The sequence below is a fragment of the Gigantopelta aegis genome, chromosome 4, assembly GCF_016097555.1.
Source record: "Gigantopelta aegis isolate Gae_Host chromosome 4, Gae_host_genome, whole genome shotgun sequence".
Classification (NCBI taxonomy): Eukaryota; Metazoa; Mollusca; class Gastropoda; order Neomphalida; family Peltospiridae; genus Gigantopelta; species Gigantopelta aegis.
The window spans coordinates 25,431,147-25,643,172 of NC_054702.1; the positions used below are offsets into that span (position 1 = coordinate 25,431,147).

Below are 212,026 nucleotides of genomic sequence, written 5' to 3' on the forward strand. Positions count from 1 at the left end.
CTTCGCTCTCAGTAGCCACTAAACACTAACCACTATTATAACACACTGTCCTGGACAGACAGCCCAAATATAATTGGATATAAGCACGAAAATTAGTATAAACGAAATGAAATTGTTGTTGTTCTGTCAAGCTAGTCAGAATATTTTACAAGTGAACGTGAGGGTGGGTCGGGGTGGAGAAATCTATCTTTATTTATATGCGCCTTAACTCACCTCCAGCAATTCAGGCGCGAATACAGTAAATTGTGCAGGGGGTTCTGTACTGTGGGGAATGAAGGTTTTTTTTATATCTCTTTTTTTGGGGGTGGGGGGTTGGGGTGGGGAGGGAGCGTGGTGGTGGTAGTCGAGTCATGCTACCCCGAAAAATACATGCTGACTACCATGAACTGTCATCCTAAAATCGGACTGTCATGATCTCTCATCCTAAAATCAGACTTCCATGATCTCTCATCCTAAAATCAGACTTCCATGATCTCTCATCCTAAAATCGGACTGTCATGATCTCTCATTCTAAAATCTGACTACCATGAACTCTCATCCTAAAATCCGACTGTTATGAACTCTCATCCTAAAATCTGACTACCATGAACTCTCATCCTAAAATCAGACTTCCATGATCTCTCATCCTAAAATCAGACTGTCATGATCTTTCATCCTAAAATCAGACTGTCATGATCTCTCATCCTAAAATCGGACTTCCATGATCTCTCATCCTAAAATCAGACTGTCATGATCTCTCACCCTAAAATCAGACTTCCATGATCTCTCATCCTAAAATCAGACTTCCATGATCTCTCATCCTAAAATCAGACTTCCATGATCTCTCATCCTAAAATCGGACTTCCATGATCTCTCATCCTAAAATCAGACTGTCATGATCTCTCATCCTAAAATCTGACTGTCATGATCTCTCATCCTAAAATCAGAATTCCATGATCTCTCATCCTAATATCGGACTGTCATGATCTCTCATCTTAAAATCAGACTGCCATGGTATCTCATGCAAAAAGTAAACACTGTGATTTATAGGTCATTTGAAAACAAACCTAAATATTTATTAAGTCCATCTTTATTATTCATCACTAATTACTTTTGAAAGGTTTAGCTTATAACGAAATATCATATTACATTACAAAACAAGCGTTAATCAATCGATAGCACGACCGTCATCAGAGGCGGATCGGGGGGGGGGGGGGGGGGGGTACCAGGGGCCCACCCCTTCCCTAAAATTTGCGATAGTTATAATTTTATTATATATTAATTTTCTTTTTTTTACGATCCCCCTCCAAACCTCCCCCAAAGTTCCCTTGGCATTCCACCTCATGTCACTGGGCCCTCCAAATGGATTGTCTGGATCCGCCACTGGCAATGTACTATTCTGATAGGAAAGTTGCGGCATCCATATGTTTATTCATTCAGTGTAGCAGCTAACGAGAGACTTGAAAAAATAGTACAATGTGAAGAATATATTGTCAACGTTACGGCCAGACATTAGCAGTTGTGGTCAGATCCTCTCTTCCATTAACAAGCAAGAAAACAAGTCTACATGTAGGCCTATGTAAGTATTTATTCGCAGCTAACATTTTGATTTCTATACAGAGTTTTTAAAATATACTTACCTTAATATTTGTAGTGTATTATATTTTTCCCCACAGCTCTTTACACTGTGGTTTTACATAATAAATGTATAAATAATATGTCCATATCCATTCATTCTTTCATTCGCAGCTGTTCGTGTTTCTGTTGTTAAAGATCACCTTGTTAGAGCATTTTGTTTACAGCTCTTTCTTTTTCCTTTTTAGTTTGTTTGGGGGAGGGGCGGGACGTAGCCCAGTGAGTAAAGCGCTCGCTTGTTGCACGGTCGGTCTAGGATCGATCCTCGTCTGTGGGCCCATTGGGCTATTTCTCGTTTCAACCAGTGCACATCAAATATCAAATATATATATCAAATGCCGTGGTATGTGCTATCTAAGAGATACCTTGCTACTAATGGAACATTGTAGCTGGTTTCCTCTCTAAGACGATATTTCAAAATTACCAAATGTATGACATTCAATAACCGATGATTAATAAATCAATATACTCTAGTGGTGTCGTTAAACAAAAGCAAATTGGTTGGGGGACGATTTTTTTTCGCGGGATTGGTAAATAGGGAAGGACACATTCTAAACTGGAGACGTTCGGGAAAAATGAGCTGGCTTGAAAATTTTAACTCTATATTGCCATCATTTTATTCAGAATATTACTGTATCCTGTACACCCCACCCCCACCATGAAAATTGGAGCCCGTACCCCTATCATCCAATATTTTCTTTCTATCTGTAGCCTATCTGTAGCCGCAATCTCGAGTTTAATGTTAAACATTTATTAGTAATATATTAAGTAATAATGAGCTTGTTCTGAATGTGCACGTAAAACCCTATGACATGACATGACATGACACCTATGCGTATAGGTAGTACTAAACCAAATAATTTCCGGCTAGGTCAAAGTTCGAGTCACACCGACTTTTGACAGAGAAAATAACACCACAAGTCTCCTGTGATTGGTGATACATTGAGTGTGTTGGTTGTAAAAAAAATTAGTTTCATCTGGGCAAAAAATGTATGCAATTTTATTTCATCTAGTACCACTGTAACAATGACGCTACCCGTAATCTCTGAAATGAGCAGCTTGACCCCCACTTTTTCTGATTCATTTTAAGGGTCAGGTCAGGTCAGGTCATAGGGCTTTACGTGCACATTCAGAGCAAGCTGTTGTAGCGCACGCCTGTCTTGGGCACAAGAGCCGGCCTCGGCCGGCTCCTCCGTCCAGGACAGGAAAGGTGGGGTTGGGGTGGGGGTGTGTGGGGGGGGGGGGGGGGTGATTTGGTGGTGGGGATAATGATGCTATGGAATTTTGAATGGAGCAAGAATTATGCCAAAAGAGAAAAGGTGCGCAAGTTTGATTGAGGAATTTGGGCGCTATTTTGAACGGTCAGTCTCTTTAAAGGAATGCTAAAGCAAGGCTTTTGGACTGGTGTGCATATTCAACGATACATAATGCACATTATTGCTTAATATCAACAAGTATAATCGTATAGTTAATTAATAAAACGGTTAAATGTGACGGTTATTATATATAACGGGCGCAGCCATTTTGTACCATCCCAGTGAATACGCCCTCTGGCGAGCTGGTGGTTACGTAATACCTAACGTGTCACGTCAGGAATTAGTCTTCGAAATGAAGAAACAAAACATACCTGATTTTTGCGGATGCATCGCAGTGTTCTGTAATAATATCTATCCCAGTAACACAGCAACGTGTATATGTGGTTTATTTTTCAATACAAAATAAACCACCATTGTCAAAGTGTTGAAATAACTGTATTATATTTTGTATATAAATTAACCCACGTACTGAAATAATAGTCGGAGTGTTTTCTTGCTTAATTGGTCTGTTCTTTCCGTGGCCTGTACCTGTGGTTCTTGATTGGCAGGTGTATATTTAGATGGTCCCCAGACACTGTGTCTAGACACACTAAAAAGACGTGTCTCTTTTATTAAGATCACAGGGTATTGTGTGATAACCTCAAATCGTAATGGACTTTACCAGCTTTATTACTGTAAGTAATTCTGTAAAACTCTTGATTAAGTAGACTTTCCCATCTAAAATCACAAAACTGACCAATTACGTAGTCCCAGAGAAAAGAAAATTATCACTTGGGTATCGTGAGTGGTCGTTTTTGCTCGAACGTATCCTACCAATAGGCCTAATAATATGCATTTTTTCTTTAAAAAATGCTATAACTCCATTTCGTTATATTGATGCAAATTGAAATACATTTAGTTAAATAGTTTATTATACTATCAAGTCACTTATGTTGTTTTACAAGTCAGGTTGATGAAAGCGAAGCGCCTTGTCGTAAATTAGCGCATTTGTTTACACTGTGCATAATAGAGAAGTTGGACCTGAGCTGACGTCACTTCGCCCCAAGCTATAGACGGGTTTTTCCGATTGTCTCCCAGCAGTTTATGACGTTGTCGATAGATGGCGTAACCGTACGGCCGCCATTAAGGGAGTGAAAGTCACGCAATAATAACATGTGACAGCATTGCAGCTGGGTGCAATTTCAGCTTTTATGACCTTTTTGGAACGTTTTGCAAAAGCAAAATCAGTTTCTTGGATAATTCAACCTCATTTAAAGATTGTATATTCATATCAATATCGGTGGAAATCTGTGAATGATTAAAAACATATATAATAAAGCACCTATACACGCCAATGCAAAAGCATACTGCATAGCGAATAAATTAAACACACGCAAGTGTGAATAATTTTGATGGTTATTAAGTGAAACTTTACTGAATGCATCCTAAAATATAGAAAAGTATTTGAATTATGTACGTTTGTAGAAAACGATAAGAAACGGAAAAAAAGATAAGACTGACCTTAGATCTAGAGTAGATGTCAACGTTTAGCTTTTACTATTATTAGCTCTGGGATATTCCAGATGTGATCACATGGGGTTGAAGTGGGGTGCAGTTAACACTGCCAAATATTTATCTCTTATTTATTTTTATTTTATCGCACCCCACCCATTTCGTCGAATTTTTTAAATAATAATATATATAAAAAAAAAAATTAATTAATTATTTTTTTAAATTTTAATTATAATATTATTTTTATTATCTTTCGTTTCTTTTTAAATTTTAATCATACACAATATAATAAATGAAAATTAATGGGGGGGTGGTACTAGTTAATTACAAAACGACCCCCCTTTGACTTACTGGTGACCCTCGTCCGTCTGAGGCTAAAATATTGTTTTAATGTTCAATACATTAGGCTATACAAGTGTCCAGGGAAATTATATTTGCTTGCATAAGTTTAAATTATTCGTTATGCTTTTATATTCGCGTGTATGGGCTATATACATGCTTTATTATTTATAATACACTTCCACCAACTTTGATGTGAATCTACAATCTTTAAATGAGGTTGTATTATTCGACATACTGGTTTTGCTTTCACAAAATGTACTAAAATGGTAATAAATACTGAAAATGCACCCAGATGCAATGCCTTCACATGTTATTATTGTGCGAATTTCACTCCCTTAATGGCGGACCGATCACGTGATTATAAACAGTGGCCGCGCACAGTTTTTCGCTTATGATATAGCCTGTCCAATAAACCAGGCCCGTGATACCACCTTTGGTCGTCACAAAAACGAAACAAAATGGCTGGGCCCCAAACAGTTAGCAGTTTACAAACTCATGCTATCCCCTGCACTTCAGGTTTTCATATGTAAAATTCTAAAGCATACTTGCGCGGTGAAACTTCCGGATTTTGGACAACCAAAATGTTGTAATCCCTATTCACAAAAACGAAACAAAATGGCTGCCCCCAGTAATCGCGGTTTTTATTAATTCTAAAATTACGCGTTTTCCATTTGTTAAAGTGTCAGTATGTGTTGGTGGTCCGGGTATGCATCTTTCCAACACATAAGGCTCTTGTTGGAGTTTAGTCTACCTTTAAGGGTGAGGGGTGGCAGTATTTATATCCGTGGATGAGGCGGGATGTAGCCCAGTGGTAAAGCGCTCGCCTAATGCGCGGTCAGTTTAGGATCGATCCCCGTCGATGGGCCCATTGGACTATTTCTGGTTCTAGGCAGTGCACCACGACTGGTATATCAAAGGGCGTGGTATATGCTATCCTGTCTATGGGATGGTGCATATAAAAGATTCCTTGCTGCTAATCAAAAAGTGTAGCCTATGAAGTGGCGACAGCGGGTTTCCTTTCTCGATATCTGTGTGTTCCTTAACCATATGTTCGACGCCATATAACCGTAAATAAAATGTGTTGAGTACGTCGTTAAATAAAACATTTTCCTCCTTCTTTCCTTCCTTATATCCGTGGTGTTTATGTTGATTGACATGCTGCATGTAGGAGTTTTAGCCATATACGTTACTATTTGATTTGGTAGTACAACCTATAAGGAATTGCTGCTTCCTGAACTTTCCCTACTTGAGTCATGCGCACTATCCTCTGAAAAACACTCCGCTGTGAACGTAATATGTGGACTTGATATTCATGTGAAAGTTGTAGTCTTGGGGACATTTGCCTGTGATCTCTAACGGTGTGCCTCAGATTAATGTGTTTGAACCATCAGTGGATTGGTAAATTATTGCAACCCAACAGGATTACTCAATGGATGTGTACTTTTAACAGGTGAGAATTCTATCGCAGTCATTTATAACGGCAATACTTGTAGATGTCATCAAGGTTTTGCTTAGAATCATATTTCATTGTATATATACAGGGCGACCAACCTAGTGGAATTTGTGTTTTGGAATTTCCCAATATTTTCATCTTTAAGCTCGTGAATACGTTTAAACTGCCGAAAAAAAAAGTAATTTAAAGAATGCGAAAACTCCATTTTCATAAAAAAAAAAAAAAAAAAAAAAAAAAAAAAAATACTTAAAGAGCGTGAAAACGCATATATTAACAAAATAACAACCGAATATATACATAACAATGCAACTTGATTATTGTTAAAATGTGTACGGGCTCCCATTTTTGTAGGGCCATTGGATGTCAAACATTTGCTAATTCTAACATAAACTCTTAGAGAGGAAACCCGCTACATTATTTCCATTAGTAGCAATAGATCTTTTATATGCACCATCCCACAGGCAGGATAGTAATACCATGTCCTTTGACATACCAGTCGTGGTGCACTGGCTGGAACGAGAAAGGGCCCATTGGGCCCACTGAAGATAGAGCTAGGGCTTTTGACCGGCCCAAAGATAGAAATTCACAATGAAATGTTGCACTTTGGCCAATATTTTTGTTGCGTTCAGTATAATGGTAAAACGCACTCGAGTATAAACTATACATTCCCTTGCACTACCATAGTTGTTTTCTGGTTTCAATAACCTTTATTTGAAAAAAAAACAAAAGAACAAAACAAAACAAACAAACAAACAAGCAAGCATGCATCACCTGTCAGCCTTGTATCCAATGGCTGATTGCGTACTGGTTACCAAGGTAACATGTTTTTCCATTAACGTGGCTTCTTTCTTCTCTATCTGTTCGAGTGTTTTCACCTGCTTTCTTTTACTTTCCACCTGTCATAAATGATACATCAAAGTTCGTGGTGTGTGGTATCCTGTTTATATAGAAAAATACATTATTACCAGGGGTGGATCCAGGATTGTTTGTTTTTGTTTTGTTTTGTTTTGTTTTTGTTTGTTTTTTGTTTATTTGTTTGTTTGTTTGGGTTGGGTTTTTGGGTTGGGTTTTTTTGTTGTTGTTGTTTGGGTTTTTTTTTTTTTTTTGGGGGGGGGGGGGTTTGTTTGTTTGGGGGGGGGGGGTTGGGGGGGGAGACTAAGAAGAAAGGCCACATAGACCAATTCTTGAAAAGGTCAACCCAATTAATTTGTTTTTAAACCTAGAAAACAAGATACACTTGAACATATTTGGGGGAAAGGGGCGTGTCTCCTAGTTTTCCCCCTGGATCTGCCTATGATTACGAAAGATACCTTGTTGTGTTGTCGATAAATGTAGCTTATATTACGGCAGCGTAAATATCATATCTTTGTCTTTATTGCGGTGGAATCATTCTGCTGGTTGGGTTTTTTCTCATTCCAACCACAACTGGTCAAAGGTCAAAAATCCCTTGCTGCATTAGGAGAAATGTAGCGGGTTTCCTCTGATGACTATGAGTCAGAATTATCCAATAGCCGATGATTAATTAAACAATGTGGTCTAGTGGTGTCGTTAAACAATTTTTTTTTCAACAAAATGACAAAATACCATATATAAGACACTGTATAGTCATAGTTTAAACTGGGCTAAGGTGTTATCAAACAAAAATTTTTTCCTTTAATTAAAGATCGCGGGCTAATTAAAAAACCAAAACATTTTCATCAATAGGAAGTGCCTTTAGTGCATCCTGGGGGCGGGACGTAAGCCACAGGTAAAGCGTTCGCCTGTTGCGCGGTCGATCCTAACCCTACCTTCAATGGGACCATTGGGCTATTTCTTGTTCCAGCCAGTGCACCACGACTGGTATATCAAAGACCGTGCTATGTGCTATTCTGTCTGTGGTATCGTGCATATAAAATATCCCTTGCTACTGATGGAAAAAAATGTAGAGGGTTTCTTCTATAAGACTATACATCAAAATTACCAAATCTTTGACATCCAATTCAATAGCCGATGGTTAATAAATCAATGTGCTCTAGTGGGGTCGTTAAATAAAACAAACTTTATCGTTTAACTTTGGACCTAACCAGCCATCGGTTTAAGGAAGGAAATCTTTTATTTAACGATGCACTCAACACATTTTATTTACGATTATAATTATGGTATCGGAGAAGAAAAGGGTACTCGAGTTTGAAGATTCCTAACTGTTGAAATGAAAAGGAGTGTTCGGTATCCAGGCAACCTATCTATTATCACTTGTTTTAAACGGTCAAAAAGGTGAACTACTTTCTGAAAACTAAGGCTTCGTTTTAGTTTAAAAAAGGCTTACACTAGATGATAATGAGACTAAGGAATAAGGTAAAATAGCATTATGCATCTTAATTCCAGCGCTAAAAAATGGATACCAAATCATGCGATTGTATTTCATTCCTCACACGCATACGGCAAAATGACGTAAGCAAAAAATATAATTAAATGAGTGTGCTCTTCCTTGCACGGTTACTCGAGTCCTGTGAACGGACTCGAGTCTTGCTAGACTCGGTCAATGCCCGAATACTCAAGTACTGACATGGTTCAAAACTATTGCATCGATTCGCATTGCATATAACAATCCTTATCGTTTTATTCAAAACAGCATGACACATGTTCATATATATATGGAAAACATATGCAAAACAAAAACATTGAGATGTGTTTATTTGTGGAATAGAAAACAAAATAGTAATATACTGATTAATCAGCATCATGCATGATTAACCTACCACCCACCACCCACCCACCTCCACAAAGACACACACAAAAAACACAGAACAAAACACAAAACAAACAGGAAACAACAAACATTTTTTTCCTTTATCAATTTTAAACTGAAAAGGACACTAGCGCCTATGGCAAGCACTGAAATTGCGCCCGTCCAAAAATCTGACGCTCATCTGTTAGATAACGTCTGACTTTGATAGAAACTGCTCAGTGGCGCCCCCTTCAAGTGGCGCCCAGGGCGCGTGCTATACCTGCCATACCCTAGGTACGCAACTGTCAAGGACCATTGGCGTATCACATGGTTCTGTGTCCCCCCCCCCCCTCCCCCCGTCCTTTCGAAGTACCCTTTTTTATTTGTTTAAATTCATTATCAACAATATACAACGCCAAATTGCCTTGAAAACGTGTCTAAGCATCTTCATTAAAAGGTTTCCATGGAGAATGCCCTCGACCCCTCCTCCTCCCCCCTCCTACAGATTTCGTCCCCTTTGGGATCTCGGCCCATTTACATTCGACAAACGCAAATTGTTCGTTTTAGAATTTTATGACCTGCCCACCCCCACTCCCCTCCCGCTTACAAAATCCTGGATCCGCCACTGAGGACGAGCAGTCAGGGTAACTGTTCCTTATACTAACCATCCGTTAAGTATTGAATTGTTACATTAATACTGTTTTTTCTTTCTTTCAGACAAAGCTGTCTTGCCATTTAGAAGAATACATATACCATCCCAAGCTGCCAACAAAATAACTGAAAGGAAAATAACGACATTTCCAGAAAACAACGTTTGAAGTTCTGTAATTTGCTTTTAAAATATGTACTTTTTGTTTTTTGACAACGAATCCTGCTTTCACGTCGTCTGCTAATTCTTTAAGGATTTGATTCGTGGAAAACAATTCTCTAACCAGAATCAGAATGAATTTGGAAATGTTAGGCTTGGCCGATCAAGAAAACGCCACGATACATATGGGAATGATTACGGACCAAGTACTTAACTCGAACAGAAGTTTTCCATCTTTAAATGCGCTTACTGTAGACTCCATGTCTAATCCGGCTTACGTCATCATGAGTCGTGTCCAAACCGTCCTGGTACCAGTGATCTGTGTTGTTGGAATAATAGGCAACATCCTGGCGTCTGGAACTTTCCTGAGCCCAGTGATGCGCAACATGTCCTGCTGTCTGTACCTTGCGGCCAAGTCCCTGTGCGACATCGGCTTCCTCGTCTCCCTGTTCGTGATCTGGCTGTACCGTTTACGAGTGACCTTCTTGCTGGTGGAAGGGGTCTGCCAGATGAACATCTTCATGACCTACGTCTGTGGCTTCCTGTCCGTCTGGTTCGTGGTCATCATAACCTGCGAGAATTTCATCAGGATATCGCAGCACTCGAAGGTTCCAGTGCTGTGCACAAGGAAGATAGCCCTCATCGTTATCTCAGTTATCGTCTGCTTCGGTCTCATACTGTGCAGCTTCACCCTGTGGACAACTGGAATTGTCTCCACGGAAGAGACATCATATTGTACGTCACTGATCAAGTTCGCCGACATGCTCATGGTGATGACGTACGTGGACACGGCCCTCACCTTGGTTTTGCCTTCATTAATAATCGTCTTTCTCGTTCTGGCCATAATGGTCAGCTCGTACAAAGCGTTCCAGAGGAACAAGCGGCTGAGAGGAACAGGACAAAAAAGGCACCGCAGATACACGACGCCTGAAAGCAAGGTGACCAGGTTTCTCTTCGCCTTGTCGCTGATATTCTTCCTCCTCCACGCGCCCAGCCACATCATACGGATTAAACTCATTGTTCAGCATAATTTCGAAAATCCGTATCCGTCCCTCGTTGATCTAATTCTGCAGAGAGTCTTTGAGCTTCTTTTCTGCTGCAGCTTTTCGGTCAACTGTTTGCTCTATTATGTTTTTGGAAAAAACTTCAGAAAAGTTTTCAAAAAGATGTACATGACACACTGCAGCAGACAGGATACGAGCTCTAACATGACATATACTATCGTACAGATTGGTAAGACGGGTCAGTCAATAGTGAGGAACCTTTCCTTAAAATGACGGTGTGAAAGATGTACATGGAAGTAAACCTGTCACGTAATTGTGTGATTATCATTTGTACACATATTTATTCATATATTTATTTGTTCAGATCTTTGTATGATTATCAGGTGTACACATATCTATTCTAATAGTTGTTTCATTATCAATTGTACACATGTCTATTCATATATTTGCATGAGTATCAATTGTATACATATCTATTCAAATATTTGTATGATTATCAATTGTACATATATCCAGTCATATATTTGCATGATTATCAATTGTACATATATCTATTCATATATGCATGTATTTGTATGGTTATCAACTGTACACATATCTATTCATATATTTAGGCCTATTATTCATAAAATTGTTTGATTATCAATTGTACACGTCTATCCATACATTTATCTATTCATATCATTGTATGATTATCATTTGTTCACATATCTATTCATTTAAGAATTGACCGCAATTATTTTTGGTTCATGCAAATATGAACCGAAAAAATTATGTACGACTCCGCGTAAAGGGATATACAAAAGTGTGCACATCGGTTTTTTTCGGTTCACGCTTGCATAAACCACACAATAATTGCGGTCCAATCTTATAATTAAATTTATATGCATACTTTAACGGACTGAATTTATTTTGTTTTGCTTTAAATACGCCTGTAGTATTGTGTAAACTTCATTGATGCTAATCGGCCTCGGTGGCGTCGTGGCAGGCCATCGGTCTACAGGCTGGTAGGTACTGGGTTCGGATCCCAGTCGAGGCATGGGATTTTTAATCCAGATACCGACTCCAAACCCTGAGTGAGTGCTCCGCAAGGCTCAATGGGTAGGTGTAAACCACTTGCACCGACCAGTGATCCATAACTAGTTCAACAAAGGCCATGGTTTGTGCTATCCTGCCTGTGGGAAGCGCAAATAAAAGATCCCTTGCTGCCTGTCGTAAAAGAGTAGCCTATGTGGCGACAGCGGGTTTCCCCTAAAAAAATCTGTGTGGTCCTTAACCATATGTCTGACGCCATATAACCGTAAATAAAATGTGTTGAGTGCATCGTTAAATAAAACACTTCTTTCTTTCTTTCTTTGCGCATGTGGCGTAACAATGCAAACGTTCATTCACTATTATTTGTATCAGGTGATTTTTTAAATGATATCATTTGGTAAATGACGTAAGTTTGATAACCGAAGCCATTTCCTCTAGTTGTTGTATGCATTTTTACCAATCATTTGGGTATATTGGAAGGAATTGTCCGTTTCGTGTTTAGTTTATATATTTTTAATGTGGATGAAGGGATAAAAGGATGCTGTTTAACTTAACCCGATCCCGCTTGCGTGCATGAAACAGTGGGCAGACCTGGTACTGACTATTATGTATTAATGTATGAACATCTATATAGTGTATGTATGTCGAGGTTGACTGTTACATGGCATACATAGATATTAACGTACTGGCGCAGGGGGTAATTAAATCATTTCTGGCCTCACAAATCGTCCCATGCCATTGCTGGGACTCGAACCTATGGCAACGAATCGCCTGCAAATTGCAGACTAACCACGATGCGTTCTGAGCTATCCAGACATCCGTATGCATGCATGTGTGTATGTGTGTGTGTATGTATGTTTGTATGTATGTATGTATGTATATTGTATGCAATGTAATATACGAAAAATAAACGTGAAATAAAGCACAAAGACATAGTTGAAATAATATTTAATTCAGTTTTATTGTAAGAGTAATTTGTGTATTTGGGTATTCAATCACCTGAGCTCCATCTCGATTGGGTAGTGGTCGCTGACAGAATGAGACTGAAAACAAAATGGCGCATTGCTAAAAATAGGTTTTTAAAGACAAGGTCGCATGACATTTGACCTTATAAATGGCCCAAGAAATATTGCCTGACAGAAATATAAACATTAAATATTTCCCGAAAAGCACTTTATTTAATTATCTAATTATTATGGACATCGTGCTGTGTGCTATCCTACATCTGTGGGATGGTGCATTAAAATATCCCTTGCTACTAAGGAGAAAAAAGAAAGTGTAGCGGGTTTCCTCTCTAAGACTATATATCAGAACCGGCCTCGGTGGCGCGGTTGTTAAGCCATTGGACTACAGGCTGGTAGGTACAGGGTTCGAATCCCGGTACCGGCTCCTCAGTGGGTAGGTGTAAAGCCACTACACCCTCTTCTCTCTCACTAACCACTGGCCAACTAACAACTAACCCATTGTCCTGGACAGATAGCCCAGATAGCTGAGGTGTGTGTCCAGGATAGCGTGCTTGAACCTTAATTGGATATAAGCACGAAAATTAGCCGATTATTAATCAATCAATGTTTTTTAGCGGTGTCGTTAAACAAAACAAACTTTTTAACTGAGCTGTGTATTAATTCTGGTTGCACATCACAATTCATATTTACAGGCATTTCAATTAATTTTTTATATCAAAATACATTCTGTAAAAAAACAAAAACACTACAACATTGAAAGAACCACTTGACTGATATTTTTAGGAAGTTCAATCGCTTGGTAACCACCATACAAAACATTAAAATAGATTGACCACAAAAAAGGGGTTATCTACCTTTAAGCCAAAGCACCTGCCTCATTTTGTTGTTATATAAATGGCAGCATACCACAGACACGGTTATTATTTAGTAATAGAAATAGTAATAGTAATTTCAAAGCTGCCATCCAAAATCACAAGTCATGCCATCGTATTGAACTACCAGAGTAATCAGGTTCATCGTCGTTTACAAGACATTTTCGAATTACTTGTACCCTGCAAATCGTAGGTATCATCCCTTCCTACAAGTGGAACCAGCTCTACCGATTCCCTCCACCCCTTTCCTGAATACTGGAGAGACCACTTTGTCAAGTAATTGTTGAACAGTAATTGTAGTTTATTAGTATTTATTAAACACAGATATGAAAGACAGACAGACGGGTAGTCTGCGTACAGACAGACAAACAGACAGTTTATTCGGTACGAAGGTCATACGGCCATAATACAACCAGAAGGCTTAAGCGCGTGGCCAGGAACCTGTTTGAGGGTGGAGGTTCTGTACTATGGTGAGTGAAGTTTTTAGGAAAGGGGGACCATCCTACTCAGAAAATATACTGAAAAAACGAAATTTCGCTTGGAGCAGAGGTGGGGTTGATCCTGACTCCCCCAACCCCTACATACGCACCTGGTGCATTCAAACACATAAAAAGAGGCATAACAGACTTGTAATAATACTTCACCTCTCGGTAATTCAACCGGTATTCGAAGTCATAGTGGAATGATTTGGCACTGAAGGGGACGACCGCACCCAGAAACTCTGATCCAGCCACCACGAATCTGATAAAGAAACAACGTTAATAAGTCATAGACGGCGACGAGCGCTATTATAATTTTAAAGTCGCAGACCCTAGTTTGAACCAATTAAAATGGAATTCTAAGTTTGGTTAATTTACAAGCCTGTAACACATTTTTATAAAGATGCAATAGAATAGAATAGAATAGAACAGAATAGAATAGATGTTTAACGACATCCCAGTACAAAAAATACATAGGCTGTTGGATGTCAAACTATGGTATATGTGAATAAGTGATGATCAACATCAATATAAAAATTCAAGCGGCAAAAGATGCAATAGTCTGTAACATAAAGTTAAAGTTTGTTTTGTTTAACAACACCACTGGAGCACATTGATTAATTAATCATCCGCTGAAAGTTTGTAACATCGAACTGAGGAAATACGCTTTAAAAGTAGACTAGAGCTCATCTTCATAATCGTTACTTCTCATAGGTACATGCGTTTTTGAACAAATGAAAAAAGAAAAAGAAAAATGCATTTAGTGGTATTGGAAACACTGGGATGACCGGAAACACTTCGGATGTATGGAAATTAATAATCTAAACAATAAAATCTAAGTAACGTCTGCTTTCAGTTGTCAAAAATGACTCAATTTTTAAAAACGCACGCGCGACTCAGAAGTAATATCTATAGAGTCGAGGTTTAGTCTATTTTTAGAGGGTATTCACCATTTCAAGAAAGAAGTGTTTTATTTAACGACGCACTCAACACATTTTATTTACGGTTATATGGCGTCAGACATATGTTTCAGGACCACACAGATTTTGAGAGGAAACCCGCTGTCGCCGCTACATGGGCTACTCTTCCGATTGGCAGCAATGGATCTTTTATTTGCGCTTCCCACAGGCAGGATAGCACAAACCATGGCCTTTGTTGAACCAGTTATGGATCACTGGTCGGTGCAAGTGGTTTACACCTACCCATTGAGCCTTGCGGAGCACTCACTCACGGTTTGGAGTCGGTATCTGGATTAAAAATCCCATGCCTCGACTGGGATCCGAACCCAGTACCTACCAGCCTGTAGACCGATGGCCTGCCACGACGCCACCGAGGCCGGTTCCACCATTTCAAAGTCACAGACTAATGTTTCACTCAAATTTAACTTTATCCGAATGTGTTACAGGTTTGTAGATTAACTGAACTTAGTGTTGATTTTCACGGGTTGAAACTAGAGTCTGTCCTTTAAAGGGACATTCCTGAGTTTGCTGTATTGTAAGATGTTTCCGACTAATAAAATAGTTCTACGATTAAACTTACATATTAAATATATTTTCTTGTTTAGAATATCAGTGTCTGTATATTCAATGTGTTTCTGGTCATCTCAATATTTATAAGAAGCCCAAACTGGATTTTGTCATCAAATAATTTCGTACGTATGAAAAAATAGTTTTTAGGAAATAAAATGAAATTTAACCTAGTACAAATATTAGAACGGTCAGATACACGTTTAATATACAGCCACTAATATTTTATGCAGAAAAATATATTTGATATGTAATTACAATCGTTAAAAAGTCTCGGTTAGTCGATAGCATCTTAAAAATTGCAGCAAACTCAGGAATGTCCCTTTAAGTGTTAACGGTGTAGATATCATGACATCCCGGCTTTATATATATACTTTACATACACATACACATACGCATACGCATACCCATACACATACACATACACATACACATACATATATTTTGATTTACGGAAACAAACCGAAAATGGACTTTTACCTGTCGTAAGCGCAACTGCTTATTCCGGATACTATAGTGTCCTCCGTACTAAGAATTAACCAATGGAATCGATGGTCTGTGTAGAAGAGGTTTTTATGAAGAGATGCCAGTGACAAACCGAAACAATCGGCGTTTAAGTCTCCAGCAAACAGAATGTTCTGGTTGAAATGACAGATGAGATTAGTAGGTTCGTTATAAAATTGATATTAAAAACATCACATACTGTGTTCAATACGAGATGGATAACTACATAATATGTTCGTTATGACAAATGACAAATTAAATAGAACATTAAATAGAATGTTCGTTAAAGGGACATTCCTGAGTTTGCTACATTGTAAGATGTTTTCGACTTATAAAATATTTCTACCATTAAACTTACATATTAAATATATTTTCTTGTTTAGAATATTAGTGTCTGCATATTCAATCTGTTTCTGGTCGTCTTAATATTTGTGAAAAGCCCAAACTGGATTTTGTCTTCAAATAACTTTGTACGTACGAAAAAAACACAATATTTTAGGAAATAAAATGAAATTTAACCTAGTACAAATATTAGAACGATCAGAAACACGTTTAATATACAGCCATTAATATTTTATGCAGAAAAATATATTTGATATGTAATTACAATAGTTAAAAAGTCCCTGTTAGTCGATAGCATCTTTAAAATTGCCGCAAACTCAGGAATGTCCCTTCAAAACATACTATATATAATTTAATGTTCGTTATAATGAAATACATAATAAAGTATATCGGTTATAAAAAGACAAATGAAAATAGAATATTCGTTATAAAATGACAAATGCAAAATTATGTTTATTACAAAATAACACATGAAATAGTATGTTCGTTATAAGTGACATATGAAATAGAACGATCGCAATAAAGCGACAAAATGTAACGTACGAAATAAATGTTAAAATGTTTGTTTTTGTTTAACGACACCACTAGAGCATATTGATTTATTCATCATCGGCTATTGGATGTCAACAATTTGGAAATTTTGACATATAGTCTTAGAGAGGAAACCCGCTATATTTTTTCATTAGTAGCAAGGGATATTTTATATGCACAATCACACAGAGAGGATAGCACAGACCACGGCTATGAAATAAGTATAATCATCAAAGAAAGATTTCAAAAGGAATTTTAGATTTTTTTTTTTTTTTTTTTTTTTTTAATGACGACCTATTTCCTGAACCGGACTATATTAAGCTGAAACAACACGTAACGAAATGACAAATGGTAACGTGGTGCCTTAACAAGTTGTTTACCTACCTCGTTTCCGAAGTGCGACTTTAATGAATCATAGACGTCCACTAAGTGGTTCATCTCAGACACAGTATCACGAGAGCGAATATGTACAGCAGCTATTGCAAAGTCATGAATAGCTGAAATTACAGTAACAACTACAATAGCAACAACATCAATAATAATAATAATAATAATAATAATAGTAATAATAATAATAATCCTCATCATCGTCGTCGTCATCATCATCATCATTGTCATCATCATCACCATCATCATCATCATCACTACCATCACCACGATCATCATTAATATGGTCATAATCAAAATTATAGTCTCCAAAAATAGCTAGTTCACAATAAGATCCAATCAAATAATCCGTTACAGTCACAATCGCAAGTATCAATATATTAACGGCCTCGTATGGAAGTGGAAGGCTTCTATACGAACTTCTCTCTTATTTTGGATTTTAACACGAAACGTGAAGTTAAAATAAATGAATACCAGTAAATGTTTGGTGAGTCTTAGTGCATCTTTGTCGCTTAATCAACATATACTAAATAAGCTATCCCTCGTCATAGCTCGTGCGTCCCCTAGCCGTATTCTGTTTCTATTAGTGCGAGACGTAGCTCTGTGGTACACCGTTCGCTCGATGCGCGGTCGATGTGGGATAATCACCAAGTGACTCAACTCCAATGAAAATGTGGGGCGGGATGTAGCCCAGTGGTAAAGTGTTCGCTTGATGCACGGTCGGTCTGGGGTCAATCCCCGTTGGTGGGCCCATTGGGCTGTTTCTCGTTCCAGCCAATGCACCACGACTGGTATATCAAAGGCCGTGGTATGTACTGTCCGTGGGATGGTGCATATAAAAGATCCCTTGCTGCTAATCGGAAAGAGAAGCCCATGAAGTGGCGACAGCGGGTTTCCTCTCGCAATATCTGTGTGGTCCATAACCATATGTCTGACGCCATATAACCGTAAATAAAATGTGTTGAGTGCGTCGTTAAATAAGACATTTCTTTCTTTCTTTTTTTTCTGTTTTTATTATGTGAGAATAAACCGAATACGGCTTGAACTCAGATTCCGAATGTTTCGTTGACTTAGACCTACCTGCATGCGTTGTGTGGAACAGGATTGCAAATGGTTCGTGCTCGAAGTAATCGTGTGTGTCGGGATACTGGTATATCTTTCTTACACTCACGTGGTCAGTTCTGTAGATGTAGAAAACCACTGTTATAACAGGTATGTGGGGAATGGGGTGGGGGGTGGGGTGGGGGGTACACCAAACGTGTCACTAGAGGACAATAAGATTTTTTTTAAATTTCACTTCATTACATTTCATTCAATCCATTGTATTATTATTATTATTATTATTTTATTTTATTTTATTTTATTTTATTTTATTTTATTTTAAAGAGCCAACACATTGTAATCTAAATCATTGCAATTTTATATTGTAGATGTCACAATTACGCTTCGAAAACGAATAATTAATATTCAAATCTGTTGTATGTATTAACATTTTCTGTTTCTTTATTTTGTAATGATTATTTGAAACGTTTTTTGTTTTTTTGGCATTGTGTTCATACTGACTCATATGTGGAATGTTTACATGAAATAAATTATCTTATCTTATCTTATTTTATCATATCCCCCTCCCCCAGCCCAAGTGCTGAAGAAAATCTTCGCATTTGGGCAAATGACATTCGGACAAAATGACCAAATATGTCTTTTCTAGTTTTCTTCAGATGATTGTACTCCACCAAAATGGGGGCGGCACGTAGTCCAGGAGTAGAGCGCTCGCCTGGTGCACAGTCTTCTCTAGGATCGATCCCTGTTGGTGGGCCCCAATGGGCTATTTCTTGTTCATGCCAGTGCACCACGACTGGTATATGAAAGGTCGCGGCACATGCTATCCTGTCTGTGGGATGGTGCATATAAAATATCCCTTGCTACTAATTGAAAAATGTGGTGGGTTTCCTCTCTGAGACTACATGTCAAAATTACCAAATGTTTGACATCCAATAGCTGATGATTATTAAATCAATGTGCTCTAGTGGTGTCGTTAAACAAAAAAGACTTCAAACAGATTTTAGATACCTTTGTGCTAACAGAAAAATATAGCAGATATTCTCTGAAGACTACGCGTGTTAAAATTGCGAAATGTTTGACATCCAAGAGCCAATAACCAATTAATCAGTGTGCTCTAGTGGTGTCATTCAACAAAACAGACTTTACAAACGGATTTTACAAAATAATTTATCAAAAGAATTGCTAGAATTGCTTTTTCCACCAAAATGAGACTCGTCGTTAGAGTACACTGGCAGTGCTCGCTCTCAGGTGGCGGATTCTTCTTGAAGATAAATCAACGGGTCAAGTATGTCTGACAGATGCGAGCACGACACAAGACCATGCCATTCTCCCAGGTGAAGCCTGACGCAGTGAAGCTTGTTCACAACCTTCATGATTTCGGAGAAAGAAAGAAAGAAATGTTTTATTTAACGACGCACTCAACACATTTTATTTACGGTTATGGCGTCAGACATATGGTTAAGGACCACACAGATTTTGAGAGGAAACCCACTGTCGCCACATAGGCTACTCTTTTACGACAGGCAGCAAGGGATCTTTTATTTGCGCTTCCCACAGGCAGGACAGCACAAACCATGGCCTTTGTTGAACCAGTTATGGATCACTGGTCGGTGCAAGTGGTTTACACCTACCCATTGAGAACTCACTCAGGGTTTGGAGTCGGTATCTGGATTAAAAACCCCATGCCTCGACTGGGATCCGAGCCCAGTACCTATCAGCCTGTAGACCGATGGCTAACCACGACGCCACCGAGGCCGGTAAATGATGTCGGAGAAATGCACTTACGCTTCTTCGCTATTCAAGAGGCGATTATAGACAAACAGTAAGCTGGGTATGTGTTTATATGACGGTCACATTTTTATTATTTAAAAAAGGTGTGTATTACAATTAAATATCTGTATGTTTTAATAAATTAAATACAAACCTACAAAACAAAACCCTTCCAAAAACAGAAATACAAAACAACAATCCTAAAATACAATACAATACAATACAATAAAAGCCTACGCCAAATGTACATAGCAGTAAAAATTACAGTTTTACATCACCAATTCATATTGCATATGGGTATGAACACGGGTTCTCTTGAACAACATGTTACACACATTATTCAATCTGTTTTTAAATATATATTGGGGCGCTTTAGGGTAAGATTTATCTTGAACCTGTATGACTGAAACATCGTAGCGCAATATTAACAGGCTTTCAGTCAAGTTTGTAATTCTAATGACACTGTCTTCTCTGTCTCTGTTAGCTTATACATAAAAAGCAGTTGTTGACACGCAATCGTCTCCATTTTATTTACTTTACTTGTGTTTATTTTTGTTTTTTTTTTTTTTTTCACTTTTCTTTACTTGTTTTTAGCTGTCCGATTGATCTCTTTTTGGAACCAGTATTCGATCTGTGGCCCGACAAGTCGTCTTGTATGGTTACCGGGGGTTTGTAATGTGGATCTCTTGTCAGCATCACCTGGTCAAGCTCCGTCATTAGGTCGTGGTCATTGGGAATGCCAATATTCAGCAGATTGAGTCTCATCAATCCCGTCCCTTCGCCTCTATCAGCTTTGGCCGCAGCCTGGTGCTGCATAGCCGTCAACATCGCCTCCACGCCGACAGCGGTGATCCGGTTTCTGGACAGATTGAGGCTTATGAGAATTCTATTTCCGGGAATCCACAGCTTTTGGTCTTCGGAGCGAGTCACCTTATCCAGTACTTTCATGATGTCAGTCAACTCTGCAAGTTGGTCTTGCCCTAGTGATGCTTTCTTCTTCTTTTTCCGGCATGTATTTCCTTCAACAAGCGTTGATGGCGATAGAGAAAGTCTTGAATGTTTGGAAGATTTTGCTACCAAAGTTAACTGATTATCTTTTGCACTGGATGTTGATGCCTTCCTTAATTTGTCTTCTCTCCGCGATTTTCTGCCGTCTTCTTGGCCGTCCTTCTTCGATTTTGTGGAATGCCTTTCAGTCTTGCTTGGGGATTTTGCAAGACGGGTTTGAAGAACTGATTTGCTGGCTTTGGGCTGAATTATTCTCAGTGACATCTGCTTTCTCCTTTCAACAACCTCCTCGTGAGTAAGAGGGAAGGTGGACAAAACGTCTGCTAGTTTGCAACAGCCAGCATCGCCTATCTTGTTATTGGCCAGGGTCAGTACCAGCAACGTCCGGTTCATGCGCAGACCTGCGGCTAAGTGCTCACAGCCCGAGTCGGTGATCTTATTTCCGTAAAGATCTAGTGTCACGAGTTTTTTGTTGATTTTTTCTAACGTGCCGAGTTCCCTGCCGATTCCTGCAGCCCCCTTGTCCGTGATAATACAACTTCTGAGCGATAGCCTCTGGATCAGACTGTTTTCTCCTATCAGCTCGTGCCAGTTCTCTTCCTGTACTGGATTACCATCCAGTGTTAGATTCTTCACATTCGAACAGGTTGGAAGAAATGCTGCTAAAATACTAACCACTTCCCCTGAAAGTCCTGTATTCCACAAGTTTATAGAGTGTAGCCTCTGTAGGAGAGGCCAACACTGTCTGAAAACATCCATCATCCGGTTATCAATTTTCCAACCTCTTATATATACCTCCGTTACAGTTTCTTGCTTATCTGGGTTGTCCATCAGTACCTGAACAGTTGGTTTAAAGTACTCAAACGAGTCTTTCACGGTGTACGTTTTGGGTGGGGGTGGGATCGGTACTCCGTTCTCGTCGAACTGTTCAGCTGGGACCTCGGCGTTGGCATGGGCATGGTGCTTCCCCTTCTCCGGTTTGACGTCACACGGCGGTATCGGTCTCAGCACGACGGGTGGTATGACGGCCATTTCGTTTCTGCGACACAGTTCGGTGAAGTCCGTCTTAAAATGGCCAGAACAGACGTGACCTTTGTCCTGTTTCCTCACCATTATGAAAATTTTCACGTTTATACTCAGCTGTAGCTACGTACTTAGGTGTTGATTATAATTTAAAATATCAAAAATGAAACAGACATTACAAGTATCCATGTATAAATAGGTTCTGCCTGGAAAAGGACCAAACAGACTAAATAATACAAGGGTGTATATTAAGTAACTACACAGTAGCTGGACTGTTACTAGTTTAGTAAAAAGTATGACATTAGTAACGGACTGCACGCACATTTAAACTACGTAATAAATTACGTCACAATCCGCAGACGTTCATTACGTTATGATGACATCATACTAATTTGTCGCAGCCTCCATTAACTTTAATAATGTTTTTGTCAATTCAATTTAGATTTACATAAGACAAAAAGGACACAGTGTTTTAGATGTATGTAAAGTTTGTAAAAAAATAATTTTGTTATTGGTCAGTATATATTGGTGAAAAATATTATTTTTATTAGCCTTGGATATTCATTTTTATTGTAATTATTTTTTAATTTGCTATTTAATGTTTTTTAAAATATATATGAAAATGTGCAATCTTTTCTTTCTTTCTTGAGATATGTCGACTTCAACAGAATTGTTGGATAAATCCGTACTTATACTACAATATATACTTTTAGAAATAAAAAGGAATTGAAAATGTAGATTTGTACTGCCTACCTGTATAAAAATGCAAAATATTCCTCGAATCCTGGTCCACCCAAACGACCACTAAGTTGCAAGGCATAGGGCCCGCCACCATGACTGAAACAGTTAAAATGCAATGGGCAAACTGAGCGTATACTCGTCATTTTGCATAATGTTTTGTGCTGGACTTTATGCCAGAAATCAAATTTAGGCCTACATAGAAATGTCATGAACAAATCATTTTAATTTAAAAATATATTTTTATATGCATCTAAAAAAAAAAAAATAATAATAATAATAATAATAAAAAATAAAAAATTGTGGTACTGGTTGCATGTAAAAAGTTAGAAAATTATATAAAACATTAATACATCTGGATTTCTGATGACCCATGAGACAGAATAGTACATACCAATGACCTTTGTTATACCAGTTCTGGAGCACTGGCTGGAACGAGAAATAGCCCAATGGGTCCACCGACGGGGCCGTGCAAGGAAGAACACCTCATTTAATTATATTTTTACGTAATTTTGTCATATGCTTGCCGCGGCTACATGAAGGGAAACAAACGTTGAATGTGTGGCATGCAATACAATGGCATCATTTGGCATCCATGTTCAGCGCTAGAATTAAGATGCATAATGCTATTTTATTGTATTCTGTTGTCTCATTATCATCTTGTGTAAGTGTCGGGTACTCGGGTCCGGGTCAAGTTTGACCCTCGAGTTCTCGAGTCCAGTATTTTTGGACTCGTGGAGGCCTTACATTAGATACCATATATCTTACGAGCGAAAACAATTTGAATATGTTTATAAACGACAAATTGTAATATAAATGGAATCTATCTGGGGGGTTTTATTTTATTTACAAAATACAATTTATTTACGGCATAATTGCGGTTTCAGATATAAATTATAATACATCATTGTTCAGGAAACCGATCGCTCGTGAACACTTCGACTGGTACCATCTTCTTCGAGCATATCACATTTTTAAGGTGAGGCGTAGAAACCAGTCTGCCATGCGAAGTGCGATCGCTCACCATCCTAAACATTTTTCAATTTCAATAATGTTCATTTCATGGGATGGTGTGGCTTTGGTGTCAAGGTCATCACCACAGAACAGCCAATGGGGTGCCTTTAAATCGATCTCGCCAACTGGTGTGTAGAAAAATACGATGAACACGGTATAGGAAAAGCGGAACTTGGAAAGCGGAATGTGGTATACGGAATTCGGTAAAAACACTGCGTGCACTATTTTTACTTGCAGTGCGAGAGATGTGACGCCGGTTTTGGCTGTTCCTGATCGATGTAACCGAATCGAGCAGAAAAGGCATTCCCTGATAATTTTTTACTAATTTTTCTATCACTTCTTCACTCAGCATTTTCTAGATGGAAATTTGGTAGCCCGAGTACTCTGACGGCAAGAAAGCTAGATGGACATTTGACAGTTATAACCGAATACTCTGATGGCAAGAAAGCTAGATGGACATTTGACAGTTATAACCGAATACTCTGACGGCAAGAAAGCTAGATGGACATTTGACAGTTATAACCGAATACTCTGATGGCAAGAGAGCTAGGCGAACATTTGGACAGTTATAACCGAGTACTCTGACGGCAAGAGAGCTATAGACGGACATTTGAACAGTTATAACCAAATCCTCTGACGGCAAGAGAGCTAGGCGGACATTTGAACAGTTATAACCGAATACTCTGATGGCAAGAGAGCTAGGCGTCATTTGAACAGTTATAACCGAGTACTCTGACAGCGAGAGAGCTAGGCGGACATTTGAACAGTTATAACCGAGTACTCTGACGGCGAGAGAGCTAGACGGACATTTGGACAGTTATAACCGAGTACTCTGACGGCGAGAGAGCTAGGCGGACATTTGGACAGGTATAACCGAATACTCTGACGGCGAGAGAGCTAGACGGACATCTGGACAGGTATAACCGAGTACTCTGACGGCAAGAGAGCTAGACGGACATCTGGACAGTTATAACCGAGTACTCTGACGGCAAGAGAGCTAGGCGGACATCTGAACATTTGAACAGTTATAACCGAATACTCTGACGGCAAGAGAGCTAGGCGGACATTTGAACAGTTATAACCGAATACTCTGACGGCAAGAAAGCTACATTTGAACAGTTATAACCGAATACTCTGACGGCGACAGAACTAGGCGGACATTAGAACAGTTATAACCGAGTACTCTGACGGCCAGAGAGCTAGACGGACATTTGGACAGTTATAACCGAATACTCTGACGGCAAGAGAGCTAGGCGGACATTTGAACAGTTATAACCGAATACCCTGGCGGCGAGAGAGCTAGACGGACATTTGGACAGTTATAACCGAATACTCTGGCGGCAAGAGAGCTAGGCGGACATTTGAACAGTTATAACCGAATACCCTGGCGGCGAGAGAGCTAGACGGACATTTGGACAGTTATAACCGAATACTCTGGCGGCAAGAGAGCTAGGCGGACATTTGAACAGTTATAACCGAATACTCTGGCGGCGAGAGAGCTAGGCGGACATTTGAACACTTATAACCGAGTACTCTGACGGCGAGAGAGATTGGCGGACATTTGGACAGGTATAACCGAATACTCTGACGGCGAGAGAGCTAGGCGGACATTTGAACAGTTATAACCGAGTACTCTGACGGCAAGAGAGCTAGGCGGACATTTGAACAGTTATAACCGAATACTCTGACGGCGAGAGAGCTAGGCGGACATTTGAACAGTTATAACAGAGTACTCTGACGGCAAGAGAGCTAGACGGACATTTGAACAGTTATAACCGAATACTCTGACGGCAGAGAGCTATGCGGACATTTGGACAGTTATAACCGAATACTCTGACGGCAAGAGAGCTAGGCGGACATTTGGACAGTTATAACCGAGTACTCTGACGGCAAGAGAGCTAGACGAGCATTTGGACAGTTATAACCGAGTACTCTGACGGCGAGAGAGTTAGACGGACATTTGGACAGTTATAACCGAGTACTCTGACGGCAAGAGAGCTAGACGAGCATTTGGACAGTTATAACCGAGTACTCTGACGGCGAGAGAGTTAGACGGACATTTGGACAGTTATGACCGAGTACTCTGACGGCAAGAAATAACTGTCCAAATGTCCGTCTAGCTTTCTTGCCGTCAGAGTACTCAGGCTAGAAACTTGCAGCATTTTTACATTATACAGTATCCATACCCCAGCGGATATGGATACTACCTGGAGCGATGAGTTATTCCTTATACAGGTAAATGAAAATAGCCCAGAGCGATCAAACACCTATACTGCATTCCGCTTTATATTCCGCTTTCCACATTCCGCAATCCATGTTTAGCTAAATCAAACACCTATACCGCCTTCCGCTTTATATTCCGCAATCTATGTTTAGCTAAATCAAACACCTATACCGCATTCCGCGTTATATTCCGCAATCTGGCTTTAGCAAAATCAAACACGTATACCGCATTCCGCATTATAGTCCGCAATTCGTGTTTAGCTAAATCAAACACCTATATCGCATTCAACTTTATTTTCCGCTTTCAACATTCTGCAACTCATGTACGGCAAATCAAATACCTATACCGCATTCCGCTTTATATTCCGCGTTCCACATTCCGAAATCCATGTTTAGCTAAATTAAACACCTATACCGTGTTAGCGTGCTTTTTTGGGTGCGGTAGGGCGTAAGCGGTTTCGGCCGATAGTTTTGCCTGGTAGGAAGCTTCCCCACCCCGGCGCGCCTGCCCCATGAAAATCCGGCCCGGCTACCATTGGGCTTAGCCCGGTGTTGGATCGCACTCTGGATTGGGAGCAATGCTCCCCCCTTTGTGAACCCTTTGTCCTCCAGGGCTAAGAATGATAATGTAATGTTTATTGTTAATAGTAATATTGTATATATTATATTTTAGACTAGCCCGATCGAAATTAGCACCAGATAATATAATACATAACAGAACATAGCCTGAATTAAATTGGTTTTTCCTTTGGTGCGTTCTAAATTTATATATATATATATCTAGTGATATATAGTAATTGTAAACTTACCCCCTCCCCCATTAGGATAATTAGAACTTGGTCATACTATTCAAATTTGGTAATTGACCCCATCATCCTATTACCTTCCCCTATCCCCCCCCCCCCCCCCCCCGCCATGAAATCGTGGGCTGACCGGTGTCAGAACCCGAATCCATGGTGGGCGTGCCTGAACCGTAAGGATGTGGGCACGTTAATACAGTTCCCTTCCCTTCCCTTCCCTTCCCTATACCGCATTCCACTTTATATTCTGCATTCCGCATACGATGTTTAGCTAAACCACTTGGTATCGTTTATATCCCGAGTGAAAGAGGGATTAAGAACAGTGCATGTGTATGTGTGTGTGTATGTGTGTATGTGTGTGTATGTGTGTATATGTGTGTGTGTGTGTGTGTATGTGTGTGTATGTGTATATGTGTGTATATGTGTGTATGTGTGTGTGTGCGTGTATGTGCGTGTATGTGTATGTGTGTATGTGTATGTGTGTGTGTGTCAGTGTGTGTATGTGTATGTCTGTATGTGTGTGTGTGTGTGTCTGTGTATGTGTGTGTATGTGTGTGTGTATGTGTGTGTGTGTATGTGTGTGTGTGTGTGTCTGTGTGTGTGTGTGTATGTGTATGTGTGTGTGTATGTATGTGTATGTGTGTGTATGTGTGTGTGTGTGCGTGTGTGTGTATGTGCGTGTGTATGTGTGTATGTGTATGTGTGTGTGTATGTGTGTATGTGTGTGTATGTGTGTGTGTGTGTGTGTATGTGTGTGTGTCTATGTGTGTATGTGTGTGTATGTGTATGTGTGTGTGTGTCTGACGCCTAATGATAAAATAATACTAGGACGGAAGCAGTATAAACTTTAGCTAGCTGAAAGTGATATCACGTACTGATTGAAGGTTTTTTTGTTTGATTTTTCATTTCTTTTTGTTGTGGGGGGGGGGGGGGATTTTGTGAGTTGTGTGTTGTTGTTTTTGTTGGGGTTTGTTTTTGTTTGGGGTTGGTGGGGGGGGGGGCTAGCTGTTAACTTTTTCATTCACATTAATTAATGATGGTGGGATCTCTTGACGCAAATACCTGTTAAGAGCTTGGAGAATGTCATTTATGCCTTTCGTGTCCATAACTTCTTCAATAACTGCAATATCGTACCGACTCATAATCTTTAAAAACAATTTAATTAATATATATATATATACTCTTCAAAAGAAGAAACGCAAAACCACATTGTCGTAACATTTGGAGAATTCATTTAATTATTGAATGGTGAGTCCGATAATTACCAAATGTTGCAGGATTGTTCACAATTCACTCTAGTCCATTGTGAGTAAGTGATAGGACACACCACCAAGGTCAAGGTCATCTGGAGTCAATACCGGGTGTGGCCTCCGCGTGTGTTGACAACTGCCTGGCACCGCCTGCCCATTGAAGCAACCAGAGTACGGATGACGTCCCGGGGGATGGTGGCCCACTCGGCCTGCAAGGCTGCTGCCAGCTCGGGCAGGGTCTGGGGCTGTGGTTGTCGCTGTCGGAGGCGTCGGTCCAACTCGTCCCATAGATGCTCAATTTGGTTCAAATCCGGTGATATCGATGGCCAAGGAAGGACATTAATGTTGTTGTTCTGTAGGAAAGCCGTTGTGAGACGTGCTGTGTGAGGCCTGGCGTTGTCATGTTGGAACACTGCGTTGCCGTTGGCCATAACTGGAACGATGTGTGGCCGGAGGATCTGGTCAATGTAGCCCTGTGCATTCAGGTTGCCCTGCACGTGGACCAGGTCAGTTCTGCCAGTGTGTGAGATGGCTGCCCACACCATGACACTACCCCCGCCGAATCTGTCCACTTCCTGCACGCAGTTTGCCGCATAACGTTCACCACGACGCTTATACACGCGACATCTTCCATCATGACGTCGGAGTAGAAATCGGGACTCGTCACTGAACCACACCTGTCTCCATCGCAGTTGAGGCCATTGTCGATGAATCTGGCACCACTGCAGTCGGAGTCGACGTGGTGTGGTGTTAAGATGACACCTCGAACTGGACGTCTGGCACGAATTCCTACCTCACGTAGGCGGTTCCGTACGGTCTGGTCGGATATCCTGCGCAAACCTGGCATTGCTGCGGCTGTGGAGGTGGCAGTAGTCAATCGTTCCCGAAGGTGGCGTACCCGGATGTAGCGGTCCTGCCCGGGGGTGGTGACCCGTGGTCGGCAGGATCTAGGGAGGTCACGTGTTGATCCATGTTGCTGGTAACGGTCCCACAGTCTGGAGATGGTGCTTGGGGACACATGGAATGCCCTGGCAACGGCCGTTCTGGATTCGCCTGCGTCTAGTCGGCCGATGGCAGTTTCTCTGCGGTTCACTGAGACGTGGCATGTCCTGGATTGTCAACCGTCGGCCAGATACAGAGGCCAGGCAAGCGAACACCCTGCACTTTTATACTGTCGGTGTTCATGTTGCACGTGCAGACAACGCACGTGCAGTGGTGACATGGTTTGCACGTGGCTGCGTTTTTGCGAATATTCACATTTTGGAACTTTATTGTACAGTAGCTGCGTTTTATCGAATGTAACCGTGGGAATGTGTTTGGGACATGCAATGACCTTATATTCACAAAGCATGAACCGGTAGGAAACATAAAATCGGAGTTATAACCCATTTGTACCCTTTTGCGTTTCTTTTTTTGAAGAGTATATATATATTTTTTTTTTTAGAAAATAAAAAATAAACAAAGAACAAGAATAACATTAAAACAGAACTGATGTGTGGCAAAGCCTCTACATGTATAATAAGTCTCAAGCAGTGCTCCACGTGTTGTTCACCGAAGTATGTGGTATGTCCTGTCCTGTCTATAACAAAGTGCATTATAAATATATGATTCATCGCTGCTCTGGTGTTCGTTCCTCTTCTTCTATAACGATAGTTAACGTTTACAAGTCATTTTCCATTTTCAAAACGGTTTACGTTAGTCAATGCTAATTAGAAAGGATCGAACGTTTCCCAGAATCACGAATTGCATTGCCAGTGGTGACAGGATTGAATCATGACAATTTATCATACTTTAGCAGTAGTGATATTCAAATGATGGATTATAATCAAAAATCGATCGATTTGTCTTCACCACTGTGATGATCGATTATAATCAATAATCCATCGGTTTGTCTTCACCACTGTGATGATCGATTATAATCAATAATCCATCGGTTTATCTCACCACTGTGATGATCGATTATAATCAATAATCCATCGGTTTATCTTCACCACTGTGATGATCGATTATAATCAATAATCCATCGGTTTATCTTCACCACTGTGATGATCGATTATAATCAATAATCCATCGGTTTATCTTCACCACTGTGATGATCGATTATAATCAATAACCGTACCGGTTTATCTTCACCACTGTGATGATCGATTATAATCAATAACCGTACCCGTACAAGTGAGACAATGTAGAGCAACTATTTTAGCAGTAACTAATCAACGATATAAGTTACACAATAATTATTTGATTATCTACTAGTTTCTCATTCTCTTTTTAATCCCCCCCCCCCCCCCCCCCCCCCCCCCGTCCGTCACAATACTGAACGTATCAACCGGTTTCCAAATGCAATACTATGGGATGCTTTGACATCCATGTTCAGTGCTGGAATTAAGATGCATAATGCTATTTTACTTATATTCCTTTGTCTCATTATCATCTTGTGTAAGTGTCGGGTACTCGGGTCCGGGTAGGGTTTGACCCTCGAGTACTCGAGTCCAATATTTTGGACTCGTGGAGGCCCTAGATGGGATTCCGCCGATTCCCAACACTATTGACTAGAATATAGGTCTACCTTGACGTAGATGTCCAACAGACCGGGATGTGTCTTCAGTTTACTCCCAGTCAGGCTGTTTATGTTAAAGGCTCCAATCTTCAGGGAGTAGATTACTGACACCGTGGACAACAGACACAGGAATCCGGTCCAAAACCTAGTATCCATGGTAACCATTGCACAGTTCACTCTGGTGTGTGTATGGAAAAACTATATTAAAAGGGGAAATCTCAAAGGTGCATAATAGAAAAGAATTACTAATTTTCTTGACAAATTTGACAAATTTTGTTCAAATGCATATAAATTATATGAGCTCGACAAATATTTTACATGTTTTTATAACAGGATATTTTTCACAGATAATATTAAAACGAACATAAATCATAGTCACGTCTATAATTGTATACACTTTTATAACATATTTGGTTTCATTATTCATTAATTACAAAAAAAAAGAAGAAGAAAGGAATCAACTGATATTGCATTTGAAGTTAAACACATACCTTACTCCCTGCTGATTATTCGCAGGTGTTTTTTGTTATTACATTCTCATTCTTATCTTGCATGTGTAGGTTTTATATTCTTTGTGTGTCAAACCAGCCAACAGCTGTGAATTTGGGTAGCTTAAAAACATATCTGTTCTGTCTTCAATGGAAGTTAAAGTTTGTTTTATTTAACAACACTAGAGCACATATATTTATGAATCATCGGCTATTAGATGCCAAACGTTTAATGATTTTTGACACGAAAGCTCAGTGAAAACCCATAGCCTTTTCCCCATTAGCAGCTGAGAGGGATTGGTCATAGTATATATCGTTATTAATGAATTCAACATCTGCTTTAGCTAAACAGCGACGCAATCCATGGCGACCACTGTATGTACACGTTGTTCACACTAAGATAACGTGTCAGTTCTTGCCAACGCGGGTTACTTTATTAAAGCGCCATAACACAAGTACGCTTTCCGCATACCGCATACCGCGTACCGTGTGCATATAAACAGATAACATTTATTCATTCATTCATAAACAGATAAATGAAATAACCTTTAGTTATCAAACACATATACCGCATTCCACTTTCCGCATACCGCGTACCGTGTGCATATAAACAGATAAATGAAAATAACCTTTAGTTATCAAACACCTATACCGCATTCCACATACCGTGTGCATATAAACAGATAAATGAAAATAGCGTTTAGTTATCAAACACCTATACCGCATTCCGCATACCGTGTGCATATAAACAGATAAATGAAAATAGCCTTTAGTTATCAAACACCTATATCGCATTCCGCTTTCCGCATACTGTGTGCATATAATCAGATAAATGAAAATAACCTTTAGTTATCAAACACCTATACCGTATTCCGCTTTCTATTCCGCGTTCCACATATCGTGTTTAGCTAAAAGCGATTTTCTAATTCGTATCGTTTATATCCCGAGTGAAACAGCGAGTGAGAACAATGCGCCTAGTGAAATTATTGTATGGAATGGAAACGATGGAGAGTACCTGTTAAAATCCGTCACATGTTTACGAGAGAGAGAGAGAGAGAGAGAGAGAGAGAGAGAGAGAGAGAGAGAGAGGGGGGGGGAGGGGGGGGGGGGGGGGGCGGACGGACGGACAAACAGTATTACGATAGTTAATACAGGGCGCTTTGCCCCCTCGATCTCAGCCAGACCTCACCCCCACCCAATCCAATATTTACTTGATTCCGCCAAGTCTGTTAAAAGACCTACCTGGCTTTTTGTGTCTTATTAGCATAAATTTGACATGCACCGGGACCATGCAATTAAGCAGGTCTGACTGTACTATAGAACAGAACAGGACAGAAACCAGTAGAAACTTTCGCGAGCTAAAAAGTGGTATCACGTACTAACTGACCTGCCTCGGTGGCGTCGTGGTTAAGTCATCGGACATAAGGCTGGTAGGTACAGGGTTCACAGCCCGGTACCGACTCCCACTCAGAGCTAGTTTCAACGACTCAGTGGGTAGGTGTAAGGCCACTACACCTTCTTCTCACTCACTAACCACTAATACTTAATAACTAACCCACTGTCCTGGACAGACAGCCCAAATAGTTGAGGTGTGTGCCCAGGGCAGCGTGCTTGAACCTTAATTGGATATAAGCACGGACATAAGTTGAAATGAAATGAAAAAAAACGTACTGATCAAAGTTGTTGGGGTTTTGTTAATTTTAAAATTTGGTATATTGTAAACTTTTTCATTCACAGTAACTAAAGATGGCGGAATCTCTTTGTGCAAATTCCGGTTTCCGTCCTATCGTATCGTATTAATTTAATATTCGGCTTTAGACCCACCCACCCCCCCCCCCACCCCCACCCCCACCCCACCCCCGGAAAAACGTTTACCAAGCGTTCACAAGTGTTAGGTCTCTTAAACACGCGACGGATTTGGTTCTTTCTATCGTTTTTATTCCATAGAATAATTTCACTGGGGCGTATTGTTCTCACTCGCTGTTTCACTGGGGATATAAACCATACGAAATAGAAACTCGCTTAAAGTCGCAGACCCTAGTTTTATCCCGTGAAAATTGACACCAAGTTTGGTTAATCTACAAACCTGTAACACATTTGGATAAAGTTACAAAAGAGTAAAACAAGATTTATTGGCAAAATCATTATATGCCAGAAAATATTTGTATCTTCTGAAATGAAAAAAAAAGGGTGGGGGGCATTTATTATACTGTCCGACCCGCTAAGATGGAAATAGTGGGGTGGGGGGTGGGGGTGGGTTGGAGCGCGTAAAGTCCAGCATACGATATTATGCAAAACGGCAAGTAGGCTATACAATCGCTTTGCCCATTGTACGTTTAACTGTTTCAGTTACGATGAAACAGGATTCGAGGAACAGTTTGTATTTTTATACAAGTAGGCAGCACAAATCTATATTTTCACTTTATTTTTATTTCTAAAAGTATATATTGTAAAGAATGGAGTTAATCCAACAATTCTGTTGAAATCGACATATCTAGTTTATAATGATCATAATTGTTTTTAAAATAGTAATAACTGTGTAACGTTAAGTTCTTAAAAAAGAAGAAAAAAGATTGTACATTTTTAATATATTAACCCCCCCCCCCCAATTAAATGCAAAAAAAACCCCACAAAAATACCCACCAAAAAAAAAAAACACACACACACAAAAGACCCAACCCCACAAAACCCCCTATTAAAAATGGATATCCAAGGACGCTGTTAAGTATACAATACATGTAATAAAAATTACAAGGTATTGCTATTTTATTTATATATTGACCAGTATATCACAAACTGCAGATACATCTTTTTATTATTTCCAAAACACTATTTTCTTTTCTTTTTATGTCAGACCAAACTGAATTGACAAATCCCCACTGTTACAGTTAATGGAAACTGCGACAAATTAGTATGATGTCACCAGAACGTAGTGAACGTCCACGGCCTGTGACGTAATATATTGCGTAATTTAAATGCGCGTGCAGTCCGTTAATAATGTCATTTTTTTGCTAAACTAATAACAGTTCAGCTGCTATGTAGTTACTTTTACCTCCTTGTATTACAATCTGTTTGGTCCTTTTTTCAGTTTGTTCATAAGGCAGAACCTATTTATAAATGGATGCTTGTAACGTGTGTTTCATTTGATTTTTAAATTTAATTATAGTCAACATCTAAGAAAACAGTGAAACGTTCCATAATGGTGAGGAAACAGGACAAAGGTCACAGATCCCAGAGTCACGACGCCAGAGATGATGAGGTATACGTGTGTTCTGGCCATTTCCAGACGGACTTCACCGAGCTGTGTCGCAGAAACGAAATGGCCGTCATACCACCCGTCGTGCTGAGACCGATACCGCCGTGTGACGTCAGACCGGATAAGGGGAAGGGGAAGCACCACGCCCACGCCCACACCGAGGTCCCAGCTGAACAGTTGGACGAGAACGGAGTACCGATCCCACCCCCACCCAAAACGTACACCGTGAAAGACTCGTTTGAGTACTTTAAACCAACTGTTCAGGTACTGATGGACAACCCAGATAAGCAAGAAACTGTAACGGAGGTATATATAAGAGGTTGGAAAATTGATACCCGAATGATGGATGTTTTCAGACAGTGTTGGCCTCTACTTCTGAGGCTACACTCTATAAACTTGTGGAATACAGGACTTTCAGGGGAAGTGGTTAGTATTTTAGCAGCATTTCTTCCCACCTGTTCGAATGTGAAGAATCTAACACTGGATGGTAATCCAGTACAGGAAGAAAACTGGCACGAGCTGATAGGAGAAAACAGTCTGATCCAGAGGCTATCGCTCAGAAGTTGTTTTATCACGGACAAGGGGGCTGCAAGAATCGGCAGGGAACTCGGCACGTTAGAAAAAATCAACAAAAAACTCGTGACACTAGATCTTTACGGAAATAAGATCACCGACTTGGGCTGTGAGCACTTAGCCGCAGGTCTGCGCATGAACCGGACGTTGCTGGTACTGACCCTGGCCAATAACGAGATAAGCGATGCTGGCTGTTGCAAACTAGCAGAGGTTTTGTCCACCTTCCCTCTTACTCACGAGGAGGTTGTTGAAAGGAGAAAGCAGATGTCTCTGAGAATAATTCAGCCCAAAGCCAGCAAATCAGTTATCCAAACCCGTACTGCAAAACCCTCAAGCAAGAGTGATAGGGGCTCCTCAAAATCGAGGAAGGACGGTAAGGGCAAAGATGGCCAAGAAGACGGCAGAAAATCGCGGAGAGAAGAAAAATCAAAGAAGGCATCAAAATCCACTGCAAAAGATAATCAGTCAACTTCGGCAGCAAAAACTTCCAAACCATCAAGAACTGCTTTGTCACCGGCAACGCCTAGTGAAGGAAAAAGAGACCGGAAAAAAGAGAAGAGAGCGCCACTAGTGCAAGAACAACAAACAGAGTTGTCTGCCGTCATGAAAGTACTGGATAAGGTGATTCCTTCCGAAGATCAACAGCTGTGGATTCCCGGAAACAGAATTCTCGTAAGTCTCAATCTGTCCAGAAACCGGATCACCGCTGTCGGCGTGGAGGCGATGTTGAAGGCTATGCAGCACCAGGCGGCGGCCAAAGTTGCTAAAGGCGAAGGGGCGGGATTGATGAGACTCAATCTGCTGAATATTGGCATTCCCAATGACCACGACCTGAAGACGCAGCTTGAGCAGGTGATGCTGACAAGAGATCCACATTACAAACCCCCGGTCACTATACAAGAGGACTTGTCGACCAAGTCGGATACTGGTTCCAAAAAGAGATCAAATGGACCGGCTAAAGAAAAGTGAAAAAATAAATAAAATAAATAAGAGCCCCCAAAGAGACCATTATGCGTATAAGCTAACAGAGACAGAGAAGACAGTGTCATTAGAATTACAAACTTGACTGAAAGCCTGTTAATATTGCGCTACGATGTTTCAGTCAAACAGGTTCAAGATAAATCTTACCCAAAGGTACCCCAATATATTTAAAAACAGATTGAATAACGTTTGTAACATGTTTGATAAAGGGCACCCATGTTCATACCCATATGCAATATGAATTAGTGGTGTACGACTATGCAATTTGCACTGCTGTGAAGATTTGGGATGGGTTTTGTTTTGTTTTATATTGTATTGTTGGGTTGTTGTTTTTTGCTGTTGTTGTGTTTGGGAGGGTTTTGTTAAGTGCTTATTTTTTGTAGTTAATTTTAACATACATTTATTTTTAAATAATGGTAATAATAAAAATGTAACAATCAATGTAAACACATACACAGCTTTATTGTTTTATCTATAACCGCCTCTTGAAAAACCCCGAAAAGGCAGAATGATGGTTGTGAACAAGCTTCAATTCTGCCAACGCAATCTATAGTCAGTGCAGGACGGATGGGATAGTCTTGTGTCGTGCTCCTATTGGTCATGCATACTTGACCCATTCATTTATTTTGAAGAAGGATCCTCCATCTCAGTCTGAACAGTGCCAATGTACTCTTACGGTACGGTAAATTTTGGTGGAGTGCATAGGCTTACGGGCTCCCATTTTTGTGGGACGGTGTTTTTATTTTATTTTACTTTTGAATTTTTATATTGATGTTGATTATCACTTCATTTTCGCAGTTACCTTAGTTTGACACTCAATAGCCTAGGGGGGTGGGGGTGGGGGGGTGGGGAAGGAGGAGGCATAGGCCAGTGGTAAAGCGCTCGCTTGATTCGCGGTCAGTTTGGGATCGATCCCCGTCAGTGGGTCCATTGCGCTATTTCTCGCTCCAGCCAGTGCACCACGACTGGTACATCAAAGGCCGTGGTATGTGTTATCCTGTCTATGGGATGGTGCATATAAAAGATCCCTTGCTGCTAATCGAAAAGAGTAGCCCATGGAGTGGCGACAGCGGGTTTCCTCTCTCAATATCTGTGTGGACCGTAACCATATGTCTGACGCTATATAACCGTAAATAAAATGTAAAGTGCGTCGTTAAATAAAACACATTTCTTTCTTTCTTTCTTTCTTTCCATATAACCGTAAATAAAATGTGTTGAGTGCGTTGTTAAATAAACCATTTCTCTCCTTCCCAATAGCCGATGTATTTTTCGTGCTGGGGTGTCATTGCACAGTCATTTATTCCTTTTACCTGACTGAAACAGATGATTCGAGATATCCAGTGATATGCGGCTGCTGTTTTTAAAATTGTGGGTCGTATTCATAAAAGATTTTTCTTGAGTTCTGGCTTTGGATGTTTACCTACTAATCTGTGGTGGAGCTTTTATAAAGTATGTCCGCGTTGCCAAGAACTAACATTTCATTTCATTTCAACTTATTTTGTGCTTATTTCCAATTAAGGTTCAAGCACGCTGTCCTGGACTCACACACCTCAGCTATCTGGGCTCTCTGTCCAGGACAGTGGGATTGTGGTTAGTGAGAGAAAAGAGGGTGTAGTGGTCTTACACCTACCTATTGATTCGTCAAGCTCGCTCTGGGTGGAAGCCGGTACCAAGCTGCGAACCCAGTACCTACCAGCCTTATGTCCGATGGTGTAACCAGGACACCACCGAGGCCGGTACATCTGACAAGTTATCTTATTGTTAACAATTTGAATCCATAAAAAAACAACCCCAAAAACCCCCACCAAACAAACAAAAAAACCCAGCAGCATTATATCCATAAGCTGGAGAAAAAACTCTAATCCTGGTAAAAATAATGCAGATATTTGGTCAAAATGTGCTAAACTGAGGCCTTTTTACTATGTATTTCCATCATTCTACCCTCAAAAATTAGTTGTAATCCATGTAAAAATGCGTAGTGATTCGTTTGCAACCCTATGTAGCCGTTTGGTAGTAATCAATAAAGGAAGGAAGAAAGGAAATGTTTTATATAACAACGCACTCAACACACATTTTTATGTGCGGTTATATGGCGTCGGACATATGATTAAGGACCACACAGATACTGCGAGAGGAAACGCGCTGTCGCCACTTCATGGGCTACTCTTTTCGATTAGCAGCAAGCACTATCCTGTCTGTGGGATGGTGCATATAAAAGATCGCACTCAACACATTTTATTTACGGTTATAATAATGGCGTCAGAGAGAAAACCCGCTGTTGCCACTTCATGGGCTACTCTTTTCGATTAGCAGCAAGCACTATCCTGTCTGTGGGATGGTGCATATAAAAGATCCCTTGCTGCTAATCGAAAAGAGTAGCCCATGAAGTGGCAACAGCGGGTTTTCTCTCTGACGCCATTATTATAACCGTAAATAAAATGTGTTGAGTGCGTCTTTAAATAAAACATATCCTTTTCTTTCTCAAAATTGCAAGTGTAAAATTTCTCTACTTTTCATATATTTGTGACAACGATTAACAAATTAATCGATCCCACATACAATTCTTGCAGAATTAACTCAGGAATATTAAAACTGTAATGACATAAACAGCAGTTGGTTCGTCGAAATTCCTTATTGCTTATTGTTTTTGGCTTGCATAGAAAATATCCCATCGCATAGCCTAGCCATTAAAATCGAAGACCCGTTTCAATCCGGGAATATGGACACTAAGTTTACAAACATGTAAAACATGTGAATAAAGTTGCAATTTAGTAAAATTATAGTCTGTGACGTTGAAATTGGGAAATGCCCTCTAAAAATACACTTGAGCTTGTCTCCATAATCGTTATTTACTCTGAAAGACGTGCGTTTTTAGAATTATAAAAAATGCATTTCATGGTATAACCAGAAATGCTTTGATTGTACGGAAATGCATTTGAATACTCTAAATAAAATGCAAGCAATGTCTAATAGTGAGAAACACGTCGTAGTGTTTGAAAAGTAGAGTCTTGCACTTTAAAATAGCAATCAATTCATTGTCAGTGATTGCGTTTCAAACTCTCTCTCTCTCTCTCTCTCTCTCTCTCTCTCTCTCTCTCTCTCTCTCTCTCTCTCTCTCTCTCTCTCTCTCTCTCTCTCTCTCTCTCTCTCTCTCTCTCTTTCGGTGGATTGTCTATTTAACGGTTCAGTTAAAAGGACATTCCTGAGTTTGCTGCATTGTAAGATGTTTATGACTAATAAAATATTTCTACGATTAAACTTACATAATAAATATATTTTCTTGTTTAGAATATCAGTGTCTTCATATTCAATGTGTTTCTGGTCATCTCAGTATTTGTAAGAAGCCCAAACTGGATTTTGTCTTCAAATAATTTCGTATGTACGAAAAATTAATTTTTAGGAAATAAAATGAAATTTAACCTAGTACAAATATTAGAACGATCAGAAACACGTTTAATATACAGCCACTAATACTTTACGCAGAAAAATATATTTGATATCTAATTACAATCGTTAAAATGTCCTTGTTAGTCGATAACATCTTAAAAATTGTAGCAAACTCAGGAATGTCCCTTTAATATAATGTTTAAGGAATGGGTATAAAACATTCAATATTCCACGAACGAGATCCACGAAGAAGCACATGGTGCTCAATCAACCGGACAATAACTTAAAAGCACATAGGCCTGTGTGTACTTAAAACATTTTTTCTTTACTGTTTTATTTTAAATATACAAATAAGATCATAGTGAGTTTGCTTTAAGCATATAATATTGTGTAAAATTTAAAAGTATATCCGAAAAAATAATTAATAACTAAACAAAAACTATATCCACATATGTCGTATATGACGTCATCCAGGTGTGTGACGTAATTATCATAATTAAGGAAGTTGTTAAGATAAAAATAGTAAAATTAAAAGTATTTTTATTTTATATAGCAGGTTAGCTTAAAATAAGTATTACGCTTTTATGGGTAGTCATTATTTGTAATTCACAGAACTTCCAGCAATACACACGAATCTCGGGTCTTTAGAAACTCAAAAGTAAGTAAACTCAAATGAACTTGAACATTGCAATATTTACAGCACTTTAGCAAGTCTACCTACATATAGGCCTAGGCCTAATTCCAATATGTAAATGCGTTTTAGTTATAAATGTTTAGATTGGTTCAAATAATACCATGTGACTAAAAAAAAAAGAAGAAAAAAAAGACGTTCATAACGGCATGAATTTTACAATACTTTTGGCAATGCTTAGAAAACAAAAGAGATCGTTTTAGCTATTTTCTTTGTTTCAAATTAATAAAATGTATGTTAATACGTTAGTCATTAATATTGAATTAGTAAATGCTATTTATTGTTTAAAAGTGTTTGAATTAATGTATGAAAGAATGCGAGAATTCCCTCATTCGGCTCCTGACAGGAAAAGCCGAACCATAGAATAGGGTAAGAGAGCTAGACAGACATTTAGACAGTTATCAACGCTCTCTAACCGTTAGAGATCAATCTATATAAATTCTGCACATTCGCTGCCTACCAACGGTAGTCAAAGATTCCCGCTATAATACAACAACAATCCTGTTTGACATTAAAAATACCTTTACATTGATCATTTCGAGCTCCCTGATAAAAACCAAAACAAACCCAACCTCACATATTAATAACTAATACAGGTAGCTCAAAAATAGTCGATGTAAAGGTATTTATTAAACGTCAAACATTGGATTGTTGTTTAATTAGAGCGGAAATCTTTGATTACCGTTTGGTAGGCAGCGATTGCGCATAATTTATATAGATTGGTCTCTGACGGTAAGAGCATTGATAACTATCCAAATTTCTGTCTAGCTCTCTTACCAGGCTAAGGATAGGGATTCTCTTTATTCTGTGTATTACTTTTCTGAAAAAAAAGAGTTATTTCATAGTATTTTATATTAATGAAATTATTATTCACTTGGAATTATAAAAATAGAACATGGTGATGTTTCACGTTCATGCAAGTATGAAGCACATATTCGCATTAAACGCTTATTAGCCTACGTGTAGCGCGCTACGTCGTTCTTACACTGTGTAAAGCGGTTCTTTGCTTCATACAGTTTATATGAACGTACATTTAATAGAGAATAATACATGAGTGGCCATTAAATACCATTTATCTTACAACGAGTTGTTTTAAAACGTATCTAACGAGCGAAACCGAGTATGATACGTTTTTAAACCACAAGTTGTAAGATAAATGGTATCTAACGGACACGAATGTATTATTCTATTTCTTATAATATATCCTCAAAAACCAGGTTTTAAGTAAATTTTAACATCTTTTTCGATTAAATGTTATTTACAGCCCTTTAACTTGTAACCAACTTACGGTCACAGGCAAATGATTGTCAGGTTATCTATACGTCACAGTACATTCGATTTCGATTGTGCTGTTTTTTTCATTGTATTTATGGCAATGGTGACCCGGGCCCCGTTCCACAAAGCGATTTTAGCCCTAAGATCACCGTAAGTGCATAGCTACCTTATGCACTAAGGTGATCTTAGTGCTAAGATCGCTTCGTGGAACGGGGCCCAAGTAATCACCTAGGAGCAGCAAGTCGCATGTCTTCAAATTGTGCATGTGTAAACAAGTATGTGTTAACAAAAATAAGGAATAATGTTCTTACCAACGGGTGTGTAAGAAAATATGATCACGTGCAATTTATTATAAGCAAACAATATTATATCATGGCGTAGGGGTGGGTCAAATATATGAATTTATAGCGGACCCTTTTTTATACATCTCACCATTGACACCTTTATGGATATTACACTATAAAACTATATATAATTTGCTAAATTTTCATGAGCAGTTCTAAAAACATTGGTCAAGATATAAATAAAACAGCAATATTTAATAGCACGTCTAGTGAAGAATGTCGTTTGGTCCACGAAAAAATAAAACTGTATATTTCATCAATTGGATTATTTGACCCCCCCCCCCCCCAACAAAAATTAAAAAATAATATATGTATGTATGTATGTATGTATGTATGTATGTACATATTACAACCCCCCCCCCAAAACAAAAAAAAACCCCACAAAAAACCACAACAGTCCAAACAAACAAACAAAACTCAATAACACAAAAAACAAAACAAAAACCGGAATAGGCTAGAATATTTACTTATATTTATTAACAACCCCCATTTTTGCGACATTTATATTTTGTAGAAATTTTCAGTTTCATTTCTTATTCTATCATATACTAGATTACGTCTTTAGACTTTAGTGTACTAGTATAATAACTACTAACTAAATAAAAGTATTTTAATTTATTTTGAATAGATACCAGGGCCGTAGTTAGCGGGGTGGGGGGGGGGGGGTAAGGGGGTGGGTGGACAAATTAAAAAAAGAAAATCCGGTAATAATAATAATAGAAACTTAAAGAGGTATTACAGAGCCTCTAGATTTCAATTTGTCCTGGGGGCATGCCTCCAGATTTCTAGTATTTTACCCCTTTTATGCTCATTCGTTCCAAGAATTCATCTGCTCCTGTTTCCACTACCCCCCCCCCCCACACACACACACCACCACCCACCCACACCCCAACACAAAATCCATGCTACGGCCCCGGATACTAGCATTTATCTTTGAGTACTGTTACTCCATTATTGAAGGGGATGGACAAAGCGCACTTGATAAAGGTTCTCATAGACCAAATCAAAAATTATTGCCGATAATGTTAACGTTTACTAATAAAACTGATATAAGCAGCGTATCAACACACCCAGGAAGTACATCAGTAAAAAGTGTGGCACATCACATCTAATCTACCTGCAAGAAAATGTAGGGGTGGGTGGGTCACATACCATTTAAGAGATTTAATTAATGTTTTTATTAGTAACCGTCATTTTTGCTGAAAATTGTAGTTCCATTTTGGGGGGTACCCTGCTTTAGTTTCTGGTACCATGCAACCTAAAGCGATCTCCTGGCCCAAGTTCAGCCAGCAAACGTTTCGCTAACATTCGCGAAATATTTTATTGGTTCTCAACTTGGCTATTTGGTTTACCGTGAAGCGCATAAACCTGTCAGGCGGACGTTTTTCCGCTTAGTGTGGCTGAACGCAGCCTGATGTGCGATCAATTTGGTAGCGTGCAACCTTCCGGCAAACATTCGGAACATCTCGGCCGATGTTCGGTTTGGGTTCGTAGTTACCGAAGTGTTTTGAATGCTACCGATGTGAACCGAATGGGTGGATTTTGGTAGGATTGAATAACGGAAGTAGAGTGTTTGTAGTACTAGTGGCGAGAAGCTGTCAATGTGGTAGCTTGTGTTGATGGATGTTGGAACGGAGGACTTGTATATTTTGTCGTGCATAATACATTCATAGATCAGGTACACGTATAAGTGTTGTTTGTAGTTATTACATTTTATTAAAAAAAAAAACCCAACCCACCTGAAACTGCATTGTGGTCATAGTTCTTAGCACTGATTATTTAGCTGTTTTGCAAACAAAATTCTTTGTTGAACATTTCCTTCTTGTATTATTATTCAGGCGTGTGTGCAGGGGGAGGGTTTCAAGGGTGGAAACCCTTCTCTGCTCAGGATTTTTTTTTTTTTTTCAATATATCTTCTTTGAGGAGCATGACTCGACCCCCCCCCCCCCACTTCCCCACCCCCTGTTATACACTTCGCTTACCACAGTCTAAGGTTGATGACAGTTACATTTCGCACCCTTGTTTTCGCTTCCTACATAAGGGGACCAGACAACTCGGACCCATGGACAACTCGGCCCCGAGTTATATTCCGTTATATATATCATTATTATTATGTACCATTCTTATTGTTATATTCTATTATATATATATATATATATATATATATATATATATATATATATATATTATGTACCATTCTTATTATCGTTATCTTCGCTTTGACGGCAAGCGTTGTCTGGATGCCGCCCTCCGGTCCGTGGACGTGTGCCCTGGTTCCGTTGACGAAGGTGTCGCCGGTCTGCTGAACAGTGGCTGGGCACGTCATCTTGCTGTTCCTCACGGAACAACGCCACGTTGTACCATCGCCACGTTGTCTCTGCAAGAAAGGATAATTATTAATAATAAATACACTAAACATAAAACAATAATTAATAATATTTGTTCCGATTAACTGTATAGTATTTGAACTCTGAGCCGAGCTGTCTCGACGTGGGCCGAGTTGTCCACGGGTCCAAGTTGTCTGGCATTCCTACATAATAAATATAGCATATCTTACCGTAATTTCACTTGAAATCCATATTTTGTAAATGGTACAATTTTTTAATTGCAAGATTTTCTTCAAACACATTCGGGTGCATTACTAATATTGAAACAAAAATTTTTTTAATAGCAATTTTGCATTGGAAATTTTCCAGCATTCTTAAATTGGAAATGACATGCATCCAGTTTATGTATTTTTGTAAGAAGATGCAAAGTGATGTCATTGAAATACTGATGTCATTCAAATTCAAAATTAGCTATATTAACCACATTAAGATAAAAACTGGTCTACTGACCTTGACCCCTGTCAAATATCTATAACAAGCAGATAACTCTGTTTACAGGTCTATATTTTATTATTTTTCATAATTCTTGAAAAATATTAATTTAAAATTTTAAAAGATGAAATAAATAAAAAGTACCTTTTGTCAAAATATCGTATAAAAAAATTACCGTTAGATATGTTTTATTTATTGTATACAAAGCCAAAACAAGAGTCCGAAAAGTGACTGTCGTCGACCTTAAATGATAGTAATAATCAGATATGTCACCTAAAAAGGGAGATAGAGCTTAAAAACACTAACATTGGGGGGTTGGGGTGGCGGCAGGATATTCATATATACAAAATAGAATTAACTACAACAATTTGTTTTCACTAGCCATTGGGCATGGCAATTAATAGTAGTTATTTTCTAGGCCAACATTGAATATCACTAGCCATGGGAGTGGGGCTACCATAATTTAGAATCCCTGCAGAAAATCATATGGACATTAAGAAACACAGTGGCTGTTTACATTATAAATAAAACTTATTTGAAAACATTAAGCAACTCTTGACAAACACAGTGAATGTAACTGAAATTTAATCATAACTGCATGAATATTGATTCTACCAATATTTTTCAAATATCAAGAAAACAGTTTGTACCAATCCCTCACACTTTTTTACACTTCATTGCTATTAATAATTAAGTCGCTCGGTCTCCACCTGTCATTCAGAGGAGAGCAATTAACACTGTTGGTGCCAATCATGTCACAAGAGTCAACATGTTAACCGTAGATTTTGTACACCACGAAGCGATCTTAGCCCTAAGATCAACTTAAGTGCATAGGGTAGCTATGCGCTTAACGTAATCTTAGGGCTAAGATCGTTTCGTGGAATGGGGCCCAGGCCTAAGATTTTCGAAGCAAACGTTTTGTAATAAATTATGTTTAAAGTTATACAGGAACATTTAAACAACTTTTTATTAATTTTAACATTTAAAAAAAGTATATATATGTATATCTGAACATTTTAGGGTACACATTTTTACAAGACTTTTCTTTCTTGGTCATTTTATTAAAAAAAAAAAAAAACATTATTTGATAAAATATCACCTAATTTGCTAGACGTTCCCCCCCCCCCCCCCCCCCCCCCCCCCCCCGTCTTTTGATAAAAAATGCATTATTTTCCTAAAATGCCACCCAATTTGCAAGACATTTTGATTAATGATTTTATCATGTGACTGAAGGACGTTACAAGTTGGGGGTTTTCTGGTCGATCTTGGATCTTTTTTTGGCATTTCATCATTGCCTGGTCATTGATCTGCCATTTCCTGTTTTACCCTCTGGAAAAATCCCTGCCAGTTGCTCTCATTTTTGACTAGTTCAGCATTAACTTCACTGACATTTTCACTAATTCATATATTTTTTATCTTGTCAGTGGTGCTAATCATTTTCTACTAACTTATTGCAATTTACAGTTCATTATCACAATAATGAGCAAGATATGAAACATGGACAAATCTGCCCGAGATATAAACCTTTATATGGTTAGAGAATTTCTATAGTATTTTCAGATTCATCTGTCTTGAATAAGGTTTCCGGCCTCAAAGGCCTCATGGTTATGCCATCAGACATAAGGCTGGTAGGTACAGGGTTCGCAGCCCGGTACCGGCTCCTACCCAGAGCGAGTTTTAATGACTCAGTGGGTAGGTGTAAAGACACTACAGCGTCTTCTTTCTCACTAACAATTAACAACTAACCCACTGTCCTAAACAGAGAGCCCAGATAGCTAAGGTGTGTGCCCAGGACAGCATGCTTGAACCTTAATTGGGCATAAGCACGAAAATAAGTTGAAGTGAATGAATGAATAAGATTTGTGATAGTTGCAAAACTCCCATCAGACTGAGTTAATTTTGTTTTTGATTTTCTCTTTGAAGAAAAAAGAAAGAAATGTTTTATTTAACGACTGAACAAAAAGGAGTCTGTGGTGACCAATATGCACATCATGTATTAGCTCGTCAAATTTTGTGGCAATGTTTATTATTAGGTAATTATGATAGCCCCACTCCCATGGCTAGTGATATTCAATGTTCGTCTAGTAAATAACTAAGTTTTTTTTTAATATGAATATCCTGCCCCTACCCAATCCCCTAATGTTAGTATTTTTAAGCACTATCTCCCTCTTTAGGTGACATATCCAATTACTATTATTTAGTAAAATTGTATTAACTTAAAAGTAAAGTAGTGCTAGTGAATTTTCAATCATGGCTAGTAAATATTTTAAATCACTGATCCCATGGCTAGTGGGTTTTATACAAATTCTAGAAGCCCTGGTTCTTTCCTCCATTTAGATATAACGTAAAAAACCATTCTGTAAATCATTTCCTTATACGCTTGTTGTAGATAATTTACTGCTGCAGCAAATATTGAAGATCATTTTTGAGACTTGTGATTGGTTGCTCCATGGTGATGACTTGGTCACCACAGCCAAACCGTTCAACCTGAAACTGATAGCACTCTGACACATAAGCTAACTGTAAATGCAAGTGCCGTAAATGTGTTTTATTTGGAGAGGTCTTTTAAATTTATCTTAAACCTAGTTTTGTTGGATACCATTTATTTTATATATATTGTTATTTAAAAATGTATCCAACTTGCATCTGCTCCTTAGATATATGTTTTTAAATCAATTTTAAAAATGCTGTTTTATTTCCAACACATTTGTGAGAAAAAATCCGAATGGATCGCCGCTCAAATGTATGATGGTGAAACCTTCATTTTACCAGCTGCCAATGTTTATGTCGAAATATACTCTTCAAAAAATGTAGGGGAACCTGAAATATTAATGTTAATATCAACTATTAGACCGAACATACGTTTTGACCACAGACATCCTAATAAAGAATGTTCAGGTCTGTTTATCAACACATCAAAACACATTCTATAGTTTGCATGTGCATAACGCAGTTGCCCATTACATGTGCGTGGAATGTCATTCTTGATTTTGACAATTTTCAGAAAGGTTGATTAATCACTGTGGAACATTATTTCTGTCAATCGTTTTCATTCTGTTAATCATACAGTTGTTATTGTTTTGTTTTTAGTCATTTTTATTATTTAAATTTGCGATTTACTGATAAAAAAATTTCAACTTTCAAATTTCACTTTTGACCTCAGTCGTCCTACAAGATCTTTGGTGGTCATAAAACCTACTGTAAAAACAGTGTAATACTGAACTACCGGTTGTAATGTTTGTCCAATTAGTTCACTATTATCATATAACCATTTCCCACAGCTAATATACCTTACAATTTTGGGAATTTTAAATTCTCCTACTTTTTTTGAAGAGTATATGTAACATGTTGAAGTGTGTGTTTTGCAGTTACATCAGTAGAGTACGTTGCCAAATATTGTTTACAATTGGAAATATAAATCAAAATGTTATTTTAATTAGTATACTGTTAATATAACTGAGTGTCTTTCAATAACAGTACACACAAAATCATATGACTTGGGTATTTTGAAAACAAGAGCTAATTTGACTCTTTGGTGTACGGCGACGCGATCGTACAGAAGAAGAGGAGGAGATGGAAGAAGAGGAAAAGCGGGACCAAAACTGGCGGCTCAACCGCCAGCGGCGGTCCCTTCTGCGACGCCGCCCCCAGCCCAGCCTGAGTCGAGGAAACCTGCTATGCCGGAACCGTCGACCACCGAGAGGGACAGACTCAACATCGCGGTGTGTGAGACGCCCCGTAAAGGCCCTCCATCGCCGACCACTACGTGGCCGGTATCCCCGGTACTGCCAGTCATCAAGCCGAGCGACCAACCTGACAAGGCCCGGCCTCCACCTTCACAACCACCGTCCCCCTCCGACTCGGAAGCCGTCTGGAAAGTTCAGATCAGGAAAATCAGGTCCGGCTTCCTGAAGTTCGTGCAGGGGGACACCTTGGATCCGGCATCACTGATGGGCGGACTAGTGAAACCAGAACTGAAACAACTGCCTGATGGAAGCGCTTACGAGCTACACACCATCAAATCTACAGCCGGCAAGATGGGGTTGGTACTAACTCAGCGCCGAGAAGGAGTCTACCGACAAGCGGTCCTGGTTAGAGAGATGGATAGCCACACCATCCACAGGATCGTCAAGGCCCTTTTCGGCAACGACTACTGGAATGTCATAACCATCCTCACCGACCAGAGATGGAAGCACTTCATCCCCGCCTTTGCCGGCTCTCCGCTCATCGGTTCGCCGTAGACCAACCTCCAACGGCCTTAACGAGGCCACTCACGTGGACATATAGATCGGACTTTAAACTTTTAGACCTTCGTTCAAAATTTTATGTCGAAATTACTTCTCTTTTTTTTTTAATATTATTAAATAGTCCGATCCTCTCTTCTTTCTCTTATTTATTTTTGGACTGTCCTTCTAAAATGTTCCAAAGTATATAAATATTCGGCCGAGCAGTCAATTCTTTTTATTTTTGGCTTGTAATATATATATTTTTTTAATTCTCTTAACTTTTTACTAATTGCTATTTTCAAAATTCTGCCCATTTTCAACACTACCCCCCCCCCACACACACACACACACACACACACATGTTGTTCACTGTTCCCATGTTGTTCACTATCCCCATGTTGTTCATTGTCTCCATGTTCATTGTTCCCATGTTGTTCATTGTTCCCATGTTGTTCACTGTCCCCATGTTGTTCACTGTCCCCATGTTGTAATTATTCAATATTTCTGCCTGCCATTGTTATTATTATTGTATTTTTAGTTATTATTTAATCAAAACATAATTCAGTTTAGACTGTGAAGAAAAGAAATTTGAAATCAAATCATTGTGGAATTAGAAAACTGTACTTATTTTTTCCAGCATATAGGATCATTTGTTGTTGTGTATGATGATTTAATTGCATTCCTGAGTGATGTCATAGTAATGACAGTTCTTAGGAAACATGTTATAGTTTGTTTTATTTAACAACACCACTAGAGCACATTTATTAATCATCGGTTATGGATGTCAGCCATGAAGTAATTTTGACCCATAGTCTTAGAGGAAACCCTGTAAATTTTTCCATTAGCAGCAAGAGATCTTTTATATGTACTTTCCAACAGACCGGACAGTATACAGAACAAATTTCACTTTCATGGCATAATTTAACCATTTTTGACAGAGTTGTGATCCTACAACTTAGTATATATGAAAAATAGTTTTTTGAACTTTTTATGTTTTTTGCAATGCTTGAAGATATTGAAGTAAAATTTTGTCTATAGCTTTATCATGTTCTGTTGCAGATCACAATTGACTTGCATGGCAATTTTTCAGAGTTATGGCCCTTGAATTTAGGAAATACAAAAAAGAAATTGGGCATCGTAGGGTACATAATAATATTGCTGTAGCAGTATTCTCAGAATGCTTGTTAAAATGTAAAATGCACTGACTGACATCTTTGTAACGCTGAAACTCACAGGATCTCCACTCAATCTGTAAAACCATTTTGTGCTTCCCATCTGCACCGTAAATGATGTTGGAGAGGTGGTGTACATTGTACTTCAGTTTATTGAGATGTTGCTACAGATCGATTGAAGAACATAATAATGGAGAACACAGGGAAGTTGGGGACCAGTGGGAAACTAGTTCTCCAAGTCAGATGGTTATATTGTACCTCCCCACCACCCTTCTGGTGAAAGGTTTATTAACATTATGTCATAGCATCCCCAAGTCTGTAGATTATGCTGTATCTCCACATTCTGCTGAAAGATTTATTAACATTACATGTATGTCATAGCATCCCCAAGTATGAAAATTATGCTGTATCTCCCCCATCTAGTGAAAGATTTATTAACATTATGTCATAGCATCCTCAAGTCTGTAGATTACATGTATGCTGTATCTCCCCATCTGGAAAAAGGTTTATTAACATTATGTCATAGCATCCCCAAGTCTGTAGATTACATGTATGCTGTATCTCCCCATCTGGAAAAAGATTTATTAACATTATGTCATAGCATCCCCAAATCTGAAAATTATGCTGTATCTCCACCTTCTGGCGAAAGGTTTATAAACATTATGTCATAGCATCCCCAAGTCTGTAGATTATGCTGTATTGCCACATTCTGCTGAAAGGTTTATTAACATTATGTCATAGCATCCCCAAGTCTGTAGATTATGCTATATCTCCCCCTTCTGGAAAAAAGGTTTATTAACATTATGTCATAGCATCCCCAAGTCTGTAGATTATGCTGTATCTCCCCCTTCTGGAGAAAGGTTTATTAACATTATGTCATAGCATATCCCCATGTCTGTAGATTATGCTGTATTTCCCCCATTTTGTGTATGGTTTATTAACATTATGTCATAACATCCCCAAGTCTGAATTAATATAATTCTGATGTCTATAAAGAAGTAGTCAATATGGCAGTATTGTGATGTAGATGTTCTTAACCAACACAAATTTCATCATTTCAATCTTATTAAATGGTTTAGTATTTCTAAAAATAATGCACTAGCTATTAGCTAAAATATTGCCCAATTCACAAGACATTTTTTCCCCAGTCTTTTTATAAAAAATGCATTATTTGCTAAAATATCACCCAGTTTGCAAGACAATTTTTTCTTGGTCATTTTATAAAACAAATTACATTATTTGATAAAATATCACCTAATTTGCTAGACATCCCCCCCCCCCCCCCCCCCCCCCCAGTCTTTTGATAAAAATGCATTATTCTGCTAAAATGCCACCCAATTTGCAAGACATTGTGATTAATGATTTCATCATGTGAGTGAAGGACGTTACAAGTTTGGTTTTTTCTGGTCGGTCTTGGACCTTTTTTTGGCATTTCATCATTGCCTGGTCATTGATCTGCTGTTTCCTGTTCAACTTTCACAGCCTCCACCAGACGCTGATCAACTGGCCGTAGTAAATCAATCACTCGTATAGATTTTCTAATCGTTTTATTTAAATTGGAAAGAAAAAAAAACCCTGAAAAAAAGGAAAGCTAAAAAAACCCTTTTCAATCTGTTTTGAGAAGAACAAATTTCAAATTGTTTATGTGAATAGTTCTTCAGCATGCAGCACAGGACATAACCCAGTGGTAAAGTGCTCACTTGATGTGTGGTCGGTCTAGGATCGATCCCTGTCAGTGGACGCATTGGGCTAATTCTTATTCCAACCAAGGGTATTTCCTCTTGTTTCACTCTATTGTAACTTTAACCAGATGAGCCTATTAGGCTATTTCTCGTTCCAGCCAGTGCAGCACGACTGGTATATCAAAGGCTGTGCTATGTGCTATCCTGTCTGTGGAATAGCTAGTGCTTATAAAAGTCCCTTGCTACTAATGGAAAAATGTAGCAGGTTTCCTCTCTAAAAAACTGTATGTCAAAATCACCAAATGTTTGACATCCAATAGCCGATGATTTATAAATTGATATACTCTTAGTGGTGTCATTAACCAAAACAAAATTTAACTTTAACCAATAGTTAAATGTCCACTGTTACGAAAATGATTAGTCCACTATTTCACACTTTTTTTTTTCTTAACACAGTTTGTGTTAATTTATATATTTTTGCAAACATTGTTTTACATAGAGCAGTTTTTTTATTAACACTTGTAACTTGGATGATAGAAAATGAATCTTTGTATAATAACATCTCAGCACATTGATTAATTGGTGATTGTTAACGTTTGGTTTGTTTAGCGACACCACTACGTTTAACGACACCACTACATTTAACGACACCACTACGTCACATTGATTAATTGGTGATTGTTAACGTTTGGTTTGTTTAACAACACCACTACGTTTAACGACACCACTACGTCACATTGATTAATTGGTGATTGTTAACATTTGGTTTGTTTAACAACACCACTACGTCACATTGATTAATTGGTGATTGTTAATGTTTGGTTTGTTTAACGACACCACTACGCCACATTGATTAATTGGTGATTGTTAACGTTTGGTTTGTTTAACGACACCACTACGACACATTGATTAATTGGTGATTTTTAACGTTTGGTTTGTTTAACGACACCACTACGTCACATTGATTAATTGGTGATTGTTAATGTTTGGTTTGTTTAACGACACCACACCACTATGGCACATTGATTAATTGGTGATTGTTAACGTTTGGTTTGTTTAACGACACCACTACGACACATTGATTAATTGGTGATTTTTAACATTTGGTTTGTTTAACGACACCACTACGTTTAATGACACCACTACGACACATAGATTAATTGGTGATTTTTAATGTTTGGTTTGTTTAACGACACCACTGCGACACATAGATTAATTAATCATTGGCAACTGGGTGTCCATCATTTGATCATTCTGACATTTGCATGCATGGGATCTTTTATATGCATTTCACACAGATAGGACAGCACATACCATGACCTCCAATATACTAGTTGTGGGGCATTGGTTTGGATGGGGAAAAACTGAATGGGTCTGCCAAGGAGGTTTGAGTTTACAACTCAAGCAATTCCGGCGAGCACCCTGTATACTGACTGAGCTAAGTAACAGCTCCTCGGTGGTTATTGAGCGTCCGACATAATAATTGAATTGTCGTGACATTTGGTCTAAAATCCACGGCTGTTTTATCAATTGTTCATATCAGAAAGAAAGAAATGTTTTATTTAACGATGCACTCAACACATTTTATTTACGGTTATATGGCGTCAGACATATGGTTACGGACCACACAGATTTTGAGAGGAAACCCGCTGTCGCCACTACATGGGCTACTCTTTCCAATTAGCAACAAGGGGTCTTTTATTTGCGCTTCCCACAGGCAGGATAGCACAAACCATGGCCTTTGTTGAACCAGTTATGGATCACTGGTCGGTGCAAGTGGTTTACACTTACCCATTGAGCCTTGCGGAGCACTCACTCAGGGTTTGGAGTCAGTATCTGGATTAAAAATCCCATGCCTCGACTGGGATCCGAACCCAGTACCTACCAGCCTGTAGACCGATGGCCTACCACGACGCCACTGAGGCCGGTTTGTTCATATCAGTTACATGCCATTTTGTAAGCATTACTTCCATCCATTTCCCTATACATTTATCTCTGTCGATTATGTATACATACAGTTTCCCTGGAATCGTTTAGTGCATATTACTTGAATCATTTTCTGAATGTCATCACCAACTTTACATTTCACTGTGTCTTCACGTCAAGCCAAGCTGTTTTCCTGGAATCACCGTCTACTGTGCTATTGTTCCTATGAGTCCCTGTCACATGCAGCTTTATTGAAATCAACGTATTCGTCACTTACCTTAAGGACTTGCTCATTTATCAGTCTATATCTTTTCCATGTTGGTGGCATGACTGAATGAAGGAAGGAAATGTTTTATTTAACAACACACTCAACAGATTTTATTTACAGTTATATGGTGTCAGACATATTATGGTTAAGGACCACACAGATATTGATAGGGGAAACCTGCTGTCGCCACTTCATGAGCTACTCTTTTCGATAAACCGCTAGGGATCTTTTATATGCACCATCCCACAGACAGGGTAGCACATACCATGGCCTTTGATATACCAGTCGTGGTGCACTGGCTGGAATGAGAAATAGCCCAATGGGCCCACCGACGGGGATCAATCGAGCGAGCTATGTCCCGCCCCTGACTGAATGATGTCGGCAGACACATTGTTTTTCTCTCCCATTCAAGTCGGTGCTCCACAACTGGTATTTAAAAAACATAATGTTGTGGTATGTACTGTCCTATGAAAAAGTGCATGTAAAGATTCTTTTATGTTAATCAGGAGTAAGAGTAAGCAGCATCAAGTTTTTTTTGTGTCATTCTCAAGACAGTGTATTTAAAAAAGATTGTGGTATGTGCTGTCCTGTCTCAGAAAGTGCATGCAGAGATTCTATGCTGTTAAACATGGGTAAGAGTAAGCAAAATCAGGCTTTTTCTGTCAATGTTTTAGACAGTTCAAAAAGGTTGTGGTATGTGGTGTCCTATCTGAGAAAGTGCATGTAAAGTATTCTTTGCTGTTGATCCTGGTTAAGAGTCAGCAGGGTTTTCTGTCATTCTCAAGACAATGTTGCATTAATGTATCCCTCAATGAAATCAACTGTCTCCATGGTCTTATGAAATGCTTGCTAGTCTGGTTTTTATGCTTAAATTATGATAATCATTAGCCATTGAATGTCAAACATTTGGTAATTCTAACACGCATATACATGTGTATGTAATCTTAGAAAAAAATTAATTAGCAGCCAGTGATCTTTTATGTGTACTTTTCCAGAAACAGAGTTAGTTATAACTAGTTTAACGTGCTCCTATACCACTAGGGTTTCGAACACGCCTATCCCGAGTCCGGCTTCCGATAAGATTGGGGGTCTGACTCGGGGACAGGAACCCAGAAACAGAACATCATCTTACTAGAACCATATATGTCATGGGGCACTGGTTGGGATGGGAAAAACCCCAGTCAGAATGAGTCCCCCATGGAACTTAGTAGTCTGTGACCAAATCACTGTTAACGGTGAGCGTTCTTCTGAGCTAGATCTCGCTCCATTCTTAAATAAAAGTCATGTGACAGGACCCATGTGGTCAAATTGTTAGTGGGTGCAAGTAACACAACTTACTGTGTGAATGCAGCCTGGCTTTACAATGTATGCTTTTAAAATATTTTAAAGTCCAGACTTGAGACAATGTTTCCAGACTTTACACTATGTATATGTGCTATTTGTTTGGGTGAGACGTTATTAATTTTAAAATCACTGAACCTATAATTTGTAAACAGTATTAAATATTTTCAGCTTGGACAGCTTTTTCTTTTCTCACCGTTAACTAACACATTATTAACAATGTTTGGCTTAAATAAAAACTCTTTTTTTATTGACAAATCCAAGATGATTTTAGTTGTCATGGTGTTTTTAATAGCTCACAATTAATTTTATGCAATACCAAAAAAATATACATTCCTTGGAAACTAGGATCCGTGGTCCATGGCTTTAAAACCTTGCATCAACACATTAACCACCTATACTTAAAATTTTATAATGATAAGGGCAGGACCGATGTTTATACTTAAAAGTCCAGACTTTGATGATACCTAAAAAGAGTCTGAAATTTTAACATCATGGCAACACCGTACAAATTGCATGCGTGTAACATTAAAATGTGTGTCTAGACTTATAAGAATGGGGCCAGGTCTCCTTACAGTAAAATGTGATATTTCACTTCGACTTGGCACTTTTTGGAGGCTGTTTAGCTTTTGACCAACAGAAATCCGTGCGGTTCTGGATTTGACCAAGATTAATTTTCTCAATGTCTAGGAGGAACGGTTGTGTCTGAAATGCTGTAGGTGTAATGGAATTGCTGCATGTATCGCCTTGTGATCAACATGTCGGCTAGATTATGGTGGAGACCCAATACATGTAACTGCTGATTAAACAGATGAGTTTTAAAGAGTGCTGCTAAAATACATTTTCATTGGAAGGAAGGAATAAAATGTTTTATTTAATTACGCACTCAACACATTTTATTTACGGTTATATGGCATCAGACATATGGTTAAGGACCACACAGATGTTGAGGGAGGAAACCAGCTGTCACCACTTCATGGGCTACTCTTTTCAATAAGCAGCAAGGGATCTTTTATATGCACCATCCCACAGACAGGGTAGTACATACCACGGCCTTTGTTACACTAGTTGTGGAGCACTTACTGGAACAAGAAATAGCCCAGTGGGCCCACCGACGGGGATCGACCCCAGACCGACTGTGCATCAAGCGAACACTTTACCACTGGGCTACATCCCGCCCCACATTTTCACTGGAGTTGAGTCACTTTGTGATTATCATCTCGTGGTATATTTCATTTTGTTTCCATATAAAGTTTGTTTTGTTTAACAACACCACTAGAGCACATTGATTTATTAATCATCGGCTATTGGATGTCAAACATTTGGTAATTCTGACATATAGTCTTAGAAAGGAAACCTACTACATTTTTCCATTAGTAGCAAGGGATATTTTATACATGCACCGTCCCACAGACAGGATAGCACATACCACAGCCTTTGATATACCAGTCATGGTGCACTGGCTCGAATGAGAAATAGCTCAATGGGCCCACCAACAGGTGATCTGAAGATTAAAGTTGCAGGCCCTAGTTTCAACCGAAACAAAATGGAAACTAAGTTTGTTTTAATCTACAAAACTGCAACTCATCTGGTTAAAGTTACAAGAGTCTGTGATTTTGAAACAGGGAAATGCCCTCTAAAATGAGACTAGAACTTGCCTCCATAACTGTTAGTTCTCAGACACCAGAATGACCAGAAACACTTGGATGTACGGAAATGGATAATCTAAACACTAAAATATAAGAGAAGTCTTGATTTCAAATATAAAAAATGGCTCTATAATAGTGAAAAATACATTGTAGTGTTCTGTCACTTTAAACAAACGAGTTTTAAAGGGTGTTGTTAAGATACATTTTCACTATACGATTATCATCTCATGTTCTATTTCATTTTTTGTTTTCATTTATGCCTTTGCTTATGTCCACTTATGGTTCAAGCACACTGTCCTGGGCCCATTCACATTCAGCCTTCTGAATTCAAAGGCTTTCTGCCAGAAAATAATTTAGGAAATGTAATAAAAACAAAACAGACCATAAGTTCCCCTGGTAGGTGGTTATTGCATTCAAATCTTTTCTTCTTCTCCGTATGCTCAGATGGACCCCAGTGGCTCAAACAAAAGCTGCTGTATTCCGTAGATTCTCCAAGGGACCAAAGAGTTTCTCCTTCAGGGGTTCATCTGAAGGCCAGACTGCTTTTCTCTGGTTCTGGTAGGTGGAACACTGTTACAGGAAATGTTCCATAGTCATGGATGCTGTACCACACTGGCAGGTTCCACTGTTTTCCACTCGGAATTTGGTATACTTGTGGTAGTTGAGTCTACAGTGGCCTCTTCTCAGTTGCATCATTATCACCTGGTCTTCTCTTGAAAGCTGGTAGTAACTGTCTCTGCTGTTATGATCTGGGTATTGAAGGAGCAATAGTCTCTTGTACGTGCTCTTTACAATGGCCTTCATCTCCTCATTGGTTATTTGTAGCTCTTCTTGGACCATTTTCCCTCCTTCTTTTGCTAACTTGTCTGCTTCCTCATTGTTCAAATCTTTTGAAATTAGACACTGTATTTCATGTGCTTTGACAAATTGTAAACAGCAGTTCTCTTAACATAATCTTTATGAAGAATATGAAAGGTATCCATTAATTTGCAAGATTTTAGGGTATGTAATATTTTACCCTATGTATGTTCCCTCTGGAAGAAGCCCTCAAATTCATGATGGCAATCAGCAGGACCACTGCAAAAAGCTGTACCAAAATTGATCTGTTTAGGCATTTTTATTAATATCACAAAATTATCTGAATTTCGAGGACTTTACCTTGCTTATCTAGGCTGTTGTGCTGGACAGATGTTACTGTTGAAGAAAAAAAAAGTTCACATTTTTGTTGAAAATCATGTTGCTCAGTCTCCACCTGCCATTCAGAGGAAAGCAATTAACACTGTTGGTGTCACGAGTGTCAACATGTGAATGGTGGACTTTTTACACCTGCAGGGCCCAGATTTTCGAAGCTGTCTTAGCGCTACGATATCGTAAGCCCATCTTAGGCTATGGCATGCATCGTTGTGACATCACAGCTTACAAATGTTTTCCTATATCATAGCATTTAGATAGCTGCGAAAATCTGTGACCTGCATAATATAGCGACTCTTGTGACTGTAGTAGATCTAGTTTACAGATGGTGAAATCTAGTAGCCTGTCGGACTGTTCGTTTTGGGAGTACGGTAGCCTGAAGTGAATTTTGGTAGCCAGAACAACGTGGGCTACCACCAAGGTTGAGTCTGTCGGACTATCCGTTTTGGGAGTACGGTAGCCTGAAGTGAATTTTGGTAGCCAGAACAACGTGGGCTACCACCAAGGTTGAGTCCTGAGTATTATCATGTGTACTTGTATGTATGCGAATTATTTAGATGGTATTATAGTATTGTGTACTATTATCTCAGGGGTTGTCCCAGAGGCATATGGCGTAGGGGGCCACTACGCCGTAGGTGTGTAAGTAAGCGCTTTGGCATCATGTAAGGGCCTTAAATCAATTACCTCTATGTCTTAATTGGCTATAGGTGACAATCAACTGTTGGTTGTAACAACTTTTAAAACTTTACAGCACACAGGTATTCACACTTCTAATACACATGTAGGTAAAACATGTCCTTCATACCTAATTAGGTAAAACATGTCCTTCATACCTAATTAGGTAAAACATGTCCTTCATACCTAATTAGGTAAAACATGTCCTTCATACCTAATTAGATAAAACATGTCCTTCATACCTAATTAGGTAAAACATGTCCTTCATACCTAATTAGGTAAAACATGTCCTTCATACCTAATTAGGTAAAACATGTCCTTCATACCTAATTAGGTAAAACATGTCCTTCATACCTAATTAGGTAAAACATGTCCTTCATACCTAATTAGGTAAAACATGTCCTTCATACCTAATTAGGTAAAACATGTCCTTCATACCTAATTAGGTGTAAGGCCCCTCAGCACCCTTTTGTTTAAAGGGACATACCCTAGTTTTTAAACACTAATGCATATTTTTGACTATTATAACCGTTTTTGATAACTTAAATCCTATATTACTTTCATTTTATTTTTTAAATTATCAATTTCCATACATTTGAAGTGTTTTTGGTCATCCTGGTGTTTTTAATATCACAAAATGCATTTCTCATATTTTTTAAAAATGCACGTGCGTCTGAGAAGTAACAGTCATGGAGTCGACTTTTAGTCTGTTTTTAGAGGGTATTTCACCATTTCAAAGTTAAAGACCCATGTTTCACTCAATTGTAACTTTATCCAAAAGAGTTACAGGTTTGTAGATTAACTAAACAGTGTTAATTTTCACGTGTTAACAACAGTCAGTTACTAATTGTCATAGACAGCAAAGCTGGCACTTGAATTTGCGTTAAACTGATAGTGAAAATGTAAGCACCTTAAAAATATCCTTGGGGAAAGGTCTGTATTATGTGTATGTATGTATTAACCATGTATGTTGTATTATGGTACAGTAGTTTGTATTTAGTATTTGTCAGATGGTATGCCTCACTAATATGCATGTATTATTATGTCCGTTTAGCTAGTATATGATATATATATATATATATATATATGTGTGTATTGATGTTTTAAAAATCAGATGGTATTATTACGCATATTGGTATACTAACCACATGTTATTATTGTGTGTATTTAGTGAATTAGATGACGTTATTACGTCTCATTACCATGAAACTTCTCAAAACCGGACCCTCTGTAAAGCAGAATTAATTCTCTCAAAACTGGATGTTTTTAACAGCCCTTTTTGAAATATTGGTACAGACCAGAACCTCTCTAAACCAGATACCCTCTCTAAACCAGATACCTATATAAACCATATACCTCTTACAACTGAATATTTTACTTGGTCCTGTGTTTGTCCGGTTAAAAGGGGTTTCACTGTACTATAACCCGATTGTGTAATGCTTCTTAAGGCAGTTGATCACTGCATGAACTCTTGACAATATTCTCCTGACACTGTTAGGAGTTACGTATAGATAATCCCTAATTATAGACGTGTTTCCTCTAACTGGCGTCGTGGCAGGCCATCGGTCTACAGGCTGGTAGGTACTGGATTCGGATCCCAGTCGAGGCATGGGATTTTTAATCCAGATACCGACTCCAAACCATGAGTGAGTGCTCCGCAAGGCTCAATGGGTAGGTGTAAACCACTTGCACCGACCAGTGATCCATAACTGGTTCAACAAAGGCCATGGTTTGTGCTATCCTGCCTGTGGGAAGCGCAAATAAAAGATCCCTTGCTGCCAATCGGAAGAGTAGCCCATGTAGTGGCGACAGCGGGTTTCCTCTCAAAATCTGTGTGGTCCTTAACCATATGTCTGACGCCATATAACCGTAAATAAAATGTGTTGAGTGCGTCGTTAAATAAAACACTTCTTTCTTTCTTTCTTTGTTTCCTCTAACACACACATGTGCATGCAGTCATGTCTGTCACCTTGTCATCAATTTAAAATTGTCTTTTCTTCGGCATTTTTTTTTTTTCACACATATATATATATATATATTCTTCCAGGTTTTTGAGCGGAGCCATCACCGTCGATTCCAACATTCACTTGGTAAGAGAACTATAAGCAACTAGCTGATGAATCAGAACTGAAGAAAACCACCGGCTCGTAATTGCTGCCTGGCTAGAGAGACAAGGGAAAGGAAGGGGAAGAATGGATTACCATATAGAGTATTGATCGGAGAGGCAGCCAACCCTGGCCCACCAGCCCCAGTGACTTAGGACATCCGCTTGCTTACAGTCACAGTTTTCAATTTGTGTGCAGCGGCACGCTTCAAGGAATATATACTCGTGCTCGATACTCGTGCTCGACTGTTCATCCCGAAGTGGACACATGTTCGGGGCGCTGCTAGTATGCCAGGATGGTCATTAAGGTGGGGATTTTATGAGTACAGAGTTTTTTCGGCTTATCAAACGAACACAGATACTGTCGTGCTACCGTCGTATATCGAAAGAGAAAGAAAGAGAGAGAGAGAGGGAGGGCTTTCTGGTTTTCTTGCCTTCAATCCTGATGTGTGTGTGTACAACGCTAATGAGATAAGCTGTTGATAAAAGGGAAATCTCGTTACTCGCTGAGAAGAATAGGCCTCTCGTCGGCTCGAGTTGATCATTGTTGATCACAACACAGCGAGTGCCCACTCAGTGTTTGTTTTTTTGTTTTTTATGTGAACGCCAACTGTCACGTGTGGGATGATAATTTCAGATGTACACTCACAGCAGCGCAAGACTTGATTCCATCTAGTGTTTTTTTTTTTTTTAATTTTTATGTTTTTCTTCTCTTCCATAATGTGATATGTTTGTTATCTCAGATGTACGTTCACAGCAACAGTTCAAGACTTGATTCCAACTGATTCCATCTACTGGATTTAAAAAATAAAATTGAATTTTTTTTTTTCCCTCTTCCATAATGTGATATGTTCTTTATCTTTCGTGGATCGAAAAATAACCTGTTGTCGTCGCCGCCACACTAAATTTGTGTTGTTTTAAGCCACGCTTCGACGATGCACGTCCACTTTGAACAGACGACGTCATCGCGGACCGACTCAACCATCCAGTGTCTGTCGTGGATGGGGAAAGTACCTGACGGCCTGCCAGACGAGGGGGGAGGGTGGAAGCTCAACAGGTCTCAGTACTACATGGAGGGCTGGCTGGCCAGTGGCAATGCCAAGGGTGTGGTCGGGGTGACCTTCACCACCAGCCATTGCCACAAGTATGACGCGCCGCCCCGGTCCAACTTCAACCTGAGGGGACATCGCAGTGAGGTAAGTTTACTATCTCTCGTTAGTAGGTGTGTAAAATGGTTCTACTTGCAGTTTAGCGAAATTGATAATTTGGAATTTTACTGTTAGCTCAGACTTCTGGGGTCGATCTTCAGGCATGGCAGAACAGGAGAGCTGGGGTAGCTCTAATCCCCCCCCCCCCCCCCAGTAATTCGGAATCAAAAATATTATTGGTAGTACATCTTAAGGCAGAGATGAATTTTGCTTTTAAATTTTTTCAAGAGAGCATTCCTGAACCCCCTATAAACTTTGTTTTACTCCCTTGATCTCAGTCAGGCTCCCCACCCCCCCAAATGTCTACTTGCTTCCACCATGCCTGCTCTTACATACAGATAGTTCATGGTTTGAAACCTGTCGTTGGACTTGGTATTGTTCTTTTTTTAATTTTAGTACATTTTAACTTGATTTTCATACTTTATATTCAATTTATACAATTACAATTTAATCTTTATTGCAACTTGAAGGGACATCACAGTGAGGTGAGGTATCTCTGGCAGTGTTTATATGAAGTGGTCCTATACTGGCAATATTATACATGTAACTATTGAGAATTTCATCGTCAGCTTCGACTGCTATAGGCTCTTTAAGTCCTACTTGGAGAGTTCATGGTTCAAAACCTGTTGGTGGATGGCTTGATTTATATTACATTTAGTAAGGCCAGAAAATTTTTTCTTTTATGTTTTACCAGTTAATTCTTACACAAAACAATGTCAGGAATTGGAATGAAAACAGAATTACATTGTGTAAAATACCAGAAAATCGCAATGTTACATAATATTTATATATATAGTATACAAGCGGTAAAATAATTTATACTTCCTATGTAATATATTATAACATTCATCTAGTGAGGGGTGGGGCGTAGCCCAGTGGTAAAGCGCTCGCCTGTTGCACGGTCGATCTAGAATTGTATATCATGTATAATGTATGTGCTATTCTGTCTGTGAGTTGGTGCATATAAAAGATCTTTTGCTACTAATGTAAAAATGTATCTTTCTGAGACTATATGTCAAAATTACTAAATGTTTGACTACCAGTAGGTAATGATTAATAAATCAATGTGCTCTAGTGGTGGTGTTGAACAAAACAAACGTTATTCCCGACGGTAAATACGGAGTATTTGTTTAAACTGCTGACTACATGTGTGAGGTAATAGCAACGTCTTAATAGCTGACACGAGATCACGTTAATTGGATTGATGCAGCATGCTGTTCAATAATGCGGCACGCCTCTCGACAAGTCATCTGAAACTCAAACTCGCTGATCTGGCGGCATAGCACACACAGCACGTACAGTGTATGACATGTATTCGCCAATATCGGGCCCGTAGTCATGAAATATTGATGGACACGGCAGAAGACCCAGTCATTTGATCGGCCGATATTAGCATGTAATTGATTGTTTTCGGCTTTATTGTATATACATGTAATACACACACATATATATATATATATTAGCCTGAAGAGTATGCCAAAAATTGTCATTTATGTTCCACTGAAAAGAAAAGCAAAAAGAAAAGTTTGTTTTGTTTAATGATACCACTATCTAGAGTACTTAGAGAATATTCAACGAGCTATGAGGCAATACCATTTATCTTGCACGAGTGAATTGACAAGTGCAAGATAAACGGTATTGCCGCATAATGAGTTGGGTATTCTATTTATTTCCCATTTTCAATATTTATCATTTTATAGAAGATTTTCTGTTGTTGACAATAAGTTTGCAAGTTGAGAACACAAGGCAGCATTGTGTCATAGCTGTGACATACGTATCGCTGATGACATAAGTTAGTTGTTGACATGACTTCCACCATGGAAACTATTCTCACACACAATTAACCACCTATAGTGAAGCACTGTTTATGATGTCAAAAAGTATCTAGGGGAAGACATTTTTTTTCTTTCCTTTTTCTTTCCCCACTTCTCTCTGTCCATATGGGTAATAAATTGATTTACTAATCATCGGCTATTGGATGTCAAACATTTGGTTATTCAGACATATAGTCTCAGAGAGGAAACCCGCTACATTTTTGCATTAGTAGCAAGGGATCTTTTATATGCACTATCCTACAGACAGGATAGCATATACCACATCCTTTGATATACCAGTCGTGGGCTATTTGTCATTCCAGCCAGTGCACCACAGCTGGTGTAACAAAGACTGTGGTATGTACTTTCCTGTCTGTGGGATTGTGTATATAAAAGATCCCTTGCTGCTAATCGAAAAGAATAGTACATGAGGTGGCGACAGCGGGTTTCCTCTCTTAATATCTGTGTGGTCTGTAACCATATATCTGACGCCATATAACCGTAAATAAAATGTGTTGAGTGCGTCATTAAATAAAACATTTCCTTCCTTATTTTCCACTGAGTGTCTGCTTATACTGTGCATGTATACATTTGTATCTAGTCATATGATCTGGTGGTATACATGGAAAAAACAAGAATGCATGTAGTTTATTGTTTGTGGCTTTATTATAAATAACGTATCAGCCAGATGAGTATGTATACAAAACATTATTATTTATTTTCCATTGATCATCTACTTTCCACTGGTCATCTGCTAATAAAGTACATATACTGGTACATAAACATCTAGATCACCCAGTCATAGGATCCGACAATATTACTATTGGCTTGTAAGTGATTGTTTTTGGGCTTTGTTGTACACATGTATAATATATCAACGAGAAGAATAGGTGCAAAGATTATCACATACTTAGATTTGTGTGTGTTATGTAGGGGATAACTATGTTGTATTTGACCATTTGCGGAGGCTCATGCTGGTTTTACAGGTGCAAACTGAGTTTTACCGGCAACGCGATGATATGATCTGACTGTATTGGCATGTAATTGATTGTTTTTGACTTTATTGTGTGTATATATCGACAGAAGAGTATGCAAAAATGTAAAGAAATAACACCCCCACCTCCCCTCCCCCCCCCATCCACACAAATCCCATTTATTTTCCATTCTGCATTTCTTTACATTGGGGCAGGACGTAGCCCAGTGGTACAGTGCTCGCTCGATGCGTGGTCAGTGTGGGATCGATCCCTATCGGTGGGCCCATTGGGCTATTTCTTGTTCCAGCCAGTGCACCGCGACTGGTATATCAAAGGCCGTGGTATGTACTATCCTGTCTGTGGGATGGTGCATATAAAAGATCCCTTGCTGCTAATCGAAAAAGAGTAGCCCATGAAGTGACGACAGCGGGTTTCCTCTCTCAATATCTGTGTGGTCCTTAACCATATGTCTGACGCCATATAACCGTAAATAAAATGTGTTGAATGCGTCATTAAATAAAACATTGTACATGTATGTCTACAGTGTGCCATTCTTGTTTCAAAAATTAAAGTGCCAGAAAGACTCCCTGTTTGGAAATCTTCAGAGCCTGCCACCAACCCAACGAGCCCTACCATGTGTATTCAGTAGAACAGAAGATACACTAAATGTTTTGCATAAAACCATGGAAAAGGTCGCTATATTCAACACTATGGTTTGCCAGAATTTTGAGATATATGCTGACTGTGTCATTTCGAAAAATCAATGTAATTTGTACAAATAATATTTACAAGCCATGCTAGCTAAGCTAGAGAGTCCAACATGAGTTTTTCGAGCCTCGTGCTCCTGGATTCTCCTCAAAATCGCACACTGGTCTTTCATAATAAAAAACCCGCCATATAACCGTAAATAAAATGTGTTGAGTGCGTCATTAAATAAAACATTTCTTTCTTTCATAATAAAAAAATTAATATATTTGTAATCCTTTTGTGTATGTTGTGTCATATGTGCAAGCTGCTCTTTGTTGTGTGTATACCATGCTTACATGTACAATGTATGTAGATTTAACTGCTTAACAATTTAGAATAGATAATCAACATCAATTTCTTACCATCGTCGACACCATTCTTCACTAAATCTGTTGTCAATAATGGCTAATTTAGGTAACTGTTATTGTCTCTGGCTAGGATTTTCCTGTACATCTCTTAAAGCCACTTATGATAGATTTGCTTTGTATGTTTATATAATTTGCTTGTAATCGATCAGAATATGTCCAATTATAGAATATATTGTAGGTATTAATATACATGTAAGCTGAGCCTATAGATCTTGATTTCCGTCCCAAACCTCCACCCACAACACATCACGTGACATCTCATTTATTTTGTAGTTAGTATTAAATTGTGTTCACTTTCTCAGTTTCTTTGTTGCAAGCTAGGTACTCCGTGTTTCTGCCAGAAAAGACATTTGTGAGTATGGCACTATGAAATTGAATGCAACCACAGTCAACAGGGGGTTTGGAGGGCCTCCCCAAGAAAGAAAATGGGTTATGTTTAGGGTTAGAGTTAAGCAAATCATACAGTAATAATTGGAGTAATTATTTTGTCAAAAAGTTAACTTAAAAACAAAACAAATCTGCAAAAATATTTGGGTATGGCACAATACCCATTTTACCCTCTGGCAGAAACCCTGGACTGTACTATAATTTAAGAATTCTATCTTCAGCAAAGATCTTTACAAAGTACTGAACATACATAAATGTAAATTATGCATTAAAGAGACTAGCTATCCTGAGTTAGCTGGACTCATTATGATGTTGCTGACTGACAGACTTTTTAACGATTGTAATTATATATTAAAAAGTAATAACTGTGTAGTGTTTGCAGGCTACTATAGGTCAAACTTCATTTTATTTTCTAATATGTATTTTTTCATACGTACCAAATCGGGGAACATTTTGTTTTTAAAATTTTGATTAGCGATATTTCTAGTGAATTGAAAATTAATTAGCAACTACTGTTTAATGTTTTAAAATTGTGTAGCAATCTCTGAAACTTGCATAATGAATTACGACATGATAGTGAACAAAATGTTCCGTGAAAATTATTTGGATACCAAATCGGGTTTGGGCTACTACTTACAAATATTAATATGACCAGAAACCCATTGAATATACAGATATACATTCTAAACAAGAAAATATATTTAACACCGTGAAACATTTTTCACGGTCCCTTTTTAAATATCTGTGCAGAAGAAAATCTCTCTAAACCGGATATGGCTTAAAAGCGGATGTTTTACTTGGTCCCGAGGGTGTGCGGTTTAGAGGAGTTACACTGTATGTAATTTTGATCATTAAAAGATTTTATTTGTCGCAAACATCATACAATGCGGCAAACTCGAGATAGTCTCTTTAAAGGTCATTTACATAATTACACTATTGTGCCGTCTTTGAACCATTTCTTCCCAGTCTCCACGGTTACTTACGTCCTTTCTGTTACTAACCACGTCCTATGTGTGGCTGTAATCATCGGACTAATTCTGGACGTTCTTTCAAGGTATTAAAATATTCTCTACCGCGGAGAGTTGTTTCTGGCCAATTTGTCCTTTCCTTCCTAAATGTATAGACTCCATTACGAATGCATTCATTTGGGATCCCTCGATTTACGGGGTCCTGCTTGGACAATCAATTTGATGATGTTGAGTTACTGTACACATAAGCTGTATGGAAATGTCCGAGTCGGCTTTGTGTGCGATTGGCCAGGCTTGTTGAGAAGATGACCAAGCAATTATTGTAACCGAGTGTTTACAGCGTACGAACCATTAGGACGCTTAAATCAGAAGTTGCCCGTGTGTGTTCCATTTCTGTTGATTGCGAAACAGCCCTGAATGGGCAAAGTGCCGTCAACTACTCGGGTCCAGGGAGAATGGTAAACTTTATGTATCGGTTATAATAATGATGAAGTGTTCAGCCGGAATGATCGTCGAGATGAGTCTGGCTGCGATGATCAAGTAATGTCATTTTGGTTTCCGCTGATGGTAATTGCGTTAACAAAACGCGATTACACATCTCAGGCTTTCTCTCATTGGAGAGGGACGAGAATGAAATGTGGAAATTTCTGTCTGCTTTTCACATCTCTGCCCATTCCAGATTTGTATTATCATATCAAATCTTTGGAATTAACTTTCAGCTGACCTAATGTTTGGCAAACGTGATGGAAATGAGAAGATTTTGTTTTCAAGAGGTGAACTGGATGCAGAACAATATTTACATTTGTAATTTTGATCAGTTATTATTTCCATAGGCAATTCTTGATGTACTTTTTATATGTATACTAAAAGGCAAAGGTTATTGTGACACACAAAAGACAAAGATAATTGATGATAAGTTTTTACTGCTGTGTATGAAACATTATAACATGGAAAGAGAAATGTCCGAATGTATGGAAACGAGCAATAGTCCATGAAAAGAGCGCACCTGCCATATGCAAATGAGCCACATCACTAGAGGGGGTCCAGAGCGAAGTTTACACAGTCAGTAGCGAGTGTGTCCACCTTGAGCATTGATACAGGCCTGGCACTGTCGTCTCATTGAGGGATGGTACATGCTGTGAGGGTTTCTGGCTTGAACCTGTTTTACAGATGCATGGTTCGGATCCATGTGTCTTGGCGAGGGGTTGTCACTGGTGGTCTGCCGCTATTGGGAGGATCCCTGACCTGGTTGTTTTGTTGATATTGTTGCCATAAGTGCCATATGGTGTTTCTGTGGACGTTGAATTGATGTGTGACATCACGCTGAGAGGTCCCAGATTCAAGCATCCCTATGACTCATCGTTCCAGCCAGTGCACTATGACTGGTATATCAAAGGCCGCGGTATGTACTACCCTGTCTGTGGTATGGTGCATATAAAAGATCCCTTGCTGCTAATTGAAAAGAGTAGCCCATGAAGTGGCGACAGCGGGTTTCCTCTCTCAATATCTGTGTGGTCCTTAACCATATGTCTGATGCCATATAACCGTAAATAAAATGTGTCGAGTGTGTCGTTAAATAAAACATTTCCTTCCTTCCCTATGACTCACCATGCCATTTTCACTGACTTCTGGATTTCTGAAGGCTGTACAGAGTGGCAGTGATGAAGAGGGTATAGTGGTCTTACACCTTCCCATTGAGTCATTAAAACTCTCTCTAGGTTGGAGCCAGTACCGGGCTGTGAACCCTGTACCTACCAGCCTTATGTCCGATGGCTTAAACACGACACCACCGAGGCCGGTCCCTTCAAATTAACCATGTTCATATCGTTTTCAAGAAAATACTCTACATATCTGAAAATGAGCTGAACCAAAATTTGTTTCCATATCTGAAAATGAGCTGAACCAAAATTTGTTTCATCATGCTTGCCAAATCTAGTATAGTTCCCTTCAGATCTAAACACACCTGAACTACCTGTCTTGATCGTACAAAGATATACAGCTCAATAGACTAACTAATAAGAAAATTGTCACTTGATAATTGCATGTAACATGTACGGCATGTGAGCTTAAATTTCTTAATAATTCTGCCCAACAACAAGGATAATTACACCGTAATCATTCATTGACCTTTGTTATCAGTACAATAGCTTATAGTCCATATCCTACAGGGAACGCCTTTTTCATACTATGGCATTTACTACATATTATTTATTTCTGAGCCAATTGATTTGTAAATTGGACACAAAAATAGTTTCTTACGTCAAACCAAACTGAAATTATTTACCAAAAACACTTTAATAGAATGCTGGGACGGACTATAGATTATATGTCTTAATAAAACTGGTAACAGCCCAGTTTTGATAAGACTATAATACTGTGTAATTATGTTCATCGGATGCCTACCATGTTGGAAGTCATTGATCATACCGGAGAAAATCTGTCATTGGTATCATATATCTGAGCTGGAGTTATTCATAACAAATGGATTACTCATGGATTGTGTAGAATGAGTTGGAATTTATCATCAATAATTGGTTATAATTAGTGTGCGCCAACCGATCAGTTGATTACTCAGTTGGTTAAAATAGATATGAACTTAGGACACTGGCCCTAAGGTTATGAGACAATGTAAAAGGATTTTAGTAAAATATGTAAATTTATTTCAACTTATTTTCGTGCTTACAGTGTATCCAATTAAGGTTCAAGCACACTGTCCTGGGCACACACCTTAGCTACCTGGGCTGTCTGTCCAGGACTGTGGATTAGTTGTTAATGGTTAGTGAGAGAAGAGGATGTAGTTGTCTTACACCAGCCCATGATGTTGTTAAAACTCGGTCTGAGTGGGAGCTGGTTTTTATCGGGCTGCGAACCCAGTAGCTACTAGCATTATGTTCAATGGCTTACCCACAACACCACTGTGGCTGGTAATATATGTAAAGGATCACATTTCTACTGTTAAATTACACATACATTGCTTACTATATTCTTGCTTATATACATTTCGTTAGCCTCTTGACATAACTGTCTAACACATTTTTAGAGCTTTTGAGACAAGTAAAAAAAACCTGATTTTTATAAACAGAAATGAATTATTTAAAAGTTATTTCAACAAGAACAACAAGAACAAATTCATGCTCAAAAAAGTGTTAAAGAATTATTTTATATATATATATATATATATATATATATACACACCTGAAAATTAATTAAGCACCACCCTGATTTTGGGAAGTAAGTTATATTTTGCAACGTACTGTGACTATTTAATTGACCCATTCCATTTAAATTGCTTTTTTTTGTGTGGAGATGTAGCATGTCACATGATCACACGAAAGTTAAGACATAATTTTATCCTAATTTAATGTGTAATGTTACAAGGGAAATGAAGTGTGTCAATGTGTGTGAAAATGTAGATAAATTAACTATGGGACTGGCGCTAGTTTGATTGATTTGCACAAGTGTCTTGTTCGATGGGGTCTAGCATTGTCATCCATAAACACTGGTCCCGTGGCCAAAGCATGCTTGTCAGTGAGGGACGACAACAGTTTCCAGGATGTCCCTCTGCTATCTTGGCCCATTAAGATTGCCTTGAACAGTGACCAGATCCAACTTGCAATCATGCGAAACACATCCCCATACCATCACAGAACCACCTCCAAATGGAATGGTTTCCTGGGTGTTGTTGGCATCATAGACGGTATTTGGTTGCCTCCAGACATGAGTTCTTCCATCAGTCATGTGCAGAAGAAAGTGGCTTTCATCTGATAAAAGAACCTTTCTCCAGGATGCAAGATTCCATCTGTGGCGTACCTGACACCATGCTAAACGTGCTGCTTTGTGTGCTGGTGTCAGAAGGGGACGTTTGATAGGCCTCCTGGCTCGGTAACCAGCGGTCTTCAGCAGATTCCTTACGGTCCTCGTTAACATGGCCCTGTTGGGAATCCAGTCATCTCTCAAGATCTTGCTGCTGGCAAAAGGGAAACATCGAATAAGTCTTAACAATGCCCTGTCTTCTCGTGGAGATGTTTTAGGAGGTTGTCCTGGACGGTTCCTGTCCCTGATGTCGTTGGGTTGTTGGGGTTTTTGTAGGAGTTGACTAATTACAGTATGATTCCGACCCAGCTGACGCCCATTTTCCCTGCATGGTTATATAATTACATTCTTTTTCAGGGATAAAATGAAAATAACACCCGGAAAGCTAATGACATCATTAGAAAGTGACGTCATTAGCAACTGGAACAGACCAAGTTGAAGGTTGAAGGGTCTACAGTTAGATTGTAGCCAGGTATTTTTTCAAGAAATACCAAATATACAGTTAGATCCATAGAAAAATTATTCAGTTTACAGTCCCTGTCTATGGAATGGTGCACATGAAAAAAATCCCTTGCTGCTAATCAAAAAGAGTAGCCCATAAAGTGGCGACAGCGGGTTTCCTCTCTCAATATCTATGTGGTCCGTATCCATATGTTCAACACCATATTTCCTTCCTTCTTCATGCTGCAGCAAAATCACGTCATTCTCAAAATAACATAAATGGAATTGAACTCTTCATATACAGTGAAACCTGTCTATACCGGACCCTGAACAAACTGGAATCTTGTCAAAACCAGCCAACTTTCAGGGACCTGAATTTTCTAAATTCTAAAACAGGCCCATCTAAACACCGGATCCTGTCTAATTCGTACAAATATTAAAGGCCCAGTTTAGTGATCTGGTTTAGACAGGTTTCACTGTATAAATATATATATTATATTTTATATATATATATATATATACCAATATATATATTATATATTATATATTTGTGTTGGTCACGATTCTTTTACCATGCAACACAAACTTTTCATTTTGTTGGCCAACATTTCCTCAATAATTTAATTTTAAGCCGTCTTCTTGTGGAAGCTGAAGACACTTTCAATTAAGAATTAACTGGCTGTGTTCTCTGAGGAAATCATTCCCGCCAGCCTCACAGCAAATTTTGACAACTTCTCACATCCCGTGAGACAATCCAATTTCCAGCAAAGACACACAAAGATGTGTGGAGCGCATAAACGCCAATCGGTTGTGTCGTTTGATCCGTCTCGTTTGACATAATTTATTCTAAATGGCATAATCAGTACTGGAGATGACTTGGGTCCTCAAGTGCTGTCGTACGTCATATTTATTCATCTAATAATCCGGTTGTTGAACTGTCAGGTAATTCAATCAGTGCAAATTTAATAGAGTGAGGAAATACAGTTAAAAAATTAATGCGTAACAGTATACCCAAGGTATCCATAGATAACAGGTGTGAAACTGTCTCTTTATGTCTGGGGATGGGACGTAGCCCAGTGGTACAACACACGCCTGATGCACGGTTGGTTAGAATTGATCCCCGTCAGTGGGCCCATACTCTTTATCCTTGAGGTTAGGGTTACATGTATATTTACCAGTCTCTTTTAATACTGTCTCTCTATATTTGAAAGGGGCGGGACGTACATGTAGCTCAGTGGCCTGATGCGCGATCGATCTATGATCAATTCCTGTCTGTGGGTTATTTCTTGTTTTAGCCAGTGCTCCACAACTGGTGTAACAAAGGCTGTGGTATGTACTACATGTATACTGTCTGTGTCTGTAGGATGGTGCATATCAAAGTTCTCTTGCTGCTAATCGAAAAGAGTAGTGCATGAAGTGGTCACAACAGGTTTCTTCCTTGCACGGCCCCCGTTGGTGGACCCATTGGGCTGTTTCGATTAGCAGCAAGGGATCTTTTATATACACCATCCCAAAGACAGGATAGTACATACCACAGCCTTTGTTACACCAGTTGTGGAGCACTGACTGGAACGAGAAATAGCCCAGTGGGTCCACCGACGAGGATCGATCCTAGACCGACCGCACATCAAGCAAATGCTTTACCAGTGGGCTTATTATACGAGCTTGTGCGTCTTACTGATTATACGAAACAAATGATTTTTGTATTGCCTAAGGGAAAGCAAGGATAATACACAAAATTTAGTAAAATCAGTACGACACATACGCGAGTAATAATTTCTTTATTATCTATATTATTGTTGTAATTTGTTTTATGAATAACAATTAATGGCTGGCTCAAAATGTTTTAACCACAACTAGAAGACGACGACAATAAGACATCATATTTCACATTTCACATGTCTGAGTGACATGTAGGACTGGTGAAGCAACATCATCTTATGACGTCGTTTCCAAAAATTACGTCTTTACACTTAATTGCTATTACACATATGCGTGTTCTTCGTATGATTTTTATTAACTCGTTTTTTTTTTAACTATATGGATAGTAAACGTACATCCTGCAAGTGACAACATGATGATTCTGTGTCAGTAGGTCTCGTCTTTGTCTGGACCGATGACGTTCTTGGATTACTTCAAACATCTATAGGTACATGTACATGTACATCCTGCTCCCATTGTTTCTTAGAGTGCCTGCAAGTGACAACATGATGATTCTGTGTCAGTAGGTCTCGTCTTTGTCTGGAACGATGAAGTTCTCGGATTACAGTTATATTCATTATCTCCGACAATGATGTTCTTGGATCACCGCAGTGTTCATTAATTTAATGTGTTCTAAGTATTCATCAGTTTGATATGTTCCTTTTGTACATGGTAAACTTGGGTTCAAACTGTCAGCTGGGTATGGCGGGGGCCCCACGAGACAAAGCAATCGCTTTCTGATGATTATGTGTAGCTACGTGAGACTTCTGTTGTACCTACATATACATCGTATAGTGCACTCTCACATATTAGAAGTACATCTCCTTAGAATTTAATTAGTAAACTGAAATAAAAAGAAAGAAGAAAATAAAAGATTGATGCAACTTGGTAATTTAATTCAAGTCTCTATTTTGAAATATATTTATTCACTTTTGTCTGGAAATATAACGATTTTGTAACTTGAATACATGACCATAAAACATTACAACGAAATAGTTTCAGTACTAGTAGAATTAAATAAATTGTTAATGAAAATTCTATAGACGATGACTCACAAATTAAAAGTGTTATGTCACAGTTATTGCAGTCATATTTTTCACATGTCTGCTCATACTTGTTTTAACAGTGAAGAACTAGCTGCATTTTAATCTCTATTAGTCTTATTCAACTTACTGTACTAGCACAACAACTATGCTATACAACCTGAGTCATCTCCTCCACTGCAGAACTAGCTGCATTTTAATCTCTATATATATGTGATGTAGATTTTTCTGTGATAAAATAGGTCATCTATAGAGTCTGTCCCACAGGGAATGCCTTTTTTTCATACTATGGAATTTACTACCAGTCATTTATTTCTGAGCCAATTAATTTGTAAATTGCACAGAAAAACAGTAGTTTTTTTTTACTATTTTTGTAATTTCCAAAACACTTTTACTTTTCTTCTTACGTCAAACCAAACTAATATTATTTACAAAAAACATTTTTACAGAATGATGGGATGAACTATAGGATTGATTGCAATCAGTGGATCAGTGGTCCTCGTTTTTTTTTCCCATATGCCAATCATTGCTCCATAATTGGTATATCAAAAGCTGTGGTATATGTGCTGTCTATGAAAAGTGCATATATAAAGATTCCTTGTTGCGTATTTGGTAGACCTGTTGTGTAGAACTCTCTGTCGAAGTCTTGGTATGTCAATTGCCTGATAAGAGAGTTGATTGGCACAGATTAGTGTCAATATTCTTGGATAATAAACCTTCCTTTGGATGGTTAAGTCCCTTTAATATTTAATTTAGTGATACATTTTTAAAAGTATAGCAACTTTTAGCACATACATACATGTATATAACACACACATGCACATTTACTTGCATCCTCCTACAAAGATTCTCATTCCAGCCAGTGCACCACGGCTGGTATATCAAAGGCCGTGGTATGTGTTTTCCTGCCTGTGGGATAGTGCATATAAAAGATTCCTTACTGCTAATCGAAAAGAGTAGCCCATAAAGTGGCTACAGTGGGTTTCCTCTCTTAATATATGTGCGGTTCTTAACCACATGTCCAGCATCATATAAGCGTAAATAAAATGTGTTGAGTGCGTCGTTAAATAAAACATTTCCTTTCCTTTCTTCCTACAAAAATGTTTTTTGTAAATAATTTCATAACTTTTTATTGTTGTTTTGTGTGCAATTAGAGAAAACAATCAGCTCACAAATAAATAACTTGTAGTAAATGCTATAGTATTTAAAAAAAAGGTGTTTCCTGTTGGAAGGACTACACATGTAGGTTAATTACATAAAAAATAGATATTTGACATTAGAGTGTTATAAAGCCATTAACCCAATAGTTATTAGGAAAAACGAAAAACAGAAGGAAATGGTTTATTTAATTAACCTTAATTTATCATTAACTTATGTAATACTATTCAAGTTAAATTATAAGTTTTGACAAATCCAACATGTTTCTTGTTTCCTTTGTGTGTGCCTGTGCTTTGTGTGTGCCTGTGCTTTGTGTGGTCCTGTGCTTTGTGTGTGCCTGTGCTTTGTGTGGTCCTGTGCTTTGTGTGTGCCTGTGCTTTGTGTGGTCCTGTGCTTTGTGTGTGCCTGTGCTTTGTGTGGTCCTGTGCTTTGTGCCTGTCTGTGGTCCCATATATTGGGCTATTTCTCGTTCCAGCCAATGCACCACAACTGGTATATCAAAGGCCGTGGTATGTGCTATCCTGTCTGTGGGATGGTGCATATAAAAGATCCCTTGCTACTGATGGAAAAATGTTGCAGGTTTCCTCTCTAAGACTATAGGTCAAAATTACCAAATGTTTGACATCCAGTAGCCGATGATTAATAAATCAATGTGCTCTAGTGGTGTTGTTAAACAAAACAAACTTTATCTGATAGCCGAAGATTAATAAATCAATGTGCTCTAGTGGTGTTGTTAAACGAAACAAACTTTAACTTTATTAAGTAAACTGGAACTATATATACTTCTATATTCTCACATCAGTACTAATTGATTAAACTAAAATAACATTTTTTAATTTCTCTTTTTCAATTAATGTCCGGGTTTTTTAAGAACCAAACAAGCATGAGCTCCTCATGAGTGTATACCGCCTGCAGTTGCCATAGTTACTGCTAGATTTTGAAGATCAATATCTAATACATACAAAAACGGTTCTGTCAGGTTGAAATGGAATTCACTTACAATAAACAGATTCTATCCAAGTGAGATAAAAAGTATTATCAAACTGGATTAAATCTCAAGGACAGAAAGAACACAATCAATCAATCACTGCACGGAAACCGAACCGGCCGGTTAATCACGTTAGTCCAAATAAAGATGTTTACAAGAACCGGTGCTATTTTAGAATTGGCCACCAAATTCAGATATATATATATATATATATTACAAATATAAATTGTGTTATACAGAATTTAAGATCGTGTCACTGCTTGGAAAGCATGGGGATCGATCCCAGTGGCAAGTGCTTTAATTACCATTGGGCGACGTCCCACCCCAGTTTAATTAAATTAATTTATTAGAACAGACATAATTATATATATATTTGGAATCTTTTTTACATAGAAATTGGGAATTTTCAGTGCCACTTTCTTTTGGGAAAGGAGCCCATCTTCAGACTTGCAGAATGCCTGGATAAAATCCTGCTTAATATGTGTAGTTGGTAATATATGTTGTCAAGTAAAAATGGGGTGGGATCTAGTTAGTAGAATATTTTCTTGAGTTGTTTAGATTGAACCCCCTTAGCAAACTGGTTGTTTTTTCTTACCCAAACAAGTGCCCTACATCAACTGTTACATCAAAGTCTGATCATATAAAAGATCGCTTGTTGATGATTAATTAATAAGTGTGTTCTAGTGATATCTTTAAACGAAGCAAACATTAACTTTTTTGCATGTTAAAAATGTCTAAATGCATGTATGTGTTAATAAAAACAGTTAATATTGTAATCCAAAATGTTAATATAGATGAAGTGAGCCACACAAAAGTGTGCACATTTTTTTTTCAGTTTCATACATTCATCTTCACAACACTGTTTACACAACCTCAACATCTGAAAAATGTTGTTTACACAACCCTAACATCTGCAAAGCACTGTAACATCCTCACAACAACACTCTTTACACAACCTCAACATCTGAACAATGCTGTTTACACAACCCTAACATCTGCAAAGTAGTGTAACATCTTCACAACACTATTTACACAACCTCAACATCTGAACAATGCTGTTTACACAACCCTAACATCTGCAAAGCACTGTAACATCTTTACAACACTATTTACTCAGTTCATATAATTAAATTTAGCAGCATAATGTAACAAAATATATGTTTGAATATATGTTTGAATATATATACTAAACTCCATTGACAAAGCACTAGTCAAATTTGTATAATTTTGTAAAATGGATAAGAGAAGAAAAAATTATACATTTAACTGATTTTGTTTAACTGGAGTAGTATACTGGTAGGGAATAAATAAACCAAAAATTATGTTCAAGGGTTAGGGTCATTGTGTTTTGTAGCAATCTCTCACAAATGATAGTAATAACAACTTAAAATTGGGTGTTGCATTTTCTGAGGAGTTCAGCATATTTAGCTATAGTAGCTAGCTCTGCATAATTATGGTTGTAATATTGTTCGCTTAAACTTTGTTGAGACTTCTATAAGGTGGAAACAAAATGTTCATTCATAACGGATGGCTTTTTGTAAGTGATCATCTTCTGTAATTAAAATGTAACTCTCTGCTTTTTGTCAAACATATAAACAGCTGAGTGGACCGTATCATTTTAATAACATCAGTAGAACAATACTTTGGAAGTTTGTAAATAGAGGATACTCCCTGAGTATCGTGTAATATCATAATTTATCATATAATATCTTACATTTTCAGTGCAATCAAAGTAGGTGATATTTTTCAGATCACATACTTTGAGAATTTGATAACTTTGCAAATTAGATGTAAATTAGTCGAGGTCTCGGCACTAAGTTTATTGACATTTAAGCAAACGTACTTGGGTGACACTCTATGATTGATGTATGTCATCAAATAAAAACATTTCAATGGCAATTTGACACTGAAAGCTGCCCAGCGTTCAGAAAACAAAAAACATTAGGCATAACTTTATTTTTATGTAAGGACATCCAAAATGACGTCATCCGAGTTTGACGTCATTTTCATTCAAAAATACACCACGCCACATATTCTTACGTCATTTGAATACCAAGTAATGGCGGACTGGAATTAAAGTTGCGTGTACAGTTTACAAAAACACGTTCTATTAAGCTTGAGCTTATATGATAAAGAGATTATTACCCTCGTGTATTTTGGTATCGTCAATATCAAGAGGCTCGCAAAATACAATTTTTATTCCTAATATATGATATTGATGATACCGAAAAACACTCTGGTAATAATCTCTATATATTTGGCAGCGGTATAGACTCGTTAACTAGCAGAACGACAGTGGTGTGATGTCAATAATGATAGGTTTAGCGCTGAAACATACATAGTGACGTAACAAAAGAAGTGATATCTCCTAGGAGAATATCGCAGGAGATATTGCAAATTATAGTGCCAGCGATATCGCCTATAAAATCCATTAATGGATGATAATATGAATATTCTCTACATTTTGAGGTGCATTGATCATCGATGGACTTGGATTTTTTGTATCCTGATCAATTTTCTACAATGTATATCAAAGACAATCGTATGTACTGTCATGTCTATGGGCAAGTACATATTAAAAAAAAAATCCTCTTGCTGCAGTGTGTTTTCTGTCTCACTTAAAATGGTCTGAGGTTTCATTAAATAAATATTCCTTTCATTTCCAAGGCATTTTTTCTCCAGGCTGCATTCTAAATGTATGTCACCCAAAAAATTTGGTTCATGGGTAACCTTTTGCTGTGCAGTGCATGCAAAGCAAACCACACACATGGAGAGTGGCCTTTTCAAATGAATACAAAATGTTTCATAGATTTCTATTTGCCATGATTACATTGGTAGGTGGGACGTAGCCCATTGGTACAGCACTCGCTCAATGCGTGGTCAGTGGGAAATCGATCCCCGTCGGTGGCCCCATTGCGCTATTTCTCGTTCCAGCCAGTGCACCACAACTGGTATATCAAAGGCCGTGGTATGTACGACCCTGTTTGTGGGATGGTGCATATAAAAGATCCCTTGCTGCTAATCGAAAGAGTTGTCCATGAAGTGGAGACAGCAGGTTTCCTCTCTCAATATCTGTATGGTCCTTAACCATACGTCTGATGCCAGATAACTGTAAATAAAAATGTGTTGAGTGCGTCGTTAAATAAAACATTTCTTTCTTTGGTATACGTTGTTTTAATAACTCACCCGAGCAGACAAATTAGTAGCTCGAAATCTTTCGGCAGCAGAATAATCAGATATAACATGATTCAATGTAAAACTCTTTACTTACTGAACTGGAAAAGCTGGCCACCTGTAAATTAATTGTTTGGAAACTAAGGACATTGCTGCATTGTATACATGTGGACTAGACTATATATTAATGAGACGGAATGGCTCGTAATTAGAGAAGAGTATCTGTTGTCAGTGAACAGGATGCATTTGCTGTGTCATGGAGACAGATGCAGCCTGTGTTGTGCAGGTGTTGGAATTAATGGTACTGAGTGGACTAGATAAACAGTGGTGTCCACTTAGGTGTTGCAGCTGTAAACAATCTGGTGGAAGGGCTAAAGGGCCTGCTACACGATACAATAGAATCGGACCAAGTTACTCGTACGAGTCACTGGCACGAGTCAATCGGACCGATTGAATCGGACGTGTTGCCACACGGTACTTGTCAATCGTATGAAACGTGACGTCATTGAAAAAATATCATTCCTGTAACCATGGTAAACAGTGTTGTGTATTGATAAGAAGACGGCTGTCGTAACGTCTCTGTATTTATATAAATGACTGGACACACCCAACAAAGAGTTGTGCCACTGATACAACTCTATGAGCTGTTGGGTCTGTACCTGACGACAAGCGAACAGAGTTTTCCGCCATTACACTCAGAACGTTAATGTTATCTGCGCCACGATTTGATTGGTCAACGTCCCCAAACGTCCGAATCAATCGTATGAAAATAGAACAAGTTCTAAACTTCGACTCGTACGAGTGACTCGGGCCGATTCAATCGTATGAAAATAGAACAAGTTCTAAACTTCGACTCGTACGAGTGACTCGGGCCGATTTAATCGTATGACATGCCACACGTTACGATATGCTTGTTGGCGTTGCAATCCGAGTGACTCATACGAGTCACTCGTATCGTGTAGCAGGGCCTTAACAATGGGCGTAAACAGTGAAAGACAGGTGTTAAGACTGTATTAGATGTTGTGTAGGTGCTTAAGATTGAGCAAACAAGTGTGCGTATGTGTTAAAGTTGCATGAACACTGTTAATTGTATAGGTGTTAGGGTTGTGTAAACAGTGTTGTACAGATGATATAAGATTATGCATAAACACTTGTGCAGGTGTAGACCTCTGTTAAGGTTGTGTAAACAATGTTGTGAAAATATTACGGCTGTGTAAATAGTGTTTTACAGATGTTAAGGTTGTGTGAACAGCATTACAGTTCAGATTGTGTTAACAGTGTTGTGAAAATGTTATGATGTTGTGAAGATGTTATGTTTGTGCAAACAACATTGTTCAGATGTTTAGGTTGTGTAAACATGTTGTGAAGATGTTACAGTGTTTAGCAGATGTCAAGGCTGTGTAAACAGCATTGTTCAGATGTTAGGGTTGTGGAAACAGCATTGTTCAGATGTTAGGGTTGTGTAAACAGCATTGTTCAGATGTTAGGGTTGTGTAAACAGCATTGTTCAGATGTTGAGGTTGTTTAGATGTTAGGGTTGTTTAAACAGCATTGTTCAGATGTTAGGGTTGTATAAACAGCATTGTTCAGATGTTGAGGTTGTGTAAAGAGTGTTGTGAAGATGTTACAGTGCTTTGCAGATGTTAGGTTTGTGTAAACAGCATAATTTGTTCAGATGTTGAGGTTGTGTAAATAGTGTTGTAAAGATGTTACAGTGCTTTGCAGATGTTACGGTTGTGTAAACAGCATTGTTCAGATGTTGAGGTTGTGTAAAGAGTGTTGTGAGGATCATATAGTGCTTTACAGATGTTAAGATTGTGTAAACAGAATTGTTCAGATGTTGAGGTTGTGTAAACAATGTTGTGAAGATGTTGCAGTGCTTTGCAGATGTTGAGGTTGTGTAAACAGTGTTGTGAAGATGTTACAGTGCTTTGCAGATGTTAGGGTTGTGTAAACAGCATTGTTCAGATGTTGAGATTGTGTAAACAGTGTTGTAAGGATCATACAGTGCTTTACAGATGTTGATTGTGTAAACAGAATTGTTCATGTTGATAGTGTAAACAATTTAAGATAGATGTTAAGATGTTGTGACGATAAAGAGAAACAGCATTGTTCAGATGTTGAGGTTGTGTAAAGAGTGTTGTGAGGATCATATAGTGCTTTATAGATGTTAGGTTGTGTAAAGAGAATTGTTCAGATGTTGAGGTTGTGCAAAGAGTGTTGTTCAGATGTTATGGTTTGATAGATGTATTATTTCTGCTTACAGTATTATGGGCTACAGCTTTATGGTTGTTAACAAGTGAGTTCAAGTGGAACTGTAGTGTTTGTCGTTAGTTATATATGCAGATAATAGTACAACTCATATTCATGGTTTTTTATTAGGGTCCCACCTAAGTGCATAAAATATTTAAGGAAATCTTAGTGCTATGATCACTTTGTGGAACGGAGACCAAGGTTGTGGCTTATATCTATATTGGGTCATATTGTTTGATATTTGGGTTACATCATCAATTTTAAAATAAAATATTCTTTTCATATATTGGTCAGCAAAGTACCATAATATTTTGCACATAAAATTCACCTATTATTCGTTCTAGTCATTGCACCATGACTGGTATATCACAGACCATGGTATGTGCTATCCTGTTTGTGGAATGGTGCATATAAAAGATCCCTTGCTACTAATGAAAAAATTTACTGGGTTTCCTCTCTATGACTACATGTATATGTCAAAATTATCAAATGTTTTGACATCCAGTAGCTGATGATGAATAAATCAATGTGCTCTAGTGGTGCTGTTAAACAAAACAAAGTTTTTTTTTTTTTTAATTCACAAAAGATATCCCCCCCACCCCCCACCCCGCACCCCCCACCCAATAAGACAACTGATGTTGAAATTTGATTGTTTGTTCATACTTATTTTCTTGTTTATATCCATTTAAGGTTCAATCATGCTGTCCTGGTCACACACCTCAGCTATCTGGGCTGTCTGTCCAGGACAAAGGTTAGTGGTTAGTGGTTATTGAGAGAGAAGTTGGTGTATAGTGGCCTTACGCCTACCCATTGAATCGTTAAACTCACTTTGGGTGGGAGCCGGTACCTGGATGCGAACCCAGGACCTACAGTTCTTAAGTATGATGGCTTAACCACAACGCCACCGAGGCGGGTTGAAATTTAATTGCTTTTTTCTGTTTATCAACGCTGACATTTAACTGCTTATGGATCTGCATGCTTTCCCCAAAGAAAACATGTTTTGAAGAGGCGAGATCAATCAACTCTGGCATGGAACGATTAACGAGATGTAACGGCACTGTGGCTTACTGCTGATGGCGTACCAGGATGGGACGGACGAAAGTCTCTTTACTCATTCCATCCATTGATCCACGACCACTGAGGCAGCATGTTTTAATATATTATTCATATTACACACTAACACACGGATCAGTGCTTCCATGTTGGGGGCTTAGGGAGCATAACAAAATTAACATGAAGCCGACTTGGCTAAATTGCTTTAGTCTTATGTCAGATGTGTCTTCCATCCACCAAAAGATCACTGGCCTCGGTGGCATCGTGGTTAGGCCATTGGTCTACAGGCTGGTAGGTACTGGGTTCGGATCCCAGTCGAGACATGGGATTTTTAATCCAGATACCGACTCCATACCCTGACTGAGTGCTCCGCAAGGCTCAGTGGGTAGGTGTAAACCACTTGCACTGACCAGTGATCCATAACTGGTTCAACAAAGGCTATGGTTTGTGCTATCCTGCCTGTGGGAAGTGCAAATAAAAGATCCCATGCTGCCTGTTGTAAAAGAGTAGCCTATGTGGCGACAGCGGGTTTCCTCTAAAAACAGTGTCAGAATGACCATATGTTTGATGTCCAGTAGCCGATGATAAGATAAAAAAACTTCTGACATCAGTATGATTATGCACCGTATGTGTATTATGTGTTATGAACATAAAATGATTTAATAAACAAAACAAAACAATGAAATGGACAACTGTTGATCAGATATAGCTAATAATGGTTGCTGCATGTTACTGTTTGTGTGATCCCATATTTCTTTCCATCATGACATATTTTTTTTTTCATATTTCATATACACAGAATGATTGGAAGGTAAAATCAGGTTTGGGCTACTACAAACATTAGGAAAGGAAATATTTTATTTAACGACGCACTCAACACATTTTATTTACAGTCATATGGCGTCAGGACATATGGTTAAGGACCACAGAAATATTGAGAGAGGAAACCCGCTGTCACCACTTTATGGGCTACTCTTTTCGATTAGCAGCAAGGGATCTTTTATATGCACCATCCCACAGACAGGATAACACATACCATGGCCTTTGATACACCAGTTGTGGTGCACTGGCAGAAGCGAGAAATAGCCCAATAGGCCCACCGACAGGGATCGATCCTAGACGCATCAAGCGAATGCTTTACCACTGGGCTATGTCCCACCCTTACAAACATGAGGAAGACCAGAAACACCTTGTTTATACAGACACTGATATTCTAAACAAGAAAATATATTTAATATAGGGATTTATCCAGGTGTTCTGTGGGTCCGAAAAATGGGCCCCTTCCCATGATAAAGTGGCAAGATATATATCTAATTATGTCTGTTCCATTAAATTAATTCAGCAGTGGCATGAAAAAATATCCCAAGTATGATTTACTCGAACTAATTTTCCCAATCCCATCAAACATGCATGGAACCCTGGAGAAACATACTGGATAAATCCCTAAAATATGAAAATTTAATCATCAAAAAGGCTCTAGCTGTTATTCGAAAACATCTTACATTGCAAGGAAATTTCAAGAAGTACAGTCCCTTTAAAATGCCAGAATCGATCCCCGTCGGTGGACCCATTGAGCTATTGCTCATTCCAGCCAGTGCTCCACAACTGGTATAACAAAGGCTGTGGTATGTACTATCCCATCTGTGGTATGGTGCATATAAAAGATCCCTTGCTACTAATCGAAAAGAGTAGCCCATGAAGTGGCGACAGCGGGTTTCCTCTCTCAATATCTGTGTGGTCCGTAACCATATGTCTGATGCCATATAACCGTAAATAAAATGTTTTCAGTGCGTCGTTAAATAAAACATTTCCTTCCCTTTAAAATGAGATAAACAGTTAGCAAATTGTCTTCCATTATATTGGCAGCAAATTAAAATCAATTAAACTGTCAAACATGCCGTAGCTTTGAATTCATGAATAAATGAATAAATGATTGTGTGGGGTTTTTTTTCCAACGTACTGTAATTTTTAATTAACTTGTCAGATCGGATGGATTGTTAGAACAATTTAGTTGTGCATGGCAAGCATCCGAGTGTTATGTAGGGCCATGAGCATTTCATCTAGGAAATGGCTAGCTGTCCATGACCATTCTATACGGAGGTTATTAGATACCCGGGGCAGTGCTAACTAAAACTGGCACAGAATACTGATTGGAAATTGGAGGTCATAAGAATTCCACACACACTGTAGGAATGTATTTGGTTATCTGATACTGGACAAGCTCTGTAAATTGTGTTAAGAGTACATGCACCGAACTGATTGTTTGACACTACCGAAGTAAGGTTAGTTCTCTTCTCAAAGTAATCCGGTTACTCAATTTTAATACCAATCAGCTCTTGTCATGCTTTACAACAGGTTTTCTTCTTTTGAGGGATGCAGCTAGCACATTTGGTCCTTGATTTATTGTTCAGTTTTCATGCTGAAGACATGGCGCAGTACGTCACTGTTCAGATGACCGTGCATGCAGGTCGAGCCTCGAATCATAAATACCATTAGCACCGTCTTTGATACCTACTGCATGTTATTACTGTTACACCAATATATCTAATTAATAACATGCATTACGTGCGATGCACCGTATCTGTACCAGTGAATAGACCCAGTAATTTTCATATTTCAAGTCTTGTTATTAGTCAGAAACATTGATGTCTTGGCTTTGTCTGGTTGTGAATAATGAAGGGACTGGCATTATTGAATAAATCTTGAAGTACATGGAAGTGATTCATATAGTTTGAGGTTCAACTAATTAACTCCGACTTGCATCACATTTTTTTCTTAATTTTGTTTGAAGCTTTCTTCACAAAACTGGTGGTGCAGATCTAAATAATAAATAATACAGTACCAAAAAATGTTCTTAATTTGCATTCTTACCAATTGTGGCTAAATCAATCATTTATAAAATTATTCTATGAAACTTACATGTTATGGTATGGAGAACTGGGCAATAGCAAACGATTCATTTCATTAATTTCTTTGACTTTATTTTCTTGTTGCCAGAGTAACATCATTACATTGGTGTAAAGTGGATTTTGGTCTCAATTCTTTGTGGTTCCAGGGGCGGGACATAGCTCAGTGGTAAAGCACCAGCTTGATGTGCGGTCGGTTTGGGATCGATCCCCATCGGTGGGCCCATTGGCTATTCTCGTTCCAGCCAGTGCACCACGACTTGTATAGCAAAGGCTGTGTTATGTGCTATTCTGCCTGCGGGATGGTGCATATAAAAGATCCCTTGCTGCATTAGGAAAAAAGTAGCGGGTTTCTTCTGATGACTACAAGTCAGAATTACCAAATGTTTGACATTCAATAGCCAATGTGTTCTACTGGTGTTGTTAAACAAAAAACAACTTTTTTTCATTGTGGTACCATGCAGCTTTGGTTCACACTGATGATACATGCAGCTGTGCCACATTGTGACCATTGTATAGGCATAAAGGATAGCTAAGCAGAGAACGAACACCGGTGTCTGGGAAGCAGTGAGCCAACATGATGATAGCCATTGCAAAGTTTGTTTTGTTTAATGACACCACTAGAGCACATTGATTTATTAATCATCAGCTATTGAATGTCAAACATGTGGTCATTTTGACAGTCGTAGAGAGGAAACCTGCTACATTTTTCCATTGGTAGCAAGGGATATTTTATATGCACCATCCCACAGACAGGATAGCACATACCACAGCCTTTGATTTACCAGTCATGGTGCACTGGCTGGAATGAAAAATAGCTCAATGGGCCTACCAACAGGAATCGATCCCAGACTGACCGTGCATCAGGCGAGCGCTTTACCACTGGGCTATGTTCCGCCCCCCTGACAGCCATTGATGAAGCCACTGATGGCCCAACATTGCTCGCCTAATCTGCGGTTGGTCTAGGATCGATCCCTGTCAGTGGGTTCATTGAGCTATTAATTTCTAGTTCCAGCCAATGCACCACAGACTATAGCCAGTATGTCAGAATTACCAAATGTTTGACATCCAATAGCCAATGATTAATAAATCAATGTGCTCCAGTGGTGTCGTTAAATAAAAACAAACTTTAACTTTGGTTAATGATCAACAGACTGGTGATAGCCGTGCAATCGCGTGACCATTGCAGGCATCAAGGATGATCCAGTAGTAGCACAATGGAGAAACCAACACCGGTGTCTAGGAAGCAGTGAGCCAACATGGGCTGCCTGACTAAAAATGATGAAGCCACTAATGGCCCAACATTGGTGGACTGACAGTGTACTATCTGGGATGTTTGTCTTGGACGGTGGTTACTGGTTAATGTATATATAGGAAAAAGAACTTGGTTTATCAGGGAGCATTTGGTTCAGTATTGCATCATGATTCCCAGTGCAAGGTTCAGAGATCATTACACAAGTTCAAGACATTAAGCTGTAGTTGCTAATTAATTTTTTAATTGACTAGACATGTCACTGATCAGAATTTGGAAAATACTTTTATGACTTTCCAATGCTTGTGCACACACTGTTAGTTGGGAGCCAGGATTGCAATGTGAACCCAGTACCCATCATCTTTAAACCCAACCACTTATAGCTGAGGCTGGTTAATTAATTACCAGAACAATATCAATTTTTCTTTAAAAAGCATGGCTACTGGCTACTATGTGAGGTCACACACTGACAAGAGATCCAGTTTACAAGGGATGGAAAATATGACACTTGATGCCCAAGCAGTGGCGACACAATTTCACTTGTTAATTTGCCTATCAAGCCTTGGGAGATGGAATATCAGCAGCAAGCTGCTGGTGAGCGTTATTCGAGAGGGCAGGTCATGCAAATTTGTCAACTCTCTAATGTGTTTAGAGGAAATTTGAGCACAACTTTAATGGCTTATGGTCTTTTCTGCTTTGTTTCAGTGTCATCCTTTCTAGGTTGATCTATTGTTTCTGCAGAGAATCCCACTGATCCGTTACTTAGGATACTGCGACTCCGTGTATTAACTGACTTATTTATACCATATGGTCACGCTGTGGCAGGTTCTTTATAAATGGCTGGTGGATTTACAGTGTCGCTTCCATCTTCATGTATTGTTGATTAAAACCTCATAATAAATCTTAAGATATTAGATGTTGTGACAGGCTGTACTAGTGTTGCTGGTATTTTACTGTTTTATTGTCAGGCAGATTTACGCGTACCAGTTGCCATAAAATGTATTATACATGTATTTTAAAAGTCAATATATGAAAATATTAAAAGGAATATATAGGCTATATACCCCCTTTTTGTTTACATACCTGCATGTTGGAGAAAACATTAAAGGCAGCCGATATTGGCTGCTCGACAGTGATCATCTGGAGCCCAATCCAATGAAATTAACATGGTTTATTGCTCGGTGATGTACATGTATGATGTATGTGTTGACCCGAGCCTAATTAAAACAACACTGATTACTGCAAATGCAGTAAATAAGTTTGTCTGGAAAGCAGTTTAAATTTCCATTAAACTTGGTTATTGAGAATAGGTAAGAAATAGAATTCTATTCGCATGTCCATTTGATGCCATTTATCTTCCAACTTATAAGGAAGATAAATAGCGTTTAGGCCAGCTCCGAGTGAAATCAGTTGAATGAATGAACAGAATGAATAAACACAAATAATATAATTACCGGTAAGTAACAAAATTCATTCTGATGTCATGAAAAGGTATTATGACATTACAGTGGAGTTTCATTGACAAGAACTGAAATATGTTCAACCATACTGGGTAATAATGACAGTAATTTGTGTGTGGAATGTTTATAGCATACATGTATATCCATGATTGAGTAATATACATGTACTTACAGTAACTTTTAGTTTGAACTACAGGTATGTGAGTACAATTAATATTCCTAAATCTTAGGTAACCGGAAATCCATTCATGTGAGTTTTACTTATGTAACCGATTGTTTGGTTATGTGAATATAGTTCTTGTAACTGATAACTGCACTTCTGTGATACATTGGTGGTTCAAAAACATGAAGTGATTTCATTTTAATTACTGATATATGGTACTTTTAATTATAGAATGTAATTGTTCACCACTTGACCGATTGGCAATTCTCGTGATTTTAATGTTGTGTAACCGACACGTGAACAGAACACCGGTTCTCGTGAAATATTGTGCACTGTGAGTAACAAAATCAAATTTAAATTATGGATCACAGATTAGTGATGTTCCGAAGATCGATTGTAATTGAAAATTGATCTGTTAATCAATGGCTCCACTGATATGATGATTGATTATATAAATCCATAATTGATTGTGTGGGTAAATGTCAACTGTAATTGTTCCTCAAGTTTAGATAATGGAAGTGATGTAAATATGGCGGGGGGTTGGTGTTTGTTTCCATGTGTACATAAAGAAAAATGATATTAAACAATTATGAAAGGTAAAACTAGCGATTTGTAGGGTCTATCCCCATGAACATGGCAATAGGTGCACAGTGCTTGTAATTCATTTATCATCCACTAAAGTCTTTTGTAGGAGATATCGCTGGCACTATAATTTGCGATATCTCCTGCGATATTATTCTAGGAGAGATCGCTTGTTTTGTTACACCACTGTGTATGTTTCAGCCACTGTGTATGTTTCAGCCACTGTGTATGTTTCAGAGCTAAACCTATCATTAGTGTATCACGCCACTGTAGAACTTCTGCAAGTTAATGAGTCTACCGATGTCAAATAATATAGTGGCATTCAACCCACATTACTGACATTGTTTACAACTGTCGCAAAAGAAAAGAATGATAATGGATGATAAAAAGAATACCCCCCTCGTGTCTTGTGATATCATAATTTATCAGCACTCGTTAATAAAAGTAAAAAAATCCTCTGCAAGCCTCGAATTTCATACTTTTATCAACTCATGCTGATAAATTATGATATCACACGACACTCGGGAGTATCCTCTATTTACAAACTTCCAAAGTATTGTTCTACAGATGTTATTAAAATGATACGGTCCACTCTGATTATATGTTTGACAAAAAGCAGAGAGCTACATTTTAATTACAGAAGATGATCACTTACAAAAAGCCATCCATTATGAATGAACATTTTATTTCCACGTTGGATGTCATACTTTTATCAACCCGTGCTGATAAATTATGATATCACAAGACACTCGGGGAGTATCCTCTTGTATAGTTCTAGCCAATTGTGTAATCAAACGTTGATCGGTTGATGCAAACCGAATTTAACTGATGATCGATGATGATGAAACCCCAATCGATTCCTGGTGCCGTCACATATGAAATATTGTCGATGAATAATACAGGACCCTGTATACTGTTCAAAAGAAAAGTGAGATGTGTGATGACTTATTGATCTGCATAGTGTGTTATAGCTATGATATAGGCCTGACTGAAAAGGAGAGAATCTAATTCCTCAAATTGTGGATCATTTGAAGTTTCATATTATGGGTTTTATAGTAAACGGTGTCTGGTGAAATTTTTGCAGTGCGTGCTTGATTGCTGATAATTTTAAGACTATTATGACTCGGCTCCTTTTAGTGCTGTCTGGAAAATTTTATCTCGTGACTATAATGTGCATTTAACTAATGCTTTATAGACTGTATAATAATAATAAAAAAAAATTCAAAGCCATGCCTTGCCATGTGCATGGGCAAAAAATATTTCTCGCAATTTAGTGAATCTTATTTTGAAATGTGTATAACCAAATTCATTTTGTCTTGTCAACCACCTCCACCCCCACTCCTTTCCCCCATGCCACCTCCATCCCCCAGTGCTGTAAAATCGAGATTTGTTAAACTGTTATGTGATGGATCAGTAGTCTGACATTTTTTTTTTTTTTTAAATGGGTTAAACGAAAATTAGTTTTCATTTAAGATATGTACACACACACTCGTACATGTATACATATGTCAAAATGCCTGCATGCTTTAAAACATTCACACAGATTTTTACTTAACAGATCATTCCACACTACCGGTACAAAAACTTTATTGTACGTGAGTCTGGTATATTTAATGTATTCAGGATCAATCACTCTCAGTTGATTTTACGTGTTTTTTTGTTTGTTTTTTTCGTATCATAACCAGTGCCCCATGACTGATACATCAAAGGTCATGGTATGTACTACATTGTACTAGTAACCTGTACCTTGGGAAGGTACATATAAAAGATACCATGCCAGGCTTTCTGCTCAAAACCAACCCCCGCCTGTTATCGACTCCGGTTGGACTGCTGGTGCTCTCTTGCACCTGCCAGTGCAGGCGGTCCCTTCTCCCACCCACCCCAACCCTTTACTGTCCTGGACGGTGAAGCCGGCTAAGGCTGGCACCTGTGCCCATGACAGGTGTGCGCTACAACAGCTTGCTCTGAATGTGCATGTAATAGCCTCTGACCTGACCTGACCTGACCTGACCTGCTTTCTGCTAGAAACTAATTTGAGGATACGTCATAAAACTAAAACGGATCATAAGTACCCTTTTTATAATTAGGTGGTTATGAGTTAGAAATCTTTTGAAATTGAACTCTGAATTTCATGTACTTTCACAAATTTTAACAGCAGTTCTCTTTCTGTAATTTTTCAAAACATTACAATGTATCCAATAATATCCAAGATTGTAGGGTACGTAATTTTACTCTTCATACCCTCTGGCAGAAACCTTGCTTGCTGTTTTATCTTTACATATAGCTTGTATTTCAGCAGTCCCCAAATACCCATGGTTTCAAATGTATTGAGATGGCGCTACCCAGATGTTCCTTTCTGTTTTTAACCACTATAATTATGTTATAATTGATATATTATTTTTTCTGTTTCAGACAGTTTTGGTTCGGTGGAACGAGCCCTACCAGAAACTGGCCACGTGTGACAGTCGTGGGGTGATCTTCGTGTGGATTAAACACGAAGGAAGATGGTCCATAGAACTCATCAATGACAGAAACAGTCAGGTAAAAAGTGTTCTTGTTGTTTATACTTATTTCCGTGCTTATATCAAGCACTATATATATATATAAATATATATATATATATACTCACCAATTGAGTGGGAAGCGATCTTTGCTTTTCAGATTTCAAGATGGAAGGAGTTCTAAAAAATTATACTCAAAATTATACTTAATTGTAGTGTAACTTTTGTTAACAGCTAGCAGTGTGGAAAATGTGAGACAAACATGGATAAAAACATAAGATTTATCATTTATATAGTTATCACTTTTGAAAATAAAGAATTCTTGGTGTATTAGAAGTGAAAGCAAACGTTGCATGTGTAGTTAATTATCAGAAAGCATATCATACATTTTGAGCAGAATTTGCCTGTCACTGTCTGTTTGAAGCCTTTTCACCAGATGTAAAATAATATAATTACACGCAGTGCCTGATCCAGCCTTTCAGATGTGATCAACTCTGGAACAGGAGGTAGAGTTAGGTTTTAAAAAAAACACATCACCCCCTCCACCCCACCCCCCCACCCCCCCAACAACCAAAACACCTGATTTATTCTAATTGTTTAGATGCCTGGCATGTGGCTTTATTTGTTGTCATGAACATGTTTTGAACAAAAACCCCACCCAAAAACCCACATTTCCGATGGAGGTTATTGACCAAATTGGCTATTGAAGATTTCAAAGACAGGCACTTGTGACCCGGAGCGCGTCTCACGCGACCACTCGAACACCGAACTATGTCCAGTTCTGATCATGCTTCAACGAACAATCTCTGTGATCCACTGTTATAGATCCATATCAAACGAATGAATGAAGATGCTCTGCTAATTGGTGATTAAGCTTGGGAGTTTAACGTCATTTAATTCTCAGTCTGGAATGCTACAGAAACAGGAATTGGTCAGGTTTGTTTGGATGGAAACCAAGCTTTTAGAAGCATTATGAAGTCATTCATTTCATTTCAACTTATTTTCGTGCTTATATTCAATTAATGTTCAAGCACGTTATCCTGGGAACATACCTCAGCTATCTGGGTTGTCTGTCCAGGACAGTGGGTTAGTTGTTAGTTGGTTAGTGGTTAGTGAGAGAGAAGACGGTGTAGTGGCCTTATGCCTTCCCACTGAGCCCTTTAAGACTTGCTCTGGATTGGAGCCGGTACTGGACTGCGAATCCTGTACCTACCAGCCTGTAGTTCGATGGCTTAACCACTGCACCACCGAGGCCAGTATTGTGAAATCACTGTAATTGCAGTCTTTGACCACTGCACCACCAAGGCCGGTATTGTGAAATCACTGTAATTGCAGTCTTTGACCACTGCGCCACCGAGGCCGATATTGTCAAATCACTGTAATTGCAGTCTTTAACCACTGCGCCACCGAGGCCGGTATTGTCAAATCACTGTAATTGCAGTCTTTAACCACTGCACCACCGAGGCCGGTATTGTAAAATCACTGTAATTGCAGTCTTTAACCACTGCGCCACCAAGACCAGTATTGTAAAATCACTGTAATTGCAGTCTTTAACCACTGCGCCACCAAGACCAGTATTGTGAAATCACTGTAATTGCAGTCTTTAACCACTGCGCCACCTAGGCCGGTATTGTGAAATCACTGTAATTGCAGTCTTTGCGCCAAGGCCACTGCGCTTTAACCACTGCGCCACCAGACCAGTATTGTGAAATCACTGTAATTGCAGTCTTTAACCACTGCGCCACCTAGGCCGGTATTGTGAAATCACTGTAATTGCAGTCTTTAACCTGCGCCACTGGCCGCCAATTGCCTAGGCCGGTATTGTAAAATCACTGTAATTGCAGTCTTTAACCACTGCGCCACCAAGGCCGGTATTGTGAAATCACTGTAATATCTTTAACCACTGCGCCACCAAGACCAGTAAAATCACTGTAATTGCAGTCTTTAACCACTGCGCCACCAAGACCAGTATTGTGAAATCACTGTAATTGCAGTCTTTAACCACTGCGCCACCTAGGCCGGTATTGTAAAATCACTGTAATTGCAGTCTTTAACCACTGCGCCACCGAGGCCGGTATTGTCAAATCACTGTAATTGCAGTCTTTAACCACTGCGCCACCAAGACCAGTATTGTGAAATCACTGTAATTGCAGTCTTTAACCACTGCGCCACCTAGGCCGGTATTGTGAAATCACTGTAATTGCAGTCTTTAACCACTGCGCCACCTAGGCCGGTATTGTAAAATCACTGTAATTGCAGTCTTTAACCACTGCGCCACCAAGGCCGGTATTGTGAAATCACTGTAATTGCAGTCTTAAAGCATGCGTCTTTAGAAGCTTTATTTTGGTTATTGTATTATCGGTCCTCATTTCTTGCACCAATTAAGCTACAAAGTTAAAAAACTTTGTTTAACATGACCACCAGAGCTCTTCAGTTAATCATTGGCTATTGCATATAAAACATTTGGCAATACTGACACGTAGTCTTTGTTTTTCCATTAGCAGCACATACCACAGCCTTTGATCCAATCTACAAATGAGATTTAGATTTCTTTATATCTTCCTCTAGACTAGCGGGTTGGGTCGGGTACGTTTTGAACATGCTCATATGCCACAAGAGCTTCAAGCATGTCTGTCCCGAGTCCCAGGTCCGGATAGCCAGAAATCTGCCTTGGGACAGATCTAGACTAGCAGTATATATGAATCTGGTATTGTTAAAAATCACCAAGTGTAATATGTGTTATAGAAAATGTATATATGTGGAAGATAGGATGAGAATATGTTTACATTGACTTCTGAGTAAGGAATTGTATGAATGGCACCTATTTTTCATAGACCATTTGTCAAGGTAGACAGCTTTGGAAAATAAATATGAAATGGAATAAATTTGAAGTATAATATTGATAAAATGAAAAAAAGGTGGGGGTAGGGGTGGGGGTGGGGAATGAGTTCCAAGAGATGAAAATGTAAAAGTTTGAGATAGTATTACGATGAGTCCTGATAATGTCCACAATACTTGAGACAAAACTCTTTTTATTTTCAGCGGGCTATTTTGCCAGAAAATAATTTCAGGGTACGTACCGTAATAAAACTAAAACAGACCATAAGTGTCCCTACTATACAATGTAGGTGGTTAGGAGTTTGCAATGTTTTGAAAGTGTCCCTACTATACAATGTAGGTGGTTAGGAGTTTGCAATGTTTTGAAAGTGGATACTGTATTTCATGTGTTTTGACAAATTCAGGCCTCCCAGACCTCCAAAATTTCCTATATTTTTTATAGGATCCTATAAAACTCCTATATTGAGATTAATTTCCAATATTTGACTCAATTGCTTTGGCAAAATGCCGATGAATAAAATATGTTACTGAGTTATATTCGCAGTGAAAAGCAACCAGCCTGTCAGAAATTCAGAAGATGCTTTGAATGTGCGCCAACTTTCAAATTATCCTGGATATCAGCATGGACTGTTGGCAAGCCTTGATATATATTTGTTCAGGGTTGAAAAGTAACATGAAAATCATGGTCGCCAGCAGGGCCAGTTGAAGAAAAATCTTACTGGCCCTTCTCAAATTCAACTATCCCTCCAATTTAACTAGAATGTTCTTTGTTGAATAATAACCATGTATAATAATAACCATGTATATAGTCCATTTGCGTCGAGGAAACCGATGAATTGGCATGTAACTTCGTAATGAATAAAGTTAAAATTCATAGTAGAAAACATATTATTAAGTTTTAAACCCATACCAACCCAAATCACATTTAAAGAGAAAAAAAAAAATAGTCCAGTATAAATAAAAGTTACCATTAAATGATACAGATTAAATATAATTTTTAATACAGGGAGAAAAAAAAAATGCTAGAAGAGCCAAGGTATGCAGCTTCACTTGCATTGTCTCTGAAGTAATCAATAATGCAATACAAAGAGACTAAAGGTAGAACTGCGTGTGTTTTAGTATTTTCATCTGGGAATGACTGTCTTCTTTGTGTACCTGTGAGAGGTGGTTCAATATGGAAAACTCTCCAGCAAAGGATCTCCTTGGGAGTGGCTGTCCTCCTAAAGACGAGGCACTAGATAAAGATTCATGGAATCATCCACTATTTTGCCAAATACCCAATTGACGTTGCATTGTGCAGAGACACGGCCCTGATTTTGTATTACGGTTTTTGTCATTCAGATTATGTTTGATTTATCCTATGCCGTTTCATAAATATATATTGTTTTTATTTACACTGAATGTTTTACCCCCAAAAACATTATTTCAGATGATATGGGTTTACAATTTAATAAATTAATATGAATTTTATCTTTAGGGCCTACATGCCAGTTAACTGACTTTTGAAATAATCCATGTAGTAATGGAACATTTCATTGTTAGTGTGAGTTAAAAGTACATGTTAAAATTTGATTTTGTCCCAGAATAATATAAGCTAATTAAATACGATTAATACATTGAATAATGTCAAAAAGTAGGTCTACTAAATAGTTATGGCGTATACAGTCCATTAATCCAACAACTTCAAAAAAACCCCAAAAAACAACCCCAAAACATGATGTGTTTGCAATAAGTTTTGAGCTATATTTTTTTAAAGCCTCAGACCAAAATCTCAGAAGCTGAGGCCGAGTCTGGTAAGTCTGGCATTGTCAAAATATAGAACATGTTCTTTAATGTTGTCTGTTGCCAGATCTGTAGTTCGCGCCAGCACAATAGTGGTGTGTTTTGTCACATTCAATTCAGTTTCAGTGCGTTAATTTTTCACCTGGTACCATATTCACCAGATTCCAAAATCAATGGTCGCACAACGGACTACCTTTGTGAAATTCATAGTCGCCCATAGCCAATAAAGGTTGCTACGGGCAAGGAGGCGACTGCTAATTTTCAACCCTGTTTGCTGAGGTAGTAGATGGTATCTTGTGTACGTATGCAAGGTAGGAACATACCATTAGTAATGTAAATGTCTTTAAAAATCCATGTAAAATGCCTATAATCATGATAATTGGTCCACAATTTCCTATAAAACTCCTATATTTTGGTATGCAGATTCCTATATTTCCTATATTTTAATATGTACAAGTAGCTGGGGGGAGGCCTGCAAATTTTAAACACATAGATGAGAATGCCCCATCCCAAAAAATCCTGAAAATGACAGCGGCTTATTTTGATTTTTTTTTAAAAGGACATAATGTTTAGCAGGTTATAAATAATAATGCAAAGCAGTCACGACTCCTATGGTACGGGGGCATGACCTCCTGGAAAGACAAGCATCTGAGTAAAAAAAAAAAAAAAATTCTAATTATAAGTTTTAATAATTTTAAGGTTTTTGGTTCATTTTTTATTTTATTTTTTATTTTTTTTATTTAAAAGGTTTTTTTTTTTTGGTTTTGCAATATTTTTATCTATCTTGATTTTCATAATACAGTTTATATATTTTTTTAAATAGTTGACACACATTGTGCATGGTTTTTGTTTTTGTTTGTTTGTTTTTTTAGTTTTTTAAAAAGTTTTTTGTTGACTTTGGTTATTAAAAAGCTGTCATATGTGCACCTTAAATAATATATGTATGTGGAATCCATTGTCCGACGTATCAAATAACTTATCGATTTAAGAACAGATTGGATTTTGTACCAAATACTGAATTATGATGTATGTAGTATGATTAATCATTTATTAAAAACATATATCAGGAATAAAACATGTTTTACAATTCTTTTTATTTTTCATTTTATGTCAAGTCTTCGGCTGTAGGCCATGGCTAAATGTTACATTAAAAAAAAAAATCGAAAGTATTTTTCGTCCATTGTATTGATCAATATTATGTTAAAATGATGCAGAGGTAACAGTGGCTGCCTTATTGGAATTTGCCAACAAATTCGCTGCCGACCCTTGTTTGTCTGGCAGCTATTAACACTGCGGCAATGTTGGAATTGCCGAAATGGCGGTTGATATAAAACCTGGATTACTGGGTAAATATGAAATCCGGATTGCTTGGTTGGTATAAAACCTGGACTTCTGGGGTGAAATGTAGCAAATTTTGACAAAACCTGGAACAAAATCGGGTAGTGCAAAAAATCTGGAATTCCGGATAAATCCAGAGGATTCTCATCTATGAAACAACAGTTTTCTTACTATCTTCGATCTAAAAGTTGTAAAATTATTTCCATTAATTTCCATGATTTTAGGGTACCTACAAATGTAGTTTTACTCTCCATACCCTCTGACAGAAACCCTGGTTGGGATACCATGGCTACTGGTGGGTTATGATTTCTTACAGCTCTATTTTTTTACTTTTTACACAGCTGAGTGTACAGGCATTATTAACTAGCCAGTGTAGTAGTTAATTAAGCCAGGAAAAATATGTTTAACTTTTGAACTTAGAAAAAGAGAATGGGCCTCGAACATCATTCTACTAAAACAAATAACAAGTTTGCCACCTTGAGTTTGAAATATTACCAGTCTTTACTTTGAGGGGTATAACAAGGGAAGCAACTCTCATTAAACCTCGGTATACAGGCAGTTATAAAACACACTGCATGTACATGATATGGCCTGAACGGAGGAGCCAGCCGAGGCTGGCACTTGTGCCCAGGACAGGCGTGCGCTACAACAGTTGCTCTGAATGTGCACACTAAACACTCTGATCTGACCTCATGATATGGTATTAAGTTCTCGATGCAGGAATCAACCCTATTTTTACTCCATAATTATGCGAGTTGCCCCTCCCCCCATTCCCCATCCTCCCAATTTCAACATTGCAGAACCTAACAGTCAAATCAGTTCTGATATAATAAGGAAAAGTGGCACCCTTTTCAGTGGATCTGTAACTTTGTCACTTACATGCAGCGATTGGAAAGAAAGAAAGAAATGTTTTATTTAATGACACACTCAACGCATTTTATTTACGGTTATATGGCGTCAGACATATGGTTAAGGACCACACAGATTTTGAGAGGAAACCCGCTGTCGCCATTACATGGGCTACTCTTCCGATTGGCAGCAAGGGATCTTTTATTTGCGCTTCCCACAGGCAGGATAACACAAACCATGGCCTTTGTTGAACCAGTTATGGATCACTGGTCGGTGCAAGTGGTTTACACCTACCCATTGAGCCTTGTGGAGCACTCACTCAGGGTTTGGAGTCGGTGTCTGGATTAAAAACCCCATGCCTCGACTGGGATCCGAATCCAGTACCTACCAGCCTGTAGACCGATGGCCTGCCACGACGCCACCGAGGCCGGTTGCAGCGATTGGGTGCAGTAGTGTTATAATGCCATGATATCTTCAGTGTTCATTGATCAACGATTTCATTAAAATGTATAGATGGGAAACAAACCCGATGACAGCTTCACAAGTATTGCAGGTTTTTCTCTGACAAAAGCAACACTTTATATGAATAGCTCCTGCATATGAGTTAGAAATTGCATTGTAAAAATGCAAACAGTTGTAGAATCACAATGTCAAGTCTGTATTGGTCTTGTTTTCATGTTAACCGGCGCAGTTCTCTGCTTATCCAACTGATGAGGTAAATCCCCAGAGATATGATTGTGTGTTTTTGCCAGATAATGGCCATTTGTGCTCCGACTCGACAGCTTTGGAAGCACTTTGCTTGCTTCACACTTAAAGCACTTAACTCCCTTTAGGTGCGTAATACGAAAATGTTTAATATTAATGTAGAAAGTAATGACTCATTTCCATTTCTCTTGAGTCTTTTATTTTTTTTTTTTTTAATTTTACATTTACATTCTTGCAGGTTTTTACACTTGGAGTAAAGAAAAAATTAAGTGAAATACAAAAAAAATTAAAAATTAAATGTATACTCTAGATCCTGAAATTAATGCAATCATAATATTAATGTGAAAAATGCGAGATCATGTTATTCACATTAATAACATGACACATTTATTTCTATGTTTTTGTCTATGTTATTAAAACAAAACAAAGATTAAAATTCTAATATATTTATAACACACAACTGGAAAACAATTCATCGTAGGCGAGACAGACTAATTGTCCAATAGTTCAGCAAGCTGCCAGCCACGTGTGACGATTGCAGGGTCTTTGGCCACCCTGTCAATAGCCGACATGATCCATCGTGCGTGAATGTGTTTTAGCAAACTAATCCTGAGGTTGACAGTTTCTTTGTTTTTACTGTTCAAGTTTGATGTAACTTTGTCGGCATACCACTGGGTGAATCGTTCTTTCATTATGACTTTGAAATCACCATTGACAAATAAAGATACAGTTGTAATAGTACATACATGTTTAACCAGATTTAGTTAAATATACACATTACATAAATGATTGCTAAAAACATATGCTTTGAGTTGATCTCACCAAAAACACAAGGGACTAAACAGGGTAATTGATGTGTACACAGACATGTTGGTGGTTGATCTCATTGAAGAGACCTTTAACTCAGATTTAACCAAAAAGTACACAGACGTATGTTGTTAGAAAAGTAATATTTCAAAGGGAGGCCACTCGCATTAATTCTTTGTCGCATTTTAGTCTGCCCACCTTAACTCGCATTAATTTAGGGACGCGTTAATTTCAGGATCTACGGTACATGTATTTAAACTGATAGTTGATCCTCTACGTTTATACACAGTTGTATTTGTTTCTGTTAATGTTGGTGTTTATTTGTTTTCCTCATCTTTTCGTTTGGTTTCCAGCAGGGCTTTAGATCTCACTAAGTGGGGCACAACCAGGACTTGTGTCTTTTCAGTACTGTCATTAACAGGTGCTGTAGAGTTGTCAGTATTCAAGAATGTATTTCAAGTTATTTTATATCTAATTAAACTTAACGTTTCAGTGCTTTTGAAGTTAAATGTTTTAGATCAGCATCATTGTACTTAATTTGGGTGTGATTATTTTATATCTAATTAAACTTAACGTTTCAGTGCTTTTGAAGTGAAGTGTTTTAGATCAGCATCATTGTACTTAATTTGGGTGTGATTTTTTAAGTGATCAGCATCATTGTACTTAATTTGGGCTTTGAAGTGAAGTTTATATCTATTTTATTATTTTATAACTAATTAAACTTAACGTTTCAGTGCTTTTGAAGTGAAGTGTTTTAGATCAGCGTCATTGTACTTAATTTGGGTGTGATTATTTTGGGCACAATGTTTATAGCCTCAACTTTGATGCAGTCTAAAGCCCTGTCCTGCTATAAAGTAAAGTTTGTTTTGTTTAATGACACCACTAGAGCGCATTTATTAACTAACAGAGGTGCAGCTTTGCAATCTTGCAGTGCAATGCTAAAAGACTTGCAAAGAGGATGCTTTGTTGTCTAGCAGAGCCTAAGAGACCTTTGTGAATTAGGCCCCTGGTCGGAAAATTGCAAGAATGATCTAATTTTGTGTACCGGTGACCTATTATTTTTTTGGTGCAAAATTTGGAGCACCATTTACTTGGATGTAACAGGTTGCACAGAAAGAAATGGGTTACTAGGGGCCTAATTCACAAAGGTCTCTTAGGCTCTGCTAGACAACAAAGCATCCTCTTTGCAAGTCTTTTTGCATTGCCCCACTGCGAGATCGCAAAGTTGCGAGAATTTAGTGAATTAGGCCCCTGGAGTTATTTCTGCGTAACCGATAAATGGGTCACACAGATTTTCAGTTCTCAGATACCTGATTTATGACAGCTGTATAAACAATACCTGTTTGGTTTTGTGAAGGTGATAGTGTATCATGCATGTACATAATAACTGTGTTTCTTTAAATTGTGATGGTGGTAGATTATAACTGTTGTTTTTTGTTTTTTGTTTGTGAAGGTCACAGACTTTGCCTGGTCTCACGATGGCCGTATGGCATTGATCTGCTACCGTGATGGGTTCGTCCTTGTGGGGTCGGTAGCTGGCCAGCGGTACTGGTCCTCCATGTTGAATCTCGACAACACTTCTATTACTTGTGGAGTTTGGTCCCCGGATGACCAGAAGGTAGGCAAGAAAAAACGTTTAATAACATTGTAGTTAACTCTTCTTTTGGTACAGGAATGTTTTAATGCTGCAATTTTTCTGATTTGATATATTATTTTTATATACAGGATATGTATTGTTTATGAAAACAAGAATGGTGGGTTTTTTTTGTTTTGTTTTTGACAATTTGAATATTGCTTCTTGAATTAACCAGCATTAGTTGCTACATGCCCCTCAGTTTGATAACAGGTTTTAAAGACATGTGATTTTTATCTGATTTAGTGTCATATATTTCATTATGAAATTATTATTCTGATAGTGTACCAATTCCAGATGATTTGAAGAAGTTTTAAATTTGGTTGCTAATTGGAAAAAACTATTGCTGCCAGTTTTAAAACTTTGGAATGATTTCTCTGAAAACGGATTTTGCTGTGCCGGCCGGTATCAATTTGAAATATCAGTCACTTGCTAATTTGTAATCTACAGCTCTGATGATCTTTATTATTTACATTAAAGTATATCTTCTGCACAGAGTCACATAAATACAGGGCTTCTAGAATTTTTATAAAATCCACTAACCATTGGATCAGTGATTAATGTTTTTTTACTAGCCACCATTAAAAATTCACTAGCCCCACTTTGCTTTAAGTTAATAGACATTTACTAAATAATAGTAATAATCAAATTTGTCACCTAAAGAGGGAGATAGAGCTTACAAACACTAATATTGGGGGTTGGGATTGGGGCAGGATATTCATATTGACTTAACTGCAACATTTGACCAAACAAAATTTACTAACCATTGGGCATGGCAATAGTAGTTATTTACTAGACCAACATTGAATATCACTAGCAGTGGGAGTGGGGCTACCATAATCTAGATGCCCTGCACAGTATAATTATAGTTTGTGTGACATGAGCGAACACTAATTGCCTGTGATTGACACACAGGTGATGTTTGGTACGACGGATGGGCAGATAATTGTGATGAGTTCCACTGGCGCCATGGTTTCCCAGGTGACCATTCACGAAGGCATGGAGATCTCTTCCATGGCCTGGTCATGTGAACGCTTCAACATGGAGGAGGCGGAATTCACGGATGAGAACCACAAGTGTGAACAAGGTTTGTCAGGCAGTATGTTCACTATAGTATAACAAGTGTGAACAAGGTTTGTCAGGCAGTGTGTTCACTATAACAAGTGTGAACAAGGTTTGTCAGTATGTTCACTATAACAAGTGTGAACAAGGTTTGTCAGGCAATGTGTTCACTATAACAAGTGTGAACAAGGTTTGTCAGGCAATGTGTTCACTATAACAAGTGTGAACAAGGTTTGTCAGGCAGTGTGTTCACTATAACAACTGTGAACAAGGTTTGTCAGGCAGTGTCTTCACTATAACAAGTGTGAACAAGGTTTGTCAGTGTCTTCACTATAACAAGTGTGAACAAGGTTTGTCATTGTCTTCACTATAACAAGTGTGAAGAAGGTGTGTCAGTGTGTTCACTATAACAAGTGAACACGGTTTGTCAGACAGTGTGTTCACTATAACAAGTGTGAACAAGGTTTGTCAGACAGTGTGTTCACTATACCAAGTGTGAACAAAGTTTGTCAGGCAGTGTCTTCACTATAACAAGTGTGAACAAGCTTTGTCAGTGTTCACTATAACAAGTGTGAACAAGGTTTGTCAGACAGTGTCTTCACTATAACAAGTGAACAGGGTTTGTCAGTGTGTTCACTATAACAAGTGTGAACAAGGTTTGTCAGGCAGTGTTTTCACTATAACAAGTGAAAAACACGGTTTGTCAGACAGTGTGTTCACTATAACAAGTGAACAGGGTTTGTCAGACAGTGTGTTCACTATAACAAGTGTGAACAAAGTTTCTCAGATAGTCTTCACTATAACAAGTGAACAGGGTTTGTCAGACAGTGTGTTCACTATAACAAGTGTAAACATGGTTTGTCAGACAGTGTCTTCACTATAACAAGTGTGAACAAGGTTTGTCAGACAGTGTGTTCGCTATAACAAGTTTCAACAAGGTTTGTTAGACAGTCTGTTCATTATATCAAATGTGAACACGGTTTGTCAGGCAGTGTCTTCACTGTAACAAGTGTGAAAGTGTGAAGAAATTTTATCAGACTAAAACACTCCATCATATGCAGTCGTATGGGATAGAAAAAGTCCACCCGAGGTGGTGGAAATTTCAACTTGGGACGAGATTTGCCGAAATTTCAACTTGGGACGAGATTTGCCGAAATTTCAACCACCGAGGTTGTACTTTTTCTATCCCACATGACTGCATATGATGGAGTGTTTTGCTCCCATCCATTCGATAAATAAATCATTACTTTACACTAACAAACAAAGATGGCTGAAAAAGTAACTTCTTTATTTGACCATTTTATCATAAATAAACGACACTATCATATTTGCCACATCTGTTTCATGTGTTAAATACAATTTAACACTACAAATTAACAAGATAGCATTTATAATAAAGGTTTTAATAACAAAATATTGATCCAAAACTAATCAACTCGTATTAATATGACGTCTTTTATATTACCAACAACGTAATACTCCCCATATTAAATGCAGTGACGTCATTGCCTATACAAGACAGATTTATTTCATATGGGTTGACATCATGGAATGGATCTGTCTTGTCTTGCATAGGTATGGATGGGAGAAAATGTCTTCCCGATGGTAAGGTGTAAAGTTTGTCAGACAATATCTTCATGAAGATAAGGTGTAAGGTTTGTCAGACAATGTCTTCATGATGATAAGGTATAAGGTTTATCAGACAATGTCTTCATGATGATAAGGTATAAGGTTTGTCAAACAATGTCTTAACGATGATACGGTAAAAAGTTTGTCAGACAATGTCTTCATGATGATACGGTGCAAGATTTGTCAGACAATGTCTTCATGATGATAAGGTGTAAGGTTTGTCAGACAATATCTTCTCGATGATAAGGTGTAAGGTTTGTCAGACAATGTCTTCACGGTAATAAGGTGTAAGGTTTGTCAAACAATGTCTTCATGATGATAAGGTGTAAGGTTTGTCAGACAATGTCTTCATGATGATAAGGTGTAAGGTTTATCAGACAATGTCTTCATGATGATAAGGTGTAAGGTTTGTCAGATAATGTGTTCATGATGATAAGGTGTAAGGTTTATCAGACAATGTCTTCATGATGATAAGGTGTAAGGTTTGTCAGATAATGTGTTCATGATGATAAGGTGTAAGGTTTGTCAGATAATGTGTTCATGATGATAAGGTGTAAGGTTTGTCAGACAATGTCTTCACGGTAAGGTGTAAGGTTTATCAGACAATGTCTTCATGATGATAAGGTGTAAGGTTTGTCAGATAATGTGTTCATGATGATAAGGTGTAAGGTTTGTCAGATAATGTGTTCATGATGATAAGGTGTAAGGTTTGTCAGATAATGTGTTCATGATGATAAGGTGTAAGGTTTGTCAGATAATGTGTTCATGATGATAAGGTGTAAGGTTTGTCAGATAATGTGTTCATGATGATAAGGTGTAAGGTTTGTTAGACAATGTCTTCATGATGATAAGGTGTAAGGTTTATCAGACAATGTCTTTACGATGATAAGGTGTAAGGTTTATCAGACAATGTCTTCATGATGATAAGGTGTAAGGTTTGTCAAATAATGTCTTCACGATGATAAGGTGTAAGGTTTATCAGACAGTGTCTTCATGATGATAAGGTGTAAGGTTTATCAGACAATGTCTTCATGATGATAAGGTGTAAGGTTTGTCAGATAATGTGTTCATGATGATAAGGTGTAAGGTTTGTCAGACAATGTCTTCACGATAAGGTGTAAGGTTTATCAGACAATGTCTTCATGATGATAAGGTGTAAGGTTTGTCAAATAATGTCTTCACGATGATAAGGTGTAAGGTTTATCAGACAATGTCTTCATGATGATAAGGTGTAAGGTTTATCAGACAATGTCTTCATGATGATAAGGTGTAAGGTTTGTCAGACAATGTCTTCATGATGATAAGGTGTAAGGTTTGTCAGATAATGTCTTCATGATGATAAGGTGTAAGGTTTGTCAGACAATGTCTTCATGATGATAAGGTGTAAGGTTTGTCAGATAATGTCTTCATGATGATAAGGTGTAAGGTTTGTCAGATAATGTCTTCATGATGATAAGGTGTAAGGTTTGTCAGACAATGTCTTCATGATGATAAGGTGTAAGGTTTGTCACATAATGTCTTCACGATGATAAGGTGTAAGGTTTGTCAGACAATGTCTTCATGATGATAAGGTGTAAGGTTTGTCAGACAATGTCTTCACGATGATAAGGTGTAAGGTTTGTCAGACAATGTCTTCACGATGATAAGGTGTAAGGTTTGTCAGACAATGTCTTCACGATGATAAGGTGTAAGGTTTGTCAGACAATGTGTTCACGATGATAAGGTGTAAGGTTTGTCAGACAATGTGTTCACGATGATAAGGTGTAAGGTTTGTCAGACACTGTCTTCACGATGATAAGGTGTAAGGTTTGTCAGACACTGTCTTCATGATGATAAGGTGTAAGGTTTGTCAGACAATGTCTTCATGATGATAAGGTGTAAGGTTTGTCAGACAATGTCTTCATGATGATAAGGTGTAAGGTTTGTCAGACAATGTCTTCATGATGATAAGGTGTAAGGTTTATCAGACAATGTCTTCATGATGATAAGGTGTAAGGTTTATCAGACAATGTCTTTACGATGATAAGGTGTAAGGTTTGTCAAATAATGTCTTCACGATGATAAGGTGTAAGGTTTATCAGACAGTGTCTTCATGATGATAAGGTGTAAGGTTTGTCAGATAATGTGTTCATGATGATAAGGTGTAAGGTTTGTCAGATAATGTCTGCACGATGATAAGGTGTAAGGTCTGTCAGACAATATCTTCATAATAATAAGGTGTAAGGTTTGTCAAACAATGTCTTCATGACGCCAAATAGCCATAGTTTATAATGCGCTGAGGTGTCATTGAAACAAACATTCCTCTCCTTCGTATTTCAAGATCACAGCTCCTACAGATCTTGCTGTTATTAACTCCCCTGTGTATGTCTAAAACAGGCATTGCACTGAGTCACCAATTAGAAATGATCTACGCACGCAGGTCTCTTGTTATGAATAAAGAGCGTGTTTTGTAATGACCACTAATTGGATATGTGCTGTATGACATTAGACCCCCTCTGCCCGTGTGTGTGCGTGGTGTCCGGTAATTTCCTCATATGTCATCTTGATGGCTGGTTGGATACTTAGCAGTAAATATTCACCATGGTGGTTTGGCTACTTAGCAGTAAATATTCACCATCAGTTACATACGTCGCCTGACATAATCGCATCATCAGAGCGAGGTTTTGCCGGAGAAAAGGAGGTCTGGGTAGTATTACTTTCTCCGTGTTTGACATCTGTAGGGGCAACTCACAAGGGACATCTCCATGTCATTTCCCCCATCTCTCTGCTACTTACCACCCATGGAGATCATATTCTAAGGGATTTGCCAGAATTGATCATGTAGCTAGGAGGGACGGGAAGCAATTCTTTTGATAAATTCTTTTGTAAAAATCTTTTTGTAAAATTCTTTTTGTAAAATACTTCTGTAAAATCTGTTTTGTTTAACGACACCACTAGAACACACTGATTAATTGATTAAAAGCTACTGGATTTCAAACATTTGGTAATTCTGACACGTAGTCTTCAGAGAAAACCTGCTACATTTTTCTGTTAGCAGCAAGGGATCTTTTATATGCACCATTCCACAGACAGGATAGTACATACCACAGCCTTTAGTATACCAGTCGTGGTGCACTGGCTGGAACAAGAAATAGCCCAATGGGCCCACCGACAGGGATCAGTCATTCATTAGCAACATGGTCTCTAAAATGTCTAAATCTCTAAAATGACACCACTAGAACACAGTTTAGTTAATCATTGGTTACTGACAGTCAAACATTTGGTACTTCTGACACATAATCCCCAGAGGATAACTGCTACATTTTCCATTATCAGCTAGGGATCTTTTATATGCACTTTCCCATAAACAGGATAGCACAAACCATGACCTTTGATAAACCAGTCATCAGGCACTGGTTGGGATGGGGAAAACCCCAATCAGTGAATGGGTCCACCGAGGGGATTTGATCCTTTGACCCAATCACCTAAGGCGAGCACTCTCAATTCTTTTGTATGCCCAGCACTAATATGGAAGGAAATGGTTTATTTAACGATGCACTCAACACATTATTTACAGTTGTATGATGTCGGATATATGGTTAAGGACCACACAGATATTGAGAGAGGAAACCCGCTGTGGCCACTTCATGGGCTACTCTTTTCGATTAGCAGCAAGTGATCTTTTATATGCAGTATCCCATAGACAGGATAGCACATGCCACAGCCTTTAAAAGTTTAATGTACAAGTCATGGTGCATTGGCTGAAGCGAGAAATAGCCCAGTGGACCCATTGACAGGGATCGATTAAAACCGACCGTGCATCAAGCGAGCACTTTACCACTGGGCTACGTCTTGCCCTCCCCTTCAGCACTAACAAAATAAAAATGTATTTTAAAACAAGTACATGTATATAAGATTATATGTGTAAAACAATTGGAGAGAAAACTGTGAAGCAGACCCACTAGGATAAAATAACACAGTTATTGTGCCTCCCACATTCCTGTGTTAATAATTCTGAAATAACCTTAAGAAATACTTACATTATTGTTTTTTCTTCATTTGTTTGTATTAATTAATTGTGCTCTAAGATTGTTGGAAGCAGTTTGTTTGTTATATTCTAACCACAATTTTTTTTTTTTTTAATTGAAAACCATGTTGGTGTTTCTACCAAAAAGAAATTGTTGGGTATGGTGATATGGAATTGAATGTAACTATAGTCCCCTAGAAAGAAAATGGGTTAAGTTTAGGATTAAGGTTAAGAAAATAATACAGTAATGATTGGAAAATTTAATTTTGTCAAAAGGTTAACTTGAAAAAATAAAAAATGGGGGTATGGCGCCGTACACATTTTACCCTCTGGCAGAAACCCTGCATGATGCATATATATCTATAGAGTAAAATTTGAAGCAGACCCACTAGGGATAAAATAATATAACTATGGTGATTCCTGTCTCCCACCTCCCCTGTGTGATTAATTCAGGAACTGCCCTAAGAAATATTTATGAGATCATCTTCTCCTGTTTTGTTTCTTGGTTGCAATGTAATTGGTTTGTTGTCCGATAATGTGAGGTCTAGACACATTAGTTAATATTTATATATCATGTGGTTTGCAAAAAGCTGTAAATGTCATCCAGTTTATACCAAGCTGTATATATACCCGGTACATGTATTTAGATTATGAACGTGTCCATCCTCAGTTTAAGGGTTGTTGTTTGTCATGTACGAATAAGGGGGCAGGATTTAGCTCAGTTGGTTGAGTGCTCGCTTGAGGTGCTTGCGTAGCAGGATCGAACCACTTTGGTGGATCCATTCAACTGATTGGGGTTTTTCTTGTTCCAGCCATTGCACCACAACTGGTCAAGGCTGTGGTATGTGCTTTTCTGTCTGTGGGAAAGTGGATATAAAAGATCCCTTGCTGCATTAGGAAAAATGCAGCAGTTTTCCTCTTATGACTATGTGTCAAAATTACCACATGTTTGACATCCAATAATTAATCAATGTGCTCTAGTGGTGTTGTTAAAACAAAACAAACTTTAAATTTATACAAATAAACATCAAGTAGTGGAATAAAGCCCAATGGAAATTGCTTTTAGGTAAATAAGAATAAAATTGGGCTACAATATAAATCACTGTGGATGTTTGAAAAATTTGATATGTGGGTCGATAAGGCTGTTCATTGCAACTACATATTTATTATCTGTCCCAGATCAGGCTTCTGACTATCCAGAGACGGGATCCGGAACAGACATGCTCAAAACCTTAGTGAGCATGTTAAAATATATCGCATTGCATATATTTATTAATTTTGTAGTCAGGAATATGATTATCTGCTACATGTATAGCAAGTAAGATTGACGAAGAATAAATGAAGAAGCAAATAAAAATAGCAACATACATGCATTACATATACAGTAAAACCTTTCAAAACCGGACCCTCTGTAAAACGGAATCCCCTTAAAACCGGACGTTTTTCATGGTCCCTTTTTAAATATCTGTATAGAAGAGAACCTCTCTAAACCGGATACCTCTTAAAACCAGACTTTTGACTTGGTCCTAAGCGTGTCCGGTTTAGAGGAGTTTCCCTGTATCTCAGTATTTTGAAAACAATAAGTTTAAAAAATGAAATTAGGGAATCACATATATTAATAAAACATAGAAAAAATTAAATTAAGACTCACTTATACAATGTGTAATTAAGACTCACTTATACAATGTGTAATTAAGACTCACTTATACAATGTGTAAAAAATTTTTTAATTAGATCAAGAAGGATACTGAAATGTGCTGCATGTTAAAGTTAAAAAACACACACAACCAAATATAAAAAAACATTAGACACCCCCCCCCCAAAAAAAAAACAAGAAAGAAAAAAAAAGAACGAAAAAAAAAAAAACGAAAAAAAACTAACCTCTCCAAATAAACCCTTCTGAATAATAAATTAAATTGAACTTAAATAGGCATATGAGCATGTATTGTTATTTCAATTTGTAATCAGTGATTTGCACCCTCAAGCTGAATTAATGGGCCTGCAGTTGTGCATTCACCATGAACAAAAAAAATCAATGTTTGTATTTAATAACATAATATTTGATGATGCAGCCAATTTCAAATTCTAGTTTTCTTGCACAAGAATGCTCAATGTCCTTTTTCTTTATAAACATGTCATATGTTATTTCCTAACTGTAAACATTAAGGATCAAATTTACAAAGACGGTTTTTGTCTTGCACACATGTAACTACATATTTTAACCATGCTTAAACATCTATATTTAATAGCTGACACCATATAACCATAAATAAAATGTGTTGAGTGCGTCATTAAATAAAACATTTCCTTCTTATATTTAATTGAAACAGGCTTCTTAAATTTGACCTGATGTGTTCTACAACGTTGTATTCTGATGTGAAAATTACCAGATAGTACAAATCAGTTCTTGATTATTTTCGATTCTGTGAGATTGTAAATGTTGTACATGTATTTTGTTTCTGATTTCCAGGAAACAATCCAAAGAACTATACGCTGGCAGTGTCGTTTAAATATGGTGACGTTTTCCTTCTCACCAGCTATGACGATGTTTGTCCGAAAATTGTCTACACAACTCTTACAGGTAAAGTCATTATTAATATATACTGAACTCTGTTGAAAATGCACCACCTAAATTTCAGTTGTTACTGCTATCGTATGTATAAAATTGCTGTTACCCTAACCCTTGAATACAATTTGGGGGTTATTTATTGTCTATCTGAAAAATCAATTAAATTTATTATCATTGTTTATTTTCAAAGCCTTTTGACAACTACAAACCTGACTGGTGTGTTTTTAGTTAGTTCAGTATCAGGGCTCTAACTTAAGAATTTGTCTCCCATAGCAATTTGTGAGCCTGCCTATGACAATTTTAAAAAAAGTGACAAATAAACATGACTGAAAGGCTATTTTACTCTGTGTAGACATATTTCAAATGTGCAAATGTTAAATATTGGCAGACAATGTACACCAGGTGCCATCGGTGATGTTCTCTACCTACGGTAATTTATATCTAAGTAACTGTCACTGTAACCGTATCCCTAGCCTAATACAAATGATTAATTAATATCCCATTGTCTTTACAAGCTCTCAGTATTGCTGGCATGTTTTGTGGGATCCAGCTCGATAGTAGAATGCCAACCCAGGGCCCATATTTTCGAAGCAGTCTTAGCCTATGAAATCGCAAAACCATCGTAAGCTATGACATCACTATATGGCATGTGCTGTAGTTACGTCACAAACTACGACGGTTTTATGATTTCTAAGATGGCCCAGGTGCCTAAATTGAGTTGTAGGATTTTCTCTGTGGACTCATTTCACACACACCATACATGCAGACACACACACACACATGCACATGCACATGCACACACACACACACACACACACACACACACACACACACACACACACATATTACCAACTAATACCTCACAATTGGTAATTCAAAGGCAGTCATATGTCTATGGGAAGGTGCATAAAAGATCCAGTGATGCTAATGGAAAAAATGTAACAAGTTTTCTCTGAAGATTTCTAAATATTTGACATCCAATAGCCTATGATTAATTAGTGTTGTTGTTAAACAAAAACAGGTTTTAATTTTATTGGCAGCATCATGCAATATATAGCCCACATAAAGTTTATCAGCAAATCACCAGTGTTGACTTTGTTACCATTACGTTGCAGCACTTTGCTTTATAGCCAGTTGTTCAAACAGAGATGGAGTGACTCTTCAAAACCGAGAGTGGTTGATATATCTGAAGAGGTTTTTCTTCCATACACACCATTTATAGATGCATTAATATGTTGTCTTGAATACCAGCTAAATTTAAGTATTCGCATTAATGTGTTGCTACAATAGGTTTCGAAGTCTTAACTTGAGCATCAATTCTTAATATGTATATATGGCACCAATATTGGTCATGTGAAGACAATCTATTTGTCTACTCTTTTGTCTTGTTTCAGCACAACTTTGATCATTGTCTACTGTCTCTCACTCTGTCTCTCTACCCAAGTCTTTCTTTCTGTCTCTCTGTTTCTGTATGTTGGTTTCTCTCTCCATCTTCCCTCCCAGCTCTCTCTCTCTCTTAACTCCCTCCCTCCTTTCCCTCTCTCTTCCTCTCTCCTCTCCCTCTCTTTGTCTGTTGTCTCTGTCTCTGTGTCACCGGCCTCGGTGGCGTCGTGGCAGGCCATCGGTCTACAGGCTGGTAGGTACTGGGTTCGGATCCCAGTCGAGGCATGGGATTTTTAATCCAGATACCGACTCCAAACCCTGAGTGAGTGCTCCGCAAGGCTCAATGGGTAGGTGTAAACCACTTGCACCGACCAGTGATCCATAACTGGTTCAACAAAGGCCATGGTTTGTGCTATCCTGCCTGTGGGAAGCGCAAATAAAAGATCCCTTGCTGCCTGTCGTAAAAAAGAGTAGCCTATGTGGCGACAGCGGGTTTCCTCTAAAAACAGTGTCAGAATGACCATATGTTTGACGTCCAATAGCCGATGATAAGATTAAAAATCAATGTGCTCTAGTGGCGTCGTTAAATAAAACAAACTTTACTTTACTTTACTGTCTCTGTGTCTGTCTGTCTGTCTGTCTGTCTGTCTGTCTCTCTCTCTCTCTCTCTCTCTCTCTCTCTCTCTCTCTCTCTCTCTCTCTCTCTCTCTCTCTCTCTCTCTCTCTCTCTCTCTTCCCCCCTGTCTGTCTGTCTGCCCTTCCATGTCTTGTCTTTCTTTCTGTCTCTGTCTCTGTATCGGTATATCTGTTTCTCATCCCCGTCTCTCTCCATTTTCACTCCCTCCCCGTGCCTCCCCTCCCCTCCCACCCCTCTCTCCATCTCTCTCCGTCACTCACTCCCTCCCGTCTCTTCGTGCACCCCTCCCTCCTTCCCTCTTCTCACTCACTTTCCTTTGTCATTTCTCTGCAACTCTTTGATCGTTTAATCACGTTGTGTTAGGGATCTAGTTCGCCGGAGCAGAACATATACCTGTGGCTTTTGTTTGTATCGGTATCAAAAAACTGGATTGTCGGACTATTGATTCCCCATTATCTAAATGGAATCTTTTGCACAATAATGGCTTGTTTTTATGAGCAACAGCATAGCCATGTTCTTCATTGTGACGGACTAACACGAGAATAATGACCACAATCATTAGCCCATGTCTATTAGTTTGCTGTACATTTATTTTGTTCTTTCGGAGACTCAGAAATTAGTTGTTTAAAAACGTTTGTGATGTCCCTGTTTTTTTAGGGTTTTTTCCCATCTGTGTTGTTCTTTGGTGAGAAATACTGTAATACACACAATTATTGATTTCTGCAGGCACAGTGGGTACAGCATATAATTCCAACATTTGCAAAAGTAATGACTGGCGTGGATTTGGTGTAATCAGAATGGATGGGGAAGCGTGCTCATCTGATGAACGTACATGCATGGGAAGGGATATTAAAATAAATTGGAAGACATTCGAACTGAACATTCATTCATTTTTATTTATAGTTATTTCCGTGCTTATATCCAATTAAGGTTCAAGCACCGTGTCCTGGGCACACACCTTAGCTATCTGGACTGTTTGTCCAGGACAGTGGGTTAGTGGTTAGTCCTTAGCAATTAGTGTAAGAGAAGTTCGTGTAGTGGCCTTCTGATGGCTTAGCCACTACATCCCTGAGGCCAGTCAAACTCAACAACTGTATCAGGTTTTAAATATCACACTTGGGAGTGGGAGAGATAGGCTTTGTTGTTAATTAACACAGTAAATAGTTCAGTACTAGTATTTATGAGAGAGGATCTGCTGTATTTTGTTCCAAATACATGTACAAGAAATGTAAATTTATATATATATTCAGGTTTATTGTTTTAATTTACATCATTATCAAAATAAACATATTGGGACTGGAGTATTCATCCAGTGTTCAGTTTGGTGAGGTTTCTGGCTTAGAGGAGCAAATTTTAGTGTTAGGGTCCAGTTTTGAGTACTTTCACTATACTAGTACTACATTAATGACTAGTAACAAAATCCAAATGATATTTTTCACAGAGAGAGAGAGAGAGAGAGAGAGAGAGAGAGAGAGAGAGAGAGAGAGAGAGAGAGAGAGAGAGAGAGAGAGAGAGAGAGAGAGAGAGACAGACAGAGAGACAGACAGACAGACAGAGAGCGAGGGACGGACGGACGGATGGACGGAAAGAGGGCGGATGGACGGAGGGAGGGAGAGAGGGCAGATGGACGGATGGACCGACCAACGGACAGACAGACAGACAGAGAAAGAGAGAAACAGACAGACAGAGAGAGAGAGGGGAAGAGAGAGGGGGAAGAAGGAAGGAGGGACAGACAGACAGACAGACAGAAACAGAGACACACTATAATGTATGTTAATTGTTTCACTGATGATATATTTCAGGTTTGCGGATGGATTGGTCCAACTGTGGTGAATACTTGGCTGTGGCTGGTTTCATCAGACTTCCAAACCTGCAGTGCAGGAATGAACTACACTTCTACTCCAAAGACGGCAAACTCAGACACTGGGTCATCATTCCATCTCAGGTCAGCACCGGCGAGAACAGTGATATGTTGAAATCCATTGATGTTACCATGGCTTCCCACCTGCCGTGTGTGTACAGAGGGGGGATGGGTTTTGGAGGCTGAAACTCCTCCGCAAATTTTCTTGTTTTTCAATATATTTTACAAGGAAGCATATCTTGACCCCTCCCCATAAAATGTTCCCACCACAGTCTAGATCCCCCCCTTCTAAAATCCCACTGCTGTTCACTGATCAATTACCCCTCCCCATCTAAAATTCCACTGCTGTTCACTGATCAATTACCCCTCCCCTTCTAAAATCCCACTGCTGTTCACTGATCAATTACCCCTCCCCTTCTAAAATCCCACTGCTGTTCACTGATCAATTACCCCTCCCCCACCATTTTCATATGAGAAATATCTGCAACTTTAATTGACACCCTGATCATCACCACTCTAAAGTTTTCTCTCGTCTTTCTTGGGTTGGGTGGGTACCACATTCTTCAGTTGAACAACCACTAAACTAAATAATCATTTGGCTTACACAGAGACATTGCTGGTCTATTACCAACTTTGAGGTGTAGTGAGACTACAACTTTGAATATTCAGATGTTATGAATATTCATTTTTCCTGTTCTCTCCTTGCCTGAAATTCTCTTGATTGATTCTCTTTTGTGGACAGACCCACTCTGCATGTTTCTGAAGACTGTGATTTTAAATATTTCTGTCATAGATTATGTTGCAAATTATGGTCTTCTATCATGTTACACTATATTCATAATACTGTGGGCAGAAGAGACTACTAACAGATTTTTAATTCCCAATCAGTAGTTCTTGGGGGTTTTCAGGGTAAACCATTGACAGCATTAAAATGGGGTCACAATTACAGGCAACTGCTCATTTTATTCCCATTAATTCTTGTTTTCCAGGGTAAAAGATTGACAGCATTAACATGGGGTCACAACAATAGGCAACTGTTAATTTAATTCCCGTTAATTCTTGGGTTTTTTCCAGGGTAAACCATTGACAGCATTAACGTGGGGTCACAACGACAGGCAACTGTTCATTCCTGATAATTCTTGTTTTTCAGGGTAAACGATTGACAGCATTTACATGGGGTCACTACCACAGGCAACTGTTCATTTAATTCCCATTACTTCTTGTTTTTTCAGGGTAAACCATTGACAGCATTAACATGAGTCACAACGACAAGCAACTGTTCATTTAATTCCTAATAATTCTTGGTTTTTCAGGGTAAACCATTGACAGCATTAACATGGGGTCACTACCACAGGCAACTGTTCATTTAGTTCCCATTACTTCTTGTTTTTTCAGGGTAAACCATTGACAGCATTAACATGAGTCACAACAACAGGCGACTGTTCATTTAATTCCTAATAATTCTTGTATTTCCAGGGTAAACCATTGACAGCATTAACATGAGGTCACAAGGACAGGCAACTGTTCATTTAATTCCTAATAATTCTTGGTTTTTCAGGGTAAACCATTTACAGCATTTACATGAGGTCACAATGACAGGCAGCTGTTCATTCCTGATAATTCTTGTTTTCCGGGGTAAATCATTGATAGCATTAACATGGGGTCACCACCACAGGCAACTGTTCATTTAATTCTCAGAATACTTGGGGGTTTTCAGGGTAAACCATTGACAGCTTTAACATGGGGTCACAATGACAGGCGACTGTTCATTTAATTCCCAATATTTCTTGTTTTTCAGGGTAAACCATTGACAGCATTAACATAATTCCCAGTAATTCTTGTTTTCCAGGGTAACATTAACATGGGGTCATAATGGCAGCCAACTGTTCATTTAATTCCAATTACTTCTTTTTTTCCAGGGTAAACCATTGACAGCATTAACATGGGGTCACAACGACAGGCGACTGTTCATGGCCGCCGGCTGTCACCTGTACGTTGCATGGATTAGCAAACAGGTTGCGCCACTGCAGTTCTTGTGCCAGCGAGTCGTCAAAAAGGTGGTGCGTCTGGAGAAAAACATTGACAAACTTCCAATACCAACGAGACTGAGGCTTGGTGCACAGGCTCTGTTTTCTCCCACGATAAAAGTAAGCGTTGATTTGGACCCACATTTTATTGAAAGGTGCTTTTTTAAAAGTAAATCACCATGGGTTGAATTTATGAAGCCTGTTTTGGTTAAGCGCAGGTTTCTAAGCATAGTAAATGTACATAGTTACATGCGTGTAAGTCTAAAACAGGCTTTGTAAATTCAACCCTATGTCTCTATTTAGATATATTTGCTCCAACATTGGATCCCCTGTGTTAAGCAGCTACATACATGTATAGGGTGGACGGTAGATGGTTGCAGGAGTAGCTTTACAATTTGCCAGTGCCAGTGCTTCTAAAATGTTTTAAGAGTCTACACTCGGATGTCACATGCATGCTGTTTGTATGGTGCTGCCAAGATATTAAAGACTTAGATTACATTTTTTAAATAAATATCAGTCCTGGATACTCTCCAAAGTGATCAGACTGAGCTCATGGTTAAAGTTGATGGGGATTTGACGTGTGTATGTGTGTGTCACAGATGGTCACAATAGATGAGCATCTATTGAGATTGGGAAGACAAGGATTGGGATGTGGATGTGGACAGCAACAGAAGCTGAAAGATAAGAGGAGCTGCTAGACTGCCAAGAAATAAGATGGAAATCAAAGCAAGAAAAACTAAAGGGGTAGTGCATGGGATTTAAAAAAACAGAAAGGAAAGAAAGAAATGCAACTGCTTATAGTAAATAAAATAAAATGTTTCAGCATTTTCTTTCATTATTCTGTTGGGTATTAAGCATCCACATGTTATATATTAATAGGCCACTTTTTGATACTGGGCGCAAGTCATTTAGTGGTTAAGTGTGTCCACGTCCAGGTACCTGATCCCAATCAATTTGAGTTATTAAAATTACTTTCATCTGTTTACTTGCTACATCTCATGTCAAGATGACAACTATTTCTCTCAGGACAAAAACGTAATGCAAAATAAACACTTGTTTAAAGTCCAATGAATTTGACAACAAAATATGTCTTTAATGTTGCTAGTTTTTAATGTTACTATTTAATCCATGTGTTACTTCCTTTTATTAGTATATCACTTATTATATTTATGTCTGGGTTTTTTTTTTTTCAGAGCTATATTCCTGACCCTTTCAAATTACGTGAGTTTGTGAGCACTCCACCTCCAGGAAATGAGCGCATGTTCTGCACAATGGTTCGCCACGGAGACGAGACGTCTGGTGGACATTACACGTTGTATTTGGAATACCTCGGTGGTCTTATTCCTCTATTGAAGGGGAAGCGGGCAAGCAAATTGAGGCCAGACTTTGTGATATACGACCCCAAGATAAAATCTACTGGTAGAGGTATGTGTCGTATCAGCATAGTCTCCAGACTCGCCAGAGCAATCCCTTTCTAATTTAATTTTTTTTTTATGAATTCATTTGCAATTTTCATTGAAGAGGCCTTTTCAGGGAATTGACCCATGTTCCCTTTTGCTATCTATTCCCTCCCTAATATATTTCCCTGGGTCTGCTCTTGATCATTGTGGCACACTAAACCACATGTATTCATATAAATTGACTACAGTTAAAGAGTCTAGAATACAAGGTTTGAACATCTAAACCATAAAACAATATGACAATGCTGGAATTTCATTAGAAAAATGTCCAATCACATTAATGGAGGATGACAGTTGCTGTTCTGAGGGGTTAGAGCTGGGGGGTTATATATGCACAGCCTTCTCAATCTTCAAATTGCCATGAAAATCCTCTTATTGGACATGAATATAACTTATTTATGTTAGTGGAGAAGATGTAATATCCAATGTTTTATTAGCAGGCAGTAATTTTTGGTAGCTGTTGTTGACTCTTAAAAGGGCAGACCCTAGTTTTAACCCATAAAAAATGGACACTAAGTTTAGTTAATTTACAAACCTGTAACTCATTTGGATAAAGTTACAATATAGTGAAAGAAGAGTCTATGACATTAAAACAGGAAAAATCCTTAAAAATAGACTGGCACTCTAATCAATAAGCCGCTACTTCTCAAACGCATGTGAGTTTTAAAAAATATGAAAAATGCAATTTTTGGTTCTATAAACACCAAGATGACCAGAAACACTTCGGTTCTACGAAAATGGATAATTTAAAGAATAAGATATAATTAATGTTTGATTTCAATGATCATAAATGGCACTAATAGTGAAAAATATGCTGTAGTGTTTGAAAACTATAGGGTCTATCCCTTTAAGACTAACTATTTTTCATGTCTTCAGTTACAAACGTTTCTTCATTCAGTAAATAGAGCCACGTATTTTTAGACACCCTGAATATCTTGGTTGGTCCGTGTTTCTGGAAGAGATTAACATGTACTTTTGAATATGTACTGTAGATGGCTTTTTATCAGAGTGGCAAGAAAGTAAATTCCTGTATCCATCACCTGGAAACTTTCGTTGTCCTTGTTCTTTGATGAAAAGGTCAACAATAAACCCTTTACTTTTCAAGACCCTGTATTTTTCAAAAACAGTTTTGTCGAAAGGTCATTTTTTCTCTCTGATGCAGTAAATCATTTACGTTTCAAGACCCTCCAGTTTTTATGCATTTTTGGTCATCCAAGGTCATTTTCTTCTTTGATTGTTTGTCTTTTTTGGGGGGTCCTATCCAAGGTCATTTTCTTTTTTGATTGTTTGTCTTTTTTGGGGGGTCCTATCCACGGTCATTTTCTTCTTTGATTGTTTGTCTTTTTTGGGAGTCCCATCCAAGGTCATTTTCTTCTCTGATTGTTTGTCTTTATAACGGATTCATATCTTAAGATATTCTGTATTGTGATAAAAAAGAAGTTTTATGATGCAATATCATGCTTGACATCCCAATATTTCTGTCATCATGTTATAATTTTCTTATGTAATATTTACATCAGTTGCTATAGAGCATACATGGCTGTACTATGATATGATAAATTGATTTCAGTAAGCAGAAAGTCATTAAGTGTTTGCTCTATTGTCCTGAAGTGATGATTGTAAATGCTGCAACATCAACAGCAATTATTTGACAGCTTGACTGTTTTCACAGCTTTATGGATTTTTTTTCTCCCTCCCATTGGTATGACGAATGGAGATAATTATAGACAGATCTATTGAATTGTGGCATTTCTAGGTACCCTGCTTGGGTAGTGCCATTAAGTTGAAGCATTGCGGAAACATAAATAATTCACACGCCATTTATTCCGAACATTGATTGCATCCGCCGCAACCTGCATTGTGTTTTAAGTGTTGCCGATACGTAGCCCTGTCAATAATTTTTACAACAAGCGTCACTGCTGTAATTAATAACTGACAGCACTGGGTCAGAGTTGTCATATCAATTAGTAACTATCACCATAGTGTCAGGATCAAGAATACTACAGGAATGAGTAGCTGTTACAGAAACTGTCACAATTAAGTAACTCACTGCAGTGTCAGGATCAAGGATACTACAGGAATGAGAAGCTGTTACAGTCACTGTCACAAGTAAGTAACTCTCACCGCAGTGTCAGGATCAAGGATACTACAGGGACGAGTAGCTGTTACAGTCACTGTCACAGTTAAGTAACTCTCACCGCAGTGTCAGGATCAAGGATACTACAGGGACGAGTAGCTGTTACAGTCACTGTCACAATTAAGTAACTCTCACCGCAGTCAGGATCAAGGATACTACAGGGACGAGTAGCTGTTACAGTCACTGTCACAATTAAGTAACTCTCACCACAGTGTCAGGATCAAGGATACTACAGGAACGAGTAGCTGTTACGGTCACTGTCACAATTAAGTAACTCTCACCACAGTTTCAGGATCAAGGATACTACAGGAACGAGTAGCTGTTACAGTCACTGTCACAATTAAGTAACTCTCACCGCAGTGTCAGGATCAAGAATACTACAGGAATGAGTAGCTATTACAGTCACTGTCACAGTTAGTAACTATCACCGCAGTGTCAGGATCAAGGATACTACAGGAATTAGTAGCTATTACAGTCACTGTCACAATTAAGTAACTATCACCGCAGTGTCAGGATCAAGGATACTACAGGAATTAGTAGCTATTACAGTCAGTGTCACAATTATAATAACTAGCAGCAACGACTAGATCAAGGATACTACAGGAATTAATAGCTATTACCGCAGTTTGCCAGTTAGGATCAAAAGATAAGAAACAGTCAGTATCGGAATTAGTAACTATCATCACAGGGTCAGGGTCAGGGTCAGGATCAAGGATATTACAGAAATATGTAACTATTTCAGTCACTGTCACAACTAATAACTAGCAGCAGTGCCAGGGTAAAGGATACTACTATAACAATGACTAACTATTACAGCATTGTGCCAGCTAGGATCAAAAGATGTAAAGTAATTAGTTATTATCACAATCAATAACTATCACAGCTGTGGCAGGATAATGGATAATACAGAAATGACTAACTGTTACAGTACTGTGCCAGCAGGCATCAAAAGATAGTAAGCAATTAGTCACTGTCACAATTAGTGACTGTTGCAGCAGTGCCAGGATCGAGGATTGTACAGGAATTAGTAACTATTACAACAGTGTGCGAGCTAGGGTAAAAAAATATTTTTAAACAATTAGTCACTGTCACAATTATTAACTATCACAGCAATGCCAGGACCAAGTATACTACAGGAATAAGTACTTATTACAGCATTGTGCCAGCTAGGATTAAACACATTTATACAGTTATTTGGTAACACAATTAGTAACTATTGCGTCAATGATAGAATCAAAGATACTACAGGCCTATTATGTACAGCAGTATGTGCAGGGATCGAAAGATATAAAACAATTAGTCACTGTCATAAATTTACATATTTATTCTTCTTCTTCTCCTTCTTCTTCTTCCTCTCGTTCGGTTTCACATGCTCACTAAACTCTGAGATGTGCTGCATCAATGAATTGGATGTCAGTTGGAGCTCACCAGTGCTGCCCCATAACTTTTCTTTGATGCTCTTTTCTTCTGGCCAGATGTTTTACCTATTTGACAATAGGACCAGTGTTTTCGGCACCCCTGCTGACCATTTGGTTTCGATCTCTACTAATAAGCACAGGATAATTTTTAAACGTGCTGGAGGGATGGGGTTGTGGGAAGGGGACTCTCACTTTAAACACCAGTCCACGTCCTTTCAAACTGAGACTGTGCTGCCACCTTATTATTGGGAACAATTATTATTAAACGTATGGGCGAACAGTGCCGAGGTGCTGAGACCGTTATTGATGGTGCGATAACCGTATACAGCTTGACAGCACGTGATTTGCACAAGTCATTAGGAGCCTCCGTAGACTGGCGGGTCGTGACTTACCGCCAGCGAGCCGGTACAGCCAGTAATTACATTCTCACCCAGTGTCCAAGTACAGACTAAGTTGTGTTAAAACAAAACTCACCACCTACATCCAGGTACAGACTTTGTTGTAAAACACAGGGGTGGAACACAACCCAGTGGGAAAGTGCTCGCTTGATGCACGGTCGGCTTGGGATCGATCACCGTCAGCGGGCCTATTGGGCTATTTCTCGTTCCAGCCAGTGCACCGCAACTGGTATATCAAAGGCCGTGGTATGTGCTATCCTTTCTGTGGGATGGTGCATATAAAAGATCCCTTGCTAATAATGGAAAAATGTAGCAGGTTTCCTCTCTTTGACCATATGTTTGACGTCCAATAGCCGATGATTACTAAATGAATGTGCTTTACTGGTGTTGTTAAAACAAAAGAAACTTATTTTTTTGTGTTAAACCAAAACTCGCCACCTACATGGCTGTCATGCCAAACAACAAAAAGTGATGAGTCAGCAATCTCCAGGATCAACTTGCCAGTATACCCTGTCCATGATTGGTATTTCTTTGTCAAAGATTGTGATACGTGCTGCTGTGTCTGTGAGAAAAGAAAGAAAGAAATGTTGTATTTAATGACACACTTGACACATATTAATTATGGTTATATATGATGTCAGAATTCTCACAAATCATAGCCAAAGCAATGATGATATTTTTTACCGCTGCGTGCACTTGATATTTTAATCTGTCATGATGCATGCAAAAAAGCTAAATTTTATGCCAAGGACAGCAACGTAAATGAAATGATTTGGTATTTTTGTCACATTCTATTGTCTTTGACCGCTGTGTTGAGTCTTTGAAAGTCTTTGAAAATAGCAGGTAAAAGTCTTTGAAATTTTTAGAATTGTTTTTGTCTTTACGTCGGTGGGCCCATTGCACTATTTCTCGCTCCAGTGCATTACGACTGGTATATCAAAGGCCGTGGTATGTGTTATTCTGTCTGTGGGATGGTGCATATAAAAGATCCCTTGCTGCTAATATATAAACAAAAAAAGAGTAGCCCATGAAGTGGCAACAGCAGGTTTCCTCTCTCAATATCTGTGTGGTCCTTAACCATATGTCCGACACTATATATAACCGTAAATAAAATACGTTGAGTGCGTCGTTAAATAAAACATTTTCCTTCCTTCCTAGTTTGGTATTTAAGGCTATGAACCCTGGAGGGGAGTGCTAGTCATCACTCACTTTGTTAGCGAAGACTATTAAAATAATTCCTGAGGCAGGAATGTGTGGTTTTTTCCATTTACTTTGTGGACCAAGTATTGCACTTTTTCAGGTCATTTAGCCATACTTTAAAAGGGCTGGGATGTCATTCAGTGATCATTAATTTCCTTTCCTTTTCCTTGTCCGAGACATCAGTTGAACTGCAATATCTCTAGCAGGACATGTCTGATGAGTAATAAATAAATATGTTCTACACCTCCACCTACCTGTCTCATCTTCCTCCATGAGTGCAGTCTCTGTGGACATTCCTGTATCCAGCTGACATCCTTGTTCTCTGGCGCTAATAGAAATAGTCTGAGCCACAGCACTATATAACTAACAATAATTTATTGCTGGTAGTACCACTCCCATTCTTTTTTGGCTTAACTCTACGGGACTTTCCAAATTCCATAGCACCATACCACCACCGCCTCTTACTGGCCTCGGTCGGACTGTTGGTGCTCCCTTGCACCAGCCAGTGCAGGTGGTGCCCCCCTCCAACCCACCAACCCCTTTTCTGTCCTGGACAGAAGAGCGGGCCCTGTGTCCAGGACAGGTGTGCACTACAACAGCTTGTTCTGAATGTGCACAATAAACACTCTGATCTGACCTGACCTGACCTGTAGTACCACTAGTAGCATCTTCACAAGCCAAGGTACCATTCCGTATAACTGCAGTGGTTATATGGAATGGTACCTTGGATTACAAAGATGCACTAGATGAGGAGGATATATAATTGGTGGTTACAAGAGCCTCCAATGTTGAGGATTTATGTCCAGTAGCTAATTTTTAAGACTGCATGATAATACAGTAAGTCATTCATCCTGTGCATTTCATGACTTACATTTCTGGTATCTACGATAATTAATCTTACAATAATCACACCCTTCACAAATGATTAATGTAAACTAACACTAATCAAGATTGCCAGATATTTAATCAATGAAGTGAACATTTTCTCATTGACATCTCAACACTTTGTATTGTGAAGATATTTTGACGATGTTAACACCATATAAAAACATTACATAATATTATGTATATAATATGGTTCAGATGATTTGAATAACATGTTCTTCATGTCTTTGTTGACAGTTATCTCTCATCCTGAGATTAAATATTCAGCAATCCTGATTAGTGTTAGTCTGTGTTTAACCGTCTGTGAAATGTAGGACTACCGCATTATACATGTATAGGGTTATCATAGATACCAGAAATAAAACATTTGTGAAAAGTGTGATTATTGTAAGAATATTATAGATACCAGAAATGCGAAGTGGAGCAGATAATTTTGTCATGCTCATATACCACGAATGTTTCGAGCATGTCCATCCCGGGTCCCGTCTCTGGATAGCCAGGGGCCCGACCCGGGACAGATTTACAATGCAGGAAATATTTTGTTAGAGATAGCTACACAATTGTAAAACATTGAACAGTCGCTAATCAATCTTCTGTTGACTAGAAATATTGATAATCAAGATTTTTAAAACAAAATGTTCCCTGCCATGTTACTGGTTTTAACTGCTGGAAGTAAATCCTCTCCACGTTCGTCATCATCCATAGAAACTGTGCAAATCCACACGAATTCGGAGTAGCTTATACATACAGGAAGGAAGGAAATGTTTTATTTAAAGACGCACTCAACACATTTTAGTTACAGTTACATGGCATCGGAAATGTGGTTAAGGACCACACGGATATTGAGGGAGGAAACCCACTGTCACCACTTCATGGGCTACTCTTTTTGATTAGCAGCAAGGGATGTTTTATATGCACCATCCCATAGACAGTTTTATGTTTTTAAGTTGAACTGAAAATTCCCACTTTGATATAAAGCAGCCCTCTACGTTATATTTTCCATCTTGGAGCCAGATGACGCCTACTTGTATTTTTATAAGGATAGTATGAAATGTTTGTCATCAAATGAAAACAAATTGTCGCAAAATGTCGAGGACTGTAAAACGACACTAAATTTTTCAGCAGTCATATCCATGGGTGTCAGAGGGTTCTGGAACACTAACCAAAAATTGCAAACCCCAAGGCAGAGAATTAAAAAAAAAGAGACAAAAAAAGAAAAAAAAAAAAAAGAAAAGAAAAGCATAACAAAGAATAAAGGTGTATCAGTTAACAAAACATGCATGAACTGAAGATGTTTTAATATGAAGAAGAACCTCATCCTACTTATAAACATGCAGATCATGCACTGCGGCAGTTTCTACAAGTGAATATCAGTAGTCGCCGATGATCGAGTACCCACAGCAGTGTGTCAAGAGCTTGTTACGGCCGACTGGTGACAGTTTCTCCGACATGCAATATCTAAGCCTTTGTTTAAGCTGCATTAAACAGCGTAATTAGCGATTGTACTGACAAACGACCACACTGTATCTATTTGGGAGACTAATAAGCCTGAGAGATGAGATCAATAGATATTCCGCGCAGTGCCCGTGTCAGTGAAGGCGAACTATATAGTCCATCCCTTTCTCCTGCAAAAATGTTTTTTGTTAATAATGTCAGTTTGGTTCGACATAAGAAGAAAAGTGAAACTGTTTTTGAAATAATAAAAAATTACTATTGTTGTGTGCAAGTTACAAAACAGTCGGCTCAGAAATAAATAACTTGTAGTAAATTCCATAGTATAAGGGAAAAAAGGCGTTCCCTGTGGGACAGACTATAGACACTTTCTTATAAACAAGGCTCACTAGCACGGCGTGTCAAAATTCCATAAACGCCCAAACGGTGCCGACAACAAGACCTTTACCGTACACTTGATTTATGGCAAATATTTGCCATTCATGATACCATCAGTGCAATTATTTGCATGAGCAAACTTGGACTTGATTTCTATTTCAGATAGGTGCCCACGATTACTCGGCCGGCTTTGGTCGGTAATTTCTCTCCCCAGTGTAGACATATTGCTTTTCTAATTGCTTCATTATTCCATGCATGGGGAATAGGGCTCAAGTGTTGATAAGGAGACCTTTCATTTTTACTCTCTGAAAATTTATTTTTTTTGGTCAAGGAAATGTATTATTTTCTCATTTTCGTTTTTTCTTTAAAATACGTGATCAGATGAACAAAGATTTATTTTATGAATATTTTTGACAAATGTCCTGATTGTTTAAGTTTTCAAATGTTGTTTATGATATGAAATAAATTTACTACGACGAAAGTCTAAACAATTTTGGCATGCCCATATCCATTCAAGGTTCAGGCATGCCCACCATGGGCCCCAACTGGCATGGCCAGCGGCAGATCCCATGGTGAAATACTTGATCAATAGAATACACATTTTCAGGCTCCTGAAAATTGCGAGAACGATAATTTTGTTCGTGTGTCAGTCACACAAATATAATTTTGCGTAACATATTTTTCGTTCACGTATTGAATTAAGGACGCCAGTTACATGGACATAAACGTGTTACACTGAAAGCAAATGGATTACCTGAATTTGTTTTTGCGTCATAAATAAATGGGTTTCACACATTTTCAGTTCTCAGAGGCCTGATTTTAAACGAAGATATGTCTAAAATTTAATGTAATGTTTCCCATATGTGTATGCCAAACACCAGGTTTACCACTCCAGTAGAACTGATTAAGTGGAAGGAAGGAAATGTTTTATTTAACAAGGTACTATTATTTTATTGTTATATGGCGTCAGACATATGGTTAAGGACCACACAGATATTGAGAGAGGAAATCCACTGTCGACACTTTATGGGCTTATTCTTTTTGATTAGCAGCAAGGGATCTTTTATATGCACCATCCCACAGACAGGATAGTACATACCACAGCTTTTATTACACCAGTTGTAGAGCACTGGCTGGAACGAGAAATAGCCTAGTGGGCCCACCGATGGGAATCGATCCTGGATGGATCGCCCGTCAGGCGAGCGCTGTACCACTGAGCTACGTCCCGCCCCCTCTGATTGAAAGGTGATGATGATCTACTGCAAGTTTACAATTTCTTCTTCTCAATTACTTGCTTGGAGAAGTCACTGAAGTGATTGTTGACAGAAAGTTACTGTTGAAATGTTTTGTGTGTGACATTATGTCCCATTTTGAAGAGTTTTTCAATTAGATGGCTTTCAGCAGATTTCCATGTAATTATTGAGACAAACTTACTTTTGGAATATTTTCTGTGACATTTCCATTTTGAAGAGTTATTTATTTACTCAAGTTTGAAATGTAAATTTAAAGTACTGAAAATTGAAGTTCATTTATTCCACATAATGTGCTTATACCTTTGCATTTGGGACAATAATATTATTATGAAAATGTCTGATTGAGTTCTAAAACAGTAATATAAAATTGTAAGCATGTTGAAAATATTTCTATTTTTAGATATTTGTAAGATTTTGGCTTAACAATTCCTTCAAAATGGTACCTTCTAATTAACACATTTTTGACTGGATTTCATTTTAAATATCACGGAGTAAAAGCAGCATTTTACTGGCCTCAGATTGTTTAAGAAAGACATCATAAGTTGATGTAATGATGTCATGAAGACAATTTCACTAGCTTTCAGATTGCTTAGTGAGACCATTGACCATGATCACTGGTAAGAAATATATAGAACAATGAGAAAATTAATATTGTGCCCATTGCAAATTGAAAAAGTCAGTCCTCCAAGAAATAAGTGAAAATGTATGTCCCAACAGATACAAAGATTGTGGTTGGAAACAAAGATATTGGAGACATTTTGGCACTGTAGTCCTAACACAGGGCTTCTAGAATGTTCATAAAATCCATTAGCCATGGGATCAGTGATTTAAAAAATTGACTAGCCACAGTTAAAAATTCACTAGCCCTACTTTAAGTTAATACAATTTTACAAATAGTAGTAATCGGATATGTCACCTAAAGAACATAAAAACACTAAGCTTGTGGGATGGGGGTGAGGGTGGGAGTAGGATATTCGTATTTGCAAAATAGACTTAAATGCAGCATTTGAGTGCGAGTGCGAATAATGTTTACATGCTCATATACCACTAGAGTTTCGAGCATGTCCGTCCCGGGGCCTGTCTCTGGATAGTCAGTGACTTGCTCTGGGACAGAAAAACAAAATTAAGGGGACAATTTTGAAATTTACATCCAAAAGTGGGCCTTTAAAATTTTGATGCGCATCTCTAATTAATATAATTAATAAAGAAAATTCTACTCATTAAATTTGGTCGCTAGATTAGATCGGGCAGTCAAAAAGAAAATAGATAGATAGATAACTAGTTTAACGTGTTCGTATACCACCAGGGCCCCGAACACGCCCATCCCAAGTCCAACCTCCGATAAGATCGGTGGCCTAACTTGGGATGGGGGTTGAAAATGGACAGAATTTTGAAATTAGTAAAAGAAATTAGTAGGATTAAAAAAAAAAAAAATGAATTGACTGCTCGGCCGAATATTTATATAATTTTGAGCATTTTAGAAGGACAGTCCAAAAATAAATCGGACTATTTAATAATATTATAAAAAAAGAAGTAATTTTGACATAAAATTTTGAATGGAGGTCTAAAAGTTTAAAGTCCGATCTATATGGTCCGGGCCAGGGGGGAGGGTAAGTTGGAGGTAGGCGGAATTTGGAATACAAATTTAGTAGTTAGGTCAAAGACCGAAAACCAAAATGAGCTACAAACATTTAAGTCCAAACAATAAAATTAGAGTGCTCGACCAAAAAGGTTTTAAGGTGATTTGAGCAATTTAGACGGGCTGCCAAAATAAACTGTGTTGGACTGTTTACAAAAAAATAAACATAAATTTTTTGAACTGTGGCCAAAAAGTTTTAAGTCCAACTAAGCCCCGAAAAGGAGGTTGCTGTCCTAGGTTAAGGTTGCGCAGCGACTCATGACGAGTTGATGGGCTGTTCGAAGTTGAAGTACGAGAGGTCTTTTTGTAGATTCCAGTAGCAGGACTTCATAACTTCCTGGTAATCTCCTTGTAAGACCATCTTGAGAACGCGGTGTAGTGATGTGTTGTCCATGATCGGATTAAGAAGTCCCTGTCGGAACAGCCCGTCCCGCTCCACCGTCACATACAACTTGGCCGAGTGTTTGGTTCCTTGGATCTGGTACTTCCCTTGGCGAGATGGAAGTTGGCACCACGATGAATCGCTCCACAGCCCGTTGATCTGTGTTTCTCGGTAAAGTCGCCCTGGATAGCTCCACGGTATTTCGCCGGCAGCTTGTCACACACGATCGTCCAAGGGGAGTGATCGGTGGGCGTAGACACGTTCCTCCTTTTGTGTTCACGTTGGACATCTGCCGTGGCAACAGCAATAACTGGAGGCGCTGGTGGACTGGCTGGTGGATCAATAATGATCACATGGCCGGTCTCCATCTCCGTGGGTGCTGGAACAGAAGGGACCGCCACTGTCAGTGGAGCTGACAGCTTTGGTACCCCCTGGGCCGCTCCTGGCGTAAGCTTCTGTCGAGTTGCTGATGGGGGCGATGAGGCAGAAGAGACCGCCCCCGGTGGTTTAGCCACCAGCTTTGGTCTCCCCTGAGTCGCTCCTGTCGGTCTCGCCTTCTGTCCCCCCTGAGTAGCCTTGGGTCGCCTCCTCCTTCCTCTACTTGGTGCGCGTTGAGGTTTGTCACTCCCATAAATGAGAGTGACAACTGCTGAGCTCCCATCGTGTTGAATGCGATACTTGGAGAGAACTCCAAGCTCACATAACACGGCCCCAAGCGTGGGGGGGGGGGGGGGGGGGGGGGAAGAGAAATCTGCATGAGCTGCGAACACAACTTCATAGTTCGGCTGCCTGGCAGCATTTGACAACTTTTTTTCTCTTTTTTTTTTCACTTACCGTTGGGCATGGCAATAGTAGTTATTTATCAGTCCAACATTCAATATCAACTAGCCATAGAAGTGGGACTACCATAATCTAGAATCCCTGCCTAACAAATAGACTGCAGTCTGTGATGATCATTTAAATATAGTGCATAAACAGTCCTCTTCATATTGCGACTGATGTGGTCACATATGTTACAATTGTTTTCATTTAGCGACTTAAACATACTATCTATATAAACGATAGAAGTAGGTGCCATCTGGCTCCTAGATGGAAAAGTTAATATAGAGGGCTGATAAAGACAACTTTTCCATTCTCCTTACTGCAGTGATTACATAAAGTGCTCAAATTGCATGTTTTTTTTGTTTTTTTTGTGGGTTTTTTTTTGTTTTTTAGGGGGGTTGGTTGGGTGTGTGTGTGTTTTTTGTGGTGATGGTGGTTTTTTTTCATTTTATTTTATTTTATTTATTTAGTTATTTAGTTAGTTAGTTAGTTATCCATCCATCTTGTATATGTATATTTTTTATTTATTTATTTAGTTATTTAGTTATTTAGTTATTTATCCATCTTGTGAAAAAGTGATGACCTTTTGGCCGACAAGTTATTATCTGGTGGACTATTGTCTGTGTACACCAGCAAACACTGAAACCGTTTTGTAGGACAATGCTTTTCCGATTCCTTTGTTACTTCACTATCTGGGGCAAGAATATTGATTGAATATTTAACAATATATGACTGACAAATTTACCACAGCGTAATTGTCACATACGCTGGTTTTTTGTTATGTTCATTTTCTGTTTCAAAGAATACCTTTGTCTGCCATAAAGAACTCAAGAGACTTACCGGAAATGACACCCATCAAGTCAACTTGCTAATGAGCATCCATCTTAATTCATTCAGACCTGCAGTCTACTGGCAGCATTATTATTCATATACCAGGCCATAGGATTTAAAATTTCATGGGAAACACTTTTTCAGTTCCATGCCTTGTGATCAAAGTGCAATAAACAGGAAATGAAAACAACATATGTAAAGTTCTGTATTTACTTCATACCTTCTTTTTTCTTTTTTTTTAACAAAAACTTTTTTTTTAATTTAACGTCAGTACCACACGTTCTTAAATCTATCAATAAATCCTCCTTTCATGGATTTTCTTGACGTTAAGAATCACACTCTGCGGCAATCTTGTGTAATGTTTCAAATACGACATGACGTAATTCGTAAATTACATACATGAAGTCAGTAACAAAAAGGTGCTAACAGCAGTAAAATTAAAAAGGGAATTCCCTATTTACAAGTTCCGGTCCAGATCGCACATACATGTATGTGTGATACATGATACATTTATCACATGGTTTGAAAATGTCTTTATCACTATAGTAAGATTGAATAGGTATGTAATATTATAAGACTCTTATCATATGTGGTCATGTGGGATAGAAAAAGTACACCCGAAGGCAACTCTGATGATGTGTTTGTTGTTGTGTGTTTTCAAACCAGCAAGGCAACTTTGATGATGTGTTTGTTGTTGTGTGTTTTCAAACCAGCAAGGCAACTCTGATGATGTGTTTGTTGTTGTGTGTGTTTTCAGACCAACAGGACCACTCTGATGATGTGTGTGTTGTGTGTTTTCAGACGAGCAGGGCCACTTTGATGATGTATGTGTTATTGTGTGTGTTTTCAGACCAACAGGACCACTTTGATGATGTGTGTGTGTTGTTGTGTGTTTTCAGACCAGCAGGGCCACTTTGATGATGTGTGTGTTGTTGTGTGTGTTTTCAGACCAACAGGACCACTCTGATAATGTGTGTTTTCAGACCAACAGGACCACTCTGATGATGTGTGTGTTGTTGTGTGTGTTTTCAGACCAACAGGACCACTTTGATGATGTGTGTGTTGTTGTGTGTGTTTTCAGACCAACAGGACCACTCTGATGATGTGTGTGTTGTGTGTGTTTTCAAACCAGCAAGGCAACTTTGATGATGTGTTTGTTGTTGTGTGTGTTTTCAGACCAACAGGACCACTCTGATGATGTATGTGTTGTTGTGTGTGTTTTCAGACCAACAGGACCACTCTGATGATGTGTGTGTTGTTGTGTGTTTTCAGACCAGCAGGGCCACTTTGATGATGTATGTGTTATTGTGTGTGTTTTCAGACCAGCAGGACCATGGTGGCGGTGACAGCAGCAGCAACACGGAGTCCGACACGGATGTGTCTGGGGAAGGGTGTGGCTCACCTCGCATGCAGAGGAAGCGGCGCCAGAAACACTTCCGCGCCGAGAAGGTCGACCGCAGCATCACGTTCCGCACACTCGACGAACTGCTGTATAATGACAACCTGCCGGAGGTATGTACACTGTTAAATAACTATAGTGAAACCCCTCAAAACCAGGCCCCTCTGTAAACTGCTGTATAACGACAACCTGCCGGAGGTACGTACACTGTTATTAAATAGAGGATATTAAATGAGCTACTATATACTTATTACATGAGAGACTTAAACTTGATAGTACATTGTAGTGATATTGATATTCTATTTATTACCTGAGGCTGAATGTATATTTTGTCCCCTGTTCTATGTGCCAATTATTTAGAAACATACTTTTTTACCCCAGCGGGCACTCATAACCGGGGAAATAAGAAACATAATTTCTCGCTGAGAAATTATTATGCATTGGTTTAATGTACAATATTATTGGACAATTTGATGCTTACAAATCATTGACTTTGCTGGTACTAAGTATGACGTCATCACAATTTGGCAAACATACACAATGACATGACATACTTTAAAGCATTTGCATTTATGTCTCTCAGGTTTTATTGTTAAATTTGTAAGAAAATTATATTTTAATACAATTCATAACAAATATTTTGACAGAAGAAATAGAAGTTTGGTTTTAAAAAATTGTCTGTGATCATGAATAAAATGCAGTTACAGCAATACTTAGAATAATCGATTCTATATAAATATAGTCATGATGAAAATGGAAGGTTCTTTATTAGGGTAATAAACAGAATAACAAACTCAGTACCAGTTATTATCAAATTTATGTCCCTCATAAAATTATTTGCAGTTGACACTCGTTAATTAAAGCTTGTGACACCAGAAAACTATTTCAGTCGGGACATAAATAACGATAATATATCGATAGGCCATGCATTTTGTTACAGGCTGCTAATGTAGCCATTGGCGACTGGTATGTACTGTTCTGCTATGGGACAGTGCTTATAAAAGATTACCTTTCAGCAGGAATAGCCAGTATAGACATGTCCCATCCCAGGGTTGGTCACTGGTGATGTCAGAGGCCAAGCTGGGATGGGCGTGCCTGAACTGTATGGATAGGGGCACGTTAACAGAGTTCCCGTTCCCAATATATACATGTATGTGTGGGAGTCAGGTTTGCTTACCCTTTCTTTTCTTCTGTCTCAGTGTGTGGAGGGCGTGACGTAAAAAAAACAAGAAAGAAATGTTTTATTTAACGACACACTCAACACATTTTATTTACGGTTACTTGGCGTCAGACATATGGTAAAGGACCACGCACATATTGAGAGAGGAAACCCGCTGTTGCCACTTCATGGACTACTCTTTTCGATTATCAGCAAGGGTTCTTTTATATGCACCATCCCACAGACAGGGTAGTACATACCACGTCTTTTGATATACCAGTCGTGGTGCACTGGCTGGAATGAGAAATAACCCAATGGGCCTACCGATGGGGATTGATCCCAGACCAACCACACATTGAGCGAGTACTTTGCCACTGAGCTACATCCCACCCCTGGGAGCTATCCCCGTCGTTGAGCTATTTATCACTCCAACCAGTGCACCATGACTGGTATATCAAAGGCTGTGATATGTGCTATCCTGTCTGTGGGATGGTGCCTATAAAAGACCCCTTGCTACTAATGGAAAAGAAAAAGTGTAGTGGGTTTTCTCTCTAAGACTATATTTCAAAATTACCAAATGTTTGACATCCAGTAGCCGATGATTAATAAATCAATGTGCTTTAGTGATATCATTAAACAAAACAAACACACTCTTTGTGTGTGTGTCCCTCCCTCCCTCTCTGTCACTGTCTTTCTTTCTCTGTCTCTGTCTCTGTCTTTCTCTTCTTCCCTCCCTCCCTCCCTCTCTCTCTCTCTCTCTCTCTCTCTCTCTCTCTCTCTCTCTCTCTCTCTCTCTCTCTCTCTCTCTCTCTCTCTCTCTCTCTCTCTCTCTTTCTCTCTTTCTCTCTGTGTCAGAAATAAATGCCTTTTTTTTTTAGAAAGCATGTGCCCTCGTTGAAAATCCTAGATTTTCCCTTGCAAAGATCTTAGTATGATAAGTGCTGTCATATAAAATTAAAATTTTCCATGATTTATTAATTGCATGTGGTTACATTGGGTTTATTTTGCAACCCTCTGCAACCAAGTCTTTCAATTATGTTATGTTTGACACCTAATACTAGTCCTAGCCGTTGTTTAAAAATATGCCGAGGTGTTATCATGTAAACATTCTTTTCGGTTTACTACAGTGCGATTGTGCTTCCATCAGACTTGTTCAAACTGCTTTGATTACTTTGTAATTACCACAGGCGGAGATGAAATAATCAGTTATTGTGTGTTTGTCATCTCTTTCAGCTTTTCGAATTCACTCCTATAGCACAGTTCTATTGGTTATGTACTTTATGAAATGTATTTTCATTGTAATAATATTTGATCTAATCGCTGTAAATGTTAGTTCACTTGTGAACTTATTTATTCGGATAATCACTTTAATGTTTGATTAATTGCATGAACATTTGCATCAACTGTTGCTCTGAGTGACCTATAGTTTTGTATTTCAAGATCAAAGCGATGTCTAAAAAGAAAAGAAATGTTACTTTAATTACTATTTTTGTCAAGTTGTTTTCTCCTTTTAAAGTATAATACAAGTTTACCTGTCATGAAAAAGGTAAATAATTTAATGTACAAAGAACATTTTTTAATCTGAAGAAAAACTCTAACAAACTGTTTACACAAATAACAGAAGGTATTATGCTAACTCTATATGAAAACACTTGCAAACGCTGTCCTCTCTAAAAATAATTACAATACAATACTTTAAAAACATTATTAAAGATTTAATTTTTCTGAGTAAACAAGGAATTTCCATGTTCTTTCAGATTTCTAAAACCGAAATCAGCTAGGATTATTTCAAGTCACAGCTACATGTATAGCAGCTTAAATAGACATGCATATTGACATTAAATAGACATGCATATTCACATTAAATAGACATGCACATTCACATTAAATAGACATGCACATTCACATTAAATAGACATGCATATTCACATTAAATAGACATGCACATTCACATTAAATAGACATGCACATTCACATTAAATAGACATGCACATTCACATTAAATAGACATGCATATTCACATTAAAAATCAACAACATACATGTGAATGTAAATGCACTCTGTGGACTACTTACTTTAGGATTTGATAATTGTGTATACAGTTCTTTGTGGTAGAATCAGTCTATTAACACTATTTGATACTGTGGTATTCACAATGTTGACATGCACCTGGTGTCTGTCTGTTGGTACATACATGTAGGTCATTGTTCCATGGATGTATTATATGCAATTAACTGTATTTGAAAATATTCTGATTAAATGTTGTTTTCATTATTCATTAGCAGGAATGGCGGTTGCTGCAAGACTGTTGAGTATTTAAATATATTGGTCAAATTTTACAAAGCCTGTTTCTGCTTTAATTACATAAAAATATGCTTTAACATCTGCATTTAAGCAAATCAGGCTTCGTAAGTTTGGTTCGTAATGTTTGCTTAATTGGTCTCTGAAATTACCTGACTACTATCATTAATAAAAGATCACGTCACCATCCTTGTGGCTTCTTGCAAAACTAATATTAAATATCTTGGGAATGTCAGCTAATAACACAGTTTTTAACTACCAGAGTAAGTTCAAACACAGTTGAGTGCAGTTTTAATCATCATCAAACAAGGTTAGTAATTTTATTTTGACTGCTAGCTTTTCAATTGATTTCATGGAATTCCCATATGGTCGTCCATAGAAAGCATATACATGTATATTAACCAAGCCCTAGCTGGCCATTGAGAATGTGTTACAAAATAGTAATATTAACAGAACAGAGAGACAGAGAGAGAGAGACAGAGACAGACAGAGACAGACCGACAGAGACAGACAGACAGAGGCAGGTAGAAAGACAGGGAGAGAGAGAGATTGTCTAGAATTGTTCCTGAATTTTTGACAGATTTGATCGTTTTCTTCTCAAAAACTGTTCTTGTATATATGGTGATGAAAAATCCATAAAAGCAAGATTTTTTGCTCCTTTTTTTTTCCTTTTCTTTTTCTTTTTCTTTTTTTTTTTGGGGGGGGGGGGAATGTAGTGTATTAAATTCTTAATAGCTTAAAAGTATATGCTAATGCTACATCATCTCTACCGGGTAAATGTAATTTGTATAAGCTAAGATTCAGGCACAGATTCGGGGGGTGGCGGTGCAGGGGTGAGCAGTATTTTGGTGGAGGATGATTTATATTTTATTTCATCCAATATAACCAAGTATAAATAACTGACATGTACACTTTTATTAAAACATAATTGAGAATATAAAAAACAATGTCTTTAAGATTCTAAACATTGGTGTGAGAATCTTTTCCAGGTTTTTAGATTGCACCAAAGTCAAGGTTGTAAGTGTGCCCAAAATACATATGTCCGAAATAGTAACACCCAAATCAAGTACAAACTTGCAGACTTAAACACAAATTAGGGGCGGGACGTAGCCCAGTGGTAAAGCGTCTGCTTGATGTGTGGTCAGTTTAGGATCGATCCCCATCAGTGGACCCATTGGGCTATTTCTCGTTCCAGCCAGTGCTCCACAGCTGGTGTAACAAAGGCCGTGGTATGTACCATCCTGTCTGTGGGATGGCGCATATAAAAGATCCCTTGATGCTAATTGAAAAGAGTAACCCATATAATGGCGACAGCAGGTTTTCTCTCTCAGTATCTGTGTGGTCCTTAACCATATGTCTGATGCCATATAACCATAAATAAAATGTGTTGAGTGCGTCGTTAAATAAAACCTTTCTTTTTTAAAAACAAATTCATCTCAAAACCACTGAAACGTTAAGCTTTAATTAGATTAAACTAACTTGAAGTGTATTTCTCATTATCCACGACTCCTCACCAGCTGTTACTAACATGACTGCACTTGAAAAACCTAGCTATGTTCAGAACGTACAACAAAACCTGTACTGTACTAATTAGTGATATCAAAACACCTGCTTTTCTATAAGGAAAATAAATGTTTGGCTATTTGACGTGGGTGTGTATGACAAAGCATTTCTTTGTTTGGTGGCAGAGATCTTGTATCTAGCTGTGTTTGATGGCAGGGAGCTTCTGTGTAGTGAGTCCCAAGGAGATGTGTTGGACATCTTGACATGTACTGCTAATTGTGTCCTAAGGATGCATTCTTAATGTGTAGCTTAATTGGAAATAGCGTCTAAATTTCTTGACTGATGCACTGAGGTCATGGCCTTACCTCAGCCATCTTCACAAGCCAAGGTAACCTTCTGTATGGTATACATTTTGATATTATAACTCTTAACACCCAATAACCAATGTGTATTTTTGTACTGGGGTGTTGTTAAACATTCATTCATTTATTTGATACTATAACTGTACAGAATGGTTCATGTACAGTGTATCTTGGCTTGCAAAGATGCACGTCACCATAGTGTAACATAATTTACTATAAATGCAAAATACAAGCACATGTTCAGTTTTAATAAAATTGTGTTTTATTAACTGTTATCGACAGTTATCATCACTTGCCTTTAGTCAACCCATTGTACCCCTTGTAAGCACTCACCACTATTATACTGACTTAGCTTTAGTTAGAAATTTTATGTATATAAAGTACCACAAACCTGAATTTTTTAAAGGTAGAAATCTGTAAAAAAAAAAAAAGAAGTAATAATAATAATAATTTGGTTGATTAAATTTGCAACTTTGCAAACATTCTTCTGAATGGAAAATTGTATTTGGTTTTAGAGCTATTAAGTAGTACCAGAATGGGTTTGGTGCTATGATGTATTAATTAGCAAATAAATTGTGGTGTAGGACTTGGGACACATTGTACCATATACTCAGACATGTATATCTGTTAAGTCCCCTACCAACTAGAGGCCATTCAAAAATATCAACCTTTTTATGAATGTACAAACTGTGGAGGGCTGGAACAGGGAGGTTAATGCCACTTAAATGTTGAGAAAAAAGTATCCATGGTAAATCAATATTTTTAAATATAATATCTATCATGGTAGTGGCTTGAAGGAGGTAATTCAAAAGCGACCCACTTTGTATGCTCATGGAAATGCTGTTAACTCTGAATAGCCCTGTATATAACACATAGCTGTGGTGATACATGTTTATGATGATTTTACTGGTAGATTGTGGTTCATTCATTGAACACCCCTGTATATAACACATAGCTGTGGTGATGTGTGATGATTTTACTGGTAGATTGTGGATCATTCATTGAATATCCATGTATATAACACATAGCCGTGGTGATGTGTGATGATTTTACTGGTAGATTGTGGATCATTCATTGAATATCCGTGTATATAACACATAGCTGTGGTTATACATGTATGTGATGATTTTACTGGTAGATTGTGGATCATTCATTGAACATCCCTCTATATAGCATATAGCCGTGGTGATAATGTATGTGATAATTTTACTGGTAGATTGTGGATCATTCATTGAACATCCCTCTATATAACACATAGCCGTGGTGATACATGTATGTGATAATTTTACTGGTAGATTGTGGATCATTCACTGAACATCCCTCTATATAACACATAGCCGTGGTGATACATGTATGTGATAATTTTACTGGTAGATTGTGGATCATTCATTGAACATCCCTCTATATAACACATAGCCGTGGTGATACATGTATGTGATAATTTTACTGGTAGATTGTGGATCATTCATTGAACATCCCTCTATATAACATATAGCCGTGGTGATAATGTATGTGATAATTTTACTGGTAGATTGTGGATCATTCAATGAACATCCCTCTATATAACATATAGCCGTGGTGATACATGTATGTGATAATTTTACTGGTAGATTGTGGATCATTCACTGAACATCCCTCTATATAACATATAGCCGTGGTGATACATGTATGTGATGATTTTACTGGTAGATTGTGGATCATTCATTGAACATCCCTCTATATAACACTTAGCCGTGGTGATAATGTATGTGATAATTTTACTGGTAGATTGTGGATCATTCATTGAACATCCCTCTATATAACATATAGCCGTGGTGATACATGTATGTGATAATTTTACTGGTAGATTGTGGATCATTCACTGAACTTCCCTCTATATAACACATAGATCTGGTGATGTGTGATCATTTTACTGGTAGATTGTGGATCATTCACTGAACATCTCTGTATATAACACATAGCTGTGGTGATGTGTGATCATTTTATCAGTATAGATTGTGGATCATTCATTGAATATCCCTGTATATAACACAGCTGTGGTGATGTGTGATCATTTTACCAGTATAGATTGTGGATCATTCATTGAATATCCCTGTATATAACACAGCTGTGGTGATGTGTGATCATTTTACCAGTATAGATTGTGGATCATTCATTGGATGAGACTGAGTGATTGTCTGATATTAATCTTACACACAGGTCAAAGGTTTTAAGATGCAGCCATCGCTCAAGTTTTATTTGTTATATACACTGACACCGGTTCCACAAATAGACGAGTGCTATTGATATTTAGCTGCCTTTTCTGAACATTAATTGAATCATACTTGTATCATATTCAGTGTCCCATTTTACATTCTGGTCTAGTGTTGTTCCTTGATCACTGTGATGCATGGGTAACAACATTCTGGTTAAGTTTTCTTCCATTGGACCGGTAAATGCAGAACACAGTTTGTTTTGGGAAAAATTAATTAATTTTGGAAGCATGAATTGATCTGTGATAAAAAGTCATGAATTCTGTATAAATGTGTTGTTTCTCTCAAGTTTAGAATTGCTTGTTTGTGGTGGTGTTGGTGTTGGGAAGTCTTGACATCAGTTCATTGTACAGTTTTTGAAGGAACCAAGATTGTATGATGTTTAAAATAAACCTAAATAATTGTGATCTTTTTATAAACCACAGCTTCATACACTGGGTTTATAAGGGTCTGACCATGAAGTATTTGTATTACCAATTATTAATTGATTCATATACCTTTTCTTTTTATTTTATTGCTGTCATCAGTTTAGTTTTATTCTATAAATAACTAAATTAATAAATAAATAAATATTTTTTAAACATACTACAAATCCAGTGAGCAATTATACATGTAGTGTAAACCATGTAATCGACCAATGTCATTGTATTGCCATCGCTCCAGCCAGTGCACCACGACTGGTACATCAAAAGCCGTGGTATTGCTATCCTGTCTGTGGCAGGGTTCGCACAGGCCTGGAAAAGTCCTTGAATTTTGACGTAGTACTTGAAAAGTACTGGAATTTTGCAAATTCAGAAAAAGGTCCTGGAAAAGTACTGGAATTTCATTAAAAACTACTTGAAAATTGCCGAAATGTACTTGACTTTTTTTTACAAGCAGAATGTCTCTCTTACTGATTAAATTCTGGAAAAAATAATAAGTATTTGCTGACGTATTTCTCGGGTATTTGTCATAATCAAAACCCGGAAGTGATATGTGTTGCTGCCGATATAGATAGACTGGCATACAAGTCCTTGTTGCGCTTGCTATATGCACCACAGTGTGAAGATTAAAGTAGACTGGGCTGCTGTTACTGGAAACAGTGCATTACTAATATTCGAACCGGTTTATGAGCGAGACAGGTAACCAGTCGTGTGCTGGAAAACGGTCAGCTGTAGTTAACTAGTGATGTGTGTGTGTTAAACTGCTTGTAACATTGTGCCAAAGTCTACTTGAAAAATTGAAAAATATACTTGAAAAGTACTTGAAAAGTACTGGAATTTCTGTTCACCAGGTCTGTATGAACCATGTGTGAGATGGTGCATATAAAAGATCCCTTGCTGCTAATCAAAAAGAGTAGCCCATGAAGTGGTGACCATGGGTTTCCTCCCTCAATATCTGTGTGGTCCTTAACCATATGTCAGACACATAAAATACATAAAATGTGTTGAGTGCGCTGTTAAATAAAACATTTTCTTTGTATTGCCAAGTCACAGTGATCACTACAGTGGGGTAATATTTTTATAATGCCGTTAACACCAAACCTCATCATAATGTGAATAACAGCAAGTGCTCTCACGATTATTTCACCAATATTTTCACACATTCCACCGGTATACAATGTCGGCCATGATGATATGATTTTGCAGTGATGGATGTTCTCACGGGGATTCTTCTCACAGCTCCGTTACCATTATACTAATTAGTACACACAGTCCTGACAGTTTATATTCCCAGTGTGGTCAAGTCTTGGAGCTGTGGCCTCAGAGGAACGCAGATTAAACTGTCAGCTTTTTATAAGGCTGGTACGGTACATGGTATGACAGTACAGTATACCAGCAAACCCATGCAGTGCCCTAGAGTACTCTAGCTTAAGCCTACTTGGTGACAGTAATTTTGGTCCTCTACTGGTCAAAACAGAGGGAACTATAGGTTTCTTGTCTGTCCTTCTGTCTGTCTGTTCTTCTATCTGTCTGTCTGTTTTTCCCTCTGTATGTCTGTCTGTCTGTCTGTCTGTTTGTCTGTCTGTCCATCCGTCTGTCCTTCTTTCAGTCCGTCTGTCCTGTCAGTCCGTCTGTCCTGTCAGTCCGTCTGTCCTTCTGTCTGTCTGTCCTTCTATTTGTCTGTCTGTCCTTCTGTCTGTCTGTCTGTCTGTCTGTCTGTCTGTCTGTCCTTCTGTCTGTATGTCTGTCCTTCTGTTTGTCTGTCTGTCTCTGTCTCTCCGTCTGTCCGACCACCTGAAAGCCCTCCCACCCATCTGTATGTCTGTCTGTTTGTCTCATTTATATTTTTCCCAGATGGGTTTTTTCACAATGCCTTAAGATATTGAGCTGAAATTTTGTGTATACATGTATCTTTACCATGTACTGTTACAGATCAAGTTTGACTTTCATGGCGATTTACTTATTTTTTACAGAGTTATGGCCCTTGAACTTAGAAGATATGAAAATCTGTTTTTCATACTGCAAGACATTGAGATGAAATTGTGCATATAGTTTTATCATGTACTGTTACAGATCAAGTTTGTCTTTTATGGCGATTTACCCATTTTTGGCCCTTGAACTTAGAAGATACAGACAGTTGTTGGGCCCGGTAGGGGACATGTGTTGCTTTAGCAGTATTCTCAGAATACTGGTTTTTCCCCCACTTTATGAGTTGTGTGCTAAACAGAAAGAAGGAAACTGTCAGAAAAGAAACACAATTGGATGGGAAAAAAGAAACACAATTGGATGGGAAAAAAGAAAACGTGAAAACAATAAACCAATATTCCTACTTTATAAATAAATATTTAAAAAACACATAATTCACACATTTATCATATGATTGTATTGATAAAATCATCACATGAAATACACATTTATGAAAACTACATTAAATATAGCACAATGCAATAACAAACAATATATATTATTTATATATTTTAAAAACAAGTGGCATCAGCCTCTGATATGTAGAAATATGTTCATATTTATATATAGTCTAGTAACTTCTTTTAATTTACTGTGCCATATTATAGCTTAAATGATCAGTTAAACAGAAATCAATATCCGTGGTAAGTCAAATGTAAGCAGGCAAATAAATATTTAATAAATATTTAAATTGGGCATCCAGATTGGTCTTTTGTGTGACAGTTTGTGGACATTTTTTGACAAATCCGTCATACTGATCATATTAAACTTTTATAACATTTATATGACATTCATTTAATATAAATAAATATAAATTGCTGCCGGTACGAGAAATAAAATATTACGTCATATCAATCAAAAGAAAACTGGAGAACATACTCTCTCACATACAGTACTAATTAAAAAAAATATTGTCTTTAAAATAATTTTAACATGCATTATTAATGTGAAATTAGCATATATGAAGAGTTTCTTTCTTTCCATTTTTTCTTTTTCTGTTTCTATCTTTCCTACAATCATGTTGTGTACAATTACCATCATAGGTGGAGATTTAAAAGAATGTTTTTTTTGTTTTTGTTTTTTAACTTCTTCTTTAAGCAATGTTTTGGAGTGTCCTGTAGTTTAAAGAATGATTTCTGCTTCATTTTTTTGTTTTTAAACTTAACTCTAATGGTGCTATTTCATGTGTACGTGACAGAGTGTTTTAATGAGGTCTCGGCAGTGGACTGGATCATTAACCTGTATTCTCCTTTCTTCCTGATCGTACATTTTAAAATTCCAGTCTATTCTCTATCCAATGATCACCGTCTGCCTGGTTGCCAGGAGACAAATTGTTCCCAATGCTTTTTCAATTGATTTATTGCTGAAGGTTGGGAGAATATGGTGAACGTTTTTGGTGGGGGTTTTTTAGTTACTTCTTTTTCAATATTAGTTAACCCATTAAAGTTATAACAGATACAGGCAGGTCACAAAATACTGCTTGCCAATGAAAATGAAGGTTTAATTGTGTGGATCAAATGCACATGACAACAGAAGTACATGTATTAATCACCGGCTATTAGATGTCAAACATTTGGTAATTTTGACATACATGTATAGTCTCAGAGAGGAAACCCGCTACATTTTTCCATTAGTAGCAAGGGATATTTTATATGCACCATCCAACAGACAGGATAGCACGTACCATGGCCTTTGATATACCGGTCGTGGTGCGCTGGCTGGAATGAGAAATAGCCCTGTGCCCAAGATGGGGATCAGTCCTAGACTGATTCTTTACCACTGGGCTACGTTTTGCACCCTACATTTATACTTGATATAGGTGACATACATACTTTGTGTAGAACACAATAACCTCTCTGTTTAATAGTTTGGGATCAGCTAGTCCATTATGGCTGTCCTTTTTTAAATTTTAAATTATTTTTCACCAAATTGTCAAAAATGAATTTAAAATTAAAACTGCTGAATATGTAAGCTAAATTTTACTCCACTCTCACCCACACCACCGAAACAAACTGAATTAGCATATGTTTCCTGAGCCTTTATCTTGTTGTATTGTGACTACCATAGACATTTTCATATAAAACTCATACAGCTGGTATTTTTCTTCCACATAATCCGTGAATTATAGGAAGGCTTAATATACATAGAAATAATACTGATTATTATAATATACATAGAAATAATACTGATTATTATAATATACATAGAAATAATACTAATTATTATAATAAGAAGCTTGTTTTATGTAATGCGATCAGATTTCTCAATAGGGATTTAAATTTTTTAAATTAAAAGAACTCATGTGGATGAGCTACTGTGTCTCAAAGTTGTGTAATAATTGAAAAGGTCTGTTGTATGTTTTGTGTAATAATTAGCTCAATATATGATTTGCCATGAGATTACAATTCTCAAGGGAGAATATATTTTTTTTTTTATCAAAACTCATTCCATTAAACAGCTCTCATGAGGTCAGAGTTATGATCATTCATTGAGGAATTCAATTACTTGTGTATAATTTTACTGCAACTCAAGTTCAAGGCTGCCATTTTTACCTGCTGTGGTGATACTTGTGACACCACGTCTGTCTGTGGCATCAGATTTCTGTGTTTAGCTGCATATAAAGCTCACAGATATATGTAATCCAGATGAACATAATCATATAGATCTACTTTCTTTGTTTGATACCCAATAGCTGATCTCTATTTTTGAGCTGGGGTGTCGTTAAACATCCATTCATTCATTCAGATGGATCAATCAGTGATAAATCAATCGATCAATAAATCAATCAGTCAATGAATCAATCAATGAATGAATCAGTCAGTGAATCGGTTGATCAATGAATCAATCAGTCAATGAATTAATCAATCAATCAATCAATAACGAGCCGCAAGATTTTATGGAACAGTTGTTTCCGGTAGTGTTTTGGTGGTGAAATAGCAAAATGACTGAACTGAAAATCTGTTACTGTGTTATCGTGTAACATAATCCTTACATAATAACGATTACTGAATTGAAATGAATGTGGATTGAAATGAATGAATGAATGAATGAATGAATAAATGTAACTGGAATAGGAAATAATTTAGTGGGTGTACCCCACCCCCATATCATTCCTTGAACAAAATTTTGTCACTGAGCTTTTTGCTGCTGCGATCATATCATATTGCCCAACTTGAATTAAGGTGCAACACTACATATATACATGTATATATGTTACAAAGGCCTTGACCTTAAACATTTTCAATGGTAGCCTGCCGGGTTACTAGGTTATGAAATCAATCAAAAAATTTTATTTATTAAAATGTGTTGTTTTAGGTGTTTATGCATCTTCTTGATTGCATAGTAACTGGATGTGCCAGAAAAATCTAGTAGCCCGGCGGGCTACCACGTTTACACATCTGGTAGCACAAGTGAGAAATTGGTAGCCAAAACACCCCAGGCCACTGCTAATGTTGAGCCCTGATATACATGTATGTATATGCAGTATCAACAAACAAAATAACATTTGAAATGGTGAATTCTAGAATGCTGGGCCCATATTTTCGAAGCTTCATTTATTTTAGGACTACGAAATCGTAAAACCATCGTAAGCTATGACGTCATTTTGGCATGTGCTGGTTTTAATCTAGTAACATTATATAGACGCATGCATGCCAGTCTTAAATATATAGGGCCGAATTTACTAAACCTGTTTTTCGTAAACGCAGGTGTTTAAGCATTGTAAATGTGTGTAGTTACACGTGTATAAGTCTAAAACAGGTGTTTAAGCATTGTAAATGTGTGTAGTTACACGTGTATAAGTCTAAAACAGGTGTTTAAGCATTGTAAATGTGTGTAGTTACACACTTGTAAGTCTAAAACAGACTTTGTAACTTCAGCCCATAGTATATAGTACTGTAATAGCATCAGTGGAAGAAGAAAATACTTGTACTGAACCATAGTGAATATTACCTTCCTCACTTGACGGCAAATCCACTACAGTGAAACCGGTCTAAACCGGATCACGCCGGGGACCTAATATTTATCCAGTTTAAACAGGATCCAGTGTTTAGAGGGTCCCGTTTTAGAAGTTAATTTAGAAGGAAATTTGTGACCAAGAAACTCAGCTGGTTTTGACAGGATTCCTGTTTGTTCAGGGTCCGGTTTAAACAGGTTTTACTGTAGTTACTTAACACTATTACACATGTACCATCCATGATTAGCAAGTCTTAAATTTAAATTCCTTCAATATACAGCATTACCATTATTCAAGACACACCATTTTATTAATCATGCTAAAGACGGCTAGATTACACCGTTGCAATAGTCACTAAGTGTACGTTCCTCTGGTGGTATCCTTTTATCTTTTACCAATTATACACTTGATTCTAGAATGTGCAAGTCAAATGCATCTGGTCTTTGAATATGACCTTTAAGGAAATGGATTTCAAATTGCTGCATGTTAAGTTGCTGCCTGCCTGCCTGGTGTTTGATGTACATGCTGCAAGGCACACTTTGTGATGTTTCAACATCAACTTGTTAGGTAATTACAAACATTATCGCATTAGCTTGAAACACGGTCAATTACTTTGACAAGTAGCAGGGTTTTTTCTCCTTCTTCTTTTAAAAAGGGGCAGGATTTAGCTCAGTCGGTTGAGTGCTTGATTGAGGTGCTTGCGTCGTAGGATTGAACCACCTCAGTGGATCCATTTACCTGATTGGGGTTTTTCTAGTTCCAACCAGTGCACCACAACTGGACAAAAGGCCGTGGTATGTGCTTTCCTGTCTGTGGGAAAGAGCATATAAAAGATCCCTCACTGCATTAGGAAAAATGTAGCGGGTTTCCTCTGATGACTACAAGTCATAATTACCAAATGTTTGACGATGATTAATTAATCAATGTGCTCTAGTTGTGTCATTAAACAAAAGAAACTTTCTTTTAATAATACATACTGACAACAAAAGAAACGTGAAAATTAAATTCAGTTTTCTTTAATTTATTTAAAATGATTCAGTTTGAATGTTATTATTTTTGTGCCTTATAAATTATTAATATGTTGTGAACATTTTAGGCCCATTTAGACAGTCTGTTCACCAGATTTATTTTATCATGAAATTTAAAAAAAAAAAAATTAAATAGAGGATAATAAAGAAGTTACCAGTTATCAAATTTATGTCCTGAGTGAAATAATGTTCACTTGTCACGAGCTAAAGCATTGCTTACCATCCCAACCATTTCTAATAGAGTGAGTTCTTGACACTTTTCAAACATATACCATTTTCAAGATATTATTTTTATTTTTTATTTTTTACTATTCTGTTCAAAACTGAGACCGAGATTTTTTTTTTTTTTTTTTTTTTTTTTTTTTGCTGCATAACTTCATCTGGCTGTGGTATATCTGTCCTTACAGGTAATGCAGGAATAAATTTATACCATCCACCTGTTCTACTGTTTACTTAAGCCTCATAAGGGATGGGACGTAACCCAGTGGTAAAGCACTCGCTTGATGGATGTTTGGTCTGGGATCGATTCCTGTCTGTGTGCCCATTGCGCTGTTTCTTGCTTCAGCCAGTGCACCATCAAAGGCAGTGGTATGTGCTATCCTGTCTATGGGATGGTGCATATAAAAGATCCCTATTTAGTAATGGAAAAATACAGCAGGTTTCCTCTTAGACTGTTTGTTAGAATTACGAAATGTTTGACATCCAATAGCTGATGATTAATACATGTATATCAATGTGCGCTTAGAGGTGTCATTGAACAAAACGAACCTTTCATGCCTCACAAAGGAAAGATATAATATTACCAAATAAGAGGTGTAAAATTTAGCCAGAGGACCCATTGGTTTAACATACAAATCATGAATTCTAGACTGAATGTATCAAGTGCAACATATGTCTGTCACAGTTAGGAACTACATGGACCATGATGAATGAACTCTGCTAGTTTTGATTTAGAAAACTAGTCTGAGAGTGGCAGTCCTCTTTTTGGCAGTGCAGGAGGGTTGAAGTCTCCAGTAACGTACTTCCTTAGGAATGGCTGTCGATCCTCCTGTAAATGAGGCACTAGATAGAGATTCATGGAATCAACCACTATTTTGACAAATGCACATTCGACTCTGCATTATGCAGAGATATGGCCCTGACCATGTATTACGGTTTTGTCATTCATATTCAATCTGTATCATACAACTAGAATTACATATAGAATATAGAAAAAGATGCCAGATGTTTGGATGCTTATGCCTTTTTATTATGCAGATGCTTATGTAGCAAGTCTGATGATATCACACCCTGACACAACTTCTACCGGATAAGAATACAAATTGCGTGATAACATAATCAAGGTAATGTCATATGTCGCTCATGCGGGCAAAGAAAAAATAATTTGTCACGAAAGAAGGACAAAGACATTGCTTACCACATGAAATCTGGCAGAACTGATGCAGTAATGCCACAACCATACATTTAAAGCCTATATATAGCTTTACACTGAATATGGCCGTCTCAATTTATATGCTGCCATGTGTTATTAGAATTATAATAGAGTAACCATGACTTATCCATTATTTGTTCCGTTGTCATGAGCATCCCAGCAGGAAAGAGATTTCCAGTGTCAAGAACACTTATTTAGTTAATTCAGATTTGTTCTAATCATGACCGTATTTTTGGTTGTAATTTAAATGATGTAGATATTTTCGGTTGCATGTAGTTTAGCCCAGGGTCAAGGTCATGCCCAGCATCCAATCAAAGGATCCTTAGGACTGTCCAGACGGTCATATACAAGGTGGAAATTGCCTATTACGAATCACAGTTAGTCTGTGGAGGGAATTCTTCATGGTAATTGTAATTGGATAGACGTAGATGTTTTTGTCTTTGTGAGACAGAGAAGGCCTAAGTTAGCCATTTAGTTTTGACCTTATTTGAGAGTGTTTGTTTTTGTGAGTTTTTAAAATTTTATTTCTCCAATAAACATTTATTGACTAATGAACATCTGTCTGTAAGATAGAAAAGGCTTACGTTAGCCATTTAGTAATGACCTTATTTTAGAATGGTTTTTTATTTTATTTTTTATTTCTCCAATATACATTTATTGACTAAAAATCTTATTTCGAGTTGATGAACAGAATAAATGATTCTTAGAAGTCAGAAATGAAAGTAACTTTTACTGCTCATATCCTTAGTTAATATTCCTTCCGTATGGTGAAAGCTGACAATCTTCTTTATGGATTGTGAAAATTGTCAAAAAAGGATGCTAATCAAAAATACATTAAATTTTCATTGCTCTTTACGTCAGGCTGTAAAGCTCCATTGGTCTTATGATCTCCCCGCGAAAAATGTCGTAGGTAATAATGGAAGCTGTGCCGTCATTATGACCATTGTGTGTGCTTTCTATTAGATCATTCGATCAGCTTGTTTTATCACAGTCGGTAAACGACTTACCGCTGCCACCACTGCACACTACTTGCAACGGTTGGCTTTGGCGTTGGCGATCAAAGTTCAGTACGACAATAAAGTGTTTGATTCGAATGATTGCACTGCCGGCGTTGATTGCCAATCCTAGGGAGTAACACATTTACAGTTATTGCTTTGTATTGATTGATCGTGGAAATATTCACTTGGGAAAATGTCCGGGGAAATGTTTGCAATTCACCAGTCCACACCCCAGTTTATTACCTGATGTCAAGAACGGTCTCTCAGTTGGCATAATCATGTTTGTAATCCACAGTCAAACAGTTATAATAATATCTGGTCTAGAAATATTACAGTCTTTACTTTTAGGCTTATATTTGGATTTATAATAGAAAGGTGTAAAATTTTGTTTTTAACCTTGTTTAAAACCTAATTTTTAAAAAAATTGCAGATGTAAGCAAAATATTTGGCCAAATTATCTACTAAACTTAAAAAATTGCAAAACAAATAATATATATTTAACAACAAAATATCAAGAAATCACTATGCCAAATTAAACTAACATTCACTAATGGTTTTTCAAATTCACAGTTGAATTTATTGAGTGTCAGATTTAGCCCTGAATTGACTCTGGTTTACAAATGGACTCTTCGATAATGTAGTTATATATAATGTATTAAAGAGACAGACCCTAGTTTCAACCAGTGAAAATTAACACTACATTTAGTTAATCTACAAACCTGTAACACATTTGGATAAAGTTACAACTGAATGAAACATGAGTCCCTGACTTTGAAATGGTGAATAGTCTTATTCAACTTACCGTACTAGCACAACAACAATGCTATACGACCCTGAGTTATAACCTCCACTGTAGAATTATCTCCCCTTGCCGGATGTATAACCTACACCCACGCATGGGTAGACCGTATATCCTCGTTTTTGATTCTGCAGTCCTCCATTGCAGTCATGTTCAAGTTCTGTAGTAAAATTTTTGTCAAATTGTTAAATTGTTTATTAATTTGTAGTTTTGTTTTACTGTGTCATACGAGGTCTTTTGGGTGATTTACACAGGGGGTTAATGTCTGACACGGCTTCCTCGGGCTCCAACCGGTTGGTTTGTGTGCCGAGGGGGGTTGTCTTAAACGACTGCCCCAGTTTGATCAGCATTTGTTATGTCGTTCTTGTTGTTTTGAACGCCAGTGTCATATCTGTGTAAATTGGTCCCCCTCCACGTGGGGGAAGGCTAAGAAGCTGTCAAAAGATGCCGAGCGTAAGAGGATGATTAGACGTGAACGGGATGGGCGGAGCACAATGGCAACCTCCGGGGTCATGCTCCATACCGATTTGCCGTCAGTCAGCAAGTCAGTGTCCAGTTCAAAGAGCTCGCGGACAAGTGGTAGGCGCAAGGGCGCCTCCTCGTCTGTTCGCCATCTTCATGGTGATACCAGTAAACCCGAAGCACCGCTTGGCGCGGAGGGGGTGCTGTTGCTCCCTGCTTCGGCTGAAGCAGAGAAGGTTTCTTCCAGGTCGGGCTCCGTTCCACCTGGGAATTTGCTTTTGCCTCCGTCGGTGGAGGCGGCGCCTGTTACGGTTGTAACGAGGGTGTCAGTCGGAGGGAGTGCAGTCGTGGCAGGAACGACTGTGTCTCTCAGTTCCGACTCCCATCTTGCTGATGGGGGCAGGGTTATTGGTCCTTCCGTGGAGGTGTTGATTGGCTCTAGGATGAAGTCCGCTTCGCGGCGCTGTTTGTCTCACCAGATTTCTGGTGCAGAGTTGGTCGTGGCGTCCGAGGGCGCTGTTTCAGCCAACGCGTCTTTCGGCGCTACTTCGGTGATCAAGCCACTTGCGAAGTCTCACAACGTTGTCTCGGTCACGGAGCCGAGTGGCATTATTTCGGGTGCAACGCCAGTGGGCGTCCCTTATGTTGTTGAGGCGCCTGTACAGCATCATCAACTTTTAGATCGTTCGCACGTGGCTACGTCAACTGGGTTGGCTAATCCACATGTGGTACGTTGGGTTCAGAATTCGGCGCAGGATTCGTACGTGTACGAATTTCCTGACGGTCCGGTTCAACCGACACCACCAGTCCCGTTGTCTGCTTCGGCAGGGATCAGGGAAACTGCAGCTTTCTTGGGTGCGCCTGTGTCTACACCGATGGTCAATCCGGACCTGTCAGATCGGGGTAGAGGTTCCAGGCGTTATCCCTCGACTGCATGGGCGGAACCTTTCGTTCAGGGTCCGATGGTTTCGGGTCGCCCTCAGGGGCGGACTCGGGGGGACTGTTTCTCTTTTTGAGAATTTCATGGCCTGGCTAGGGGAATCGCCTCCACCAGTCCCTCCACCGCCGGGGTTTCCAGCGAGACCGGGGTTGGACCAGTTTGCAGATTCGGCCGGTCCGCATCGTCCTGCCCATGCAGTTTCATGATTATGATTACCAGGCGGTTCTTGGTTTTGTACGGGAACAGGTCCGACTGGTGTGCGCAGATGCAATTCCGTCGGAGGAGGCTGTTCAGTCTTACAAGGGTGTTTCGTTTGGAAACCGGCCTTTAGCGACGGACGCGCCGCGGGAGGATTTCGGCTTGCCGTTAGCGCACGAGGCGCATGAATCTCTTGCGGAGATTGATGCTTTGATTGCGGGTAGCGATCGTATTTTGGGGGCAGTGGTGGAAGAGTTTCCGGCAGCGTTAGCTACCGGGAAACTGTTGTCTGCGACGAAGGTTTTGTCCACGTCTTCGTATAAGACATTGGGAGCTTCCTTCCTTTCACATCCAGCGGTCGTTTCCGCTAGGGTCAAGGCAGACTGCCACCCATCTCCTAATGTCAGTGTGCCACTCACAAATTTAGAGACTTTGGAGAGGTTATCTAAACTTCTTTTTCAAGTCAATAACTATTTAGGTACGTTCCTATTTGGTTTATATAAAGCAGTCACGGGTCTTCCGCCGATGGCTAAGGGTTGTTTTGGCGGCTTCTAAAGCCTCTCATCACGTCGCTCAGCTTGCTGGGCGTGTTTTTGCCAACAGTCTACTTCTGCGTCGGGATCACTACCTGGCGGGACTGAGAGCAACGGGTGTGGTTAAAACCTACTTTCGTGGTCGCTCAGTAAGGGAAACCTTACTTTTTGGGACCAATTTTAACTTGGTCATGGACCAAGAAGCGGCGAAATTCGTCCCTGCTGCTCAGTCCTGAACTGCTCATAAGCGCCAGGCGGCGTCTACTTTTAAGCCTCCACCTGTTAAGAAATCGACTTTTCTTGACAGGTATCAGATCCCTTTGGTGTCTGATTCAGGCAATGCCTGTGGTTCATCGAAACAGGGACGTTTTCGGGGGAAGCCGGCACGTTTTCGTGGTTCCGCTCGGGGCAAGGTGCCCAGGGGTGGGAAGCAGCCGGGATGAGGGTGTGTGGACAATTGACATCTGCTTACGGAGGTTCATCTGTTGGGTATACGGATGCACAATTACCTGGACGATTTGTTAATTCCGGCGGCGTCACAGACAGCATGTCTCGTGGGCGTGGAGTTCGTGATCGACATGATTCTCCGATTGGGGTTTATTCCCAATTGGGTCAAGTCGGTATTAGTGCCAACGCAGGTTTTCACTTATCTCGGGGTGGTTTTCAACCTTGTGGAGGCGTCCGTTCTTCCGACGGATTCGCGACTTCACAATTTCACGACGTTGGCGCAACGTGTTCTGGTGGAGCAAAGTGCGTCGGTGCGCACGCTCCATGTGTTGATAGGCCATCTCAGACGGTTCAGACGGTTCAAGAGACCGCTTCAATGGCATTTGTCCCGGGTGTGGGATGGTCTCAGCTGGGATTTGGTGATACCATTGGGGCCTTGGTTCATTCTTCCGATCCAAAAGTGTCTAGTGGACAAGTGTATGTCCCAGGCCGTTCCTTTACACCCACTTTCTCCAGAGTTGGTTCTGTTTACTGATGCTTCCCTTGAGGGGTTTGGTGCACACCTTTTGGATCAACATCTGTCAGGGGTGTGGACTCCTTCAGAGAGGAGTCGTCACATCAACCTGTTGGAGATGGAAGCAGTGCGTGACGCTTGTCTCCATTTCAGGACTGTTATTCGACATCGTCGAATTTTGTTGAGGTCGGACAACACGTCGGTTGTTGCGTACCTCAATCAGTGGGGAGGCACCAAATCCCTGTCATTGAGTCTTGCGGCTTTGGAGATTCTGGAATGGTGTGATGATTGGGGAGTGGTGTTATCGGCCAAACACATTCCTTCGTCCGTGAACGTCTTGGCAGACGCTTTGAGTCGTCGTTCCCCGGTTCAGATGGAGTGGATGTTGCACCGGACGGTGGCTTATCGAGTTCTTCAGTTGTGGGGGAGTCCTCAACTCGATATGTTTGCCACTCGCCTGAACAGTCAGTTGCCAGTGTTTGTATCGCCGGTACCAGACCCACTGGCACTGGAGTATGATGCGTTGAGCATGGACTGGACGGGACTGGATTTTTACACCTTTCCCCCTCTGGTTCTGCTTGGCAAGATTCTGGCAAAGATCAGACAGCAACCTTGTCGTGTCACGCTCGTAGCCCCGAGTTGGGCAGCTCAAGCCTGGTTTCCTCCACTCCTGTCACTTTTAGTGCAGGATCCGGTGCGGTTGCCGTTGATACCCGATCTGCTCAGTCAGAGACTGTGTTGGACAGAGTGGCATCCGAAGCCGGAGGTTTTCCGACTTCACGCATGGCGGTTGTCGGGGTTTCCCTCCGAAACCGAGGCTTTTCTAAACGGGTTGCTGAGCTCATCTCCTCTTCAAAGCACCAGTTTACGGAGAGGGTCTACCAGTGTCATTGGCGCACTTGGGTTCGTTGGGCGACTGAGAGGGACGTGGATCCCTTGTCGCCTACTGTTAATGACTTAGCTGAGTACTTTCTGGCTCTTGTTCAAGAAAGACAGCTGAAGGTTCAAACAGTGAGAAGTCACCGGTCGTCCATTTTCACTACTCTGAGGCAGTGTGGACGTCAAGATTTCTCAACGAATCTCGTGTTGCATGACTTGCTTAAGTCGTTGCAAAACACGGTTGAGAAGCCTTCCATTTTGCCTAAATGGAATGTTTTTCTGGTTCTTCATGCACTCAAAGGCAAGCCCTACGAGCCTTTGAAATTCGCCAGTCTTCGTCATTTGACGTGGAAAACTTTGTTTCTGGTCTCACTAGCGGCTTGCCGTCATATTAGTGAGATTCATGCTTTTTTGCATGATTTGGTGGATTACAATACAGACGGGTCAGTTGCGTTACGTACTGATCCTGTTTTCGTGGCTAAGAACCAGGTTCCAGGGGAAGAGTTTCCTCCGGCCATCATTCAATGTTTATCTCGTACGCTTTCTGCGGATAATTCTGATAGACTTCTTTGTCCGGTGCGGGTTTTGAAATTCTATTTGGAGCGTACTAGAAATCTCCAGCAAAACACGAAGAGACTCTTTATCTCTTTCACTCGCCAACCAGGAGACATTATGAAGAATGCTTTGTCGAGATAGATTGCTGCAACCATCAAACTGGCATATGAGAAAGCGGGTGATCATGTTCTGCGGAATTTCTTCGTTCGACCTCATGAGATTCGGGCGATTTCTGCTTCCCTTAATTTCCATGATTCTTTGGACATTTTCAAGGTCATGAGTGCGGGGTTTTGGAAAGGTCGACACACGTTTGACCAGTTTTATTTCCGTGATATGGCTGTTGGTCCGGACGGAACTTGGCGGATTCAATCAGTCATTGCAGGGCAGCAAGTCATTTCGGTGTGCAGGACCACGAGTAGGGGGCGACCCTTATTTCGTCCGGTCGCTACCGGCAGTCTTTCTGGGAGATAGTTCTCCACCTCCTGTTTGGAGAGTGTGGAGTGGATGGTTGACTATTTGGGGCAGTCGAGTGTCTTTTACCATTACTTGGTGTGCGGGTTTCCTCACCTTGTTAACTTGGTTTACTTTTAATTGGGGTTGTAGTTCTTCAATTTAAAAGTCACTTTGACATTTTATACCTCATATGATGTGGATTGCTTTTTCACTGTATCATTACTTGAGACGAACACTACTGGTTGAATGGGTAAGTCCTCTTTGTTTTCTTACCTCCTCCCTTTAATGTTAAATTCTCGTGCTTTAACAGTGTTATATCACGTCTGTTATAGCATTGTTTTTGTGCTAGTATGGTAAGTTGAATAAGACTATTAGAAAATTTGTTTCTAATTTTCATTATTATTAATACTTACCTAGTACTAGCACAACAACCGTTACCTCCCACCCGCCCCGAGGGAGGTCTTTTTTTATTCAGTCATTCCGGACTTTGAATCGATAACGAGAATATACGGTCTACCCATGCGTGGGTGTAGGTTATACATTCTGCAAGGGGAGATAATTCTACAGTGGAGGTTATAACTCAGGGTCGTATAGCATTGTTGTTGTGCTAGTACTAGGTAAGTATGAGTAATAATGAAAATTAGAAACAAATTTTCTAAATATCCTCTAAAAATAAGACTAAAACTCGATTCCATAACTATTACTTCTCAGACGAACGTGTGTTTTTAAAAATATGATAAATGCGTTTTGTAATATTAAAAACACCAGGATGACCAAAAACACTTCGAATGTACAGAAATGGATAATCTAAACAATAAAATCTAAGTAAAGTATGATTTCAGTTATCAGAAACATCTCTTAACAGTAAAAAATATGCCTTACTGCTTAAAAACTAGGGTATGTGCCTTTAATATCTACACAAGGCGTATATCATGATACAGAAATTGTTGATTTATTTATAGCATTGTTGTACATGACAGTATTTATAGTGTACATGGTATACAGTGAAGTGTTTGGATTTAAGACTGGTAGGTACTGGGTTCATACCCCAGTACTGGTTCCAATCTCCACTTAGATCATCGGCAAAGTACAAACTAGGCTACTATGCAAGCTAGGCTACTATGCAAGTTAGGCTACTATACAAGCTACATGTAGGCTACTATGCAAGCTAGGCTACTATACAAGCTAGGCTACTATACAAGCTAGGCTACTATACAAGCTACATGTAGGCTACTATGCAAGCTAGGCTACTATACAAGCTAGGCTACTATGCAAGCTAGGCTACTATGCAAGCTACATGTAGGCTACTATGCAAGCTACATGTAGGCTACTATACAAGCTACATGTAGGCTACTATGCAAGCTAGGCTACTATACAAGCTACATGTAGGCTACTATGCAAGCTAGGCTACTATACAAGCTAGGCTACTATGCAAGCTAGGCTACTATGCTAGGTAGGCTACTATGCAAGCTAGGCTACTATGCAAGCTAGGCTACTGTGCTAGCTAGGCTACTGTGCTAGCTAGGCTACTATGCAACCTAGGCTACTATGCAACCTAGGCTACTATGCAACTAGGCTACTGTGCTAGCTAGGCTACTATGCAAGCTAGGCTACTGTGCTAGCTAGGCTACTGTGCTAGCTAGGCTACTGTGCAAGCTAGGCTACTGTGCTAGCTAGGCTACTGTGCTAGCTAGGCTACTGTGCAAGCTAGGCTACTGTGCTAGCTAGGCTACTATGCAACCTAGGCTACTATGCAAGCTAGGCTACTATGCTAGGTAGGCTACTATGCAAGCTAGGCTACTATGCAAGCTAGGCTACTATGCAAGCTAGGCTACTATGCAAGCTAGTCTACTATGCAAGCTAGGCTACTATGCTAGGTAGGCTACTATGCAAGCTAGGCTACTGTGCAAGCTAGGCTACTGTGCTAGCTAGGCTACTGTGCTAGCTAGGCTACTATGCAACCTAGGCTACTATGCAACCTAGGCTACTGTGCAAGCTAGGCTACTGTGCTAGCTAGGCTACTGTGCTAGCTAGGCTACTGTGCTAGCTAGGCTACTGTGCTAGCTAGGCTACTGTGCTAGCTAGGCTACTGTGCTAGCTAGGCTACTGTGCAACCTAGGCTACTGTGCAACCTAGGCTACTGTGCAACCTAGGCTACTGTGCTAGCTAGGCTACTGTGCTAGCTAGGCTACTGTGCTAGCTAGGCTACTGTGCAAGCTAGGCTACTGTGCTAGCTAGGCTACTGTGCAAGCTAGGCTACTGTGCAAGCTAGGCTACTGTGCAAGCTAGGCTACTGTGCTAGCTAGGCTACTGTGCTAGCTAGGCTACTGTGCTAGCTAGGCTACTGTGCTAGCTAGGCTACTGTGCTAGCTAGGCTACTGTGCTAGCTAGGCTACTGTGCTAGCTAGGCTACTGTGCTAGCTAGGCTACTATGCAACCTAGGCTACTATGCAAGCTAGGCTACTATGCACTGATTTCTTTTATAATGTAAACAATTATGCAGTAACCTTTAATTGTGCTGTACAGACAGTCCTGATGGTTGAGGTATATATGCCCAGGACAATTTAACATACTTGAATTTTAATTGGATGTAATGAAAACAAAATAAACTAAACCTGTCAAAATACTGCCTCTAGGGCACTGGACATTGCAGATCAAGAAATTGTGGGGGTTTTAAAATTGTATTCAATGATCATGAAACCACACTTTAATTTACAGCACAACTTTAGCACATCTGAACCCTGACAATTAAGTATATAGCAATCAGCAATGCTGTGGAGATTGCTGCAGTGTTTTTAGTTTATTTTGCTGTGGAACTTTCAGTTTTTATTTTACGTTTTTTAATTAATTATTTAATTATTTTTTATAACACTGACAAATTAAACTCTTCTCTTACCCATTAACCACAAAATTGCTGCAGGGGAAATGTCATGAACACTTATGTTTCCACTGAATAGTTTTTGCTCTGGCCAATTTCTTAATTGCCAGAATACATTGCACCTGTTTTCTGATGATGCCCAATGTCCTTACATACTTTTTTCGTCCCTATTACTAAGCTATATATAATATACTCTTCAGAAAAAAGTAGGGGAACTGTAATAAGAATTTACAACTGCCAAAATTGTAAGGTATATTAGCTGTGAGGAATGGTTATATGATAATAGTGAATTAATTGGGCAAACAATACAACCTGGTAGTTCAGGATTACAGTAGGTTTTATGACCACCAAAGATCTTGAAGGACGATTGGGGTGAGAAGTGAAATTTAAAAGTTGACGTTTTTTTATCAGTAAATCGCAAATTCAAACAATAAAAATGACTAAAAGCAAAACAATAACAACTGTATGATCAACAGAATGAAAAAGATTGACAGAAATAATGTTCCACAGTGATTAATGGACCTTCCTGGAAATTGTCAAAATCGAGAATGACACTCCGCGCATGTGTACGGGGCAACTGCGTGATGCACGTGCAAACTATGGAATATGTTTCGGTGTGTTGATAAGCAGACCTGAACGTTCTTTACTAGTATGTCTGTGGTCAAAACGTATGTTCGGTCTGATATTAACATTAATATTTCAGGTTCCCCAACCTTTTTTGAAGAGTATATTACAAAATAACAGGTGCAAAATTTAGCCAGAGGACCCATTGTTTTAACATACAAATCAAATGTCATGAAAACTATCGTTCCACTGAATAGTTTTTGCTCTGGCCATTTTCTAAATTGCCAGGATACATTGCACCTATTTTGTGATGATGCCCAATGTCCTTACATACTAGTACTTGTTTCATCCCTATTACTAAGCTTTGTGTTGCACATAATATATGAATCTTGTTTGCTTTAACATAAAATCTTTTTAAATCCAAAAACAAATTTCTCAATAAAAAGTATTAAAAAAAATTCATTCCTGCAATGTATTCATCGTGGGACAATTGTGAAATCTTAATAAGGATATCGGAAGCACTTAGCAAGTATATATTAGCCACCATACTGGAGATCAACTGGACGAAAATGGTTTTCTCTGAAAACAAAGACTGACATGTTGACAGTAATCAGAAAATGACCTGACGAAGGCCGAGGTTTCAGCAGACCTGGCTCTGCGCAATGACTGATGTTTAATTAATCTTAGACTAATGTGAATGCTTTTGCTTGTCAATTATAGTCTTTGTGGGAATCAAATCTGTCAGAAATATTGCCTGCTTGTTAACGTTATGCATAAATAGAATTCCGTAGGCTTTGTTAAACCGATCTACATGTACATTGTACATGTGCAGGCATGTAGCGTAGTGGTACAGAGTGCTTGCCTGAGGTGCGGTATATCCCAGGATCGATCACCATCAGCAGACTTGGGTGTTTTTTTTGTCTCTCCCCATCTCAATCAGTGTCCTACAACTGGTACATAAAAAGCCTGAAGTTTATATTTGAAGTATGCATGTACCGGTACTGTTGTATCTACATGTATGAGAAAGTGCATATTATAAAAGATATATTGCTACTTTTAGTAGCCTGTGTGGCAGCATATCTCTAGGGAACATTTTGTTCAGAGATACATGTAACTACACAATTTTAAAACATTAAAACAATAGTTGCTAATCAATTTTCAATTGACTATCAATATTTTGAAAATAAATGTTCCCTGTATCTATATAATGTGTAATATGATGATGCAGTATTATTTAAGATTCATGTTGGAGACATTAAATTTTCGTATACAGTAAAGTACTCTCATAACGAACTGCAAGGGACCAGACACATTGGTTTGTTATAGCAGTAGTTCGTTATATATACATTTGTGGAAGTTAGCTGGTTTCTTTCAGGAAGTCGTCCTTTTTGGATTTTTCAAATTTAAACACAAGAATTAGTGGGGTTTTTTGTTTTAATATTTCATTTATTATCACTAATATCAGTGCAGTTGTTTTAAATGCATTGCCCTTAATGCTGCTGACTGATAAGATACAAATAAGGAAAACAAAATAAAAGGATCTGTTCGCTGTATATACACTAATTTACACTGAAATTTTTATATATATATTTTAAATTTGCTTAATGATCGACACTCCAGCCTATTGAACTTTGCTACTGAGACATTATACATTACCCATATCAGTTACTAATGAAATTGGTTTTTGTGGGGGAAAATTAAACAATATTGATGTTCTAGAATTATTAAATCAGAAATTTATTATTGAACTAGTTTTTGTAAATATTTGTTTAATTAACATTTCCTTCTGAAATTTGATCACACAAGGGATTTGTGTGTTGTTTTTTTTTCTCTCGTTTTTTTTGTGTGTGTTTTAAATGTTTTGTTTTCTTAATCTCAACATTATTAATTTCCTATTTATTGAAGTAATCCTCATTAATATTAATTTATAAACATTTCCTGTGAAGTTTGTGAATTACAATAATTATATAAAACATCAGACACACAGAAGATGATAGAATAATTCTTCAAAGATTATTTGGAACGATCTCCAGGGAGAAGTAACCATCTTTGAATGATTTCCTTCACACATGTTACAATCTGATTTATAGTCTATTCTTAATTGTCACCAATAGTTATTAGGTGGGGTTTTTTTTTTTTTTCTCTCACTAAAACGGAATGAATGGAAGGAAGGAAGGAAATGTTTTATTTAATGATGCACTCAATACATTTTATTTACGTTTATATGGCATCAGACATATGGTTAAGAACCACACAGATATTGAGAGAGAAAACCCGCTGTCGCCATTTCATGGGTTACTCTTTTCGATTAGCAGCAAGGAATCTTTTATATGCACCATCCCACAGACAGGATTGTACATACCACGGCCTTTGTTACACCAGTTGTGGAGCACTGGCTGGAACGAGAAATAGCCCAATGGGGCCGCCGATGGGGATCGATCCTAGACAGACTGTGCATCAAGCAAATGCTTTATGACTGGGCTACGTCCCACCCCCAGAATGAGTGGAGTAGTGGCTTCAGGATTTGTTTTATCATTAATTGTGTGTGGTCCGTAACTATATATCCAGCACCATATAACGGTAAATAATAATGTGTTGAGTGGGCTATTGCTATCATTAATTGTTTGTGGTCCGTAACTATATATCCAGCACCATATAACGGTAAATAATAATGTGTTGAGTGGGCTATTGCTATCATTAATTGTGTGTGGTCCGTAACTATATATCCAGCACCATATAACGGTAAATAATAATGTGTTGAGTGGGCTATTGCTATCATTAATTGTTTGTGGTCCGTAACTATATATCCAGCACCATATAACGGTAAATAATAATGTGTTGAGTGGGCTATTGCTATCATTAATTGTGTGTGGTCCGTAACTATATATCCAGCACCATATAACGGTAAATAATAATGTGTTGAGTGGGCTATTGCTATCATTAATTGTTTGTGGTCCGTAACTATATATCCAGCACCATATAACGGTAAATAATAATGTGTTGAGTGGGCTATTGCTATCATTAATTGTGTGTGGTCCGTAACTATATATCCAGCACCATATAACGGTAAATAATAATGTGTTGAGTGGGCTATTGCTATCATTAATTGTTTGTGGTCCGTAACTATATATCCAGCACCATATAACGGTAAATAATAATGTGTTGAGTGGGCTATTGCTATCATTAATTGTGTGTGGTCCGTAACTATATATCCAGCACCATATAACGGTAAATAATAATGTGTTGAGTGGGCTATTGCTATCATTAATTGTTTGTGGTCCGTAACTATATATCCAGCACCATATAACGGTAAATAATAATGTGTTGAGTGGGCTATTGCTATCATTAATTGTGTGTGGTCCGTAACTATATATCCAGCACCATATAACGGTAAATAATAATGTGTTGAGTGGGCTATTGCTATCATTAATTGTGTGTGGTCCGTAACTATATATCCAGCACCATATAACGGTAAATAATAATGTGTTGAGTGGGCTATTGCTATCATTAATTGTGTGTGGTTCGTAACTATATATCCAGCACCATATAACGGTAAATAATAATGTGTTGAGTGGGCTATTGCTATCATTAATTGTGTGTGGTCCGTAACTATATATCCAGCACCATATAACGGTAAATAATAATGTGTTGAGTGGGCTATTTCTCATTCTATCGGTACATCACAACTGGTATATCATAGACCATGATATGTTTTGTCCTGTCTGTAGGATGAAAGTTTGTTTTGTTTAACGATACCACTAGAGCACATTGATTTATTAATCATTGGCTATTGGATGTCAACCATTTTGTAATTTTGACATAATTGTCTTAGAGAGGAAACCTGCTACTTTTTTCCATTAGTAGCAAGGGATCTTTTATATGCAACGTCCCACAGACAGGATAGCACATACCACGGCCTTTGATATACCAGCATTGGCTAGAATGAGAATAGCCCAAAGGGCCCACCGACGGGGTCGATCCCAAACCGACCTCGCATCAAGCGAGCACTTTACCACTGGGCTACTTCCCATCCTTGTCTATGGGAAAGGCATACATGTATAAAAGATCCCTTGCTACAAACAGAAAAATATAGTGGGTTTTTTCTTTAAGACAATATGTCAAACTTACCAATGTTTGACGCCCAATAGCTGATGATTAATAAATCGATGTGCTCTAGTGGTGGCATTAAACAAAACAAAGTTTTAACCTTGCATTGTTAAAAAATATATATATATTACTTTCTTTTTTTCTAAAATAGATATAATTTGTTTCCTGGGGGCTGGTTCTTGCCTATTTTCCATCATGCATGCATACTGGACACCAAATAAGCTATGCTGGATTATTATTGGATTAAAAAAAAAAAAAAATTCCATTTCTTTCATATGATTTTTTAACAACGAGTCTATTGATCCATCCATTCATTAATGTCCCCACAGACTTCAGGTGTCAAGCAGGTTGGCTCGTGTAACTGAATAATGGATGTGTCTTGTGTTCATCATCCCACAATGGTTGTCTTCACATTTTACATTTTTCAAGAATCTGCAGCTGAAAACAATGTAAGCTGCACTTTGGGGAATTTTGTTCATGTTTTATGTTGTAATTAATACATACCTGTCACATGTTTGTTCTAACTGTAGATTGTTTTTCAATAATCTACAGCTTAAAACAATGAAAGCTGAACCTTTTTTTTTTTTTTCTTTTTTTCACGTTTTATGTTGTAATTAATTCATACCTGTAACGTCACACTATTGTTCTAACTGTGGATTATTTTTCAAGAATCTACAGCTTAAAACAATGCAAACTGCATGAACGTCTTTGTGCATTCAGGTTGGGGATTCGAACCTTAGGACACTTCATGGGCTGGAAGTTGGAACATTTGCGACCATACAAGTTGGCCATATTTGACGGGATTCTGGTTTGTTCAGGGTCTAGTGTAGACGGGTTTCACTGTACATTGAATTGTTTTGACGGGATTCTGGTTTGTTCAGGGTCTAGTGTAGACGGGTTTCACTGTACATTGAATTGTTTTGACGGGATTCTGGTTTGTTCAGGGTCTAGTGTAGACGGGTTTCACTGTACATTGAATTGTTTTGACGGGATTCTACAGGGTCTAGTGTAACGGGTTTTCACTGTACATTGAATTGTTTTGACGGGATTCTGGTTTGTTCAGGGTCTAGTGTAGACGGGTGTACATTGAATTGTTTTGACGGGATTCTGTTTGTTCAGGGTCTAGTGTAGACGGGTTTCACTGTACAGGAATTGTTTTGACGGGATTCTGGTTTGTTCAGGGCTAGTGTAGACGGGTTTCACTGTACATTGAATTGTTTTGACGGGATTCTGGTTTGTTCAGGGTCTAGTGTAGACGGGTTTCACTGTACATTGAATTGTTTTGACGGGATTCTGGTTTGTTCAGGGTCTAGTGTAGACGGGTTTCACTGTACATTGAATTGTTTTGACGGGATTCTGGTTTGTTCAGGGTCTAGTGTAGACGGGTTTCACTGTACATTGAATTGTTTTGACGGGATTCAGGGTCTAGTGTAGACGGGTTTCACTGTACATTGAATTGGCCATTTTGACGGGATTCTGGTTTGTTCAGGGTCTAGTGTAGACGGGTTTCTCTGTACATTGAATTGTTTTCTTCATATTTCAGAGCAGCAAACTAGTGGAGTGACCTCCAATGTCTTGGTCACAAAGTTCCGGATTGTTATATTTTTTTTCTACCAGTGTGAGTGGGTTTTTTGTGTGTGTGTGTGTGTGTGTGTGTGTGTGTGTGTGTGTGTGTGTGTGTGTGTGTGTGTGATTCTAATACATTTAATTGGCATCTCGTTGGTATTTCAGAGCAGTGAACTAGTGGAGGTGACCTCAAACAAGTTCCGGATTGTTAAAAAAATTTCCCTATCAAGAGTCAGTGGGTTTTTTGTTTTGTGTTTGTGTGATTCTAATACATTTAATTGGTTTCTCCTTGGTGTTTCAGATCAGTAAACTAGTGAAGGTGTCCTGAAACAAGTTCCAGATTGTTAAAAAAAAATTCGCTACCAGAGTCAGTGGAGTTTTTGTTTTGTCTGTGTTATTTTAATACATTTTAATTGTTTTCTCCTTCGTGTTTCAGAGCAGTAAACTAGTGGAGGTGACCTCGAACATCTGGGGCACCAAGTTCCAGATCGTTGGGTGTGCGTCCTTCCTGTCCGAGCTGCTGGGTCACGTGGTCTACAAGACAAGTCTGCTGCACCTGCAGCCGCGCCAGATGACCATCACTCTCAGCGAGATCAGCGGCAGCTCACAGCAGCTGTCCCGCGACCCCAACTTCACTCCCGCCAGGTTCAGCGAGGATGAGGATGATCTGGGTAAGAATCACACCGTCTTCAAGGCTCGGTGGTGCAGTGGTTAAGCCATCGGACTACAGGCTGGTAGGTACAGGGTTCGTAGCCCGGTACCGGCTCCAAACCCAGAGTGAGTTCTTAAGGACTCAGTGGGTAGGTGTAAGGCCACTACACCCTCTTCTCTCTCACTAACCAACTAACAACTAACCCACTGTCCTAGACAGACAGCCCAGATAGCTGAGGTGTGTGCCTAGGACAGCGTACTTGAACCTTAATTGGATATAAGCCTGAAAATAATTTAAAATGAAAAATAAAATGAAATCAAGGCTTTAAATATCACTAATTTAGGCACAACAGGGACTTTTGTCTTTTCTGAGGCAGGAAGGTCGTTGTAGTTAAGTACTGTTATGAACATCTGCCAGAGAGTTGATCAATATTCAGAAATGCATTTTAAGTTATTTAAATGTAATCTTCAAAGCTTTAGATCTCACTAATTTGGGCACAACAGGGACTTTTTGTCTTTTCTGAGTGCAGGAAGGTTTTTTGTAGTTAAGTACTGTCATTAACAGCTGCTGGAGAGTTGATCAATATTCAGAAATGCATTTTAGAGGTTTTGAGGTGAAATATTTTGAGGCCATTAGGTAAGGATGCTGTTTGTACTTAATTTGGGCATGATTATTTGGGGCATATGTGTTTTGGACACAACAGTTATCGCCTTGACTTTGATGTAATCTAAAGCCCTGGGGCCATATTCATAAAAGGCATCTAACTTAGATGTTTGCTGGATGTTAGCAACCTCCTAAATGCCTAGTTCATTGCTACAGAGCTGGGGCCCAATTCACTAAACTCTCGCAACTTTGCGATCTCGCAGTGCAATGCTAAAAGACTTACAAAGAGGATGCTTTGTTGTCTAGCAGAGCCTAAGAGACCTTTGTGAATAAGGCTCCTGGTAGCTAAAATGTAATTCATAAAGCACATGCTGCTCCATAACTGGCTGATAAGCATATTGGCACATGTCCAATCCTTGACAACACCATATCAGTTTCTTTACACACATGTCCATTTCAAATGTAATGTTAGTAATTTTGTGATAGGATAATAATTACATCTTTATTGAACATTCGATATGAGTTGTGAATTAAATGTAGCAACAAGAAAAGTGCAGAAAGTCGGCACAAAAGTACGAGGAATTTAAAGATACACTCGACACCCCCCAGAAAAATGTGTGCCAGCTACACATCCGATAACATGAGGGAACTGTCCTATTTGGAAAAACTTGTCCTTAATTCTTTGAGCCTCAGCGTTATTTGGAAATTTCACAAAGTCATCTATTTAATGTGCTAGGGAAGTGAATACACGGTGGATCGATCTGCAAGCTGTAGATTGTAATATCTGTAGAGGATCGCCAACAATGATATGAAATGACCCAGATGCATAGTATTGCAAAGCAATGAGGACTTGCTACTCTGGCAGAAGGGTGCAGTTTCATCTTGTTTCATGTTCAGTGTCCACGGCAACTATGTCCATAATACGTATTATTCCCGTATGCGAAAATCTATAGTGTTTTATAAGTTCAGAGTCAGAAAACACATTCCTATGACCCCTGAAAATACATTCCCATCGCATTGCTTGTTGTAACTCCGCCATCTGCAACATTCTACGTGCCATCTTGACTGCATGACGTAACACAAACAAGTGACTTAGCAGCTTGCTAATGAGTTAGAGGTACTCCCGAATGACTCTAGACTTAGCAAGCAACTTAAAAGCTTGCTACCTGCTTGCTACCATTAGAAGGGTTTTATGAATAACACTTAGCAACAAACTGGAGTTAGAAGCCAGTTTAGCAAGTAACTAGGCTTAGCAAGCTTTTATGAATTTGGCCCCTGATCTACAGCATTGTTTAATCAGCAGTAAGGGTTTATTCAGAGTAGGACATTTTGGGAATTTTTTATCATCTGTAAAATGTGTTTGATTTTCTACTATGTGTCAAAAACAATTCCATATTATTCATTCGAAACCTATACTACGATATTTTTGGTTGATTCTTTGCAAACATAATGCATTCATTATGAATGGGGTGAAATGTAGCCCAGTGGTAAAGCACTCCTTTGATACACAGTCAATCTGGGATCGATCCCAATCAGTGAGCCTGTTAGGCTATTTCTCGTTCCAGACAGTGCACTATGACTGGTATATCATGGGCCGTGGTATGTGCTATCCTGTCTGTGGGATGGTGCATATAAACAACCTCTTGCTACTATTGGCAAAATGTAGCGAGTTTCGTTCCAGCCAGTGCTCCACAACTGATGTAACAAAGGTCGTGGTATGTACTATCTTGTCTGTGGGATGGTGCATATAAAAGATCCCTTGCTGCTAATCGAAAAGAGTAGCCCATGAAGTGGCGACAGTGGGTTTCCTCTCTATATATCTGTGTGGTCCTTAAGCATGTCTTGACGCCATATAACCGTAAATAAAATGTGTTGAGTGCATCGTTAAATAAAACATTTCCTTCCTTCCTTCTTAATTATGTGGACTTTCTTTATGTTACGTGTTTGTCTTGATGAGACATGTGCGTGTTCACCTTTCCTAAAATCTTTTCAAATCACCAAACTTACTATAAACTCAAATAATTAATTAAGTAATCCTCCAGCACTGCATGCACTTTCACAAGACAATAATTAAATTTTTCAATACAAAATATATTTCCAGGGATGCCCAACATGCCATTAAAAAATGGGCATTTAAATTTAATAAATGCTGAAATTATCATTTTCAACATTTCAGACATGATGCACCCCCCCAAAAAAAACAAAAAAAACCCCAACAACAACAACAAACAAACAAACACCCCAGACAAACCCCAACACAACCAACTCACAAATAAACAAACTTTGGGGGGAAAAAGGGAAAAAAGAGAGAGAGAGCTGAAATAAGATTTTTTTTAAAAGCTTAAAAAATCACATCCCTGATTTCCATTTGTCCTAAATAAGATAAGTAAATATAAATAAATGTTAATCTCTTTTTTTCCTTTTGTAAACTGGTATAAAAATACCAAATACTGTAAGAATATATTAAATAAATACATGCAGTTTATATTTAAAATAATCCTCCAAACATGTTCAGGTTCAATTGCTATATCTAATGTTTAAGGAATTCTATCTGACAGTCAAGATTGTATGTGGGGTTTTTTAAAACTGAAGCCCGAGAAAACATGACGGTAAGTGACAAGATATGAACTGTGACTGACAAATCATCAGACATGTCCAGCACTTATCTCTTTATCACTGAAACATTATCAGACGTGTCCAACGCTTTATGTTTTTTCATCACTGGAACATTTCGTAGCTCATGTCTTCGTTCACTTATACCTGGCAAATTCAATAAATGTGCAAGTGTTTTGCAGATTAATTTGCCACTTTATTCATTAGCCTAATACAGACCCATCAAGTAGAAAGATGTGAGCGTGATCCAGTACAAACAGCGTTGCGAGTTGTGGATCACGATGTTTGGGGAAACAAATACTTTACTTCACAAGATTAGCTGATATATCTCTTGTGTGCGAGACATCGGGAGGAAATTACATCTCATAAGATATGTCCGTGAGGTGCCAGCGGTTTCGTCGTGTAGGGGTTATCCTCAGACAAACTTCGGTTCGTTGTAACCGGATTCTTCATTTTTTTTCAGGTTTTAATAGTTGGTGAAAGGCATGTCCTCAGCTAGCTGCCTAAAGGTTAGCCAATCAGTATTATAAGGCTGATACACATAGGTTCACCCCAGTTGACTTGGTCATGATGTTACGTGGGTTTTTTAATGACTATTTATTTTTAGCATTAGCATACATTAAAAGCCATTGTTTGTGTTCCACAAAAAGACACTTTAAAGGAACATACCCTAGTTTCAACCCGTGAAAATTAACAGTAAGTTTAGTTAATCTACAAACCTGTAACACCTTTCGAAAAAGTTACAATTGAGTGAAACATGAGTCTGTGACTCAACTCCATAACTGTTACTTCTCAGATGCGCGTGTGTTTTTAAAAATATGAGAAATGCATTTTGTGATATTAAAAACACCAGGATAACCAAAAACACTTCATATGTACGGAAATGGATAATCTAAACAATAAAATCTAAGTAAAGTATGATTTCAGTATCAAAAATGGCTCTAATAGTAAAAAATATGCCTTAATGTTTAATAATTATATTAAAAACATTTTAACTGAAAAAGAAATAGATGTCCTGTTAGTTTTTGTCTTGTCTTGACAACATCAAAAGGCAAGATAACAGTAAATTCTTTTTCTGACAATGGTGGTTATGTCTTCAACTGTTGTGTCTATAGCTCAGGTAAGTATTTTGCATTTAGCTCCTATTTCTCGCAAATGACAAAACCTAGACCAATGAAACTTGGTTTATAGTTGCGTATATGAATGTTCTTGGGGTGGGACTTAGCTCAGTGGTAAAATGCTTGCCAGTTGTGCTGTTGGTCCAGGATCGATCCCGGACTTTGATCCATCTGTCTGTGAGATGATGCTTACAAAAGATCCCTTGCAGATAGTCGGTATAATGCAGTGGGTTTCTTCTTGATGTCTGTCTGAAGCCATATAACCATAATTAAAATGTGTTCCTTCTTATGAAGGTTCATTGTATGATAAAATTAACTTACTAGTTTTTTACAAATTAATTTTAAAATTTAATTTATTATTATTAATTTTTTTTTTTTAAATTGTAAATATATATTTTTTTTTTTACAACTAGATTAACTCTGAATGTTAAATCACAAGTTATTTCTTTATTTACCAAATTGGTTTGTGGTAGGTGAGACATAATTCTTTGGAATTCTAGTTATATAATCATATTTAATATGAAATACATCTGCATTGGGAATGTTTATCTGAACACCTGGCTAGCACGCATGAATGACCTAACATGAATGTTGTACAAAGCACTGTAACCATCTTATCTATTTTCAGCTTGCAATGAAAATGGAGACAGTGACCTTCTAGCGGAGATTCTCTCTGACAGAAACAATCCTGTCTCTCCGGAAATCACAGTGGCCAATCAGATTTCAGTAGACATTCAGCCCATGAGCAGGCCAACCAATAATCGTAGGTCACCGAACCATGTTGAGGATGTTGGACATTCCTTCAACGGTGCCCTGAATGTGAACGGTGCCCTGAACGTGAATGGTGCCATGAATGGTGCCATGAACGGCCACGTCAGCCTGACCTCGGACAACAGCAGTCCGACTGCCTCGTTCCTGCCCAGTCGGTTGACACAGTCTGGTAGCCTGCGGTACAGGTCGCTCTCGCCCGTGCGAAACGGCCTGAACCACAACTCTCTGCTTCCGAAGGAGGCGGGCTCCGACGGCTGCGTGTCAAACGATATCTATGCCAACCAAGGTGCTAGACCCAAAATCAAGAGTATGCAGCTTAGTAGTACCGTGCGAGCTTCCAGTATGCAACAAACCTCAACCGCAACCAGTGGTGCGACTGTCGTCATTGCCAATTCTTCTTCGGATGCAACCGCCCAAGTGCCCAGGTACGTCTCCGGCAGCAGCAGCGCCGTCGTCGTGGAGTCGTCTTCATCATCATCCGGCCAGCTGGCCTCGTCACGCGTGTCTGCAAACAGTTCGCGGTGGGCGGACCCCGCGGGCCAGGCACTCAAGTACATTGATGATGAGGCCCCCGAGAACACGGAGATGCCATTCGAGAACAATCTCGTGGGCGATTGCAGTCCAACTGCGCCCACCACCGTCGACCTGCAGCGGCGTCTCTACCTTGCTCAACAGGGATCCATGAGCGACAGTGCACCCACCGATGCCACCACCAAGACTGCTGGCAACATCAGTGCAAAGAGTAGTCACTCCAAGAGGAGCAGCTGTGATTCGGTTCCCGCGGAACGGCAGGAGGGGGAGGAGACTCGTGATCTGTTTGACCTCAGTGACATCCTCCCCGTCACCCACGGCTCCGTGGACCGGGGCATGGACGTCGTGTCGAACTCACTGTGTGATTCACCGTTTGCTAATGGGAGCGGGATCGAGATCCTGCAGAGCGCCTCCCTGCCCGCATCGCCAATCCACCGGAACAGCTCCCCAACGAGACGCTTGCGGGAGGAGGTGCTCAAGAACAAGACTCAGCATCTGAGCCCGGTGTTCAAGAGAAAGTGCAATCATTCGCGGGGGGTGGACAGTTCCGACGAAGACCTGCTCATTGCCCTCGCGGAAATCAAACAGGGCCGGACGTACAAGAACCTGGAGACTTTTCAAAAATCACAGCTCAAGCAAAAGGTTGGTATATAACTGTGGTGGCAGATGTTTTTTTGTTTTGTTTTTTTAAAGGTATTTACTTGTTCTGTGTTGTCATATACATGCACATAGACAATAATACATGAGTGGCCATTAGATACCATTTATCTTACAACGAGTTGTTTTAAAATGTATTTAACGAGCAAAAGCAAGTTTGATGTGTTTTTAAACAATGAGCTATAAGATAAATGGTATCTAACGGACATGAATGTATTATTCTATTTCTTACATATCCTCAAAAACCAGATTTTAAGCAAATTTTAACATCTTTTTCGACTAAAAGTTGATGTATGGCATTGGTGACCTGGTCACCACCTAGGAGCAGCCAGTCGTATGTCTTGAAATTGTTAACACACGTACATGTGTAAACAAGTATGTGTTATCAAAAATAACGAATGATGTTCTCACTAACGGGTGTGTAAGAAAGGTACTTAATGCACACTTCAGTTTAATAAAGGGAATGACATTTTCATACATGATTGAATTTAATGATACTGTGACACTTAGACACAGAAGCATACATCATACATGTGGTAAAAACTTGATCATGTCAAGATCAGATTTACTAGGTAACTTGAACATGTCATCAGATTTACTAAGTATTTACATAGTAATAATTTGAACATGTCATCTGATTTACTAAGTATTTACATAGTAATAACTTGAACATGTCATCAGATTTACTAAGTTCAAGCATAGTAATATAACTTGAACATGTCATTAAATTTAATAAATTCAATTATAGTAGTAACTTGAACATGTCACCAAATTTACTAAGTACATCATATTTTTGGTTGATTAGTTGGTTGGTTGGTTGGATGACATCATATTTACTAAGTATTTACATAGTAATAACTAGAACATGTCATCAGATTTACTATTTACATAGTAATCACTTGAAGATGTTATCAGATTTACTATGTTCTCTGCAGAAATAATTCTGTACTAAGTCCCTATAAACCACAGATTGTATTTGCCAAAACCGTGCCATTTCTACACTGAATGAATAACACTTGTTCTGCAAGCTATTTAGTTCAAGCGGACCAATTTCATTAATGCTATTTCTGCTGGGTGCCAGCCATAGTACACTGCCTCCAGTACCAAGCAGAGAGTTCACACAAGCCATTTTCTTTTATACCCTGACGTTCATAACAGAGATTTGTCTTCACCACTGGAGGACATATGGATTTTGGAAGCGGTATTGCAAACAGATTTTGGTGTCTCATTATTTCTGTGTTGTCGGTGATGACTTGACTTCTCGTAAGTAAAGTCTTCCAAGATCATCCCTTGAGCAGCGCTGCAGTCTTCCAGGAGAATATATATATATATTGATCCTGCTGTGAGGAAAAAAACTTTCTGCCCACAAGCCACGGTGTTCAATACTTACATGATGGTAGACCAGTGGAGTGGACAAGGCAAATGAGGGCCAAAAGTGTCTTCACTTTATGTATACAGCTCCATCGTCTAGGACTCATTAGTTTTTGTCTGGATACACTCGTTTTTATTTGCTCTGACCCCATTGAATATGGTTCGGAGGAGCAACAGTTCAATCAAGAATGTCTAGACAGTTTTCCTTAGTCACAGCCTGGTCAGCGATTTTGTTTAAAAAAAACCCTGTTATGTTTGATCTAAAGATGCTGTCTGTTCCGTCTGTTTCCGACTTCTGTCATTCACTTCCTGTACGTGCAGTTTGTCCGACGTCGTGAGTGTGTCCACTGATTGTACTTGCCAGACGCCTTTTTTAATACTATCTCTGTGTATTAGAAATATGTGACTGATTCCAAGTTCTGTACTCTTTATCCTTGAGGTTAGGGTTTCATGTATATCTTTTTAATACTGTCTCTCTGTATTTGAAAGGGGCGGGACATAGGTCAGTTGTACAGTGCTCACCTGATGTGCGATCGATCTACGATCAATTCCCATCGGTGGGCCCATTGGGCTATTTCTCGTTCTAGTTAATCACACAGTTCTGACATTCAATCCCACACTTCACCAGTGTATATCACACAAGACATAACAGCTCTAGTAGTGAATTATCTGGCCAGTACTCCACAACTGATGTAACAAAGGCCATGGTATGTACTGTCTGTGGGATGGTGCATATAAAAGATCCCTTGCTGCTAATTGAAAAGAGTAGCCCATGACGTGGTGACAGTGGGTTTCCTCGCTCAATATCTGTGTGGTCCTTAACCATATGTCTGATGCCATATAACCATAAATACAATGTGTTGAGTGTGTCGTTAAAAAAAACATTTCTTTCACTTTTAATACTATCTCTGTGTATTAGAAATAGGTGACTGATTCCAACTTCTGTACTCTTTATCTTTGAGGTTAGGGTTACATGTATAATTACCAGTCTCTTTTTAATACTGTCTCTGTGTATTAGAAATAGGTGACTGATTCCAACTTCTGTACTCTTTATCTTTGAGGTTAGGGTTACATGTATAATTACCAGTCTCTTTTTAATACTGTCCCTGTGTATTAGAAATAGGTGACTGATTCCAACTTCTGTACTCTTTATCTTTGAGGTTAGGGTTACATGTATAATTACCAGTCTCTTTTTAATACTGTCTATCTGTATTTGAAAGGGGCGGGACATAGGTCAGTGGTACAGCGCTAGCCTGATGCATGATCGATCCAGGATCAATCCCCGTCGGTGGGCCCATTGGGCTATTTCTCGTTCCAGCCAGTGCTCCACAACTGGTGTAACACTAGCCGTGGTATGTACTATCCTGTCTGTGGGATGGTGCATATGATCCCTTGCTGCTAATCGAAAAAGAGAAGTCCATGAAGTGGTGACAGCAGGTTTCCTCTCTTAATATCTGTGTGGTCCTTAACCATATGTCTGATGCCATATAACCGTAAATAAAATGTGTTGAGTGCGCCGATAAATAAAACATTTCCTTTTTTCCTGTAACTGATTACAACTTCGGTACTTTTTTTACCCTTGCTTCATCAATGTTAGTGGTATATTTGCCAGACTCTTTTTAATATGTCTGACCTGTAGATATTATCTCTCTCTGTCTGAAATGTGATTCCCATGCCTGTACTGTTTTATCCTTGCTTTATCAAAGATAACGTTATATTTGCCAGACTCTTTTTACATATGTCTGACCTATAGAATGATACTACAGTCGAGCTTATATATAACAACCAATCAAGGGACCAACAGAAAGTGGCTGTTATGGACAGGTGGCCTTTATATATAGGTCCCAAACTATTCAATCGAGACCCTAACATATTTCACTATAAAATCTCACTATTAACTGTTGTAACAGTTTGATTTCCTTCATTAATTCCAATACCCCAATACTTTCTAGTACTTAAACGATCTTTCTCTGACTTCCTGATAACTTCTACTCGTTATTCTAAAGATAAGGCACAACGATTTTTCGGTGGCATTTTGTTTGACAGTTGGTTCATAAATAAATAACACAAAACTGAAATTTACTTTTGTTTAATTGGTATTTATTACTCAAGTGACATGTTTAACTCATTATTAGTTTTATGTTACTGCTAATCCATTGGTATGGTACTTGCATTGGGATTAAGTCGTGAACCGCAAACAAAACAATTTTGGTAAACAAAGGTTACGATTTACCAAAGCATACCGGTTTAACTAAATTCATTAATGTTTGCCACTTGGTGCAAACTGCTTGTGAACAACAATCATGCCTGGTTGACAGTAGGGACTACTCAGGTACCTTGGTTATAATTGCCTTTGATAATACCTCAACAATCAGATACTGTAATACTTTTGCTTTCATAGGCTACAGCTAGAGAAGTCACCTTGTTATTGAGTAACGATTCGAGCTGGACTATCGAATGCAAATTATACAACCACCAGAACCAAACAGCTGTTGACATTTACCAAATTAACAAAAGGATTAAAATAATGCTTAGTATTAGTAAATGTATATTTGTTTACGACGATAACATCATATTATAACATCAAAATAAGTTTGTTCTTTGTCGAATCGAATCAAATCGCCAAACGTTCTGGTCACATGACACAACAATGGCAGCATTGCAGAAAACAATGGGATTTACTGGGAACTAAATCGCTGTACGATCATATAAGGTGGGAAGAATTTGAACATTTTTGTTTTGTTTTGGGGAAAATAATATTTTGGCTGCTAATGCACGTTCAGACCTCATTTTTTCTGAAAAATAGTGGCCGCTGTCAGCGTTGGACAGGTGGTCGTTCTATAGAGGTCAAATGAAGAAAGAAATGTGTTGGGGGGGGGGGAGGGGTTCAGGGTGGCCATTAAAGGCAGATGGCCGTTATATAGAGGTGCTCGTTAGACCAAGTTCGACTGTATCTCTCTGTTTGTATATTAATTATGTGATTCCAACCTCAGTCAAATAGACTGATAAAGTACTTTTCCTCTTGCGTTATCAAGATTAGTGTTATATTTGTTGGACTGTTTTTAATATGTCTGACCTATAGAATAATACTACATGTATCTCTCTGTATATTTTAATTATATGATTCCAACCCCAGTACTGTTTTAATACTTTTAGTCTTGTTTTGTTGAGGTTATGGTTATATTTGCCAGACTGTTTTCAATATAGATCGATACTATATCTGTGTTTGTATCTTAATTATGTGATTCCAACCCCTAAACTGTTTTACCCTTGTTTGCTAACTATCCATCCATCCATCCATCCATCCATCCATCCATCCATCCTTCCACCCAACCATCCATCCACCCAACCATCCTTCCACCCAACCATCCATCCATCCATCCACCATCCTTCCACCCAACCATCCATCCATCCATCCATCCATCCATCCATCCATCCATCCATCCTTCCACCCAACCATCCATCCATCCACCCAACCATCCATCCATCCATCCATCCATCCATCCATCCATCCATCCACCCACCCACCCACCCATCCATCCATCCATCCATCCATCCATCCATCCATCCATCCATCCATCTACCCAATCATCCATCCATCCATCCATCCATCCATCCATCCACCCAACAATCTGGCAATCCATCTACCCAACAATCCATCCATCCATCCATCCTTTCATCTATCCATCTACCCAACAATCCATCCATCCATCCATTCTTTCATCTATCCATTCATTCATCCAATTGAATTTGTGTCAGACAGCACAAGACCTGTTGTTTAATTCGGATACATGTCTTAATGGCATTGAGTGTAACAGGTTTATGACATATGGAGTCTTTTGAAGGAAGGAAGGAAATGTTTTATTTAACGACGCATTCAACACATTTTATTTACGGTTATATGGTGTTAAACATGTGGTTAAGGACCACACAGATATTGAGAGAGGAAACCCGCTGTTGCCACTTCATGGGCTACTCTTTTCAATTAGCAGCAAGGGATCTTTTATATGCATCATCCCACAGACAGGATAGCACATACCATGACCGTTGATATACCAGTCGTGGTGCATTGGCTGGAGCAAGAAATAGTCCAATAGTCCCATTGACGGGGTTCTTTTTGATGACTAAATTTACATTAACAATATTTTCTTGTTTAGAATATCAGTGTTCGGTGTCATTCTAACATTTGTAGTTTTTATCTTCAAATAACTTTCCCGACGCCATATAACCGTAAATAAAATGTGTTGAGTGGGTCGTTAAATAAAACATTTCCTTCCTTCTCCAGACACAGCTTCGGTGTGTTTTGGGCCTTAGTTGGAAATATCTTTCAACGACGACAAACTCATGACAGTCTTCTTGAAACACGTCTTGAGTGAGATCACTCGAATTGGATCAGACTTCCATGGGTTTTTATTGCGTCTTTTTTTTTAATCTTGGGAAATAGCCTCAACTGCAGGATTAAACGGCCATCTCTGTGATTGCTTTGTGATGAAGAAGAAGCAGAAAAAAGATGTGTACTCGATGCACCAGCCTCAGTTGCATCTTCGTGCAAACATTGAATACAAACAAAATGAAGGATAATATATACGCCACAGTTTAGAATCGTGGGTCTTTTGAAGATTTCACCAGTCATTCTCATAATGGATGAACAGGGATGGGGATTTTTTACTTTTTTTGCCAATCGTTGAGCTACAACATGTATACATAATCAGTTACATGTCATGTGCAGATTTGTGAAAATTGTGATAATGATCGTAGGAATTGCATGTTGCTCATGCTGGTCTAGTTCTGCAGTACTCTTTTCTTTTTCTTTTTTGTTCTCACAGACATCATTAAATGTAATCTTACACAATCATCTAGTCAGTTTTATGGTCAAATACTTAATTGTTGTCTTTCTGACCATGAAACTGATAGAATTAACTGATTAGAATTTTTAAGAAATGTTTTTCATCAAAATAAAATATCTCCATAAAATATATTAATACAAAAGCTGATCTCATTCTTTAGTTACACAGATTCAAAAGCCTATTTAGTTCTTTAGTTACACAGATACAAAAGCCTATCTCATTCTTTAGTTATATACATGTAGGTACAAAAGCCTATCTCATTCTTTAGTTATATAGATACAACAAAAGCCTATTTCATATTCTTTAGTTAATATAAAAGTCAAAAGCCTAAATCAGATTCTTTAGTTTTATAGATATAAAACCTATCTCATATTTTTTACGGTAGTTACACAGATGCAAAATTTCCTATATTTAGTTGCGTAGATACAAAAGCCGATCTGATTCTTTAATGTTATACACGCCATGCAATTTGATTTAAAATCATTTAACTTGCATATATTGTAATCAATCCATCTTTATAGCTTTCCTTTCTGAAATGATTATTGATTAGAAAAATAAACATTCCTGCAGTAGCCGAAGTCTCGGTTTAGTGGTGGCAGCGGTGTCTTGTGTAGGGCTTTTTATCAAACTTTATTATTGCAATCAAGTGGCTTTCAGCCATAGTTATCACACATTGGGGAATTTTCTAACAGCAGCATCTTCATGGGCGAAATTGGTTTTCATGCAGAGATAGCAGATGAACTGACAGCCTGCTATTTGCACAGTGGGTCTCATTTGCAGCAAGATTAAAATCACTGACATTGACTTGTATATCTTCTTGACTACCACACAGAGTGCCGGCACATTTAGCAGTTTAATATACTTCAGCACATACTAGAGTCATATATACATACATGTAATCCGGTGTGTGCTGAAAGAGGATACACACTTGGTTTAATTATAATTATCATATACTAATTAATCGATCACCTGGATCCCTGCATATATACAAGATAGAAATGTACTTTTATTTCAATCAGCCAGTAGAAAGGTGCTAGAAAGCCGTGCTAGAAAAACTATATCACACGTCCTTTAGATGGTAATGCGCCCTTTTCAATTGGTCAATTGGTCTCGTCGCTTAGGAGGTAGAAGCTTGTTCCAACCTGTTGTTTACGTAATTCTCTAATCAAAGAGTACCTGACATCACGTAATACGTAACTAACACTGCATGCATTCCTTTTAGTGACGTAATATAGATGAGCTGAGAGAAGGAGTGACGTCACGGTACAAAAATGAAAGTCAGTGAATTTTATAATTATATTTAAATTATAAGAATAATTGAACTACAAAATATCTCTGGTACTCGTCCTTTTGCAAATGTTTTTTCATCTACAAAAGGACTCGTGCCAAAAACTATTAATGTAGCTCATGTGAGAGCGTCTCCACGAGTACTCGGCCATAGCAAGACTTGAGCCCCTTCACAGGACTCGAGTACTGAAGAGCACTCTCAATTTTTTTTTTTTTTTTCCGTCATTTTTCCATGTGGTATAGGGTCATTATAGGGCCATGAGATATGGAGGAAAAACCAAACGTTGAATGTGTGGAAAGCAATACAATGGCGTGATCTGGCATCCATGCTCAGTGCAGGATGGGACGTAGCCCAGTGGTAAAGAGTTCGCTTGATGCACAGTCAGTCTAGGATCGATCCCCGTCAGTGGACCCATTTGGCTATTTCTCATTTCAGCCAGTGCACCATGACTGGTGTATCAAAGGTCTTGGTATGTACTACCCTGTCTGTGGGATGGTGCATATAAAAGAACCCTTGCTGCTAATCGAAAAGAGAGTAGCCCATGAACTGGTGACAGCGGGTTTCCTCTCTCAATATCTGTGTGGTCCTTAACCATATGCCTGACGCCATATAACTGTAAATAAAATGTGTTGAGTGCATCGTTAAATAAAACATTTCCTTCCTTCCTTCCAAGTTCAGTGCTAGAATTAAGATGCATAATGTTATTTTACTTTATTTTTTTGTCTCATTATCATCTAGTGTAAGTGTCTAATACTTGAGTCCGGGTCGAGTTTCACTCTCGAGGACTCGAGTCCAATATTTTACTTTATTTCTTAGTCTCATTATCATCTAGTGTAAGTGTCTAGTACTTGAGTCCGGGTTGAGTTTGACTCTCGAGTACTCGAGCCCAATATTTTAAACTCCTAGAGGGCCTACATTTGAGAAAGCAATGTGGGATACACCTGTCCCAGATGGTTACGCTTGACAACAAGGGGAGCTAACTATTGTTATAGTATGTTTATAAACTTGTCATTTGGTTTGAACAGGATAAAACCAATATCCTTTGTCATGAAATAAACATGATTAATTTTGAACTAAAATCCCACAAGAAGAGTTGGAAATTTATTCCAGTATTTTGTATAATTAGTTTGATGGGGAGCAGGAGTTTTGTATAATTAGTTTGATGGGGAGCAGGAGTTTTGTATAATTAGTTTGTAGGGGAGCAGGAGTTTTGTATAATTAGTTTGTAGGGGAGCAGGAGTGATCATGCACTGGCCGTATAATTTCTAGACAGAAACTGTGATAGCCTTGGATATAAGATTTACTCATGTACAATGCACTAGAATGTTGTCTGATAATGTGTTCCACTGTTTTGTTAACAAAGTTTGTTTTGTTTAACAACACCTCTAGAGCATATTGATTTATTAATTATCGGCTGTTGGATGTCAAACATTTGGTAATTTTAACATATAGTCTTAGAGAAGAATCCCGCTATATTTTTCCATTAGTAGCAAGGGATCTTTTATGTGTACCCATCCCACAGACAGGATAGAACATACCACGTCCTTTGATATACCAGTCATGGTGCACTGGCTAGAGCGAGAAATTGCCCAATTGACCCACCGGCAGGGATCAATCCCAAACTGACTGCACATCAGGCGTGTGCTTTACCCCCTCCCCCTGTATGTACAATACACTACAATGTTGTCTGATAATGTGTTCCACAGTTTTGTATTAAATTATTGTCTTTGCGTGTGATTTATTTACTTTCACTATCTGTCTTAAAAGTATACTACAATGTTGTCTGATAATGTGTTCCACAGTTTTGTATTAAATTATTGTCTTTGCGTGTGATTTATTTACTTTCACTATCTGTCTTAAAAGATTGCTTTTGAAGCCGTTTCATTACAAGTCAGTTCCGTTTTTTCCACTGCATTGTTTTACCGACTTATATTTCGTGTAGAACTAATTCAGTTTTTTCCACCGTATTGTCGTATGGTCTTACTATTTAACTCAACATTTTCCCCATTATTTTATCTTAAATGACATCGCCATTTGCTCCTAATTAAGTTAACTCAACTTCACTCACTGCTATTTCTTACATCATTGTCATTATCGCTGCTTCAATTAAAGTGAATTGACTGTTTTCCACTACCATGTCTTACATTGTTGCCAATTTAACTGGTTCGTTAACAGTTAATTAAGTTTTTTCCACTATCTTGTCTCGGTGTATTTCTGTTTCATGTGGAGTTAAATCACTTTCCCCTATTACTGTGACTTCATGTTTTCTGCTTCACTCGTCAGCTGAATTCATTAGATTTTTTTTTTTTTTAAATTTTTTTTTGTTCTTTACATTTTACGTTTGCTCGTCCTACTGACACGATGTATTGTCTGTAAGAGCGGTTAATGCTATTAGAGATGAGAGTATCTCAGCATGGACAGCTTGTCAGCCTTCACGTGAGCTGTATAAACAATGTGGGTCAATGCTAGTTTAATAACAAGTGATAAAAACCAGGTATTGACACTTCATCGTATGATCCATCTGACGCTAATTCGGGAACTTAAAGAGTCAAATGTATTGATTGACTGTGGCTTCTCCATTCATTCTTTTGTTCATTTCGATCGACTTTTTTTTGGGTGTTTATATCCAATTACGGTTTAAGCACACTGTCCTGGGCATACACCTCAGCTATCTGAGCCGTCTGTCCAGGAGAATGGGTTAGTTGTTAAGTGTTTTAGTGAGAGAGGAGTTGGAGTAGTGGTATTACACCTACCTACTGAATAAAACTTGCTCTGGTTAAGAGCCGGTACCAGACAGCCAACCCGGTACTTATCAGCCTTATGTCTGATGGTCCTGGGCACATACCTCAGCTATCTGGGCTGTGGGTTAGCGGTTAGTTGTTAATGGTTAGTGAGAGAGAAGAGGATGTAGTGGTCTTACACCTGTATACCCATTGAGTAGTTAAAACTTGCTCTGGGTGGGAGCCGGTACCAGGCAGTGAACCCAGTAACTACCAGCCTTATGTCTGATGGTCAGCTATCTGGGCTGTCTGTCCAGGACTGTGGGTTAGTGGTTAGTTGCTAATGGTTAGTGAGAGAGAAGAGGATGTAGTGGTCTTACACCTGCCCATTGAGTTGTTAAAACTCGCTCTGGGTGGGAGCCGGTACTGGGCTGTGAAACCTGTAGCCTACCTGCTAGCCTTATGTCCGATGGCTTAACCATGACACCACTGAGTCTGGTTCCTGGAGTCTGTGAAAAATGCTTCAGATTATATAATGTTCTGTAATGTGATTGGTTATTTAATTCTTTTCTGGGCATCAGATAGACAATATATAATCTGGTGACATCATTAGAAAGTGATGTCATTAGAAAGAGGGACAGGCCAGGTTAACTGTTCATGGGTGTAAGGTTAGATTGTACAAGAAATACTAGACATTCAATTGGTTCCATGGAAAACACTTCAGTTTACGATGGACATAACCACATAGTTTTCAGGTTTGCAGGTGTTATTGTCTATTTGATATTTCATTTTTCACCACAGGCTAACACCTTCAGTCAAAAAATCTAATTTGTGGGCATCAGATAAACAATATCTCCCACAAACATAAAAACTCCATGGGCCGAATTTACATTTACATATATTTACATACACTTACAATGATTAAACACCTGTTTTTAAGAAAAACAGGCTTTGTAAATGTGGCCCCATATGGTTATCTCTTCCTTTTTTCTACCGTGTTCAATTAAGCTACACAGCTGGGGCCTAATTCACTAAACTCTCACAATTTTGCGATCTCGCAGTGCAGTGTTAAAAGATTTGCAAAGAGGATGCTTTGTTGTCTAACAGAGCCTATAAGAAACCTTTGTGAATTAGGCCTTTGATCATTCTTTTCATTTGGAATCCGGTTGTATTGAAAAATACCACTTTCTGAATCAAGTCTTGTTTGGTCCTCCCAACATTTCTCGGTTTCTCCATTCACCAGTGCTTTAACCTTGCTTCATTATTATACATGGTACAAGACTGCAGGATGTACGTGGCTCTGGAGACTGCGGCTCTGTTTGACATGGATACAGTCATTGGTGTCTACCAGCTTCAGGGCCCATGCTTATAAAACTTAAAGTCTAGACTTTAATAAAGTCCAGACTTTAACGTAATGCTATTTGAATAGCGTTGCCATGACGTTAAAGTCTAGACTTTATTAAAGTCTAGACTTTAAGGTTTATAAGCACGGGGCCAGGTCATACAAGGAATGATATGTTTTATTTAATGATGCACTCAACACATTTTATTTACGGTTACATGTATATGGCGTCAGAAATATGGTTAAGGACTACACAGATATAGAAAGAGAAAACGTGCTGTTGCCACTTTATTGGCTACTCTTTTCGATTAGCAGCAAGAGATCTTGTATCTGCACCATCCCACAGACAGGATAGTACATACCACGACCTTTGTTACACCAGTTGTGGAGCACTGGCTGAAACGAGAAATAACTCACTGGGGCCACCGACGGGGATCAATCCTAAACTGACCACACATCAAGTGAGCGCTTTACCACTGGGCTACATCCCACCCCCAGGTCATACAAATCTACAACTGTGAGATTCCAGATGTGCTCTTTCGTGTTTTTGTGTGTTGAGTGTGTCATTAAATAGAACATTCCTTCCTTCCTTCTTTCATGTTTTTGAGGCAGGATGTCACTCGGTGCTAAAGTGCTTGCCTGAGGATATGGCAAGTTTATGGAAATGTGCATATAAAAGATTCCTTTCTGCTGATGTGTGGCAGCAGTGGGGTGCCCACTCTTTCTCCACCTAGTTTGTCAATAACCATACATTAATTATAGGCACCACATAATCCTAGTTTTAAAAATTATTGATGTGTTGTTGTACAAACCTCCCATTCCTTTCAGTTAAAAACATAACTGATAAATTCTACTAGTGTGAGCTTGTTCAGATGTACTCTGTGAAAAAACACTTCACATAAATCTACACTTGTAAAACTTCAGATGTACTCAATTTTTTTTTTTTTTTTTAATCTCCAAGTGAATGTTTAAAAAAAAAAAAATTCTAGAATGTGTTCTAATATTGTTTTTCGTGTTCTTTCATTTGATCCTCCACACGAAGATCAACAAGGCTGGTGCTTTGTGTGTGTCACTTTTAACAGATAATTGAGACGTGCTGGAGCTCTCTTATCTCAGAAGAGCAGATTTATTAGAGTTCCCCGTCATCTCAGCGTTCGGTTACTTCGTCCACGCTATATTGACTTTGTAATAAGCTACATGGGTTGGATGCTGTCCGATATATTGGTTCTTCTCCATTGATATGAAGTGTGATCTGTTCTCTCAGGATTGGCATTAAAAACGAATATTCTTTGATACTTTTGTCATTTATGTAATGTAACACATTTGGTAAAGTCAAGGCTGTATGTTTTTTCTTCATTTTGAAAGTTGTATCTCTCTCTCTCTCTCTCTCTCTCTCTCTCTCTCTCTCTCTCTCTCTCTCTCTCTCTCTCTCTCTCTCTCTCTCTCTCTCTCTCTCTCTCTCTCTCTCTCTCTGTGTTTTGATGTATTTGTATGTCTGTTTTGATGTATTTGTGAGTTTTGATGTATTTGTATTTATATATTGGGTGTGTCTGTGTGTATTGATGTGTGTACATATCTATGCAAGCATGCTTGTGTGTGTTTGTATTCTTTTGTATAGTTTTTTTTTTTCATTTGTATTTGTATTGATTTGTGTATATTGGGTGTGTTTGTGTGTCTTGGTGTGTGTATATGCCTATTCAAGCATGCTTGTGTGTGTGTGTATTCTTTTGTATAGGTGTTTTAAATTTGTATTTGTATTGATTTGTGTTTATTGGATGTGTTTGTGTGTATTGATGTGTGTGCATGAATCTGCAAGCATGCATGCTTGTGTGTGTTTAATTGTATTGTTTTATATAGGTGGTTTTTTGTATGACTACATGCATATGGGTGTTTGTCTTTCAGATGTAAGATGCTGATTTAGATGGTAAAAGCTAAAACTCTTTATTCTATATTTTAAATTTAAGTACTGTATACAGTTTTAAACTGTTAAATCAGTGATTTTTAACAATTTCAGATCAAATCCAAATTTATAAAATCTATTTTATGTTTAAAAAAGAAGGAAATGTTTTATTTAACAACACACTCAACACATTTGTTTATTTACCGTTATATGGCTTCGGACATATGGTTAAGGACCACACAGATATTGAGAGTGGAAACCCGCTGTCACCACTTCATGGGCTACTCTTTTTGATTAGCAGCAAAGGATCTTTTACATGCACCATCCCATAGACAGGATAACCGAGAAATAGCCGAATGGGCCCACCGACGGGGATCAATCCCAGACCGACCGCGCATTCATTTATGTTTAAAAAGAAAAAGAAGAAATCTAACTTCATATATAACTTTACCTTCTCCATGGTCAAATGTTCTGTATTTGAGCCCTGGGCTACATCAATAATAAAAATCCCTGTTGCATATTGTTTATTAAATTACCAAGTGTTGATCGCTGCTGTTACAAGTCTTATTTGTTGTTGTTTTCATTCACAAATGTTGCCTTGTCTTGGAAATGAAAATTTTGTACGTAAAAACTCTCCAAATGAAGAGAACCACTGGGAAGACAATTAATTAGTTCAAACAGATTTTCTTCATCTCTCGTTCACGCATGCTTCTGAATAATTCATCAGTGCCAAATATGGCATCATTGTGCAAATTGAATGAGGGAATTAAAGTCTAAATAGGACGCACAGCACTGTTCCAATGTAGGATCAGCTTCCCTGTAGGACGTGCATATAGCTGTCTTGGACTACAGCCGATGACAAATTAGTCATGATTAATGGTCGTACATCGGGCTAATACACATTGTGTGGATGCAGATGTATAACAAAAGCTGCTTCTAGTGTCGGAAAGCTCTTTTGTAAGAGCGCTTTTGATCTACTGCACGTTTATAAGGTTTTGAATTTAAACAATGTACATAATTTTATATGCTGTCATTAATTCAGTATGTTCTTAATTTACTGTGAAATTATTTAATTTCATGGGTTTAATGTTGTTGTTTTTTTTGTTTTTGTTTTTTAACACATTTCATAGGGTACTTGTGGAACAAAAAGATTACATGGAAATTAGCCCAGTGGTAAAGTACTCATTTGATGCGTGGTCGGTTTGGGATCGATCCCCGTTGGTGGACCCATTGGGCTATTTCTCATTCCAGCCAGTGCACCACAACTGGTATATCCAAGGCCATGGTATGTGCTATCATGTCTGTGGGATGGTGCATATAAAAGATCCCTTGCTACTAATGAAACAAATGTAGCAGGTTTCCTCTCTGTGACTGTGTCAAAATAACCATATGTTTGACATCCATTAGCAAATGAGTAATAAATCGGTGTGCTCTAGTGGTGTCATTAAACAAAACAAACTTTCTTTCCATGCATTTGTTATTGAGGTATTGGTATAACATGAAAATAGCTCATTACTATACCAATACATGTATGTGAAGCAATATTACCATTGTTATATATGAAGCAATATTACCATTGTTATATATGAAGCAATATTACCATTGTTATATATAAAGCAATATTAGTATTGTTATATATGAAGCAATATTACCATTATTATTAGATCATCACAGACGGTCGGTTGGATTCATGACCATTAAAACTGACTGCTCTCTGTAAAAAAAAATCTAATGAACATTTTTACCTGGTTTTCAGCTTCGGAGGGTTCGAGGCCACGGAGGGCGTACGAGCAACCAGCAGCAGTTTGTGATGCACAACAAGGCACCGCTGTGGAACGAGAACAGCCAAGTGTACCAGCTCGACTTCGGGGGCCGCGTCACGCAGGAGTCGGCCAAAAACTTCCAGATAGAGTTCCGTGGAAAACAGGTACCAAACACACATTAAATTTTATATATTTTTTTTTAATTTAGCACAAAATGGGTTGGTTATTGTAATGAATATGGGTGAGGGTGGAAGAAGCAAAAAAAGAAAAGAAAAAAACCCCCACAAAAAAAAGATGACAAAATCAGGAGTGTTATCTGTATTAGAATAAAGGATAGTTTAATCCTGAAATGCTTTAACTGTTATTGAATTGGGGCTATTTACACAATGCATGCAAATTGGTTTACGCATAAGATAGTTTGGACAAGGTCTACAGCAGATTTACCTTATGCATTTGGGCCCTTTGTTATGCAGTCACCTTCTGACTTCAACTCTGTACATTCTCATGAAATTAAACACACAGAATCAGACTCCTGAATTAAAACACATCAGACTATATAGCACAAGGTAGAGTCGAAAGGATATTTTGACAAGTTTGTCCTCCCCATATCTGGAGGTCATGCTTCCATGAATCATCCAGCAAGCAGATAAAAGATTTGTTGACAGGTCTAGCTGCATTGTAGTTTTAAGCACATCAAAGGTCATTGGGTTGCAGACACTTACAGGTCATAATTTTACATACATCCTGACTGTATGTATGTATGTACCTGTATATGTATGTAAAATGATTGTATAGTGAAACCTTATTAAAGCGGACACTGAACAAACCAAAATCCTGTCCAAAACCGGTCAAGTTCCACGGTCCTGAATTTTCTGAATTGTAAAACACTACTCTCTAAACACTGAATTCTGTCTAAATCGGATAAATAGTAGGTCCCCAACATATCTGGTTTACACAGGTTTCACTGTATATTACAAAGAAAGAAATGTTTTATTTAACGACGCACTCAACACATTTTATTTACGGTTATATGGTGTCAGATATATGGTTAAGGACACAAATAGTGAGAGAGGAAACCCGCTGTCGCTACTTCATGGGCTACTCATTTCTGTTAGCAGCAAGGGATCTTTTATATGCACCATTCCACAGACAGGATAGTACATACCACAGCCTTTGATGTACCAGTCGTAGTACACTGGCTGGAACAAGAAATGGTCCAATGGGTCCACCGACGGGGATCAATCCTAGACTGACCGCACATCAAGCGAACACTTTACAACTGGGCTATGTCCCGCCTCTGTATATTACAAATACACTTATGTAATTTGAACACATTCATATGATTTTATACAGCATTCTGTTACACTTACTCATGTCTGAACCTGTTTCATGATTTTATACAGCATTCTGTTACACTTACTCATGTCTGAACCTGTTTCGTGATTTTATACAGCATTCTGTTACACTTACTCATGTCTGAACCTGTTTCGTGATTTTATACAGCATTCTGTTACACTTACTCATGTCTGAACCTGTTTCGTGATTTTATACAGCATTCTGTTACACTTACTCATGTCTGAACCTGTTTCATGATTTTATACAGCATTCTGTTACACTTACTCATGTCTGAACCTGTTTCATGATTTTATACAGCATTCTGTTACACTTACTCATGTCTGAACCTGTTTCGTTTTTTTTCAGGTGATGCAGTTTGGCCGCATTGATAGCAACGCGTACACTCTGGATTTTCAGTACCCGTTCACTGCCATCCAGGCCTTCGCTGTAGCTCTGGCAAATGTCACGCAGAGACTTAAATAGAAACCTTATTGTTTTTGACATATCTCCAGAGAACATGTTCCCGATTCGTTCAAATTACACAGGATTAATTTATTACAGGAATCTCTCAAAGACTATTAGAACTGTGTAACCTGCTTTTACAAACATGCATACATCTATCCAGCCTTGAAATATAGGTGTTTCATTTCATAAATGGCATCATAAAAGCTGACACAAATATTATTTTGAAACAACGTGCAATATATATATATACTGCTGTGTTATTATTTGTCACTGCAAATGTAACTGGCGATTGTCGTTTGTGAACAGTTTTTAATTTTAAAATGTTTTAAATTCTTAGCAAAGTAAGGTTAAAGAAACTGTTCTGAGTTCACTGCCATTGTAAGATGTTTCCGGCTAATAAAATCTTTTAACAAAATATCAGTGTTTGGAATATCAGTGTCCGGATATTCGATGTGTTTCTGGTCATCTTAATGTTTGCAAGTAGCCCAAACTGGATTTGGTCTCCCAGCGATTTCATATGTACCAAAACATATACAGTAAAACCTGTCCAAACCGGACCCTGAACATACCGGAATCATCTCAAAACCGGCTGAGTTTAATGGACCCAGAGTTTTTAACTTCTAAAACGGGACCCTCTAAACACTGGATCCTGTCTAAACCAGATAAATATTAAGTCCCCAGCATGATCTGGTTTAGACAGGTTTCACTGTGTATATATATATATATATATATATATATATATTAGGAAATAAAATGTTTGATCTATTACAAACACTAGGATGATGAAAAACACATTTAATATACAGCCACTAATATGCTATGCAGTGATAATACATTTAATATGTAATTCCAGTCATTAAAACATCTCTGTTAGTCGGCAACATCTTAACAATGGCAACATACTCAGGATAGTACATGTCTCTTTAAGTAATGTCAAGCAGCTTTTGATATGCTCGGATTTGACTGGGTGTGAAAGGTTGGTAGAATCTTTAGGAATCTAGTCCAATTCTGCATTCATAATTAGCCATTTCTCCACATAGGGTTCTATTCAATCAATTTGCATAAGAAATTTTAAGAAAAAAAAGAGTAATTTAGGAGTTGTTTAACAAATTACCATAAAACAATACTATATATTCATTTTAATGTATGTGTGCTTCTATACCTCATTCCAGTGACTGAACTTGTGTGTGTGTGTGGGGGGGGGGGGGGGAGCTTTCAGTTTGGCTTGACCTGAAGAGAAGAAATGTTTTAAAAGTAACACAAAGTTTAAATTTTGTGTGTGTAATTCTTAACATGTTGGTCAGGATCTAAATAAAACAGCATAACCTGTCATCTGCTCTACGAAAAATGATAATTGGTTTATCCTACACATACTACAGACTGGATCTCCAGTGGTAAAATAACAAAAAAAACCCCCAAAAAAACCCACCCACCCACCCACCCAATAATACATTTTACAATGGTTAAAGATGGATTAATCATTCAATGAAAGATTAATCAATTATGGAGTTAATTTTTCTAGGATAAATTGTCAGTTAAAAAATTATAAATTTTTTAATTAGTATACTTATAATACTTCAGGTTTCCGTTTTTTATGTTGCGCTCCCTCCCTAGAATGCCACTGGGCTATTTCTCATTCCAGTGCATCACGACTGGCATATTAAAGGCCATAACATGTGCAATCCTGTCTGTGGGGTGGTGCGTATAAAAGATCCTTGCTACTAACGGAAAAATGTAGCAGGTTTCCTCTAGGACTATATATAAAAATTACCACTTGATTAACATCCAATAACCGATGATAAATAAATCAGGGTGCTCTAGTGGTGTTGTTAAACAAAACAGACTTTAACATTAACTATTCCCTCCCTAGAACAAAATGTACATCTGTGTCTCCAGCTGTACGTGAAGTTGAGCGTCTACACATGATGCTATATCGGTTGGTACCGTAATACTGATCAGCTGTGCCAGCCCATGTCTTTATCCCTGTGTATCAGTCAGTACACCGAGATGATGGTATTCAATGATGATGTTATTCGATGATGATGTTATTCGATGATGATTAAACAACTTGTTTATTACAGTACACTGAATTCTAAACCTTCTTGTGGGTGGGACGTAGCCCAGTGGTAAAGTGCTCGCTTGATGCGCGGTCGCTTTGGGATCGATCCCCGTCGGTGGGATGGTGCACATAAAAGATCCCTTTCTGCTAATCGAAAAGAGTAGCCCATGGAGTGGCAACAGCAGGATTCCTCCCTCAATATCTGTGTGGTCCTTAACCATATGTCTGACACCATATAACTATAAATAAAATGTGTTGAGTGTGTCGTTAAATAAACCATTTCCTTCCTTCCTTATCCCTGTTTATCAGTCAGTACACTGAGATGATATTATCTGATATTAACTTCTTTATTACATTACAGTGAATTCTAAACCTTCTTATGCGAGTTGATGATGATTTCAATCTGAATGACAGTTTTGAGTGTTATTCATTATAGCTAATTAACTGGGATATCTCTGTTAACACAGACATGCTATGTTTCCTTTTAATCTGTAGCATATTTCTAAGGTGCTAGACCACAGTAGGAAGGAATTAAAATAGTTCAATATGTTTGGGGGGTTTTCATATCAAACTCTCTTGTCCATTTGCAAGACCTAGTAGCTCACTTTTTGTAAACTGATACATCATTGTTTAAGTGATTAAATTGCACCCAGGTTGTATTTGAATGAATTCTTGGGTGATGAACTGCAGTTAGCTTATTTTACCATTGGCAAGTCAGAAGAATTTTCATCATCATGGCATGGGGTCTTAATTAGTGCTTCCTTGATCAAGTCCATTTTCCATCCAAACATTACAAATCGTCATGAATCAAATCCTTTACAAATGTCATTATTGTGTTTAAGCAATAATCATATTATAATCTGTCAAGTAGTTAATGAGATACAACTTTGCTATTTCTCATTTCTATTAAAAAAAAGCTTAAATATGAGCTACTTCGTTTTACCATTGGACGGCAGCACACATAGGTTTTACTGCAGCTGTTCATTATGTTACACGGTCATAAGATTTGAAAATATACCTGAATGTTGCTTCTTTCCATGTATAATAATTTCACTGGGCCACATTGTTTTAAACTCTATTATTGGCTAATAAATAGGATATCAAATTGACTACCATTGCATATCAAGTTTATGTCCCTTGATAAATAAAGCTCACCACAAATGAAAAGTCTTTTACGCAGGATAAAGACTTAATACAAAGTGGGCGCTATAGTCTAATATCCTATAAATATCTTCTTAGGAAGCCACAAGTGGGAACACTAGTGGGTTGGTGTGTGTGTGTGTGTGTGTGTGTGTATGCACATGTTTTATTTCAGAACATGGACTGACTACCAACCCCCTCTCCCCCCCCCCCCCCAACAAAACAGACATTTATATTATTAATCATGGGGCGTGGGAAAGATGGTCAACAAATAGCTGTTATAAAAGTGAGATACAATATTGATGGGGGTGGAATGGGGGTGGGGTGGGGGACACAAGCTATTTAAGTGAGTGTGGGAGCAGGCTCCACCAGACAATTATTATCTCTGAATAATGGATAACTTTAAATGGAATTTCCTAGCAGCTCAACAACAACACAGCAATAATCTGGATGACAGTTGTCAGCTATTTTAAAAATTACTGTTTGGCCTCAAGTTAATGGCACAGAAAAGTGATATTATATTGGAATATAAATCAAACTAAACCTGGAACCTGGTATCATTCAAGATGTAGCCGGTCGAAATGTGGACCTGTACACAAGTAATTCATTGCTGTCTCATGGCAAACTGTGACATCATAAAATGCTCTCTCTCTAATTTTTTTAAAACTGTCTCTAAGAAACTCATTTTAACAGACATTACAAAAGACGTTATGTATGTTTATCTGTCGTGCCAGGATTCATCAAAGGGGAAAAAATCCTTAGAACTCATCTGATTCCATTGAATGCTTCTGTTTTTTTAAAGAAAAAAAAAGTGTGTTGGAGATTTATATGTTCTTTTCCTACATCTGAATTTAATTAGAAAATAGTTTACAAGAAACCGACAGAATGTAATAAGACTTAAAACACATTTGTAGATTCAATCACTTGATCCATATCTCACTATCGATTATGGACTTGTAGATTTGTAAGTGGCATTCGAAGCCTGTATCCATGACCTCTTTTTTAAAAAATGAAATCCAGTGTTTTAATGGCTTCCGAAAACTGTCCGTGTTCTTCAACTTCTTTATTGAAATGTCCTTCATCTTTGATGGCATCCTCTTTCCCTGCACACAAACACAGACACACTTTTACAAGACCCTGCAGTTTTCCTTGTCTTTTGTCCAATGTTACTTTTATATCTGGTTTATGAATTTAAATGCATTTTAAATTTCTTCTTCATACATAAAGAAAAAGGAAATTTTCCCATGTTAAACTAGACTCTACAAATAAAAATAGTAATAGGAAACAGATGAAAGTTTAACATACAAGTGCAGTAAATCTATACTCTTAAAAAAAAGTAGGAAAACTAATAAAAATTTACAATTGCCAAAATTGTAAGGTATATATTAGCTGTGGGGAATGGTTATACGATAATAGTGAATTAATTGGGCAAATATTACAACTGGTAGTTCAGTATTACAGTAGGTTTTATGACCACCAAAGATCTTGAAGGACGATTGGGGTCAGAAGTGAAATTTGAAAGTTGATATTTTTTTATCAGTAAATCACAAATTCAAACAATGAAAATGACTAAAAACAAAACAATAACAACTGTATGGTCAACAGAATAAAAAAGATTGACAGAAATAATGTTCCACGGTGATTAATGGGCCTTCCTGGAAATTGTCAAAATTGAGAATGACACCCCACGCACGTGTACGGGGAAACTGTGTGATGCATGTGCAAATTATGGAATGTGTTTCGGTGTGTTGATAAACAGACCTGAACGTTCTTTACTAGGATGTCTGTGGTCTAATGGTTGATATTAATATTTCAGGTTCCCCTACTTTTTTTTGAAGTGTATATATACAATGAAAACAAAAATTAAAAAAATTAAAAATTTCAAAACACGGAGAACCATTTGCTGTAACATAATCATCAACAACAAACATTTTCAGAGTAAGACAGTTAATTAGTTTCTGGTAGATGAGAGTCATTTTTACCGAGAGGCATACTTTCCTAGATGTAGTTTTAATGACACCACAAAGCAAAGTGCTGGAAGAAACACCATCTTTATAATATTCAGGATTTAAGTTGCCCTTCGTCAAAAGTTCAATTAGGCTAATAATATTTCAATAAATTGCAAAAAAAAGCTAATTTGAAAATCAAATAAAAAAAACTAACTTTTTTTTAAAGAGCGTTAGCTCTTTTATTTGGTGTAGTTAAGTGAAACTTGACATACAGATTAAACATTTTGGACCACAATTTCCCAAATTGCTACATTTTGGTGATCAGTTGAAGACCTGGAGACAGAAATTTTGAAAAACAGAAATTTTGAAAAAACTATAACTGAAATAATACAAATGATAATTAAAAAACACGTTAAAACTTTATTTAAAGCAACCATTGGTATCCATACACAATCAAATCTAAAGTTTATTTAGTATTTTGTGCAAAAATAATTGAAAGAAAAATATTAAGACTAACCCAGAGTTAATTTAGCCATGCTTTGGACAACTAGGCCCTGAATATTGCTTATACACATGTACAGTGTATTATGTTCACAGTTAAATGGCTACTGAAGAGGGACAGCTGCCAGTTTCCAGACAAGTGCAATCTACAAGAGTTGTTTTTTTCACAGTGTAACAGCATATCAGTGTTCAAAATGTCAGTGGATAGATTGTTAACAGGCAGTATATCAATGGACAAAATGTCAGTGGATAGATTGTTAACAGGCAGCATATCAATGAACAAAACGTCAGTGGATAGATTGTTAACAGGCAGTATATCAATGGACAAAAAGTCAGTGGATAGATTGTTAACAGGCAGCATATCAATGAACAAAACGTCAGTGGATAGATTGTTAACAGGCAGCATATCAATGGACAAAACATCATCCTATTAAGGTGGTCATCATCCTATTAAGGTGGTCAGGGATATGATATGCTTTCAAGAAGTAAAAGCTGAAATAATCTTTAAAAAGTAGAAAACTCTATACCATAGTTAAATAAAAGTAATTTTCACTGTTTCATATCAAATTCAGTGTGTTTTGTGAAAATAATTTTATGGGAGGGGAACAAAACCCCCAAAACAAGATGAAATTAGACAATCATAAAAAGTTAAAAAATTACACCCCTGAGCTGTATCCTAGTCAGAATGCCAGCTTCAGATCATACATTTCTAAAACCCTAATCCTTTCCATAACCCAGATTTATTCACAGACTTGAACTTATTCTCAGTGAATTAAGTTAATAAATAATGAATTAAGATACGTGTACACAGGTTGAGATTTTGACCAATATGAGATTTTATTAAGTCAAAAGCATCAATGTTTTATTTATTCATCTTTCATACAAATGTATAGTAATCAGTTGTTTTATTATCATTATTGTTGAGTTTGAGCATTTCTTAGTCGATATTCACATTATATTTTAAATATATACTGATGGAAAGAAATAAGGAAACACATAAATGGTAACAGCAAATAGTGACTACAACCAAAACTCTCATCCACTTTATCGTGCAGTTTACCGTGTTACTGGTAGTCAACCACACAGTTCTAACATTCAATGCCACACTACATCGTTGTATTTTACACATACGTAACTACTCTATAGTCTCTCTCATCATTCTATTAAAAAATCATTGTAAATAAATTCAGTTTGGTTTGACGTAAGAAGAAAAGTAATTTGATTTTAAAATTAGTTTTTTTTGTCAATTTATTGAAATATTAGCCTGATCGGAAATAAATTACATAGTATAAAAATAAAAATGCTATCCCTGTGGGACGGATTATAGTAGTGAATTAAATTTGGTCTCAAATATCATGCGTTCCCTTCTTTATTTCCATTGGTGTATTTGTGATATAACTGTATGCAGCATAATGTTTTAACTTTTAATATCCTTCTTAGCCAGTTTACTTCATATTCAGGACAAATTGATTAACCAGTGCCACAGGAGCATATCTTTAAGAGAGTTAAACAAGGCAATACAAAACAAAAACAAAAAGTGAAGTAAGAACAAAAGAGAAAAAAATGCTTTGAATTTGATTCATGATTACTACATGTGGATCTGTGTTATGTCATACATGTGGATCTGTGTTATGACATACATGTGGATCTGTGTTATGTCATACATGTGGATCTGTGTTGTGCCATACATGTGGATCTGTGTTATGTCATACATGTGGATCTGTGTTATGTCATACATGTGGATCTGTGTTATGTCATACATGTGGATCTGTGTTATGTCATACATGTGGATCTGTGTTATGCCATCATGTGTTATGCCATCATGTGGATCTGTGTTATGTCATACATGTGGATCTGTGTTATATCATACATGTGGATCTGTGTTATGTCATACATGTGGATCTGTGTTATGTCATACATGTGGATCTGTGTTATGTCATACATGTGGATCTGTGTTATGTCATACATGTGGATCTGTGTTATGCCATCATGTGTTATGCCATCATGTGGATCTGTGTTATGTCATACATGTGGATCTGTGTTATGCCATCATGTGGATCTGTTTTATGTCATACATGTGGATCTGTGTTATGTCATACATGTGGATCTGTGTTATGCCATCATGTGGATCTGTTTTATGTCATACATGTGGATCTGTGTTGTGCCATACATGTGGATCTGTGTTATGCCATACATGTGGATCTGTGTTATGTCATACATGTGGATCTGTGTTATGTCATACATGTGGATCTGTGTTATGTCATAGATGTGGATCTGTGTTCATGCTGTGTTATATCATCATGTGGATCTGTGTTATGCCATCATGTGGATCTGTGTTATGTCATACATGTGGATCTGTGTTATGTCATACATGTGGATCTGTGTTATGTCATACATGTGGATCTGTGTTATGTCATACATGTGGATCTGTGTTATGTCATACATGTGGATCTGTGTTGTGTGGATCTGTGTTATGTCATACATGTGGATCTGTGTTATGTCATACATGTGGATCTGTGTTGTGCTGTGTTGTGCCATACATGTGGATCTGTGTTATGCCATACATGTGGATCTGTGTCATGTCATCATGTGGATCTGTGTTATATCATACATGTGGATCTGTGTTATGTCATACATGTGGATCTGTGTTATGTCATACATGTGGATCTGTGTTATGTCATCATGTGGATCTGTGTTGTCATATATGTGGGTCTGTGTTATGTCATACATGTGGATCTGTGTTATGTCATACATGTGGATCTGTTATGTCATACATGTGGATCAGTATTGTCATACATGTGGATCTGTTATGTCATACATGTGGATCTGTGTTATGTCATCATGTGGATCCGTGTTGTCATACATGTGGATCTGTGTTATGCCATACATGTGGATCTGTGTTATGTTATACATGTGGATCTGTGTTTTAAAAACAACAGCCAATTAACTTTTTCTTAATCAAAGTGAAAAGACATAACTACTGTTAAGACAATTCTCAAATTAGCTGCTAAATGTATTTTGAAATAAATGCACCCAATACAGTTTCTGTTGATACTGGGTTAACTGGACACTGATAGGCTAAACCCATTTCCACCTTTTGTGATTTCAGTTTTCATTAAAAACCTTTTCGACTACTGTTTATTTGAAAATTAAATTTGAACATCAGTCTGTACAACCTAAAATTAATATTAGAATTTGTTTTCATCTTTCAAGTGGTACGACCTAAATGTATAAAAACAATGTGTGCTACTTATGTTTCATTACTGTTCTTATACCAAATACTTATTACAGCATGGGAAGTTTTCTTCCACCATAAACCATTTTATCTAGCACTATAGGCTAGTTATGCTTTACATTCCTTCATGTGTTAATACTGTGGCATTGTCACATACCTGTGGAACTGTGTTATGTCATACATGTGGATCAGTGTTATGTCATACATGTGGATCCGTGTTGTCATACATGTGGATCTGTGTTATGTCATACATATGGCTCTCTGTTATGTCATACATGTGGATCTATGTTATGTCATACATGTGGATCTGTGTTATTTCATACATGTGGATCTGTTGTCATACATGTGGAACTGTGTTATCCCATACATGTGGATCTGTGTTATGTTATACCTGTGGATCTGTGTTATGCCATACCTGTGGAACTGTGTTATGCCATACATGTGGATCTGTGTTATGTCATACATGTGTATCTGTGTTATGTCATACATGTGGATCTGTGTTATGTCATCATGTGGATCTGTGTTATGTCATACATGTGGATCTGTTATGTCATACATGTGGATCTGTGTTATGACATACGTGGATCTGTGTTGTGACATACATGTGGATCTGTGTTATGACATACATGTGGATCTGTGTTATGTCATACATGTGGATCTGTGTTATGTCATACATGTGGATCTGTGTTATGACATACATGTGGATCTGTGTTATGTCATACATGTGGATATGTGTTATGTCATAGATGTGTATCTGTGTTATGTCATACATGTGGATCTGTGTTATGTCATCATGTGGATCTGTGTTATGTCATACATGTGGATCTGTGTTATGACATACATTGTAACTGGTGAATATGTTTTACATTCCTAGTCTCTTTTTGTTTCCAATATCAGGCTGCTGTTGTGATTTTCAGCTTTCTGCTTTTTATGTGCCAAACAAAATTTATGTGCAATTCACTTTTTTAATAATAAAAGTTGTGAATATTTTATAGTCTTTGTTCAGTTTAATTTTCATTAAGCGAGTACTCTATTATATATAAAGTACATATTGCCACCCTCACCCATTCATTTTTAATAAAACTGATGTACTGTATGAATATTACATGTTGCCATAGTAACATAATTTATCCCAAGCTGTTGACATCATGTAGTACATACAGCTTGGTATGTTCTAGACTTGATATATACTGTCGTTATGAAAATGAAAGGATACTTGTTTAATGACACCTGAGAGTATTTTAAACTACAGTGAAACCTCTCAAAACCAGATTCTGTGTAAACCGGAATTTCCTAAAAAAAATGGACATTTTTTATGGTCCCTTTTTAGATATCTGTACAAAAGAAAACCTCTCTAAACCGGACACCTCTTAACAAAAGACATTTTACTTGGTCCCGAGGGAGTCTGGTTTGGAGGAGTTTCACTGTACACATGTATATGGCTGTTTGATGTTTATAGTGACAGATCCTAGTTTTTAAACACTACTACATATTTTTCACTCTTAAAAGCCGTTTTTAACAATTGAAATCAGATATTACATAGATTTTGTTGTTTGGATTATCCATTTCTGTACATCCGAAATGTTTTTGGTCATCCTGGTGTTCACAAAATGCATTTTTCATATTTTTAAAAACTCCTGTCTCTCTGAGAAGTAGCGTTTATGAAGATGTGCTCTAGTCTATATTTAAGGGTATTTCCCGGTTTCAACATCACAGACTCTTGTTTAACTGTATTTTAACTTTATCCAGATGGGTTACAGGTTTGTAGATTAACCAAATTTAGTGTCTATTTTTACAGGTTGGAACTAGGGTCTGTGACATTAAGATATGATTATTTTGACACTGTCAAGAATACATCATTTTTAATTAGTTACTATGTTTTTCACATCCAATAGAAAGGAAAATGTGCTTACATTATTAATAAAACTTGGAAGAATTTATATTAGAGTGAACACCGTGAGATTTATAGTATCATACAGCAAAAACAGGTTTGTTTTGTTTAACGACACCACTAGTGCACAATGATTTATTAATCATCAGCTATTGGATGTCAAACATTTGGTAATCTTGACATATAGTCTTAGAGAGGAAACTCACTACATTTTTCCATTAGTAGCAATGGATCTTTTATATGCACCATCCAACAAACAGGATAGCACATACCACAGCCGTTGATATACCAGTCATGGTGCACTGGCTGGAACGAGAAATAGTCCAATGGGCCCACCGACGGGGATCGATCCCAAACCATCGGTGCCTCAAGCAAGCGCTTTACCACTAGGCCATCATACAGCACTGTCTCGTGTATGTGAGATATTGACATATAACTGGCTTCTCTACAGTGATGATTGATGCCAGAGCCAGACAATCGAGAGCTGTCAACCCCTAAATGTTTTAAACCGTGAGATTTGTTCTACATGTTCATGTATACCTAGGCTCCAGGGGCTACAGGCTCCTGGTCAGGTTCAGGACAATGCCTGGGTAGGGCGTCTCATTGGGGGCAAAGCCCTCCTCCAAATTACTGTTAATTAAATACAGTGAAACCTCTCAAGACCAGACCCTCTGTAAATGGGAATTCCCTCAAAACCGGATGCTTTACAGAGTCCCTTTTTAAAAGCCAAGATAGAACTTAACCTCTCTAAACCGGATCCCACTTAAAACGGGACATTTGTCTAGGTCCCATGGGTGTCCGGTTTAGAGGGGTTTCACTGTATATTGTAAGGCCTCTGGTAGCAATAGGTTTCAGAAATGACATTACAATTGACATTTCTTAGATGTTTTGACGTTGAGCATGAGCATTCATTTCACAGTGTTACGAAAAGACTATTTAAACAATCCTAGTGTTATATGTGTTGATAACAGATGAGAATGTTCAGAATGTACTAAAGTTTCGACAAAACAAAAATTGTAGATATTTTTAAGGACATGAGATTTGACATCTTGAACATGAGAACATGATTTTGAAAACCCCCAAACCATGAGTCTTACAGCAGAAACATGAGAGTTGACAGGTCTGAATTCAGCGAAATTAGCATGATGAAATTGCGGTGTAAAAATTGCTGTCTACAACCTACGAGTTAACTCCAAGCACAAGTGCAGGAAGTAAGCTGTGTAGTTGAAAGAGATATTTTAAATTTCTTTTAAACCCAGTCACTGAGGATACCCTATGTAAGAAATGGAATACCACTCATGTCTATTAGAAACCATTCATCTTGCAACTCTTGCTGTTACTTGTTAGCTACATTTAGAAACAACTCATTAGAAACGTGGGGTCTAATTCACAAAGATCTCTTAGGCTCTATTAGACAACAAAGCATCCTCTTTGCAAGTCTTTTAGCATTGCACTGCGATATCGCAAAGTTGTGAGAGTTTAGTGAATTAGGTCCCTGGTCTCCAATGGCCACTCGTATATCTATACCAAGTTTTAGTCTCTTCTGGGGTTTTTCTTTTAACATCTAAATAACAGGACACTTTTGCTGCTTCTCTCACAAAGCAAAAGGAAATTGTAATTTAAATTTTTCATGACTCCCAATCAGCTGTTTAGAAAACGAGCCGAAATAGAACATCATTCAAGATGTTTTATGTAAAAAACTAAATCAATCGACCAAATGACTTGTTTTTTCATTACACTAGACTGCTCCGACAGGAAAGTGGTCTTTGGTTTTCATCATCCCGCAGCAACTATTAATATTTGATTTGATAGTTTTTGTCGTACATTCACTGTATTTAATTTGGCCACAATGACTAGATAATTTTCCATATATCTTGATCAGTGACAAACAGTAGAGCTTGTCAAATGACCTAAATCCGACTTGATTCATTGAGATGATAGGATGTAGTTCAATGGTAAAAAAAAAAGAAGTTTTGTTTAATGATACCACTAGAGTATATTGATTTATTAATCATCGGCTATTGGAGAGAGAGAGGGAGAGAGAGAGAGAGAGAGAGAGAGAGAGAGAGAGAGACTGAGAGAGAGAGAGCGAGAGAGTAAAGTTTGTTTTATTTTAACGACGCCACTAGAGGCTAGACTGGTCATTCTGACACTGTTTTTAGAGGAAACAGACAGACAGGCAGAGACAGGCAGAGACAGAGAGAGAGGATCACTGGTCGGTGCAAGTGCGAGAGAGAGTGTGAGTGAGAGTGAGTGAGTGAGTGAGTACCTTTAAAATGCCCATGTACCACTAAGGTTTCAGGGTTGCCACTGGTCCGGGACATAATCGGCTATTGGACATTAGGTAAAAAAAATTCACACACTATTCCCAATAGCAGCAAGGGATCTTTTATATATACTTTCGCACAGGCAGGACAGCACATACCACAGCCTTTGATATCAATGGTAGAGCATACGACTGAGGTGTGATGGGTTGTAGGATCAATTGCACATGATGGATTCTGAAGTAGGTGTACTCCCATCCCAATGAGTGCCCCACTAATACATTCAAACCTGTGGTATGTATTGTCCTGTTTATGGAATAGTCAAGAGCATATAAAAGATGCCTTGCAGCTATTTGTGTAATTAGTCTATGGTATGTACTGTCCTATCTATGGGAAAGTGCATATAAAAGTTAATTTTTCTCCTTTTGGTAGGAGTAGCCTTTTGTAAAAGGGGGCGGGATGTAGTCCAGTGGTAAAGCACTCACTTGGTGTGTTGTCGGTCTAGGATTAATACCAGTGGGCTACTTGAGCTATTTCTGGTTTCAGCCAGTGCTCCACAACTGCAGTAACACAGTCCATGGTATGTACTATCCTTCCTCATGGGGTACTACATAGAAAAGACCCCTGATCAGAAAGAACAGCCCATTGCGTGGCAGCAGCTGATTTTCTCTCTCATTATCTTAACCATATGTCTGATGCTAATTAAAATGTGTCGAGTGTGTCATTAAATAAAACACTGCTTCCTTCTCTGGGGCGGATCTAGGGGGGGGGGGGGGTCCAAGGTGTCCAGATCCTCCCTCAAATTTGAGAAGTGCCCCTTTTATTTAGGATTTTTAGGTTTTTTACAAATTTATTTATTCTGTTAATGTATAGAACACTGTAGAATACGTCTGCCAGCGTCCCTGTTGTAGCACTATTATATTATGGTCCATGTGAACCGTGTGTAATTTTTCAATAGTGCCTTTTCATAATGTTATGGTGCCCTTTTTGTCTTGGACCCCCCTCATCAGAAAAGCTGGATCTGCCCCAGCTTCTTTCTTCCTTTCTGTTGTAATCCATCTTAAAATATCTTTAAAACCTTAAATGTCATACAAAGGAAAACATCCTAATTTTAAAGATATCAAATTATTTGCTAGCTTAAACTGCATTTAAAAAAATTAAACCTCCAGGCTTTTACTAATATAAAATATTATGTAATTTAAAAAAAAAAAAGTGGTTTTTTTAGATCATAGAACCAGGATGCAATACTGGATATTAGATAACTAAGTTTGACATTTAAGAAGCAACGCAAGTACAAAGTAATGAGGATTCCTGGTGAAGTCAATGGCAGGTGACACCACATAAAAATAGGGTCCTACGTGAAAAAGGAAACCCAGTCTAGCAAGTCGTTTTCGTACACAATTAAAAATAAAAATAACATCAAAATACAGTGTATTCAACTTGCATTAATTATGAAACGAAATAAAAATAAGTAGAAACTGTTGTACCATAGGCTTAATATACGTAGGTAAGGTGTGTACGTGTTGTACGTTTTTTCGTGACTAACATTAATTCGGACCAACTGTAAAATAGGAGTAAAATTATTATTTTGTATTAATATTTTTTTCAGAAGTGATAATCATTGTGGAGTACAATGTCTGTGAATTTACATAAAACTTTATTATGACCTTTTAAAACAAATTATCGTCAATGGCTTGGGTACCAGACGTTTCCTCTTAAAGCCAGTTCGCACCCAACTATTTGTCGGTTTGCCCAGCCCCCAAGATTAATGTTAGGCAGTAAAGATGACATTGATTAATACACATGGGTGTTAGTAATCACATGACCTATTTTACCTACAAACGTAGTCATGTTTCATAATTTTGATTGTTTTTTTTCCCCCTTATCGATATTTTAAAAAAGGATGTATACACCAAAACCCCAAGTGGGGTCGAACAGGATTTTTGTTGTTGGGATGAACATATTTGAGGTGGGGGGGGGGGGGGGGGGGGGGGGGGGGGGGGGGGGGGGGGGGGGGGGGGTGGGGGGGGGGGGGGGGGGGGGGTGGGGGGGGGGGGGGGAAGGGGATACAAATTTTATTATCAATCTTAAAACTTACCTGGATGCTGTGAATACCTTTTAAGTTAAAATTTATTTTTTCTTTATGACACCACTAGAGCACATTGATAAATTAATCAGCTATTGGATGTCAACCATTTGGTAATTGACGGTTTTCCATTAGCAGCATTATTACTAAGTATACACTTCTCCACACAGGACAGCAAATATCATGGGGTTTTATATACCAGTGATGGGTCACAGTTTGGGACAATATACATTCACACCATTAATAACTATACTTTAATGTTTTTATAAAACATTTTGTCCATTTAATAAATAAAAGTTCCACTTAAATTGTTTTTGGAATACAGATTACAGTAGTGAAACAATATGGGCCAATTCATAAGCGTACCCCCCCCCCCAGTTGTGTGATAATTTATCTATTCGGGCAAAAATTGTCTGGTCATACTATAATATAGCTTTATGTTTTTATAGTCTTCTTGTATTAACTTTCAAGATTGAAATAGTCCGACATATTACCCAAACTCTGAAAGATGAAAGGACAATTACCCCAAACGAAAATTTAATGTTAGATTATACCAAAGTTAAAATTAAAATATACTCCCAATATTTACTGAATCACGTACGCACGCATTCCATTCACTTTTGTATTTTGTTGTTGGACATCAAAATGCCCCGGCAAGGGAGAACAAAAACAAAACAAAACAAAACCAAAAACAACAAAACCCCCCACAAAAAAAAACCCCCCAAAAACAAAACAAAACACACTAGAGCTTAGCTCGTCAGCAGCCAAATGTCCAACGTCTTTAGATATGAATACTTCAACTAAACTTAGTTTTGCCATTGCCATTTGTGTAGTTATTAGCTGTGTACTTGCAGAGCGCGTGTTGGTCGTGACCGCGGGCTTTTGATTGGGGGTTATATATTCCGACGCCATATAACCGTAAATAAAATGTGTTGAGTACGTCGTTAAATAAAACATTTCCTTCCTTCCTTCCTTGATTGGGGGGGGGGGGGGGGGGTGACACCTGGCATCCAAGCCCTCTGGGCCCCCCTGGCTACGCCAATGATCACCCCACTGTCCGTATCCAACGAACTGCATAGGCTAGAGTCCAAGATCATATGGTGAAATGAAATTAATTTTTTTCTGAGAAACTTGATAAAAAGTAAGTTGCCTTCGTGCCACTCTTTTGAATGAAATGTTTGTCTTGGTACCCCTCGAACTTGCCTTAGTGCCCTAATGTTTGTTATTAAATCAAAGGCAACACTCGCGCACCCCCCCCCCCCCCCCCCCCCAATTATTCACCATGAAGCCGTTGAAATATTACGTAACGCTATTATATCAAAATTAGACACCCTCCCTCCCCCTTTATTACATGGCGGTGGAACAGATACACATATATTTATCGTCTCTTCGTGCCACACAGTACAACTCCGCATAGATGTTATGCGAAAAGTGTGCACATGGTTCTTTCGATTCATATTTTTAAATCGGAAACATACTTGCTGTATAATTAATGTTAGCAGCATAATTTAACAAAATATATATTTTAATAATTTTGTTTAGCCGTGAATATATTTATAATATTGTTTGTATAAACTTCATTGATAGATGTGTTGCGTAGGAATTGATTAACATTGATTAATACTCTTCAAGTGCGTCCTCCGCCATATTGGATGCGAGTAACTACAGTTACCCGCATGCGGTTATCCCCTGTGATGCTTACAATCGTGTACAACAATGTCTTAATTCTAACATGTTGGACATCAAGGCCCTACTTATCTTGAAAAATCGACATGCAAGACCAACATAAACATGTTTATACAAATACTAATGTTACAGTTACTAGGTCGATGTTTTTAGAATACATTTGTTTTTGCTGTTATTACAGCAAAATTTACAATTTAGCATGTTTATAATACAATTTAATGTACATATTTGGTAAAACAGGCACCTATGCAGGAAATTGTGTAGAGGTCTAGACCGTGGCTAGCAAAGGTTTTTGTGTGTGTGTTGGGATAGGGGTGGGGGTCGGGTCATATTTCCCTGAAAAATACATTAAAAAAGAACAATATAGCATGTGGGGGAGGGTACTGTGTGCTGATCGGAATATTACCCAAAATATATATTTTTTTATTTAACTATTAAAATTGTGTTACTGTCACACACAATTCTTTAAACTGTAGGTGTGTTTCTATGAAGTTATGCTAATTAATGTGAGGCGAGATGGCAGCTTTAAAAAACAGGAAGAAAATTCCCATACAAGAAACCAAAACAATGTAATTTAAAATATCACATTTTGTTTATCAGTGACAAAATCGACCTTCCTCTATAATGAGCCACGTCTTAAATACCTCAAAACACTTCCAAAAGAAGCCATTGACGTCAGACGCTGCGTTAAGACAAAATTATCATGTGACCCTATCAGCTCTAAAAATGGCCGCGACGTCATACTTTTTACGCGACGTCATTGACAGAGCTCTCTTGAAAATCGTTATTGGTGTAGTTTTAACCGAATTACAAATTAAATAATTATATCAGTTGGAAAGATGATAAAACGCTGTGTATGTACATGTATTTAATATCACTGTATTTTATTGGGAAGCTGCAATATTTCTGTTGAAAAGTGAGTCATTTAAGCTGGTGGCAGATATGCAGCGCAAAGTGACGTCAAACTTTGTCATACCTAGTTGTGTTCTGTGGTTGAATGTAAACCCACCCAGACACACCATCAGACTACCCCCCCCCCCCCCCCCCCCCCCCTTGCGAAAATGTTAAAAGAAAACATAACTTGAAGTGACCCAACCTGCCCCGCCTCGGAGCAGGTTATGTCACCCCATGGGGAAGCTTGGGTCACTCTAGATTAGGACCCCTGTAGAAAAAAGAAAAAAAAAAATTATTGAAAATTATTTAAGTCAGAAACCCTTTCCTGCTTGAACAAGTAATTCAAGACAATTGTCAGATGTGTCACTTTGATTAATCACAACCCCTGCAATTAAGAAAATGTCTACGGCAAAAAAAAGAAAAAAAAGAACATGCCACCACACAATGGGCTATTCTTTCTGATGGGCAGCAAGCAATCTTTCATATATGCAGTATCCCACAGACAGGATGGTACATACGGGGGTATTACCACAGCCTTTGTTATACCAGTTGTGGAGCATTAGATAGAATAAAAAATAGCCCAATGGACCCATTGCGGAAATCAATATTACACCTACCACACATTAGGTGATTGCCTTACCACTGGTCTATGTTCTGGCTCTATATAAAATATTGAGAGGCTTCGTATTATAATTTGATTGGCTGCACATTACAATTTGATATCCTTGCATTAATTATGCAAAGATTAATTGTAGGATTGATTAATTAAATGTGTACTTATAATTGACAAGTAGGCTAGACGTAAATAATGTAAAAGTGGTGAAAAAATAGCACATGCAAACTGATAATATCAGTGATAGAGATAATGTGCCTTTAAGCAAAAAGAAAAAAATCATATCATCGTGTTATTAATATTTTATATTTTAGCATTACCTAAACTATATTCTAACAGAATCTACAGGAGAAAATAGTAAAATAAAAATTCAGTAGGACTTACATGTTTTATAATCTTCTGTCACAGAATATATGCAGTCTGTAAAAACAAACAATTAACACTGACGGTCGACTTTCAAGTGTCATTTGTCTTATCTCATAGCAACAATCCGTCTTTTGTTTTACAATATCTTGTCACTTGGAAAGTTTCCTTCTTCCGTGGTATTGAGGAACACAAAAACACGAAGAAGGCATTATTTATAGAACTTTTTACAAAATGTTACAGACGCAAAGTCGTTTACTTCCTTGTTATTCATAGTGTAACGTGGGACCCTGTTGTTGCGTAACGCCACCTATTGAGGAGTTGGCACACCTCGAACGCCCATACCAGGCAGTATCAGTTTGAAAATAATCATGTTAGGCTATCCTTAAAGGCATACTGTTGCGGATTTAAGGACCTTATTTCTCTAAAAATGGATAATAACTAAAAATTACATTAATTGTTGGAAACCAAATCTAGCTATTGCATCACTTTAACTGAACAATGATGGAGTGAAACCCATGTCAATCCCTCTCGGCAATTTATTTTTTTGAATTATGGACCATTGCCATAATTCAATTATTTTTACAAAAAAATGTCATTAATAAATGGAGTATGGTGATTATGAAGATGGTCGAAGGAAGTATATTTAGGGACAAATCAAATTATTTTTGTTCAGGTAATACTTTGTTAGACCATTAAATAGGTCAGTGGTCTGTAAAAAAAAGGATTTTGACACGGGCCGTTTTTGTAGGTCGGTCAGGTTAGGACACAAATTTAATTTTTATTTTCGCCTTAAGCCACCAAATAGCTCTAGCTTAAAATGTGCTGAGGTGTTTTTAAACAAATATTCCTTTCCTTTCCAATTTGTTGACTTCAAACTAAGTATTTTTTCATTGTCGTAAACATAACAAAACTTACATATATTTATTTATGAATTAGTTTTAAAATGCTATTGCCATCACATAATGTAGCATCTTACAAAGAATATTACACTGGCATATTAAACTCGCTACCATTTCGTATCAAGTTTATGTCCCTCGTGAAATAATTTTTACTGTCACTCGCTAAAGCTTGTGACAATTGAAAATAATTTCACTTGGGACATAAAAATTATCCTAAATGGAAGCCTGTTTAATATCCTATAATTACATTTTTTGGGATATTTTACTGTTTCTAACAATGATTACTCTATGTACCCACATATAATTGCAGCCGATAGTTCTGTAGTGGCAACAGATAAACCATCTTAATTTAGTTTTTAGAGAACTGATACTTTATTTTGTCCTTCAAAAAAGTAGTCAATTTGAAATTGTCTGGTATTACTTTCGAAATGTCAAACTAAATTATTTAATATCCATACTAGTACCAAGATCTACCAAAAAAACCCCAACAACAACCTAAAATGTTCTTTTAATTTAATCTGCATATAACATGAAATATGATTAGCTAATGAAATCATTTGCAATACTAAAACAAACATTAACATGTCAGAAATGTTGAGGATTCCCCAAGAGCCTATTTACATATCCATATGCTACATGTACTGTATGTCTCAGTGTTTAGTTGGACGTACATTTAAAATTTAGCCATTGAATCTTTTGTTCCCCAAATTTTTATGATGTAAATGCTGTTTATAGATATTGGTGTGACACTGGCAGGAATTTCAAAGTAAATAACAGCAACTATGTCAAATTATGAATCTTCGTTATTGAGAACTAATTGTCACAATTAATATTCAGAAAAAGAGAAATTGATAATAATGGTTGGTATTGACGTTATTAAAACAATGACATACAATGAAATTAGGAGCAACAGTTGTATTAAACATAAAAATTATATTTTGCACCGTAATTATTTTATACGGCGGATGACTTGAAACACTCCCTATTGCCATTTATGCTAGATAGTGGTGGAATTTACTAGAGCAACAACAACCATAAGACAACAAAAAGACAATGGGAAATGTTTTCTAAAATCACTTAATAAAATTCAGTTTGTGTTTACACATGTACGCCACGATGAAGATGTTTATGAATCCAGCTATTGCACTATTGGCTAAATTACATGGCGATATTTTGCCGTCACATGTACTTCAGTGAACTCAATTTATTTTGCATGTACCAATCATGTACCCCCCCCCCCCCAAAAAAAAAAACCAAACAGTAATAGTGAGTACATGATATGTTTATTAAAAGGTTGCTGTGACCTAATTATGGCACACAACACAGCACATTCGCAAGTTGTACTTGCATGCAAGATTTGATGATCCTATATGAATTGATGTGGAAGATATGGAATGGAAAAGGATTTTAATGTGCAGTAATGCATAAAAAGTAGGACGCAGTGACCTACATGTAGTTATGGCACACAACACAGCACATTCCCAAGTTGTACTTGCAATGCAAGGTTTGATAATCCTATATAAATTGATGTAGAAGATATGGCCCGGAAATGGATTTCATTTATAATGTGCAGTAATGCATGAAAAGTAGTTCGTATTAACTTAGTTATGGTATGTGACACACCACCATCCCAAGTTGTAACTGCATGCAAGGTTTGATGATCGGATCCTATATGAATTAATAAGAAAGATATTCCCTGGAAACAAAATGTTTACGGACAGCCGACATACCATAATACGTTTCGTCAAAGACGGGAATATAAAAAGTATGTTGACCAAAGAAAATTATTTGTATGACTAAGTAAAAAATATACATGTTTTTCTGGGGTTTTTTAATTATGTGATACTTTGTAGACCTTCCAGGTATATTGTATTAGCCTACACAAATTGGATTTCTTTTATTATTCCAATTAATAAAGATCATTAGCTTCTTTCTATGTACATAAATAAGCCATTCGGGTGATCCGTAAAATAATATTCTCCTCCAGATCACAAGATATTTATATTCTCGCTCCAGAAAGAAAGGAATGTTTAACAGACAATTCAGCACATTTTCAACTCCATTTATAACATGGAAATTCAAAGTAATTGGGATATTTGGTCTAAACGGCAACAGAAAAAGAAAAAAAAATTATATGGTGATGGAACTGGGTTTTAAAAGTGAACTCTTACAATCTACAATCCAGGGCAAATATCAATCAATACTCGCACCATTTATTCTTGAAAGACAAAACAGCTAGATGTCATTCATTTGAGAAGCCATGCTGGATTTAAAATTCACCTAAAATGTAAAACAGAATTTCCTAAAATCAATTCTTACATTTCAGTTCCAAATTGTCGTCAACATGTGATTCTTCATAAAATTAAAATATTTTCGGTTGCTCCCAAAATGAGTTAACATTTTCCCAACCCATCCTGTCCCACAACTGATACATCAAATGTCATGGTATGTAATGTCCTGTCTACAGGAAATTGCAAATAAAAGATCTCTTGCTGGGTTTTTAATTTTAATTTTTAGGAATAGCCTATAGGGTGACAGCAGGTTTCTTTCTCCATCGATCGAAGTTTTAAATGTGCTGAGAATTAGATGCTGTTAAAATTATTCCTTTCTTTTCATATGTATAGCACAAATTCTATTTGTCAATTTAAGCAATGACAGATTCCATATTCTAGACGTTAACCATCTCACCTATATCGACTTCACTGAAATCTCCTAGGACAAAAAAACGTACATGTAGGCAGCCATTTTGCTATTTTATGGAATACTATCCAAGAGGGGTGGAAGGATGTGACATAATCTAACGTCATGATATATGTTATGTTATAGGCAATCATCATGGCATTATATTAATTACATCACATTTTTTTTGGAGGCTTTCACCCCTCTTGAAGAATATACCAAAAAAAAGCAAAATAGGTGACTTTTAGTTACATTCTAGTATGTGGAATCTATGGCAATGTAATTGGTTTTTCACAATTTATGTCTGAGCAAAATTGTGGGGAAATCCAACAGTAATTAAAGGTAGGACAGTAATTTATTGTAGTTGATAACAATATAGGTGTACCTTCTGTTTTGTATAAAATGCATTTTGAGCTTCTAGAAACACCAGAACAACCAAAAATACCATGACAACCAGAAAACACCATGACAACCAGAACACATTGGCTTTAAAAAAATGTATAATTTAATGGCAGTCGCACAGATTACAAGGTTCATCTTTGTCCATTACTGAATTGTAATGAAAATTATATACACTTAATTACTTTTATCATCCAACACATGTGCAGCATAGAATATTCTACATCAATATTCTCAGTGAATTTATGTGAACTGAATGTACATTCTTCCCCAGTTAATGGCAGCTACCATAAGCCATTTTGAAAACATTTTAAACTTGTAGCGGTCATTAAAACTAAATGAAGCTACTTTTCTGATTTATGGCCATGCAGACATATACTGAGTTATATCAGGTGATTAAATAAAACATCAATCTTTTTGAAGTTTAATAGCAGTGCTTTGTGAAAAAACCTGTGTGGTATTAAACAATCATTTGTAGTACGTATCGTAAATGTTGAGTAGCTTCTCAATG

At 38.1% G+C, this 212,026-nt stretch overlaps 4 protein-coding genes across 9 annotated transcripts; 3 read left to right on the forward strand and 1 right to left on the reverse strand.

The window, feature by feature from the left end:
- The first annotated feature begins 9,865 nt into the window (after positions 1-9,865).
- Positions 9,866-11,008, forward strand: LOC121369759 (FMRFamide receptor-like). Its single transcript, XM_041494818.1, has one exon. The coding sequence runs from the start codon at positions 9,866-9,868 to the stop codon at positions 11,006-11,008; it is 1,143 nt and encodes a 380-aa protein (XP_041350752.1).
- A 1,695-nt stretch (positions 11,009-12,703) lies between these two features.
- LOC121370269 (deoxyribonuclease-1-like) lies at positions 12,704-34,503 on the reverse strand. 3 transcript variants are annotated; one of them, XM_041495400.1, is made up of 9 exons: positions 34,365-34,503; positions 30,834-31,002; positions 28,077-28,159; positions 22,993-23,076; positions 18,457-18,557; positions 17,374-17,486; positions 16,093-16,250; positions 14,252-14,348; positions 12,704-12,813 (listed from the first exon to the last, which is right to left on the reverse strand). In XM_041495400.1, exons 2-9 carry the CDS (start codon positions 30,987-30,989, stop codon positions 12,766-12,768), a joined length of 840 nt encoding a protein of 279 aa, XP_041351334.1. In that variant the 5' UTR covers positions 30,990-31,002; positions 34,365-34,503; the 3' UTR covers positions 12,704-12,765. The 3 variants fall into 3 exon arrangements, with proteins under 3 accessions (XP_041351334.1, XP_041351335.1, XP_041351336.1); XM_041495401.1 differs by having other exon boundaries at positions 30,834-31,022; positions 34,365-34,492; XM_041495402.1 differs by lacking the exon at positions 22,993-23,076.
- Positions 34,504-34,506: 3 nt separating this feature from the next.
- LOC121370266 (leucine-rich repeat-containing protein 71-like) lies at positions 34,507-36,569 on the forward strand. The gene has a single exon (XM_041495396.1). The coding sequence runs from the start codon at positions 34,512-34,514 to the stop codon at positions 36,108-36,110; it is 1,599 nt and encodes a 532-aa protein (XP_041351330.1). The 5' UTR covers positions 34,507-34,511; the 3' UTR covers positions 36,111-36,569.
- A 3,444-nt stretch (positions 36,570-40,013) lies between these two features.
- Positions 40,014-190,186, forward strand: LOC121370263 (tubby-related protein 4-like). Of its 4 annotated transcripts, none has more exons than XM_041495390.1 (15): positions 40,014-40,167; positions 60,816-62,068; positions 91,738-91,866; positions 94,869-94,898; positions 101,599-101,763; positions 102,694-102,877; positions 110,946-111,056; positions 114,867-115,009; positions 116,845-117,072; positions 118,146-118,377; positions 132,529-132,719; positions 165,315-165,549; positions 170,493-171,808; positions 187,048-187,218; positions 188,756-190,186. In XM_041495390.1, exons 2-15 carry the CDS (start codon positions 61,808-61,810, stop codon positions 188,870-188,872), a joined length of 3,513 nt encoding a protein of 1,170 aa, XP_041351324.1. In that variant the 5' UTR covers positions 40,014-40,167; positions 60,816-61,807; the 3' UTR covers positions 188,873-190,186. The 4 variants fall into 4 exon arrangements, with proteins under 4 accessions (XP_041351324.1, XP_041351326.1, XP_041351327.1 ...); XM_041495392.1 differs by having other exon boundaries at positions 102,694-102,865; XM_041495391.1 differs by lacking the exon at positions 40,014-40,167 and adding an exon at positions 43,391-43,497.
- The last annotated feature ends 21,840 nt before the right edge of the window (positions 190,187-212,026 follow it).

Coding starts and splice junctions, on each gene's coding strand:
- LOC121369759 (XM_041494818.1), top strand. CDS start 9,866: ATGAATTTGGAAATGTTAGGCTTGGCCGATCAAGAAAACGCCACGATA.
- LOC121370269 (XM_041495400.1), bottom strand. CDS start 30,989: ATGGTTACCATGGATACTAGGTTTTGGACCGGATTCCTGTGTCTGTTG. Junction 23,077..28,076: donor ATTCTCCAAGCTCTTAACAG/GTATTTGCGTCA, acceptor TAACTGTTTCAG/TCATGGTGGCGGGCCCTATG. Junction 12,814..14,251: donor ACCGGTTGAATTACCGAGAG/GTGAAGTATTAT, acceptor TTTTGTTTTCAG/TCTCATTCTGTCAGCGACCA.
- LOC121370266 (XM_041495396.1), top strand. CDS start 34,512: ATGGTGAGGAAACAGGACAAAGGTCACAGATCCCAGAGTCACGACGCC.
- LOC121370263 (XM_041495390.1), top strand. CDS start 61,808: ATGCACGTCCACTTTGAACAGACGACGTCATCGCGGACCGACTCAACC. Junction 101,764..102,693: donor GGTCCCCGGATGACCAGAAG/GTAGGCAAGAAA, acceptor ATTGACACACAG/GTGATGTTTGGTACGACGGA. Junction 115,010..116,844: donor GGGTCATCATTCCATCTCAG/GTCAGCACCGGC, acceptor CTTTTTTTCCAG/GGTAAACCATTGACAGCATT.